Raw genomic sequence first — 241,541 nt, forward strand, 5'->3', positions numbered from 1 at the left:
GTGTGTGTGTGTGTGTGTGTGTGTGTGTGTGTGTGAGTGTGTGAGTGGTACAGGGTTAATTGTGCTGCCAGAATGACAGTGAGGAAAGCAGCTGATGGGACAGAGGGATAAAACAGCAGGAAAAGACTCAGAGTGAGTCAGGAGGCCAATAATAGCTCCCCGTCTTAAGCGACCATGTCGTTGTAATGTTTATCTTTGCATATTAAAAGTATCTGGTTAAAGACAGATTCATTTGCTTTTATTTCTGATTTATCCTCAGGTCTGAGACGCAAGAGCTCTTTTTTGTGGCGGTTCTAACTTGTGGAGTTTATCTTCGTGTTAAAAAAATACACATAAAAGAATCACAAGATGACCGTCCACATCGCTGCTACCCACAACACATTCCACCTCAAGTCTGGGATTTTGTAAAACACTAATATTACTCCCCTGGGACAGTTCTGAAAAGACCTTTGAAGCTTTCCAGAGAAAGGACCATTTTTAAATAGCATTTTGCAGCTCATCCCATGCCCAGAGTGCATAAAACAAGAAAGTGCTTTCACAAAGCCCTGAGTGCACCCCGGGGACAAAAGAATTTTCAAGTTGTAGATCTGGAGCTAGGCTCCTGGCATGATAGGATAAAAGGATGGAGATAAAAGCGGGCAGCTTACCTATCAATGTCTTTTTCAATAAACTGTAATTTTTGCTCCTCTGGCAGAGCGAGCAGCAGCCTAAAGATTCCTTTAAAATGCAACGGAGCTCCCAATAATGTCACATATTCCAGTAAATGCAATAAAGTTTTCACTTGGTTTGATAAAAACATGTAATAATCTGACAAAAAGGGGAAGAAAAATCAAATGGCTCTTTGTTTTCAAACTGATTGAAAAGAAAAAGTAATTTCAAAACTAATTCTGACAGATGATGGAACAAACCTGTTAAAATAAATGTGCTCATTTTGAATTTGTTGCCAGAAACACCTTTGAAAATAGTTGAGTTTTGATCTTCCTTGCAACTGTGTTGCATCACGTCTTATTTTCTTACCAACAATCTGTACTCTGGACTTCAGACAGGCCAGTTTGGTACAAAGAATTTTTTTTTATTACCACGCCATTTATTGGAATATGTGCAGAACGTGGTGTGACATTGTCCTGCTGAAATTGGCATCCAAGCATCCAATGGCTGGATTCATATGTTGCTCCAACACCTAGATTTTGATTCAGCATTAACGGTGCCTTCATAGATTTGGATTTCAGTCACTAGTGCAGGAACTGAAAACTATTTTAAATTCTGTGTTTCGCACCGGTCCACCTTATATGAGGCCTGGAAAAGAAGAAGTGTTTCTGGATCTTGGCACAGTATTGTGCAAAAGAAAAGAACCAACTATGTCCAGAAGAACAGAATCAGCGTTCTGGGATTTCCTTTCCTGGATGATTATATGTTGCTAGGAAAATGGGGGGAAAAGGGAAATAGGTGCAACGATTTATTGAAACATGTGCAAACATAAATGGACAATACAGTAAAATTGTAATTAGAGTTACATATCATAGATAAGAAAATGTAGAATCTGCCCTTTACATTAAATAAGTACATTAGGTCAATTGCTGTCAATAGGAAATGAGCACACCCATAGATCCATGATGAGCGGTTATTGTGGGTGTATCAACCATTATACCGGAATAGATTTTAGATTAGACACCAGCAGAAGATGATAAGCACTGCAGAACATGGCCAATGTTAGAGGCAAAAAAGCAAATGCCATCAAATTTTCTTTCTCAGGAAATTAGAAAGTAGAAACCTCGCCCAGATATTATCTGAGCTGCAGCAATGAGCTGCAGGAAATTTTGCTATATTTGTATTTTTAAGTGGAGATATTTGTATTTATTACAGGTATTTTGTTACATTTTGAGTCTGTAATAACTGGCAATGAGTGTTGCATTTAAATCTAGACTTTGACCAGTCAGCAGTGGTTTTAACCTTGGAACTGTCCCGTGGACGCCATTTCTGCCTCTTTCTTATTGTTGAATCATGAACTCTGACCTTAACTGAAGCAAGTGAGGCCTGTATCTCTTTAGATGTTGTTCTGGGTTCTCTTGTGACCTGGATGAGTCGTCGATGCGCTCTACGAGTAGGTTCACCTCTGTTCCAGGTTTTCTCCATGTGTGGATAACGGCTCTCACTGTGGTTCACTGGAGTCCCAAAGTGTTAGAAATGGCTTCATAACCCTTTCCAGACTGATAGAAGTCACTGACTTTGTTTCTCCGCTGTTGCTTTTTGAGATCTTTCAGCTTACTTCACTTGGTTTCTGTTTAATTCATGCTTTCACAAGGGAAGACGATTAGTTTTCACTAGCTTTTATTTCTTAAATAAATGAAATTATCATGTAAAAGCTGTATTTTGTATTTACTCTGGTTATCTTTGTCTTACATTAAACTTAAAAAAAGTGACAAATATGCAAAAAAGAGAAACAGAAAGTAGGAAGGGGCAAATACCTTTTTTCACAGCACTCAGGGTTCAAAGTTATCAAGATTGACTCCAAGCCCATATATTTTACTGCATTCAGTTACTGCAGTTGCATTTTTGTTGCATGCGAAAGCATTTACACAAAATTAAACTGAGCTTGAACCACTCCAATAATTCTTGTTCCAGGACTCGTTAATTGACTAGGAAATACACACAAAACTGTTTTTCTGTAACTTCATTGTAAACACGAGAGACTGCTTCTGTAAGCTGTCTGTTTATAACTATGTTAATGACCAAAACTAGAGTAAAAAAAAAAGAAAGATGGCTCTTTCTTTGTAACAGGAATGAGAAAAATGAAAGATATTAACTATGCGTCAAACAGGAGGTCTGCGTATGAGGCCAGCTCAGAAATAAACTGGCATTTTTACATTTTTATGTAACGAGTGTGCTCATTAGTGATGCTTTTGATAGCATCTCATATAAAAGAGCTTCAGCACCAGCTTATTAATGTATTGGTTGGAATTACGCAAAACAAACTGATTCTCAAATACCAGGAAATGAAAAGAACGGCACACAAACCAGACTAGATAAAATAAGTTTTATTAGTTTTTCCTCACTGTGCTGCATATTGAAGTCCAACACGGAGAAGCCAAAGTATTAACAAGGTGCCCCTGAAGACAAAAGCATGCCAAAATGTGTCTGAGAAGTCAGAAATGAAGAAAAAAACAAAATCAAGTGAGAGTTACAAAACAATATCAGGAGCTTAATGCCCACCGACAGCCACCCAAAGGTTATTAGTGCTCATTAAAAAGTGCCAGAGGGATAAGAGAGCCGAGAAAGTACAACAACTGCAGTTCGCTGGAAATAAATAACTTGTGGGAGTTGAAAAAAAGAGAAAGGAAAAACAAAACAATATTGCTTCTAATACGGTTAAAGTGCCATGAATGTACACCATCCATGCAATCCTTTCCAAGGCACTTGGGCTGAGTGAGCCAAACCAAATAAGAGCAGGCTGACGAGCACAATTAGGTTATGAGACATGATGACAGCAACGATAATCAAAACGCTCTCACAACAACTCATAACTTAGTAAACCAATAAAGGCAAAATGACAAAACAACTTCCACATTATCATATCGCATTACACAACGTGATCGAGCGGATCATTATTAGCATTCCTTTCATATAATGTTCCCTTTGTGAAGCTGAGATGAAGTGTATAAATGCTTGATGGAGAGAATTTAATGAGACTTTGGTTTCAGCGTGCGGGAACAGGCGGCAGTCATGTCAGTGTCCTCGGCTGCTTCCCCCTCCTCGAAAACAGGCACTTTACCCATTACTCAAAATAACAGGTGGTTCGGAATCAAAACAGCTTCTGGTGCGCTGTGAATAATCGCAATCGGAAAGCTTTCGGGCTACGAGAGAACAGTGTAAACGGCTTAAGAAGAATCAGTCTGCTGCCACACGTGTAAACAAATGCACGCGGGATGGGAGCTCGATCGGCGGGCACCTTTCCAAGCTGATGTGACCAAACCAACCCCGCGCTGATCTGTGGTAATACAGCATTTAAAGGAGGAAAGTGAAAACGTTTATACCGCGGCGCTGCACAACTTTAACATTATAATGATAACGAGAAATGAGAGTCTCTGCATGGACACGTTCAATAAACCCCCAACTGCATAAAGACTTAAGCGTCACACATCTGTCCTCTCCTGCTAACTACCTCCTCTGCTGGGCTGAGATTAAATGAAAGATATAGATTTTTATCCTAACCTAATAATCCCTATGAAAGCCTTACATAATTCAAATATCCTTTTTTTATGAAGACACTGGCTGGAACTCGATATTAGCATTGAAAAGCTGATTCATATAAAGTCTCCATTTAAAGAAATTCTACTTATTTTATTACTTATCAGCTTATAATAATAATATTCATAATAATAATCACTTCAAATCCTCTTTCCTCAATTAAAGTGAAACTATAAAGCTGAAGTTTTAGTTTTTACTTTGTTTTTAACACCTGAAAGAACTTTAGATTTTCCAGAAGATAAGAGAACGGATGAAAATCCCTTTATTTATCTGCCCATCAATCACACCAGCAGTGCTACGATAAATTAGATATTCATAGTTTCTCATTAAATAACTTTAATAAGTTTCCTTATTCTTTTAGTTTTGATAAACAACTTGGCAAAACCCCCACATATTAGCAATGCAATCTGTCGTCATGAGAGCTCACTACATAAATATAATATATAGTATATCTGCGGGTGTCTATCTGCACTCCTTTAATAGCCGTCGCACACAGTCGAGAACATTACCGAGCTAATGTGTTATATGTGAAGAGACATCCGAGTATCTAAGAAAATCAAGTTCACTCAAATCGCCTTTTTCATCACAGTGAGAGCTCTGTCAGAAACAATCGTTCCTTCCTGCTTTCAGAAGTATGAGCAGGCCACAAGAGCGATTAAGCTGAGGTCTCAACGCAACACAAAGTGTGGACTCGAAGGCTATTTTAACTAAGACATGTAGGCGGCTTCAGAAGGCATGAGTCAACTCCACGATGACCTCTCCCTCTCCAGAACTGGCGTTTATTTGAAGAGGCTGGGAGAATGAAGCCGCTTTCATCATGCAGGCTTTACCTGCTTCCGTACAGTAGTACGCCCACACGGCCAACGTGAGGCTTGGACTGCCGTTTGTTTCCTTCATAACGACTGGAAGTTTGGCTGAGATGCAGAGGGGCTGTGAGAGATCCTTAATGGAACCAGTAAGCACCTGATGGTCTAGCAGCCACTCGTTACCTTTAAAAAAACAAAAAACAAAACAAAACAGGAAGTGATGTCAAAGGACGTCCAACTTTTATGTACAGTGTACATGCCTTGCTGGTAAACTGGTAAACTCAGGCCAGGCATTAACCTCAATGTTACTTTGAGATGAAGCACCCAGTTAAGCATTGTTGCAGCACTCTGCACAGTCTCCCCCAGCGGCTTAGCGCACACTAGCACTGCTCAGGAACCTTTCCAGATACCAGTCTGATTGGTAGTTCTATCTCAACTCTGTAAGGATATGCTTCCAAAGTCTAGGACACTCTCAGAATTCCAGTATTGTGTCCAGAATTGGCCGGGCAAGGACTAATCTGGACTTTGCTTTGGGAAATATGAAGGAGGCCATAAATTTTGGACTTTTCATCATCAGCGTTTCTCTATCATGTCAAAAAGAAAAACAAGACTTTTTTTATACTCGCATACAATCTTTTTCTGGTATAAAGACATATTCAGGTTTAAAAGTGTGGTTAAACTCCTGTATAGTGACAGACAGTGAAGTTTACTTGTCAGGCACACTGAATATTGTGGGCTGTCCACGATGAACCCACAGATCCACTTCAAGAATGACATAAACTAAGCTCAATCCCCGGTTTGGTCACGTGTCCGCCTTAGTTCATCCATGTTTTGAAAGAACAGATGGCTTTGAATGAGAATAGCTGGCTGGCATCTCGATTTATTGCTGAACGTAGTGGGGTGCAGCCAGAGTGGTAGGGCTGACTCAAGCCTGCACAGTAAAACAGTCCCTCTGAAATATTAGGCCAAACTCACATATCCTTACTAAATCAAATAAAGAGTGGTTGAAGACATTCATTTTCTGAAACACAGGGAATATTTTTAGACACAAGTACACATCTGAAGCGACACGACCACTGAAAGATAAATGAAAGTCGAAAAGAATCACCGGAGCGTCAGCGGTGAGAAAATATCACGCCACAGAGACCACAGAACCCAAGCCAGCCGAGATTAATGAAGCTGATGTCTAACGCTGGGTCCCAGGGAAGCCATTTCTAAAAAGCCACTAAAAAAACAATTTAGATCTGGCGTGCACTTCTAAGTTGATCCATTAAAATCCCTGCCTCTGCTCTGATCTGATCAGCATAAGTCTAGACTGGGTATAATGGGACAGCGGGGGATCACATAACATAGCCTGGTAGCTAATTATGTGAACCAAGGCATGTCGTCTTATCGAAATGCTCTAAAAATAGCCTGCCGTTATCGAGGATTTCATGCTGCAGCGCTCAGGATGATGGAAACACTTTTGGTGCAAACGTAATGAACAGACCACAACTGTCACTAACATCACATCACATAAAAATAAAATCAAAAAAAAAAATCACGTATCAATCGATCCTATGGTCAACACTACAATCTGAGAGAATTAGACTAAACCTCTTTAGAATATAAAATCATAAATTAAGCCATCCACGCCTCGTACCTCCTCGCTGGTGGTTTAAAAGAGCTTTGAGTGATTTAAGTATTTGTCTTTGTTTTAGCTGCGAACTATAAATTCCAGGTGTGGGCTGGCAGAGTGAGAATCTGCTTGTTGAACGGTGAAAACGACGTGCAGGCAGGTTAAGCATCCTTCACTTTTTGACAGATCAGAGACCAAAATAAAGTTTTGTAGGAGAGAATTAGAGGCTTCACTCCACAACGCGCTCATTCTAAGCACAGGGAGGACGTTTATGCTGCAGCCCTGACTCTGGTTGGTTACCCTGACGAACAGAGAAATAACTTGAGGAAAAGCATGCATTTTTTTTTTTCAAACAAGCTGTTATACAAAGCAGCTGCTGTAAGCTGCCTCCTCACTGCTCTGCCACCTAAATCCTTCCACTTCTGGTTCCCAGCAGATATTTGTGAAGTCTTTGCCAAACACTGCTGGGGTTTTAGAATTCAATTAACCTCTCACCTGAACGGGAAAAAAAGTCCAATCGAAGCTTAGGCGCAGCAGATCTGTCAGTCCTCGGGTTTACACACATTACAGTGATGTCTGTAGGCTGCTGCTTTAGTGCTTTTCTTCAGCCAACACGCAACAAAATAATTAGCTTGCATTAGTCTGGCCCAGCAACACAATGGAAATACAGCATGTCTGACTAACTAGCTTAGAAATTACAGTAATAATAACAAAAAAAAAAAAGCCTAATTTCTGTGTCACAGCATCATGTAATTTTACCAAATAACTAATACAGTCAATCAGCTTCGAAAGGTTTTTGCTTTAAAGTGAGCTGAAGGTTCTCAATCAAGTCACAGAAGAATTACTAATTTTTTATATGCAGTGGTTAGCACTTTTCCCGCACAGCAAGAAGCTTCCTGGTTCAAATCTCCAGTGATGCTGGGGCCTTTGGTGCTTGCAGTTCGCATGTTTTCCCGGAGCCTGCCTGCGTTTTTCCAGCTTTTTCCCCACAGTCCAAAAACATGCACAACAGGTTAACTGGTGATTCTAAACTGACTGTGGATGTACAGTACTTACTAAAGAAGCATTATATAAATGAGTGTTTATAAGTGCTCTTTAGTTGAAACTGAGAAGTTGAATTTTGTCAACATTATCTCAAAATCAAAAACTTTTCGTGCAAAACTTTACTTAAAATTCCAAGTGTGTCCCTGTGAACATGTGCAGCTGTGTGGCAGAAGCTCATGGATGTAACATCAGTGACAGGATGAGGTGTCAATGATGGTCAAGACATCTTTCATGGGCATGAAGGCTAAACATGCTCAGAACATTTACATGCATGATACTTCATGTAACAGTGACTGAACTTTGTCTCACCCTCTGCTGAGAGTGCCCAGCAGCTGGGCGCCTCTTCAGTGAGTTTGGTCCCTTCTGGAAGTGACAGTGTGACAGACATGATGACAGTCTGGCCCGCAGTCACCGCTACTGGCGGCATTTCTTTCCTGGCAGCTGATTTAGGCAGCGTGGGGGCTTTGGTCGGACCCGAGGGCTTTGTAGGTACCGAGTCTGTGCACTCGCGGGAGATGGGGAGCTGGATAAAAGAAAGATATGGGTGTTTGGATTAAACAAAAGCAAGGAGAAAGCTACCCTAACTTACAGTGTCCTGTCTTTGTCACCTTTAATTCAATCTCTTCTAGCGCAGAAGCTTTTAGGACAGATTAATTACACAAACGTGTACAAAATGTAAAGCACTTTCTCAAGGTTGGAACCACACTTTTCCTAAATACACACACGCACACACACACACAGGCAACGCACTCACCAGCGAGACAGTCTTGGAGGTCAGGTCCAGCACTTTGACTTGGTGGTTGTTGGTATCGGCCACGTAAAGCAGTTTTCCGCCGTCACCGACACAGATTCCTCCGGGTTCATTGAAGCAGGATTTGTTAAACTCTGGACCCAGAGTATCTCCAGCATCTCCTGTTCCTGCTAATGTGCTACACTGCTTTGTTTTTGGATCCACCACCTTGATCTGAGGAGAATCACACGCACACACACACACACACACACACACACACACACAGACACACACACACACACACACACACACACACACACACACACACACACACACACACACACAAGATGTTGGTTATCAAAAAAAAAAATTTCCTTCCTGGAATTCAAAAGGAGTTTTAACCACTTTGGCATGAACTCAGTCACTTCAAGGAACTCATTACAGAACATAAGTGTTAAATTTGCACAGTACATCTTTAAAATGCAGCCTTGGGACAATCATCTGTTACCTTGTGGTTGTAGGAGTCGGCTACATAGAGCAAGTTTTGTTCGGAAGCCCAGGCAACACCGAGAGGATGCTGGAGTTTGGCATCCACCCCTTTCCCGTCCATATCCCCAAAAGCAAAAAGGTTCTGTTTTGAACAATACAAAACACTGGTTAGAGAAAAAAACATATTATCGACTAAAATTACAAAACACCCTTAACTGCATTGAAAACGAGACAGGAAACTGAAGAAAGCCGAAGCCTTTTCTATCTTATGAATGATGAATTTTATACATAAAAAGATTAAGACTGTGAGATAAATCATTTTATTTTTTTGTGTGTGCCATGATTCATTTGAAACTAGCATGACCAAACAGATAATCCCATCAACAACCAATTTGTAAGACGCTGTGATAACATTTCGATAAATTGGTTATAATTTTGTATCAGCTCTGTAAATAACAACAGCAACAGAAAAGGACCATGATAACAATCTTCAAAGTCTCATGATTCTCCTGGCTCGCTGACTAAACAGCTACAAGGTGTTTACAACAACAAATCCTTGGAAATGTAAAATCCACTGAGTGAAAGCCAATAGGTTTAAATCCATTATCTAACTGCACAAGTGTGAGCTTGAAACATCTCAGCAACCCAACCAGACTTCAGCTGAAGAACGAGGTAAACAGAATTTGGTCGAGTTCAAAAAGGAGCTGGAGGACCTGGAGCATGCTCGTAGATGTTCTCAACATTAAAGGGGTTGTGCACCATGAATTCACCTCCCAGACTTGAGAATTTGCAATGCAGACAACCTAGACTGAAATGGGGAAAAAACGCAATCTTCAGTCACTGGTAATTAAACTAGCTAGATCCAGCTACGTGCAGCTTCATCCTCTACCCCCTGAAAATGGAAATCAGTATTTTGTTGCATGTGGCAAGACGACAGTAATCAGAAGAATGGTTGCCAAGGATGCAGAATTATTCTCGAGTGTGAATAAAGTGCTTTAAATGCTCAACTACAGTAGAAAAGTGTTACATAAGAAACAGTCCATTTACTATCAAAGACATGAAGTCAGCCGCCACATCAGAAGCAGTGCAAAAAAGATGCTGAATCTAAAATCAGATACGTTTTTTGATTTGGAAAATATGGAAAATAGGATGGAAAATAAAAGTCTAGCTTTTATTTTTATTTTAGTTAACTAAAATGTTTTTTCATCTCTACTTTCAGTTTAGTGTTAGCTAACTGTAATAACCTTACACTGGACTGCTTTGGGAAATGTCAAGGTGGGCATATATTTTGGACTTTTAACCATTTTTTCACCCGTTTTACAGCTTTTTCTACTGATAAACACCCCTCCCATGGCCATTCATACTACACCAAAGTAATAAAATAATAGAAAAACAGTTGTTCCCGTTTTCCCACCATCTACTGTAGAAATGTATGTATTTTTTCACAACAGATCCACAGTAAAAAAAAAGAACATTTTAAGAGTTGCACTGACAGATTTCTTTCACATACTACATCAGTGTTTCTCTCTCATGTAAAAAAACAAAAAAAAAAACAACAACACTGTTTTTTGTCATACTGTCTGTTATTATATTAAGATATCTCCAGGATTAAAGGTGCAGTTAAATCTCTGCACGGTGACTTACTCTTTATGTGTCCACAGTGTAAAATGAGTCTGACATCTCTGCTTTAGCTCAATTTGACAACTGATATTACTGTAAAAGTGCAAACATGAGAGGACGCCACCTCAGCTTCAATACTGTTTGGCTGTTCTAGATCAACTCCTTAAACATCTGTGGGCAGCTAATAGTTTCTCCCGGCTCTTCACCATGTTAAATAAACTGTATATGACTCTCTAGTTAATTACTTCCTGCTCTCATGGGGACTTACAAGCTTGTGACTTTCCAAAAATACACCAGTGCGGCAAGACAAAGAAACTACAGCAGAGCTGCTGTAAGGGCATGAAGGTATGCACCAACATTGTTTTTCCTTTAGCAACAAACAAGAGGGTCTGTGTTTACTTGTTTCTCTTTAAAGGAAAAAAAACCCATATTTTTATGCATACAAAAATAGCCCTAAACTCTGCGTGAGTGCCTAACAATGATTCATATTTGTGCAACATTTTTCTTCATAATTGTCCTAATGTTTTGTGTGGCTGGAAATGTGGCAGACTAATGTGCAGGTTTCACACTGTGTGTTTTGCGTTGATGTATGGTGACAGAGCCAAGCACAGGACACATCATCATTGAAAGTGCCGCACAAGGTTATTCTGCTCCTACAGTCTGCTTCGGAAATGGACTTTTAATTTGTCTCCACAAGTTCATCTGCGCTGGCTTTTTCTTTCTATAAGAAGTTCACCTTTTAAAGTAGCAATAAAAATGGACAATATGGCAAACAACAAGTTGATAAATTATGTGCACTATATCATGCTGGTCTGTGAAACTTCATTAAGAGATGCTGTAACTGTTTGTTTCAAACCACATGAGCATTATAACTGGAAATAAGGATACTTGAAAAGGTATCTAGCAGAGGGAAGATGATGATGAATGGTAAATAAAGCTTTTTTTACACTATTAATTCATTCTTCCCCCATTTACTGTACACCCACCAGTGGGTCTCTCTCTCCTCCGACCAGCAACTTGACGGCTCCATCCTTCAGCGCCAGCGTTCGGATGGTGCTGCTTTCGCTATCAGCCACATACATGCAGCTCCAGGGCTCCTCTGGGGCTAAAGCCAGGCCTGAAGGCTGGGCAAAGCCTGCCTTGTGAGGGTAGGCGTTGTTCCGGTTCTCTTCGTTGCCGCTGCCCGCCCATCGCACACAAATCCCTGCCTTGGACTCGCTGTTCAAATGGCAAGACAATGTCATTAAATACTAGAATGCACTTCCTGATGGACAGAGTTCCAAAAAGGAGAAAATCTGTTTGTTTTTTGTTTTTTTTAATAAAAACAAGACTGAGATTTTATCTCCTGTTTATTTGCGGTAATTAAAAAAGATTATTACATAATGTGACCTCCTGTGAAACTTCCGACCACGGAAGACACACAAGAAGAGGAATCCATTTTCACAGTTTTAAAAGGAGAATTACAACCATGTCATTATATTATCAGAATATGTTTCGAAGCGGCCATGGCAGTCATGTACTGGTCTCTCACCTTCCTTTGGGCAGTTTTCCATCAGCTAGGAACAAAGCCCAGATCTGGTGAGTCCCTGCCATGGCTATCCACAGCACGTTGTCTTCATCGCCGCCTACACATGAAAATAAAACGCAAAAAAACCCCACAGGATAAATATGGGAGCAGGAACTGGTGTCAGTGCTCTTGGCCATCTACCAGTCAGCCTCAGTATCATTCAACAACTACTGTGATATTTGTCCTTCGTTGTTGAGCTATGTTCTTGAGGTGTGTTTGGGACTACAGTCTGCTCAAACACAAGGACAAAATGTGTTTTTTTCAAAGTAAAAGTAAGAAATAGATTTTTTTTTTCCAGGCAGCAAAATTATTTTTGCAAACTCCCCCTCTCCCGATCTGCTGATTGCTCAGCGTCAGAACTGAGTCAAAATATGGAGCCGTGCAGGTTTAAGACACACAGCAGCCTCTCTGACAAAGGCCATATGCACTCAGCAGATACAATACTGCCACTGTGATGAACGCACAAGCCTTACAGACATGCACGATCTCTGTTGTATTTTTAATGCGGGGCAAAGTTCAGCCTTTCTTGATCAAAACGGGTGGACTGTCAGGGATACATACTTGACTCAAAGCCAGTCTAGCACTTTATAGTTCAAAAGGTGTGGGATCCTCTTGATTTGGTTGAATAATTTATTCATCCACATCTTGAATAAATCATGAATATGTGGATGTGTGTTTGGACGTTCTCTCAGAAGACAATGTCAGGGTACATCCATACTAATAAGAGTTTTTTTTTTTTTTTTTAAACACTCACTGTTTAAACCATACGGGTGGTGTTTAAGGAGAGATTTAGTCAGAACAGGCAGAACCTGAAAACATCTTTGCTTTCTGACTGGGTCAATGAAGCCAAAATATTAAACACACACATTTACTTAATTTCATCTTTTGAATATGCCTCTCCCATGTAATTGATAACGCTCTTCATATCACTCTGGGTTGATGTATTTGCTTTTCCATGAGTCCCAATCTGTTTTCTGCTGCCATGAACACCTTCTGTGTGTTGCTTTGAGTAACAGTTCCCCATCTTTCTAGGTCCAAGCAAAGAAATCTTTGTTTTATTTTTGCTTCCTTCATAGTATTTTCTTCAAGCACCCAGCCCTTCACTTCCTGTTTACCATGGTAAATGCATACCTTTCCCAGGGATGTTAGCACAGACAGAGAGTACTTGCAAAATTGAGCCATTTGGTACTTATAGAAGTGCCGAATGGCTCATTTTTATGGAAATTATTTTAATATTAAAAGACTGCTTTAAATTTTAAATGTATTAGTCAGGGTGTACTGAAGTTAAAGGTTCTGAGACCAGCTTAAAACCAGCTGGCTGTGGCGTAAATCAACCTGAGGCAAAAAATTTACTGCGGTAGCCCTGAAATCTTCTATGCTTAACACTTTCAATTAAGAAGATTTGTATAAATCACACAAACACATACCTCTACATTATGAATCGTTGAGAACAGCGCTTGCCAGAGGCAAAATAAACACCTCTGTCCAGACATACAGTTTCATTCTTTGTTTCTTTTACTGAAGGACACAATTTATGGGGACAGTTTCCTTCAAATGCAACCGCAAGATCTTACAAGAGGTGTTTAATGTTCAAGAAAAAAAAATTAATTAAATCAGTCTGCTGGTAACAAAGTAACAAACAAAGTAACAAATTTAGTTTGTCACATTTTTAAATCACAAGGAGAGCAAATAGATAAACAAACTGACTTGTATTTTTCTCCTAGGGTGAAGAAAAATAGATAATCAATGTGGAATAACAAGTGTATATGAGAGTCTGAGCTGACTGATTATTAATCTAAATTCCACATTAATGACGCTTCATGACAACAAGATATTCACCAAAAAGAGTTTAAAAGAAAAAAGATTCCCACTTGAATTTAAAAATAAAAGTATTGTATGAAATTAATAAGCTATTAATAATCAAGTGTATAAATAAATGCTCAAGAGAAAATAATTAAAAGGCAGGGATAAGGAGGATTTGATGTTTTAAGGAGAAATAGAAGTTTTATATTACATTGTATAAGTGTAAACGAATGTGTCATCTAGTGTATTTGTGCCCTGAATACTAAAAGCTTGTTTTGAAGGTGAATCTTCTAAGACTCATACAAGGCAGAAAGGCAATTAAAGTTCCTCACTGGCAGTGCCAAGCATCACATCCCAAGGAGAGCTGATTGGCTGCTGTGGTCCCATAGCCCCGCCCTCTTTGTCTGTCCCTTGAGTGCCTACTCCAGCCAGAGTGCTGACTTTTCCCTCTAACAGGTCGATCTACAAACAGATGCAGACACAGATGGTTTATTATTATTATTTATTATGGTTGATAAATATCAACAAAGACTTGAAAAAAAATACTTTTTAAAACTAAAATTATTAAGACAACCTTTCGAATCAAGTGGTTTTCCGTGTCAGCCACGTATACAGTGTCCCCTTTAATGGCCACACCCTGAGGGGAGTTAAAGGAAGCTTCAGACACGTCGCCATCTTTTCTCCCGCTTTCAGGCCCTGTGACAAAAGGAAAAACCCAGCACTGATTAAAGCTTTCGATCACTTAAAGGTAATAATAAGCTCCAAATATTTATTTTTCATAATAAAATTCAGACATGTCAATATTAAATTTTTAAAAAATGAATCAGAGTGGAATAATTATTTTTTATTCATGACTATTCGTATGACAATTATTGCTATTTAGTCTCAGCAAAGAAGAAACTTCCTTCTTTGCTGAAACTAAATAGGAGAAAACTTCAGAATCACGTCACGCTCTGCAGCTCGGCAAACCTTTCTTATGCGTGCACAGAGCTGATGTCAACAACACAAAAATAAAACCAATCCTCAATTTTCTCTCCTCATTTGTCCACTCTAGGTCAGTGCCAGTTCCCAGCATGTACAAGTCCCTGCTGCTGCCAACCTCTCTGCTGGTCTGGGGACATCAGCCTAACTGCCATGTGGCTCCTCTGAGGGTTGTTGAGGCAGTTGCATAATGCTAAAATGTCATCATTGGCTAAATATTGCTGTTGAACTTTTACAGATCTCACTTATTACAACACAATAGTTTTTGTATTTAATGGCCATCTAAATTGGAGCTCGTTACATCATGCCCATTTGTTGTTGTTGTTTTAAAAATGCATTGGTGTGAAGTCTCTTACCTCCTATGACATGTAGCAGGTCTCCAGTAGAAGACACCACCAGTATTCTGTGATGTCCTGTGTCTGCTATGACAAGCCTTTTAGTACTGTTGTCTATAGCCACCTTTCCAGGAAAAGAAAGGATGCTGGGTGGCAGGGCGTCTTTGTACAGCTTGATTCCCACTGTGTGAGCCTTGAGCAGACCACGCACCCCATAATAACGCAGAGCGCAGTCAGTGAAAAGCATCAGCCTGTCACGGTGGCCCTCACCCACCAGGGAGAAGAGCAAGTTGCCACGTGGTCCAAGTAGGACCAGCGTGGGCCAGCAGGAGATCTCCAGTTCATGCCAGAGACTCGCCTCGCTGTCGTTTACCACGGGGTGGCAGATGTCGTAGCGGAGCACAGCGCTTCGGATGTTGTCCAGGACCTTTGAGAACATGTGCAAAAATGGTGATGAGTTCAAGTGTTGTCCTTCAATAAGGCTCCACCTGAATTTATCAAAAAGTTCAGAAACTTTTCCAAGTCTTTTAGAAAAGTCTGCATGTAGCAAAAACGTTACAAAGCTCTTACTTAGTGATTTAACTATCCCCCCAAATTACAGGAGCACAAAATACTGGTATTCAGGACAGCCCTTTTATAAGTAAAGCTTTTGCTGTTAAGTTGAAAGTCATCTTTTAAAAGACTAACTGCCCTTTACAATGATTTTAAACAACACACAGGTTGACACATTTTGTATCAAAACACCCAGATTTTTAAACGAGTGAAATGCTGAAACATGACGTACATCATTTTTTGAAGATTAAAGGTTTAATTGTAAAGAAGCTCTGGATTTCCACTTTTAGTTTAAGCTTTGGATTTCATCTACATTTTTAGTTAAGCAGGGTAAACCAACATAAAGATCTATTCATGAAAAGCACATAATTTCAAAGATTAGAAAAGTGGGAAAATCTGCAAGAGACATTTCAAAAACATCGGGCACATCCAGTGGAGCAATATGGAATGTCCTGAAAGAGACGGAAACCACCGAAGTACTGACCAACAGGCATTTAAACAGGCATCCAAGGAAAACAGGGGCAACTGATGACAGAGACAAATGGTGAGAACAGTAAAGAAAAAAATAAATAAAATAAAAGTGCATAACATTATGAACAACCGCCAAAGAAAAGTGGCGAAGATTAACAATATAGAGGTCTTACTGCAAAACACAAACTGCTTATTAGCTGTAATAAAAAACTGGCAAAAATGTGCAGAGAAGAGTCAGTTGGAGACAGTTTGGGACCAAAGGCTTCTGGACTTACGAAACAGCGATTTCAACTGTGAAAGTGCTTGAAAGTATGAAGAAAGAAGGCATCTGTTCATGATCCTAAACAATAAAAGCTCATCTGTGCAGCATGGTTGAGGTTGTTTCATGCCCTGGGTTTACATGGCCGCTAATGGAACAAGCTAACACATTTTTATCGAGAATCTCCTGATGATCACGATGGTAGTAACAGAGTAATTGCCTACATCTACAGAAACACTTTGTCTTCTGACTTACGAAGAAATGCATCCATACATTTGGCCACATTATCGACGGGAGATTATTTAGGGTTTTGGAGTCAAAAATCCAAATTTGAATCCATATGAAAATACATTTTACCTCCTGAAGAGAAGACTGAAGAAGCAAAACCCCACAGACCAATAAAGAAACAAGAAATATGATGCAATTGCATATTGATGCATATTGATGCAGTTATTGCAAACATGGATGCAGTAATCAAATATGAAATATTTTGGCTTTAAGTTACTTGCAAAGATTGCAACACTTTAACTGGGAGGTTTAATACAATGATACCATTATACCATTACCAACTTATTACTGTGATATTACCCATTTATTACAAACTATAACAGGGTACAGAGCCCATCTATGGAGAGCAAATTACATATACAGTTTTTCTGCATCAGAACGCTACAAATGACTTTCCACGAGCTTAGATATCATTGTAAACCATATAATATCCAGATATTTTGTTGTTTTAATTTGTAAAACTTTGCCTGCCTGTTTGTTTTTGATAAAAAGTAGGGTAAGTACTATGCATATGAAGCATAATTTATTTCCTCACAGTTGGAGAGTACAGATTATTCCCCTGCCAAGTTGGCAAAAGATTTCATTAAAAAAAAACAAACAAAAGGGAGCCAATAGCAGAATATTAAGAGGAATATCTGAAGAACAGAGTTTCTGGTCCGGGATTGATAAAGAAAGTAAGTTCTTGCAATTTTTATATGCTGCCAAAATCTTATTCTCCTGTTTGTATACAGGTATAAAACTTCAAATTAACACCCTGGCTCCTACAGCCCTCTTTTTACTTGGAGTAATTTAAACAAAGTATAAATTCATCGGTATACATGTAGATACTTTTGAAGTATTAAAGAAAAAAAAAAGCAAAAGTTTCCCCTAAAAGTTTCCAAAAAACCCAAAACATACCTTTTCATTGGGGAATTTGGCAGAGTGCACACCAACAATAACCAACCCATCTGAAAAAGAGATTAAACAGCGAACAGTGAGCGTTTAGGCAGAAAGGTGTTGCATAAGACACACATGTCACAAACGTACATGCAAAGATGCACTAAGCACAATGATTTTTCCACTGTAAAATTTAAGAGACCTTCTATGTAAACCAACCAACCCTCAAGCATAACACATTGCAGGTTTAAGTGAGGTTTCTGGAAAAGCCATTTCTCAGTAATCATCAGAGATAAGTAAACACTATGCTTATTATACAGCTAAAGACAGAAAGTGGTTATAATTTGTGACTTTGTACAAGGGCTGCAGACTTTCAAATGTTATGCAACTGAATTGCCTAGAACTATGAATGTAACAGGCTGGTGATGTTATTTTAAACACATGCTTTTGTGGCACTAAAACTCTCCAAAGAGTCCATAGATAGCAGATATCTTGATTAGTTTCCTTCCTTCCTTACAATCATTATAAAACTCTCTATCGAAACAGTCACTTTTGTACTTCTGTCATTCCTTAAATCAAAAACTCGACAATACGCTGGGTAAACAGAGCCCGAGCGGAGCGGCAGAAAAGTCAAAGCTACCTTGTCGCTCTGAAAATGCTTTATTCACAGGGAATCGAGCGTGATCACAGATTTTAAAAAATAAAAAAGATTTCTAACAAGTTTGATTTTGTGCAGTTTCTACTATTTACAATTTGATTGCATGCAACTGTACACAGAGCAAAACAACTTTCTAAATGGAAAAAAAGACTTGTTTTCATTAATAGAGTTACACAAGAAACAGCAAAAGAGCAACTTTCAGTGACAAGGCACTTTCAAAACACTACACACTATTTATTTAAAAAGGCGTGAATCCCATGTTTAATTTCATTATAAGGCACTGATTTGAGGGAACTAAAAGCTACAGCAAGTTTTCTGATATCTTGTTCCAGATATATGGAGCATAAAACTCTATGTGGCTTTTTCACTTTAGATTTTAATCCCAGGGACAGCCCTGAGCTGTTCAGGGCTTTAATAACCAACAAATTACAAAGCATCTAAAAACTATACAGTTGCATTAGTTCATATTTTTTAACACACACACACAAAAAAAACGCATTTCATAAATGAACCCCACCAACGCTCAAACTCGACACGGTCTGCAGCGGATTTCGTCACCCGCGGCCTCTGCCAAGCAGCGTAGCGCCGGCACAGATTGCAGTGACGATGGGTGGGTCGGGGTGGACTGTGGAGTGACTGGACAGGGTGGCTCCCACACCTCAGTGACAACAGCAGCAAACAGAATGTACCCATAGCGGTGCCAGAGATAAGGCAAGTACGATAATGTGTGGTGGCACTGCAGTCTGCGTGTGTGTGTCTTTTATGTAATGTTCAACTCACAAATGAATTTCAAGTGGCACATCTTCCTCAGATGATACAACATTTGAATGTAAATAAATGTAATGCCTGTTTGTCATCATACAAGTTTGATTATATTTTCAGTGATATCTTTTATGCACTTTCTCATTAGGTCCATGAATCTATTATTTATTGTATGCAGCACTTTGTCTGCACTCCCCTGTAGTTTGTACCTATAACAAGAAAAAAAGAGCTAATTTAATCCTTTTTAAGACCTCTCAAGACTTATAGATAGCCTGTTTAAAGGGCCATTAAAATGCCAGAGATTATGCTTTACATGGAGTTGCTATATATAACTGTTCTCAAACATTATTGCAGCCCTGAACATTTCTAGATATTACTTCAGAGCTGCATGTGAGAATGTAAGGCCATCAGTCATGATTTTAATGCATTTAGGAATTGTGAATGCATAAGTACAAAACAATAAACTACAGAGGGGCAGATGTATGCTGTACCTATGCTTACTTAAACTGAGTCTTGAAAGTATTTTTAGCTACTGTCGCTTCACAGCTGAGATAAGGGTCTACATGCCTAAGGAAAAGAAGCAGTTTCCCTGCTCCAACGAATATGGCCCTGAGATGCTGCTCCACAACACATGACCACAGGACCAATTTAAATCGTGTACCTCCACTGAGGCCCAGTGCAGCTGAAGTGTGACTTTAAGAATACACTATAAATTCCTGCAGTGCTTTACTTGATCTTCCACCCATTCAACAGTAACCAAATAACGAGCAAATTCTATACTTTAAACTGTCCTGTAGCAAGTCAAAGCTAATGGTATAAGCATTTTTTAACCATATTGTTTTTACACACTAAAGACAATGAAACTGAATTATCCTGTATGATGCTGAGCACCATGTGATCTGCCAGTGCCCAATGAGAAACTCACTGCAATGAAAAAATGCAGTTTCTCCAGAATCTATGAGATAATGTCAAGAAATTATACTGTAAGTGACAACATCCATCAATGAAGTGTGTTATGAAAACACACCCAGGTCATCACCTGCTTACACCTTTGCCTTTGGGGGAAGAGATACCGCACCATCAAAACCTGCATAAAGAGACTAAAAAGCAGCTTCTTCCCCGAGGCTGTGGCATCCATTATATGTCGCAGCCATTAGACGATATTGTTATTGTTGATAAATCTCAACCCTAAACCAGTGTAAGTTTTCTAATCTGAGCTTAATAATAAGCTACTGCAAACTCTGAATACACATAACTGAGTCATTGGACTTCATGCAGGAGGGCAGTGGTTAGCACTGTTGCCTGACAGGGTGTTTCCTGGCTTTAGCCCAATACCAAGTGGGATCGCCTCTAGCCTCAATGACCCTAAGCTGGATAAGCAGTTAAGAAAATAAATGGATGGGTGGATGAGTGAATTATTGACCCACACAGGGCACATCATTAATAGACATTCCCATAATTATTTAAAAAAAAAAAAAAGATGTTTAATTATGTTTGGCAACAGGCCCCCGACAAAAGCACAATCTTTTCTGGTTTGAGAACAGTGCTAAAAACCAGCCCCAAATATTTTTGATTTAAATCTTCACTGGGTATGACAGAGCTTGAGGTTGAGTGCCACTGGAGGGAACCACTCATTGTTGCTTTCATTCTTGACGTTTATCATTTCGTTTCAATCTGCCATCGCCTGTCACAGATACAAGCCATTTCACTCACAAACATGATGTTCTTGATAAGGCAGGTTAGGGTTGAAATTCACACGAACTATCTGACTTTAGCTTTTTTTCTTTAGCAATGTGCTGAAATAGATTTACTTGGGAACATCATGCACAAGAACGCACGTCAGATATATTTCCTATCAAACAGGCAAAAGACAAACACGTGAATGAGGAAAGATGGATAAAACATGCTTTTCCAGGATGGCAGATGGATAGATGGAAAAAAATGAATGAATATCAAGCAAAGCATTACGCAGCATTACGTTATATTTAATGTGGACAGCAAGGAAAGCGATGAGCAGGGTTTTTTTTTTTTAAACAATACACAGTTTTTCTACTTTAGGATTTTCCTGGAGCTGATTAAATTAGCTGTATGGAAAGTACCTCGTAGTTAGTAGAGTATGTGCAAACCTTTTACAGAGTGTCTCTTCTCTAGTTGATGCAGGTCAGGAAGGATGTGGATGCAGTTGATGCAGCAGTAAGTGAAGAAATCCAGCAGCACCACTTTACCAGCCAGTTCCTTGTTTAAAGAGAGAGGCCCCTCCGTGTTCAGCCACTCTAAGCCTGGAGCAAATCACAGAGTGGAAAATGATGTTGTCATCTTTTTAATCATGTTTAGTCACGGTGTAGGCAAATGCTTTACACTACCATCCTAGAAGGGCTATGGATATAGTAACAAAACACCTAAAAGGCATATCTGTGGTTGGGCCTGACACAGCGTTTGTGTCACATGGGAGAAAAAGTTGGATAGTTTGATCGATCAAAGCAGTGACTTGAAAGTTCTCGTGGCCCAAGTGTTATGTTAAATACCATAAAAAGTGTTTTTGTTGTAGATTTAGATCAGCTTGTTTCACACTTCTTTCATGTGCACTCTAAATTGTGCCTGATAGCATTTGTCACGCTTAACTCGTGCACATTTGATAAGTTTACTGTCACACTTTACAGCATGGTGACTATCAAAATCCAGTACAGAGTGAAAGAGTAATACCCCTACCTAAATTTTCCATTGATAATCTTCTCAAGACTTAACCTTTCAAAGAAATGTACGAAAGAAGAAGAACAAAACAAATCACATTGATTCATAATCATATCAGCCAATGGGGTACCTATGTATAGATGTGTGCTTTTTTAGTGATGAATCTAGTTAACATTTATTATCTTTCAGTGTTTAGCCCCAAAGGGTTTTTTTGGCTACACAAATCTCCACTTCATCTCCTTTTTTAGATCTCTTAAGTGCACTTCCACACGGTGTTTTGCAAAAAAGCTTCATGACACCTTGTTCTTGTTGATGAGATAATTCTTTAGAACTCCAACAGTATGTTTGAATTGTTGCTGCAGAATGAATTTGGGACCGATCATATGCCTCGCTGTTGGTATGCTGCAGCAGATAAGAATCTACCCCCCCAAAAAGAAACAAACAAAAAAACAAAACAAAACAAAAAATCACATGCATAAAAGATTAGCACAGTACGGAGCAGCTTAAAGGCTCCTTTTCTTCTTTATCTCTGACTGCGTAGAACAGAGTTCAATTAGATAAATTTAGATGAATTCTGAATTAAGAAAAAAAAAAGAAGCACGTGTTGTGGGGACCTTGTTATGTTCACATTGAGCCTTGTGTGACTCTAGCATTTGATGTTCTAACAGTAGATCACCACCTACTGGTGTGGTGAAATATTGTCAATATGCTGCATCCCTCAGCAGCAGACCCAAGTTTCCCACAACTAAACTTTAATTACATTAGCAATTAATTGGGGGGCAATATATACAATATTTAGTTAAATGCATTTGTTTTATTTTTTGTTTAGAATAGAATAGAATAGGATTTGATTGTTTTTATATTCTTATGCATATAAAAGACAAGTGGATGCTGTTCCGACTATTAAAACCAAGGAACCCTGCATGTTCAGTGGCTAACAACTTATGCCCAACAACTTATCCACTTATGTAAACTAGGGCTAATCAGATTGCAAAACATTGACTCAATATGTGAGATGGTGGTAAAGCTCAAAAAGATTTTTAGCTTTCTGACCATTCAAGTACAGAAAAGATCAGATGCACTCCATCTTGTGGATCTAGAGAAAGCATATGACAGGGTGCCAACACAGGAACTATGGTGCCACATGAGAAAGTGAAGAGTGACAGAGAAGTTTGTGAGGGTGGCGCAGGGTACGTCTAAGAACAGTGTGCAGCAGTTGAGATATATAGGTTAAAGTTTCATCAGGGATTGGCTCAGAGCCCCTTCTTGTTTACAGTGGTGATGGATAGGTTAACAGATGAGGTCAGGCATGGACTATGATACTTGCAGACGACACTGTAATCTATAAGGTGTCGAGATAGTGAAGGTGGATGAGTTTAAATACTTTGGGACAACCATCCAAAACAGCGGACAGTGCACAAGAGTGGTAAAGAAGATAGGGTGGAGTGGGTGGAGACGAGTGACTCGGGTGATTTGTGACAGAAGGATAATAGCAAGAATGAAAAGGAAGGTTTACAAGATATTAGTGAGCCCTACTGTGAAGTACTGCATTGACAAATTGACATATTTTACATATTATTAAATTACATGAATGTCTGTAATTTTTCTTCCTCTTCCGGAATAGATAAGGTAGCTAGCTAATTAATTGACAGACTATGAAGAACTTGTGTTTAAGGGTTACAAGGCGTGTGGTGCTGTAACGTTAGCTTTTAAAAAGAAAGAGAGCTCTTCCTAAGTAGACTGCAATTGTCCAACATTCTTAATGTATATATGAATGAACATGCCGAGTCCTGTAGTGACGAGCAGAGTTGGCAAACTCAAGTCAAACTGCTACGAAAGAGAGGCGAAGTGTTTAAGCTAAAGCTCTAACCTGTCTGGAAATCGGGTATCTTCAGGTCCTCTCTCTCGTCTAACTTTTTTAGATATTGTTGAACGAGATCTTCTTTTTCTTGCTGTGTTGCAGCGTCATCTAAGGCGTTATCCAGCTGACTTTGGACAGGAAACAGTGTAGAGACGCTGCACCGGGACGCCATGTTTCAAGCAACAACCAGCTAGCTCGGTAAAGCAGCGAGGAGATTCATACCGCGGATTTCGACACAATAGCAAAAAATGTTATCGACTATAAGGGTTCTAAAAGAGTTTCAGTTTCAATTATCCGAATTAAATACCCTCTAAAATAGGGTTCTTATTTTTTTCAGCCTTCAAATCAAACAATTGGCTAAATTAATCGTTTAAAACGTGTAGAAAGTGTTGTTGTCCCTTCCTAGTTGTTTTTACTCCATTCATTGTAGCATAGTGGCGGTAAGTCCTGCTGTTGACATGTTATTAAACGGTGTGTCAAGAAGGAAAATTTCTCCATTTCGTTGTTAAATAATGAGGTTGAACTGTTTATCAGTAACAAATATCCGCAGTGTATTATATAATATATAAGGAAGTTGTCAGTAGCCGTTAACTTGCTGTGATCGCGGAATGTTACCAAACATCAGTCCTTGTGTAATAACAATGGTTCCGAGGTAACGTCGGGCACGTTACGCTTTATTTTGCTCCAAATGTCACAGAAGGAAAATGAAAATGACATCTGGGACTATAAACCTCTTGGCAAGAAAAAGAAGAGGCACGAATCGCCACCTAAAAACACTAAAAGAAAATGCACTTTCAGGAAATCCTCCAAGAAAGACGCATCTTCTCTCTCAATCAAGCCACAAGACAGGAACGCAAAAGCCAAAGCGGCAGAAAGTGAAGTCAGTGCTACAGCTGGAATAACAGACGACTGTAACTTAAGCTTAAATGCACAGGAGCTTAACTCAAAGAGATCTCCCACAAAAGAAACAAATCAAAGTGACAATGCTGCAGCCGAGGGCCCATCCCCTGAAGACTTCTGCCCCATCTGTCAGATGCCATTCTTCATTTTGGTTGTGCAGTCCCAAAGATGGCACGTTGCTGAATGTATTGACACTCCCAGGGATACGTGCACAGGTACAGACGTCCATACTCATCACACATCTTAAAGTTACACTTGATACCAAATCACAGCTTCAGATAAGCCTAATGTCATTCACAGCAGCCATTCAGGTCCATAATAATCCAAACCATCTCAGCTTTTCCTCAATCCCAGTGAATGTATGTTCACAGGTGACGCTGTGATCTGCAGTGAGAATAGGCAGCAGCCTGGAGAGGCAGAAAGGAAATGGAAGCAGGTTGGAGACAAAGATAGAGAGGCGAGGCTGAGATGTTTTGGGCATAGTGGGATAGGGATGGACAAAGAATTCTGTGCAATGTATCCATTGCCAGGGAAAATGAAAAGTGCAAGATCATAGAGAAGATAAATGGATGTAGTCAAGGAGGACATGCAGAGTAGTGTGACAGAAGGGGAAGCTCGGGATAGGGATGGAGGTTGATCTCCTGTGGCGACTCCCACAAGGAACAGCTGGAAGAAGATATGGCATACGGACATATCTATGATAATTCAAACTTTTGAGAGAAAAAAATTAAATAAGAGGACCAGAAGTCCACAGGATAAACAAGTCTCCTCTAACAAAAGGTCCTTCATTTCCCATAATGCATTGTGATGGTATCCTTCATGCTTGTTGGATGGTAGAAAGAAACCTTCTACATAGCCTAACAGCTCAGGATTAAGGATTAAAAGAAATGTGCACTGACAGTGTAGCACTGATTCTATGCACTTAGCTCAGTTGTGTTTATCTCAAACAGCAGGCTGATAAGATACCTTTATAGTATATATCATCAGTTTAGTTTAGAGTAGAGTAGCGCAGTTGGTAAAGTGCTAAATATTATCCTCTTGTAACCCTGCTCTAACGAGTGCAGGCACTGTTCATTTATCTGTTCATACAGAATGTCCAGATGGTCTTCGGTGCTCCTCCACCATTCCGAACCATTACAAGAAATTCAACCACACACTTCTGGCCCACAGTCGAGCCAGCAGCGGCACAGCCCTCCTCAGTCTGTCCCAACAGGCTGAGACCAGCCTGGATTGTTTTCCAGGGCTGATAAAAAATCAGGGGTCTATTTTAGAGACTTCACAGCAAGGGGCTCTAACTCCTCCTGCATTATCCAGTCCTAGCTCCTCACCTCACCAACGTCACACCGGAACACTTCAGTCAAAACTTACAAATGGCCTTCTGCTCCTGCGTTCTCCTGGACCAGAGGACTTTAAGAAAAAGAAAGGCTGGTCATCATCTACTAAAAGCCAAAACTCTGTCACTGTTTCTCAGGAAAGTAATAAAGGGGATTTATCCATCCCTGTCATGGAAAATAGTGGACAGCAGGATAGTGAAGATTTACACAGAAGTGAGGATTCTTTGGAAAATGATAACATGATATCCTACTCTCCTCTTTCTGAGTTCCCTGCAGAGACTGAAATCAATACTACAGAGTGTAGAAAATCTCTTTTTAATGACAGTGCAATTCAAAATGAGCATGAAGACTCGATGATGCTGTTCAGTGACGGCTTCTCCAGTGAAGATGAGCTCCTCACTGACTTTATAAACAGCAATTCAGAAGCCAGCAATGTGCAAGGAAAGAAACTGCCTTCTGCAAACACCCAGCTGGGTGCAGTTTCCTCATTAACACCCACTAATCAGTTAACTGCTGAGAACAGAGCTGCTTCCTCAGGTGGAAAAGAAGCTTCTGAAATCAGTAAGACTAGTATTCAGTCTCCACAGAGTATTGTCTTAGAGCGTCTGAGAGACACTCTTCTGAGCTCAGATAACTCACACTCCCAAAACTCAAACAGCATTATTCAAACAGAGCAACCAGCTTCTCTTCAAGTGCCTTCATCTCAAACTTCCATTGTCCAACGATCTCAAGCCATGCCCCCTCAGAAGGGCCACAGCAAAGCCGGTCAGGTCTCCGGTCTCAAACAAACTGACATCGGGGTGTTTTTTGGCCTCAAACCACTGAGGGAGAAGGAGAAAGAAGCAGAGAGTGCACCAAATGACCTCAACGCTTCGTCTACTCCAACGGCTGGGAAGAGCTCGGGACAGAGACGGCAAAGAGGAGACCGGCAGAGAAAAAATAAAGCTGACACACCTGCAGATACGCCACAGGCCACAGAAACCATTAACCCATCAGTAGATGGACAGGGAGAAGTCTGGGGGAGGAGTGGGACCACAGGGAGGAGGAGGTGGAGGAACAGAGTCAATGCTGATGGAGAAGTACAGCTGCCCCGTTGCCCTTTCTATAAGAAAATCCCAGGTTAGTAAGCAAATGTACATTTCTTCTTGCTGTGTAAATTTAAACATTAATTATTATTTAATTTGTAATCTTATGCAAAAAACTTTCCCCAGGCACAAAGTTTGCCATTGATGCCTTTAGATATGGACAGATCGAGGGCATCGCAGCCTACTTCCTTACTCACTTCCACTCAGACCACTACGGAGGCTTGACCAAGACTTCCACTGTTCCCATCTACTGCAACAGAGTAAGTCAATCTGTAGTTTTGATGAAATAATTTACTTAGTTTTGTTTTTATTTGGTACTGGATCACCGAGTGCCAGGGACAGTTCACCCTTAAATCACATTTACATGTTCTCTCACCACCCTGATTGTCCGTGAGGTACCCAGCTATGAAAATATTGGATGTAGAGATGTCTGTCTTCTCATGAATATATCCTTGCTTATGTTGTGCAGGATTTAGATGATTGAGGTTGCACAATCTGTGTTTTGAAATCAGAATCTGATTTATTATATGCATTGATTTGCATAAAACAGTTGCTGTTTTTCTATGATACTAAACAGTCAGGGTGATGGATGTTATCCCTGCTTTGAGTCCACTGTTGAAACTATATCCAACACCATCTCAGCAAAAGGCTGACATTTTGTCCGTTTATGTATTTCTCCTTCAGTGGTATGGAAGCGATTCACTTATTTGAAAATGATATAACACCACCACCACCCCTCTCTGCCGCCAGAAATCCTATTTACTTTCAACTCATTAAAAAGCTTCCTCACTTCCACAGAATTCATAGAGGAAGTACTTGATCCATTTGTTATCTCTCTGCACTGCTTTGACTCACATTAATGGAAAAAGCGGCTTGCGTTTGGCAGCTATGAATACCAAAATTCAAATGGCTCTGATCACAGTTGAGTCAATTAAAATTCGAAGACCTTTGTGGGAGTTTTTTCTTCTTCTTTTGGACACAGAAATACAACATTTGATGTGCAGTAAAATAAGTTTAGCTGGGGCCCAGTTGTTTGCCATCCCCTTTGTTGTTACTGTGAAAAAGCTACATCAGTGAAGGTGTGTTAAATGTAGAGAATTATCTAAATAAACTGAAGTTTGCAGTTAAACAAGTGTAAAATCTTTAGCTCAGACTTTATTGCTTATTTTTGGTTCAATTAGCTACGACTTAACAATATATAATATCAGGTATGATATGAGGTATGAACTTGAAATGATATAAAAGTCAAGAGACTAGAGATGTTGGGAGTTCTTCTATCAAGTGGGTCAGGTTTATCACAGTGGTGTGTGTGTGTGTGTGTGTGTGTTTTCTGGGGATTAGGCTAAAAACAGACTTATAAGTACTTGTTGGGACTCCGTTTGCTAGGCCACAGACTTTGAGCGTGGGCGCCAGGTGGATCACAGCCCAGAAAAGTTTGATCATAATCACAGAGGGTAATTAGAAAGTAGATTGGGAAAATAAGATTTCAAGGCCAGGGTTTGGGAGGCGGGGGGGTGAATTACTCCGCATATCTGAGATTGTTTGAAACCTGATCATCACTGTAAACTGCAAAGATTTGTTCACTCTCAGCTGTGTCTCCTGATTAGATTACAGGGAACCTGGTGAAGAGCAAACTGAGGGTGGCCGAGCAGTACGTCCACATCCTCCCCATGAATACTGAAGTCACTGTGGAGGGGGTCCGGGTCATCCTCCTAGACGCTAACCAGTGAGTCATCTGTCACATCAGCAGGGATCTGTACTGGTGACGCTGTTTTGTGACACATGAGAGCTTCTTTGTCACGCTGCTGATTTCATGCTGATCAGATTCAGCTGGTTTATTACCAGAAGGTTGATTTTCTGTCTTTGAGATTTAAATACTGTTTTAGATTTGCAGCTGAGGTTAATGGGCTCTTCACCAGCATGCATTAAAACTTGACCTGGTATTTTCCCATATGATCTTTCTGAAACCCAGAGAAATGGCTCTGAAAACACTGTGGGCAGAGGAGAAGGACACAATGAGTCACTTATAACATATGTACCGCTATTAGCAGACTACAAAAACATGCATTCATGCATTCGGGAGCAGATACAAAAGTTTCTACCGTAGCCACTTTCTTTATAGTAAAATTGTCATAAAGGGATAAATTGAGGCAATTTGAAGTATATTCAGACACAACCAAGCGAATAGCCTATTCATTATGTCACTGGGAATACATTCTTTTGAATGTAGAACACATCTTTTACAGTTGTGCTACATAGTTTCTACTTAATGACTCTATTTACTCCTCGTAATATTTCCCTGGAGAGTTAAATGAATTTCTCACAGTGAAAACTGGCTAAATTTGATTAAAACCTCTCTTTTGTATCCTTATCTGTTCTTTCAGTTGTCCAGGTGCTGCAATGCTGTTGTTCTTCTTGCCCGATGGACAGACGGTTCTTCACACCGGAGACTTCAGAGCTGACCCCTCAATGGAAACCTACCCTGAGCTACTCAGCTGCAGGATACAGACACTCTATTTGGATACCACGTAAGTACCCCTCAGTTTCATCATTTTCACTTGTTGCTGTAAGTAACAACTCCCGGTAATGACGACCACTTTCTTTCTCTCTGATTTTGGTAAACTGAGCACAACTCCAGCAGTGAAACTCAGATTTTTCAGTGTGACCTCTTAATATCTCTCTAGCTACTGCAGCCCTGAGTACACCTTCCCCAGGCAGCAAGAAGTCATCAACTTTGCAGCCAGCACTGCATTTGAATTGGTGACACTCAACCCACGTACACTTGTGGTGTGCGGGTCGTACTCGGTGGGGAAAGAGAAGGTCTTTTTGGGTATGTGCTTTGCAGGAGAGTCTATGCTCACACTTTCTTTTGATGTTTTTTTTGTTTGTTTTTGAGCTGTATGGCGCATTTTCTACTCCTTTAAAAATCAGAAAGTCAGTTATAATCGGATATCTCGGCATGAGAGACATGGCTGACCCAAATGTATAAATACAGAAAGAAATGTGTTTTCTATCCACCTCTTAGTAACAGTAGTTATACTTAAAATAAATATGAAGATGGGTTTTCTAAATACTGCTTGATTTCATTCTGAGAATACACAAAGCAAAATGGTTTCTAAACCTAATAGTAGAATAGTTTTCCCCCTGTAGTTTTCTGTGTGTGGCTGACCTGTCCTATTATAAGTTCATCTGATATTTCTTCTATATTGAAATAGGAGCATCGTTGTTTAAAAACTGGAGCCCCTCACAGTGCATTGTCTTCAAGTGGAGGCAAAGTGTTCCCTTGTGATACATGGACGATAGTTTGAAGCACTTTAGTACAATGAAAAACTGAAAAAACAGTGTTTAACTGACAGAAGGGGAAACTGCATGCATTCATTCTTTAATCACAGCTGCTTCAACAAGCGCTGCATGAAGTGGAGACAAAAGCAGATGGCTAGTTTAATTGACTGTAGCACTTTACTCATCCTTTTTGTCCTTCTGTTATTCCACAAAAGCATTTGTACACGTACAGCAAACACTTTACAGGCCAGGGAGTGCCATATTTAGTCAGTCAGTTGTTTTCTGTTTTGTTTTTTTTAATAAAGGCCTGTTGAGTTTGAAGAGTTTGTTTCAGTAATGTTGGTGAAAACTAAAATCCACTGTTTTCCTGCAGTTTTCATTCTCACACAGACCTCGTTCTGCTTCATTTGCAGCGCTGGCAGAGGTTCTGGGGTCTAAAGTTTGCCTCTCTAGAGACAAGTACAACACCATGTGCTGTCTGGAGTCGGAGCAAATCAAAGGACGTCTAACCACCGACTGGAAGGCAGCCCAGGTCCACGTGCTGCCCATGATGCAGCTGTCCTTCAGAGTAGGTGCATTTTTCATGACTTGTTTTCCCAAAGTCCCACTATTCTTAATATTTTAAGTTCATATTTATACAACAAAGAGCAGATTTACAATGCACGTTTTAATTATGGCATGTGAGCCATGTTAGCAACACACATTAAGTCCAAATGTGAACACCAGCAGCAACAAAATGGTCAGAAAATCGTCATGTTTTTGTAAAAAACATATCTATCTTGGAGAACTGATATTTAAATATTACCACAGATAGGTCACAGAGGTGAGAATAGATGTAGCTTTTCATATCTGCTTTATTCTCCTTAATGAGCAATGTTCAGAGGAGCTCACATCACGAGGTAAAGAGACTCTAAAATACATGTGTGAGATTAAACTACAGCATTATGAGTTTATTCAAAGACTGGTGGGAAACAACTTCTTTTTGGTGACTTTTGCTTATTTGAGTTAAAAATACTCGAGCGCAATACACAGTTTATTCATGAAATAATCGGGAATCGAGAAAATGCACAGATTTCTTCTAGATAAGCTAACAGTCACGCATATGGTTCTTACTCCACCAGGTCCATGCTGAGGCAGGAAAACCCCCGACAATGCAGCTCTTTTAAGTTGTCCTTTTTTCCCCTCCCTTTTTCCCTTCTCTTTCCAGAAACTGCAGGATCACCTGGCACGCTTTTCTCATCAGTATGATCAGCTGGTGGCCTTCAAACCTACCGGCTGGACCTTCAGTCAGCAGATAGAATCAGTGGAAGACATTCAGCCTCAGAAAAGCGGCAACATCACCATATATGGTACGCACAAAGCCTTTTTTCTTCTAGTTTTTGGAGAGGAAAAAGAAGTGTCATATATAAGAGTATTATCCCACAACAATTTGAGTGTTGTTAATATTGTTGTATTTAGCCTACAGCTCCCTCTTTTGGTAAAGCCTGAAACAAGTCTTATAGAATCACAATAGAGCATGGCTTGGTTTCAGACTGCTCTGGCTTGGTGGCAACAGGATACATAACGTCAGTGCCCTGGGGTCGTGGATCTCCTCTGTGGACAACACTTCCTAGTCTAGCATTAAACCCCAGTTCTAAATTTGGGCCATGACTTGATTTTTCAATTGCAGATTTAGCCAGTTTTTCTTCCTAACCCCCGTTTCATGTTCTGAATAGATCCATCAGAAGCATCAGCCATCTGGCTCGTAACCTCCAATCACCAGCTAGAGGCTTCTGGGGTGCACACTCACATATATTTTCTTCCTTCTCAGCAGTTTGTGTGTCACTCAGGCGGAAGCCAATTTGCACTCTCCCTCTCTCTCTCTCTGCCTTGTTTATCTCCTCCTTCTCGCTCTTCCCTGCCATATGCCGCCATTTGCTGCAAATGTTCTCTGCATGTGGAAACGGACTGACTTTATCCATGAATAGGCTTTTTTCCCCCCCTTTTTCTAGCTAGACCTGTTTAAAGCAGAGGAGCACATAAAATTTGTCCAGGGCTAAAATGTGGATAAACACAAGGCATCTGCTTTCTGCATTGGTTCCAAGCTAGGTTTTTATTTTGTGTATTAACTGAAAACTGAATAATTCTGCATTGTCCCTTAGAGGGGAACAGTCTGAGCCTGTGGACGTCTTCATTGAGCATCTGGTCCGGCTTTTAAAGCTTTGCCCTTTTGCTTGCCTGATGGATTTCCCTGTGTGTTTAACATCTGTCTCCAGCGTTGTTTACTGCAAGCCAGTTTCCCTCTGAATTGACTAAACTCTAAAAATTTCCCAAAGGAGAAGTAAAACTTTCAAATTAGCTAATTGCTTTTTAAAGAGCTGTCGGTTTATGATGATATCAACCCATCTGTTTGTCTGACAGGTATCCCCTATAGTGAACACAGCAGCTTTCTTGAGTTGAAGCGGTTTGTGCAGTGGCTCCAGCCCCTCAAGATCATCCCTACAGTTAACAATGGCAGCTGGGCCAACAGGAAGGCGATGGAGAAGTGTTTCAGTGAGTGGCTCATGGACGTTAAGAATAAACAGTGACTTATTTTCCAGCTGCCTGTCGGTGCTAAAGGAACACCCTAATAGTATGCGATACTTGAAGTGTTGTATGGACTGGTTTATTTTAACGCTATTTGTTTAATTAACTTTACATTTAAATTTAGAGGAAGCGGTTGTGATTTTTAGACCTGAATTAGAAAAACTCTGGAAGCTGTGTTATATGAACCTGACATGATTCATGTATTAAACTTACAGTTGGACCAGGGTCATCCAGACTCTTTTACCATCTCATTCATTTGATATGCTGCAGGTGCTGCTCTGAAACTGTGCAATTTTTTTTTTTTTATTGTGATTTATTTTGTACATGATCAAAGTTTTATGCTGAAGAAATAAATATTTTAAAATAACATTGCTACCGTGTTTTTATTTCTTTGCAACAATACCACTTTAGAAACTTTTCTCTCTAATTGCTCTATATTTAATAATACTTGATATTTCTATTGCCTTCTTTAAACAATCTGTTTTATTCCCCAACCTACGTAAAAGCACCTAGAAGAGCCCATCAAAGCTTTTAGGTTTATAAGACATATTATGACTCTAAGTATTATATTGATAATAGTTGTTTTGGCTAATTTGCTAACTTTACATGGTCAGTTTGGAAGGTTGCAGTCAACATGTGGATATTCACTGCTGAATCTTATGTTGTGATTCATACTTTGGGGTCCTTAGGGACTAGTAAAGCGCTATATAAATACAGGCCATTTACCATTTTACCATACTGATGAACCTCTGCAGCCACTTACAGTGTGTTAGGAGGGAATGCCAGGTGAGTGTAAGCCCTTTTTTTTTTTTTTTTTTTTTTTTTTTTTAAGATGTCTTCGGTCTTGTCTTTCAGGAGTATCTCTGGGTCAGCAGACATACAGTACAGAGATGGTTTTTGATTTCGTTCGTCCTTAAGTTAAACCATCTGTCTTATCATGTGTTAAGGTGTTTCAGGGTGCATGTGTATTTTGAGCATCAGATACCAGAGTAGGAGGAGAGAAAAGGAAAAAAACAAAAGCTGAACACTTCAGAAATGTGTCCTGTAGATTCCACCATGTGAGAAACACCGTGTAGCACACTGCAGGGTGCAAGTTATCTATACAATTTTAACCTCCTAGGATCTGGCGTCCACACATGTGGACATCACATTTTGGGTTGTCTAGACCAAAATACTAAATTTTTCTCTACAAGGGCCTGATATCCACTTACAAGGACATTATACTGCCACTGTTCCATCAAAATTTATAACTAATATCCTCATACGTGGCTCTCATTTTTGTTAGGAACAGAAATCAGGTAAAAAAAAAAAACAAATCTGCTGATTCTTTGTTTTTACATTCATTGGGTCCCAATATGCCCAAATATCAAAGAGAAATTAAAAAATGCATGCTGTGGAAGAGTTCGGGTTTTAGGAGGTTAATCTAGGAACTTGGTTTCCACATCACCACTTTGCATAAAAGCACTCAGAAGAGCTGCTTGGAATATTAATTCACAGCTTTTAAATTTAACCACTTATGTTAGTTTTTGGCAAAAAAAAAATAGATGGATGTCTATATATATATATATATATATATATATATATACACACATTAGGCATTTCATTCCCTGTCCCTCTTCCCTCTCATTTTATTTTATGTGTTATGCTGTGGAAATATCAAATCATACAGTTACATGGCAGTAACACCATTCATTTAGACCGTGTAGACATGGTGGAGATGACCTGCTGAAGTTCAAACTGAGAAGAAAGGTGATTTAAGTAACATTCAAACCTCGAGGCAGATGGGCTACAGCAGCAGAAGACCTCACCAGGGACGTCTCCTGTTAGTTAACAGGAAACTGAAGAAACAGTTTAACCATGCTCACCAAAACTGGACAACCAGACATTAGAAAAATATTACCTGGTGTGATGAGTCTCAATTTCTGCTGCCACATTCAAACAGTATTTTTGCGTAAAAAAATGAAAGAATGAATCGATTCTGAACAAACTGGTTTGCAGCAGTTCAAGGGAACAGGCCTTGCAGATAAAGTCCATTTAATGCTGGACCTTCACCTGGAACGGCGCTGGTTATTTGGCACAATACAAAAAAGATTACAACCAAGTACAAAGTAAAGTGTGCAAGTGTCCTCAGTTATTTGAGTCACTACTACATGTCTCAAAACAGCACAAATAGGTGAAGCAACACGATTCTGTCTACATATTAATGTTCCCCGAGGTGCTGAGGACATCAGCTAATGGTCTCTTCGTTGTTCATCTCCTACTTGCTTTGACTTACTATCAAGGAATCCTTGCGTTAAAAAAAAAAAAAAAAGCCAAACAGAAAAAATTAATGTATGCCAGCATTTTATTAGTGCACTCATGTAATCACTGCATACATACAAAGAATCTCTGTGTCATGGTCTGGGTGTGTGGCTGTAAAGTTCTGCTGAAGGTCTGGACCTCCCTGGTATCCACCCATGGGCAGGGCCTACAGCTTCCCTCACCTGGAGCTGATTGAGGCAATTAGGTTGGAGATTTAAGCTGCTTGCTGACACTGTTTCCTTGCCAGTTCCTCAACAACCCCATGTTGGTAACCAGGCCTCACGCTTCATGTCTATGATTCTCAAGTGCTTTACTAACCTTGCAATCTTGTGTTCTAGTTGCTCCTGGGAATTACATCACACTGAATAACTTATCCTGGAAATCTGGTTAACCCGCCTGCTTTCAGAATCATCTCCTTGCCTCACCTGCCTGCCCTCCTGCCCTTACACTACCACGGGACCTTCACCGCCCAGGACAGCTGACACACACCACCAAACCCACCCGGACTACACCACCTCTCCTTCAATGTTTCCATCTCCCACCTGCACAGTTTCCATAGCTTCCACGCTCTCCAGAACTCCTCATTGGCTACTGCTTTAACACTGCTCTCCTCTCTTCCAGTGCGTACCTAATCACCAGCCAGCTGCTGTTGCTTTCTTGGACCTGTCCCCTTACTTTATCCCTCTCTCCTAGCCAAGACCCCCACGCCCCATGTGTCAAGCCTTAAGTCAAGGGCCATTGTAAACATCATCCTTGTGCTAGCTAATAAACCTTTGTTAAACCCTTTCCTCCGCCTCCACTTTGGGTTCTCTGCACGTGGGTTTGATTTTTGGTACTCGGCTCTCAATCACCAGACTTCAGTGGTTACAAGGTAAACCAGAGATTTATCAGCATGGTGATAGCATTCACATTAGATATCTGGCTTTCCTAAGCCACAGGAATATAATAAAATGGGATTTTAATACTTTAAATGCACACGTGTATATTTTCAAAATATATAACTTTGTCAAAAAGAATTCAGCCGTAACTTTTTAGGTTAAATCTGTTAGCTGGTGCTTCTGGTGATCTTACAATCGAAAACACACAATTGGGTAGGTGATGTTAGGAAAAAGTACTTGACATCGTACTTGAAGACATTCGAATAGGCTCAATATTTACTTTCATCGACATATTTACACCATTTCTTCACAACATGTCATGTACAATTTAATATCTTGCAGACACTGACATCAGTCTGGGAAAAGGCACCGTTAATGCAGCACAAGGAACTATTTTTCTGCCTAATGTCTGCCTTTTGTTTCCTTCTTTGGTAACTTTTGACAGTTTCCTCTTATCTGCAGTTAATTAAACAAGCACTGAAACATACACTGAGTACTTGTCCAAAAGAAGATCACATCTATCTGGTCACAAATATGGTTTATGCAAGGTGCAAAATGATTTTCATCCTTCATTTGTTGAGTAAACTGGTGACAGATTTAAAAACAAAACAAAAAAAGCAAGGGAAGGGAAAATACTGTCAGCTGTCATAAGTGGTCAGCACAGGTCATATAAACACATGCTGGCTTGTAGAAGAATGAAATTTCTCATTTCTAATTAGCATTTTGCCAATCAGTGCAGGTGAAGTTTGGCAGGTGCAGCTGCTGGTTTCTAGGTTGACGCAGGAGTGTCACTTTCACCTGAAAGTAGATTTGCTTTTCAGATAGACTGAATGCATGCATGAATTAACACATCTATATCATGGACTCTTATAATCTGTTAGTGCGTTGTCATTTGGTTGATTGCAAGTTATGAGCATACCTCATTCTTGAGTGACTTGCTGATAAACGTGGTGAACTCCTCCACAGTGCTGACCTGCAGGTCATTAACTGCCAGAATCTGGTCGCCTTTGTGGAACAGACACACGGTCTGTGGCTGTCCCGTCCACCCAGACACACTGACACACATACACAAAGAGAGGTTTGAGTTTTCCAAGCACTCTGTAGCTTCTGGCTCTTCTATTTAGCATACCGCAGAAAAAGGTTTTCACAGGACTGTATACAGTCCTTTAAAAATTTAAGTGCATGCTTACTGCTTCCATGGGCATTTCATTTCATTTCATTAGAGGCCAGGTGCCTATAATCGTATGCACTTGATCATCAGCAAGTCTGAGCATGTTATGAAAGCAGCTTTGGCAGTTTTCATGAGCATTTGTGTGTTAACGCAATGCCTCAGTCTTCTAAAGAGTGGAGGTCCAAGCAAATTCACTCCAAGAAATGACAAAAAACACAAGATCTACATCTGAGATTCTACAGGTCTCAGTTAGCATGTTAGATGTTGGATGAACAGATGAGACCGCTATTCAGTGGCACGCAAAATATCAGCACAAACATATCAGAGAAAAGCAATTAAACTGACACAAGAAATAGCCTAATAAAATCAAACATGCCACGAATAAACAATATTAAGCCTCGTCAGCTGTAAAAGCGCAAGTCAGGACAAACAGTCCAACTGTGGCCAGCTTTGCCAGTGATACACAGGATTAAACGAAACCTGATCAACAGACCTGAGTAAATATGACACAAATGTCTGAGATTTTTGTGTTTCCATAAATATTAACAAGTTGGAAAGCATTTAGTCAAACATTTGACACTACATCTTCCAGTTAGACCAGGCTTCTCAGTTATCTGACTCAAAGCAGTCCTATGTGAATACATTTTCAGTTTGAGGATTGTTGGATTTCATCCTGATTTTTGATAAACCCACCTGGGCTTCCTATCCACCTCTGTTAGGGTCAGGTAGTTTTTAAGGTCTGCCTGTTTCACCATAATATCCCGCTCTTCTGTTCTGTGGTCAGAGCTTGAAAGAAAGACAAAAGACAACAACATCCATTGTTCTATCAAATCTTTAAAGGTATGACTCAAATCAGTTCAAACTGTGTGATCTTTCATGCTTTAATATCACGTTTATAACTTGATTGTCCATTTACTTCAGTTAGTGTGCACTGCCTTCTGAAATACATGTCTTTCACATCAATCTCTCTGTCAATACTTGAAAGAAAATTAAAAGACAACAAAAGCTTTATTAGGGAGTGTTATATCTTGTATCCGTAAGAGAAGTACATCTAAAGCTAAAGCTAAATCTAACCATCCAGCTACCTTTCCTCACAACTTGAATTTATATTATTGTACTCATTAATTGTACAAATTTTCCCCAAAAAAACATTATGAAAAATACACAGTTTTAATCAAATTAGTTAACAATAAGTGAAATGAGGGGAAGATCGCAACCTGTGAACAACAAAAGCAAAGGGGAAGCACACAGACTAAATATAGACCAGGAAGAGAAGAGTAATAAGTAAGACAAAGGCATTAAAAGGTCCCATATTAGAAAAAAAGCATTCAGCATAGACCATGATGTCACTGAAATGGAGACATGGGACATGCATAGACATGAAGACACAAAAGAAAACGATAACAGGCAGGACTCTTACACATAGCCTATTTAAATTCTTGGCTAAAACTTCAATGACTTGTTGTTGTTTTGTTTTGAAAGACTGCTTATCACCAGCTGTCATCGCCTTCTTGTAGAAATCTCCAGAAACCACGCCAACCAGTCTAACATGTCAGCATTCAATTCTGGTTAAGTCAGACTGCGGTGACAACTTTTTTATTTTTATATGACAGACATTGCTATAGTTGGGTTTTAAAATGCTACTATGTCCATGTGTCATGTAAAGCAACTTATCCCTAATACAGGTTAACACCTACTGGCACATTGTGTTTGCTTATTATGAAACTGAATTAAAAAAAAACAACTTCCTGTCTAATCTCACCTCTCACTGGAGTCATTTTTTTCAGATGCATCCAATAGTTCAACAGGGGACATGGCACCATGGTCACTAGAGCTGCTGCTTAAATCTGTAGACCAGCGTTTACTGTATAGCATAAGGAAATAAAACACCAGATATTAGTAAATGTGTAGTCTGGCTGCATACACTTTGCATGCATACAACAACAGTCATTGGCACTGTATTGCAAGTCTGGAATGGACAGACATCCACATTTACCCCCATGATAGTGTCTTTTGCAGTTACTCAAAAAAGAGGACCAAATGTGTCATAAATGCAGCATGGACGAGGCAAAACATTCAAAAAGGCGAAATGTAGAAGCAGTGGAGGAGTGGAGTTTTTATACCACACTGTAGAGACAGGGAGTACAGAAGCAATCTTTCAGTGTTGCAGCACACCAGTTAGCCACATTGGTGTGAAATGGAATAATTACTACACAGGTCAGTATCACAGAAATTTTAGTAAGGCAAACAGCAGCAGGAGATAATGGCTAAAAACTGGAATAGGCAAGAAACACCGGTCTGTTGCGCTGGTGATCAGCGTGGGGAGATCAAACTGACTGGTTTAAACTTGCTCTGCAGAGGAAAAACAAAATCTAAGACTCCACCTCAGATTGACGCACTTAAAATTTTTAGTTCCTTCTAGCCTCAGCCTGCACAAAGAACATCATTGTTAAACAGAAAGGCATGAATGCAAGAAAGAAACAGTTTATCGTCAGTGCTTTAAATATAGGATGATGATGAAACCTTGTATTGTTTGATGGGATTCCTTTTTATTTATTAAGAAAGACATCATGACGAGTGAGTGATTTGCAGTATAGGAACCCAATCCTCTGCAAAAAGCATAAAATATTTGTACAGGACAAAATTCAGTTTAATTGAATTCTGTCTGTAGAGTGCAAAATAATAATAAGAGTCACCTCAAGGCGCTTTATACTGTAAGGTAAAGACTGTAAAATAATACAAAGACTCGCCTATAAGGAAGCACTGGGCGACAGTGGGAAGAAAAAACTCCTTTTTAACAGAAAAAATCTGTTGTGATCGGCTGTGGGTGAGGGCAGGAAGACAGAACAAAAGAGACAGTTTACCAGGCAAGCTACCCGAGTTGACCTTTTCACAATGTTTTTATTGTACGCAAGCCAAGAGGCTTTTACATAAGAAGCAAAAGGACTTAAAAAAATTAATTTGTGTAAATAATCTGTAACAGACATCAACAGTAGATAATGCACACAAGTAAGTGTAGTTTAAAAGCGCCTTTGGATTCACGTACAGATAACACAGATTATGTTAAACGGTTTCACCCAATCTGAGAGATATATAATTGATATGTTTAGCTTATATATCGGCCTTTTTCAGTTGTGCCATAACACACATTCACAGCCTAACTGTAAATGAATCAGTAAAGATGTTCAGTCCAAGTGTAGAGGCAGAGTTGAGTTGAGACACAACTTATTTCCCAAGATAAGAAGATATGTTTCATGTTGTCAAGCACATTTGTTGCTAAACTGGCTCTGAAACGCTGCCTTTTATAAATTCTTGCCTCTTCCTGGAGTGTAAACAGTTCCGTGCGCTAAAAATAAGTCTGGTTGTTGTCAAGGTGTTTGTGCCCGTGGCACCACAGTTACCTGTGATTATTATTTTTGTAGGGTGCTCACAACACATGTCACGAAGGGCTCCAGGGCACTGATATAGAAGACTGAAGTAAACAAGCCAAACAGAGATAGGACCACTAACTGCGTGAGAGCTACCTGTTGTTGTCATCATCTGGCTCCTCAGCAAACGGTGGCAGCGGGGACACCTGTGTCTTCATTTTGTCAAAGGTCTGAATGACGGTCCTCATCAGCGTGCTTTTGTTAGCGTCTTCAACTTCATGGTCCCTAGAGGCATTTGGTACGGTTACCTTTTCAGCAACCATAAGCAGTTAGCTATCATTATTATTGTCATTATCTTAAAAAATTCTGTATGCTTACTCTGGCTGAGCTGATTCTTCAATATATTTGAAGCCACTCATTGTTTCATATCTAAATGAGAACAAACATTATGACATGTTTTAAAGAAGTCTGTATGACAATGGAAACATTAATTAATACTTACAATGCTTCCACACTGTTGCGTCGTTCCCCACTTGGTGGTCCATCTTTATTCACATTCTGTGCATAATTAGAAAAAAGAAATTGGTTTTACTAAAAGTCTTAGTCACTGTACTTTTGATCAAAGATGTGATTCATCATTTGTCACATATGCTACGAAACTGTTTATCTTTAGTTTTTGTGCTGCTTTTTTTTCAAACCTGGACTTTGGAAAACTCTAACATGAACATATTCTATTTGTCATTTTATAGAGAAAACACATGATTGATCAGGCCAAAGAATTAGCAATGAAAATAATTTTTAATCCCAGTTGTACTTTTTGTGGTCTTGGAACTACATAGATTGGTTCCTCAGGCTCAGATGCGCGTCTTTTAGGATCCGCTTGCTCCTGTTGAGTAAGATGCAAAGCAATAATGCATACAGTCAAGTCTAATTCTCAAATGGAGAGAGGTAATTTTGTTTACTATCTACGAAAAGTCAAGTGAAGATGTTGCACCTCGGGTTTTTCAGTGACATTCTCCAAAGTGTTTGAGGACGGATCGGACATTGACCGGAATTTTAGGAATCCCTGACAAGTAAAATCACACACGCACACATTCAAACATTTGCATTGTCCTGATAAGACAAACCCCATAAAAAATATTTTATGCAATTGAGAAGCGTGGATTGGAAGAACAAAGAAAATTGCAGAAAGAAAAAAAAATTAGGATATAATTTAGCGTTTGGATGCTTTCTGGTTGAGAAAGCATGAGGCAAATTAACACAGAGCTTTTGGTGACCAACCTTTTCAGCCTCTGCGAAAGAATTCGTCTTTCTGATGAGTGGTTTTGAAATTACCTGTAAAAAAAAGATTTTTTTGTTGTTATTTTTGTCATAGAAGGAGGCACTGTATATTTATATCAAGGTTATCTGCTTCCTTTTCTAGAGATCAAACATAGAAGTAGTATAGCTTGTTTATCTCAACACAAAGACTGGAAACAAAGGAGTTTGCAGGCGATTAACTTGTTGAACGTACAGTTTATTATCTTTCTGTAAACCCGAAATACTCTGACAGATAATAAAAACGTGACTTTTTATTTTTTATACAGATTTCGAATAAGATATACGTCGGATAGCTGCTGGTAGGTGGATTTTGTTAACTGGCAAGCTGTTTACAGTCTTAACTAAGCTGAGGTAACCAGATACTGACTCCATGTGAAGTGAATGTATTTTTTTTTTAATGTCAAAGCTTTCCTCAGATGCTGTGCATGTGTTGAGTAGATATCGCCAAGTAGATTTTGAGTATTTACCTCAATCGTTGCCTGCTTATAAGGGAACTCCTGTAGGAGCAGGATAGTCCAAGTCAGTGACAAAAGAAGCAAACACTGCATATAATTAAATTGTATTTATTATTTTTATGAAAAAAAAGGTTAAATGTACCCCTGAAGAGGAGAGTTGATGAGGTCGGCTTTTCATTGCATCAAACAGGTCAGAGAACCAGCCATCCACATCGTCGCTGGAAGAATAAAGGATACCAATGAAGGTCTTTTTAGGCTCCACAAATGACAACTACTGGGTTTAATTTAAAATTCAATACCAAAACTAAACGCAGAGTGGAAATAATAACAATTTAGTAAAAAGGGGCAATTTAGTTTGAGCAAAGCCGTCACCAGATGATAAATGTTACTAAACCAGAAAGCAGCATTATGGTGTCTTTTTGATTGTTGAAACCTCCTAAAATAGTAATAGGGTGTGAAGGGCAGGGGGGAGGTGAGAACGTGTAATTGAAAGCCTGTTGTCTTGGTTTTGCCATTGCTGACTTTCAAATTAATGCAGTTTACTCTTACAGGAACATATTATGAAAGTTGCAGGAACCGCCCCCCAAAGAAAACAATATAAACCAATCTCTTTTGAAAAAGTTACACCCATTAAAGTTGGCTGCTTTTATCCACACTTCAGATGAGTCAGACATTGTCATAACAAAATGACTGTAGTTTATTTTGAAAAGCATTTATGATTCCTTTTTTTGTTTTTAATTCTGTATTCTAGGGGTCCATACACACAACAGCAGTCAGTACTTGGGCACAACAGACAAAAGAAACAGAAAAACGCCACATGACAATCTGCACTGGGGTTTGCCTAGAACTTTTACAGGACAGTGTAATAAAATGCATGCCAGCTTTATGTAGCCCATAAAGCCCTGCTGACTAACCTGTTCTCCCCGACAAGGAAGTACTCCCGTTCCATAGCCTTGATGAAGAGCACACAGGAAGGGGAGCATTTAAAGCTTTTCTGGATCCAGGTCCATTTTGGATGATGCTGCGGACTCACATGCAACACTGAGACCCTGATGGGCGATTGAAAAAAGTTAAACCCTCAAAAGCAGAGCTGCCCTATTTGCATCGTGCCACTTCAAATTCTAACATGTATGTAGATGAAATTGTATTTTTAGATTTGGTATTTTAAAAGTTCAACACACATTTGTGTTGGTGAAAGAATATGCTGGAAAACAAAGGAGAGAAAAGTATGCTGGTTTACATTCTCAAAGACCTTAATGGCTTAAGGTGAGCTTTTAAAGTGTTATGCAAGAACTTACTGTGACAAGTCTATTTCTCCAGCTGCCTTGTCCTTTTCCTCTCTTCTGAAGTACTTGAGCTGATATTCTGTGTCACTGAGCTTGAACAGGATAAAGAAACGTTTCTTCCATGCTTTCTGCAAAAAAAAAGGTTAAACAATGTTTTGTACTTTTCACAAAGAACTGCAAATATAAGTACAATTACTGGATCACTGAGTGGGTTATATTACCTCTGTTGTCATCAGTTTTGGAGGAGGAGACTTATGCAGGTATCCAGCTCTTACTTCTGTCACTGCTTTGGGAGGTCCATAGAACAAACTGCCTCCAACTGAGGGCAACAAAAAGGCTGTTTAGTAGTTTTTTGCTTAATAAAGGTGACCTTAAAGATTCGCCTTATTAACAAAATAACAAAATCTGTATTTCCAGGTCTATGTTTGTATGTTCTTACATATTTTGCTGGTATTCAGCAAAATATGTAAGAACTGAAAAGTTTTAATTCCTGCAAGTTGACAAAATGAGCTGTTAATAAACGTGTCAGATTTGTACATTAGATTCTGTCTTTGTCAGATTAACCTTCTGTGCTCATCTGCAAAAACAGGTTTTCTAATACACTGTAAGCGCTGACAAAACACCAGGAAATACCAGCACCAAAAACAAAAAACACCCATCAAGTTTCCCAGATCTCATACAATACCTGGCTTCATTTTTACACCAAACCTTTGAAAAGATGAAGATGATAACATGAGAATGTATCACTCTCTGAAACTCAACCTTTCAAAAAAAAATTAAAAAACTATCCTTATTATGCCCATTCCTCTATAAATGCACTACATAAAGGCAAAATCTATTCAAACACAAAGCTTATGTCAAGAAAAACGTCGTTGAATTTAAACACTGAGAAAAAATGCCCATGTGCAAGCACAAGAGGGAGGAAAGTGAGTCGTTTACAATCAGCGAATTCAAAGTATGAACTCATAAAGAGCATTAACCTATCTCACTAACTTGCTGTTGAATGGACTTTAAACTATACAAAGACAGAAAAACTACTAATTGCAACACAAGTACAGCATAAGTATTCTTACCTGTGGAACAGCTGTTCACCTCGCACTCTCTCTGGCAAGCTGCGCAACTGTTTAAGAAGCCAGGTTGTTTGTTTTTTTTTATCTCTTACAGTGACCGGAAAAATCTAATATGAACTGGAATTTCTGGTTACTGGAGTGACAACTCCAAGTGCACCTTCTCGGAAGAGGCGATTCCAAGAAGATATGCTCAAAGCATTACAGCTATTGCCAGTCTTGGCAGTGGCAAGCGGCAGAAATGAGCTTCCTCCGAAGGGTGGCTGGCTTCTCCCTTGGAGATAGGGTGAGAAGTTCGGCCATCCGGGAGGGGCTCAGAGTAGCCCTGCTATGTGGCTGATACTCCACATCGAAAGGAGCCAGCTGAGGTGGCTTTTTTTTCTATTTTGCCAATACCCACAAATCTTTTTTTCCTAGTGAATCCAGTTATCTTAAACATGATGCAAAATGCATAAAAGCCCTAACAGGTCACATTGATTAAGATTGATTAAGTCTTTATTGAAATAGGCCCCCTTCTGACCATACACACATGCAGAGCAACTTAACCCCTAACCCTAACCCTTTACTTGTTATTGGATCAATAACAAAATTTGTAGTGTGGGACAGCACTACTGTGAATGAGGGAAAGTGTGAATGTTGAATGTTTTTGTTGAAACTTCAGGTTATTTATTTCTGTATGATACTTCTTTATAATTACACAATAAGAACAAGTAGTCTGATGTCCTGTAATCATTAAGCTATCCGATTGTTAAGTGATGACGTGACGAATCCTACTTCCGGGCCTAAAGTAGTCTGTGTTTAATATGGCTTTTGTGTTGTTAACATGTTTAATGTTATGTAGCTTAGCAGGGCCAGATGTGTGTTGCAGACTTTGCAGATGTTTCCTATGATGTCTCATGTTAATTGCTGGAGTGAGGTTCATTTAGGTCAAGGGGGCTGCATCTGTTAAATAGCAAATCAACATTTCCCAGCATTATAAGACCGAATCAGACCCTTATCCCTCAATCCCTTGAGACCGATGCCTGCAAGGGCAATGGTCTGGATGGGAATGAAGGTGTTTCTCCTCCAGGAGGAATCACAGACACATACGAACACATACAGACAGCTAAGAGAAGCAGCGCCCTGACCCGATTTGAGAAAAGCCTGACACTTTTTAAATAGAAAGCAGCAGAAAAAAATAAATAATGGCCTGTGATTGTTGCAGTGACAGTCTTGGAAACATTTTAATGCATCCATCCATCCATCCATCTGCTCCCGCTTGTCCTTTTCAGGGTCGCGGGGGAGCGCTGGAGCCTATCCCAGCTGTCATAGGGAGACATTTTAATGCATTAATGCAAAACATAAGGAATTCCCCACAATCTGTCCATCTAGCTCTGTCATTGAATAAAAAATTGATTATTGGGATTATTGGATTTCCTGATAATTACCCCATCAACAACATGATAAACAATTTATCTATGTAATCAAAAAATAAAAACTTAATGGGACTTATGTCAACATATAATCTTCATAATAACTTGTTTGCTGACTGGATGAAATGTGCACAAAGCAGCTGTCACTATGTAATCAATAACATAATGCTTATGTGACTCAGATTATCATCCTAACACCCAGTATGATTTATTGGACTAGTTAACGAAATAGAAGTTTTACTCTGCTGCAGTCCAGGGAACCACATGTACACTTAATATACAGAGCCATCATCAGTTTGTTTTGTTTACAGAAAGCTCAAATAAATGTAGTTTTTATGAAAATTTGTTGCTATGATTAAACTATAAGAATTTGAGTTGGTGGATGAATGGATGGGCTGGAGCCAATCCCAGCTGCCATAGGGCACGAGCCATTTGTACCTGGCATGAAGGTCCTGGGTCATGGCAAGAATTTTTTAAACAGGTATTAACAGGAAGAATTGAATTTTTTCTGGCAGCAGGCACTCATGTGTGCACTTGATATATAAATAATTAGGCACTGTCCATGTTTCAAAAACTTCACAAACTACTTCAAATGTGCATGTGGGTCACAAGTACTCTCACACATGCATCAAGGCCAGTGTCAGGCTGGTATTAATAGAGCTCCTAGGGGCTTCATGTTTAGTAGGACATGGAATAACTCTTCAGAAAATCTGACAGTTTAGCTGTCTTTTTGACCATCTTTGCCAGAAAACTTCTTGTGTTCAAAGTTTTTAAGGCACTAGTACAGTAGAGGCAGTAGGTGACATATATTAACCCAAGCCTCCCCTTCTTTGACAAGAAATGGGGGGGGGGGGGGGGGGGGGGGGGGCAATAAGAGCCCTTGTGGTTGTGCTGCCTCTGGTTAGTGAGGTTTTAGTAGCACTTCTGTAAGTACTGTACTTCTGTATTAGCAAAGTTGGTGGGAAGGGCACAGCTGACGTAGGGCGCGTCCACTTTTCAAGAAGACTTTTCAATGACTTTGATTCATTTCATGGTGTTTGGACCTCTTTTACCTGGAGTTCTTGAACTCTTTCTTTTAATTTTCTTCATATTTTCTGCCTGTATGTATTTCAGAAAATGCTTTTGAAACATCAGCAGCACCTGCAGTGGCAAAGAGAGGCATAGCGGCCAGTAACTGGCAGCCATGCAGGTGGAAATAACAGTATGTCTATTGTTCTCTTTAACTTTTAAGTGTTTGGGTCTCAGTAAAAAGAATACAATACAAATACTGATTGACATCTGGGATTAGTTTATAATTTTGTTTGCATTTGTTGCTATTTATCTGCACTAGTGGACTGCTTTCATATGCTGAACCCACCTGAACTTGGTCAGTAGTGTAGTTTAAAAAAATGAAAATAGGAAGAATTTGATTTTGTATATATAATCAAAAAACAGCAATTTTCATCCAAACCATTTGTATCATCATGCCAAATACCAAACAACAACCTAACAACTTCTGAACAGAAGTCTTGACAAAGGACAACTCTGGAGGAGATTAACAGCCACCATGGATCATTTCATGCTTTCACAAAGGCTGTACAGTGATCACCTCTAATACTCATAACCCACATACAGACTTGCCGGGCAAACATCCAAGTTCCCTCCCAGAGACCTTTCCACAGAGGCTCGGAAAGTTCATCTACTCGAAGTTGGAAAGCATTATCAAATCTCCCTTCTTTAGGAAAAATAAACAAAGAATACATACGCAACAGTCAGACCCCCAACCACCCCTCTCAGCCAAAACAGGAAGCTGATCCAAGAAGTTGTGCTGTAAAGTTTGATGGACCAGTCTATATTAATTTCTCAAGCTATACACAATATCCTTAAAGCTAATTTTAATAGTTAGGAATCAGCCTACCAAGGCCTCTGACTTTGAGTGTCATCTCATCTAAAAGCACTCAACGACTCAGCAGCTCCCTCTGCAAGTAATGGGCTTACAAGAGAGTCAGCCCAGGCAGGCACCAGAGACTCACCAAAGGCCACTTCTTCCAGGTATTGTTCCAGGGCAGGGACCTGGTGTCCCTATTAATGGCAAGGTTTCTGGGTTGTTTATGTATTTATAGAGCTGTTATGAATCATTCTTGCTTTTGGCTCCTCACACAGGACAAGATTGCCTTGGGAGACCCTTCCCGAGGCGAGGTGCCCCTGCTAGCTAACCTCCTGCTGTCAACTGGGGAAGCAAATGGTGCAATTCATGGAGAGGTGCACTTAGATTAGAAATTTAGAATTAAAAATCATTTTAAAAATATTAGATTAGGTATTTGATTAATACATTGACAGTTTAGTTTTCAGCACAAAGATATTTGCAAGTGAAACATTTTAACAATGTTTTGTTTAATAATGTTTTTCTTCTTCACACCAAAAATAAATAAACAACTAAATAAATCCTCATTCTAGTGTCTTTTCTTTGATGTTACACTATGTTATGAACTTTTGAACTGGCCTCCTTTTCTTGCACAAACATTTATCACTGTGACCGATTTAGTGCCTGGCATGCCTGAAAACAAAGCTCTGCCTACAGTTTGATTTCTATCCAAGACATTTCACTACACTTGTTCTTGAAATTGTAATCTGCTCAGGTGTTAAATCCTTGGCCACTTTAACTTCAGATAAAGACTAGAACAGGAAAGGATCAAATAAACAAGAGACAGGATGACGCAAAGTGAATTGTAGATGGCCCGAGGCCACAGAGGAGCTAGAAACTGGTCAACATCACTGCTGAGGAAAGTAATATTCAGGTAGACATAAAGTAAAGAGCCCAGCTTGTGCCATTGAATTTCAATGTATATCTCTCTCACTGGCATTAAATAGCATTATCATATGTTCTTTGATATATCTTTAACAGGATCTAGAAACAGTCACATTTTCTGAGGTAACAGCTTGCTTCAAAACCTCTTTGTGTGAGGTATATATTACTCACATGTGACACAATAGGTACCTACAGTACAATATTTTAACAGAGTAGAGTGCCCAGACATACCAAACATATTTTGGGGGAAATACCGAAAGGGGAGAATACCCTGAAAATCATGTTGTGGCGTTTACCAGTACCTTGAGCCACTTTATTTACTGCACAGCCTGTTTTTCCTTACTGAAAACAAATGGAGCATTTCCTGGTGCAGTGGAATGACAAATCGATTCTTAGTTGACTAACAAGATCCAGTGTTTAGATTAAACCTCAAAGCAGAAACCTCTGGTTAGAACTTTGATTGACAGATATTAAAAACACCTCTTTAGCTTTTCATTACTTCTTTAATCTCTTTCTTTTGTGTGAAATTGGAATTTCTAAGACACTGAAACTGGCTGATCCAGACCTGACTGAAATGGATGACTTCAAGATTAAACAGCTTCTAAGTCTTACATCAGTCTATTGTTGTTCATCAGATCTTACGATCCTGTCACTGAAAAGATGTTGCAAGCTATGAGTTTACCCAGAAATAAGAAAAGATAAGATAAACCTTTATTAGTCCCACACGTGGGAAATTTTTGGTCACGGCAGAAAGTACACGAACAGTGAAAACTTAAGAGAAAGAAGAGAAAAACAATAGAATAGAATGAGATAAACATGTGCCATTGCACATCAAGGAGAAAGGGAGGCAGTTACAAATGTGTATGGGATGTGTGTGTGTGTGTCTGTCTGCACATCTGTGGGCCTCTGCAGACACCATGTTGTAGAGTCTGACAGCAGTGGGGAGGAAAGGCCTGCGAAATCTCTCCGTCCCACATCGTGGGTGCTGCAGCCTGCCACTGAAAGAGCTGCTCAGTGCTGTCACAGTCTCCTGGACGGGGTGGGAGATTTTCTCCAGCAGGGATGACAGCTTAGTCACCATTCTCCTGTCACTCCCCACCTCCACTGGGTCCAGAGGGCATCCTAGAACAGAGCTGGCCCATCGGATCAGCCTGTTCAATCTCATTCTGTCCCCTGCAGAGATGCTGCCGCCCCAGCAGACCACACTGTAAAAAATGTCAGAGGCCACCACAGAGTCATAGAAGGTCTTTAGGAGTGGGCCGTTCACTCCAAACGACCTAAGCCTCCACAGCAGGTACAGCCTGCTCTGTCCTTTCCTGTCCCCAACCCCCGGGCTATGGACTAGTACCGGTAGTGAGTCGTTTGCTTTGTTTACTTTGTTGATACAGCACCGCAGCCCTGATTACGAGCAAGTCTATGTTAGTATGAAGTAATTTTTAAAGCATTTCTGTTTTAGATTTACTGCACATGTTGTTTACCATCATTCACGTGTATGCATACCAGAGCTTACATATCTTTAGAGTTAAATAAGCTTTGGTATGTATAACCAGTATGTGATGTAATAGGATTATTGAAACAACAATTAAACAATTAGTGCAACAATTTATCGAAACATGCAAACATACATGGTAAAATTAAGTAGGCAAAGGAAAAGTGGAAGTTTGTTCAACTCTAATAAGCTTGAAAGTCAATATTTGAAACACCTTGATTTTTCAATAAAGCCTCAACTTTCTTAAGCAAGCTTTCTTATGCTCTCATTATTTCTTCAGCTGCTCTAAAGGAATCATTATCCAGGTTTCCTGAAGGACGTTCAGAGGTCTTCTTAGGGTCTTAGCTGTCTTTTTTTCCGTTCTCTATCAAGATGATCCCACATTGGTTCAATAACTTTCACATCCAGGCTCTGGGGAGGCCAATCCATGACTGATAGTGTTCCATTGTGTGTTTTTCTATCCAGGTATGGTTTTACTGCATTTACAGTTTAAATGATTTTTTTTTTATTTTTAGGTTTGAATGATTAATACATCAGTGTTAAGAGTTTATTTTCATTTTTATTGCAGATTTTAGTTCATGGACTAAACACACACATGCAAACCTGAAAATAGTAGAAAAAAAAATCACCCGAGTTGTCTTACAGAAAATATGATATTAGTAGTTCATCCGCTTTTTAACCAACTGTTTTCATAATTCAAAGAGATGTTCCAGCATAGATTGACTTACGGTAAAAATCTCATTATAGGATGCCACAGGCATGATGTTATCAGTAAGGTGATTCAGATCTTTGGCTTGGTTGAAATGAGCAAAGTGAACAACTATTATCACAACATAAGTCATGCTTCCTAGCGGGAAATACAAAAGCTCCAAAAATGAGCCCCTCCTTCTCTGTGCTTTTCACAGCTTATACAGTAAACCCATTCAGTGAGCCAGATTAGACTTTGCTAGGGCACTGCTGGTCTGCAGGTCTTATGGTTTGACATTCACGACCTAAAAAAAAAAATTAATGTTTTTAAGATGACAATGAGAGAAATGTTTTTAAAAACTTTAATATCCATTCTGATCCTGGAATGTTTTTACCAATACAAGTACAAATTTTAAGTGAGCACTGAGTGAAACACATGGAAACATTTAAAAATACCCAGTGACTTCATAATATGTTTGTATGTATGTAAGCACCATCCTACCAAAAAACAGTGTTTTCAATGGGGTCTGTTTACAAATGTGCAAGACAAATGATACAGACTTCACTACATTATAAAGTGTGTAAGTTTAATACAATGAACTGTTTACATGAGCATTTCTTTATTTTGAAGTTGTTTAAATAATGTATTGCCCCAAATAAAAAAGAAATAAATCATGAATTCAGTCATTCATTTTCCCAAATCTTTTCAAATATATTCCTGAGGACAACAGCATTTAAAACCTGAAAGCATTTAAAATTTCTACCCCTAAACACATTTTCCCCCTTTTTCAACTCCATTCCACAATAAGCGGAGCAAAAACTCCTTTTGGCACAGGTTAGGCACTACATCGCTCATCACAGATCCATGTGTTGAGAAGATTTAACACTTGTGGGTACAATGGACACGGATGGGGAATACCATCCTGATAAAAAAAAATAAAAAAATAAAAAATATTTATTTAATTAAAAAAGCATAAAAAAGCTAAAACAAAATGAAACCAACTGCTGAACTTCCCCCTCTAAGGTACTGAGACATGCAGTTATATGAATTATGGTAAAAACCTTTTAGAAAAAGCGAGATTGTGGACATGTGGAGTGTGTATGTTCAGAATGTCAGTAATAGCTGCCTTTGTAATTAAAAACACTCAATAACACATTATCTGCAGAAACAAACTTTGTTTAAGTTGAAACAAATTAATTAATTCATTAAATTGTTTAGAAATTTGTCTGTACCATCCATCCATTCTCTGCCGCCTATCAGAGTTCAGATTGCAGGGGTAGCATTCTAAGCAGAAAACCCAGGCTTCCCTCATCCCACCACCTCTTCCAGCTCATCTGGGAGACACGAAGTTGTTCCCAAACCAGCCAAGAGATGTAATCTCCCCAGAGTCCTGGGTTTGCCCCGGGCAACTGGTTCCTTGCTATATGAAGAGGTGGTGGCTCTACTCCACCTATCTTTAAGGGCAGGAATGCAGAGCGACCCGTAGAGCGACCTATCACTTCACACTCGACCCCTCAAGTGTGAAGTGATGGGAATGAGAATCAGCCCCTCTAAGTCAGAGGCCATGCTTTTAAATGGTACAGAGCCCACTTCAGGTCTGGGACAAGTTAATACCCTAACTGGGGGAGTTTAGGGTCTTTGGTGTCTTGGTCATGAGCTCTTGTGGTGGTTATATGTCCTAATTGCATAAGGAAAGCATAGCAACAGTTTAAAAAAATGAATAAAAGAGATTTGGTATGAGACTGATAGTTTACTACTGTGTAGTGTATAAGCAGAGAACATAAATGTATTCAGTAAAATGATTTGGCATTTGTGCTTAAGGCACATAGTCTTAACCTGAGTTCAAGTTAAGACTATGATATTTACAAATTTACAACACAGCTTTGGACATTCTTTTGTCTATCTAGTGTTATAATCATACAGCATTTATTTCATTCTTTAGTAAAAATATTGAAGAAGAACTCTAAAGATAACAAGCAGAATCCATTACAGTTTTTTGACTGCATAATGGTGCATAGATTAACTTATTTGAGTTTAAAGAAGTGAAGCCTTCAACATTACATTGAGAACAGTGGTAAAATGGTCCTTGTTTTTAATAGGGCGGACTCTATGCTATGCCCTTACCCAAAACCTCACTGAACTAATCATTACACAGCAAACAATCACATCTTCCTAACCACTATGGATATGAAATTAACATGACATTTACCCACTTCGTGGACATTAAAGAACCTGAGGATACCAGCTTTCTGCTACAAACTAAAACTTGCTAGGAAGGCTGAGACAAGAAGCCTTTGGCAAGAGGGTTGACATGTTTCTGATCTGTTTGTCTTTTCTTTTGTCTCTTTTTCTGACAATTGACAGTAGAAACTTTAAAATACAGGTAGCTGAAAATGATCTAAGTCATTTTAAAAGGCATTTTTCTCTTTAACAATTCATTGCACAGGGTCTGTAATGAAGGCAGGTCCCTCAACACTCCTACAGCAATCAAAGTTCTAGTAATCACTCATTTCAGTTTCCTACTGAAGATTTCTATAAACTGCCTAATGAATCTTAAAAGGGGCTTAATTTAGTTTTTCAAATCATATTAGATCAGTCAAAATGACAAGATGTCTTTCCACTGGGAGTCGTATAATACCAAAAGCCAACTTTTGCCCATCCTTGCTTGCCCGTGTTCATAGGGTTCAGTCCCTTCAAACATCTACTGCAAATGCTGGAAATGGTGTGACGTATAGACGATTCTATAAACCCACAAAACCTGGCAGCAAATTTTCTGGGCTGGTAGAATAACATGGATATTTCACAACGCCTGTCAACGAAGATCAGATCAAATGTGACACCATTATTCTGAAGAAGTGGAAGAATGTGAAGAAGAGGAAGAAGTTTCACTATCAACACATGAACGCCATGTGCCACTGTAATGTTTTTGTTTCTCATGTAGTGCTTTTCGGCCCCAAGTCCACATGCAAAATGTCATATGTGCATGAAATATGAAGCGTCCTGCCAGGCCTGAATCATCCCTGAATGCTTTGACTGCTTAATCAGTACCTGAAACAGTCTAGTCTAGTCAGTCTAGTTAGTCAGTCGGTCAGTCTGTGTCACCATTACAGTACAGTCAGGTGGATCGGCAGTCAGTTGAAATACAGTTCTTTTGTCAGCATAGAGACCACACAGGGAATCTGCTTCTTCTCACTGAAGCGGCGGTCTTCAGACCAGGACTCAAAGCTGGTGGCCACCATGTAATTGACCCGTGTCAGGATCTGCATTATCTCCAGCTGTTTTCCAAACTCGTTCAGGACGTTGCAGAGCGCCTGTACAAACCAGGAGCCACGCCCAGGATTCCTCCATGAGTAATATCCTGGAAAATAAGCATCATTAGTGAGCAATGAAACTAGAAATCAGTCAAACTAAACTCTTCAGGAAATGCTTCTCCACTTATATATATACCAATTGTATTTTACTGTAAGGAAAAATATGTTGTTTAAACTGGGATTTCAGGTTTACCTGGTACAGTGGAGTAGGCAAAGAGGAAATCAGCCTCTACGGGGATCTTATGTCTTGGATTTGCATCTGTCTCCAGGGCATCATTTGGTGGACCTGAATCTGTCTGTATACCATCATCAAATTCTGAACCCCTACAAGCCTGGTGAAGTAAATGAAATGACATTTCATTGTGATCCTGAGTAGTTTTCTCATCGATGACCTGGTGAAGCAATTCAAAATTAACTGTTTTTAAAAGCTGAGATAAGCCAAATTCACCTATTTCCACAGCAAAGAACTGTTCAAACTGCCCATTTGGGTGAAAAGTAGCAAATAGAAGTTCACACAAATCTGTAACTTAACACTGCTATTGTTACAATAAAAGACTTTAGTCACACAATCAAGTATGAACCATGCACACCTGGATGAAGAAGAGTTTTGGCTTTCCCACTAAGCTTTTGCACTTGTCCCCCCTGAACAGCGAGGTCATCGTTTTGATGGGCATGGCTCCGTCTGTGCCGTAGATCATTCCTTCCTCGCCGTGGCTCAGCAGGATGCAGGCGAAACACGAGCTGTCACTGTGGTCTTCTTCCGAGGCTGAACCACACACACAAACAAACAAACACTGAACTCCTAGCTCGACTCAGGCCTTGTTAAACCTGTCTAGATCAATGAATAAAGTCAGTCCCTAATAGTTACGTCTGAAGTTTATTTAGCGTGAATTTGAGATTTCAGCTAAGTTATATATTTAACTGATAAAGAATGATTTATAATGCAGCCCATCAAAATATTTAATATGCCAGTGAGCCCTTTGTTATAAAAAGAAATTTATCAGCATCACTGACATGACAGGTTCATATAGTCTTATGATCATAAAACCTGGTTATTGGACTTCCAGTTACTTTGATTAGAGACACATCTGGCTAAATTTAGTAGTAGGATGTGTTACTTTTATACCAGTGGTGGTTGTTAAGAAACAAGAATTATTAATTTAAACTTGCCCATCTTGGTCATTTTACAACAGGGATGTCTAACATAAGGCAGAATCAGGCCAAGGAAGACTTTAATCCAGGCCACTGGATGGTAGGACTGTGCGATATGACCAAAAATCTCATATCCCAATATAAGACATTTATCGTCCTGACAACGATATATATCAGAAAAATGTTACATTTTCTGTAAATTATGTGAATCTCAGGCAACTCAGCTTACGTGAAGTGTTTTCAGCTGGGTGTCGTGTAACTGGAGTCGAGTGTTTTGACCAATGCATGAAACTATACATTTTTAGGCATTTTCTTTATGAGTATTTATTACACGGCGTGCTGCTGAGAAAAGCCTGTTTTAACGTTTAAGTCCAAGGTTTATTTTGAGCACCTGACATAAACGTTCTCCGTACTCTTTCACATGATTCTAGCATAGGAGGTAGAAGAGCCTTGTTTGAGTGTGAGGTGGGGACTGGTTTCCTGTATAATTTGCATAGTACAGTTTTCTGGTCCGTGTCAGACTTTTCATAACCAAACCATGTCCATGCAACAGAGGTGGCCCCTCGTTTAAAAATAAGTTCCTCACTTTGTTTTGACAGGTCCTTTAGTTTGTCATCATTTCAGTTTATTTTGAAAAATCTCAACAGGATCTTCAGCTTTATTGTGAAAGGTTTATGTGGAAAATAAACAAAGGATGGTGGCGCCACACGTTGCTAATGACAACGCGTAAAAATAGTGGCTTGTCCATCCGTAGTGTGGTTATTTTAAATATAAGAGAAAGTGAGAACTTTAGGAAATTAATAAAACCACTACAGTGACCATCAAAACGATGAAAAAATATTGCCGTAAACGGTTTATTTTGCGACACCACAAAACAAACAATAGCGTAAAATGAAATGATAGACATTTTCATATCGTCATCCGATATCATTATATTGAACAGCTCTACTGGATGGCTTTGAAAAATGTGAAGGAGAGCACAAGTTTTGTACTTTTTACAGGTTTTCCTACTGATAGAGATCTCCCTATCACCATTCATATTTCACTTAAGTAAGTAAATAATAGATTTCTGTAATTTTACACATTTGCTTCTTACAATTTAAGACTCATACTGACACATTTCTTTCATCTACTAAAGCAGCATTTCTTTGTCATGTTGAAAAACATACACGCAATGTTGAACTTGTGCTCATTTTTCTAATATAAAAATATCTAAGTGACTAAATGTGTAGTTAAATATCTGTACAATGACAGAGAAGGAAGTTTCATTTCGCGGGCCCACAAAAGATCAAAGAGGGTGTATATGACCAAAGGCCTCCCTGTTTTACACATTAGAAGGCACCAGATTACTAGTATATAACTATATGTAACTAAATAATACCCTTTGTGCTGCTAACCCTTCCGTCAACTACAGTGGCTTACAAAAGAAAATATGTGCCTACATTTGGATCTAAATATTAAATATGAAACACCATCACAACAAAAAGAAAAATGTAAAAAAAAAAAAGAAAAGTCTCGTTATCTATATGACATGACTTACCCTCTCGGAGAAGACGCTCCATCTTCTCACATGTCTGATCGTTGTAAAGAATGACATCAAAGCCCAGGTTCTTGAAGCACTTGTAAAGCTCGCCTGCGTCTCGATCTGTGCCGTTGCGTACATTCATCCCTGTCAAAAAAGAACGCTTACATTACAAACTCAATATGCAATAACACTGAGCCAAACTGAATTTATACGTTTGAGTAAGGTTTGCTATACCCGTCTTTTCATCAAAGTTTTTGTTATTGATGATGATGCACTTTCCCACTCGCCGGTGGCTCATCTTATACTGGAATGTTGGTGAAACAATTCTGTAATGGCTTTCAGAAGAGTAGTCCTGCTCCCGCGTCTGGCCATCCTTATTCTTCCTGCTTTTATACAATGACAATAAAAAAACAGTTATATTATATTGCACGGCTAAAACAGTTTGTCAAATTTCTCTCAGTTAAAATTTCCTGCAGCTGAGATGTCTATTTAAATACAAAAAAATACTACAAATGAATGATCCTTAAGTAAAATTTTCAAAACAAGTAACACACATTAAACTGAAAACAACACGAACTACTTACTTAGAAACCAAAGGGTACATACATTTCCAAATAAGGCATTAAAGTCACGGCCAAAGTTGGTTGCAGAAATCCAAAGGAAGATTTAAGGAGAAACTAGAACATTTTTGTTTAACGCAGATAATTGGAAAAAAAAATCATAAAAACAGCAATCTATACTGAGCAAGAAGAAATCCTCCACGAGTGGTAATTCTCACACACCTGTCATATTTCCATTCTTTACAATATCCATCCAGATAGCTTAGCCAACAGTGACCCATTAGGGACTCACAAAATCAAGGCTTTTTCCAGAAGAGCCTAGTCAACAGCTTACTCAAGCATGGGAACAATGCACAGCAATGTGTACCAACAGTGTTGCGTGCTCACTCACAGGCTGCCCAGCCATATTAGAAAAAAACAAACAAAAAAAACATGTGATCCAGAACTTTTTCTAGCCCCCTCCCACTTCCAAATTGTGCCAACTGTACCAAACAACTGCACGAGGCTGTGCAAAGAGCTGAGACCCTGGGCACTGCAGGTACAGCAGGAAGACAGTCGAGCGGAATAGGAGGCCGTTGCGTCTGTCTTACCTGGGTTCGTCATTAAGCGCTACGCCACTCTGCATCTGAAATGCGTTGCTTTCGTCTTGTGTCTTTTGTTCCCTCACAAAAAAACAAGTTTCTCCAAACCTGGAAGCGTAATTTTTGGTTGTGTGCTAGGATACTGACATGCTCTCTGTTCTGGATGGAGACCTGACTGGGGCGGCGCACTGTGAGGCCCCTGAGTCAGCAACCTCACCATCACACCAGTGCTTTCTAAAGGCCTATTCACACATGGCCCCTGTGCCTCGCTCTCCCTGCTGAGGTCAGACAGGGCAACAAGTAGCTCCTCTGCTGACAGGTACAGAATCTACCTGTATGGATTTTCATACTTGTTATCTACACTTGTGACAAAAGGCAACTAAATAAATAAGTAAATAAAGAAAATATTTCTTTCCAAGAAGATATTCCTTTGATGAACACCAAAGCACACTACAAATGATTAATAAATGAATGTGAATTTCATTAATAATTCCTTAATATAGTATTTTTTACATCTTCTATTGCTTGCTATCTTGATATTTTTGGGTAAGAATCTAAATTCCAGACAGAGCGCAGAGCCTTTTTGCTTGATTACCAGTGTCTGAGGGAAAACACAGCTGCCGTACTTTATACTTCTCCATTAAAAAGGTCCAGAGTGCCACCTTGTGAGTAAGACTGGAATAAACAGCTCTTTGTGTCAGTGATCAGTTTACAAAACAAATTTGCATATTGTTAAAAGGCCCACACTCCATAATATAATGAATGCACATTTTGAATGATTTTGGCCTCAGCTATGGTCTAATTTTGAGAAGCCACTTGAGGACTGACCCCTGTCCCTGAATTAGACTTAAGATTGATTTCATGTTCTGTGACCCATTGCCTTAATTGGGCTATTCAAAACCAGGTCGCTGTGTAAAATCAAGGGTATTTTTACAGTCTACTTTTTTAGGTTTTGATTAGCTGTGAAACCACAGTCACCTTCAGATACTGAATCCAGGATCTTACTGAGAGTGCTCGGCTGTGTGTGGTCCAAAAATAACTGTGTGGTTGTGGACACAAATCCTATGTGGAAGTGGTTTAATCACCACAATAGTTTTACTTGAGAAAATGAGCAAATACATGTCTGAGTAATTTAAATCAATACACTTTGGGTTTAATTTCTTTTCTAAATTAGAGAATAATAAAGCAAATTTCAACAGAAGACTACCATTGAAATAAAAAGACGAGCCACAAATTACTTGCAAACCAATTCTAATAGTATCTACAGGAATACTGAAGCAGTCAGAAACAGAGTTTTGTTATAACTTTTGTTATTCTATTCTGTAAAAACCTTCTTTTTAATTTTATGCAAAGTGCGAGCTTGCTTGCTATGTTTATGTGTTATGACGTGTGTACTGTAAGATCTGTGGGGCATATACAGATGTGGAAGAACCATGAAAAAAAAGAAAAGAAAGTTTGCACATCCAACACAAACAAATCATAACAGGTGACAATATCCCCAGAAAAATATAAGCAAATTAAAACAGACATAGATTATGCTACAGATGATAGGATGGTTTAAAAACTACACACTCACCAGCCACCTCATTAGGTACATCTGCTCAATTGCTTGTTATTGCAAACATCTAATCAACCGATCACATGGCAGGAACTCAGTGCATTTATAAATGTAGACATGGTCAAGATGATCTGCTAAAGTTCAAAACTGAGCATCAGAACGGGGAAGAAAGGTGACTTAAGTGACTAAATGTGGCATGGTTACTGGTAGCAGATGGGACGGTCCGAGTATTTCAACTACTGATCTACTGAGATCTTGTCACACGACAGTCTCTGGGGTTTAGAGAGGAAGGTCCAAAAAAAGAGAAACTATCCAGCGAGGTTAGATGAGGTCAGCCAGACTCCGTCAAGCTGATAACATTCGTAACAATCAATTTAGGTAGAAGAGCATCTCTCACCTTCACACTGGCTCACCAGCTTAACATTTCTTCAACACTACAGCCTATCTGAGGGATGTTAACCATCCCTTTATGCTTGCAGTATAACCTCCTGACGGCTTCTTGCAGCACAATTACGTGCTGTGTCACAAATCCAGATAATTTCAAACTGGTTTCTTGAACTTGAGATGATCCCCAAGATCTCAGTCCACCTTTGGGATGCGGCAGAGTGAGAGTCCCACTATGGATGTGCAGCCAACAAATCTCCTACACAGCTGTGTGATGCTGTCATGTCAATATGGACCAAAATCTCTGAGGGAGGTTTCAAGCACCTTTCCATAATTAAAGCACTTCTGAAGGGAAAAAAAGGTCCAATCCAGTACTAGTATGGTGTACCTAACAAAGTGTCCAGTACATGTACCTTATCTTGATACAACCACAGTAAATGAACACACACCTTGTAAATGAGTGAGGGAATAATAATGAAAGCAAAACCCACAGCTTAATACCTATATTATTACAGTACGTAGATTATTTGCGTTATACTGAGTTTATTTTTAGGGCCCAAACTTATGACCTTTTTTTCCCTCGAAGGTTAACTGGTTTTCATGTTTAGAAGCAATAAAAAGGAAGTCACCTCCCAAATAGCAGAAATCTCCCTTTGCGGTCAGGCTTGGCGTCTGTTTCGTCTGTCACCGGCCCATCTCCCCCACCCTCTCCAAGTTCAGAGGGTTCACCGGCGTATCCAGCCATCTTCTTCTAGCACACAAATCGAACATAACGTTATGGTTTACTTAACCTACTGCTTTCCTTACATTAGGTGTAAACTAACCACACGTTGGCGTTATTTTGAGACAAGTTTGCCTCACTTCCTTAATCTTCTTCAGTCCCACCTCAACGGTTTGAAAACGGACAGCTAGCAAAATTTAGACTGCTTTTATTAACACTTTGTCACATTGAGGCATTCAACTTGACTTGTTAGCTTCATGTCTGGTTAGCATGTAGCAGAAAAGCGACTTAGCTAAAAATACATAAATAAACTTTTCATTTTCTTTAAGTATACCTAAAGAGATTAATACACAGGAGTGAAGTTAAGCTGAATCGTACTGTGTTACGCGAACTTTGCTGTAGCACTAAAGTTACCTGACTTATTTTCGTTCTCCAAAGTGTCTCCTTCTGAGTTTCTGTCCCTTCTTCCTTGTGAAAGAAAGAGAAAGTACGGTTTGACTTCTCGCGACTGCGTAACTGCGTCACAGCACTGCGTCCCTCCTACCTACACACTTGGCACACTTGTTTTCTGAAAGGAGAAAAACGACTAGTTGTTTGCAAATAATAATAATAACAACAACAACAATAAAGGATGCAGTAAAAGCAAGATTGATTTATGAAGGTTTATCTTTTTTCTCTTCCAAATGGGAAAGGTTTTAGTTGCTCTGGAGCAGAAATATTCGTGACAGCATTTACCTGTAGCATATTGATCAAATTTATATCCACAAACGTAAATTAAGGCTTTTTTTCTGTGCTGGCCGGTGAAGACATAATAATACAGCATAAAGCGAATAATCTATGCCAGGTATGTATATTAATTTGTTTAATGTTGCCCTAAATTACAAATGGAAGGAAGCTCAGAGCCTTCGATATCAGTCTATGTTTATTACTCTGGTGGCAAGTGTGGTTTTCTATGTGAGCTGGGGCAGCAGAGTGCAAGCAGCTGATGCCAGCAGAATGAACAAACTAAAAGGCTGGTTCAGTTCTGGGAGTGGAGCGTCAGACTCCAGTAGAGGTGTGAGAGCAGGATGCTGAAGAAACTCCTCAGCATCATGGGCAATCTATCCCACCCGACACATGCCTCTCTGATTGGTCACTGCAGCACACACAGCAACAGCCTCATTGGCCCAAAGGATCTCTGAGCACTCCAAGAGATCCATTCTATCTGTGGCTATTACACAAGTCATTTAATTGTTATTTTCTGTATCTTGGTTGCTAGTAATTCAAGCTTATTTAGTTATTTTTAAAATTATTTTATCTAACAGAGTATTTCTGTTTCTGCTCCTGTTTCTATTCTTATTGTAATGAAATTGTAAAAGGCACAAGAAGTCCTACTGTATCTTAGACTAAAACAGTTGATCCATTAGAAAATCAAAGAAGCATTTTAAGACATCACAGATAAAATGTCACATTATAGACTGAAGTTAATAACCTCAAACATCGAACGTCTCTGATCACGCAAAGAAAAGTAATATGTTATAACTGACTAATTCCCTAATATGAAACTATTTCCTTCAAGTATAAGAATACTCTATAAACAATTAATTTCAAAGTATTAAATATTTACTCCTATTGCATATTTAATCTATCAAAAATCACAAAAAAAATCCTATGAGGTCAAGGTATGTGACCTATTATCACAGTTAGATTAAAAACCTCAACCTCATGACAGTCTTCCTACAGTGAATACAGCCCTGACCCTTTTGAGCTTCAGAGGGTCTTGATTGCCTCATTTTATGTCAAAAAAGCTGTTTGCTAATGTTGCGTTAACCTTTTTCTTTAGTATTCACTTTTTGTGTATTTTTTCTCGTATGTCTGTATTAATCCTGTGTCATTATTCTTTACATCTTTTGTAAGTCTACAGAAACTTGCCTTAAACAAGCAGCCTACACTTTGTGTTTACATGCATGGCTGATGACTTGACTAAGTAAAAGTATTACACAGGGAATCACAGTTTTATGTTGTTAGTCATGTGGAGATACTCAAAGTTGAGGTAGCTGTCCAACTGAGGATCATTACACATATAGATTGACACGTGAACTCTCTGTCACTCTGTTTCCCCCTCACTGCAGACAGACAGCTGGACTCGGCCAGTCTTTGAGCACGGGGCACAGAAGGGGGGTGGTCCATCATGGGACATGGTGTGAAGTAAGAGCCAGTTTCACAGTCCCACAGTCACAGAGCTAAGTTTTCAGCCACCAGAGACGCACTACCGCTACTGTCTGGGATTCCCAGTTCCTCAGCTAAAGGGCCGTCTGTCCGTCTGACTGACCCGACTTCATTTTGGCCAATAGTTTTATTGGTTTTCCCGAGAGATTTTGAGAAGAAGGGAAAACATTCACCATGCAGTCTTGCGCCAGGTGTGGGTTTGTGGTCTACCCAGCTGAGAAGATCAACTGCATTGACCAGGTAATACATTAAAGCATTTATAAATAAATGCCTTCTTGGGTTAAAGTGAACTCTCAAATGTGTCTGTGTTAGCCATAAAACTAATAACAGCTGCACAATGGTTATGGATATAAGATTGTTTTTAATTAAAAGACTGGACAAAAAAAGACTTACAGTTTAGCAGTGACATTAAAGCTTTAGAGAATCGGTCATTGAGTCCATGTGGAAAAATGTGATGTGATTACTGATGTTATTCTGGGCCTCTTATTAATCAGATATAACAGAAATTACTTGTCCAGCATTTTTTCTCTGCTTAATGAACTAGATTCCAGTCATGTTTCCTCTGAACACGGATTTAAAGATTCATGGTCTGTCTTTCTTTTTCTTTCTTTCATTTTTGGCAGAATTGGCACAAAGCATGTTTTCATTGTGATGTCTGCAAAATGGTACTCACTCCAAATAACTTTGTCAGCCACAAGAAGAGGCCATACTGCTCTGTGTAAGTAGGAGTCAATACTACTGCAATGCCTATTGAGCGTTTGTAGTTAATCACCAGACATGATAAAAATAAATAAAAACGTAATCTTTTTTTAATGAGTAAAGCACAGAGGAGGCAAATTAACTGCATCTTAGTAAACCACGATTGCACAATAGCCAGGGTCCCATTTTTAACGTTGTGAATTACACCTGGTGTGACCATGTTGGCAACTATATGTGTATCTCATCCTTTCAGGCACAATCCAAGGAACAACACATTCACAAGCGTCTATGAGACCCCCATCAACATTAACGCAAAGAAGCAAAGTAAGGCCAGCAGTGAGGTAAGAGGACATCCTGAGCAAAACCACAGCAGCAGCATGCATGCCATACAACATGTTTCAGTCCTCTGACTCACTGGCATTGTTGTTGCTGTCTATGGCACTAGAGGAAAGACAGTTTATGGCTGTGTCTACTCTAAAGATTGTTATTTATACTGAACACCGAGGTCTAAAAAGGCAGTAAAAAACTTGAGATTTGACCCTGAGCATTTGTATCCATTACTGTTGGATCACAAAGGTCTAAATCCTTCTTTACGAGAGGTGGTCGGTGGTTCTGAGGCCGTGGTGACGGAGGTGGTTTGGAATGGAGACTGGCTCAGGTTATTTCTGTTTCCCTGACAGGGGCTAGATACCCCCCTCCACTTAGCCCACTTTATGCTTCAACGGGCTAAAATTATATGTCAGAAAAAACAGCTTCACATCCCTTCCTCTCCTCTGCTCAGCCACCTGTTTCTGTCTGTCTGAGTCTGTCTGTGCCTCTAAGTTCACGCAAGGCTCTCATGCTTATATTAGCAGTAGGCTAGCAAGCGCCTCGGCTACTGTTTTAAGCCACTGGAGGGATGTGGGAATGAACATTTCAACATTTGATCTGAGGGCTGACCTCGGATCATGAGTGGCCCTCAACCCCCTGTCTAGATTTACCCCACTGAACATTTAAAAAGTGTATATCTTGCTTGGGTTAACATGCAGCTTTTGCTTTCTTATTCCTATTGATTGTACTTTATACCCTTTAGGCGATGATGCTCTAGAGACGTCACTCTGTCCTGTGTCTTCCTCTGACATAGAGCTATTCTAAGATTAGTTTGGGATGGTTTTTACAACTCTAGGATGATATACAAAGTACTCTATTCTGGTTTGTTCTGGGCAGGTCTTGTACCATCTTGAGTGGAACATCTTAGTTATTAATACCAGCTCTCTAACATTATCCCTTCATCATTTAGCTTTTCAGCTCAGGTTCTCCTGCAGCACAAGAATAGAGAGATGTTTGGCACTGTTTAAGTAAAGCAATACCAGTTAGGACTAGCAGTAAAAAAAATATATTTTTATTTTTAGGTGATTAGTAGCATCCAACTACCAAAATGGATGCTGCAGTCACATGTGCAGCGTCTGCATGTGCAAATGCTCGCTGGCCTTGGCTTAATGCTTGTCATCCATGTGCCATCCTTGTAGCTGAAGTATCGCGAAGATGGCGAACGCTTTATGTCCACCTTCCACTGTGACACGAGATCCATGGAGCTGAAGAAGGCTTGCCTAGCCAATCAGATGGCCAGCCAGGTGAGCTCCTGGGAGAGCAACTGGCCATTGAACCCTTTTAAAGGGAATTTTCAACCCAAATTCTTATCTTTATCAATTAAAAGAGAGAAGAATTACAAATTATTCTTCAAACTTCCTAATTTCTTCTACTTTAGTATTTTAATTCAGCCAAATCTTTTGTCTGTCATGATTAAGCACTTGTTTATTTTTTGTATGATTTCACATAAATGAATTGCATGGCTTATTTAACAGGTTCATAAAAACCTTGCAAGATGCATAATTGCCTGGTTTAGGAACATTTGTAATTGACCATGTTTATCTTTTATATATAAACCGGCCTTTCAGTCTCAGTCTGAGTTCTCACAGCAGCAGACCTGGTATTCAGGGATGGTGAGCAACCAGGAGATAGTGACAATGTCCCAGGCACAGAATACCATCAGTGATGTGAGTACACGTTTTTTTCTCACTGGTTGTTGTGTTGTTGTATCATGAGTATATTCTATTTAAATAGTTGATATAAAAAAAACTTACAATTTTTAACAGTGTTGGTCACATGGCTGATTTTGTGGCTTCTTTTTTGTACAGGTCAAATACACAGAAGAATATGAGCAGTCAAAAGCAAAGGGTAGCTTCCCTGCAATGATCACACCGGGCTACCAAACTGCCAAGAAGGCAAATACCTTAGCAAGTAATGTAAGTGGATTTCATTTAGCTTTCTGTACCTCACAGAAAAGATTAAACTTCACTGATTTTCCCTTTCTGTTAAACAATCCATGCAAGTTTATCAAAAATTCAAGAGGCCAAATAAAAATGCTTTGTTGTCTTTCTCTTCAGCTGGAATATAAAAAAGGACACGAGGAAAGAGTTTCCAAATACACAACATTTGTGGACCCCCCTGAGGTGATTCTGGCCAAGAAACAAGGACAAATTGTTAGCGATGTAAGCCCTTCAGACATTGTTGACTTTTTTTTTTTTAACTAGCTCTGCTCAACTATAAACATATATATTCTTACAATAATATATTTATGGATATGAGGCATCACCTCTTTTTCATCAGTATGCCTACACAGAAGAATATGAGCAGCAGAGAGGTAAAGGTAGTTTCCCTGCACACCTTACGCCTGGATACAAAATGTCAAAGAAGGCCACTGAGCAGGCCAGTGACGTAAGTAGTACAAAACAAAAAACAAAAAAAACAGCACACACATATGCAAGTAAATACTAATGCATGTAAATGCTGTTGTTTTCATGCTGAACCAGATTAAGTATCGTCAGATGTACGAACAGGAGATAAAGGGGAAAGCCAGCGCTGAAGCGGCTGTTACTGAGATTGTCCATGCCAAAGAAAATGCAGAGAACTTCAGCCATGTATGAAAATTACTGTCACTGTTCCATCAGTTTGTTTTAATTCAAAGTGAACTAAATAAAGCAAAGTGCTCTCCTGTTTCCAGATTGCCTATACTGAAGAATACGAGCAACAGCGAGGCAAAGGCAGTTTCCCCGCCATGATTACGCCTGGTTATCACCTTGCAAAGAAGGCACAGGAAATTGCCAGTGATGTAAGTATCAATCTGACTGTGGACCCAGTGAAATATTTCTAAAAGCTGTAAGTATCTTTGACAAACATGTAATTGGTCCATCTTGGTAAATGGACTGAGTCTTATTTAGCCCTTTTCTACTCTCCCAGCGTACTCAAAACGCTTTATACAACATGCCACATTCACTTTCTTCAGTGCTTTCTCACTAGCATTCACACTCTGATGGATGAATCGGAGAGTAACCTGGGGTTAGTATATTGCCCAAGGATATTTGGCATGCAGACCTGAGGAGCCAGGGATCAAATCACAAACCTTCCGATCAGCAGATGACCTGCTTTACCTCCTGAGCCCCAAATATGTTGAGTCTAACATTTAGATGCTTTGTTGTGTAGGTGTTGGAAGGATTGCATGTAGTTATAAAGGGAGCTTGTATCTGTCATCTAGTCATGTGGACTAGTAGTAAATGTTGTCAAAACATTGCAGAGTGTAGTGTGTAAGAGTTTCAGCTTCATCAATCAAGTGTCCTTGTCAACACCGGGCAGAATAGCAGACGAGGGACAACAATGAGGAGACTTGATGTCATCATTCTCTAAACTATCCGCAGTGAATGAATTAGACTCTGTTTGTGTGTGTTCCTCAACCTTGCAGGAGCAAAACTGTTTGTCCTTCTCCTCCTGCAACACGTTTAGTAATTTTTCATCTCTTTCCAGTTAAAATACAAGAAAGACTTAAACAAGATGAAGGGCACGTCACACTTTCACAGTCTGACCTCTGAGGATAATCTGGCACTGAAGAACGCACGAAAAATCAACAAGATTGTCAGTGAGGTGAGGCTCGTGAGAAGCATACAACCTTCGCTAAATACATTTGTGTGTCTAGATTTATTCAGAGCGTAGGGAAAGAACAATGTGAATATTCAAATAGCTTTTTGTCTAAGCAACAGTCAGTCTCAGGTAAATGTATGTATGTGTGTTTAAGAGTGGGAGATATTGGGTGTACTGTGTCAGCGTCCAGCAGACATGAAGCCTCCTGAATTGCATTTTCAGCATCTCTGAAATGCTTGTGTGGTGAGGTGACAGCTTACCTCCAAGGTCATGGCCCATCCTGCCAAACTAAGGTTACCTCACACTGCGCTTTATTTTTAAGAATCTATTCTTAGCCTTAAAAATATGTGTGTTAGAAATTAGCTCTTATTCTGAATCTAATTTTCCACCAAAACCACACAGACACATTATCTCAGTTTTGTTTTTTTGTTTTATGCTTCAAATAATGTTTATGATATAATGACAGACTGTAAATAAAGAACATAGCATGGTTAGTGAGTTGCATTTTAAACCCTGGAGTGTAGTCGTTTTGGCTTTTTAATCCAAAAGTAGAAATATTTGGATGAGAAGTTATCAGCTAACACTAGTGCTGCTCTATACTGCGAATTGTAAAGTATTTTAAGTAAATACAGGGCAAGTATTTCAGATACCAATGCCCACACTGATACTTTTTAACCTATAAAGGCAGCTTGTGTAGCAAAGAGCAGCATGTCATGATTTTAAAAAATGAATCATCATCATCATTATCATCATCATCATCATCATCACATTTAATAAACACTAAATCACTTTCAGTTTTAGTTTACACAATAAAACACACTTTTCAGCTTTTTATTGCTTATGGAAACTGTTTTTTGGAGACCTGGAATGTAAATGTGCCTGTCTCTAAAGCACTTTGTGCCAGTTTCTGTTGTGCTATAGATTTGACAGTGAACACAAGAGTACTGAGGTATATTTTTGCATTAAAAAACAAATATTTAACCCAATTCAGTGGACTACATACTCAAGTAAGAAGATAGAAATAAAATATCAATCATATAGCACTACTGTCGATCCAAAACCAATACCAGCGTTGGATTAATCTGCCCACCACAAGCTAACACTAGCAAACGTGATTAGCATGGTGCATCAATAGACTTTATATTAGTACTAAATGTGATACTGGTATTTCACTCACCACGCTGGAGCACAAAGCATTAGATTTCTCAGATAATTTTATGAAAATATTTTAAACAGCTCCAACGATTCAAACAGCATCCAGAGGTTGAGATCAGTGACTTTATTTGCACTTAAGCATAAAGCTAGCAGAAAAGACGGCCCCAATAACAGCCATGATCACATAACTTCAAGCACCAGTGTTTAAAGGTGAGGTTTCCCCTGTGTGATATTTTCATGATAAAGAGACTGACATGTTAAATAGGGAAATGGTTTTAATGTTAAGCTCAGCAAAGCATGTTTAAGATTAAAGGTTGGTCTCAGAGACTCTCGAGTGATGATGGAGTGTCAGTGATGGTGACTGATTAGTGGGAGGAACTTTACTGTATATTTAGCCATGTAGGCACCAATGTGCCACAAAGGATCAGCTCTCACTGTGGAAAACAGAAAAATGAGGTTGCAGTGAAAAATGTTACAGCTTGGCTGCTTTATTTTTACGTTTGCTAACAGGTGGAGTATAAAAAAGACTTGGAGAACAGCAAAGGACACAGCATCAATTTCTGTGAGACCCCACAGTTTCAAAATGCAGCCAAGGTTGCCAAGTTCACCAGTGATGTAAGTTTAATCGCAAAAACAATGTCAAATATATATATTTTGATAATTTTGTAGATTTTTTGACACCCTACAAACAACGTATTTATATATTAATACCTGATATTAGCACATGAACATGTTTCTTTTTAAACAAATATTTTCTATAGAACAAATATAAAGAGAAATACACTACTGGTATGAAAGGCCACTATGAAGACTCGGGTATTGATAAGAAGACCATGCATGCCATGAAAGCGAGGAAGCTGGCAAGTGATGTAAGTCTTATTTTTAATCAAATCAGTGTATTAGATCTGCTTGGTTGGATTTGATTTCATATTACACGGATGAAAAGAAACAATTTTACATGTTTAATTTGTAAATAGAAAATGATAAACTGTCAACTGTCTGTGCGAGTGATTTTATTGATGTGGTGGTTTTGTCCTGCATATCTCAGATTACTTATAAACAAGGCTGTGAGCAGGAGCAGGCTGAATACAACTACCCGGCCAATCTTACGCCAGGTTACCAAAGCCAAAGAAAACTGGATCCACTGAAAGAGGTACAATATAATTAAGACAAAGGGACATTTTAACGCTAAAAGGTTTTTTTTTAAAAGCACTTAAAATCAGAAAAATTATTCAAATGTAAAGTCGGTTCTCAGATAGCAAACTTCATCCCAGCGCTGTTGTCATTGTGGTTGCAGAAGAACTACAGGCAGCACATTGACCAGGTGAAGTACAAGTCAGTGACAGACACACCTGACATTGTTTTGGCCAAGAAAAATGCTCAGCTTGTCAGCAACGTAAGTAAACAGTATAACACCATGCATAACACTTAATAAGTTTCTTATTTTTTCTAACCATGTAATTCATGTGGCCTCTAGTTAAATTACAAAGCCGGGTATGAGAAGACAAAGCATCAGTACACACTATCCCAAGACCTGCCCCAAATCCAAAAAGCCAAAGCCAATGCTGCTTTGTGTAGCGATGTAAGTTTACTCTTCTCACACTTGCATCAATAGCTTACCTTCACTCGTCATGCAAGCACCCAGAATTCAATACCAATCCACATGATCTATCTTGTTATTGGCATTATGATGCCATAACCCATTTCTGTTTCTTCAGATTAAATATAAAGAGGAGTGGGAGAAGACAAAGTTTAAAGCTTGTGAAATTGGTGTGGACGATCTGAGCGTCAAAGCAGCCAAGGCCTCCCGAGACCTTGCAAGTGACGTAAGTAAACTCACGCTTCTCTTTGCTGCAAAGACATCTAAGCAAAAATCTAAGTGGCTTTAATCAGAAGTAAAAGCTGGCAAATGAAATCAAGTCAGACGGGCATGTGTTTCAGATTAAATACAAAGAGAGTTACATGAAGAACAAGGAGAAGGCTGTGGGGGTCAACGTGAGCGACTCCAAGACTCTGCACTCTCTGCAAGTGGCTAAGATGAGCAGTGATGTAAGTAGAATTGCTTGACCTGCAATGTAATAGTGTAGACTTGTGTGACTCACACAAGCCCAGAGTATAACCTCAGAGGTTACCTATTGCTTTTTGTTACAACTTCAGATTGAATACAAGAAGGGCTCTAAAGAGAGCCAGGCCCAGTACAGCCTTCCTCTGGACATGATCAACCTAAGCCATGCCAAGAAGGCCCAGGCACTCGCCAGTGACCTGGAGTATCGCACAAAGCTCCACGACTACACAGTCATGGCAGATGACATCAAGGTCCAGCAGGCCAAAAAGGCTTATGCCCTCCAAAGTGAGGTGAGAGAGCCACCTGAGGGTGATATTTTGGTTAAGGGGTCTCTTTTAAATGCAGAGACATGAAGAAAAAGGCAAAGAGAAGTCTTTTGGAGAAGTCTTTCTTGACATTTGTTCCTCTCTGCAGAACCAGTATCGTTCAGACTTGAACTGGATGAAAGGAGTGGGCTGGGAGACCGAAGGATGTCTCAACATCACTCAGGCAAAGAAAGCTGGAGAGCTGCTTAGTGATGTGAGTGGAAATGTGCTTGTGTTTATATTTTAGTTTGTTGCTGTTTTCTTTCAAGCACACCATTTATTTGGCTGCTTTTTTCTCTCAGACCAAATACCGTCAGAAGGCAGACAGCATCAGGTTCACCCAGGTGGCTGATGATCTCTCCATCAAGCACGCAAAGAAAAGCCAGGAACTGCAGAGCGATGTAAGTCTCCACTTTAGAGCCAGAATGAGACGCCATTCATTCTAGTGCATTCTTGCAGTATATACTAATCTATGTGACTTTTCAGTTGGCCTACAAAGCAAACACAGAGCAGATGCTGCACCAGTACACCATCACAAAGGACGAACCTCTTTTCAGACAAGCAAAGGCTAACGCGGACCTTCTCAGTGCAGTAAGTTCATTTATAAAAAAATTGATGTAGAAAACAAATATTCACATTTTTAAACTATATCTGTTATCTGCTACGTTATACAAGCTCCTCAAGAATGTGCAGTTGACTGCCGTGTGTCTCACACTTGAACTGGTATAAGTTCATGCATGCAATCATTTGACAAATTATGTTTTAAAGGGACTTTATGTGGAAAACCAAGTACGTCCCTTGTTCTTTCATAGAAATTAAAAAGGTAAAAAACTAGCTACCAGGATCTGCAGAAAACGATTACTTTCAGTTATTGCTGCTGAAGATGATTCTACAAGTTAATGAATCATAGGGTATCATTACAAAACTGTATATATCAACCAAACACACACACACACACACACACACATATATATATATATATATATATATATATATATATATATATATATATATAAAATGTCACAAACAAACTGTATTTTATCTTCTTAAAAGCAGTTTGATTCTGTGACCTGGTTCGACATAGTGTTGTTCTCAGAAAGCGGAATCTATTTAAGCCAATTTCTTATATTCAGCTGAACTTATTTAGTGTCTCCATATGGTACAAAATCAAGCTGGTTAGCCAGTTATTCAGTCCAATAATTTAAAATTATCAAAATTAGATTTGCTTTTAAAAATCCACATGACGTGATATAATGCACTTTAAGTCTTTTGAAGTAGCAGCTCACGCACCGTTCAACGTGAAATTGTCTTTCACGCTTAATTTGTCTCACAAATTGTCTCTAGTCTGTCTCACGCAGCCCTCACAGTTTTCTGTGTTTTCACCTGAAGGTGAAAGCAATTTAACGAGTTTCTCAATATGTGCGTGTGAGGTGCTGATATGATTTTTTTCCTCATGCATTTGTCTTTGCAGAAAGTGTACAAGAGCAACTGGGAGAAGCAGAGGGAAAAGGGCTTTGAGCTCCGTTTGGACTCCCTATCTATACTCACAGCAAGAGCCAAGAGAGACCTGGCTAGTGATGTGAGTTTCTATTCTCTTTTACTCTGAAATTTGCAATAACCTTAGGTTAGGTTGAGTTGCAGCATTTTGAAATCATTGGATTCTTTAAGAAGTAGCATTTAGCATCTTGAACCATTTATTTCTTGTCTTTTTGCAGGTGAAATACAAAGAGACGTATGAGAAAAACAAAGGCAAGATGATTGGCATTAAAGCGGTCAGTGAGGATTCTCAGATGGCTCACTCCACTCTGGCCACCAAACTACAGAGTGATCGCCACTACAAAAAGAACTACGAGGACACTAAGACCAAATACAGGTGAGGCCAAGCTTAGTTCTTTACACCCAGATGCATCTGGTACTAGAGATAAAGTAAAGGGAGTCATTTATAGTTGGGTATAGTTTCTTAAATCTGTGTTGCATGGTCTTCTTCAATTAATTGGTAATAAGTGAAGCAATTCATTTTGCATTTTCTGAGTTAGCGAGGTCATTTAGCCCTAATATTCTTATCTTTATACCTCAGAGGGTAATGATGCATGTGTTATAGCATTTCAGTAACTCTAAAAATGAGATAAAGAGCTTATATCATTTATCAGATATCAGTTGAAGAGGAAAACTACTGACAGAAGCTTTTAGATTATTACAAACATTATTAGCAGATTCCTTAGCAATATCCTGCTTTCTTTTCATACCAGCAGCAATTTAGAAAGTTTTACAGGACATTTCATTTCAAAAGGTCAAACAAGCTCTGATAAAGACTGCATGAGCCATCACCCCAGATAAAGTCAAAGTAAAATGAAGTGTATTATCCTTCTTTTTAAGTAGACCCCAATCAGCAAAGAGCTGAACTCAACTCAACAATAACTGACCTTTCATTTTCTGCAGTTTTGGAACAAAGCTCCTCATTGAAACTAATCTTCATTTCCAGTGTTTCCCTGGATATGCTGAACATCAGCCATGCCAAGAAGGCTCAAGACCTGGCAACTGAGACCAATTATAGGACTATACTCCATGAATACACTACTCTGCCAACTGACATTAATGTTGCCTGGGCGAAGAAGGCTTATGGACTACAAAGCGATGTAAATCTTACTTTTAGGCACTGGAATGACCAATCATTTCATGCAAAAGTACTGCAGAATTTGATACTGATATGTGCGCACGTCTGTTTTCAGAAACAGTATAGGTCAGATTTGAACTGGATGAAGGGCGTTGGCTGGGAGGCCTCGAAATCTCTGGATGTCCTGCAAGCAAAGAAAGCTGGGGAGCTGGTCAGCGAGGTAATGTTTAATACTATGACTGACAAGGCATTGCTCCGAGTAGCTATAAAACAATCACTGTTAAATGTTATTAATATTTCCCCCTTTTTTTTTTAGTAAAAATGAGGCAAAAGTATTCTTTTTTTAGATCAGTCTCAATCTTCTTAGTGTTCAGTTTGGTTAGAGAGTTATATCACAGAAACTTCCAAGGTTTAAAATCATATCTGTTTATATATTTTTCAATTCAAGTTGAAGTTCATACTTTAAAATATGAGGAAATCTGATTTTACATGTTAAAAAACATAAAACTATAAAGCTCATCCAACATATCCAGGCATTCTTTCAACTATGAGAAAACTTGCTCCTTCAGGCCTATGGGCTAAATTTCCATTCAGAAGCCCAAAACTATCAGGCTTCTGCTCTGTGGAACCAGGTCTCACTTTGAGTACAAGAGACATATAATTTGACATTATGTAATTTAGCATTTCTTGTTGCCCTAACTGATAAGTTCATGTGGATTTCATCTTAATTTGATAGCTACAGGGGTGGATTTTTAATTCGATTCAGGGCGTATAAGTCCCTGCTTCCTATAATTTCCAGATGCATAATGGGTGTTCTAATCTAATGAACCAGGTCTTATGTTGAACTCAGGAGAGAGGTCTCTGGTTCGAGTCCGGATGCCCCCTACTTAGCAAACATTCTTGACTGTCATGCATCTTAGTGCTTTCAGACACAATCCGAGTCAAAGCCTTAGCTATTAGGGTTCTTTTAAAGTATTAGGAGGAATGGGGGTATAGCTCAGTGGCAGAGCATTTGACTGCAGTTCAAGAGGTCTCTGGTTCAAGTCCAGATACCCCCTACTTAGCAAACATTCTTGACTGTCATACATCTTAGTGTTTTCAGACACAATCCGAATCAAAGCCTTAGCTATTATGGTTCTTTTAAAGCATTCCGAGAAATGGGGGTATAGCTCAGTGGCAGAGCATTTGACTGCAGATCAAGAGGTCTCTGGTTCAAGTCCGGATGCCCCCTACTTAGCAAGCGTTCTTGACTGTCATGTATATTCAGACACAATCCGAGTCAAAGCCTTTCCTATCAGGATTCTTATAGAGCATTTGACCCCAGATCAAGAGGTCTTTGGTTCAAGTCCGGATGCCCCCTACTTAGCAAACATTCTTTGAAGGCCTGACTTTGCGTTCAGAAAAATCTAAACCTTTAAAATTTCCCTTTTTTCCATTTCTAACGTTTAATTTCATGAAAGCTTTGTCAGGTTCATTGTGCAGGGGTATTGGGGGTATAGCTCAGTGGCAGAGCATTTGACTGCAGTTCAAGAGGTCTCTGGTTCAAGTCCGGATACCCCCTACTTAGCAAACATTCTTGACTGTCATGCAGCTTAGTGTTTTCAGACAAAATCCGAGTCAAAGCCTTAGCTATTAGGGTTCTTTTAAAGCTTTCCGAGAAAAGGGGGAATAGCTCAGTGGCAGAGCATTTGACTGCAGATCAAGAGGTCTCTGGTTCAAGGCCGTATGTCCTCTACTTAGCAAAATTTGTTTGAAGGCTTGACTTTGTGTTCAGAAAAATCTAAATCTTTAAAATTACCCTTTTGTCCATTTCTAACGTTTAATTTCATGAAAGCTTTGTCAGGTTCATTGGGCATGGGTATTGGGGGTATAGCTCAGTGGCAGAGCATTTGACTGCAGTTCAAGAGGTCTCTGGTTCAAGTCCGGATACCCCCTACTTAGCAAACATTCTTGACTGTCATGCAGCTTAGTGTTTTCAGACACAATCCGAGTGAAAGCCTTAGCTATTATGGTTCTTTTAGAGCATGAGGAGAAATGGGGGTATAGCTCAGTGGCAGAGCATTTGATTGCAGTTCAAGAGGTCTCTGGTTCAAGTCCGGATGTCCACTACTTAGCAAACGTTAATGACCGTCATGTATATTAAGACACAATCCAAGTCAAAGCCTTTCCTGTCAGGGTTCTTCTAGATCATTTGAGTCAAAACCTTTCCTATCAGGGTTATTCTAGAGCATTTGACCCCAGATCAAGAGGTCTCTGGTTCAAGTCCTGATACCCCCTACTTAGCAAGCATTCTTGACTGTCATGTATATTCAGACACAATCCGAGTCAAAGCCTTTCCTATCAGGATTCTTATAGAGCATTTGACACCAGATCAAGAGGTCTTTGGTTCAAGTCCGGATACCCCCTACTTAGCAAACATTCTTTGAAGGCCTGACTTTGCGTTCAGAAAAATCTAAACCTTTAAAATTTCCCTTTTGTCCATTTCTAACGTTTAATTTAATGAAAGCTTTGTCAGGTTCATTGGGCATGGGTATTGGGGGTATAGCTCAGTGGCAGAGCATTTGACTGCAGTTCAAGAGGTCTCTGGTTCAAGTCCAGATATCCCCTACTTAGCAAACATTCTTGATTGTCATGTATCTTAGTGTTTTCAGACACAATCCGAGTGAAAGCCTTAGCTATTTGGGTTCTTTTAAAGCATTAAGAGAAATGGGGGTATATCTCAGTGGCAGAGCATTTGACTGCATTTCAAGAGGTCTCTGGTTCAAGTCCAGATACCCCCTACTTAGCAAACATTCTTGACTGTATATTTAGACACAATCCAAGTCAAAGCCTTTCCTATCAGGGTTCTTATAGAGCATTTGACACCAGATCAAGAGGTCTTTGGTTCAAGTCCGGATACCCCCTACTTAGCAAAACTTCTTTGAAGGCCTGACTTTGCGTTCAGAAAAATCTAAACCTTTAAAATTTCCCTTTTGTCCATTTCTAACGTTTAATTTCATGAAAGCTTTGTCAGGTTAATTGTGCAGGGGTATTGGGGGTATAGCTCAGTGGCAGAGCATTTGACTGCAGTTCAAGAGGTCTCTGGTTCAAGTCCAGATACCCCCTACTTAGCAAACATTCTTGACTGTATATTTAGACACAATCCAAGTCAAAGCCTTTCCTATCAGGGTTCTTCTAGAGCATTTGACCCCAGATCAAGAGGTCTTGGGTTCAAGTCGGGATGCTCTGTACTTAGCAAACTTTCTTCGCATGCCTGACTTTGCATTCAGAAAAATCTAAATCTTTAATATTTCCCTTTTGTCCATTTCTAACGTATAATTTCATGAAAGCTTTGTCAGGTTCACATGTCACGGGTAATTGGGGTATAGCTCAGTGGCAGAGCATTTGACTGCAGATCAAAATGCTCTGATCAAGAGGTCTCTACTTGATCAGAGCATTTCCTGATAGGAATGGCTTTGACTCGGATTGTGTCTGAAAAAGCTAAGATGCATGACATTCAAGAACGTTTGCTAAGAAGAGGGTATCCAGACTTGAACCAGAGGCCTCTTGATCTGCAGTCAAATGCTCTGCCACTGAGCTATACCCCCATTACCCCTGACATGTGAACCTGACAAAGATTTCATGAAATTAAACGGAAGAAATGGACAAAAGGGAAATTTTAAAGATTTAGTTTTTTCTGAATGCAAAGTCAGGGCTGCAAAGAAAATTTGCTTAGTAGGGGGCATCCCGACTTGAACCAAAGACCTCTTGATCTGGGTTCAAATGATCTAGAAGGACCCTGACAGGAAAGGCTTTGACTTTGTCTGAATATACATGACGTTCATGAACGCTTGCTAAGTAGGGGGCATTCGGACTTGAACCAGAGACCTCTTGAACTGCAGTCAAATGCTCTGCCACTGAGCTATACCCCCATTTCTCTTAATGCTTTAAAAGAACCCTAAAATCTAAAGCTTTGACTCGGATTGTGTCTGAAAACACTAAGATGCATGACAGTCAAGAATGTTTGCTAAGTAGGGGATATCCGGACTTGAACCAGAGACCTCTTGAACTGCAGTCAAATGCTCTAGAACAGGGGTGCCCAATCCCAGTCCTCGAGAGCTACCGTCCTGCAGCTTTTAGATGCATCCCTACTCCAACACAGCTGAATCAAATGGTTTGATGTCTACAGCATGCCATCATGTTTGGCAAAGGCCTGATAACAAGCCATTCATTTGATTCAGGTGTGTGGGAACAAGGATGCATCTAAAAGCTGCAGGACGGTAGCTCTCGAGGACCGGGATTGGGCACCCCTGCTCTAGAAGAACCCTGATAGGAAAGACTTTGACTCAGATTGTGTCTGAATATACGACAGTCATGAACGCTTGCTAAGTAGGGGGCATCCAGACTTGAACCAGAGACCTCTTGATCTGCAGTCAAATGCTCTGCCACTGAGCTATACCCCCATTACCCCTGCACAATGAACCTGACAAAGCTTTCATGAAATTAAACGTTAGAAATGGACAAAAGGGAAATATTAAACATTTAGTTTTTTCTGAATGCAACGTTAGGGCTGCAAAGAATGTTTGCTAAGTAGAGACCTCTTGATCAGTGCAGGGGTATTGGGGGTATAGCTCAGTTGCAGAGCATTTGACTGCAGTTCAAGAGGTCTCTGGTTCAAGTGCGGATGCCCCCTACTTAGCAAACATTCTTGACTGTCATGCATCTTAGTGTTTTCAGACACAATCCGAGTCAAAGCCTTAGCTATTAGGGTTCTTTTAGAGTATTAGGAGTAACTGGGATATAGCTCAGTGGCAGAGCATTTGACTGCAGATCAAGAGGTCTCTGGTTCAAGTCCGGATCCCCCCTACTTAACTTTCTTTGCAGGCCTGACTTTGCATTCAGAAAAATGTAGATGTTAAATATTTCCCTTTTGTCCATTTCTAACATTTAATTTCATGAAAGCTTTGTCAGGTTCATTGGGAAGGGGTATTGGGGGTATATCTCAGTGGCAGCGCATTTGACTGCAGATCAAAAGGTCTTTTGTTCAAGTCAGGATGCTCCCTACTTAACAAACGCTCTTTGCATGCCTGCCTTTTCATTCAGATAAATCTAAATCTTTAATATTTCCCTTTTGTCCATTTCTAACGTATAATTTCACAGAAATTTGACTGCAGTTCAAGAGGTCTCGGATTCAAGTCGGGATACCCCCTACTTTGTAAGCGTTCTTGGGTCTCGTGCTTCTTAGAATTTCCTGACACAATCCGAGTCAAAACCTTAGTTGTCAGGGCTTTTTCCAGGCCTGACTTTGAATTCAGTAAAACACTGTTCCTTAATTTTTCACCTTTGTTCATTTCTAAACTATATTTTCATACAAATGTTGTCCTATCCTTTGACTCTCCTTGTTCTTAGTGTTTCCTGACACAATCCGAGTCAAAGCCTTTGCTATCAGGGTTCTTCGAGAGCATTTGACCCCAGATCAAGAGGTCTTGGGTTCAAGTCGGGATTCCTCCTACTTAGCAAACGTTCTTGATAAATTCTTTTGGCCATTTTCTTGTACCTACATTTTCCAGAAGCCCATCCTGTAAAGAATCTGATATCTCAGAAGTCACTTCTTTTTATCTGGTGCAGTCTTTTTTGTAATGTTCTGCATATGATACACGAGGCTGGAATCTACATGCACTATTCTTAATCTCATCATGAGCAGCCACTTATTTGTCATTCCACTCATGTTACCACCATTAGTTTATGAAACAGAACAGATCTTGGAGCCCGTCCTGAGCGAGCATTTTTCTGTATACTGTTTGTGAACATGTGGTTATGTATCTATCTAACAAAGTCTCCTTTTGTTTTTCCATCTTTTTGATTTTTTTAGGTACTTTATTTTTTAGGATCCATCCCACATAGCAGAAAAGTCTGGTCTGGATCTGGTGTCAAGCCGGCACAGCTGGCTGACTTCTGGCATGGCAAGTGATATGTCATCCAGATATGTGCCAGGCCTGATGTAGATGGCACTGTTTATGCGATGGCATGCCACATCTGGCCCTATTATGTTTTGGTTTATGTGGCCCAGGCTCATACAAAACAGGTCTGGCCCAGATCCGGCATCAAGCTGGCACTTCTGACTGACTGGTGTCGTGGCGGGGTGTATATCAACCAGATGTGGGGCAGGTCTGGCAATGATGGCACTATTTATGTTACCATTTTCCTGTTTTAGTTAGAAGACCCAAATGCCATGTTGCGATACTATACTGCTATGGTAGCCAACGTTTCAATTGCAGGTTTGACAGGTTTGTGATGTACACTTTATCCTAAACCTAGTGAGGGTTTAGTCATGTTTACCACTGGGTGGCTGAAGCTCAGGCGGTAGAGCAGGTCACCTACTGATCAGAGGGTAAGTGATTCGAGTCCTGCCTCCAGTCTGCATGTCAAGAGTTAGAATATAGTTAGGAAGCACCCAGTTTAGACAAAGTGTGTGAATGTGGCATGTTGTACAGAGCACTTTGAGTAATCTGGATGACTAGAAAGGCATTATATAAGAATCAGTCCATTCTCTGTCTGAACAGAGTTTTGTCTTGCTAGTTTTCCACTATTATGTTCCAGTACATGTTGTTATTACATGGCTTGATTAAGGTACACATTAGGCTGACATCTGGGGCCAGAGTTCAAAATGTTCTGGGCCAGCACAGGGCCAGCAGTGTGTCTGCAACTGGCCCATGTGTGAGCCACCTCTGGCAAACCAGATCGGGGCCGTCATTCTTTTCGGTATGTGGGCCATGTGTAAGCACATTGTGTGGGCCAGATCCAGGCCATACCAATTTTGCTATGTGGGATATTTATGATATAGTGTGTGCCCTCTAGTGGTCCCAACACGTATATGCATTGAGTTTTTTATGGTTGCCTCCCATTGTTACAGCCTAGTGTTCATCACTGGGGTATTTTTCTTCTCCAGAAAAAGTATCGTCAGGATGTAAGCGCTCTGAAGTTCACCAGTGTTGAAGACACTCCAGAGATGAACCAGGCCAAACTAAGCAACAAACTTGCAATTGATGTAAGTTCAGCTGACATTTGTAGCCTCAGCCATATGTTATTATTGCGTGATATAGCATACAACAAACATGTTGTTACCTAGCTTGTTGAGTTTTTTTGGCCCACTTGACATATGCCACAAAAACCACTGTAGCACCTAGAAGTTCACCAGATTGAGTTATTTTAAGGCTTGTTTCATTGTGGTAAACTGATCTTTAGTGCTGTTTTTTCTTCTTTACAGAGGTTGTACAGGGAGAAGGGTGAAAACATGAAGCACAACTACACACTGAGTGGAGAGTTACCCGAGTTGGTGCAAGCCAAGCTGAATGCCATGAATATCAGTGAGGTAAAACCATACATAGGCACATTTAGTCAGTCAAAAAGTTCTTCTCTGCGGCAGGTTTTATATAATGTTTTCGCGGTGAAACTGAGTTTGTTCATCCGACACATTTCAGACGCAATACAAGGAATCTTGGAAGAAGATACGTGATGGCGGTTACAAGCTGCGTCTGGATGCCATTCCTTTCCAATCTGCCAAAGCATCTGCAGAGATCCTCAGTGATGTGAGAATCCATTTCATCATATGAAACCACATTATTACTATTTTTTAGCAGAAAGTTGAACTGAAACTGCTCTTGTCAACACAGATTTTCAAATAGCTCTCCTCACTAAGCTTTGTGTGTTTTGTGTGTCATTTCAGCAAAAGTACAGAGAAGAATTTCAGAAGACCAAAGGGAAGATGATCGGCCTGAAGGGACTGCAGGATGACTTGAACATTGCTCACTCAGTCTATGCCAGCAAGCTACAGAGTGATGTGAGTACTTAGTTTCTGCAGTTTAGCTGATAGAAATCATATTTTAATGATTATACAATATTCTCGTAATCACATTTCCCCATCTAGATCAAGTATAAGAAGGACTCTGCAAAGGAACTCTCAAAGTTCCACCTACCCATGGACATGCTGGAGGTTGCACATGCTAAAAAGGCACAGTCATTAGTCAGTGACCAGGACTACCGGCTGTCCCTGCATCAATACACCGCGCTGCCGGATGACTTGAAGCTGCTAGCTGCCAAGAAAGCATACACCCTGCAGAGTGAGGTGAGAGTGATGGCAGACAGCTGCTCGCAGCATCTTTTATTTATAGATTTAACAACGCTCTTCTGTCACAACTGAGCTTGCTGTGAAAAAGAGCACAAAGGCAACATTATTTGTACTTTACAATTTTAAACCATTAAATCAATGAACACATGAAATGCTGTATTTGTAGATAAAAAAAAAAACCTTTGCAGTGGTTGTTTCTATGTAATGAGACTTGTTTTTACATTCAGAGATGTGATCAAGATTTTCAGTTTTTAGTGCCAATTGTTGAGGCCAAGCTATTTTAAAGAAACAGCTAGTATCTGATACTTAAAGTGTGTTTGAGGCTGGTTACAAGGCTGGTTTATTTATCTCTGTAACAGACAGCACACGTCTACCAGGCAAATTGATTATTAAAGGCTGAAACTTGTACTAGATAGTAACTGACAGTAATAAAATGGAATCACGTTTGCTTCTGTAATATTCCTATTTTATTCTTTTTTGTCCACCCTACAGAAATTGTATCGCTCTGACCTGAACTACCTGCGTGGCACAGCCTGGATCGCCACTGGTGCTCTGCAGATTGAAGGATCCAAGAAGGCCACAGACCTCATCAGTGAAGTGAGATATCCCCTATGCTTTTCATTTACTTTCTGCCCTTTTTAGTGCTTTCAGTGCATGTTAGGTTGCCTATATTCACCCTATCTTGATGCATGATCAAGGGAAATCGTATAGTTGATTCTGGATCTGACGTTTTCAGTGGTAAAAATGTTTCACTATAAATTTTCTGGGTTTAACTTTTGATTTTGTTGGTGGGAATTCAAAACATTGACTTGATTTACACCAAAAACTAACTGTTTAATTCTCTCTGCAACAGAAAAAGTACCGTCAGCAGCCGTACAACTTCAAGCACACCTCTGTTGCTGACTCTCCAGATATTATCCATGCCAAACACAGTTCACAGATTGCAAATGAAGTAAGACAATAACGTTACTGTTTTAGTTTCTCCTTTTCTTGTAAATGTTTTTTTGCTTGCTTAAGCTGCAACGTTCCTTTTTAAGATTACTAGAAATAACCAGGCATGTTACTTTGCTGGAAATATTTGATGATTTGAATGATAATAAACTGGGTTTTATCTCTCTGTCCCAGCGTTTGTATAAGGAGAAAGGGGTGAATGACCAACACAGCTACACTATTACATCTGAGAGGCCAGAGATTACACAAGCAAAGATCAATGCAGCCAACTTTAGTGAGGTACTTAACAGCATACAGTGATCATAAGCATGTTCTTTTCAAATGTTATATGTATATACAATATAGATAACTTTTTTTCTTTGCAGATAAAGTACAGAGAGTCCTGGCACACTCTCAGGGCTCAGGGATACAAACTCACCATGCAGGACATCCCCTTCCAGGCTGCCAAGAGCTCCACGGGCATCGCCAGTGATGTAAGATCACATTTGTTGAACAGCACAGCAAAACCCAAGCATTTAAAGAGTTAAATCAACCATGATTAAGTTTTTAAAAAAAATGCTCACTCTAAGCTCTGGTAAAGTAGGAATCGTATGCAGGGTTTTGTATCCTTTTGATTAAAATTTGCAGATCAGTTCCAGTTGATTAATCTAACTTGTGTCTCTGCAGTACAAGTACAAACACAACCACCTGCTGGAAAAGGGGAAGCACATTGGGGTCAAATGCATCATGGACGACCCACGTATGCTGCACTGCCTGCAGGCCGGCCGATTGGCCAGCGACCAGGAGTACCGCAAGGATGCACTGACAACCAGCGGACAGTACCACCTCACGCCAGACATGATTAATCTGGTGGCGGCTAAGAATGCGCAGGCACTGGCCAGCGACCAGGACTACAGGACGAGGCTGCACGAGTACACGGTGCTCCCTGACGACATGAAGGTCAAATGGGCCAAAAAGGCTTATGAACTGCAGAGTGAGGTGAGGGCTGGGAGTAAAGAAGAGATTAAATTACTAATAGGAAGTGCAAATGTCCTGACTCATCTATTGCTCTATTACTTTATGTTTAGAAACTCTACAAGTCAGACCTCAATTTCATGAAAGGGGTAGCCTGGGATGGAGTGGGTGCGCCTCAGCTGGAGTCTGCCAAAAAGGCTGGAGAACTTATAAGTGATGTGAGTAATGCACCGAAACCTGTTAATTTATAATATTGCTGCAGTTTACTGTCAAATTAAAGTAATATATCCATCATGTTTATGGTTTTAATTAAACTCCTGTAAGGTTATGAGCTCCAGCTCTGACTGCATATGAAGCTGAATTTAGCATTTATGCAGTATTGCTTTAAAAGCTTTCGCCATCTGTGTCTAAATGTGTGTGTGGTCTTCCTTCTTGCAGAAGAGGTATCGCCAGCTGCCAGACAGCCTGAAGTTTACCTCAGTACCTGACTCTCCTGATATAGTCCACGCTAAGACTAGTTATCAGCAGTGCAGTGAGGTAGGAAGAAGATGGAAATGCTTATAAGAGAGAACTGATTCAAAAACCTGATTCCGCTCTAAGTCTTTTGCTGTCTTAGCTGCTGGCGGTGATATTTCTACCTTGTTCATGCCTGTGCCTCTCATCCACTACAGAGGCTGTACAAATCTGGAAAGAATGACGACATGCATAAATACACCTTGCATCCAGATGATCCAGACTTCATCAGAGCAAAGATGAATGCCCAGCAGATTAGTGATGTAAGGCACATTTATCAGCTAAATACTTACAAAAAATATTTTTTAAAATCCTTTAAAAAAAGATGATAATATCTCTACATAACATTTTAATCTTGAGCATTATTTTTCCACGAAGAAAGTTTACAAGGCGTCTGGGGAGCAAGTGAAGACATCGGGCTACGACCTGAGGCTGGACGCTATTCCCTTCCAAACTGCCAAGGCTTCCAGAGAAATCGCTAGTGATGTGAGTTATGGGCCTTGTTGCATTGAAATACATTTTCGAGGCTATTATTCCAGGACAAACATTTTTATACTATACAGTAACAGTATTAAACAAAGGCATTTAAAGGATGCTGACCCTGTATTTCTCCCTGCAACAGTTCCGCTACAAGGAGGCTCACTTGAAGGAGAAGGGCCACCAGGTAGGCCTGCGCTGTGTGGAGGATGACCCTAAGATGTTGCACTCTCTGGCAGCAAGCAAACTCCAAAGCAACTTAGAGTACAAACGTCAGTCCAAGGAGGAACGTGCCCACTACAACATCCGCCCAGATCAGCCTGAGTTCCTGCACGCCAAAAAGAGCCAAGCTCAGGCTAGTGACCTCACCTATCGACACAAGCTCCACGACTACACCTGTGACCCCGAACAGCTCAATGTCAAGCATGCAAAGCAGGCCTACAAACTGCAGAGTGATGTAAGTTGTGATGCTCGTGCAACTGAGCTGGATCTGAAAATATAATTACTGTCATTTATTGATGTGTCATTTATTGATTGATTGATATGTATTTAGGGAAGAAGCACTGTTAGGTGCTCAAAAAGCAAATGTCTTGTGCAACAGTGGGACCTATGGCATGAGCCAAATTCAGTGTTTACTTTTAGTCACACGATGATCCTGAAAAAACAAGCATGTGTACTTTTAACACGGACAATTGCCCCATGGATTAACATTGGGGTCATTTTGTGGTTGCTGGTTAGAGCGTTCTCATTATTGAACTGGTCTGTGTATTGGTCTAATAATGAGCCACAATTCTGTGAATTCTTTTACCCTCTTTGAGTTTATTGTTTTGGTTTTCCAGTTTACAGATCCCATGTTTTTTGGACCTTTTGAATCATTCTTGCAGTTTTAAGCCACAAAGTATAACTGCTCAGTCAGAGCAACTTATTTTTGGCTTGTTTTGTTGCCTTAATCAGAATCATAATTCATGTTTTTTTAATTAAAAAACTAACTGACTATAAGCCCAGGCTTAACCAAAATCTTCCAAAGATTGAATGAAATGTATTGAAAACATTAACCCCAAGTTATTTAAGAATGCCATGTATTAAATTTGGGCCACTTGCTTATTTGTAGTAGAAATATACCACTGTCATTTCTTTTCTTTTTTATTCAAGGTGAACTACAAGTCGGACCTGAACTGGATCAGAGGAGTGGGCTGGACCCCTCCTGGTTCTCATAAAGCAGAGCTTGCACGCCGGGCTGCAGAGTTGGGGCTGGCTGATGGAGTTAGCGCTGATGAGGCTATTGCGAAGTATCAGCAACACATGATGGTAAGTTCATCATGGAATGGTGACAATAGTGATTAGTACAGTGTCTTTAAAAAAAACAAAAAAAAAACAACATATATATATATATATATATATATATATATATATATATATATATATATATATATATATATATATATATATATATATATATATAAAATAAGGAAGTCCTTAGACAGCAAAGGGTCTTGAAAACGTCCTCTCTGTCTTCCTTTCAGCTGCATTATCAGCAGATGATGGAGGAGCAGCAACAACAGCAACAGCAAGCTTCTGAGCAGGTGGAGACCAGTGAGGAGATCCAGCAAGGTGTCAACATGGATGCGATGGAAGTTCTTCATGTCAAGAGGAAGAAGACCATCCAGACCGTGCAGAAAAAGTCCAGCACCACCACAACTTCATTCAGATCCATGGAGAAGAAGTCCAGCACCACCTCATCTTCGTCTTCAGCCACCCTCCAGAACACAACCAAGTCCAGTAAAGTTGCTGCCATAGAAGAAGCGTAGAGCAAAGGAGAAATTTGGAGACAGAGATGGTCACTTTTAGAAAGTGTGCTTATATTTTACTGTGTTATTTTACTACTTTGATGAAGCGATAATTGTGACTTTGCAGTTACATGAGAAGCCACAATATTATCAGAGCTGCTATAGATGTAATAACAAACTGCAGCAGAGTTCATATGATTAAGAGTGAGATTAAGCATGTTGAACCAGGACAGCACTAGTGATGTTTGTTGGAAGGATTGTTGGTATTTGTGTGAGTGCTAAGGTGTAAATTTCAACTGAAGAGCCATTTTTAGCAAATTCAAGCAAAACGACAGGATTAACAAAGCTGAATTAAGGTTATTGCAGGTTGAAGGTCAAACTGAGTGGAATGCTGAAGGAAAGTTTGTGCTTTCATATACTGAGTGTATTTGGAAGAAATATGGGCTGGACCAGATTGTTATATGGCCACTGATGCAGAGTGCAAAGGATTTCAAACTCATCTTTTTACACTTTGCTTGGTCCTTTTTAAAAAAAAATCTGATAAATACTGTATGCTGAAAGTTCAAATGATGAAAGCACAAAACCTTGTTGCAGTCTTGCAAAAAAGGTTTGATCATTTTATGCACTTTCAACCAATGAGTAAGAAGTATAAGCCTACTGAAGTGATGGGATCTACTTTTGTCTGACAGGTTCAGCTTTGTGAGTTTGTGTCTCTTTTAACTCAAAGCTGGGCTCGGAGTAAATTCTTGGTTTTATCAATGATTAATAAACTGTTTTTGTTGGGTTGTTTTCCCAGGCAAACTAAGCTTTTGTCCCTTTTTATTCCCAGAATACAAATGACTGCTAAGTACAGAAAAACACACAGCAAAGTAAGGTGAATCACATGACTGATGTTGAGGTGATCTTGCTCCTGATCTAGCTGTATGTATGGATGCTGGTGTAGACACCAGGCTTGTTCTTCTGACCACAGCTCACCACTAGAGTGACATAGTGCATGCTGTTTGTGATTACTTTCACACAAACCCCCAAAAATATATGGTCACACACACCAATGGGCCTCCAGAATCAGCCTGCAGTGTCAGACAGACCAAGATGTTTTATGTAATGGATCACTAACATTTTTGATGCATCTTATGATGTAAAAGCAATCTGCAAGAATTTTGGATTACTTTGATATAGAACAAACAAAATAAAATACAAGTTGCCTGAGAACTCTTCCAAATTCAAAAGACATACAGTGCATCCGGTCTTTCAGTCTTACAACACAGTATTAGGGCCACATTGAGAGATTACAGATGTTTCAGTGTAAACTACAATGGCTGCTATAGCCTCTGTAAAAGTGCTTTGTGTTGACAAGTTAGTGAAATGCATCCATCTGTCTTTACTTTGATCTTACCCTGTTTTGTTTTTAGGCAATTTTATTTCCTGCCTTTTAGATTGCTCTCTCTGACATAATTTTGGACCTCTTTCTTATAAACCCTTCTGCTGCCCTTTGTTAAAATCTGTTTGCTAACTGAGGTTTTCCATACTTTAAGTTGTTTTTTGAGTTATTTAGCTTCAAATTCTCCAACATGCTTCCCTGTGTCTATGTCATGCATTTGTATCCTTCACAGGTTCTGCTATAATAATTATCGTGTCTTATTTTCCTTTTAAAAGGAAGAATTAAAAACACTGCATTTGATAAATGTGGCAAACCAGTGTCGTTGTAAAGGGCCTCGGCATCTGCCATCTGAATTTACAAGAGACACATACCTGCAGTGTTTGTTACATCCGAGACCCAGAAAGTCTGAGTATGTGGTGAAAGGATCTTCCCCAGTTTGAATTTCTCTCTGTCTCTCAATTTCTAATATAACAGTCACATGACAAAAGTAGACAAAAAGTATATAAACTATAGCAGAGTTATCAAACTGTAAAGTGAGCTCAGATAAGGAAAATAAATGCAAGGCACAAAAAAGCGAATATTCGCTAAAAAACAACAAAATAAACATATGTACTTTTTTCCCTGGAAAAAGCAAATTGATACTTAACATATTAAGTAACTTAGAGCAACATATGTTGCCATCTGGCCAATCCAGATGTGTTATTTCAGATAATGTCTCGAACAAACCACATTCTGCACCTGCTTGAGCGGCATGGTTTATAACTCTACAGATGAGAGCCAATTTGCCACATGTCAAGATTTTTTGTGTGAATTTAAAAAGAAACAGCAGTAGCAAAGCATGTTTTCAAGAATCCTACAATTGGTGTCCTACGTTCATAAACACAGAGCACAAGTTAGTGAAATCCATCCATTCTCTTTCTTTCTTATAAATCATTCTGCTTGATGCAACACAGTGACAAGTTCAAATGTCATATTTCCTGTTCAAAACCCGATTGATGGGGGTTCATCCTGGCCCCAGAGTTGTATTTTATGTCATGTCACTGTTGCTTTATATAAATCTCTGTTGATTTTAGTTATCAGAAGTAGAAGGAAACCAGTCCTTTAAGTTTTACAGAGTTCAGAATAGCTAGTTCAGATGCTATGGAAGCCTCCTCCTGCAACTGCAAATTCTACATTAGTTTTTTCAATTTTATTAAACTTTATTAAACTTAAACTTTACTAATTTAGCAGATGAGCCAAGTCAGACACATTACTGATCCCAAGAGGTAAATCAAAGTTATTCTTATTATTAGTTCATTTAGTTTAGTCAAAAAGTTTGAGATGATCTGAATTTTACTCATTTTGACTCATCCATAGCTTTATAAGGATAAAAAAAACATTTTTGAACTGTGCTGTTTTTGTGTGTGTTGTGTTCGTGTGCCTGTGGGAACGTAGCACAGATTACAACACTGTAACTCCACTGTTTACTAACCCCACTATGCCTAAGCTGAGCAGAAAAAAAAACCAACAAACACTGTCAACAGTTTTTTCAGCTAGTTTGTTTTTTATTCAGTGATCACTTTACAGTGGGTACAATACCATCTCAATATACAGCATCATATATCCTATAAAATACATGGGAAGCATTTAGAGAAGGGTCCAATCAGACTGCAAGTCTCCCTCTCCCTGTTCTCTTAAAGAACCAGTTTACAGGGAGTCAATTCACCCAAAAGTTAAAAGGAGTGCTTGTAAACTATATGACGAATGTTGATTTCAGTCCAACACCCCAAAATCCTGCCGATGGCTCTGCAGACACTTCAAACTTTGCCTCAAACACTGATTATTCAACTGAATGTTATAAATTCATCTCATAGTTACCACTACAGTGGTGGAACAAACCACATGCAGGAAAAAAAAGAAAAAAAGGAGTTAACACAGTGTCAGGTCAGTCTGTCCACATACCACTCAATGCTTTAAGAGTCAGTCTGAACCAAAAACATTCACAGTTTCATTGCAATCTCCCAATGAGCTGATCCTAAAGACTGTTCTCTTAACTGAAACCCCAAAAAAGAAATATGGCAAGTTTGTTCCAATTCACAGGTTTTTTCCCCCCACAGGAAACTAAGTGGGGCTTGGGGAGCGTGCAGTTTCTCAGCAAGTAAAAATAATAATAATAATAAAAAAAGAAAAAGTCTATAAACATAGACTTTCAGGGGCGGTTTGCAGCACTGCTCAGACAACACTTCACTTTCTTGTCTCTTTGTTCTGTCTTTGCTCACAGAGTTAAACCTTCTTAATGCCTCTTAAAGTTCAGTCTCATTTCTCCCCCGCAACATTTGTTCATGTATATTCAGATTTGCGTATATAGTTGGAAGGCACATATCCTCGCCGACCGCCCGCCTCCCCCAGCCACCATTCGCTGTTGCCGTTCATGTCCTTGAAGTCGAGAATTCGCAGTTGCTCATTGGCTGAGATGCTCAGTTCATTGGCACAACGGGCGGTGAAGGAGTAGAGGGCATAGTAGATCTGAAATGAACACGTCAGAGATGTCTTTAGTGTTTTTGGTCACTAGGGGGAGCAGATCTTTCCAATACAACTGGAATATTTGCTTATTTACACATCCAGTAACGCCTGAATGAAGTTGACTCTTTTGGCATCATAAATCCATTTATAGAGATATTTGAGCAAATAAAATCTTACCTGATGTCCGTCCACTTCACTCTCCTGTTCTGGTTCTGGCTCTGGCTCTGGCTCGATGTACTCCTCTCTGGAATAAACAGGTTTCTTCTGATTGCTGCTGTCTCCGTTTCTCCACTGATATGAACTGTAGCTTTTGTCTGTGTGTCCATACTGCTGCGAGTGATTGTCACGTTGCGAAGAATAAGAGTCTGTCTCAGAGAGGTCCGACATCTCCTTGTGTCCGCTTGAACTTCCGTAACTCGTGTCGTACGAGTCTCTGTGACTGCCCGAGTGCCGGTAAGAAGGCTCTACGTCTCTGTGACTGGAGGTATTTCGGTGCGTTTGATCTGAAAACTCCTTGCGGTTTGAGGGGTTTCGGGGTGAAGAGTTCATGGAGTTGCTCTGACTGGCAGAGTCGGGGTGCGGTACGTCTTTCTGGTGACTCCTACGAGATGAGGCAGAGTCCCGCGACGGCTGTGGGGATGAATGGCTCTGGGATTGCGTAAAGCTGACAGTGGCTGTTTCCTGGTTAAAGGTCAGCGTGCTGTTGCTGTTCTGGCGGGAGAAAACAGGGGAGGAGCCACCGTAGCCCGACTCATTGGACGACTGGCTCTCGATGGAGACGTCTGAATGGCTCCTTCGAGGATTGTAGGGTTTGAGGAAGGAGCTGTATACGAAACCCGTGCCGACTGGAAAACAAGAATATCAAGATTATATTGCTGCAACATTTGGCTGAAGAGTATATCAATTAAAGTAGACAAAAAATAAACACTACCTCCATTATCAATTAGCCAGCGGTTCTGGCTTCCCATGGGGTCCTGCTGTTTGATTACACCCACAAGGTCTCCCTCTTGTATAGAGACATCCAGATCCTGCGCAGCATTAAAATTCCTATCTGCCTGGTAAAGTTTCTCAGGGCCAAAGCGCACCAGAAGTTCTGCACGGTGCTCGTCTGTCTGCGGGACGTGGCTGGGCTAAAGGATGCCAAAGACATTCGTTTAGATCATTGGCAAAACTCCTTTGTTGTTTTGTTTGAATAAGAAATGAAATGTCATCACAATTCTACTCACAGGTCCCTGGACTTGCTTTTTAGAAGTCTGCTTCTCCAGAGTTTTCTTCTCAAAGGGCTTTTTTGTGGCGGCGGAGGCCGGAGGCAGGTTCTCTGGGCAGAAGCTAAAGCTCTGAAGAAGCTGGAGGACTTGACTGTGCTCTTCTTGAAACTGTGAAATCAGGTTGCTCCCCGTGCCAACTTTGTTAGAAAACTGGACATAAAGGTAAAGAAAAAAAATCAGAGTTAAAAAAAAAATATATAATTACACACTCACACTGCATTTAGACGGCCTGATCATAGTCCTGAGCCACAGCCACCTACATCTAAATCTTTTAAACAGTATTTTTACATTAAAGATACCCAAACGTATTTTTATTAAGAAAAAGTCAGATTTATGCTCCTCCCACACTGTCATAAACAAACACTCACAACCTGTAGGAGTGGCTTCAGCTCTCCCAGCGTCGTCTTCATGAAGTCCTTCTGGGCTTGAGCGAAAGCCCTCACGCAGCCTGTAAAAAGCTCTTCTGCCACGCCGTGGAACTTCGGTAGCTCGTCCAGAAGTTGGGCGTTGAGCGCTTCGTAAGTATTGCGTGTCACCTGCAGCTCTTCCTGGGTGCGTCTGTCTTTAAAGCGATCGGCGCGCTCCTTGCAGTTGTCGTAGTCCAGCAGCTTATCGAAGCGCTTCTGGATGAGTTTGTGGGGCCCGGCAAACATGAGGAGGAGCTGGGTGAGCGGGTTGATGACTAAGGCCTCTGTGCGCTCCTTCTGCTCGACAGATGATGCGGGCAGATAAGGGATCATCAGAGGTTGTGCTTTCACAGTGTAAGTAACGGTAAGGAGAAGAAGAGCACTTACAAATTCTGTAAACTTTTTGTCGCTGATGTAGCGGTGAGCTCTCTGAAATCGGTCGGGATCCAGCACACTGCGCTCCGTGTAGATGTCACAGAAACTGATGGCTGCCAGGACCTTCACAGATGCTGATTCCTGATGACAGGTGCATTTTCACAGTTATTATACAGTATATGAAAAGAAAAGATATGCAGGAGTTGAATTTTACTATCAAAATGTCTTAGGTAATATGTCAAACACTATGCACTACCAATCATTTTAAAGACTGCCAAAATAAATAAAAGCTTCAGTTACTATTAAGATAATGAACTCCTACCCTGATATGCTGCAGGTACAGGGAAATATCTCTGATGAAAGACTTGATCAGTCTCTCTTGCAGCCTGAACCTTTTTTCAGCTTCATCAAACGCTTCATCTTTAATCTGGGGAAAAACACAGAACATCAGATCAAGCATTTTTCAGACAAGCGCGCTTTCATCTGCAACATTCTCTCCAAACACTTCCACCGATGGCGGGAAATATACCTGCGGTGAAATTCCTGTGAGTTGCTTCAGGTGGCTGCTGACGCGGTTCGACTTCTTGATAATCGAGTGCATGCTCAGCTTGGAGATCTTGTCGATGAACGTGTCTTCGTCCCCTTTCCTGTACTTCACCACTGTGGACAGCAGAGGGAAAACTTGAGCCGTCAAACCAGCCCTGACCGCATATTTAAGAACCCGACAAGCACAACTCAAGCACAGACAAAACAAACTGACACCTGTCACTACATTTTGAGCTTGCTGGAAATACGCGAGGGCAAAATGTGGATTTTAATTAACACCCGGATGCTTTACCGAGATCTTTTCGGCGCTTGTACTCGTTGATGTTTACATTGATGTCCTTGACGGCCTGCACGGCCTTAGTGAGCTGGGCCCGGTCATGGTGACTCTCCGGGGTGGCCCCGAGCAACTCCGTCAGCAGCAGCGGGTAACGCATCACTCGCTGCACCGGCTTAATCAAGAATGAGCCCAGGTTGATGTAATTCGTTTTACCCCTGAAAGGAGGGCAGAGACAACAAGCAGCATTTGGGTAAGAGGAAAATGAGAACATGTTACACTTCAGCACATAAGCCACAGCTTCCTCCCATGTACATGTCTCAGCATGATGGCGATCATGTGGATAGCACTATCCAATGACGTGGAACCATCACCACATATACATAGACTCTGATGATGGCAGGTATCATAGCAGGGGAGGCAGAGGAAAAAAATTACTTAGCTTTAATGCAATCTACAGGACTAATGTTTGACACAAGTAAAAATGAATGAATGAAATAAGACAGCGAAAACAATATAACCATTTAATTTGGTTGTTTTCAGCTGGAACTACATTTTTCTGAATATCAGCTTTAATTTATAGGTGAGGTTCACCAAATTTCACAAGTTTATGACACTGATTACAGCCTGATTCTGTCCAGACCAGCAGGCCATAAATATACTTCAAGTGTTTTGTCAAAAAATATAAGATTATGCTGCAATTTTAGTCCAGGAGATGGCATTAGATGAGCATAGAAGTTTATTTCCACCACTGAAAATACTTTTTTTTAACCAGGTAGAGCCTAAAATTTCAAGTTATCTCAAAATTTCAACCTAATAATTCACTTTTTTAAGTTATTTTGTTATTTTCTCAGAAATTTGCATAGGAGTTGAAATTTTGAGATAATAACCCAAAGTCTTCAGTAGTGGAGCCAAGCTTCCACAATTAGTTCATTTTTTAATCGAACTCTTTCATCCAACCACCAGGAAAGAAGAGGATTAAAAAAGACACTGAAATAAACATTTGTCTGCATAGCAACAGTAAACAAAACACATGCGCATGCAAAACACAAACAACGCAATATTTTCCATTTTCCAGCTAAATCCAGAAAAGGAAAATGGAAATAATTAAAAAGGAGAGATGGTTTTAAAGTCCTCCACACTCATTTTTTAGCCATCGCACGTTGTAAAACACACACATGCACAAACACGGATCACTTTTAATAGGTTAGTTAGCGACAGTCATGCTGTCAAAATGATTCTCATGCTGGAAATCATGACAATACTCGTTATGGAGACTTACCACTCGAGATAAATGGCCCTGTTGAAGGATAAATGGGAAGAAATAGAGAAATGACAGGAACAAGGTTTACACCGTGAGCTTGAGCCTGAACTTTCAGGAATGTTAAAATCTTAAACCATAGAGTTCAGTTTTGTATTTTGGATACTGGTCTATACATATTATACATATATTTGGTATATTGTAGCTTATATTTGTAAATCCTGGCATTTAAGCATAATGTCTTTTTAATCCCACTATGGGCCCTGGACCGTCCATAGTTTCGTCTCTGTTCACTTCCACGGGGTTGAGACGACAATAAAGCTCTCTTTGACTTTGTCTTACGATCTGACTAAAAACTAAAGGGCGAATCGAAACGAATGAGACTTTGAAGCCAGCTCCACCCGCCGTTGTTATGGTTTTGTTTGGTGGATTCTCTTTGAAACCTGGACGGATGCCCAGGCTGGCAGTAAAACTTCAGCGCAATCAACAACCACTGGCAGTTTCTGGAACGGGCCAGCACACGTGACCTTTTCAAAGCCTTGTATGTTGCAACATATTTAAAAAGAGTGCTAACACCATGAGGAGGCTACCAAAAACGGACACTAGCAACCTGTTGTCAACAAGGAATTAGCAGCGAGCATAGTTGAGCTGTACAATGTCCTCTTTCCTTTTGTTTTCTAAACACAGCCTCCTTTCCCCCCCTTTAACATCTTCCGGCCTAACACAACCCGTGTTTATCTTTAACTTTAGAGCGATAACCACACATAACAGAAACGCGCCAGTGTAAACTCAAGTATCTGAGTCACTTATGCTGAAACTGGACAGGTGAGACCAGGTAGGACACATTTCTGAACTGCTTCACATAACTCAAGTCTACAGACATACAGAGCACACTCCCTTCAGCAGTGACTAAAAACGAGACGTCTCTCTCGTCTTCACTGATTAAACAGCTGTTTAGTTTGCAGATGTACCAGAAAATGAACTTCACTTCCATAACTCGCCTACACGCTGCAGTTCAAAGTTCAGAAATCGCTTCCACAAGCTATGAAGTAACAGGAAAATCTCAACGTACACTATACAAAAATTCATTACATAGTATATTTAGTATTCTTCTTCAGCTTTTCAGCTATAAAACTCATTTAAATCCAAGTACGATGACCCAGTGACATTATGAAAATGTTTTAATCATTTTTCCACCTTTTGAACTCGCTCGGCAAACACTCTGTTAATGTTCCACTGAACCCACTCTTGCCTTTGTGTTTTCATGCTCACACAGCATGCATGTTTTCAGTCACTCCCATGCAAACATGGCTGAAATCTCAACTTAAAGAGCAAACCTTTAAAGGGTGCTTTGTGTGTGTGTGTGTGTGTGTGTGTGTGTGTGTGAGAGAGACTCACCTCAGTCTCTTTAGACACTCCAACACGTGGTGTTGGATGCTGTCATCTTTCTCGTAGGTCTCCAGCAAAGAGATGGCATCATCGTGATTTTGGCAGTAGAGCTTGTAAACCTCCTCCAATTCTACCTTGAAGTCCAGGAATACCTTACCTGAGAGGGAATGGTACAGAAATGCAATGTGTTCATTATAAAAAGCAAAGTGTGCAGGAAGAGGTCCATTCATTAAAAGAAAAAAAATTAAATACACAAAGATTTCCTGTAAAAAACATAATTCTTCTTAAAAATCGCACGCGCACATTCACAGATGACCTCCTTGATGGCAGATTGATTTTTAAGTGTATTCAGAGGCTCATTCGGTCAGTAAAATTCAACTAGGTGACAGATTTGGATGAACTAAAGCAGAAAAGTACAAAGCATAACATGGAAAAGAAGTATTGCTTTTCTTAAATATCAGGCTGTTTACCTATGGAGTCAGTCTCGTGCAGTGAATTCAACAGCCGCTGTGACAGGTCAATCACTGAGCTGATGTTGCCAAAGAGCCCCTCGTAATCCACATTCTTCACCTTTGGGAAGACAGAACGTGTTAAAATAAGCAAAAATTATTGTTTTTTTAATTGAATATGGCGCCACATATCAGCTATATGCCATTATTCCTGTATGTATTTATCCATTTGTCAAATTTTCCAATGCTTCTGCACCAACTGTCCCACACACAGCTGCTTTATCTTGTATTTGCTAAACTCCCTTTTTGTCCTAACGTGGCTGGAAACACAATGTTTATCATCCTTTTACCTGCTTCTGCTGCAGAGGCTCAATGATCTCCTCGACACACATTTGAAGATCTTTGATGTAGTCCATCTCTGTCTGCAGCAGCTCCTCGATGACCTTTGACCTCTTTTCTAGCATCCTGGTCTCTGGATCCTCAGACCCCGTGCTGGCACTGGGCGTCGCGGAGACGGGGGCGGACTCCAGAGTTTTAGGTTCAGACGGCAAAAGCGTCATCTCTGCAAAAACAGGAAAGCGTTCGAACATTTTACATCAGTGTTTTACATTTTTGTCAGAATAACTGTTTAAAATCTAGTTCTTGCAGTTTTTTGTTAAGAGGTGAATTTCCTCTCTAGTTTATCACTTGCTGCTCTCGCCAAGGTGACAGTAAGCAGAGTCAAGAGAAGAAGTTTCCCATCCCACGTCTCCTCTCATTTGTAACCAAACACGCTCTTGCCCAGCCACCCGGTCTGCCCGCTGCTCTTCGTTGCCTAGCTTTTGATCAATGTCTCCGCTATCGCTCACGGAGGCCTGATCTCTTCGGGAGCCCTGAACTGGAGGGAAAGCCTTGTTTACGCGCCACTGCTTTTTATGAATGGACATAAAACTGGAGTGGACTCGGGCCTTTTGTGTGCAGGACAATAGCTTGCAACAGCAACTACAGACACACAGGCTCTATGGACTTTAAAGATGAGACAGTTAGAGAGGGGAAGAGAGGATGAAAAGATAACAGAACTGGTGGGTGATGAGAACGGGATCCATCTGTGTCACACATGTACGCTGAACCCACTGCAGGTGGAACACACATGCAAATCCTTCAATACCACAAAGCAAAAAATAAACGACGCTGCAAGTCCAAGGTCCACTTAGAGAAAAAAAAGTGTTAGTGTATGACCACCGAAATTATTCATTATGCATTTAAACAATTTAGCCATTAATGTATCATCTGATATTAGAACAGTAAGGGATGCAAATATTCCTATTTGCAGTGTGGCAAATAAAACGATTAAACAGCATCAAATTAAGGCATATATTACATATTAGATGTTTACATTAGTGCAAATGCACATAAAGATTTATTTGTTCCATCTTTTTGGTTTTAATTGAACCATAACTCATAAAATCGTGGCGATCGTGGCTCAAGAGTTGGGAGTTCGCCTTGTAATCGGAAGGTTGCCGGTTCAAGCCCCGGCTTGGACAGTCTCGGTCGTTGTGTCCTTGGGCAAGACACTTCACCCGTTGCCTACTGGTGGTGGTCAGAGGGCCCGGTGGCGCCAGTGTCCGGCAGCCTCGCCTCTGTCAGTGCGCCCCAGGGTGGCTGTGGCTACAATGTAGCTGCCATCACCAGTGTGTGAATGCGTGTGTGAATGGGTGGATGACTGGTTGTGTAAAGCGCTTTGGGGTCCTTAGGGACTAGTAAAGTGCTATATAAATACAGGCCATTTACCATTTACCAAAATCTCACTGTTTCTCTCTCTTCTGTACTATCCGTTGACCCTGCTGGGACTTTAGTTTTACTCTCCCCTCTAGGTATTGGCTCAAGAAGAGGAAACACTGAGTAGATCCAGCGTGTGGCGTGTTGGACCGACCGACGGGGTGACGTCACCCTGCCTCCACTGACAGATGCTGTCGGAGGCTAATGAAGTTAACTCTGCTTACCCTCATGTTCCCCAGTGCAGCAGTACGCCACACAAACACACATTCAGACCACAACAAAGTCACAGCCTTGCGTCACATCCCTAACGGGACTAGAATATCTAAACTAGCTTCATGTTAAAGGAGTGTTGAAGACGAATTTAAAGACTCTAGAAAACCTTTTAAAAAAACAAACAAAAAAGCCCAACAAAAACTGGATGAATCCACACTTTGTAACTGCAGTGTGTGTTTGTGTGCGCATTCCTCGCCCTCCTCCTCACTCTCCTCACGTGACGGGGCTAAAGCTCAACTCAAAGGAGCTTTTCTCACCACTCACACCCATGTGTCTCCCCACCCACGAGAAAGTAGTTCACCAATTAGTTTTTGAAAGTCACACGGTGACACAGTCGGGAGAGGAAAAACAAAAGGCTCCCGCTTTAATTGGAAGCAATCGGCTCATTCCCACATTTGATCCCGCTCACACAAACGCGGCGATGGCGCATGCTCCACTTCACATGTTTTTCCGTACGCTTCTGACTCGCGAGGCCGCCAGACCGGATTTTGACCCACTTGTGTGGAATTTTATTTTTCTTTGTTGTGTAAAATAATGCAAAGAGGGTTTATTGTAGGCCTGCTTTAATGGCTGCGAATACGAGCCCAGAAACAGGTCGAGAACAAGTCACTTAGCAGTAAACTCAGCCAACAGGAAACACCCTTACAACAATAATTCCATATCTCTGTATGGAATGAGACACCTGTGACTACTGCCAATAATCAGGCCGATCCCTCAGCACAAACAGTAAATGTTATAAGTAATGAGCTTTCTCAATGATCTGAAGCCAGATGAGTTCTGTAAACTAGTTCTTTTTAATATAAAAAGGTCTAATTTTGTTCATTTTAAACACCATTGATTGCTAACCAGTAAACATTTAAAATACACAGTGCCTGCTAAAGTTTAGGAGACTGGGAGGGGGGTTTCTGTGAATTACATTCAAACACTGACCCAGTTACATTAAAAACAAACAAAGACTTCCTATTAAAGCCCTATCCAGGATAACTAATATGGGACATAATTAAAAATAAATCTTTTTTACTAAATGTCCTATAGAAATACTTCAGAATCTGCTGATTTTGGAGCAAAAACTGCCATATTTCTGCACCTTTAATAAAAAAGAAGTCCTATATACAGAAAGACGACTGTAAAAACATGACAAGAACCGGTCAGGGCTTCTTTTGAGGACAACAAATGATAAATAATCCATGACATCCTGATACTAAATGTCTATTTCCACAGTCAGGGCTCACAAAGGCATGGTGTCACTATTTGTGATCAACAGGCTTCAACAGGTGAAATTGGAACAGGTGGAGAGAAGGGTTGAGAATAAAAAGTTTTCCTTCAGTTTCATGCTGGGATGGTTCTGGGATTTACTGAGTAAACTTTCATGGAAATTCAGTGACAAACCTCCGCCTTATGAATCACATTCAGTATTGAGCTTATAGATAAAAGCACAAATCCTCAGCAGGGAGTATACGTCAATCAGCAGCACTATCAAGTGATGTAAGACAGACACAGCTCTTGCTAAACTTCGCTGTCAACCTTCTGTCATCCGGGGTGACTCACACATACTTGTTATGTGAGCGATACAGTCACAGCTGATACATTAGAACGGGCCACCATGAGTTCAGATATCAGACAGAACAAACAAACAGCAACTCTGTCAGAATTCCTGGGTTATGGATGCACAAAAAACAGATTTGACTGGAGAAAATTCCCAAGTAGGCTAAATATTAAATGCATAAAAGAAATAGATTTAATTTCACAGCCCTTTATCAAAGCTTTACATATTCCCTATGTCTCTCCAAAGCAAGGTGTTTTTACCAAGGGGAAAAAAAGGGGAGAGAAGACAAGATGTTGAGGCTTCACCCACCTGCTGTGTGCAACTTCCTCCAAAACCGCTCCAAAAACAAGCACACGCCCCTTCACGCATAGCGCTTCAAACAATGCTACCCATTCTAAGATAGACCATTGTCAATCTGAAGTCCAGCTCCCGAGGCTTGTGGAGGACGTGCAGGTCCATTCCAGAGCTCCAATTACCATGAGAAAGGATGGGAGCCCACCATCGTTACACACAAGCATGCACACACCAGGGAGGACGGTAAAACCCGGAGCTGGACTGTGCCTGCTTGTTGTTCAGGTGTCCTGCATTAACTAAATTCTGACCTAAATCCATGCTGCATACAGTGTGCATCAGTGTTATCCTAGAAAACTAACTGTTTGCCGCAGAATGGCTGTAAGTATACTTTTATTTTGGCTCTATTAATATATAATCTGCTTGGGATCATTATGTTGTGCAGATTTGGAAAGGTTTGCTATGAGCTGCTGTGTGAGCACAGATCTATCTTGGCTAAAATCATCTGTCACTGTGTCATGCTCAACCTTATACGCCGAATGCAAAAGCTGATTTCTCTATTGAATGTACTGATGCTATTTAAGTCTATATGTGGGAATGTGTGTATGAATGGGTGGATGACTGGATATGTAAAGCGCTTTGGGGTCCTTAGGGACTAGTAAAGCGCTATATAAATACAGGTAAAAAAAATAAAAATAAAATAATAATAATAATAATAATTTATGTCAAATACGCTGTTTTGATAGAGGAAAATCAAATTCCTTCTCATATATTACTTCCTCTTGATCCCAAATACAGTGCAGACAGAAGCATCTCCGCTAAATATGTGATTCTAAATGTATTTCACCTCATGTAAGGCACATGAGGTGTCCTTAATGTAATAAAATGTGCTGTATAAATAATAAAAAATCCATGCCACTTCTTGGATTCTTCACACAGCTTTCTTGATGGAAAAACACTTTTGATTTACTGCACCACATGAGCTCACATGTGGCTACAGCACCAGTTGTGAAAGAGATTGGGAGAAGTCCAGTTTCTGGAAGTGTAGTCCACTCCCGAGATTAATCTAGTTCACGTTTCCCAATGTGCTGACATCTTTCTGGGGTCCTCCTGTGCCAGCCTGAATTTTATCAAAATTAGGAAGCTGAGATTAAGCATCTACTCTCTAAATCATCTTTCTATTAAACTTGCATTTAAGTATATGTTTGGTTGGTTTTTACCCTTTGAGGATTTTATAGATTATATAAAAGTCAACGAAATTCTTTCCTTTTAAGAACTTCTGTGCGTTTATGATGTGTGACTTTGTTTCACAAACACAGCCAAGAACACTCGTCTCGCTCTCTGCTGCACCAATAGCTGTGCAAAGTCGAAAGTTTGCCCTGCACAGGCCGCTCTAAGGTCAGACACAATCAGTGCTGTGTGCTGTGCTTCAAAGTTCACCACGCAGTGCACGGTTGCCATAGCAACAAGAATAGCAGGGGCTCCCCCCCTTCCTCATATCAAACAAAGTTTTAAAAAGGCGGCAGTGCTTTTTTACTCGAATGCTCACACGGGCAAGTCTGCGAGTGTGTGATGGGACATGCAGCTGCTTGAGCACAAGCTCACTATAAAATGCCAACACTTGCAACAGCTTTTAAACTTCACAAGCCTTGACTTGTGATTACTGGATGCAATAAAAAAAAAAAAAAAAAGAGGTGACACCGGTTTGTGTCAACTTCTTCAATTTTTCTCAGACCTTCATTGAGTCAGCACACAGCTTACTGAAAAAGATTAGGGTTTTCTTTATTAGTCCGAGTTGTGCAACTATTCAAAACAACGACCTGCTCATGCATGCAAATGCACAAGAAAAGCCAATATGCTAGATTTTCACACGTTGCGTATGACCAGCTGTTGTCCCAGGTAGAAGGTCAGTTAAAAATGGAGAGGAAAAAAAGGAGTTTACTCAGTGACATACCATCCTGTTTATCTTTTTTAGGTTCAAATGTCAGAAGGGTCACATTCCTGCTCCTGGAAAACTCTCACAGCAACCTGTCTACCACGGCTGGCTTCAAATCTCATATAAGAAAAGCAGGCCGTGTGCTGATACGGGATTTAATTCTGTCCTTATTGCTCGTTCTTGGACGCCGAGTGATATAACCCAACTTGTTAACAAAAAGGACCAAGTGTACGAACAGCTACAGCATTTCTCTAGCTCATGGGGTAATTAAACAACATGAGGCTACAGTTTAATTAACATACTGAAATAAAAAAAAAGCTGGTACAATGTATACCAAATAGGGCCAAGAGTCTGATCCCTCGTTTCTTTTAAGTTTCTCAGCTCCCCTGATTTTTGTAAGGAACAATATGCAATTACTTCAAGAGAACTTGAGTTTTGCAAATGTGCAGGAAGTAAAAGCATTAAGTGGGGATCTATTCAACCACAAATGCAGTACAGTCTTCAGCCTTACTGAAAGGAAGAAGACAATGAGTCTTTTTGGGCTTCACAGTCACCTGCTCATGCATGCAAATGCATTTAAAAAAAACCCCATTATGCTATATTTTCACACTCATGTATACTTTGAGAGCTATGGCCCAAGAACTAGTGCTCTTCATGGGAAAATAAATGCAGTGTGATCAGAGTGTGAGAACGGTTTTCAGAGTTTGGGATGACGAAACCTGTGGGTTTATCCCTTTGCTAATTTTTAGACATGTAATAACAAAGACCTTGCTTGGGGCATCGTCGGTTTTCCCACAGCTAAAGAAAAATATGTTGTACACTTGCAATGAATGTCTAAACGCTGCAGATAGTAATCTTCATGCTTCCTAAAGAGCAGCTAAGCTTGTACGCTTCAGGTAGTCATAATAGTTTTGAGCTCCATCCATCCGCTTCTCCTTTTCAGGGTCCCGGGAGCCTATCCCAGCTATCATAAAACATGCACACTCCACACAGAAAGACCCCGGCCTGATGATGGAATTGAACTCAGGACCTTCTTGCTGTGCGGTTAACAGGTTAACATCCAGATTAATGTCCAAGTCTGACAAAACTCATGATATATATCATGAAGATGGCCAGATTCAAAAAGCTTCATTCTTGAGTCCAAAAAGAGAGATTGTACTCATATGAATGACATTTTTCATTATGTTGCATCACAATAAACTTGACCTCGGACTACCATCCTTGAGTCCAAATGGCTGTTTGTTCAAAATTACAAGAAGTGCCCTCCACAACTCCAACACATATGCACACATTCAACCAAAAACATTAAGACATAATGCCACAGACGAAGTCTTGAAAATACAGCCAATGTTGCAACATAAAATATTTAAGTAATGTCTTTGGTGAATGAATTAAATATCTGGAATTTGCATCTACGTGAAGACTGACAACTATATAAGCCTGATGAATAAACTTGTACTTGTCAGGAGGACAACTAGTCCTAAAAGTGGGAAGTCCACCAGGTCAAAAACGAATATGCTGCATCTTTTCCCACAGTGTGACGTCAAATAAACAGATAACATCCGTCTTGATTCATGCAGGTACCAGCAGTGTCATCTAACACCAAAATAAAGCACGTAGAGATCTGAATGCTGTAGTTGCTGTGGCACCATCAATCTTTCAAACTCTTTGGAAAAGTTGGTACATTTAAAATTCGAAATAAAACACCTTAAATAATACATCGCTTAGCATTTTCATAGTAGTGGATAAAAAGCTATGTAAATGAAAAATGGCTTCAGATGAGATGGAAAAGCTAAACTATCACAAAATCTAGATGAAACTAGCATGATTATCAAATGGTTTAAGAAAGCCCGATGACATAATTCAAAAACAAAATCTTTAAGACGCCAGGATGGACCAAGTATAAAAATGGACACACCATACGAGCGTGGTTACTGGTGACTCATGCACACTTGAGTAAGCTGACTTAATTTTTTGCCGACTGACTTTTTTTTTTTGCTTGCCAGCATTGAGATAAGACGTCTTTACAGCATAGCTGTCAGACGATGTGAGATTTCCTGTCTTAACTCCTTGCTCCCCTACCCGAGCTCCCTCCCCACTGCCCACCAATAGCAGAGACTGTTCAAGGATTACAGTGGACAACACAGCATATGTTGCCAGATCATAGATGGATGACGACACATTACTCACACACAGGCAATAAAAAACTGCGTATACAGCAGATTATATTTGTTAGAAGTTCAAAAATGGGATCATAAAGCCACCACTACAATTTAATTGCTTCATTAGGCTCGTTTGTGCATTAAATTGGCTCAACTGTTAAGATATGTCTTCCTTCAAGAATAATTTTGCCAGTTGTTTTACCCTCCTATTTAAAGTAAGGAAGCCTGTAACAGAAGCAATCACGGACAAAAAAAAAACAAGCTAATTTTTCATTTTGTAAGTTTTATAGTTCAACTCAATAGGGTTGTTTTTTTTGTTTTTTTAGGAAGCTGTTTAATAATGCTGGACTACAAAGAATAGAAGCTCTTGTCTATGTGTAAGGTTCATCTCAAAAAGCCTTAACCAACACCTCAATGTCACAGCGTAAGCCCAGTAAAGGAGATGGACTAATGTTTTTAGCCCTTCAATCAAATGCTTTACTCAGGACAAACCCCTGACAGGGCTGAAACAGTGTAACAAGATTAACGGATGACACTGCTGAGGCAAGTGGTGCGCGTGTGTGTTTTCAAAAATGCAATTATTTCTTTAATAAGCCTCCAGGGTCTTTCTAGCACACATGCACGCACACACATGCACGCATGAACTCAGAGTATCAGTCTAGTCCTGCAGAGAAGGAGTCAGGGCAGTGCCGGCCACTGCCTGGCACCAGACAGACCCCCGCCATCCACTCACCATGCTGACGCTAGGGATTAATACTTGGACTGCCGAAATGTGTGGTGGGGGCTGATGTGGACTCTGTGTGTCTGAGTGTGAGTGTTTCTAGGTGACTGGGGGAGGGGTCATGGGGCGCCACCTGCTTCATCTCAGACAAAACAAAGTGAGTCAAAGTAGTGCTCTCCCTCACTTACATTTACCATGAAAAACCCCCACAAAAGAATCCCACACATCCAAGTTTTATGTAGTTTTTGGAACTTAATATTAATAACTTAGTAACAAAGTAGCCAAAGAAATTTGTGTGTTGAATTCTTGTCTTTTAGTCATTAAAAATGTACGTGACCATTCCCATTAACTAATGTATACTATGAGTTTTTAGAGTCAATACTTTTAATGCAAAGATTCATCTTTCATTCATTCAGGTACTGAATTTTATACATGTAAGAGAATTAATTTTAAGGGGGTTAACCCTTCTTTATAACCCCAAAATGAGGTTCTTGAAATGCCAATATTGTTTTTAATGATTGATATTGTTTTCCTTCTTTTACTAAAACTCAGGTATCGTGACCATTTACAAATACTATCCAGTTATAAAAGCTGCTCTATTGTTCACTCAAAAACAATTTTTGAGTGATTTTGTTTTTTGTTGCATTTGGCTCAAATGTAAAATTATGGTAGGAAGTTTACATAGAGTCATGAGAATGTCATGGTAAATTTAGGCTTTTCAATATTAATTACTGTTAATTTAATTAACTGTTTTTCAAAGATATACATACAGGCTCATATATATGGCTCATATATATACACACATACCTCGACTAATTTTTGGTTAAGTTAACTTAGCAGAAATGGAAGTTCATTTAAATTGGTTGACTTCCTGGCTTTAAATGTAATTTAATTTCTTGTCTTTTAGTCATTACCACCATTACCACCTTGGAAAAAGAACAGTTCAAAAATAATATTAAAAGAACGATAAGTGTAGGTGAACTTCTGCCCAAAACTGTATATGTATAAATTTAGAAAAGATTTTTGTACAAAACAGAACAAATTCTGTCAGAATCAGAGCCACTTTAGGCAACAACCTTTTTAAGTGGGGAATTAACTGTAAGCCAGGCTCATTAAAACAATTAAGTCGACAAAATCTTGACCTTTCAGTCATGCAAGAACTGAGCAGACGAGTTACGTGTGCACACCATCAGTGAGTGGAGAGCATGAACACAAACAGGAAACACAAATGAGGAGAGCCAACAAGAGCCAAGTAAAGAACCTACAAAACCCGTTCTGCAGTTTCTTATGACTACAAAAACATGACAGCTCACTTTCATCTGAGATAGGTGATACTGAGACACACACACCACTTTCAGCACTCACTCTTAAATGAGGTAGGAGGTGAGTGTGACTAGTCAGCACTCTGAGGCCCCCCAACATTGATTAGAAAAGCACCTCTAGAGGTCACAAATGACAAGTGAGGACTGTCAACCTCTTAAGCCTGTTTTACCCACAATAACTGTGACTGAGGCCTTCATGGCCTATAGAGTGATGTTCACCAGAATTACAACTGATCAAGTGACCTGACTTGTGCAAATATGGGAAGCACCTTCTTTCATGTGACAGTATCTTTTTGTTTACCTTGCTTTTTTTTCCTGGTGGTGGCATACTGGGACTGTTGCAGTGAGCTTGGAGCAGTCTTCCTGTAGATGCTGTTACGATCCAGTGAGCCCACATAAACAGGCTTCCGGCCCATTTTTGAACTTGCGCTCCCCCCGCTTGACTCATATCCCTTCTCCTGCTCATCACTGTGCACAACAGGATCCTCAAATGGTTGTATTTCACCGAGGGCCAATGTTTGGTTCTGCTGCTCAACCCACTCCTCAGTCTTGCGATCTTTTGTAGGGTATTCCTCATATTGTGAATCTATAGACAGTGAACGCAAATCTCGGTATCGGTCTCGATACTTGTCTCGATACTCTTCCTTAGAGTATCGGCCATCATCCTCACGGTCGTAGTGGTCATAGTGGCCCGCAGCCCTCAGGTCAAGGTGTTCCCTTGTTTTGTAGTTCTGTCTGTGGTCGTACTGATCATCTCTCCAGTCATCTCCTGCGTCCTTGTATCTGTAATACCGGTCCCTCTCTTTATAATTCCAGCGTCCATCAACTTCAGAGTCATACTGGTGTCTTCCTCTACTGGTGTACCGTTCGTCAGCTCTTCGGTGAGCGTCCCTGTTATCTTCTCTGCGGTCATAGTGATGGTCGGCACGCCGATCGTAGTGATAGTCCTTCTGTTTTCGCTCATCATAGTAGCGGTCCTCATCTCGACGATGGTGAGAGTCCTCGTCTCTGGAGCGATGCCTGTCTTTCGAGTCATAATAATCCCTGTCAGGGTCACTGTAGTATTCACGGTCCCTGTAATTGTCTCTGTGTGAATAAGTGTTTTTATGATCATGGTAGTCTTCAAGCTCACTGTTGTAACTTTCATGCTCTCTGAGATCATGTCTACGGTGTTTCCGGCTTTCATAGTATTTCTTTTCCTTGTCTTCGTAACGCTCATTGTATTTCCTTTCATAATAATCCCTGTGCCTGTATTTGTCATTGTACTCATACTCCTCCATGTCACTGTGACTACGATGGTCATAACGTTCAGAGTCACTTTCTCTTACCCTGCCATCTCTCCTTCTGTCCTTGTCCAGTGTACTATAACCTTCTTGAGTTCTGAAATCATGAGTTCCTTGTTCTTGTGGCACTCTGTTGTAGCCCTGGTGGCTGTAATCTTCAGGACCCTGATAAAAACAATGTTTGCCTTTCCATTCTGATATCCTCAAGTTTAGGTGACCATCTTCTGAACGAGGGTGAAAGTAAACGTCCTGGCCTTGAGGCCTTGTATCCATGAAAGCTGCCCTATGACGGTCTTCATACTCCCAGCTCTGTTGGTGGATGACGTTGCCCTGTGTAACTTGGGCTTGGTACTGCACTTGCCACGGAGGTGGTACATGCATAGGAGGCTGTATCGGGCCAACGGGTACCATTGGGCCAACGGGCACCATTGGGCCAGCTGGCACCATTGGGCCACCATGTACTGGCATAGGTGGAGCTGGAAGTGGGTCACCGGGATGCGCTAATAAGACTGGTCCCTGAGGAGTGCCAGGAGGAACGACTCCATACCCTGGATATCCAACCTGTTGCTGCTGTAGCTGCAGTTGTTGTAAATGTTGCAGATGGGCAATCCTTTCCCTCTCTTTTGCCAAGTCAGCGTCCCCCAGCTCCTCCACGCTTTTTCCTCTCCTCATTGGAGCACCACCTGGATGATTCCAATCCACTGGACCAAACATGACTGGGTTGCCATAAACTGCGGGGCTCTTCATGCCTCCTGCTGTTTAAATCAGCCTGCCTGGAGCTGATACAGTTTCTTGCTCAACGTGGCTTAAAATCTATTTCCAAAGTCCTGCATTCCATAACAAAGCGCTGTGGGAGACTCCACCTGCCTGACATATTGTCTGTAACTCTCCACTTGTTCTTTCTGCCTCCTCTCCACTGCCTCCGCAGGACTGCCTGGCCAAAGCACCTCCCCAACCCTCAGCGCAACTGAAACAGTCCTCCCCGTAGCCACCTCAGCGAATCATGGAAGGGAAGGAGTGGCCTCCTTGGGTTAATGATTCAGTAGAGTCACATGAGTGGAAGCTTAGCCCAACAGCTCCTCCCATTGTTTAAACTGGTTAGTAGCTGTGTTTGCAGGAAAACAGCCTGTCTGGAGATTTTCTTTGAAGGTAGATGAGGACAAACTTCACAGTCTGCCTTTGCATGCCCCCACCCCCCCACCCCCCCACCCCACCCATCGCATGAACAATCCTGTCTTTTCTTGTATCCTGTTTTCTTTGTTTTTGTTCTTTCCGGTGGGCTTCAGTGCAATTCCCACCACATCACTGACCTAACTCACTTTCGGCTGCGTGTACAACCAGCTTTAGTATTGCTATTGTAACTTTCTGGTGTTATCTTTAACTCATTCACTGCCAGCCATTGGCAGTGAATGAGTTAAACCCATTGACTCATTCACTGCCATTGACGGCTATAGACGTCAATGGCAGTGAATGAGTTAACCTTGAACTAACTTCATCCTTACAGTTTGACTTTGCCCCTGCATATAATGAAAGTGCAACCACTAAGGCACAAAGACTGCCACGTGATGTCGTTGGAAAGAATTTCGCTTTTAAATGTATAAATGATTAAAAGATGAGTGTGAAGCAGCAAACAAGTAAAGTATCTGTATTTATTCACCGAGTGTGGAGAGGGAACGTCTTTGAAAGCATATGCAGCCTGATCAAGCCAGAGCAGCTAGTGAAAACGTAGCTGCTGGTGAGTACAATGAACTATTGTTGGAGACTGTCCCCACTCTCAGAAGAGACACGATCCTTTGAGTGTGAGAAAAAAACTGGGCTATTCATAAAGCGGGAGTATAAGATCGCCTCCCTTAATCTCCATCAGTTCCAAAGGGACAGGTTTAAAGGGACCTGCTTAAACTAAAATGTTTAAATGTTTATGTGATACACACGGAAACATAGACATGAACTAGTTTTAATCTAAAACATAATTGGTTGGTTCACTGAATACCTAGTTTAGGAATTACAGGGCAAATAAAACCAGGCTAGTTTATAAAACCAGAGCTTATGTCTCAATAAAAGGCTTTACGAATGTTAAATTCAGAGAAGAAAAGTCAAAATGAAACACAAGCACAGATGCAGCTAAAACAGACTTCAGAGTCTGTGAATACATTACAAAATACAGCTGTTTTTAGTCTTGATTACTGTAAGTATTTAATATCCATGATTTAGCAACTCATCCGTCAATCCTCAGTTTCACAAGGTAGGACTGAGTATAGAAATCCTACTTAGACATTGTTCTTTTCTTACATCAGACTTGTTTAATTATCAGTTTTCAACATCTCAGCTTTCAATAGCAGAACACGACCGAAACTGTGTTTGTGTGCTTGGCTGCAGGAATGTCAAATACAGCATTCCTCTCTGTGGCTGCGTCCGCTTACGTGCATGTGCGGGACTTGATTAATAATTAGATTTCTTGCAAAAGCAACATCCAGAAATAAGGTCATATATTAAGCCTTTCTACTTTCTCATAGTGGGCCAACTGAGGGAAACCTGAATCTGACACGGATACTGCAAACCGTGACAAACAGATCAGGATCGGGCTGTGGTGTCGTGAAAGTTGAAGGGAGGCGTTTTAATTAAAAGGTACTCAAGGTCAAAGAGCTTAAAGAGAAAAGAAAACCCTGCACTTGTCTGTAAGAAAGGGAGCACTGTTTACTGCCACCAAGCACTTTTTAAAGGCTTTTTTAAACAGGCTTTGTCACATAATTACTATAGCATATAGAACATATGGTACTAGTTGGACAAAAAGATCAAAACATTAGCTTTTGGCACAGTCGTATCACATAAAACATTTTTGTCCTACAATATCCACAAACTCATACTAACTGCACATGAAAGAAATCATATCGAGATTATATGATGAACCTCAATATACCATATTGTGACATGCATCATCAGCTATAGGTTTGAGCCATACAAACAATACTTAAATGCATTTTTCTCCTCTTTTTATAACACGCTGTTCCCAAAACATTGATGCTGTTCATCTGGATGTAGCATTTTCAGTGGGAGGAATATCGTTTAACATTTCACCCCAAAAGGGACGTGTTTAGCATTTAAAACTTATTAATAAACCCTGATTAATGTAGCATGTGTTCAAAAATATTATCCCTGTTTATGGGTTTGAAGTGGCCTCAGGAAAGTAAATAAAAGGCGGAGCAGTGTTGAAGTTACTCCCTGCCTTGTCACAATAAGCTTCTATTGTCTTTTTGACGTCACACTTATAAACACACCCTGTAAAAGCATTCATTCCTAAGTGGCGCGTGTGTCTATACAGACACATAGCATCAGGATGACAAACGAGTTTTTTTGCTACAAAGATCCTGAAAGAATTCCTGATATGTGCACACCTTTATCCAAGCATTAAATGGGAATAACAAAGACAAATGTAATGTTGTACCTACACTGTAGACTAAAAGCTTTTCTTTGCAATGCTTTGATTATCATGTCAAACACTGTTTTCCTCTTCAGCAAATACCAAAGGAAAAAGGAGACTGAATATCTGATTTATTGCTGTGAATGGAGGGTGAAAGAATTCCTGCAGTGTTGTAAGGAAACAGAAAATATGTGGCTGTATGACCCTTAATGGAACCTGTAGCCACCAGATCCTGTTCCTGCCCTGAGGTTTTAGTAGCAAACACAAGACCAAGAATTCAAAAGCACAGGAGAGTGATTGATAAAATATAATCATTATGAGTGATTGGATTTAAGGCTTCTTAATGAAGACTAAAAAACTATTTTAAAGTGTATTAATTAATTAAACGAGTACATGCCCATACTACAGTTATCTGGTCTGCTTGTACTGTTGACAAAGTGATATACTTACTCACTATGAAAAAAGTAATAAACAGTGCTGTTTATACAAACAGAAGATAAATAGGGATCAGATTTTTTAAGTGTCCTTTTTTTTAGCTTCGCTACTATAAAAATGTCATTTTAATCCATTCTCAGATGGTGACATCAAAATGCACTACTGTGAAAAGGTCCTGGGAAAAAAAGACATCTCTTATTTCTTTTTATTTTACTGGGAACGTGGAAAAAATACGTGATTCAATTTACAGAAACATGCATGTAAACAAGCATATAAGACAAAAAAATCTGAGTTTGTACAATTCTATCGATAAAAGTCATCCATCTTTATATTTCTTAAGTACGTGGCTTTCAGATACTATTCATCTGTAGACAGTTTGTCTTTCTCTAATAGGCTGTTCCAATGCCAGCATGTTATCTAAAGATTACTCATTTACGGTGGACAGTAAAGCAGCTGAGGATTGGTTCCTCCCATAGTTTTACAGTTGTTTTGCTTTTACCAAGTTTATAGTGGTTTTCCACTTCTAAGTATTGTTATATTTCTATCATGATTGTTTAGGCATGCATCGCATGCTTGACAAGCAAGGATATATATTTTAGATGTTATAAATGTCTCTTTGTGTTCCTCTTCCTATCCCTGTGTAAAGCACTTGGATGTGTAGTGACGCAATAAAGTGAAAACTACACATAAATTTGACTCGAAATTCCACTAAAGAAAATTCTGTGTTTTTGCAACAGGCTGCTAGTACAAAGTGCCTAAAGGTCGAATTTATGTCTAGAAACACTGGTTCCTTAGGTGTCTTGTTTATGTTTGAATGATCTTTAGGTCATTATGAAGTGATTTATCTGCAATAAAATCCTCTGAAAATGGTCAGGTGCAAGGACTAGATTGGCTGCCTTTTCCCTCATTTTCAATGTCCACGGAAAAATTTGAATGACCTCCAAAGATCCTAGAGAAATATTGCTCCAAATCATTTTAGCAAAAATCAAGGCTGGTTCAACAGAAGCAAATGATAAAGAAATGAGGGGTGGCTCAAGACTTGCACAGTGCATCATATATATATATAATAAAATCAAGCTTTGTGGATATAAATTACTCTTCTGTCATGAAATTAAAATCATACAATGCTTCATAAGAGTTATAAGGGTATAAATGCTAAAAATGGGACATTTTAGCCCATTGCTAGATGGTTTCAGGGCATAAATAATATCAGACATAATTATCTGATGTAGATAAATATTGGCATAATATAACTCCTTATCATATAGAAGTTTAAAGACATTATCTGCTGGGAAAATACCTCAAAATCATTTATTACAATGATGCAGGATTTACCTTAATAGCCATATAAAACTTGAGAAGTGGTAGCTATGATAGGAAAAATATTTTATAACGTAATATTTTGTTATAAGTGAATATTTTTAATATTTTCAGAGTAGCACTAAACCTTCAACTTCTATACTGCTATAACCCACAGGGACCGTAACTTTGGTTGTGCAGCTTACGTCCAAACCAAAATAAATTACTCAGTCAATACAACACAGACTGGTAAATATCTAATAACCACATCTCTTACATCCCCACAGAATTCAGTCTCACCTGCCATTCTGTGTGCCGTTGCTTTCTGAGTCCAAACAGTGAGGAGAGCTGTGCCACGGGCCATGTCACAGCTCGCCACAACCACACTTTGGTTCCCACTCTAGAGTGGGCCATGCTCCGTCTCCACTTTATGCTATTACAAAATTCCCCAAATCCCATTCAGTTCCCCCGGGATCTTTACTCATCTTGGAAAGGAAGCGACGATGGAGGGGGGAAACAGGGGAAAAGGTCCAGAGGGAGAAACTTGGAGTGAGTACGAAAGCCACTTATGTGGCACTGCTAACCCTTTCACTATGTGCAGGAATGCAATTCATATCTATGTGAAAAAATGTTGGGCTACCAAAGACAGCACAGTGCGCCCGGACGGCAGCAAGCAATGAAAGCCCAATAGCTCTGAATGACAGTGATCTATCAACTGCTGGTTTATTTTATCTACAACTCTGGACGAAGATCATTTAATTTCATGTTATTTACCAATCAAATAATTACGTTTTTAAGATACTCTTACACTTAGTTATGGAAATAATTTACTGCTGAAGCAGGAAATCACTGACAGCAAACGAGATACAAAAACTGTGAACAGCAATAAAAACCTCACTGTAAAGGCGCTCCACAGTGGTTCTGCCACATTCGCTGTAGTTTTATCATTAGCACTGTACGGAGGGAAAGCAACCCCCTCCCCCCCCCCGACATGTACATACACACCACAGACAGACAGACAGTTATGATAATCCTTAATTTAAATATACAGTTCCCCTTCCGTTGATGACTGCAGACAGTAAATAGGGATGTTTGGCTTAAAATGTTTATATTTGTCTTGTGTCTGTGTGTGTGTGTCTGTGTGTGTGTGTGTGCACCATGTTTAGATATCTTTGTGAGGACCAAAGATTGGAATGCTACTACACTTGTGGGGAGCGACGGTCCCTTATGGGGACAAAATGCCTGTTCCCACTAGTTTGAGACTCAAAATGTGCTTTTAGTGTGAGGGTTACAGTTAGGTTGTAGTTAGGTTTAGGCTAAGTGTTAAGGTTGGGCTTAAGCGTTATATCAATTAGATGTCCTCACTAAGATATGAAAACAAGTGTGTGTCTCAGAGATTTGGACAACAGGGGCCTGTGCTTCGTACCGCGCTAAGTGAGTTAGCTGGATTAGATTGTTGACGATTTCGCGTGATCCTGGATCGTTCGGTTCCCCGAAGCCCATCCGGGACTTGCTGTCATAGCAACAGAGCCGTAAGCGTAAACCTGCTGGGGAGCAGGTTTACTTTATGTAAACAGGATTAGATCGCGGCCACGCAGGTATGTCCGCTTCATTTATACGAAAGCAACAGCGATATTCCACCACTGTTTCACCATAAATAAATAACATCACTGTAACCAAAGATAATGCAGCACTTGATCCTTTTATTGATTTCACACAGATACATACAGGTCATTCCCTAAAAAAGGGAAATGTACTATTAACATTCTATTACATGTATGTGATTATTACAGATGTAATTCATATTTCAGAGTAGTAATTGTAAATTACTTCGTGTAATCAAGATGAGAGACCACGGCTATAAAAGCGAAGGTGGATTTGGGAAGTCTGTCGCAGTCATATCCTGTCCGTTTACGCGAGCAACCCATTGCGGAAGGTGCAAGATTGATAAGGAGAGTCCTCAGAATTCAGCGTATATTGCGGGACAGACAGGATCCTTTAGCTCAGCGCGACAGTGTGCTCATAGAGAGATATCGATTTTCCCGTGAGGGTATTATTCACTTAACCAACTTGTTGACGAGGGGGTGCAGGACCACCACCTGTCTTTTTTTTTGCTCTGCCCTTTTCTTGGTTGCTGTTATGAACAAACAAACAGAGTATTCCAGGGTCTCTTTCCAAGAGACGACAAGCAATATAAGTGATAAATATTACCATTCTGTAGAATATTCTTATATTTCACTTTTACTTGTCCCCATGTTCTAGTGGGTCCTGTTGTGGCTCTAATGTGAAAGGGGATATAATATAACATATTATAATATAATATAATGTAATATAATATTGGATAATATGGTGTGATATGATAAATCTACCCTACCGCCTACTGGTGTTGGCCAGAGGGGCCGATGGCGCAATATGGCAGCCTCGCTTCTGTCAGTCTGCCCCAGGGCAGCTGTGGCTACAACCGTAGCTGCCTCCACCAGTGTGTGAATGTGAGAGTGAATGAATAGTGGCATTGTAAAGCGCTTTGGGTGCCTTGAAAAGCGCTATATAAATCCACTCCATTATTATTGTTATTATTGAATTACTTACGAGTTTGATTTGTCAGCAACTTCCTGCCAGCCCTCTCTCCTTGCTTTTGCAGCCTTTGCAGTGTTCCCTTGCGTTTTAATTAAACTCTGAAACTCCTGAAATCCCTCACTCAAGAGTTCTTGCTCTGCTGCCGAAAAATACCGAGCGCGCTCCTTCGACATTTTCGCCGACCAATCAAAGGGTTGCCGATCAATGTTTCTACTATCGATGCGTAGCCCCTGTTGGGCCACCCAGTGATCTCACATTACTTCATCCAGCTATACTAATCGTCAACAACAGGTGTGTTCGGGGAACCGGATTAGCGCGCTCACGGTTAGCGCGATGATTTGATCTTGGATGTTTCATTTGATCTTGGATGTAGTAAGCGACGTACGAAGCACAGGGCCCAGGTCAAAGAGGAAATCTAGTAAATACCAATGTCTCATTTTAAAATTCTTTTTATATTACATTTTGTCTTTGGCGAATGAGGATTATCCCGTGAAGTAACCCACGGGCAACAAGAGCAGCTATGACATCAACTAAAAACAAGATTTTCCTCAGATTTGATTTGTTCTGCATTGTTTCTGTGTGTATGCAACTCATCCTGTAAGCAAACCGTCAAACTTGTGGAAAACATCTACATGGAGATGCCGATGTGCACTTTGAAGAAGCATCTCTAACTTTCTGTTAAAATATCACATTCAGACTAAATAAATATACATTTGCTGGGAATAGCAGTTGAACAATTGTAACATGCACTGTTATATAGTTACAAATATCCAAACTTCTGTCTCCAGATGATGAATATTTAATTGATAAATCGATAATCAGAATATTTGCATATTAGATTCTTGTTGACTGTCACCTAATTAATTATTCGACTTACTGTTGCAGCTCTTCCCATAGCTCTATTTTAATCTGTCCTTGAGATATTTACAAGTTTAAAATCGAGCCCTCACCTCCAACTCCAATGACTTCTATCATGTCGTCATTACTGAGAATACCTAGTTTACGGTCTCGCCCAATAAAACTTGCAATCCCATGTAACCTGATCCTCCGACAGTTTTACCATCTTACCTTGTAGCTGCTGCTGCTCCAGGGCCAGCGTCTCCAGCGTGTAATTGCAGAACTCTAGATTCTCCAAGGCCTGGACGCGGGCTGTCTCATCCTGCTCCTCCTCCTCCAGCATTGCCCTGAGTTCCTCCGCCGTGTGTGCGTAAGCCTCCATGTCGCGTTCCACTTCTTGTAGCCGTAGCAACAGCTGTTGCCTTTCCTCCTCCTCTTCCTCCCTCTGTGTCTGAGTCTCTAGCTCCATCTCTCCATCTCTCTCCAGCTCTTGCTCTGCCTCAAGCTGACACTGGATCTCATGTTCCTGGGCAGCTTCAGGGTCGCCCTGCTCAACCTGGCCTCCCGTTGTTTGGTCGAGGAGGTTTGCAGCCGGCTCGTCAGGGGTGTAAAAGATGGGTGTGTTGATGAGGGAGTTGCCAGTTGGAGGAGTAGTGCGATTCTGTCTCGGGCACCGGGGAGGAGGGCGTGGAGCCGGGCGAGTCGGTTTGTACGCAGCTGGAGCTGGTGGGCGCGTGGCTCTGGGACGAGGAGGCGGAGGGCGGAGGGTTCTGCGTCTTTCCAAAGAGTGAGAGTCAGACTGCAGGAGGTGGGACACAGGAGAGTGTGAGGAGCCTCGAATGATATCCCTTTCGTCTTTGTAGTCCACGATAGAAAAGTGCCGTGAGATATGGGGCTGATTGCTCAAGCTTTTCTCAAATTCAAAGAGCTGCTGTGACAGCTTCGTCTCCAGGTCACTGGTCGAACTTGCCAAGGTTTCTAAGGTTACGGATGAAGGCAGTAGCCCATTAGAGCGACGTGTCATCTGTTGGTTACGCAGGCGGATCTCAGAGCTCATCATATCAGCATCGCTGGCACTTGCATGGCGAGTTAGCCTCTTATACTTTTGGCCCTCCACACTGTTTAATACCTGACCTCTGTTATTGATGGAGGCGTTCTTTCTTTGCTGCCTCTGGTAATATTTGCTGTCTTTAGACCACCCAGGTTGGGTGTTATGAAGTGTTAGGCTATGACTTAACCTGGGTTGTTGATGCTGATGGTTACCATTGGTAGAGGTAGGCAGATTTCTGCTAGTAGCTGGGCCAACGTGCTGCCTATGGCTATGTGGGGGAAAGTTAGGCCGTGGTGGCAGCCTGGGCCTTTCTGGAGTGGATTTCGGCCTCTGAGGCCCCCTTTGTGCTGGGGGGGCAGGTCTACGTGGCTGAGAGTCAGCCCTTTGACCACAGTCTGTCTGCCCTGCGTTACCAGTCTGAGCAACAGTACTTTGGTTTTCACATGCCCACCGGTGCTCCTCAGCCCTCTCAAAATAGTCCAGGTCCCACACTGTGTGATCCTCATACATGCTCCACTCTTTCTCTGGATCACTGAGACATAAAGGATCAGAGGTGTGTTCAGTATTGCTGACCTCCTTCTCTTCTTCCGGCTCAACAACACCCGTTTCTTCTGCAATTTTTTGAACATGCCCCTCTATTTTGACAAAGCGATGAGGAAAGATACCCCGCTGCCCTCGCACCTGTCCCTCCAGCCAACCATCTTCCAATGTGCCGACAATACGGATTCGATCCCCCACATCAAAGTCCAACTCGCCTGGTTCCATGGCTCGAAACTCATACAGTGCTACTCCATAGACTCCGCCCTCCTCTTCCTCCTGCTCTTCCTCTACTACTTTTTGTTCTTCTTCCTCTCTCAACGTTTCCTCCTCTTCTTCCATTCCTGCCTCCTCATTGCCCTCTTCAGCCTCAAAGGCATCCTCGTAGATGCATGGCTGAGGGTCTTTGTTCAAATACTGGGAGTCTACAGGTTCCTGAGGAGACCGAAGGGGACCTGATAGCTCCACAAACCCCTCTGGGAAGTTTCCCCTGCGGCCATCAAGTTCGCCCTGGAACCAGCCCGGCTCAGGCAGGCCTGTGATGATGATCACGTCCCCCTCACGGAAGTCCAGCTCCTCACTGAGCTGCGCATGGAGGCTCATAAGGGCCCGGGCTTGACCTAGAGCATAAGGTGGGAGCTCTGACGCCTGGGCCTGGGCTGAGCGCTCAGACAGCTGCCGGGAACGGCACGAAAGGGTCAGCTCCTTCACACATGATGTCGGGAAGAGACCACGGGCACCCCAGGCATTACAGCCACGTTGCCAGATTTCTCCGAGGTCCACGGACCCTCCTGCCTCCCCAACTACCACATCACCTGAAGAGACAGAGAATAAAGAGGATTTAATTTAATCTGGATATTAATGAAAATAAGATTATTAAAGGACAGAGAGTTTCTGTTCTGTCACTTAAATGACTGTTGATAAGATACACATTAAGCACACAAGAGCTCATGCTAGTTCCCTAAATAAATCTACAGTAAAGATGTTGTCTATATTCTTACTATTCAACCAATTAAACAAGAGCTCTCCTGCTTGTGTGCGGCCATAAACTAAGAGCAATTTTATTGATATATAGTTACTTGTTTTTCTTCACTTTTTGCAGAACATTGATTTTTTTTTTCATGTTTTTGTGTGAAATCAAGTTGCTTGGCTCAAGTAAATTGCTTAATTGTAGCATTTTTAATAACCTGTTTTGGGTCTACACTGTCCCTAACATAGAACTGGAGAATCCGGGATTATGGGAATGTGGGTTGGATGGTGAGGAGTCATGGAGGTCACATTCCAAAGACCTGCAGCTCCACCTCCCATTGTGTCTGGGACCAAAACTGGCACACAGCCATCCTGACCGTGGAAATCATACTGGAAATGAACGCTTCAACTCTCGGATGGCCAGTAATGACTGTTTCCTATGTGTCCTCTACTATTTATGACAATACAAACATACACTGCACTGCACAAGTGACTACGGCTGATAATGGGCTATGATAAGAATCGAAGGCAAACACAATGATAAGTATGTAGGGATAATAAAAGAAAGCTGGGTGAATTATTAACTAATTATCTGCTACAGTTGGATTCAAATGCTTCAGCACGACCAGCAGTGATCAGCTACATGAAGTAAAAAAATTCTGTTGTTTAAAATCAGTTGAATTCTGAAAATCGTGAAGATCTTTCTTGTCATTACATGAATACTCACACACAACAAAACTGCCATCTCTCAGTAGTACACAGTAATTAAGTAAATAAGGAATTTGAATAGGAACTGATCATATAAAAAGAACAAGGAAAATAAAAACTGATCAAATAAGTCAGAGTATGAAGAACAGTGTGGTAAGATCACACAACAGAACATGGAAAAAAGGGTATTTTTTTTGTGTAGTCGCATGGGTTTTTACTGTTCTATAGCAACTCCCAGGGTGAAAGGTCACTTAATTCAACTACTTCTAAGGCTACTGCTACTACTAGCACTAATAACATTAAAAGTATGAAAAGTGTTACCAATATAAAAGATCTGTGCAAACATCTGTGCTGTCTGCCTGAGAGTGTTGCAAGTGACAAATCGTAAAAAAAGAAGAAAAAAACACCACAATGAGAAACAGAAACATGCAGAGAAAACAAAAAAAATCATCATCTAGGGACGTTGGTTTAAATTTTGCCAATGAGGACATCTAGTGGCCAGTTCTGGAATCAGCTTTGTTTTTATCATTTAAGCCCATCTCTTTTCTTTAAGTACATACAGCAGCTACCATCAAAAAATACCTGCTGGTTTTATGTTATATGAATAAAATTGGACATATTTAGTAATATTTCACTGGGCCTTGATCTTTGAGCATTGTGAATAAGAATGATCCGATCATGCTTACATGCAGAAAAGCACAATGAGCTGAATAGAGATACAATCTCTAAAGGCTGTATTGAGTTTCATATCTTTATTCTTTGTGCAAAATGGATGGACTACATTGACGGATGAATGCTTGTAACATATTGATATACATTAAGGTGGGGAAAAATGTACCCCAGCAACAAGGAATACTGTTATCTGATTGGCTGGTAGGTCGCTAATCCGCAAGAGCTATGACCTCCGTAGAGAAATGTAAGACTCCCCCATTCATTTCTGTCTAATATACTGAAATTAGAATCCACCAACTTAATATGCCTTTACACCTTAGTACAGCTTTAACCTTAATGTATACATGGAGTTCATACCTACCAGTCAATCAGATAACAGATTTTGAATTTCAAAATTCAAAATCTCATGGTAGGAATCTCAAAATTTCGATTTAATAACTTGAAATTTTGAGATAACTTAAACATTCTGACACAAAATCAGTTTACCTGAGTACTGCGACATCAACAAGTAGTGTTAAGCTAAGTGAGAAAACATGATTTGTTAGTGTTATATGTAGCACTGTTTGCAACAAGTGTGTTAAGTCACAACAAGTTCAAAATCGCCTTTTTAAAGTATCAGACGACAAACCAAAAGCAGTCATTCACACTTTTGCTATTATGTTACAAGTCAGCACCGGCTGTGTGTGAGAGAGCATGCAGTATGTTCGTACCTCTCTTCAGGGACAGATTTCCTGGCTCTGCTGAGCTGAAATCATTAATGCACACATACAGTCTGTCTCCAGGCTTGGTGCTGGGAATGGTGACCTCTTCCACAAAGGTGCTGGGGAACTGACCTGAAGGAACAGATGTGAACATCATCGGTAAATTCATTAAAGACATCTCCTAAAAATGCCTGAAATGTCAGGCAGTGACAACACCTTCCTGAATAATTCTTCTCTTTAGGGGTTGCCACAGCAGATCATGTGCCCCCAAATGTCCAAACCACCTCAGCCTTGCCTCTCCAACTTTGTCTCCAATCCACTCAACCTGAGCTGTCCCTACCTTTCCATCCCGCTCGCCCCAATGAAAAATCTTCACATCATCAGCTCAGCCTCCGGTCTTTTTGTCAGTGCCATCGTCTCCAAACCATCACACCAGATCTCACTACCAAACCTTCCCTTTCACTCTTGCTGCTATCCTTCTGGCACCCCATGAGCGCCTCATCTCCACCCACTCCAACCTCCTTCACCTCTCGTGTGTGCATTCCATTGCTCTGGATGGCTGACCCCACATATTTAAACTCATCTATCTTCACTACCTCTGTTCCCTGCAGCTTTGCTGTAACACCCATCTCACTTTTTTTTGTTGGCATTTTGCACACGTGTACAAAATATCAACAAATCCCATTTTCAGGATCAGCTGAACAAGCTATTGTTGACTTCCCCTCTGCATGAGCAGCGGTGTTTGACTGTTCGGCTTCTCTCACACATTAACACAGATCACTTCAGATCCAGGTTTACTTCTGGAACTCGAATTGATTAAGGTGAGGAGGTTTCCTGGTCAGAAGCTGCAGGATAAAGGGAACTCGCTAGCTGTGCATTCATCTGCACTATTCTCACACTGATGTATTGTGCTGCAAACCAGTCACAGAATTTGTGTTGTGCTCTTGTAGGTTAAACACTGTGTAATACCCAGTTTGGCTGGACACACAGGAAAGTTCAGGCATGTGTCAAAACAGATGATCACAAATAATCATTGCTACTTGATTATTTCCAGACTAGTTAATAATTTAAACCTCTCTGTTTCACCCTCATCAGTCATGAAAGTGTTAAGTTACAAACAGAAGAAAGGAGGATCATGTGCATGAGTGTGTGAATGTCAAAATAGCAATAAGTCACTAAAATTCCATGTAGCTTGTTTCCATGTTTAGTAACTCTTAGTAGGTGTCTCTATTTATCTTTATGGAAACCTTTATTCATGCAGGTCCCTCAACAGTAATAACGAAAACGGTCACTTTACCTGTAACGCCATCTTTGTTGCCGAGCAACCAGAACTCATCCACGACACTGAGCACCTCGATGACATCGCCAGTAAATAGTGGTAGCTCCTCGGAGACGCTGGGGAGAAACTCAAACACAGCGCGCACCACAGATCCTGCTTCCATTACTCATAACCTGCAGAGGCAGACAGAGAGATTTGAAAGGTCACTCTCAAACTAGTCCACGTACAACTTCAATTAAAAGGGTGATTCATTTAAAAAAAAAAAAAAAAAAAAGATCTACAGCCTCTGGGAGAGAGCTAGCCTTGGTGAAATAACAGCAAATGAAAGGGGAAGCGAGAGCGTGAGAAGCCATCAATAGAAAGGAGACAGACAAGAAAGAGAAAAAGAAAAAGAGAGCCTCCATTTAGGAAGGCTGAAGGACATTCCTCCTCTATTCTCCTCTTTCTTTGACTTCTCCTGAGGAAATAAACATTGCAAAGGAAAGCAACAGCAGCTCAAACGGCACACTCCTTCCTTCGACTGGACGCTGTGTATCACAGAAATATGCAAACAGATTTTCTAGTGAAGCCAGTGAAAACCTGGATATGAGTCACAAGTTTAAGCTACTGTTTTTGTTTTGGGTATAATGCAGTGAACCTAGCATTTTACATGTTCTACATCACATCGACATAAAGCTTCACTCATCAGGCCTCAAATGATTAAAGATTTTGACATAATTATTATCATAATACTCTAATAAATAACCAAGCAGAAACCTCAATGGGAAAGAAACAAAATCACTGCGAAGGTTCCAAAACATCCCTCTGAGATTTTTTCCCATATTGACATGACAGCATCACACAGTAGCTGCAGATTTGTTATCTGCACATCCATGATCGTAATCTCGTTTCACCAAATTCTAAAGGTGCTCTGTTGGATTGAGATTTAGTGGCGCTGTCATGTTTAAGAAACCAGTCTGAGGTTATTTAGTCTCTGTGACATGGTTCACTGAAGCCTTAAAGGGATGGACACCAAAAATACTCAGACAGGCATTTAATTGATGTTCAGCTGATACTAAGGGGATACTACACCAGTATAATAACTGGGTCAAATTTAACCAATTCAGCAATTATGTCTAATCGTCTCAACCTATGGTTGAAAAAGCACAACACACAGTGTTTGGATAATTAAATGCATGGATGAATGCATTTACAGCTTCTCTGTAACTGGTATATAATGAATTGTACTTCAGGTCACAGAGCATCAATATTCACATTTGTATTCTGTAGCAGACTTTTTCCAATTATCAGTAAAATGAGCAAATACCCAAAACATCCAAAGCCTTGTGTATCATTATCTGGAGACAGTCAGACTAACCACAGGTGGGGATAGACAGGCTGAAGGAGACTGGAAATGAGAGAAGAGGGCTGCAGTTTGTCACAGTGAAAGGGGTCTCTGTCTCTGAAAGGGAGGGGACAAGACCGTATCCCAGTTCTGTGCCACTGTCTCTGGAGAGAGATGCGGTCCAGATTATCCTGGATGTGGCGACGAGGGGAATAAAGGAGCAGATGACCAGCTGTTAAAAAAACAGAGGTTTCCTAAGCAACCGCGTCTATGGGCGTGTTCGGGTTATTGTCTCTTACACTGTTAAGGTTAACCAACACTGTTTTGCGTAACAAACATAACTGGTGCTCTCTGTGTGGCAGATCGTGAACTCAACACCGCTCAGCCATAAAGACCTCAATGAAACCTAAGCAGAGGCTGCAACTAATGCAAGCCAAAGGGAGAGGTCCAACCAGAGGCTTAAAACGGTGCAGGCAATGAAAAACAAATGGGCCGTTTAATCATTTATAAAGAACACTATGTTGTTCGGTGCTTATTATTATTTGTGCAGTAAACAGGCCACAGTAGTTCTAAAGAGAATGAGGAAGTAACCCAGATGACTCAAAAATCAGGCATACCTCATACAACAACACACCTATACATTCAAAGGCCATTTCTGGTGAACCACACAACCTCTGGCTGAGTTACAACATCAATCCAGGACTCCGTAGTCTACTCACAACTACAGGCCAGTGGCCACTCTTCAGTGTTGATGATGTGCACATCCTGGACAGGGAGGAACGCTGGTTTGAGCAAGGAGTCAAGGAGGCCATTCACGTGAAAAGGAAAAGTCCATCTCTGAATGAGGAGGGGGCCATCTTCCAATGCTGTGACTGCAGCCATTCCCCAACTCTATGTGAATGGTACTCATTGGTTGGTCATGACAATTTGCATATTAATGATCATGAAACTGACCGCTCGGCCCATTGTTAGCCAGCGGTGCTAGGGTCAGCCATTATGCAAATGTGCTGTTTATGGGGTTTGGGAAAATTGCAGTCAGCTGAGACTACATTAGTCATTTGGTTGAGTGACGAAATGTTTCTCCCACTGAAATCACACGAACAGATCGAGCTTCTGTGAACACTGCAGTCCCTGCTCTCTGTCTGTGTCACATCTGTATAAAAAGCTACGCGTACACACAAACAGAGGCCACAGATGACAGCTGCATTCACGCAACATTCAGCATCACGTTTCAGCAGTGCTGCAAATGAGTGAACTTAGTTTTTGTGTTTCTGAATTTAATTGTGGTCAAACAATTAGAGTATGTAACCGCCAACATCACTCCCTCTCATTAATCACTCTCTAGTTTGCTTGGTCACTGCTGCTGGCTCAGACGAAGAGTCCTGTCTTGAAAGATATCTTTACAAAGAGCGATTTAACAATTTAAATATCAAATTACTCATACAGTCTATACAAATATTCATTTTTTCTTGCTTTTTGAGTAAAAGAAAATATTAACGTCAGTAAGGATTTAAATATTTCTTTCATCAAGACCCGCTGTATCATTTAAGCGTTTCCTTAACTTCTTAAGCAGCATATATCGCCTCATAACCCCTGAAAAGACAGGACAACAGCAGCTGCATCTTCAACATCACAAGGATTAGACATGCCCTGACACGCACCTCTGAGGAATGGTTTCCATGAAACAATGAATGATACTGATCTATCGCACTCACAGCCTGATAGGCTGGGAGTAAATAAGACCAGTTCCTGTAAACAAATACAGACTGAATTTTGTGTCTGGTGAGTCAGAAATGAATAAATAAGAATTTATTTCCCTCCTAGAGTAAATGACACTAAATCATTAAAGGTAAGAGAGGTTTAAAAAAAGTTCTCAATGACACAGAACAAGAGTAGTCAAGCTAGTCACAAATGAAAACAATGCAAACTCAACTCAAACTTCGAACTTCAGTCGTTGAAGCGCTTTACAAAACACAAGTCAAACTATGAACCCACACCCAGCAGGGTTTTACGAAGCTCAGCCACTTCCGGCTGGTTTGTTACGTACAGTTGTGGCGTACAAAGTGTCCAATCCATTCTGATTGTGCTGAAACCTCCAAACCAGAAGTTGAAACAAAGCAGTCTGCTATTAAAACTCAAGATAAAATGGGTTGATGGTTTGGCATGCGTTCACGGTGTGAGAGTTTAAGTGTTTGCACTCGTGAGCAGTTTGCTCCTGGTTTGCTTAACGATAAATCATGAATCATGAAATATAAAACAAGTGTTTTGTAAACATTGAGCAAATTTCCCGTAATTTCTTTTTTTTTAAAAATCACCCAATGTGAAACACATGGGCGATCTTACCAGCAAAAGTCGTATTTGTTTATGTTAATGATATTCAAAGTCACATTATGCTGCTCAAATGGCATCTCCAACTGGGAGGAAAAAAGGTGATATTTACTCCTCGGTCTCTTAATCTTCAACCAGCCTGGTCTTGTCCATCATCGCAGCAAAGCTAACAACCAACACCCAGAAAGCCAAACCTCTTTCCTGCCACGGGTAAGTGGGATCTTGGATCTTTTTTGAAGTTAATCCTCAGATCCACGTCCAGCCAGACAAGCTTCTTAGTTTTATTTATGGGTACGTCAGTGTGTCAGCGGCCCCTGCCGCTTTTTCCACCGTGCCCTGGCAGATGAAAAAAGCTGCCTTCAGGTAGAAGTTTTCCAGCAGTACAGCAGAAGCATATAGCAACTGACCACAGTCTGAATGAAATTTGAAGCAGTTCACATAAAAATAAGCTTTTATGTATATCACACAGAAATTCCACTCCTGAAATGCTGTTGATAAGAAATATAAATGGTTGTGCCGTCGCTAAACGCAGTACTAAATATTTCACGCAAGTAGCACTGTGAATATTTACTACATTAATGAATATTATAACGATGCTTGAGCATGACTACAATCTTGTTTATTGGCTCTGTTACAGATAAAAAGGTTGCATGAAGCACACAAGAAAGAAATTTTGTACAGTTCTGGGAGGTCGACACATTTCTTCACAGCCGTCCTCTTTGTGTCACTTCACAAGTCTTCACATTCCAAAAAATACCCTGTGTTGCTTTAGGCGAGGGAGCTGACGGTGCATGCATGATGCAACGCACTGATCAGTATTTTCATACTGATGCAAAGCAGCATTGCACAGAGTTTACAAGCAAGTTGGCAGTTTAACACTGGCTAATGTGTGATCCAAGTGCAGCGGCTATTTGTGTTGTCATATGCAAATCTGTCAGGTTATAGTTAAAAAGGTTCAGGGCTCCAGTTCCTAGGAAAAAAAGGTTTAAGCCAAAATCAAATATCTTATTAACTTCAGATATTAGAAGCAAGAAAATAAATCTATCCCTCTATCTATCTATGTGTGTGTGTCAATTAGGGCTGCCACAAACGATTATTTTGATAGTCGACTAGTCACCGATTATTTTTGCGATTAGTCGACTAATCAGATCATCATCCATTGGACGTACAGCTTATTGCACCAGCAGCATCTGGTCTTATATAACTATCATTAGCTTACAGCTTGAAGTGTTTGTGCTAACTAAAAACAAAGACAAGATGGTAGTTTATTAATTTTTAATGAAATTTGCAGATTGTTTCGGTGAAGTTTAATAAACTCCTTGCTTTCTAAAATATAACAGGACACCGGAGTATATTCTCCAGCATCTCACACTTCTGATAATCAGCTGTCTGCTTGACAGTTTTAGCTGTGCAAAAACTATACCTTTAATCTCAGCCAAACCGATTTACTCAGGAACAAATAAAATACTGAAAAAAGCCAAACAATAACATTTAAGTTATCTAAGTGACTTATATATATGTTTAACCTGACTAGCGAAATACAGCGGTGGGTTTGAAAACGATTTGCCGGGAGTCCGGTGTTCTCACGGCTCTAGTTAGCCTTGCCCCCGCCTAGCTAACGAGCTAGTGGGTAACAGACGTCTCCGAAAACGTCGGAGCGCTTTTGAAAATATGTGGTGTCTTGATAAACTGAGCAGATATTTGAGGTTTACACAGCTACATTCTCGCCTGAAAATGTGTTAAACGTTTATTTTGTGACCCAGAAAGAATAATAAGAGTAAAGTTAAAACTAACTAGCTGCCGCCATTGTTGACAACTGCGCTGGGCTGCGCTATGAATTCTGGGACACAGCTTCTTCTTCTTCGGGGTTTAACGGCAGCTGGCATCCTTGGACATGCAGTGCTGCCATCTTCTGTTTCAGTCCGTTATTACACTCTTAAATCCTACTACTCATTCCTGCGTCCTTTGTGATCTTACAAAGCTTCAAACGATGCGTCGACTATTAAATTAGTCGTCGACGATTTTAATAGTCGACATAATCGTGACTAGTCGACTAATCGTGGCAGCCCTAGTGTCAATCAATATCAACACAACAGTCCCCAGACATGCAATATTGCAAACTTTAGAGTAGAAAGAGTGAAATACCACGACAACTACTACATTTAACCTTTTTTTATACAGATAGTCCCACTGAGATTCAATGTCTTATTTACAAGAGAGTTCTGTTTCAGACACGCATAATAAAATAATAATAAATAAACTGATAAAATCAAACTATTCCAGAAGTGGAAAACTTTGTTGATTGCATAACATGCCTCTAACACCTTAATTAGGCCCAACTTTCAATTTGTCTTATTCCTTTAAACACCTATAAATAAGCAACAGATTTACTAAGGAAACAAAATTACTGTGTGGCAGAAAGCAGTGGAAAATTCTGTAGGCATTCTGACAATGCACACGTTTTTTAATCAAATGCAGCCAGTTCATTTCAGCCATCATCATCAGTGCAGTTCACAAAGATCAGTGCAAAAGCAGGTCACAAATTACTACATCTGATGAGGTTACAAGTAAACAACTCACAATAACAGTACTCAGCTGAATAACTTCAACACAGTTGTAGTTATTACACACAGGTCCACTGTATAAACCTACATATATCTGCCTATTACACCCAACCTGTTGGATGTGTAGAATAAAACCTTAAAACATAATCTGCAATCAGATCCTGGGCGAGTTTTGGTGAATGAACTTACTGTTGATGTGTCACGTGAATAAATGTGTGAGTTGTTTTAAGTCTTAAAGCATTTGTTAAAGTCAAAGAAAGGAATCTTACTCATAGTCAGCTATGGGCAACTAAAAGGGGGTAAATGAAAGTGATGTTGCAGAGCTCTGTGTGTATGCACTCGTAAATAAAGATGCTGCTAAATACAGACAGAGCAAACACAGAGGCTTTTGTACTTTCTGAAGTTTTCATTATAGACCGCTCTCTGTAGAAAAGTGAACTGAAACCTGAAACATTGCGAACGACTCTGCTCGCTGTAAAAAAGTAACTTTGCTGCTTGTAATATAACCATGGATTAAATGCTTCTTGCATGCGGGAACTATTCTCCATCCCTCCACTTTACTTTCTGCTCTGTTAAAATACCAGAACATTGGAGCGTCCACACAGGTAGCAACCACGAACAGGATAAAAGGTGGACTTGATGACTGCTACATCATCCACTGGTTTCTGAAATTTCGTTCTAAAGCGAGATTAGCATTTTAAAACACATAAGAGCTGTACAAAGTAAACATTGAGGTGGCTTCTAGGTTAAAAAAAACAAAAGACCAGCAGAAGGCGATTGCTGTGATTGCCATCTCTGGTCCTACTGAAGTCTATGAGAAAACAGGTTACCGTCTCAACCTCTGTAACCACTTTCCTGTTGAGTTTATGGGCTCATTCACACATTTTTGGGTTATATTGAACAAAATATTGAAAATGAGAAAATTATTTCTATTTTTAAAATCTTGGTCGCACCATGTTTTTAACTCAGGTTTTTCCTGAGTTACAAAACCAGATACTCACTGGGTAAAAACTTGTCCGTCACAAGTAAGGAGCCAATGAGCGTACAGTTTCAGTCAGACCTGCCTTTCTCGCCACATCTGTTATTATTGTAGCCAACATGGTGATGACAGAAACGCTCATCTCGAGGGTTCAAAACAGGATTTCAGACACCAATAAGCGACGTGGCAGTAGCTACATCCATCTTTTATACTTTCTGTGGAAACTAAAGCAAAGCTTTGATAAAGCACTAACAGCACTGAGCTATCAACCTGTGCTAATCATCATTATTACACAAATAAAATCAATTATATTAATATCAGTATTAGTGTTTTTGATATAATTAGTTAAGAAATATGGAAAACATAACATATATTCCCATATATAATATAAGGCAAAACTTCTTGAAGCTCTCAATTAGGGCTGGGCCATATCATACCGTTCACGGTAATACTGTTATAATGTTGGGCAACGATAATATGGGTAAAACACGCGTGTGCAGTGCCTTTGTTTTCATACACACATGGCAGAAAAAGCATGGCAGCGATGCAGAATGAGAAGGGCGAAAGCGGATCGTTGAATGAAACGGATGAACCAGAATTGGTTTGTAAAAATGCTCCAACTTCAGTGGTGTGGGACTGGTTTGGCTTTCGTCCGTCAGATACACAACAAAGCAGTATTTTTGGTAGAGCATGCTAGCGGGCCGTCGTTATTACCGTGTTTTTTGGAAAATATGGCACACTTTTTCTGAAAATCGACAGTGCCCCTTATAATCCCGTGTGCCTTATGTATGAATTCTGGTTGTGTTTACTGACCTCGAAACGATTTTATGTGGAACACGGCCCTTGAAAATCTGTCAAATGTTTCAGTACGACTTTGCTAAGCTACGAAGCCACACCGCTTGATGGATTGTCGGAGCATTACGGCTACCGTAGGCAGGAGCCTCGCGGAGTGATACGTACTGTGCTTCAACATAATTTTACCGTATTGTGTGTGTATAACCTCTTTTTAAATTTTGCGGATATTATACATGGTCATGCTGAGGATATGTCAGCCAATTTCCACTGGAAATGCCTTTTGGTTAAACTGTCAGCAAGGATTTGCATTTGCACTGTTAAATTTCTGTATAACTTTAAAGCACATAAAACAGCTGCTTGTTTAAGTGAAAATACATTGATGGGGGTTTTTGCTCCAATAAAGTTGTGGAGTTGTAAAGTATTTTGTCTAGTGTCAATTATATCGTCAGTTATATCGTTATCGCAAATGTTTTCAAATGTATATCATGATAAATATCTTTGGTCATATCGCCCTGCCTCAGTCACAATAAGCCCCAGCTGTACTATAAAAACACTCCCCAGCCGGCCTGTTTGGTGTCATCTCAGCTAATTATTGCTCATTTTACTCATCAGGCCAGTGTCATATTTTCACCAAAAACAGCAGACCACTCATCCCAACAATGAAAAACACAGAAAGAATGCCGGGATACTCCTTTATTATGTTCCCTCAGTTTCAAATACCAAAACAACAACACATTTAACATGTCTAATAATCAACATGCTGGTCGTTTCTTCCCCCCGACTTTGTAAAAGAATAACGCACTTCAAGATGTCAGTGACTCATCCTGACTCACAACACAGAGAGCTGAGGATTATTTTTCCTGGATCTGAATGAAAGAAAAATAAAACAAGAGTGAAAAAACAAAGTCGCGTCAGGGGGGGGAAAGGCATGTCCGGAGAAAATACATTTCCACCAAAAAGACAGGAGACCTGTGCTGGATGGTAACAGATTACGTTTTAACTTTAGAAAATACCCACAACAAAACCCACAGAAAGCTAGAAGCCATCGACACGTGTTCTTTTTATTATGCGTTCATTAATGATATTGACTGTAACGTGTTAGGCGTTAACCCAAAGCAATAAAATGCCTCTTTGTAAAGTACAAGGGCCATTTCACAGAGTGGAAGATCCTCACTGAAGACCTCATCTTTCCATTATGATTTATGAGGTCTTGATAAGCACTTGGACTTGCATTAAAGCTTAATATCAGGTTTATATACATCTTCACAGTAAACACAACAGTACATAATGATTATTTCAGGGAGAATGAAACAGCTTCATTGGGACTAGCGTGTGTCACTTGGCACCGTCCTGTAGAAAGTAACAGGATTACGACAGACAGCTAAGTCAACAGCTGACACACACACACACACACACACACACAGTGTAAACATACACACACTTCACAGCTGACACGTCGCACAATGAACCTACTGTCTGACCTGGGACATGGCCCTGAAACGTCTTCACCTTTTAGTAAACTCTGTCTGTCTGCATATGTTTAAGAAAAATAGATTAACACAATTTAATTCTTTATGGTTTTTTCCGTTTGTTTCATTTTTTTAAGAGAAATGTCAGTAATATAACTAAAAGTAATATTGAGCATGTCGGAGACAAAATTTGATTTGTAAATAACGCACTGAGGTATGTGGCGTTTAGAATAGAGGATGAAGGACGCATGTTTTTATCTGTTCCAGAGGCGCGCTTCCTCCCGGTTATGACTTACTGGGAGAAAAAAATGAGCGTTGGTCGATTTACAACCATCAAGCTAACAACAAGCTCTTAATGAGCTAAACCTCAAAACTCAAGACAAGATTAATGCTGTCTTTTGGATTAAAGCTGTGGCATCCACTCACTAATAAAAACCAGCATTTGCTGTTGTCTAGAGTTCGGAAAAGCCATAACTGAAAATGATTGCATGTTTTTTCATTCTGGAGATCAAACAGTGAGTTGATTGTTCAGGAACCAATCAGCAAAGGAATCACTAATGAGAACAAAACTGTGTAGCTGCAGCTGTTACGCTCCATAACTGCTTTTTAACGACGCGACAGGAGTTCAGCGCGTTCTTACAACTACATCAGTTCATCCGTCTTTGCCACTGCTGCGTGGCATCTCGAGTTTTTCCCTGCACACAGGTATCCTCCAGCTGAAGCAGTGACTCAGTGTGAGACCACAGTGGAGGAAGTGGGATCTGCTGACTGCCTGTATCTTTTATTTGAACGAACTCTGATGCCAACAATAAAGCCGCTGCCTCATTATCTACGTGCCTTCCAGGACAGGGCTTGCACTGACGCGTGACCTCTGTGCCATTCATCCTATTCAGACATATTAAAGTGGCAGGCTGGCACGTGCCTGTGCAACCCACAAACGCACACTAACGCACTGTTAGAATCCTCTGGAGTTGGCTGGGCGTCTTTTCATTGAGTTTGTTTACCGGGGACTCTGGCTGTGCAGCAGTGCAGCGTGCTTCCATCCAGAATGCTGAGTCCAGCGAAACACATTCACCCCGAAACAGCATAATCAAAGCAGGTGGACTGTTCTAGATATTAAAAAAAAGAAATACTGGGACACCTGCTGTCTCGCTTTTGGCCATCTGGTCTTTCAGCACATAGGATGGAGGGAGAGAAAGAGATGGCCTGACAGTTGTCAACACAAGTCATGTGGTTTTATGGCCATGTGTTTATAGAGTGAATGGCTCTCAGGCCTCCTGTGGGGTGATGACATGACCAATTGAGATATCAGTGGAGTTTTATTTTAAACAAACAAAGACCGGAAGCAGAGCGTAAACATGGGATTATTTAGTTTACGATATTATAATGATTGGATGGTCTAATCTATGTTATATTCCATGTCTGCTTTATAAAATATCAGTCATGAAAATGTCTGAAAAATTTAAAAAAAAATGTCAAAGTACAAAAATATAATGTTTGCTGATTGTTTTTCTAGCAGTCAACTTATGCACATGCATGCATAAAAAGCAGCTCGCATTGCTCTAAACAACAAATAAAAAGGGCACAGAAGAAATAGGAGCGCAGCCTTGCTTTACAATGCATTTCATCCAGATGAGGCAGCACTTCCATGGCCTCAGCCAGCTGCATGTAGAGAACACATCTGGCGAGCTGATTCAAATGACCGCAGATGCCAAATTCTTGTTTAAATATTTGGCGGACCCATGTTGCTCTACTCAGACATGTGAGCAGGCCCCAGTGACTACACAGAGAAAAACGGCAAAAGCATCCAAACCTACTAGACAGCATGTTAACATGCCAACTTTGCATATCAGTACAAACAATTTCTACAGTAGAAAAAAAACTCTTCCTTTTACTTCTAATCATACTCAAGTTAAGTGTAAAGGGTGAAGTAATATACAAGGCATCATGTAACGTAAGTATTTTGGACACATAAATACAAGAACAGAATGATAATGGTAACAATATGACAGAGCCAACTAGATTTTCACTAGTCTAATACAGAGGCCTAGATACTGGTTGGCAACCACCGTCAAAAAATGTATATTCCGTGATGCAAGGAGGTATATGCTGTGCACAGAAACATCTTGTAATCTTGCTTTGATCATTAGATCGCAGCGGTCACCATTAGCTTGCACGGAAAGCACCAAAAAAAGCAAACATTATGCCTCACTGTTACCACCAACACATTTCTAAAGGTGCAACTTTTACTTTGAAGGCAAATATTCAAAGATTCCAGTTTGAGTCGCACTTTCTCAAGTTTAAATACTGCTCGGCTACTAGTTCACGAGTGTTTGCTGACAAGTCAGTGTTTGCCATGCAAACTACAGGCAGCTGTGGCAACGACTGCTAACGACTGTCAGTAACCTACACCGGCCACTCATGGTTGGTGATTAATCGTTAACAGATGTTTGGAGGGTATCTCCGATACCGATGTAATGTTCAGGAAGAAGAAAGTCACTAAGCTATTTCTGAAAATGTAACAAACTGATTTAAACTGAAAATGCCTTTAAACTATAATTATTGGAATTAACCATCATGGTGTCACCAACTTGTTTTTAGAAAACAAATGTGATTAGATTGAAACTAGTCATTGAGACCTTGAAATAATTAGGGAAGGTGTCTCCCGAGGTATAGAATTAAGTGAGTATGTCATAGGTCCCCCCTGGCCTTTAAAACAAATGCAGGCACTTCTCCACCTCCTGAAGCCATGTCATTATTTTATAGATCTTCTGCAGTTTACTCCTGGAGACCTGTGCATTATGCTGTTTATCTTAAACATATCATATCTGTCTGAGGACTGTAAAATTACAGTATTACGCAAAAATATCCTCTGGTTAGCAAAACATACTGCAATACAAAGCAGCTCTTACTTGCTTTCTTTCCTAACAGTTAACTGGGTCATGGTAAGACAAGCCCATCTATGGTGCTTTTCATATCAGTCATCTTCCACACCTATGTTTTCCTGCAGTGCAGCCAACCCAGTCTTGTTTATAAATCCTCTAGATACCAAAATCTTCTGCAGTCAATTATTTTGGACACAATGACAATTAGTATTTCACTTATTTACTTGATTTCAAATGCCCATTATGGGGCTGGTAAGGTTAAAGCTATGAGGAAAGTTCAAGTAACATTGCAAGTGTTGCTGCTGAATGTAGGGAAAAACCCTGGGTGGAAACACTCTTTTTTGGCTCATCCATAGAGCCAGATCCACCTCCGCCTCCACATTTTCATTGAGTTTGCTTTCCTGCATCTCTGCAGCTTGGCCAGCGCACAAACATTCCACAAGGGAATGCAGTTATTTTTCAGACTCCACTTCATCCTGACTACTTTTTTCTTTCCTCCCATGACTCACTCCACTCACATAGTTGTCCTTCCATTCCTTTCTAAAGCCTACACGTGTTGAATATCAATGGCTTGCATGACACACACACACACACAGGGTGGAACTGTTCGTTTGCATAAACATTTCCACACTGAGCAGCACAGCTCAGACGACTGCACTCAGAGAGCCGAGGCCTCGTTGTCATAGATACAAGAGATGTGTTTGGATGGCAGAGGGTTTTTCCTGAGAGGACCCCAGAGGTACCCGAGGATATGCCGCACCCTTAAAACATGGATGACTCCTAATAGCTTGCATATGAGCTGTTACATAACATGTCTTTCCTCAGGGATCAAACCATGACGTGCCAGCAGAAAAATCATAAATTCATGGAGGGTGAAACCTTTCACATGTTCTCTCCAAACTTTTACACAATTCGGGGTGAACTGAGGACACTGCGAGAGACTTCCAAGATGGCGATTTCTAGCCTTCTTTAACGCGTTTTCCTTACGGGGCTTGATGTTTGTTAATTATATCTTGGGATAACTTTTACTGGGACTGGCCTGGAATCATCTGGGCACAAAACTGAAATACCAGCCTTGTAGGAATTTGGCACAAATTCTGCCAAAAACACTGAAGCGTGAACCACACCTATCTTTAAATCACTGTGCAATGACAAGAAGATATTTGAGAAAAATGAACATGGTTGCATGAAACAGGATGTAAAAGCTCAACAAAGCTAACGATGAGTCATAGAAAGAAAAAGTACAAGATGTAGCTTTACTCAGAAGTAAAGTAAAGGTCTATAATTGTAATGTCTGCCAGCTATCAAACTGAGCAAATCACTCAGCCTTGGTGAAGTTTTGAGTTTCTTTTGTTTAGTCTATCACATTACAAGTAAGAAAAACTTCTGTCAGTCTCTCCGCCTCGGTGACCGTCCCAACTTGTCTGTTAGATTTAAGCTTTTTTGTCAACAATGTGTCTTATTGTGCCAACATAACTGGCTCGTATGAACACGAGCAGGCCTTAATTTACTTAGTTCCCTCTTCCAAAACATGCATGCTTAAGTTCTTCCTTTGGACACTTCACTTTTTTTTTTTTTACATCAAGTCCAAAATAACTAACCGTTCTCATCATTAAGCCAACCAAACCAAAACTGTGCTGCCAACAAAGACTGCGAGCGATGCTGTCATTGTTAAGGTGTGGGAAATACCTTGTCTTGGAAGTGATGGAATACTTTGTAATCGGAAGAAAAAATGGAATTCCCCATGCTTTCTTAAGTTACTTTTACTTTTGCTACTTGTCCTTCGGGATACTGTGCAGCAGCTGTTGAGTGCATTTTATTGTTTGTAACAATCATAATAATGTATAACATTTGTGCAGCGTGTAATACAAGCAAACTGAGTCAAACATCTCAGGTTTCTTTGCTGATATAGGATCGTGCTGCCAGTATTAATAATTTAGTGTGCAGGAAGTTTCTGTGCATCCAAAATTGTGACTGGATGGTAAACACAAAAAGAGGGCAAGATAACAGAAACAGATACCTAAAATTTCATTAAAGCTAGTAACTTTTTGATTTCAGTTGGATTACAATGTTTGACAGATGTGTGTCACTGCCAAAGCAGTGCGATTGCTAACCATGAGGGTATAATACAGAAACTGAAGCAAAGACTACAGATACTCTGACTGACTGCCAGTTGATGGTGTGAGTCTACATGTGCACATGACTTTACTACTGTGTTAAAAATGTCAAAGGTGCAAAACCGAAATAACATAACCATTTTTGTTGCTTATGCTCATGCAGATATGGAGCAGAATAAAACCACAAACACCAAAGATGGCGATAAACGAAGATTCAAACATCACCAACCCAGCAGAGCGAATCCATGTTGATAAGTTAGTCTGCACGGTCAAAGTAAATACATACATTGTCCTGCAAGAGACATGCAGAAATAAATGGTGCACAAGAGGGAACTAGTTAATCTATCACTCTACCCATTAACTCACTGTAAAAGCATGCACATCAGGAAATAGACACATTAAAATTGAAAGTACAGTTACGCTCTTGTAAACACTCTTTGCTTATTCATAAATGTAAATATTCTGTTTGTTAAGCAGTTAGTGGGATGTATATGTACAGAACTGATCTCCAATGACAAACCCACCATGGGGCCCAAAGAGTGTATAAAAGTTGATACAACCTCCGACCCTAAAGTCAATGTGAAAGTGCCAGGAGTGACCAGTTGAGGCGACTCTTCTGGTTGCAAAATGAAGTCAGTTTGTATACAAATCTGTCACGAACCTCCTTATGATCTCAGTAAACACTCTCCTAATGAGTTCATGATCTCAATTACCAATTTAACTCAACATGAGGCTCTATTCGTACATTATGCTGTAGGTTGTAGCTACCCTGTAAAGAACGGGTCATGTCCGTATCAGCACGCAGTGTCTTCAGTTTCTCATCCAGATCCAACTCTTTACTTGTTCACTATTTAGTTGTACACAAAATGCTAAGGAGCCGCTTGCTTAGTTTTTCTTTACTTTCAACTTTCTTCTTCACAAGGGGTCGCCATAGAAGAAGCGCCATGTGTTTTTACACCAGCTTCCCCACCTGATGCAATCTCCAGGAATTAGGTGAATGTGTTAACCATCACACTATTGGGCTCTCTTTATTTCGGTAAGGTTTGTAAAAAAAATGAACAGATTAGCTACGCATTTGCAACAATATTGATACAAACAGTGCCATCCTCAAGTATCACGGGTGCAGATAGGCAGGCACACAGCCCCTCCCCTCACTAGCAGCTGAACACATGAACAATTCACAGCACTAAACAGCTCTTTCTGGGGTACTTCGAAAGGTCAGTAAAGCTCTGTTTCAAAAACACTTGGGTATTTTACTGTAACTTGGCTGTTGCACAGGTTAACACCAGCTGTTTAACCATTAGCAATTACCCAATAGCCACATTAGCCATCTGTTAGTATTATACAAAACTGACTAGCAGCTATGTATAATAATAAAACAATAATGTAAATGTTGGAGACAGGCAGCAATCAAACCTCAACACTCCTACCTATCAGTAACGTCTACAGACAGCATTAATTTACCAAAAACAAAAAATGTTTGTGTTGAAAATATGTTACGTTTCTTTTGAAGTCCAGAAAAATCTACCAGCTAGAATTTAGCATCTAGACAGAAACAGCAGCAGCCTACTTTACCAACTCTATTTGAGTAACGTCAACAAAAAACATGGTGCCAAGTCACAAGAAACACAGCACTACCTCAAACCAGATAAAAAATATTCTCACACTTTACACTTAACGTTACTATATATTATTTTTTCATTACATCAGACAACTAAAAAGTGTGCTATGATGTTACTGGGGGTTTTTTTGTTTACGACCTTAATTTTTTGTTCTCAGTTTACCCTGTTATCATCTTGAAAACAGTACTGAGAATCAAGTGTTTTCCTGTGAAGGAAAGCTTTTGTTACAGAAAAAGCTATTGTTTAGTGGACTATTGTTATTCTGTCTGCAGAGAAAGTGGCAGAGAAAGCTACATGTTCATGGTAAATTACTAGGATGGTAATAAACAATGACCAGATCGGTTTCCTTTTTAAATATAACCCTAAAACACCTCATTTATGTGAAATAACAATATCATATTTTTTGTTAACTTGAAAACTGGTATCATGACTGGTCCACCATATACAGCACTGTTTGTCTCGCGCTCAGATCTGATTATTTCTAAGTTATCAAACTTTTATCCACAAAGATATCTGCAAAGTTACATTATTGCCATTATATACATATCGATAAATGACCAATATCGCTAATCTCGGAAGTATGTGATGTAACATTGAAGATCCCGTGCACTTACGTCAGACCACAATGTCGCCTGCGGTTCTCGTTTTGAGGACATCTGTTTACAAAATCACAATGTGTGTGATGACTTCATTGAAAGATCAAGAAGAAATCCCCCTTCACTTTAACGCTAGTCAAGAGTTGGGGGGTAAATCACTAATGCTATATCCTCTGAGGTGATGGAAACACGGTTGTGTGTGTGCTGATCTCGCTCACATGGCATAACAACTGACAGCGACGACCACAGGTGACAGACAGACAGCGGGGGGATTATTTAGTCTGCAGCACCTGTGTTTACTGCCATCACTCATTCAGCTCACGTCAGTAGTCCGCTGGAGTAATAGCTGCGTATTAACACACCGTAGGACGTGTCTGCGGACTGTCATGTATGGGGTACACCCCAAAAGTGCCGCTATTAGAGCGCACACTTCAATGAGCAAATTGTAAAAGTCTCAGGTCTAGTAGAGAAAAAACTGATGTCGTGGCTATAGACAAAAAACCGCGTATTTCTATGTAACTGAACCCCGGTGCTTATAAACTTCGACTGGCACCGTGTAGCAGTCAACGTTTGACTTTCAATGCGCTTTGCTTACCTTTTGGGACCAGGCCGTTAGATCCACTCAGACTAGATACCCAACTTCTCGAGCCTGGTGATGTGGTGCGGTGTTGGCGGAGTTGCCCTTCTCCACGACACCGCAACTTTTTAACAGCTACGCGTCCCACAGCCTCGGAGCTGTGCGACGAGTCATTATTTCCTAGAAGAGCTGTGTGGTTTTGTTTGCGAAAGGCATTAAAACATGTTGACACGCAAGAAGCGGTCCGGCTGTGGTCCTCTGCGGGTGTCGATGTAATCAGCTGTCATCACATTAGCCACGAGAAGAGCCGAGCTGCTCTGCGCCTCTCCTCTCCATGCTTACACACTTTCAACGCCACCCACTTTTCCCGAACAGACCCGCGGCTGGCTCGGCTGATGCCTGACTGAAAAGATTTGAGCAACCTGGCTACTTTTACTCTAGCTTTATATGAAGTTTTTCAAAAGTAGTGTTAGAAGAGTATGTATGTGTGCACTGTTATTTATTCAAAAATGAATAGATTAGTATATACGTGATAACTACTGGGGCCTGTTTCAGTGCAGAAGCCCATTAGCTTACGTTATGCTATCGCATACACATCTTGATATTTTTACTCCTAAAATCAGCTAAAGTAGCTTGGCATGACTCATATTTCAAATATTTATAATTTAGCAGCCCCTAGGTTAATCCACTGTATAAAGCAACCTTAGAAACTTGGCTTAAAATGGTGCTTTTAGGCCAAGTTTCTTGTGATTGGTTACTCTTCCAAAACAGAAGGTTTAAACAGTACATGGGTGCAGCTGGTTATTCGCTGTCTTTGACATCATATAGGAGAAAAAAAATTGCAGGAAACTCAATGTTTGAGGAGCCTGAATATTCTAACTTCATGATCCGAAATTTGGGGCCTTTTTATCATTTGCATCCAGTATTGTATTTTATTACTCTCTATATGTCTCTAGATCACTGAAAATTACTTCGACCTGGGCCATTTTTACATATGACACATTATTATTAGACAAGAACAGAGAGCATCCAGTTTTGTTCTGTTTTTTCAGTTATCAGTCAACTGGCTGATTACAGTTTTTCAAATGTAATCCACTAGAGTGGCTCTCTAAATTTTAAAATCTTTAATTCTGTTTAATTTCAGGGTCTTCTTGGACTAGCATAGTCAATATTTTTGTAAACCATGTATCCAAACGTTAGAATTTGCTGCTTAACCTAGTCATTTTAATCAGCTTTAATAATACAGTCACATGTTGCTTGTAGAAGCCCTTTGAGAGACAGAACAAACCCGTTTACAAGCAGGGAATAAATATATACCAATGCTTTCTCGGTTCTTCAGTCTCATTTCACCACAGGTCAGCACTCGTTTGTACTGTGACGTTGACCCAAACCAAAAAAAAAAGTGTTCACAGCAGTTTTAGGAAGTAACATCATCCCCAAGTTTGGAACTTGTGAGTTTCCGTCTTTCTTTATTTGGTGACCGCACAAGTCATTTGACTGAAATTAATCCTGACTGTTGAGATTTTTTTCTTTAATGTGGTAAGTGTTTTGGGACTAGAAGTAAATGTAAAGAAGAAGAATTTAGTTTAATACAGCTTTCTGACACCCAGCAGGAAGGTGTCACTAGTATCCTCTTATGTGGCTGTCTTCTCAAACTGCAGCTCTTTCATTTGGAGTCATTAGGACGCTGAAATCTTTTTTTAGAGACAGAAAATCATAGTGGCCGCATGAGCAATTATATGTTGGGTAGATCTTTTCGCAGCCATGGTGTTGTGGTGTGAAATCAGTTTTTGCTGCCTCTGCAGTAATAACAGCTTCCTCATATGTGATCTTGTATATGCAGAACAATGGGAGGAAACAGTCAGTTGGATGCTTTAGCTTTGAGCAGAGGACACGGAAAAGGAAAAGATACAGGACCGGACACACTGTCGCCTACATTGAAATGGACTTAAACCAGCATAAACAGAAATGCTTACAGTTTTTGTTTATGCTGGTTTATTAAAAAGCACTATCACTGTGTTGGAACCCCTTTTGTGATCAGCATTGCTTTCATTTTTCATGGCAAAGATTCAACAAAATGTTTTGGAAAATTCTTCAGAGATTTTGGTTCATATTGATGTGATAGCATCACACGGTTGCTGTATGTGTGTCGGCTGCACATCCATGATGTGAATCTCCCATACACCACATCCCAAATGTGCTCTTTTGGCCTGAGATCTGGTGAGTACGCTGAACTCACTTTCTTCTTGCCATATTTTGTTTCTTGTCTTATTCAAGAAACCAGTTTGATCATACAGGAATGGACATCATCATCAACAATACTCAGGTGGACTGTGTTGTTTAAACAATGCTCATTTGGTGCTAATGGATCCAAAGCATACCAGAAAAATATCCCCAACACCATTACACCACTACCAGCAGCCTAAACTGTTGATACAAGACAGGATGGATCCATGCTTCCATGATGTTTACCTCAAGAATCATCACGTCAGACCAACTGTGGTGAGAAAATTTGCATCTTATCCTCATTGTCCTGTTCTTAGCCCACAGGAGTGGATGCCTATAGTTTTCTGCTGCTGTAGGCCATCTGGCCTTCTGCAAACCTTCTTTTGTAATGACTTGTAATTTGAGTTACTGTTGCCTTTCTATCAGGTCAAAGCAGTCTGGCCATAGTCCTCTGACATTAAATTAAATTCAACTTTTTAAAATCCAGTTTTATTTATATAATGCCAAATCCCAACAACAGTTGCCTCAAGGCACTTTATATTGTAAGGTAAAGACCCTATGATAAGACAAAGAAAATGGAGAAAAACAAAGAAAACCCCTATGACCCCCAGGAGCAAGTGCTTTGGTGACAGTGGGAAGAAAAAACTCCCTTTTAACAGGAAGAAACCTCCAGCAGAACCAGGCTCAGGGAGGGGCAGCCATCTGCTGCGACCAGTTGGGGGTGAGCAGATGAAAATAGGACAAAGGCATGCTGTGGAAGAGAGCCAGAGATGAATAATAACTAATAATTTAATGCAGAGAAGTGTATACAGACATAGTGAGTAAAAAAGGTGACTGAAGAAGAAACACTCAATGCATCATGGGAATGCAGCAGCCTACACCTATCGCAGCATAACTAAGGAAGGACAGGGTCACCTGATCCAACCATAACTATATGCAAGCCTAATCTTAAAGAGTGTCTGTCTGCTGAATCCAAACTAGAAGCTGATTCCACAAAAGATGGCCTGAAAGCTGAAGGCTCTGCCTCCCATTGTACTTTTAAACACTCTCGGAACCACAAGTAAGCCTGCAGTCTGAAAGTGAAGAGCTCTAATGGGGTGATACCGTACTATCATGTCATTAAGATAAGATAGCATCTGACTATTCAAGACCTTGTATGTGAGGAACAGGATTTTAAATTAAATTCTGAATTTAACAGGAAGCCAATATGAGAGAAAAGCTTTCTGTCTTTTAATCTCTGTCAGTACTCTGTTAAATCACCTTTCAGCTGGTTGTGCTATCTACATGCATAAATGCACAGAGTTGCTGCCATGTGATTAGCTGATGGATTGACTGTCTCCATCATCCTGACTCATTGAATGTGGATAAATCAGTGTGGGAGATGCCTGGACTGCTGGTGGGCTTCATTGACGCCACATTTAACCAGTCTACACAAGTGCAACCCCACGTGCACGCACACAAATGCATACTACAGCTGGGAACACTCCAGATCATTAACCACTTATGAATCGCCAGCTTTGTTTCTTTTCACAGTAGCCACTTTCATCCAAGGGCAAAATGTGGGTCTATTGTTGTCTTTCAATATTTTCCTGCCAGTTAAGCGTCACTACAATGGTTTGTGTGAAGAGAATACACTGGCTGTCACACAATCATCCGATTGTGTTGCCTCTGAGAAACATGAGCTATGGTGGTTGACTGGCCAAAAGAAAAGTTATTGTAGTTACCAGACTGATCCCTGAACTGATGGCAGTAAGGATGAATTAATGACTATTATGATTCAATTTTACCATAACAAAAGCTTTAATGTCACATGATAACGTCACATGATAATCTCAAGCAGGCAATAGTCATTTTTTGACTTCAGGATTATTGTGCAGTCGTGTGATGCCAGCACCATTTCATTTTTCTCTCTTCAGAAAATAAAAAGGGGAAATATCTGTTTTTTATTAAAACAATTAAAACAACACTCTTATTGAAGTTGGGTGATGAAATTTAACACATCAACTAAATCTACAAAGAACAGAAGAGATCAGAAGTTAAACACAAAGAAACACACGGATATGTGCGATTCTCTGTGCATTATCACTTACAAAATTTGTTGCTGAATTACAGTAATCTACTGTTTTTACTTTGTATTTAACTATTTATGGATTTCCTCATGTGTTTCTGTGGAAAGTCGGGGTCATAAATTCACAGAATGCCTGGTGAAGTACGCTTTCCCTCTTTCCTGTTTGTCAGAGAGAGGCTGTTGTGCTTGTTATGGAAATGACACAGAAAGGCAGATATCTGGAGCAGATAGATACACACACACACACACACACACACACACACACACACACACACACACACACACACACACACACACACACACTGAAAAGGTCAATTGTTAACAGCAAAAAATAATTGAAGGTGAATTTTAGGCCCGCATAATAGATCCAGAGAAGCTGTCGAACCATAAATCATAAATCATACATAGTTTCACTTTAGTTTCAACCTGCCTGAGGGAAACCTGTTGAAAGAGCAGGTTTGAGACTCCAGTTTGAAAAACACGTTTAGAGGTTTGTTCTCTGGTCAACAAAACATATCATAAAATTACACAACAATTTTTTGCCTACAAAATGTTATCATGAAATATGATGTCAGTGACGTTTATGTTTCCACCTAACGGGATCCTTTGCTGCCATCTGCAGGAAGTCGAGGCTCAGTCTTGTGACTTTAGCTTGTTGTGTATCATTTGTTTGAAGCACCACACTGATCAGCAGTTTGTTCATGTGTCTCAAATAGACAAACTTCAGTGAGTTATTATAGGACCAAATAAATAACAACAAGTCAGCACTATGATATGGCTCTACAACTATCAAAAACTAGTGTCTGAGAGCATCCTGCTGCCATACAAAAGGAAATTGTAACAACATTACATCACAGACATCTCAAATGTACTTATAACAGTGTTGTAATCTGTATGAAGATAAAACCCAAACATCTAAGCCACTAACTCTAAAGTGAGGGGATTTAACTTTTTGCCACGGTCCACATAAAGGCAGGAATAATTTTAGGTTATTCTTATTATTAAGTTATTCTGAGGGACCATCATTACCCTGTAAGGAAACATTACTGTGCTGAGGGGATCGGTGTCTTTTAATGATAACAAATGGTGGGAACAAATGATGGGAACGATGGCTCCCTGAATGAAGTTTGAACATGTGCTATGTGCGGTGACATCTGTGGGACAGTTTGGACCCATCTAAATCCTGTGTGAGGGAATATCTTTTGGAGTAAAAAAACAAAGGCGTCCTTTTGTTGAGAAATTCAATTCAACAGAAAGAATATGTAACTATTTGACTAAGTCCTGCTTTGTTTCTTATGCATCAGTGACATCTACTGTATGCACCCTGAAATGCACATTTTCCTATGTCCATATATTATTTCCATCACACACAGAAATAGTCCTAAAGAACCCAAATGAATAAATAAAATAAATATAAATAAATATTCATTTAAATAGATTAATCAGCTCTGTTCTTTAGCAAGACTCGCATGTATAATAAAACATAACTATGTGAGAAAGGAAAACAAATATTTTAGTTTGAGGAAAATTTTACAGTCTGTTGAGAAGAATTACAAATATAGATAAATAAATGAAGAAATGTGTAAATGTAAAAATGTAATAAAAATGGGAATATAAATTAAAACAGGAGTTAAAAGGGTAAATAAAGAATAAATAGAAATTTAGTATCATTTTGTGTGTATTTTTATACTACCCTTTTTGTACTACCTATGTTACCTTTTTTGTTTTTACTGTTGCTAATTATTATTAAAATCCCAACTTCTAAAATAAATATTTTACTGAAATTCCTTATAAAGCGCCTTATAGGCACTTGCATACAAAAATAAATGATTAATACAGATTTATGTATTTTTTATTTATTTATTTTGCTGCAAGATGTAAAGTCAGATGACTGCAACTGCAGCAACAATTCCCTTTGATTGTTAGGGTACCTGGGTCGTTGACCCAGTGTTTTCAGTTTTGTACCTTTATTTGTGTTCTCGTCTTGGTTTATTACTGTGAAGGTTTTGGTTTCTGTTTTTCTGTTTTGGTTTCTGTTTTGTATTTTCCCCGGTCCTTCTTGGTTTATGATTTTGTAGTTCTTAAGTTTGGGTTTCCATACTCCCTCTGTTCTGTGTCCAGTCGGTGTCTGTGTCTGCCATGCTCCCAGTCTCTGTTCCCTCTGTTGCAGTGTCTGCTTGTGAGTCCGTCTGTAAGTTCAGTCTGTGTTTCCTGTTTTACTTTGAAAGTCCGTATCTCATGTTAACGTGTCTGGTTTTGCTTCCTTTGACTTGTCAGCCTTGATTTGCCCCAGCTGTGTTTCCCTCCTGTCTCCTATTCTGTCTGTCTCTCCTTCTGTGTATTTAAGCCCTGTGTTTTCATTTGTCTGTGTCATAATCTACCCTCATCTTACTGTGTGTTCTATTGTCATTTTTCTTACTTTTGAGTTCACATTTTGACTCACTTGACATTGATTTTTTTTAAAAAGAATTGTTATTACCAAAAAAGGTAAATAATATTAACCTTTAAGATCAAGTCTAAAGGCCAATTAAGTATTTTATAATGTGAAAAAGGCAATTCTGTGAAATATTTTGAAATCATTAAATGCGAAATATTTAAAAATGAATGTCCATTTCAGCAAATCAGTGTATTAATATCTATTATATGCTTTAAATGTGTACCTGAGTACACGTTTTTTTTTTAATTTCCCTGTTTTTCAGAGCAATAATCCAGCAATAATAAAGAAGTCTTAAATACAGATGGTAAAAACATTTCTTTAATTTCATTTTCACTTACCATCAAATTATTGTAATCAAAACCAAAAAAATATCCTTTACAAATACAGGCTAGCTGTGTTCATACAAATTAAAACTGTTGGATAAATACACCAGCCTTTCAACAGTTTCTTGATACAGAAAAACAAAACCCAAAAAGGAAATAGACGCTAGGACTACAAAGGTATGTTAAGGTTGTGTATCATTTACATAATTCATATGCGTATGCATGTGTATGTTTTTTGTACGAGCTCTTCTGTGTATTTGTTTATGACTGTGTGCCCTCTAAATGATTGTCCGTGCCTCATCTTGGGCCAAGCTTCAAGGGAGCTTTAGGAGATGAGAGGTTCCTCCTGCCGTGGTGCGGCTTCACCTTCAGGTTTTGTTTTGGTGCTGGTTTCAAGTAAAAATGAAGCTGTCAGGGACCAGATGGAATAAAAGGTGTGAGTTAGTTTATTTAGTAGACATAAAAACACAGACACCACACAATAACCTCAAGTTTGGTCAGACCAACCATACGAGCAGAAACCAACCTGTATGGCCTCAGCTGGTCCCACTGTGACAGTGCTGGTGAAAGGGAGGTAACCGGGTGCAGAGGCTGTTACAGTGTAAGTGCCTGGCAACAGAAGTCTGAAGTAGTCGCCATCAACTCCTGAAGGAGCACATGTAAGGAAAATTATGAGACTTGTACAGTCGCTGTATCTTAATTAAACATATTCCTGGAGTGCCACCAATATGTCGACAATGACGGTAGTTTTTTAACATAAAAAAATAATTCACACTAAATAAAGAAAGTTGTAGGTGCCAAATTGGAAACTGATTATGAACTACGCGATGCCATCATGCCAATATGGATCCTCTGAGGAATGTTTGCAGTACTTTGTTAAATATGTGGCATGAAGAATTAAAGTAGTTCTAAAGGCAAAAAGGGGGTTTATCCCTGTACTAGCGAGATGCACCTGTTGAACTGGCTGGTGAGTGTCTTGATAGGTGACTTTAATTTCTCTCACGTTGCATTTCCACCACTGACCAGTAGAGGATGACTTGCTCCGTTATATCTGTGCTTGACTTCCACACCGCACCATTAGATGCACTCGACTGTCCTTTTGCGTGTGAGGATTGAATGCACTTTTAAAATCTGGATATCATACTAACATTTAGTTCATCGCTAAAAGTCTTGTCGAGATTGCGTCTTGTTTCATTCTGGTTTATTTCCAAAGGATCATATTTTTATGGAACTGAGACTCAAAGTCGACTTCTGGCTGCTCGAGGCATTCGATTCATGCAGAAGTTATTGTTAGTGCCTGCCATTAGTCATGCAGTATGTGTCCTTGTCTCATTTTGAAATGACAGACTGACACCGGATGTTATCAAACACTGGTCTTCTATTTCACTGGCTGGGACACTAGACAATCAGTCACTATAAATCCAGCTTCCACACCTATCAAGAAAAAAAAATAACAACCACATATACACCAAAAGTCCCTGTTACCTGCGGTCACGTCATGATTGATGCCAGCTACTGAGATCTCTGCTTTGCTGATGGGGTTGTTGTTTTCATCATACACCATGCCTTTTATCCCATGATGCACCTGAGAAAAGACAAAACGTGTACATACTTCAAATATTGAAGTATATTTAATAAAATCTAAGGTTTGGAAATTGGATTCCTATCATCTGTTTGATGTGTAAAGCTGTCTGTAGTCTTAAGAGCTTAAAAAAGGAAGGTGACTGGACCTCTTTAAGTTTTTTGAAGACATTTGACTTCATCCAGAAAGTTTCTTCAAAGCTTTCAGCACTTGCTCATGTTTATTAGCACATACGCTCAAAACCCTGAAACCTAAAGTCTGAAATACTGACTTAAAGTGATTTGATTGCATGTACAATTTGTTACAAAACTTTAGATTTAATGGAATCTGTTCAAATTAAATTTACTTTCTCAGTATACATTCAGTTTATACCAAACATATTTTCCCAAATGATTAATTATTTATACATTTCAGTTGCATTTTGCTCAAAATTATTGCTTAATGTTTACAAGAGAAAGATTATACTTGAATATACTTTAAATAATATGTTTTTTTTAAAGAAAATACTGTATGTGCTAATAAATACGAGTGAATATGAAGGAATCCTAAGCTACATTTCTACACCTCAGACTTAATTAACACTCCTTAGGCTCAGCAGTGTTCAGCAGCTAAAGAAAGACCAGAACAGCATCTGCAGGCCCAGTTTAGTTTGTTTAATTAGTGCTTTGCAAAAAATGTATGCAACTGGGGGCCCACCCTTACAGAAACATTATTAGTGGCAAAGCATCGCTTTTTGAATCTCAGTGGAATAAAGGACATGTTGTTGTCCTCAGACCACGGCCTTGTTCCGTCCTCGAAGAAGGTTAAAAGTCAGATTACTCATATTACACAGAATTTCACGCATCTAATTTTTTGGTCACTTTATCCCAGAGGCGACTGCCAATATTCACAAGACACCAGGGCAGCAGACTCACGACTCCTGGCAGTTGGGTTTTTATGTGTAATAGTGTGTATGTGTGGTGCATTGAGCTCCAATAAATTAAATACTCTTTCAGTATAACTCTGATTTGCCAAATTTCGTCAAACCTGTTCTAGGTATGAAACCAGCGCTTCCCGGTTGCCCAGCCATTCTCTCGGCAGTGCTGATGCCGGAGGAAACTTATCGCAGCTCAGCTCCAGAGTGATCTCGAAGCAGTTTGTGTACAAGTAGTTGAAGTCCTGCATGCCTGAAACACAGATAAATATTTTAGGAGGACAATAAATGTATTAATGTGGCTCTTCACTTTGGATTTCTAGGTCTTTGCAACAGGACACATTAGTTATATTTATAGATTCAAAGTGTTTTTTCCACCACGCTTTGCCTCTTGAGGAAGCTGTTCAAAATTGTAGGAGTATAAGTTGCTTTAAAAAAAAAAACCTTTTGTTTTTGGCTTTACAATATGGCTCCACTTTTCATCAAAAACAAATGTACAAGGAGCCAGAAGGGAGGGAAGGTTCATATGTAACCCCACAGACCCTGACATAACACTTGGAGCATAAAGACCTGGTAAAATAAACATAGCATGCTGCTTCTAAGTGAGACTCTGGGCGTTTTCAGTCAGTTCAAAAGCTCGCATGACTCAAGTGAAAAGCTCATCAGACTCACAGTGCTGAGGAGAAACCAGAGCAGCCTGGATCAGGACTTACGCATCAAAGAAATGGGGATTGTTATTGTTGCAGTTGCAGATTAACCGAGCTGAAACTGAATATATGCCCAGAGAGTTGGATAAACTTGGTATTTTTTAACTTCCAAGAATTCATTACTGTAACAGTGCATTACTGTAAGCTTTCATTAAAAAGCAGCACACAAGTTTTCCAGCCTTTAAGCGAACCATGAGAGGGTGAGGAGTTTAAGTTTCGTGCGAGCGCCTAAGGCTGTGTGACTCTGCCAGCATGGAGGAGGAGGTTTAATTAATGCATATTTTCAGCTATAACAAGAAATTTCACAAAATTCAAAACTCTCTTCAAGCTTCAGTTCCATTTATAGAGAGTTTATGGGATTTTACACAAAAAAAAGAGCGGTGGGGAGGCCAGCTGAGCCGTATGATTCGTTTCAACCTCACTAAAAGGCGAGGTCCTCTCCACCTTAGTTAAAATTTAAAGGATCCTTTACTTAAAGAAAAAAAGGAATTGTCACCACTAAGGTTGCCTTGTAGACTTTAACCCTTTAAAGCCTGGACCATGAAATAAATAATTGCTAGAAAAATCAAATTAAAAAAAAACGGCGTCTACTGAAAATGTTCAGGTCCACAGACTCCACTAAAAATAAAAAGTCTAAAGAAGAACTTTGAAAGACCTTCAGAAAGCTTGGAGAACTACTGCTCAAGGTCTGGCTTCCTGGAAGCAAAATATAAAGAAATTAGAGGTGACTCAAGACTTTTTCAGAGTGCTGCACACTGCCTGCTGATGGTGCGGATCGTATTGAATGGGTGCCTTTTACACCCCCTGTCCACCGCTCTACTGCTAGCTGGCAGTGTGCAAGAGGTAAGGGGGTTTAAGGCAAGCGCAGACCCAGTGCATGATGACACTGGAGAAGCATGCCTTGCGAGCCAGTCAGTGCATTTCATTCATGCTGAAGGTAATGACAGCAGGAAGCCATCACTCAGATGGTCTTGTCTTTCTTTAGCAGGAGAATTACAGCGTTTGTTCCACAGCACATGGAAATTTTGCATGTAGGCAAGGAACAATGTGTTTTGTACATAGGATAGAGGACTGTGTGCTCGTGTGGCGGGGCATTTTTTCAGCTCATTTTTCATTGAAACTGATAATTTAGCTATTATCTTCTTTGGCTTTCAAATTCCAAAATGTCTGGGGGGTGTAATAGTTTATTTTCTAAGTAGCTGTTTATATTATGAGTTTGTACATACTGGAATGTTGGCAACCAGTACTTCTCTGGAAACCTAAGAGGTCAGGACAACAGTTAGTGTTGTTGGTGTTGAGCTACAGCACTAACTTTTGTGGTGCCAAAGCAGCATAATATAAATCCAGATGCAGACTCACTGGCCAAAAATAGATGTAAACAACGTGTAAATAATTTAGTTTCAATTACGATTAATTCAATTACGAAAGCCAGCCTCAGTAATAATTTAGAGACTGCTCCAAGTGAGTCTCTTGTGCTTTTACTACGCATTTCTGTTGTCTTCCCTTCTGCTCAGGAGAAGACGTTTTGCTCACCTTTGGACAACGAGTACCAGCTGGCCCCATTGGTGATCCCCTCATCAAAGTAGTCGCCACAGTTCCAGCCCTTGTGCATCCAGCCATGAGCGTATGAGTAGGTCCTCGCCAACTGTCATCACACACAAAAGGACACGGGCCCATTCATCCACGTGTTTTCATACCCACACAACAGGCAGTGACGGTATGAGATGTGTGTCACATCTGGAAATTTTAATCTGTCACGCACCTTTCTGAAGATCTTGTCATCAGGCGTGGCCGAATAGGTGGTCCGCCCTCGAATGCGGCCATCTCTCGACTTGTCGAAGGGGTAATTGGCCACCACGGCTCCTCCGTGAAGATTCGCTGACAGGATGAAGTTGTAGTTTTGCATCCATTTAATCACAGCCAAAGTCTCTGGTTGAACCTGGGGAGGATGAGAAGCAGGACATTTAAGATTTACTGTACTTGCAGGACCACGTGCATGCATCTTTATTCCAATTCCCCAAATGAAACAATCTAATCCCACTTGAGAACCTGTCAAAATGTCTCTAAATCATCAAATAAGTTATAATGCAGAATCCCATACAGTCCTTTACGTCACCTGAGATATTTCCCAAACAACATCAGCGGGTTGACATCTGGTTTTCTTTTCATCCAAAGCTGCTGGCTTCTCTGGTTGGCTGCTTATCTGGACAAACCCCGGTTTCCTCTGGCTTTGCCTTATGGACATATTTTCTCTCTGCCTTTCTTTTTTACTTAATCATTTTGCAAAAATGGTTAGAGTTTAAAGAATCTTCTACTTTGCTCAAGCACATTTAATGATTCACCTAGCTCCTCCTAAATGCATCAGGCATGGTTAGCTTCATGGTTAAAGAATACCAACCATTTCAGTTAATGATAAATTTAATGAGAATATACAAAATTCACAAACTGAAGCTGGACTTAGCAACAAAGGAGTGGAAACACAACAGTTACGTGTACATATAATTCATAATATGCAAACTGATTTAAAGGTTTTTGATCTTTTTGCTAATTAATTCATCAAATTCTGCATGAACGGGATCAGCCTCAGCCAGATGGCATCTCCATTGCATTGCTGCAGACCTTGAAATTCCACTTGGGGCTGCCATTTATTTTCTCTGTCAGCGTTAACTCTCCTCACACTCTCAGAGCCATTTATCACGTTTGGAGACGAGGCGTAATACCTCTCCTTGAATATGGTATGTAGGACAATAAACACAGTCTGACTCTGTTCAAGAATAATCAAGCTGATCAGAGCCCAGTGACCTTGAACAGAGCAGCTGTAACCAAGAGGTCTGGCTCCCGTTTTGAACGCCGGCAGGAATTTATTATCGGTAGATCTTTATATATACTCGTGCATCCTTTGAAATAAGGGCTGTCACCGCGGTGTAGGGTTACACACGAAGGACAGACACGGCCATATCGCAGAGCTCTACTAACAACAGAGGATACTACCCCATATTAAATGCAAAGAGAAGCAAATCAAACATTCTGGATCACTTATAGGATCACTGACAGTCTGAAGTTAGTTTTCACACTGGGTGAGGGATGTCCTCTGGAGGCCAGTCAAATGTCAGTGGATACTTTTGCAAAAGGAGCCTTGTTTTATGTCGGGCTCTTCTGGGACTCTGTAAATAAGGTATTTCTAAGAGAAATGAAAGTGAAACTTGGAAAATGTGCTGCCGCCCAGTTCTCAGTCTTATTTTAGCACATCTCAGTTTAGTCTTGCACTTGTTCCAGTGAAGAAAGTTTCATCACTTAGCTAAATTAGTAAAAGCTGCATTCTCAAGCCTGCAGGGCTTGAGGCTTTATGTGAGAATGTATTCCTGACCAGCATAAATAAAGCAGTTGTAAGACAAGCACAGTTACCCTTTTGTGTTTCTGCATCAGGAGACAGTCATATGTACAGACTCCCTGGCTCTTTGGTTTTGCAGTTAGAGGTTAAAAAATAAAATTTTCCACCTTTGCTTGGGAACAAAAGTGGTGTGGCGACAGGGAAAGAAAAAGAAAACTATACTGAAACCACCTCTCTGTAATGACATGCCCTGTCAAAACTGCTTAAAACACTGAAAAGAGTTATTTTGAGGGAAGAGAAATCAATCACGCATTCATTTTAAAGCACTGATATGACTTTCTTTGTTTCCTAAAGGATAATATTTACTCCTCATAAACTGAAATCAAGCACATTGCATGCTTGCAATCCACTTGGCAACTGGATTAAAGCCGAGATATCAAACTCATTCAAATTTTTCATTTCACAGACCATATACAGCTCACTTTGAGTTTAACTGGACCAGTGAAACTTCCATTTCTGCCAGTATAAAGAAGTAAACTACACCTTTAATCCATGAGATATCTTAATATAGGACAAAGAAGAATTCACCTCAGTTTTTCTGACATGGTAACAAACATGCAACTGTATTAAATTAAAGAAATTCATCAGCACGACTCTGGTTTTAAATTATAAGAATTAAACGTGTAAAATTACAGAAAAGGTTTCGGTAGCTCATTGCTCAGACTGTCCTGTAAATACAGAACAGACTATCACGACTAATTCAGAGAAAATGTTTAGTTTTTTTTACTGTAGACCAACAGAAATGTCTATAGTTGATTGTGACTGTATTAGTGTAGCTAGCATCAATGTCCATGTGAAGGGCTTTATTAATAGGAAAAGCTGCAATTTAAAACTACAAAAATACAGTTAGAAGTCTCAAATTTACACCCTTGTCTTTGTCTGGGCATTTCTAGCCCCTGGGCTTTATGTTTGACACCCTGTCATAAAGCATACCCTGTTTCATTTTTCCCCCCTAATAAATAATTTACAAAGTGAACATGTTATATTTAATAAGACTTGACATAAGCAAGTGAGACCATAAATGCGTAAGGAAAACACTGAGGTCATAAACCAAATGAGGGTCATTTTCTCGTAGGCTTCTACCCACCTCTTGCCCTGTGACAGCTGAAATACCCCCGCCCCTCCTCCGCACGTGCACGTAAGTCGGTGAAGTTGAATTCTTTTTGGGACGCCCCATAAGAAGAAGGGTTTAAATGTATGTTTAAGACACTTCTACGAGGATTATATCCATCTTTTCTTTAGAGTCTATCACTAAATCTAGCTAAAGGTATTTTAATTTGGACGGTTCAAGATATAATCAACTTTAGGTTCATATTTCAGTTCTCAAAACATGAAGCTATCTAGCAGTTATAATAAAAACTGACTGTCCTTAAGAGGGAGGAATTTTATTTTTCAAGGAAACTATGAACAACAGTCCTACTGGAGGCTGCAGTTGAGACACCCCCAAGGATCTGACCTTAATAGTTAAAATGTACTTTTTGGCAGGCTAGTGGACTGTTTGACAGCACGCACTCTCATGTTACTCTCCACTGTTCATTTTACACTTCAGTGATCTGAAATAAGTACACATTGCGCTACAAAGGCCATTCAATCACCCAGAATAAAGCCAGGTCTCTCCCACAGCCAATCTGAACTCTGCTGCTTACGCCGAAACTCTGAGGCACATTTTTCTTCCTTAGTCTCAGTCACCGTGTAAGTGTGGCAGGTTTATATAGTGTCTATTCTATGTAGAGAGCATCTGTACTTTTATAGTGCAGACATAGCAATGTGCAGACAGTTTTGGGTAAAGTAGCAGCAAAGTGAGGAGTCAGCCAGTGCCTCAGGGTAACAGTTACACTCTGACGCTGCAGAGTGGCTCACTGTAACTTCTCATGATGGTGATGAAAACCAAAAAATGTTTAGCTGAGGCTCAAAGTCCTCATAAACAGTGCATATAGTTAATCACATGTTATGACCCAGAGAAGAAGAAGGCTGTTGGCAGGGGGTTGCTTCTTCTTCTTGGGGTGTTTTCTCAGCTCCAGCATCTAAAGAAATATGCAAACTAATATGACTTACCAACGCTTTTGTTCCAGTTTGCGGAGCTAGGTTGCCAGTTACCCCACCTGTTTCATATTTCAAAGACTCCAAATACGAATGAGGGCAACCACAGTGTCTATGCTAAGAGCCATAGCCTGCTATGTGCAAGATAAGCAAACAGGTCTAGGCTATACAGGCACGCAGAAAAAAGTCACAAAATGATACAGAGGACCGACCAAGGAGTCTCCTGAGTCTACTCACATTTAAATATATGGACTTTTTTATTATTTAGCTGAGACACAGCTGGCACTGGAATCTCATCCAGTGCAGATCTCATGAATTTGTTTATGTCAACAAAGTTAAAGCCAAGATAACCCAACTATGTTACAGCTGCTCATTATTCAGCTTCGCTCACACGCTCACACGAGCATGATAAATGCCCTCATCCATCCTCCTCCTCGCTCCCTCCTTCTCTCTCACCCACATATGCTCCGAGCCACACATACTTGCGTACACACATGGACACTTTAACACACACGTACACCCTCAAACGGTTTCAGTTGTATTCAGTTGTATTCAGTTGTATTCAGCAGAACTGACCTGATGCTCCCAGTTGTCCGGGAGGGGCAGGTGGTGGTTTCGTCCTTTGGTTTTCTCGTAGTAGTACATGAGCGCGTTCAGGTCCGGAAAGTCGCGGTTTAGATCGATTTCTCTGGCGTTCCCTCGACCCACTAGGTAACCGTTGAACTCCGGACCCTGTTGATGCACAGATCACAAAAAAAACATTTTTTTAAAACTGGTGAGTAATCTTGCTCTTTCCCACCAGAATGATTAAATGATCATATTTTGGCTTGTGACGTTAAGGTTTCCGGAGGTCAAGTTATGAGCTCCAATTTCTCGGAAGCAGTAAAACAAAGCTGAATTTATTATTCCCCAGTCCTCAGAGGCTATCTATAGAGCAACAACAGTCAAGTATTTTTCCCAAAACGGAGTTTTAAGACCGTGCAACAAATCCATGGTACTGAGTGTGCTAACAGCCGGACAGATAGACTGTCACAATCGATTAAAAGTACCCAAAGTTTTTTTTTCTACTGCTGGATCTTAATGATGTCATACACCTGCTGTGGGCACAGAAGCCCCTCCTACCTGCTGTTATGCCTTCTGGATGCAAGGGACAGGCAATCAGAAGAAAGCTGGCTTAAAGGGAACAGCTTTTCCCCCTCAGTGAGCATGGTAAACAATACTCCAACTAAACATCGAATTAGTTAGCACTGTCATTGCAAGCATGTTAGGATGCTAACATTTCAGTTTAGTTAAAAGGTCTGTTTTGCTTAAATGCAGCGTCACAGGGGCATCACTAACTGTAGACTTGTTTTATTTTATGAGTGCCTTGAAATTTTCTTATTTGTTTGCATCTTTAGCTTGGACCTTTAATCTTAAATGTCACTATATGTTTTTATATATCAAGTAAAGCAAGGGGGCAATTTAAGAAGCTCTTTTTTGATTGGTTTGACTTTCTTCTGTATTTCAGTGTGAGACTTTCTAAGACTTTGCAAAAGAGCTAACTGACCTGTGTGTTGGTGTCTATAGCTTACATTTTCTGATAAGATTTCTTCTTGTTGTTGTTTTTTTCCCTAAAAGCTTGATCACAACATTGAGTCGCCAAGGATGCTTTAAAATGAAACTGCCTTGCCGTTTTTGAACAGATGCTGCTGCACCCAAACATCTGCTGACGCAACTAATTACAGTGCAGTATGTATGTGTCGTCTGAGTGGCAAAGAGAGGGACTGTCATGTGAAGCTGGTCGCTTCAGGACATATCATTAGCCAGCAAGAGACTGTGTGTGTATTTGTGTTGCAGCAGTCTGCGTGTGTATCAGTTGTTTCACGGCCCATAATTACCCCTGACACAAAGTTAGGGGCTTTCTTGGGAAGCTGATAGATGGGATTATTACAGACGCAAGCAAACGGTGGAGAAAAATCATCAACTACTGTTTGACTCGTAGTCGCTCGTCTTACACACACACACACACACACACACACACACACACACACACACACACACACACACACACACACACACACACACGTATTTGTTTAGAAATCCTAAAAGATCAGATGGATTGAGCTGTGTGGCTCGCAGGTGTTTAGTTTCACTCAGGGACCTCAACATTTCTAATATTTCCACTGCCAAGAACAAAACCAAGGGAAAAGAAAATATAGATTTTTTTTTCTTCTTCTTTGCACGGGGGACGGTTTCTTTGAAAAAACACACCCGGGGAGGTCCCATAGGGAGTTTTGTTTTGGCATGTCTAAGCCTAAAGCTCAAATTACCTGTCTGGCAGCCACCTCGTAGCCATCGGGGTTCATGGAAGGCAGGATGTGGATGCGCGTGTCGTGGATCAGCCTCACGATTCGCTGGTTTCTGTTTCGGTACTCCTCGCACAAGAACTGGGAGAACTTGATGAGAAGCTCACGCCCAAGCACCTCGTTGCCATGCATGTTGCCCACGTACTTGAACTCGGGCTCCACTGGGGAGGGAGTGGAGAAGCAGAGGGGGCATGAAGTTACGAAAAAAGCCACACAGAGCTGTCAAGTACCACATTTAAAACAGATGGCCTGAGGAAACACATGCAGGACGCCACAGTCGCAGAAATTTCTTGATAAGGATGTTCTTACAGACATAAGCTCTGGAAATTGTGCTGATTGAATTATCTGGATGAGTTATGTGTATTTGCCACCAATGTCTCAGCCTTGCTCTCTGTGCAGGGTTTCTTCCCCCTGAGGATCCCTTTATTAATCACTACTGAGGGAAGCAAAAAAAACCCAAGCACGGTTGCCAGAGGTCAGACTTATGACTTAACACTAGATACAAATTTGCGCTAAATTTGACACTAAAACCATCACATCAAAGAATAAGCGCTTGTGTTTTTTTTCGTCATTGATACTTTCAAATCTATCAGCGCCCTTCACTAATTGTTTCAGGCATCCAAATGGCATGCTGGGCATTGCAACTCCCCTCTTTTTCTTTAGCACAGTTCCAACTGGCCATGAGTTCACAAAACAGCGCTGGCTCCAGCATGTAGTTTAAAAAGAAAGAAAGAAAACCCACACACACTCATTCAGCAGTATGTGAAACGCATGAACTTCGTACAGAGTGCAGGAGGCTTGACCCAGACTACACCTCAGGTCACTCCCCCTTCATGAAGTGTTCAGTTCCTGTTTTTCACCCTCGGTCACCTTGCGACAGAACAGGCCTACATCCTTCAATTCTACTGAAGGAAGCTTCCGAGTATGCAAACACGCAGAAAAAAAGCAGGCTTGGCTGGAGCCAAAAAACCATTCCCTTCAGTTGTCAAGCTTTTTTTTTAAATGCAAGAATGGAAAAATCTTCCACAGCATTTCCTTGATATGACATTTTGGCCAATTTCCAATGCAAACATTGGATATAATCATACACTAGCTGCAAACTAAATACCTGAAGAGCTGATTCAGTGGTTTTTGTGGGAGTGTATTCAGGGTTAAATCCTTGATGACTCAAAGTGATTCTGTTTGTCATCTGCTACATTTTGTCAGTGGTCGGATGGCAAAGAAAAATCAAAATGAATCACAGATGTTGACTCGATTCTTTCACTTTCTTCTTTCTTTTCCTTTTTTTTTTTGTTTTCACTTTTGAGTTTTCCTCAGTTTACAGCCAGTGATGTTCAAAGCACCCACTTCGGGATAATTTCACCTTTTCCTCCTCACTGTTAAGTCACACAGTGGTTCGGCTTCATAAAGGCAAAATCGAAAGCTTGAGACAAAACCGAAGCCTCTTGCAGACTCAGTCTCCTGCCAGCTCTTCTCATTGTGTGTGGCAAAAAGTACAAGACAGATGAGGAGCCAGTAGCACAGGTTGTGCATTCGAAATCTATCATAGATTAATATCATTTGCAGATGTTTATCAGCTTTTTTGAGGAGTTGGGATTAAATTATTAAGCTGTTAAATTACTTCCATCCATCACGTTTTCTGCCAATTATCCACTTTGGGATAAAATGCAACATGAAATCATTGTACAGCATGTCACTGGGCTGTCAAACAACGGATCAGGTGTTACTTACATGCTTCGTGGTTGCCCGGGTTATCGCTGAACTCCAGGACATAGAGGTGGCGACCCTCCACACTGTGCCCGATGCTGTAAATGCGCGTGATGTAGGGGCATTCGCTCTGCACTGCAAACAGAGCTCGTACCATGTCCTCGTATTTGTGATGCTGGAAGTCTGAGCCCGACACCAGGAACCCCATCAGCCCCAGCAGGAGAGCACAGAGCCAGGGAAGAGTCCAGGGTTGCTGCATGGTCCCTTAGCCCAGGTTGTGCAGCGCAGGAGAGGCTGGTGAAGAGGCTGCCTGCAACTATGCAAACCACTCACAGGATTTCAGATGTATTCTCCTTCACACACCACACATACTGCTTGCTCCCTGCTTGCTCTTTTTCTTTCTTGTGCCCCTTCTTTTCTCCAGCTCTCTCTCTGCCTCCTCCCACATACAGTCCTCTCAGTGAAGAGCAAGTAAGGACAGCCCCCTGCTCCTTCTTTGTCTCACTCTCCTCCTCCAACAGCTGCTTCTCTCCCTCTCTCTTTCCCTTTGGGTGCTTGTCAAGTACATGCTACTTGCTTTATTAGGGGCTTCAAATGCTTCTGCTTTAAGTAGTTTGCCCCACAGCCCCCTGAGCTTTCGACACACACACTCTGAATTTCATTCTGCCTCTGAGACACTCATTTTCCATCCCTTTCTTTGTCTCTAACTCTTGTTCTGTGCTCCCTTCCTGGGAAAGAGGGGTTGTTTCCACGGCACTGCTTTCCCCAACCCCTGCAGCCCTCAATCATCCATTCATTAACTCTTAAGTCAACACACAACCCCTGCGTGTGCGTGCATGCACGTGTGAGTGTATGTGTGTGTGTGTACGTGCATGCACATGCGCTTGAAGTCCACAGATGAATGAGTGTGAAAGCTCTTTTGCAACCTTTAAACTGGCTTTTGTAGCTCTGTTTCCCCAAAGCACTAACACATAGAAAAACATACCAACACAGGCTCTTGCAAAAAGACTAAATGCTGCAGTTAAACTTCTAAAAGGCACAGGACGATACTGAGATGCATGCATCCCGTACAAACACACACACACACACACACACACACACACACACACACACACACACACACACACACACACACACACACACACACACACACTACGACTACTGCAGAGCGTGCAAGGGGTGCTGTCAATCAAGCCTGCTGGAGAAAAAAGGGAGCTTTTTCCTCGCAGAATGTTGTGCAACTGCTTGCAGAAGCTTAAAAAAATTGAGAGGGGAAAGCAAACGTGGGGCCAAGAGAAGAAGTAGCACATGGAAAGTTGAGCAACAGGAGGCTCGGGAAAAGGAAGGAAAAAGGTAACAAAGACAAAGAGAGGAAGAACCCGACAAGGATGGAGGGAAAAGCAGGAGAGAAAAAGATGTGGCTGAGTGACGGTGGACAAAAGTGGATGAAGGCAAAATGTGCTTTTCTGTTTAAGGCTTTTACATTCGCATGTGGCAGCAGTGGCTTTCTAATAAACAAGCTCAAGTGAATGAGACCAGTCCTCACTGTCTCTGCCAGTGATTGTATTTCTGCAGTTCCACTGTTTACATATGTTATGCCTCAAAGCTCTGATCCCGCTCGCCAGTCTCATTCACATCACGCTGCCAGGCCAAGTGTGCTCAGCTGTAACTGTCATTTGAGTCAAACAATCCAGCAAAAATCACCCCTCACCTAACCAGACACATCTGTCATCGCCACTTTTTATAACATCACGAAAACAAAAACTCAGTTTTTCAGTCCAGAAGTCAAAACATCCATAAAGTCATCGAAGTCAAGCGTGAAGTTTTACCTTGAGTGATTTTATAAACAACTGGGAATAGATAGGACTATTTGGGTTTTCTGATTTTAACAAAACCTGCAAACAGTCCCACTTTTCCTTTCCTAAAGATCTTTGCATCAACAAATTCAGTTCAGTGTTCATAACCATTCTTACTGCTAAAAGCCAAAATCTGACACTGTAGCTGCAAAATTGCATTTGTCTGACACAGCGCATAGATGCATCATTGACTCATTCAGATGCTTTCAGTGGCTCTAAAAAAATACATATTGCAAGGCTGACATCTGCTGGACATAGCTGGTACTACACAGAGTACCATTACAGTATTTCAACATCAGACTAAGAATTATAAGCTCCAGTTAAGTTTAAAATACCTTAGTTGAAGGAGCCGGCTGACGCATTAATACCAGCAAACCTGTCATGTGCATAAAGATCTGTCTTTCCTCATAAAAGCCTTTAAGAGCATACATGAGGGAGAACTCTTCAGTTCATTCAAAGTTAGTGCTTCTTAGGGACTTTAAAGGGAGAAGCAGAAACTAAATTATTTCGCTATGTGTCCATCAGTCAGTTTGCTTCATTAGTTTTAAATGAATTTTTTTTCCAGAACAAACTAAATTCTTCTAATTTTGTTGCCTTTAAGTCGCCAAAGAAACATTTGTATTACTCACTTATGAAACAGTGGACATTTCTTCCAGTCCTGCACCCTGCACGCAATTGTTCAGACCTGCCAAAAAGGAGCACTGTGGTTTTTTCAGTCCTTACAGCTATTGTCCACTAGTGGGCAGCGTGCAGTCGGTGTACCTGACGTTCACGGGTATTACTCGGTAAATCCTAATTAAAAACATATGTTTAATATTTCCCACTGTGTTAAAAAAAACAAAAAAACAACCTTCATTTAAGCAGAAACCGATTTTTTTACGTTAAATAATAACATTTAGGCTTTAGATATATTTAATTTATTGGGTTTTTTCCTACGAAACTTACTTTATTAACAGTGTTTCAAAAACGTACTCCATTAATCTGACATATCAGATGACGAAACCTGCCCTTCGCCAACAGAAAACTTCCTAAAGTCGCAATTTTGGATGCTGCGCTTTCCCCGCCCACTATATTTAGTAGTATAATAATGAGAGCTCAGCATGGGGAGTAGAGGGGTGGCTCTGAGACATTTGACTCTATTTGGAGTTGCCTAGATTACAGAGGGTTGTATTTTTTTCTTGCTCGTTTCTCCTCAAACACACACCTCAGCTGACTGGCGAGCTGTGTCCTCTCAGAGAGCCCTCAGCACGATGAGCGCTCTCCAGACGCAGAGGATGTTGTGCGTGTGGGTTTTGTTCTTTGCGGGAATAGCAGCAGTTTGTGGTGAGTTTAACTGTTTTCTGTCTCTTCCTTCCTTTAAGGAACTCTGCTAAGACTTTAAAAAGTGATCATCTGCCAAAAAGTGATTGCCGGTATTTGCCAGAAATGATTACTGGCATTTAAACTGCTGTAATCCATCAAACTTTTGTGAATGATATCAAGTTATTTGAGCCAGAAAGGTAGAAGCTGCAATCAGTTTTTGGCAAATTCTTTATTTATCCGGATAAAAGCCTCATTTTTCAAGAGAGACCTGACCAAGAGGGCAGCAGAAAATACAACAGCTATAACATAACAGTTCTATTAAGGTATTTTAAGTGGCACAAACGACTGGATTGAACATAACGTATAACACAGAGTGGGCACATACATGCAGTCTCACAAGCATGCTCGCAAAACAGAACAGATCTTCATAAACCATCTTGGTCACTGTTTCCTAGCATTTGGGAATGCAGATGTTTAGTTTACAGTTTTTGAGTTGATCTTTAAAATTGTTTTCTTCATATGTTGGTGCAGTAGTTGAAGCCTATTTCAGTGAAATATAGTCTTATATTCAAGACAACACAGATGCTTGTGCTAGCTTTAGTGAACACAAAGTGCTTGCCACATGCAGCTGATAATTTACTTATCTTAAACCACAATTCACCTTGTGGCTGCAGTCAATGCTTTGTTTTATCACTGCATAACACATGTTCATGTCTGAGACTGGTTTTACTTGGTAATGCATTGCTAGTTTAAGAATGTTTTCTCTGAGCTTCATCTTCCTTGACGAGAAATGACCTAAAATTCTGTTCTGAAGCCAAAAAGTTGAAATCTCTCAGAAAAACAAGAGAATTCACACCCACGTAAAGCAGATGATCCCAAATGTTCCTCTTAGTGAAAGGAACCAATCAGTATCGGTTAAATCAATCTAGTGCTTCTTCTCCTGGTTCCAGGTTCAAATGTCTGCACCTCCAGAGGAGCCAGCACATGCAAGGAGTGTCTGGATGTGCACCCCAGCTGTGCGTGGTGCTCCAAAGAGGTTGGGTCCCTTTTTTCCCCCCACTTCACTTCATTTACAAGCTTAGCTTTCTGCCAACCAGACTGGTACACGGTGGTACAGATCTCTTCATCAGCCAGCTATAATCTGGTTTGGAAGAACACTCTCAGTGGTCTCTGTGGTGAAGCCACTTCTAGTCTTTGACTCCATGCACATTTTAAAATATTTGGGTTTGGATTTGTGAACAAGACAACATGTCTCTTTCAAAGTTAGAAGGACAGAAAATGAAGGGTTTTAACTGCTTCACTGACTCTGAGTAGGATGCTTATGTGAGTCCAGGGACTCAGAACTCAGTGACTGACATCTTGTTAGTGTACGAGGATACAGTCATATTTTCTGGTTCAAACCAATGAGTGCAGTGATTTAATATAGTGAAATTAAGTATGGGAGTCAACATACTTTTTCAGGATGACTTCAGCCTCTACAAGAGAGGAACTGGTTGAACTTCTTTCGGGTGCAAAGTTTATTGAAGTACTAAAAGGAAACATAAGATTAGGCCGTTTTAGACTCCTGGTCCTCCCCGTTCCACTTTACTCTTTAAATCAGTCAGATATGCTCCCCTTTTCTTGAATTTAATTACAACTGGAAATTAATCTACATTCAGATCAACGAGTCTGCTTTTCTCTTTAAAATGTCCTACATCTTTTTTCAGGACTTTGGCCAAGGAGTTGTTGGCCTGTCCCGCTGTGATTTGAAAAGTAATCTGCTGGCAGCGGGCTGTACCACATCAGCCCTGGAGTTTCCAACCAGCAAACTGCAGGTGATCGAGGACCGGCCCCTCAGCAACAAGGCAGCGGGAGCGACGCAAGTTGTCACCCAGATAAAGCCTCAGAAAATACACATCACCCTCAGGCCGGGTGAGCACCTACATATAAGGATATAAGGTTTTTTACACAGTTTCACAGGAAATGAGTGAAACTGTTCTCTCTGAGGGAACGAGAAGAACAGTAAAATCAGGAAGCAGTGTTTAACTATTTCTTCATCTCATTTTCTAGATGATGCTAAACGTTTCACAGTGAAGGTGCGGCAGGTGGAGGACTACCCCGTAGATCTCTACTACTTAATGGATCTCTCCTACTCCATGAATGATGATCTCACCCGCCTGAGGACGCTCGGCAAAGGCCTGGCGGAGGCCATGAACCGCACCACCAGCAACCTGCGCATGGGCTTTGGAGCTTTTGTGGACAAGCCGCTCTCACCTTACATGTACATTTCACCAAAAGAGGCTGTAAAGAACCCCTGCTACAGGTAAATCTAAGATAAAATCATGGGTTTAAACCAGATCTGGTGTTGTTTCCCCATAATGTTTTTTCACGCTTCATATGTCACCACCGGTGTTGATTTCAGTGGTTTCAGTATTTACGTCTGCGTGTGTTAAGTACCTGCATTACGCAGATGATGTCAGTCTTGTGAAGACATATTTAAACACAGCGTTGCTCAGCAATAACGCGAGCAGTCTCGGAGCCTCAGCACTTGTTAAAGGCTCAATGTGGCTCCTAAGTGCTTGGTCAGCTCCTGTGAATCAGCCACAGGTAATCTACTCAGGGAGGAAGAGCATCCCAGTGCCATAAGTGCAGCCAGAGGCTCCTGTGACGTTGATTTGATGGTTCCAGGGTCATTTGCTTTCCCGCTCATGTAAAGTGAGACCCAGACTGTAGGAATGTTTTGATAAAAGATAAGAAAAGTGAAGAATTTATAGTAGGCTGCAGCAGAAAGGGAGAGCGAGAGGAGGGTACGTTCACAGTAAAGAGAGTTTTTTATATGAATTATGAACAAAGGAGAAATCTCTTAAAGGTTTATTGTTTTTTTTTGTTTTTCCTTTTGCCCATGCCAGGTTATTTGATGGCTTTCGGATGACGCTGTAATTTGGTTGTTGGTCAAAAACTGACATGCATGAGACCAACAGTGCCCAGACTTTACCGCTCACAACTCTAGACTTATATACAACTTATAGCATCCACAGTTTTCAAGATATCATTTTCAAATTTTGTGTGATGGTAGATATCAATAAAAGCTCAAGATGATTTAATTTTGTTGAAAATCTTGTCAAGGTCACAACAAATGTCAAAATCAATTAAAAAAAATTGTATTACTCACATGTTTTTAATGGCTCTTCATCAAACTTCACAACTCTATGCTAGCGCTTGGGGGCGAAGATTTGACCTTGACCTTCATTGTTAGCACCTAAGGTTAGCGATAGCTTAAAACTTTTTCAAGAACCCACATTGAATATTACATCATAAGAACGGGCATGGAGAGAACTGTACAACACACATTTTATTGTTTCAATTATGACACCCTACAATTTCACAATGATACCATAAAGTTTGGCAAAATCATACACTGCATGACTATAGCTTAAAATCTCAAGTTTTTGCAGCTTATAGATTCCAGCAAATTCTGCTCCTATTGTATGGGTAAAGATAAATACACCATTTTAGTATGTAATGGTTCAAGGTCGTAGCTCATAGGTCAAAGGTTAGGGTCACTCAGATTAAGAAAAAGCTTTAGTTTCCATTGGATCATCTCCAGACTATTAGTCATTGTAGCACATAAGCATTCTCTATATCTGAGCTTTTTAAAGCATTTTTTTCAATGCAACATTACAGGACTTCACACTGACAGAAAACGATGCTGACATCAGCATATAGCATCAAAGTTTTGGTATAGGCCTTGCCCTTCAGGGGGACTTGCACTCTTAACCGCTCTTGTTTATGTATATATTACTTAACATTAAAATACCAGTGATGTCAAAAATGTGAAAATATAGTTAGCCGGTTTGTAAGGCATAACCAACCAAGAAGACATGTGCAGGTAAACTGCATTTTGTAAAGATTTTGCATTCAATTTCATAACAAAATTGCAGTTGTTCTAATTGAATGACTTCTGAACATGTTTGCTTCTTACATACATATTATATTGTGCATAAACATTGTTCTTGAGGGTGGTGATGGGTGGAGATGTCATCAGTTATTGGAGTTGACAGCACTTTTGGATGAACCCTGATGCTGTCTGTCAAAGTAAACATTTAATTTCTCTTTACTTGGCAGCATTAATACCACCTGTCTGCCACAGTTTGGCTACAAACATGTCTTGTCTCTGACGGAGGAAGTAGGCCGCTTCACGGAGGAGGTGAAGAAGCAGATGGTGTCCAGAAACCGAGATGCCCCGGAGGGAGGCTTTGATGCCATCATCCAGGCTGCTGTGTGCAAGGTGGAGCGGCAGACTGCACGAGCACACACGTTTCCCCTTCTCACAGACATAACTTGAGATTTGGTTTGGCATTCTTTTACTCCTCCGTGACGCACATCTAAGCTCAGAAATATTTAAAGGCTGGGTGGTAAAATTAAGTTAATCAGAAGGAGATTTGCTGTTTGAAAAGAACTGAAAAATTCTTTATTGTTTACTTTCCTCCTTTTCTGTTACCTGGTTTGATGGGAACCAGGAGCAGATCGGCTGGCGTCCAGATGCTTCCCACCTTCTGATCTTCACCTCAGACGCAAAGACTCACGTGGCTCTGGATGGTCGTCTGGCTGGAATCGTGCAGCCCAACGATGGACGATGCCACCTGAACTCTGATAATATGTACAGCAAGTCTACGACCATGGTTAGCGCATATTAAAGCCGAGTATTTGTGTGCACAGACGGCAATGAAGGGAAACCACGTAAGCGGTATGTGCTAACTTCATTGTCCTTTTGTTACCACAGGATTATCCATCTCTTGCTCTGATCACGGAGAAGATGTCAGAGAACAACATCAACCTCATCTTTGCAGTCACCAACCCTGTGGTTGCCCTTTACCAGGTGAGGAGCTCTGCAGTGGACACGATCCCCTTCTGTTACAACATAATTGCTCAAAAAACAAAAAATGCAAACATAAACTAAGCATTTTTTAAAAATGAAAACAAATATCCTCTTTTAATAAGAAGTAGTGTTTTCAGAGAAGTCCACTGAACCTCACTGTTTTTTAAAAAAATGAAACATTCTTGGAAGCTGCATTGGAAATCACTGTTTGCACACTACTCAGACACCGAAGGAGACAAAGTCAGTTTTTCCAAAACTGGAAACACTAGTACATCCAACTGGTGTCAAACAGTATTTTATACATAGTTTTGGCTACTGGATGGAAACTGTTGCATGTCGAGTCAAGTAGCTTTTATGAATACAGCACATTTAAAAACAACAGCAGCTGACCCACAGAACTTCCCAGTAAAGTTAGTATTAGCAGGAAATTACAGGTGAAAACATGGAATCAGTCATAGAGGCTAAGAACAGAAATAAAAAATAAAACAAGAAAATATAATAATTACATAAAATGAGTCAAACTGATAAATGAAAGAAAAATGTGACTGTAAAGTCACAAAAAGATAACTGGGTACATGCGACTTTCATGCACTAATAACTCGCAACTGAAAAAATCAACCAAACCACAGAAGCTAGCGGAAACAGTGGCTTAATTTCTCTAAATACCCACTATTGGTTTTTCTTTTTGTACTTGCTCTGCCATTTACTCAGAAAACAACTGAAAAAACATACAAATATTTTAGCATTAGTTTTACTTGCAGTATAAATTACTGTTTATAATTTTCAGTAGCATGGTAGCACGGTGGTTAGCAATGTTGCCTCACAGGAAGAAGGTCCACCTGGAGCCCTTCTGTGTGGAGTCTGTGGGTTTTCTTTGGATACTCTGGTATCTTGGGCAAAATACTGAACCTTGAGTTGCTTTCTGATGGGTTCATCAGAGTTTGAATGGGTGTAAATGTTAGATAGAAAGCACTTAGACACTTACCATTTACGTGCAGTTGGTGGAGTTTGGTTAAATGGTGATTCTAAAATTGCCCAAAGGTGTGAATGTAAATGTGAATAGTTGTCTGTCTCTTTGTGTTATCCTGTGCAGTCTGTCACATAGCACCCTGTGGTAAGCCTACCACAACCATGAATGGGACAACAAGATGGATGGATAATATAACAGCAATCCATTGGAACAAATTAACTAATGAAAATGTAGTAAAATATCATCTTGACAGTAATGATTTAATATCAAATAATTAGCAATCTTTATTCGGTGGGTATTGGATGGGTGCATTCTATGTTTGCAACTAATGAGATTCAGATGACATTTGCAGCAATCGATAAATGATTAAAAGACTCCCTGATGATGCAGGATTAGAACAGTCTCTCTGTCTGCGTGCGTTGTAGAACTACAGTGAGCTGATTCCTGGCACCACAGTGGGAACGCTGTCCAATGACTCGGGAAATGTTATTCAGCTCATATTAAAGGCGTACAAAGTGAGTGCAACACACACGCACATGCAGACACACACGCTCACACATCCTTGGCGAGACAGTGTTTGAGGGGATGACATGTGCTTGTTGACACACACCCACAGCATGTGAGTCATACGCAGTGTAGAGTCAGAGTCTCGGGAGAAATTCCCCAGTGGCTGAAGTGTGAAGCTGACCAAATGTAGGAGGCTGTTGGCTGGGTTTCATTATTTATGTTGAATGTGAGTTTATTATGCAGGTGAATGAGCTGAAAAGTAATTCTAGCTGTTTGCGCTGCAATATACACTCAAATATAAAGTCATTAGAGAAGTCAGTAAGATGTCGTGTATAATTTGCTATGAGTTACTTGTTTGACTCATATTTAAGCGAAGGAAATGACCCATCTTGAAAACCACCTGCTATGTGTGCGTGTTTGTGTTTCCTGCTTTTTTCTGTTGCCGTCAGAAAATTCGTTCCAAGGTGGAACTGGAGCTGCAAGGCGTCCCAGAGGAACTGTCTCTTTCCTTCAACGCCACCTGCCTGAATGGAGAGGTCATTCCTGGCTTCAAATCCTGCTCTGGGCTCAAAATAGGAGATACGGTTAGTTCTTCTAGACTTTGCACTGCAACTACAAGGTTTGGCTTCATATTACAGAGACGTGGCTGTACGTCTATCTGTGGTCAGTACAGCAAAATCACCACAGTATGAGTTGGAGTGGAGTTCCCATTTTCATATTTTTACTTTTGGACTCTTATAAGGCAGCTCTGGTCTTTACCATGTTCTAAATCTCACTAAATCTCATCTCATTAGATGAACAGCAACACATGATTAATGAACAAAAACAGAAGTTGTGTGTAAAAAACTAAGCACGCCCCATGATTCATTAGTTTGTATCATCATGACCACCTCCTTAATTGAGATTTTCAAGCCTTCATTCATGTAGCGCTTTGTTAAGGTGTCCCCCCCCACAGCATTTCTAAGCCATACTGCCATGTTCTGTTTAGAGAGGCCTGGAGAAAGAGGCCTTTTCCTGGAAAAAGTTCCAAACACGTCATACTTGGTCAGTCTTTTTCTAATTTTACTGTCACAAACTTTAACATTTAACATGCTAAAAGAGGCCTGTAGAGTCTGAGTTGTGTTTTTTACAGTTTCTCTGAGTACTGGACGTTCCAACAGTCCATTCCTGGGGAGACTGGTAACTGCTTGAATGTTTGCTATTTATAAATCATCTTTCTCATTGTAGAATAATGGATTATATATTGTTTGGAAATCACACATAACTGAATGCGCCAGACCAACAAACTACACAAACCACTGATTATCAGTTTATTAAATTAAATTTAATTCAGTTTTACTTATATGTCGCCAAATTACAACAACAGTCGCCTCAAGACACCTTATACTGTAAGGCTCTACAATAATCCAAAAAAATCAGAGAAAGCTCCCAACAATCATATGACCCCCATATGAGCGAGAGCTTTGGCAACAGTGGGAAGGAAAAACTCCCTTTTAACAGGAAGAAACCTCCAGTACAGGCAGCGCGGCCATCTGCCAAAGTGAAAATGAATTCGACCTGGCTGTTATATACCCTGTTGCTATGGAAACAGTAAGGGTGTACATGTCTGTGATGGTTCTCCAGCTCATCGTAGTCTAAGGAGCTTGGAAAGAAAAGCGTCTGGACTTCTTTAAGTTGCTTGAAGACGTTTCACCTCTTAAGAAGCTTCTTCAGTTCTAGGGTCAAATGGTGGAGAGTCCCAGATTTAAGCCCTATGGGCGTGTCCCCCATAGGGACCCCTAATGATTCTCTACCTAATGACACGAGCCAAGGTGTGAAAATAGGTGTAGGACACAATCAGCCAAGGTTTCAGGTGAACTCATTGTGAAACCTAGCCCCACCCTATCATGTGATTTCCTGAGGGCAGAAGGCCGAGGATGTGAGTGGGCGTTAGCCCGCACATGGGCGTACATGGTTTTTCATACACTGCTTCTCCATTTTGGTTTCGTTTTTGCCACATAACTAATAACACAGTGTTATATTTCATGTGTTGCTGTTCATCAGAACTTATATTCAAATCATTTTAGGACCTGCTAAGGACTTTGTATTGTGTTCTCATGTGTAAAATCTTAGAATTGAAAGAGGGTGAACTTTTTCCCATTACTGTAAACAGTAATACTCATGATCTACTCATAATACTCACAATACTTATGATCTTTATCAACAGTTATATAAAATAGTTCAAATAAATGCAACTGGGTAGACCTTGTTTAGGTGGTCAGCATGAGTTAGTAATGGCTGGCCAATGCTTGTTCAGTGATATTTTGACTAAATGGAGTATTACATATAAAGCTAGTTATATATTCAGATTAATACTGCACTTTTTCTACAATGTAGTCACAACATGAGTAACCAAAGAAAGGTGGCCCAAAAACTTTACCCACATAAAAGAAGATTTAGGATTAATAAGGTAGATTCTGAATTACCACAGAAAGGGGAGAAAGGCAGTAATCTGACTGTGATCTTTATCTACAGGTGTTAACCATAACCTCTGTCGCACCTAGTTGACTGTACATGGTTGTTTCCTTGCTTTATTTGTTTCAGATAAGGATGTACAGTGATCGTGATTGTTTACATACTGTACAGGCCACACTCAGGAAAACATCCTTCATGAGACTAATTAACTTACTTTCAGTGTAGTTTTTTTTTGTTACTGTAATTATTTAAAGAAGGACACAGTCGCCTAAACACATTTAGTTTTTTCAAGGAATATTTTAACAATTCATATTTAAAAGATTCTGCTTGTACTCAGAATATAACCCATCTCGAGAGACCATTGTTCCCTATAAACAAAAATAACAAATTAGTTCCATATGGGTCTTTTTTTTGGTATGTTTCCATTTCCCTTATTTCTTCTATCTGAGTTGGATTTTCCCTTTTTCTCATAGTGTCAAGGAGTAAAAGATGGAAAAACAAATGACAGTCTCTAACTTTATTTTTTATTCTTCATGTTTTTTTGTCTTAAGATCCTTTTTTAAATAGTTCTCTTTGTTAGTTTTTGCATTTTTCTTTATCTAAGCGTCTATGGCTATTTTTCTTTGTCTTTCTTCACTCCAGGTGACATTTTCTGGCCTCTACACATTTCTTTCTCTTTACCTCAGCTGGTATTATTATTTCCATATATGGCCATCTCTCCAGATGTAGTAACTCCCCACATTTACCAGATCTGGCATGCAACACTGAATGAACAATTACTTTGACTAAATACATTTGGAGGCATTCCTTGTGTTACATCTGCTTTGTGCTGTTTTCTCTGACAGCGATTAGATAATGCTGAGTCTGGATGCCATAAAAAAAAAAAGAAACAAGTAAAAATTAGTATAAGTGTCTCCTTTTTTCTTTACGCTTCTGTGCTCTTTGGCAGGTCTCTTTCAGTGTGGAGGCTCGTGCTCGTGGTTGCCCATCCAAAAAAAAGAAAACCTTTATCATCAAACCTGTGGGCTTCAAGGATGCTCTCTCCATCACTGTCACCTTTGAGTGCGACTGCAAGTGCCAGGCCAAAGCCCAGCCTGATAGCCCCAAATGTAGCAACGGCAATGGCACCTTTGAGTGTGGCATATGCCTGTGCCACCCAGGTCGCTTAGGACCACATTGCGAATGTGCCGAAGGCGATTACAACCCCATGGCGCAGGATCGCTGCAGTGGACCTGCAGGATCCGGAGGACCTCAGTCGGCTATCTGCAGCGGCCGCGGAGACTGCGTGTGTGGCCAGTGCGTGTGCCACAGCAGTGACTTTGGGAAAGTGTGGGGAAAGCTGTGTGAGTGTGATGACTTCAACTGCCTGCGCTACAAGGGAGAACTCTGCTCGGGTAAGGCCTCATGAGTTACAGTAAGAAAGACATGCAGGCTTCTTGTGTATTTACTTTGCTTTAGGATTTTAAATGAATGAGTATTAATCAGTGATGTGCTTAATGGTCAACAGTTTAGTCAACAGGCTGTAGCTCAGGAGGTAGAGCAGGTCATCTACTGAGTGGAAGGTTGGTGGTTCATTCCCTGGCTCCTCCAGTCTGCATGTCAAGTATCCTTGGGCATGATACTAACCCCAAGTTGCTCTTCGATGCACCCATCAGAGTATGAATGTATTTAGAAAGCACTATGTAAAGAGAAAGTGATTGTGAGAACGGGTGTGATTTGGTGAATGTGGCATGTTGTATAGAGCGCTTTGAGTACTCCGGGAGAGTAGAAAAATGCTATATAAGAATCGGTCCATTTACAAAAAATATTAAGACAGTCTAATATAGTCTGTTATTCCCTATAAATATTCAATTTCCTGCTGTAGATACCTTTTAATTATCTTTAATTATTAACCAGTATTTGCTTTTTAAAGGAAGACTAGAAATGGGAGTAGCTCTGTTCAAGGATTAACTTCAAAATGGTGCATTGGGGTTTAGTGAGGGCAGCAAGTAGTGCAGGAGAGATTGTATGTGCTGGACTTTTTTTCTATTATTATTTTTGGCCGGCCACAGTGGTCTGTGAAGTTGCTGGCAAACAACTGAGATATACCCAGCCAAGAGATAGCCCAACCTTAGCTGTTCCCCCCCGAAAGCTGTAGTGGGTCGAAATGACCCACTGACTTCTATCTTGATTTTTCTGTATGGTTGTGGTAGAGTTTTGTAGAATGCGCGCACTTTTATAGCTGAGGTCGTTTGTCCCTTTCACCACACTGACTTGCCACCCACCTCACCTGGGAAGAATTATATACAGTAAAAACTCTCCCCTCTGGATATGGGCTACATTCACAATAAACATCTGGTTTGGTGTATGTGCACTACGTGTGAGTGTCAGCTCAGGTTATATGTTTGTGTCATCCAAACCTTTTGTACTAAAGAATTTGAAGGGATTCATGAACACACAACAAAACATACTGATGGTGATTTTCTTCTACGCAAGAGATTTTGTGTCTTTGTTGTGGTTGAGATTTTCAAACAGTGAGGTGAGGTTATCACTTTACTTTTTATTACTTTCAATGTTTTAGTGCTTTTAAATAAAAACCATGCTGCTGTGTCAAAACCATGAAAGTATCAGAATGACATCACATGCTGTCATGTAAAAAATGCCTACATGTTCAAGAAAAACTATTATGCACGTGAGACTAAGCATCATTGGGTTTGCTGGCAAGACATTTTGGCTCATGTTAGAATAGAGGTAATGGTAAAAAAATAAAAAAGTTTATTGCTTTAGAAGTTTGATGAAATGATCAATCTCGTGTCATTAATGCAGTGCTTGCATGTTGTTAATTCCAAACCCCATTAATGAGGACCCGATTAGTAAAAATCCAACATGTAATCAGTTTTTGCCACTTTCCCTTAAACTAAACCCAACATTACCAGCATTTAATGTCTTTACTATTTCATTTGAATGCTTTGATAAGATCGGTGAGGTGTTTTTTATGACTGTCTGTTGCAGTCTTGTAACAGCAACAAAGTAAGAATAAAGTTTTCTTTTTTTTTTTTAACGTTCTTACTATTGTTCGCAGCTAGCTTAGCATAAACACTGAACGCAGGGGGAAATGTTATCCAAGTGCAGAGATCACAAACTTACTTAAAAACTTACTGTTTTATTTTTCCCATTTTTAATTTGTGCCAAAAGAAAATTAAAAACAACAGCTGCAAGGATAACCAGGCTAGCTTTATTTCTTTGCTTTTTGCTAACAAGGAAGCTAAGCTAACTAAGCTAATTGACCCTGAACTCCACATCTGGTGAACAGCTTTCACAATGTTACATTACATTTTTATATATTCTGTTTAGTTTAATTTAGTTTCCAGCATGGGTTCAATCAGTTCAGTTTCGTTTTTATAGTTCAGTTCTGTTTCTTGGTTTGTTTTTGTTTTGTTTTTAATTATATGACAGATATTTTGATACAAATGCAACTTTTCATATCATGTAGACATAGTGTTATTACACTTATGCACTAGTACCTCCTGATGCTATTTAGGTTGAATTTATTTGCTAAGCAGCTTGTATTAGGTAGTTTTTAAGTAGAGCTCATATGCCACTAAAAACTATCCACATCCATCTCAGCCGGTCTCACAAGGAAATGTTTTCCTGTGCACCCCAAAGTCCATAGAGTAACATGAAAATACCTTTATTCTTACTCATTGGCTAGTGTGGTGTAATGACGCTAAAAATAAACTCATGTTTGGCCAAGAGGGAGAGTACTGGAAATGTTCAGAGACTATGTGTGTGCAGAACACACATAGTCTTCTGTTGTCTTGAAATATCTTATTCAGTGTGTGGACCATTGTATTTTCCTCCACAGAATGATCTAATTAAAAGCTAGAGGTCTTGTGGCCATGTGATAATGACAGTTTATCCGTGGATCATCCTTTATCCAGTTAGACTGTGCCAAGCAGCTTCCTGTGTCATTGTTTATCTGGGCATTGTTTTTTGTGGTGGAAAGCCACAATGTTTTTGCCCCGTCTCTCTTACTGGCATGTACACTCACATTCACACAGAGTTTCGTGGAATAACAAAAAGACAATGTGTACAAATTTGCTCAGATATGCGCTTCATCACGCAGCCAAATATAAAAGCAATGCAGTCACCGCAGACAAACAGTGAAATAGGTTTTTAACCTCTAGCAGTTTAATATTCCGCTTCTGGTTTCCAGTGTTTCCAGTGTAAAGTCATGAACTTACAGGACCACTGAATGTCTGCAAGAAATAATACTTATTTTTAACTAGCTACAATTAAAAAGTCTTCTAATTGTTGGGTTTTTGCTGGATTATTGTGGCATCTTTTGTTGGAATTTAGTGCTTTATAAATAAAACTGAATTGAATTAAACCTTTAAATTTAATTTGGGTTAGATTTCTGGCTATTATTATTGCCATGAAATGCTAGCTTGACTTCAGCATGGCTGTAGATGCTGGGTTTGAAGTGTTTGAAGGCTAAGCAACATGGTAAATCTTTTTCAAGGTACAGAGAAGAGCCCGTAAATAGGGCAAAAAGAATTGTATGACACAGGTTTGTGGTCAGTTCAGTCATAACCATTTAATAAGCAGTGGCCAGCCATTACTAACTCATGCTGACCACCTAAAAAAGGACTACCCAATTGCATTTATTTTAAATTTGAGAGTTTGTAAAGGTACCTTACACCCAGCAGATTATAAAATGGTACGTAACATTAATTTCTTTAATAATAAAGTCATGAAAATAATGAGCATGTGTATAAGCTTTTGTCAAAACTTGCAACAAAATAAATATGTTTGTGTAAGACAGTGTGTAAACTATGTGATGCCAAATGATTGACGTTACAACCATCCCAGATGCCAAAAGCGTCCTTCTTCCCCAACTCGTGCTGCGCCCTCTTTTTCACATAAAATTTCTTGTCACATTGTCCTCCTCTTGTTTTTTGTTTATTCTCAGGGCACGGTGTCTGTAACTGTGGCTTCTGCCAGTGCGCACCAGACTGGCAGGGTGAGAACTGTAACTGCTCCAGACGTACAGACACTTGTATGTCCAGCCTGGGCCTCCTGTGCAGTGGGAGGGGTCAGTGCGTGTGCGGAGCCTGCGAGTGCACGCAACCAGGTGCCTACGGAGCCACGTGTGACAAGTGTCCCACCTGCCCCGACGCCTGTACCATGAAGAAGTGAGTTTACATACAGAGATATTCAATTTAGCTCCTTTAAATCAACTGATTGTTGATATTTTACATTTTAACAGGGAGTGTGTGGAGTGTAAGCACTTCAAGAGGGGCAAACTGATTGAGGACAAAACCTGCTCTCGAATCTGCAAGGATGAGATTGTTCTTGTGGATGAATTAGGTGAGATGATTTGTATTTTGGCACTGCTGGTTAATGTTAATAATAATTCCATAAATGCACAAGGTGGAACAATCCATTAAAGGGGTCATTTTGTCTAACTTGTAATGTAACGTCAACATTTTTCCACACAGAGCTCCATGACACAAATGCGGTGAATTGCACCTACAAAGATGAGAACGATTGCGTGGAGCGTTTTCAGTATTATGAAGATGCCAGTGGCAAATCCATCCTCTTTGTTGTCAAAGAGCCAGGTAAGAAACATTAAGTGCTTTGCCGGTGTTAGCTTCTTTAAAATGTCCATTATAGCTGGGTATGGTTGTTTTAAGTATGTGATTAGGTTTTTTGTTAAAAATGTTTTCATAGTGACTCCCCCCCATGGTTTACTGTGGCAAACTTGCGTCTTCACTCATGTTAGTGTATGACTGTGAGTACACGTGCAACTATTTGCCTGCGCCACTGTGTACGTGTTGTACGTGCATGAAAGGGAGTAATCTGATTCCATTCCCTAGCCAGTCAATAGATTCATCTCTACTTTTAATTGCTAATTTAATGTAATTTAATATTATGGGTTATAAATATGAATCTGTTGCTTTTTTTACCAGATGTAATCAACACAAATGCTGAATAGATGAGGATAAACCTGCAATAACAATCTTTCACCATCATCTGCATTTTTTAAATTTCTGGCAAAACTTTTTAGTGCTTTGTGTTCACCCAACTACAAGCTGTCACTTTCCCGATGCCTGCTCTCTCACTTGTTAAGTGGCCAAATAGAAAAAGTGTGGGGCAGTAAAATAGCTTTCTGCCCTCAGAGAAAATCTGTACTTGGGTCTACTTTTAATGAATGTGTGTGTTTAATTTAAGCACAACTGGGTATCAGAGAAATACACCACAATTTGCCTTGAACACGGGGCACCCTGCCGTGTCAAAGAGGGCTGTAAATAGCTGCCCAGCTCCTCTGGGAACATGCTGACTATACATATCGCAGAGAGAAAGCCCTCTCGTGCTCTCCTCTTGAGGATATGGAAGAAAATAAGTAACCAAAAGAACAGCGAAGGAAATGTGAAGCTGTATCACTCACCCTTCAAAGCTGTCTAAGCTTTAAAAAAAAAATCGAGACAACATAAGAAAAAGTTGGTAAATCACATTAATCAATAGTGTCAGCCAAGACTGATTTCCATGTAGACTTTGATGGGCTATGAGCATTAAAGGGTCGGCTGAAGAGCAGGAAGTAGAGCTAATTTATAATGATAGAAGGAGGAAGATGAGAGCAGCTTTGATGTTGGCTGTAAAAGTTCGCCCTCGTTGCTTTGGTTGCCCAACACCGCTTTTCACGTGCATATGTGCATGTAACCACACGCCACACAGATATACCGACATTATGAGGAACCCATAGAGCATTACAGCTCTAGGAGCATTCTTACTGTTTAACACGTTGGCATCTTTCGCCTCATCATTTGGTTGTCCGGTGTATACATGCGTACCACATATTTATTCACTGCAGCACCATAACACTTTTTTAATGACAAAACTTCATAGTAGGCTTGCATCAGATTGCATTAAAAATAAAAAGTTCAAGCTAAATATCACACTGAGACTCATCTGGTGACCAGAAAATAAGTTAATAATGATGTATGGATGCTTTATTCATCCTCAGGGAGAAATTCACATAATGCTGATGCTTTCTACGTGTGATTAGTATTAATTCATTACACATTTTTGAGAAGCTTAAGAAAAAACTTTAAAATGTCATTTTCTTTATGCTGAGAACTCTAAATTTAGGACCATATGGGGGTGGTTGAATAATATTTGATTACCTCATATCTGTCATCACATTTTGGCTCAAATATTTTTCAGTTCATCAGCTTTTTTGATTGAGTCACATACGCTTTAATTGACCAAGTAGACCGCAGTGGAAAAATAAAGATCTAGAAGTTTCTCATGTGAAATAACTCATACTGTAGGAACTTCTGCAGACCTTTTTTGGAGCAAGATTGCACTCTGGGGACTAATTAAGCCTCAAAACTTGTAGCCAAAACATTAGTGAACTACTGTAAGAGATTGTGAGAGATATAAAAGACACTTTTGCTCCTCAAATTCCCAAACCTTACAAGCAACTTAAACTTTCGCAGTCCCTCTACTTGACTGTAAAACTTGGGGGAATTATTGAAGAGAAATTAGTCATGCGAACAAGGCTAGCAAATGTGATGAGTTGTTCCACTTTTGAAGTGGTTCATGTCCGTGACTCTTTGAAGGAGCGTAATGCCCGTCATTGTGCGACATTGTGCAAATCAGAGTACTGGAGAGTTTTGCCTGACCGCAGTGAGGGAGGAGAGGATTGTGGCCTTGCTGTAAGATGTTACCGTTTTCCACTTTGGGCCATCTTCCACTCTTCTCTCTGGTCTTTAACATCCTGTTCAGGACTGTTACGCTTCCCTTGTTCTCTTCCGTCACTTAAAAACCTGATGGCAATTAGAAAACTGTCAGCCATGCTAAAAAGAACCATGCTATTAAGTTTAAAGCTGTACATCTGCCTTTATAACAGGCGTTATAACCGCTGACTCTGAAAACTCACTGCAGTTAGTAGGGGACTACGTTGCGATATTAGCGAGATTAAATCAATAAGAACCAGAGATGAAACACAGTTATAAAATCATTTCCTCTGGCCTGACCTCTGGCTTATCTGCTCATTCCTTTATCACTTCCTCCTTCTGTTTAGACTGCCCCAAGGGTCCAGACATTTTGGTAGTGCTTCTGTCAGTGGCAGGAGCCATTTTGTTCCTGGGCTTGGCCGCTCTGCTTATCTGGAAGCTGCTGGTTACCATCCACGACAGACGGGAGTTTGCCAAATTTGAGGAAGAACGCGCTCGCGCCAAGTGGGAAACAGTAAGTGAACGGACTCTGAAGTAGTGAATTGGGAAACTGCAAGTGCAGCATTTGTTTAATATTATCATAGAAAGCACTGAGGATTCAATGCAGTCTTTGCACACACTCAAGTATGCAAACATGCCTGCACCTTCCTATACACACATACTCACACACACACACAAAGAGCCCACACACGCAGTGTCTTGCTCCCGTTGTCTGAAGATGTTTTTTATTATTTCTGTTACATGCTGTTACTACCAACAGAACAAAAAAGCAGCCAACGGAAGGGCTGGGTTTAAATTAGCCAGCGCTAATCAGCCTTTACTGGTAATAAGCCTGTTTGTGGCCTAAAGAACACAACTAAATCCCACAGGCCTCAAACCACAAGGAATCACAGTAGGTTTAAGTTGCTCACAAGTAACACAAAACCACACACTCAAGTTAGCATGTCTGCTTAAATGATGACATGAAATAGCTGTTTTAAATGTGGACTTTTCTATTGTGTCATTACCATAAACCGCCCCTTGACTCGTATCTCCTCGTGTGTGTTTGACTAACAGGGGCACAATCCTCTTTACAAGGGAGCGACATCAACCTTTACGAACATCACATACAGAGGAAAAGACTGACGCTACTGAACAAAGCTGAAGAATAAAGGATGGAAATAATGCACTTCGACAATCCTCTCTGAGAAGGCAGCGAATCATGTGCAGGCCTCTACTGTCACGCAATAACTAATAATTATTTGCTTGTAAATATGTAGAAATCATTCCGAGGAGACATTTTATCAGGGATTTGAGACAAAACACCCACCTGTACTACGATGTTAGATAAGGTGTTTGTTTTTTTGTTTTGAATGAGAATTGTTTTGTTGTGCAGCCCATAATAAAGGTTTAGATCTCCAAAAGCAGCTTTTTGTCCATCCGTTGAGAGCCCACTGAAATCGTAAAAGTTGAAATCAAGAGCACAAAATTTAACGAGAAGCACAAAGAGAGTGCAAACCTTCACCGAGGCACTTTTAAGGGGATAGTTTTGTGTTTTGTGCATATTAATTTTGTTATCTTTGTTCTTTTTAATCGTACTTTAAGATGTTTGCAGTTTATAACACATTTTGGGGTCAATATGAAAATGTGAAATGTGAAAGTGAGGTCATATGTGACAGGATAGTTGGATGCAGATGTTAAGGTGATATTTAGAAACCCCATATACCAGTATTTTATCCTAAATGTTGCCAATACAAGGATAGTCATTTGGATGAGTAACGAAACGTTTCACCCACTGAAAACGCTACATCTAGATGAACAGAATCAACTTTTGAAGCTAGTTATTTTATGAAAGTTTCATCTTATTTGACCTTGAAGAAGTCAAATAAGATCAGAAATCCCAATATATCATCATATGTCATTTCCTATATACCTATATGTTGTAAATACAGACAATGGTAGTAAGAAACATCGTTGTAAATAGCTCTACATAGCATTATTACCACTTTGACCTTAAGATCACTCTGTCGAGCTTTAAGGTAATGTCAGAAGTCAAAAAGAGGTTTAAGTCTTCAGATATGGTACTCTCTATATGTTGACCATAAACACCACACTTGTAAGAATCATAGTTTCTAATTTATAAAACGGATTTGTCAATTTTCCACCAATAAATCATTACATTGACAAATTTTACACCCCTACAAAGCTTGATCAGAATGCATTCAAAACTTTTCTAGCAATCATGTTTACAGAAAAAAGATGCACCCAAGCGCTACCAACAACATAACCTTTTTGGCAGAGGCAATAAGAATATATTTAATATTTGAGAAGTGCTATATACTTCCCAGTGTAAAGGTAGTCAGGCATTCAAACATAACATCAACATTAACATTGAATAGAAAACTCTTGGCAGCAAGGGAAATGTTTTGCTTATTAAAATAAAACCAAAAGGATCCACATGACTGCATATCACTGTGGCAAAATGATAAAAATTATATTTTAAAAAGTAATATGGGTGAACTCAGTTCCTATAAGCCAGTAGAGGGCACAGAATTTCCTGTTTGTGACACCCAGTGGAAAACCACAAAGATAAACTGCCATCATGTGGTTTGGAGTAAATTGAAAATTTCTAGTGCGTTAATATCATTTTCTTTGAAGATATGAAACATGATTTTTTAGTTATTCTTTATAATACACTGGATGTTATAACCACATAATTTGAGACATTAAAGTTAAAGCATGGTGTTTAAAGAAAAGAAAAAGTCTACTATACTAAGTCTAGTCTACTAAGTCAACTATAGGTCAGTGGGGCTTGTGTGCTCACAGCACTCGTGATTATTGTATTAACGATATCCATTCTCATTAATATTGTAATATTGATTCAAAAGTAGAAAAAAAACTGTCTGAAACCACCCTTTGAGAACACTGACTAACTCCTGCTGAGTTTATGTTTTGAATGTTAAAAATGTGATGAATGAAAAACACATAAAACAGACAATCAGAGATCTGCTTTTCTGCAAAATACATTTGATTTACAGTCGATCGTGTAACCCTTTAATTAGTCTTTATTAAAATATTGTCCATGAGCCCATTTTGCTGTACACTCAGTCTGTGCATGCATCAGCTTAAAAGGATAATATTTTCTTTTTTTATGATAATAATTATGATAAACCTTTTATCATAATTATTAGTGTAATTAAGTCATCCTCAACTCTCTCTTGGCTGTGCAGGATTTTTTGAATGCAGCGCACTACTCGCATCTCCTGGACTTAAACTGCAGGTTTAATTTGCTCGTTTGTGTGCACAGTACAGTTCATCAGCTCAACGGAACACAATATGGAGACACAGAGAAAGAAAATAGGTAAAAAACACGTCCCAGCTCACTGGCTCTGACAAAGCCAGTAAAGCTATTTAGCTCCACCAAGTGGAAGAAAGAGAAAACAACCTGTGAGGTGGTTAAAAAAAAGATTAATAGAATGAAACTAATTCACATGTAGAGATATGACGTCAAGCTGGCCTTATTAAATTTAAGCCTCCGTTAGAGTACATCCCACAGCACAGACTGTAGATAAAAGATGGATGTATACACCATCATGTCACCTGTTGTCTTTGGACTATGCATTTCAAAGCCTCAACTTTAGCATTTTGGCCCGTAACCAGGTTTGGGGGGTTAAATGCTAAGCTATCAGCTAAGGTTATCGAGCATGGTTAGCAAGGTGCATCAATGAAAGCACAGTTGCATTTTCATTTTTTAACATTTCTGGCTTTGTTTTTCACCTCTGGAGGTTAATGCTTCATTTTGATCAGTTGCTTTCCAAAGTTTTCTCAGATGGCCCCAGTAGTCATTCTGTCTGCCCAGCAGAAGATCTGTGCTCCGCAATTTAAGGAAACACTGGTTTAAATCAAACCACAGGTTTGGTTTAAACTACAACTTAAAATAGAGTAACGCTAATAAAAAATCAAAAGCCCCTCAGTGTTCACATTAGTGTTTGTGCAGTTTGAAGGTATGTTAACACAATGCCACAATTTTCCCAGGAGTGGATATCCCACCAAAGGTTAGACCATGCCATGCTCAGTGACATTACCAAAAACCCAAGAGATACACCTCGGACTCTACAGGCCTTGGACAGCATGTTAAATGTTAAAGTTCATGAAAGGGGGAAAAAAAGTTCATAAAGCACAATTAGAAAAAGACTAATAAAGTATTGCTCTTTTGGAAGTGCTGTTAGAAAAAAGTGTCTTCTGTCTAAAAAGATCATGCCAGTACAGCTTAGGTTTGCAAAGCTGCATCTGAACAAACCACCAGACTTCTGGAACAATGTCCTTTGGAGCAACAAGACCATAATGGAAATATTTGATCATGATGTACAGCACTACATTTGGTGAAAACCAAACACAACATATCAGCGCAGAAAGTTCATACCATGTGGGAGCACAGTGATGGAAGGGTGATGATTTGGGATTGTTTTGCAGTAGAAGGGTCTGGACACTTTGGAATCATTGAGTCAACCATTAACTCTTCCGTAAACCAATGTATTCTAGAGTCAAATGTGAGGCCATCTGTCAAACAGTTAAAACCTTGTTGAAATTTGACAATGATCAATTGCACTGCTGCAAATCTGCAACAGAATGACAGAAAAAGAAAAGATGATGGTGTTGCAATGAACCAGTCAAAGTCCAGACCTCAATCTGACTAAATGCTGTGGTGGGTGAAGTCCAGAAACCTGAAGGAATTGAAGCAACATTGCATTTACTTCTGCTAAATTCTACAAGTTATAACCTACAAGCAATCGGGTGTACTTCATTTTTTCGACTGATGGTAAAGCTTCACGAGAAAACTCCTTTTAACACCGCTGTTTTATGTGAAAAGTAAAAAAAAAAAAATTACCAGAGCATAAAATATCTGAATACATAATATGTTCAGTGAAGTAGCTTGCATAGCAGTGATGACAAGGACTTAAGCTCACACAAATACAGTGTTAAACATTTACTAACTTCATTCATCAAGTTTAAAAAACAGCAACAGATGTCTTTGGTGTAATTTAATTTGTGGTGATTTAATGCATCTGTTTATTCTAGGAATCCATGCACAGTTCAGGCAAACGACTAAATGCATTAAATTATCCTATAAGCTAACAAAAACATGTTGTACATGCAGGACATAGTTTAACTGTAGTGGTTGAAATCCAGATTTAAAAAGCAGCTCTCAGGGAAGCTTTTTAGGGCCCCTTGTGGCGTGGAAGTTATCGATTTCACCCGGTTGTAATCTAACCTTGAGTACAGTACTGAGTCCGTTTTGGGGGAGCGTACATTATGTGGTAAACCGGCGCACTGGAAGCATCACTGTAAAAGGTCTCCTGGGAGCTCACTGCGGCCTTGCTGCGGGAGGTTATGATCTTTTCTTAAGCATTAAAATAATGGACTGTAACGAGATGACTCCTCCCGGTGCAAGCATCGCTCTGTAACGATAAAAAGAAGAACGAGTGAAGCAGAAATGTGACAGCACTTGTCAGGAGACTTCAGAGCACTGACAGCTCCCGGTTTGCCCGTGCAGGGGCACCAACACGGACAAGGAAACCCCGAGGATCACGGCCTCCTGTCCGGATGACACCGACAGGAGCCAGCCACACTGGTCTTTATAGCTAGCATTAGCTAAGCTAACAAATGTCTTCCCTGATTTCGAAATAATTGTAAATGGATAACTTAATACAGACAACTTTATTTGAGATGCGGGGAGCTCGGGGGTGTTAAGGAGTTTGCTGTCGCCGGTTGGACGGATAACATCCTTTCTGGGGTTGTGAGTGCTGTGAAAACTGCAAAAGGTTCTCCAGGTAAGACTTCTACTGTAGCTGGCGTTAGCTCGATTCATCACTTGACCCTAGCTAGTTTGGGCTGTGTAATAGGTTCAAATCCTACATTTTATAGGCAAAGTTTGAGTCGTTCTGCCGATTGGCATAGGATAAGCTGACAGTTGATGGGAGCGCATCGCTTTTGTGTTGTTGTTACCAGGATTTTGATTAGCACCTTTAGCTTTAGCCAAGTTTGGCATTCCTCGTCCACTCGATCGGTCAACAGTATCGAAACGGTTTTTTTCACCCACTATTATCAAGATGGTTTTGCTGAAAGGCTGCTCGAATTGGGGAGCTATGAGCCCATGGGATTGCTTTTGATGTTGAGATTGAGCTAGATAGTATTTCTGTTTAGGGAACTTGTGCTTTCTAGGATTGTTTTGATACACAAGTGAACGGGCTTGCTGGGCTGCCTGCTCAGAAATGAATATCATTATTTTATTATTATATTCTTTGGTGGTTTTTGAGCTATGACACGTCTCATATGTGCTCTCAGATTTAATTTCCTTTTTCTATTATTATTATTATTATTATTAGTATTATTATTTTATTTTTTTTAAACCTATTTCTTGAAATTAATTTCAGAGTGTCACTTTAAGCAAATTTTCCCTGGTGTTTGTGTTTTGAGGAAAGCGTTCCTTTGAGCAGCAGGCTGTGACGTTTACTGATCAAATAATTGCCTAGGTTACCATGCAAATGTGACAAAAGGTGTTACATTTTCCCAGTCAGACCTCAAGCTTGTTGGGTCACTTCCCTAAATCAGAAAGTGCCACACAATTCAGTGTATGTCATTCTAACTCAAACCAGGTCTTCCACATAAGTTAAATATTTGTGGCTCAGGAGGTAAAGCAGGTCATCCACCAATCAGGAGGTCAGTAGTTCAATTCCTGGTTCCTCCAATGTGAAATCTGGGACGTTAGATTAAAAGTGCCTAGGTAAAAACAACTTGTGTGAATGAGACTTGTAATAAGAGAGTGCCCAAATTAACTAGAAAATTGCTATACAAGTACCAGTCCATTTACTGTTTATGTCTTACTTTCTAGGCATGATGGAAGGACTTCATAGCCAGGCTATCAGCCTGGATCCACGAAGGCAGGAGCTGCTTGAGGCTCGGTTCACTGGAGTCGGTGTGGCCAAGGTTGGAACATTTTAACATTGTAATGGTTGTTTTGTTGCTTAAAATGACAACAGTTGCAGGTACAGGTCATTTCTGTGGATGCTGGACTTGATGCATGTTGTTTTTGCTAAATTTTGCAATTCTTGCTGAATTAATTCCTGGAATTCATCCCACAACCCCACTGTGAGTGCAATTGGTTAGCACTCTTGTGTTAGTCTTTCAGTTGAGGTATGCTTAGAAGTCCTCTCTGTTTACAGTGTGCCCTCTGTTCAGGAGGTTTCTTCAGTGCTGTGATCTGTTTTCATGAGCTAAAGGTACAACAAGACAAGCTCTGTTTTGGCTGACACAGGAGCTGGCCGGCAGCTCTTTGTTTCAGTGGAGGATAGTGACACTTAAATGGCACAGCAGCTGAAGTTCACAGTATTGGCTGTGCTTTGCTGTACCCTGCTGTTGAACTGGGTATTAATAAGTGAGGGTGCACATCTGAGAAAATGGCAGCTCCTAAGAAAGCAGCCATTTTTATTTATTTATATTTTAAATGCTCTTACCTATATTTCACTCTTAAATTTATTGTCAGGACTGCTTGCTGTGGTATAGGAGGATAAATGATGTAAGGCTGTGGGTATGATACCAGTGGTATACAGTGGATATAAAAAGTTTACACATCCCTGTTAAAATTGCAGGTTTTTGTGATGTTAACAGTGATACCATAAGTCATTTTCCCCACTTTTCCCACCTTTACCTTACTTAACTCAACTGAAAAACAAATATTAGATAGTACACCCTACACTTTGTTGTAGTACTGTTTTGATCCAAAGATTCAATATTCGTCTAAATATTGATTTAGATATATGCTTCAGGTGATTCTCGTGTTGAAAGGTGAAATTCGTCTTCATCTACAGCTTTCTGGCAGATGTCTTAAGGTTTTAAAAGCATGATACTGCTGCCACCATGCTTCAACATGCCACTTATTTATTTGTGTTGTTGATTTTTAGGTTTGTTTTGTTGTTTTCTTTCCTCCTTTTTTTTTTGTTTTTTTTTGTTTGGGGCTTTCTGTATGCATGTGTGGCCAGTCTCCTCAGATCAATGTAAATTTTCCACCCTTCTTAATTTTAAACTTGATGATTTAGCAAATTGTAGCTGGTCTTGGACATTTTTCTTTGTCAGAAATGGCTTCCGTCTTGCAACCCTACCCCATAGTCCTCACCGCCAGAATTTCCTGCAGCTCCTTCAGTGTTGCTGTAGGTCACTTGGTAGCCTCCCTGACCAGTTTTCATCTTGTCTTTTCATCACTGTTGTCCCATATTTCTGCCTTTTTATTTTTTTAATGACTGGCTTCACTGTGTTCCATGCTACATCCAATGCTGTGGACACTTATTTATTTATTATAAACCTTTCTCTTGACTGATGCCTTTCAATGATAACATCTCTTTGATGCTTGGCTTTTGCTCTAGTTTGCAACGGAGTAAATGTTGGGAAAATCCTACTAGGGCAGCTGAACTTTATTTGGGGTTAATCAGGGTTTCTTTTAAAGTAAAGTGTGCGTGTTAGTCCCCATAGGGAAATAGTTCCTCTGCATTTAACCCATTCACCCAGTGAAGCAGTGGGCAGCCACCAGTGCAGCCCCCGGGGAGCAGTGTGTAGGGTCGGTACCTTGCTCAGGGGTACCTCAGGGTAGCCATTCAGTGGAGTCGAACCCCCGACCTTCCGATCATGGGGCCACCACTCTACCTACTGAGCTATCCCTGCCCTTAATTAATGGCAGCTGTGTACCCAAGAAGATTGATTGCTGTGATCTAATCAAAAGGTGCTTTAAGAAAGCATTAGTTTAAATGTGTGGACACTAATGCTGGTTATTGTACTTTTGTTTTTTGCTTTTTTTTTTTTGTCTTCAATTAAATGACACATGTTATAGGTCACATTAAAGTTTGGAAATGAATGGATGGATATATATATATATTTTTTGACATTATAGATATCCACTGTATGTCTTTGAGTGCTATTTAGGACGTTGCAGTCAAACTGTAGATGTTAATATAAAGGAATGAGAGGAGTTGTCTGCTATAGTTGTGACCTTGAAAAGCGTTAAGCTAGCAGGCCTTAAAAAGCATTAGCCTCCTGCCCCAGAAAGCCTGCTGTTTCTTCTTAGTCCCATCAGGCTGTGCAGAGTCTGGCCTTTAATGACCCTAACCAATTCAGCCAACTGGAAGTCAAGTGAAGATTAGCAAGGTGATGTGTGTAATGCGCACTCACAAGGGTCATAGTGTGACAGTTGTGAATTCTGCCATAGTGGTTGGTGTTTTATTTATTGTTTTTGTTTTTTTGTTTTTAAAAAATAATACTGCACTGTAGAAATCTGCAATGAAATGAATTGGAGAGTAATGCTGACAGACTCTAAACAGGCCACAGACGTCTTTTGCTTTATCTCATGCATGCAGATCATTTAAATATCCCGTATCACACATTTTCAGTTCTGTCCATAAGAGTAGTTAATGATTAACCAATCGGGTCTTTGTCTCTCTTCTTTGCTGTAGAGTTCGGCCAACAGCGAATCATCCAACCAGTCTTTGTGCAGTGCAGGATCACTCAGTGACAAGGAACTGGAGGTTGGTTTTTGATTTTTGTGTGTGCAGCTTGCAGGTTTTCAGTATTAGTTGTTTCGAATTAGTTATGTATTTTGTGTAGTACATGCAGTAGTGTATGGAAACACTTTGGTATGGTGGAGTTTTGTGAATAATTTATCAACCTGGGTTTTTTTTGTTTTGTTTTTTTACACTTTAATTAAATAGTAACAGAATTTAATATTTAATGTGTTTAAAAGAAATTGAAAGAAAACCAATAATTAACCCAGAGAGAGAGGAAAAAATGCTTTTGTAAATTTTAGTTCATGCTTATGGATAAATGGGGAACCTAGCTGGCTTAAAGAAACTCACACAGACATGGGAAAACATGTAAAGCCCTCAGAGAAAGAATCATTATCCAGACTTAATCCTGAACCCTCTTGCTGTGACGCAATGAGGCACAGCAATAAGCCAGCATACCACCTCATAGGCAAATTTAAAAACCTGGTATGACTATAATATGACTGGAAGCACTACAAAGTTTACTAAATACTAAACTCGAATAAAAAAAAACTGCTGTTAATGTTATTATATTTTTTCAAAAGTTTATTTTAACTAAGAGACTCGAACTTAAAGCTCTAAGACTTACATTTATACAGTTTCTTTGCTGTTAATGTGGTTAATTGATCAATTCTAAGCTGCTTTTTTGTGTTTGTCAGACACCAGAGAAGAAGCCCAATGACAGAAGCAGGAAGAGGAAAGGAGACACCTATGACAACAACAGCCAAGGCAAGTCCACATACATCTTATGTGTTTAAAGCAGAAATGCCTCTCTGTATTGGGAAATGATCAGCTGCTCAACTTTAAAGTGTTGCACCACTTTAAGTTTGGTGTTAAATAATTGTTTAAAAAAACTGGAGTCTTAAAATACAAAGTTGTAAGCGTCACATTTACGTTTCCTTTACTATAAAAGGCTGTTTTTGTTTACAGGAAAGGGAAGAGTGCAAAAAATGAGCGATTACTGCGATGTGAGTACAAACTGAAAGGACATAAGATGCTTTAGATTTGTTGAATGCATGGTTTCATTGATGCTCATTGTTTTCAGTTCTGAAGCTTTCCTCTTTCATACTCTTGTCCTGGTTATATCAGTACTGCCCTTCATTGATCCTTTGCTAAATAACCACTCTGTCCTCTTTGTTTCTTCTCTTTGTCCTGTGGTCAGTTTGCTGGTAGCAGCGGCTCTGGCACCAGTCCTGCTCGAAGCATCCCTATGCTGGTGCGCTCGTCTCCTCAACATTCACTGTCTAATCCTATGGTGAGCACAGCATTCGTCTCTGTTGCACCTTTAGCCAGTGTCAAAGTCAACCGATGGTTGTGAGTTTTCTTCTTTTCTGGGAGGACTAACTGGCACATCTTTGGTTTGTCTGCATCACTTAAGTCAGTGGTTTTAGTGAAATGGGAGCTAACTTTTCTAGTGCTGGTGTCATGCCTTCAGTTTTGGGCTTAACTGGCTGGGATTTAAAGCAGGGAACAGTCCGGAAGATCAATGTGTACATTACACGAAACATTTGCTCGCACTAAATGTGTAAGCTTCTCTGATGGCTGCATTATATAATTGATAACTTGGTTACATGCCATAACTTTCCCCCCAGCAACCAACAGCCCTGTAAGCAGTAATTTATGGCGTTGGGGTTCTAAATGAAAGGAGCAATAATTGACTTTCTGTGGCATCCTAGTCAGATGCCTGAACCACCTCAATTGGCTCCTTTCAATGTGGATTAGCAGCGTTATCCTCAACTCGGCAGACCGCTATCTGCAGCTGTTTCAGCAGGCCAATGCTCACCACTATCTGCCAGAGTAGAGCTTTTCTGGATCCGGAGCATATCCAGACCTTCACCAGCATTTAGTCCCATTATGTCTCCAAGGAAAGTTGTAATAAAACTACTATGGACTGTCAAAACATTTCTTTCTCATTCTTTTTTTTTTTTTTTTTTTTTTTTGTAAATAAAATTCTCTCCACATTATGTTTTCCTTTTAATGCCTTTGAGCTTCTCTATAAACTGATGCTGTCTGTGAATCTGGGTCTGATATTTTGTCCCCCATGTTCCTCTACTTTTTCTTTCTTTCACTGAAATACAGCTTCAGCACAACAGTCCTTCGTCCACAGGATCAGCCCACACAGACTCTTCATCTTGCAGCTCTGTTAAAACAGCCCCCACACACTCCTATTCCCATAAAGCCATCCAGGTAACTGAGACTGACCCAAATCACTGCTTGACACCTTGACTTTTCTTCTTTTCTCTTTTTTTTTTCTTCATTATAATCTCAGTCATGTTGAAGCACGTCCCTGGTTTAAGTGTTCTGTAGAGTCTGACAAAACTTGTAAGGTTGCAACACTGCACACCTTGTTATGCCATTAAAAAAGTACAGTACAGTTGGGATGTGGATGCTAGAATTAAAAGGGCATTAAAGGTCTCACACTGCTGGTTTTCTGACATAATAGTTGCAACACATCCAGCTGTTCTTGTAAATTACACTAATTGGCCTGATTTAAAGGTCAGCACTTAAAAGTCACTTCTAATATTTGCGATACCAGTGGCTGATTTTGATTTAAATTTAAAATGATGGACTTCTTTGTTAGTGACCCAAGAGGTTTGTCCACCTTTTGAACGAGATGCTTACTGTGGGCTCGCTACCTTTTGATCTCCTTCCTCAGTCGGACCTGACGATCCTGAAACTGACAGCACTGGAGAAGAGCAAGAACTCTGACCTGGAGAAGAAGGAAGGGAGGATAGATGACCTGTTGAGGGTAAAATCAGCAGTTACTCAAATGTTTCTCTTAACAGATAGCTTGGACCATTGAAAATACAACTGTGAGACGAGTCATTATTGTCCAAATCTGTTGCTTTGTTTATTTGGCTAACAATGACAAATCTCTCAGTAATTAACCTTCACCAGTCCGCTTACAGCTCATCACGCTCGTTAACTTTTAAACGCCACTAGTTTGCTGACATTTACACCACTTTCATTTAAGCTACAAACTGAAATTCTGGCAGTTTTTCCCCATCGTGTCAGTTTAATAAGCGGCCTTGAATCCTTGCTGTAATGAGAATTGGTTGTCAGAGTGATGATGCGTGTTTTGGCAGGCAAACTGTGACTTGAGGCGGCAGGTGGACGAGCAGCAGAAGATGCTGGAGCGCTACAAGGAGAGACTAAACAAGTGTGTGACCATGAGCAAGAAGCTGCTAATTGAGAGGGTCGGTGTGAATATGAATTTGCACAAGTATGTTTACCTGATTTGGGACACCTCTGTAGTACAATGTGAAAACCAAAGAAGTCAGTTTATGCATGTAAGCATTGCCTGAATGTAACTTGTAAAAGGCTTTATGGTGATTTAAGGTGGAACTGAATAGTATTATTTGATAATAATATTTGATACTTCATATCCTCTAGGTTTTTTTTTGCTTTGTTTTGTTTTTTTGTGCCTACAATGTTTTACTCATTTATTTCTTTATTTGTGTTTGAAGTCAAGACAGGAGAAGATGGCATGCAGGGACAAGAGCATGCAGGACCGTCTACGCCTGGGTCACTTCACCACCGTACGCCACGGAGCTTCCTTCACTGAGCAGTGGACAGATGGATATGCCTTCCAGAATCTCATCAAGTCAGAACACAAATGGGCACAAGCGTACATTTAAATTGTTATTTATTTATTTATTTTTTCTATTCAGCATACAGAAATGCTTACGCCAGATTGTCCCTGCATGTTGTAGGCAGCAAGAGCGAATCAACTCTCAGCGGGAGGACATTGAGAGGCAGAGGAAGCTGCTGGGGAAGAGGAAACCTCCCTCCATGGCCCAAACGTTTCCACCCAACCTGGAGCACAACAAACGAAAAAGCAGAAGCAACGGCCAAGAGAGTGAAACGTACGGTTACAAGGAGCAGATCACTTTATTGTGTAATAAATGGTGGATTAATAAGCTTGTAGCCTGAATATAATGAGGTTTACTGGTCTGTGGGGGGCCAGTCATGCAGTTTTGTGGTGAGTGGTATTGATGGCTGTCAGTACGCCGTTAACCTGAACCAGCATTGGGTGAAAAAAAATTTAGTAAGAGGTCAAATGCTGTATATTTAACTCTGTAGATCACAATTATTTAGACATTTAACATATTTTCTTCAGTAAAATCTCACGTTTTCTTTGCTTTCTGTTTTTAATATCTTGTTTATGTAATAATGCATTTCTGGCTCTCTGATCTCTCACAGGTTGTCACTGGCAGAGTATCGCGAGCAAGAGGAGATCTTCAAACTTCGAATCGGTCATCTTAAAAAGGTGCCAATGTTTCTTTTCGCTTTTGTTGTTGTTTTTCCCACTTTTTTTTCTTTCTTTCTTTTGGAGTCACCCGTTCAAACGATGAGGTAGGTGATAAATCTCTGCACTTGTATGCAGGAAGAAGCAGAGATCCATGCAGAGCTGGACCAGTTGGAGCGTGTGAGAAATCTGCACATTCGAGAGCTTAAGAGAATCCATAATGAGGACAACTCGCAGTATGTATCATCCCAGTTTAACATGCCCTACTCAAGCTCTGTGGTGTCTTTTTAAAGCAACAAATACTTTAACAACGTGTTCCTTTGTAGATTTAAAGACCACCCCACACTGAATGACCGATATCTGCTGTTACAGCTCCTTGGAAGAGGTGGCTTTAGTGAAGTTTTTAAGGTAAGCCAGTGCTATTTACTTGGTTTCCATTCCTCATGAATACCTTTTTTGTTCCTTCTTTGTTTTCTAAACTTTGAGTGACGTACAGGAAGATAAGTCTTGCAACCCTTCTGTATGCAGTAAACAGCTACTGTAGAGAATTCAATGGGAAATTCAGGCTATTCAAGCTGCTTTGTATTGATGTGAAATGTACCTTTTTTTTTTTTTTACAGGCTTTTGATTTCACAGAGCAGAGGTACGTGGCCATTAAAATCCATCAACTCAACAAGAACTGGAGGGAAGAGAAGAAGGAAAACTACCACAAGTGAGTCTGCCGCTCTGTAAATGTGCTCTCTACGTGTTATTGTGTGATCGGAAATATTTCTTTTATTTATACTCAAGTGATTAATTCGGACTCATTAATTTTTTTTCGTTGCAGACACGCCTGTAGAGAATACAGAATCCACAAAGAACTCGATCATCCTAGAATAGTGAAACTTTACGACTATTTCTCGCTCAACACAGACTCGTAAGTGCTTCATTTCACATAAAGCTCACGATGTGGCACTAATGCGAATGCGATGATTATTTATAAGTGTTTGTTATTCGGTAGTGTTCAGGGCAAAAACTTCAATTTTTATTTTCTCATCTGTAGTTATTATGGATGTTTAAGAGCTTGGGTTTCAGTTGGAAGTTTGTTCTGTGTAGTTTGTAGTCTGTGGCAGTGGCTATGGAGGTGATGAGAGCCTTAGGTGACAATATTTAAGAATTACTTATTAACAATGATACTTTTTTTTTCTTCTTTTTTTCATAGTAAATACTAGAAAATGTTAAAACTGCTTTGTTTGATGAAAAGAAATGGAAAGCAGAAGCTTTGAATATTTGAATACCATAAAATGAATCTATAGATTTCCAGTAATAATAATTTGGCAGATGCACATGATCTTTTTTTTGTTCATGTCTTTTGTAAACTTGGAAAGTGTTGCTGATATTATCACTTTTTATCACATCAGGCATCTTAGAATATGTTTGAACGTGTAGGTGATCATTGACGCCTTCACAGTTAACCCATGTGTTATCTAATCTGGTGCAGGTTCTGCACAGTACTCGAGTACTGTGAAGGCAATGACCTGGATTTCTACTTGAAGCAGAACAAATCGATGACGGAGAAGGAGGGCCGCTCCATCGTCATGCAGCTCGTCAATGCCCTCAAGTACCTCAATCAGATTCGGCCACCCATCATACACTACGACCTCAAGCCTGGTAATCTCACTGAGTTTTATGGGCAACACACAAATGTGTTTTCTATTCTAAACATAAAAGATCTCTGGCTATGTTTACAGTGTAGGACTCGTGATGCTTGTGAACCCTCATTTTACGTGTTCTGTCACCAGGGAACATCCTGTTGGTCAACGGCACAGCTTGCGGAGAGATAAAGATCACAGATTTTGGTCTCTCCAAGATCATGGACGATGACAGCTACAACTCTGCAGATGGCATGGAGCTGACCTCACAGGGAGCAGGGACCTACTGGTACACATAGACACTTTGCACTGTATTTAGTCACCAAGCAACCAGGATGACTACGCAGGTTTAGCAGATGTGCAACGGTTTCACAGTAATGCTGCTAACTCAATTTTAATTCTGTATTCAGCAAGCAGTTTGAGAATAAAGAAAGATCAGAAAAAAACTTTTTTCTCTGATTTGTTATTTTTGTTTGTCTTGCTTACAGGTATCTACCACCTGAGTGCTTTGTAGTGGGCAAGGAGCCCCCTAAAATATCCAACAAAGTGGACGTTTGGTCAGTAGGGGTCATCTTCTACCAGAGCTTGTATGGACGCAAGGTAACCACTAATCTATATTACAGTAGTTGTCAGGTTTCTGTTTTGTTTTTGAATAAATGAACTTAACAAGTCTGTAACTTGATCTTTTTCAAGCCGTTTGGTCATAACCAGTCGCAGCAGGATATCCTGCAAGAAAACACGATACTAAAAGCCACCGAGGTGCAGTTTCCCCCCAAACCTGCAGTCACCACAGAAGCAAAGGTCTGGTATTCATTTCTTTGAAACTGCAACAAACTTGTTGACCAGTTGGCATAACTATCTGCACAGTGCATTACATATGTTGCATTAACAGAACAGCAGTTAGCCTGAGAATTTAAAATAAAAAAAAAAGTGTGTTCAGCTATAATGAGTCACTTTTTGTCACGGTTTCCCTTTACAGGCCTTCATTCGACGTTGCTTGGCTTACCACAAAGAGGACAGGGTGGATGTGCTGCAGTTGGCCAGTGACCCCTTCCTCATGCCCCACATCCGAAAAGCCCTGGGCAGCAGCACACCTCCAGCACCTCCCATTCCTTCCACCTCCAGCTGCTACAGCAGCAGTGCCTCCAATTCGAGCTAGCTGAAAGAAACTAGAACAAAACCCCAAAGCCACATGGAGACGTTACACCCTTGATGGAGCTCCTCCTTTGCTCTCTTCATGGCAAGAAAGCAGAGCGCATGATGGGAAGGAGGCATCTTAAAAGAGTGAATGGAACCAAAATAATCTATGGTGTGGCGTTGTAGTAGAATATGTGCCCACCACTGTTATTCAAGTGGTGTAAATGTGCCAGCCTCTGGCTGCGGGCTCAGTAGAACCCAAAGAATTGCCCATATGCATGCACTAACAAAACTTTGGCTCATTTCAAGAGGCTTTTTTACATGACGAATATATGAAGCACCTGAAAAATTGCATAACTGTGACAGGCTCAGAGGTATGCTATGTGTGGAAAATCTCTTGCCTATACTCCTAAAAGGCTTTGAAGAGGAAGCATAAATTAAATGTCACCCCATACTGCTTGAAATACATCGTCTATCAAAGTATTTTCAGATTAATAGTTGTCCGTTTTAAATGTGTTCTGATAGAATTGAACCTGGAACTTTTTTTTTAGGAAGGGCTCCGAGTGATGAGGAGTGACTGATGACCAAAGTTCGAGGCCTGTCGTCATGACGTGGCTTCTTTAAAAGGTCATAAATGACTTGACATAGAAGAGGGCTGACTCTAGAAGACTGACTTGTTTGACCAATTTGAAATATTTTACTTGATAACTGGAATTCAGCTTATTTTAATTGTTAAGTCCATATTTTTCCATGAGATTCACCCCCACCTCTAACGCTGTTAAACTTGAATGGTGTGTGGGTGGTGACTGAGTGATTGTTGTGATGCGAGGTAAGATTAAACTGAATTGATGAAACCATTAAAAAAACAAAAGAATATTTGGTTAACTGTGTGGTGTCTCGCTTCATTTTGGGAAATTGTGCAAACTTTTTTATATTAAGTTCAAACATCAATGTGATTTAATATATGCAATCTTAAAAAAAAAAAGCTCCAGATATTTTCTTCCAAACAGTTTTATTAAGTCATTTGGTACAGAGTATGAACACAAGGCTGAAGCATCAGTGCACCTCCAGCAGTTATGTGTATGATAAATCTGGTAACTGCATTCAATGTTAATGAAATACTGACTTGTTGAATACTAAAATCTACTCCAACTATCACACAGCCTTTAAATTTTAATAGGTGAGGGGCAACAGGAAGTGGACAATACATCAAACTTACAAATATTGAAAGCATATCGTGGTATTAACAAAGCAGGCAAGAACTAAATGAAACATCATCCTGCTTAATTTGAGGGGGATATCTACAACTGTATTAATTTTCTTTATTTTTAGTGAACCAACAATTTTAAATCTCCCTGTTGCAGCAAAATAGACTTTAATGGATTTTCTGTAACTTGTTTAAAAAAAAAAAAAAAAAAAGGGCTCGATATCACTCAAAGCTTTTTGCTGTATAGTGCAGACTTAACCATTCTTTTCCTTTGGCTAAAGTATCCAAATATATATTGCATGATATTCCTTCAACAGATGTGAATGTGACTAATCAAATATTGACACTGTCCAGCTGCTTTATCTGTTGTAGAACTGTGAGGTAACCCAAGCCAGTCCCCACTTCAGATTGGTTAACATAAACTTGAGCGCTTTCGTCCACTGCTCCTCAGAGTTAAACTGAGTTTTGATGGAGTAGGAGCCTCCGCTGCCACCCGTATCTTCGATCTTGCCCTTCTCCACATCCATTCTGAGGTATGAGGGAGAAAAAAGTCAAGACTAGTTTCTAAGTTTATAAATATAACACTGAATCTGAACTTAAATCAAAAACCTGGGAAATGTAACATTCCTGAGTCACAAATTTAATATGTTCACAGAGGCTGAAATGCTTATTACACCGGAGTATCCAAAGTTTCCCCGATTTGCTTACATTGAACCAAAGGCCACATGTCTGTATTCACAGTACAGAGTTTAAGTTTATGAAGGATCAGTCTGTTAAAGAATGAATATGATTTGGGATATTCCAACCTTGATGTACTAGCAGGGAACAACTAAAGTGTAGATTTTCACGTTGGTTCCGAGTGTGGGGTCGAAGCTTGCCTAAACTTGCTTATTTGACTAAGATGCTAATAATAAAGGTTCACTTGTGTAGAATAGGGCTGACATTGGACCAGAATTTACATTCAAACTACCGGTACATGTATATTTATAAATTCATTTTAAATGGCCCATAGATGTGCTACACAATGAGCACACAGAAATTTACAATACACACATAATGCTGATATCTGACCTGTAGGGGAGGCAGAAGCCAGTGTCTCCTTTTTCCACCTCCTCTTTGAACTGTTGGACACAGTCCAGGAAGGCCACCATGGCATGATCGAACTTATTGTCCCAGAAGAACCTCAGTCCACCTGAGCAGTACAGTGGGAGCTCCTGAAAACACAATGGTAGACAAAAAATGGCAGAATAAGAACCTGGACAACTGTTTAAATAAGCACAGGAGAGCCGGGTGTAAGAATGAACTACCTTTGACTTGTCTGTCAGTGACTCCAAGTATGAGTGGTTTCCATATGGGACAAGACGATATCTGAGGGGACAAAGTAGAGTTTGAGCTAGTTTATTGCACTTCAGACTAACAGAAGATTAACTGGAAACCGCACTAAATTTTAGTGATTCGAGGCTGGGATTCATTAAGGTTACAGAACTAAGACATTTAGACAGACAATGAGCACAGCAAATTACAAGAAAATTATCATTCCAGGACAAAATAATAGCGAATAATTCAATCTTGTCAACTAAAACATGATTTGCAAACATTATTGAGAGAATGTAAATCTGTAAGAAACCAAGTAAGTGATGTAATAAAGCTATGTAGGCATGTAGATATGGTAAAGAAAACCTGGCGAAGTTCTCGCTGAGCATCAGAATTAGAAAGAAAAGTGATTTAAGAGACTTTAAACGTGATGTGCTTCTTGGTGCCAGACAGCCTAGTCTGACTATTTTAGAAACTGCTGATCTACTGAGATTTTCGTCCCAGATCACCATGTCTATGGTTGGTTTTAAAAAGACAAAATTAAAAATTCATCCCATCTCTCTCTCTCTCAAGCTGCTGCAGCACTGTCCTTGAGGTGTTTGGTATATCCTTTTCAACGCTCCACTGTTGCTGACTATATCCACAGTTACTGACAGCTGCTTCCATCAGCATAAAGCTCCATGTGAAAACCTCAAATAATCTTAAACATATCAATGAGTTCACTGTACACAAATGGCCTCCACAGTCACCAGATCGTAATCAAAGATCATCCAAGAAGACTTCCATCATGTAGCCGACAAGCAACAGGAACCATGTGACGCTATCATGTCAATATGGACCAAAATAGCCAATGAATGTTACCAGTACCTTGTTGAATCTATGCCACAAAAAAGAGGGTCCAACATTATACTGACAATCTGTACCTAATAAAGGGGCTGGCGAGTGTGTTTTAAGCTCAACAGCAAATGGTGAAGAAAGCAAGTTAAATTAAGCGTGTACCTCTGAAAGCGCAGCCCCATTTTGTTGGCGAGAGCGTGCAACAGAAGCACCGTCTGTCCCCAGGCTGCGTTGATCTCGTTCCACTCCACCGGGACGCTGGGGAGTCGGCCCAGGCGGAAGTTGTTGATGGTACCAAACTGGCCGCTGTGCCTGGAAAAAGAGGAGAAACGAGTCGGATTCTCAGCCAATAGGCTCGTCTCATAGTCTGTGTTAAAGATTTGAAAGTCAACATTGATTTAAGGACCTAAATTATTTCTTAGCATACACAACAATGTGTTTGCCACCGTGTGTTTGTGTGTGTGTGTGTACCAGATGTGAAATGTAGCATTGAAAACGTTGGTCTTTTTCAGGCGGTCTAGCTGAATCTGGCAGTAGCGCATCTGGTTATCAACACTCTTGAGCTCATCATCCAGCTCTAGCTGCTGCCGTTTAAACTCGCTGTACTCCTTCTGGTATCTTTAGAAAGGGGAAGACAGAGGAGTTAGGTGCTGTATCATTTAAAATACACCCATCACCTGTCTACACCATTGCTAGCTCACTCACTGTAGCTCCTCTGTGTCAAGCTGCTGAGCTTGGATCCTGCTCTGGGCCAGGTCTTGGGCCACAGTAGCCCTCTGCTCCTCCACAGCCTCCAGCTCCTGAACCAGTTTTTCCTCATCCTCTTTGAGCTGCTGTAGCTCTGCCAACAGGGTCTCCTCATCCTCCACCTGCAGGTGCGATAGCAGCTCCAGACACTGCCTAGAAATACATTCACAAACATTTGGAATCAGCACTTTAAGTGGTTCTCAGTACTGGGCAGCTGCTTAGGCTGGATCCTCATTCTTGTGCTCACTTGTAATTCTGGCATTCGTTCTCTGTGATGTTGAGCTGCGTGTCTAGGTGGTCCAGCAGAGTGTCGGTACATTCCTCGCACAGTGGGTGGTCCACATCTGTCTGGCCCGACATGATGTCGAACAGGTCACTGGTTACCTTGGTGGGATATGATCAGAGGCAAAGCTTATTTGGTTTTGTCACACAGATAATACACCGTGAAATCAATGCATGTTTGTCACCTTCAGTCTACGACTGAGGTTTTCCATGGTGCCGCCATCAGATGCATCTCCAATGAGTGTGAAGCTGTTGGCGCTCTCTGTTGACATCATTCTGAGGAAAAGCACGCCATTCAAGATTAAGCAATTCTGTCAGCTTTGTTGGACATGCAAGTAAAAAAAAAAAAAAAAAAAAAGAGTTGGGTGCTCACCGTGCAGGAGGGATGTATTTTCTCGAAACTCCATCCTGCTTGTTTTCAACAAATGTTTCCTGTGAAAAGAATCCAAGTCTAAGAGTCAAACAAATTTTTCAACAGCATATTTTCACATAAAACTGAAATAATTATTTGTTTTTCATCTTTGAAAACCAAGAGTGACAGGGCCAGAATAGCACTTAATACAGTTATAACAAACAGCACCACCAGATACATCTGTATCTGTAACTAAGGGAATACAAATGAGACAACACAACACTAAAAGCAATCACACTATTCAGTAGTACATCCTCTACACACAGTAAACAGCAATGAGACTCTCAAGTCCATTTATAAGTTATTCCAGGAGAGACAGAGAGCTAATACAGCCTTTATACACTGCGCAAAAAAAAGGAAAACTTTGAAAACATATCAGATTTCAATGGAGGAAAATAACTGGATATAATCATGCCACACCTTTTTACGTAAATGAAAATTATCTGGTATTCTTCAGAGGCCTGATTTCAAAAACACATGAAAATCAAACTGAAAAAAGTAGCATGAGCTAGTCCATTTTGCTTAAATTTATTTGCAGCAACTCTTAATGGTACTCAGTTTATATAGTCCCCATCTGCTCCAATGAATGCCTGACGAAGTTAGACTGCTCCTCCCACAAATAGATCAGAAAGTCTGAAGTTTCATTGGCTTTGATTATACTTTGATTAAAAATCCTTTACTTTTTCTTTTTAATAATGTATTACACAGAGCAGTTTCCAGCTCGGCATTAACCTACCTCTGGTGCCGTCTCCACTCCGCTGTTGTCAGACTGTTTGCTGGGGGTCACTGAGACTATTGGAGCTGACGAGGAAGAGGAGGAAAGAGGTCATACATAGGGCGACAAATGGAGCAGGTTCAACATCAAATACGGCGATTAAACATACCAATAAGCTCCTGGATGGTGACCCGATCGAGAACATTGAAGGATGTGTCCAGTTTCAGCGGCTGGGAGCAGCGCTGACACACAAAGCTCACCTGCATGGTGGTGCTCGACGTTTTGGAGCCCTCCATCGCTGGCTAAAAACAAAAAACAAGTTAATAAGTAAAACCACGTTTCATTTTAAATTAACGACTATCTCCTCATGTAGGAACGCTTCGACTAGTGACGAAGGTTAAAAGCAGCGCATAAACACTTGTCTAGTCACCGTTTACTTGCTAGCTAGTTAGCTGTTTGGCTAAACACTTGCTAACAGCAGGTTGGGTACAGCCAAACCATAAGTTTGGCAGGTAGTTTTTGTGTAGCATACAACCAGGGTGTAAAAGCACAAAAGAGACTCACTGTCGTGTGTGATAATTAAACGCTACAGCATTATAATCCTAATGCTGCGTCCTAAAGGGACTCCATCCCGCCTCCACTTCCTTATTGTTGTTTACGGCGGTTTTGACGTCATGTTAAAAGTTAGTCACGTGAGAAAGCAAGAGCCCTTGTGTTACTGTGATTTATCATTAGTAAACGTATTAATATTAAGATATACTTTATCAGTCCCGTTGTTGCCATATTTACATTATTACAGCTGTAATGTTTTATTGTTTATTATTTCGCATTTATTGCTGGACAGAGTAGAATAAATAGATATAGATTGATAAAAATTGATAATAGATAGATGCAGCTTGAGCAATCCCAAGAATACTACACAACAACAGAAAAATGTACACTATACAGTACTATAAGTACAATTTTAACCACAAAGACATACACATAGAGAGAGAGAGAGAGAGAGAGAGAGAGAGAGAGAGAGAGAGAGAGGAGAGTTGAATATTACTGACTGGATACCAGTGCAGATTTGTTTATCAGTCCCCAATGTGTGTATGTTTGTATTAACATATGTAAGTATATATGTGGTCTAACGGTGGCTGGGAGGAAAGACCTTTACACACCGTGGATGCAGGAGCCTGTCACTGAAAGGTTTACTTCAAAGATAGTTAATAACTAATATAAAATTATATAATTCTCTATAGAATATATCATTCTTATATTGCAGTTTTATTACAGCTCAATCTGATGGTCACAAACTAATATCTGATTAAGACATTTCATTGCCACTGCAAATATTTGATTTGATCACTCCCGGCTACCAAAAAAATGGGATCCTATAAATGCAGACAAAAGGAGACAGACCCCCGCTGTAACCATTTTTTCATCAAGGTTATATAGATACACCAAAGCAAATCTACTTTATTTGCTTTGCGTGCGCATGGTAATTTTATTAACACTGTCAACTGTTATTTAACATAACATGTGCTTTTAGCATTACTAAAAAGTGTACATTTCAATACTGGTAAATAGAAAATACAGCAAATCAGATTATATCACCCAGTGAAAGTAAATGAATGAGGGATAAAAAGCTGCTGCTTTTAGCCACCTGCTGAGAAACACTTCTGCTCAGGTAATTTAACTGATTGTCATCTACCCCTCTTTTACACAACAATATATTATATAGCATTTAAGAGTCTGTTTTTCAAAGCCAAAGCATGCAAGTTACAAACACATTGTTTTTCAATGGAAACGTCTTTTGGCCACAGCACATAATCTGACTCCTGATTCCTCATCCTGTCCCTAGCATTCTCTAATTTTCATCCAACATCTGTCCAGAGCATACCTTGTCCTCTCTAGACTCTCTTTCACCTGCTCCCTGCTCTCAATACAGATCACAATGTCATGTGATCCCCCATCTTGAATCCATCTGTCACTCTTCATCACTGTCTCACTGTCCTCATACATGTCCTGCATCACACATACTTCTCAGCTACTCCCGGCTTCCTCATGCAGTATCATTTTTTATATTCGGCAAACTATCATATGCCTTCTTTAGGTACACAAATCCTCAGCGCAGCTCCTTCTGACCTTTAGGTACTTGTCCATCAATACTCTCAAAATAAACATTGCATCTGTAGTGCTCTTTCTCAACATGAAGCCATGCTGCTGCTCACTGATCGTCAGCTGTCCTCTTAACTTAGCTTCAACAATTCTTTCCCAGAGATTCAGCGTATGGATCATCAGCTACAACTCTGCACAACATTCTTGTTCTTGAAACTCGGGATTAGTACATAACTCCAGGCACTTCCCGTTCTCTTAGATAGCTCCATACTTCTACAGCTATGACATCAGGACAAATGCCTTTCTACTCATCATAAGATAAGATAAGATAAGATAACCTTTATTAGTCCCACACGTGGGAAATTTGTTTTGTCACAGCAGGAAGTGGACAGTGCAAAAGTTATGACGCAAAAATTAGAATACAATAAGAATAAATACAGTACACAACTGTACAGAATAGAATAAAATAAAATACTATATACAGTAGAATAAAATAAAATAAATATACAATAAGATAAAAATAGAATACAAATACAAATACTATATACAACTGAGTAAAAATACAACGATGACGATCATGCAGCCCTTACTTCTACTTACTAATCCTCTTCGCTTCATGATTCATTAACTGTCCTTGACCTATCCTCCTTTTTCTTTTTCTTCTCTTTTCATCTCCTCAAAGTACACCTTCCATCTTCTCAGCACGCTCTCTTCACTGGTTAGCACATGTCCATCTCTATCTTCAATCACTTAACCTGCTGCACATCCTTTCCAGCTCTTTGTCTAGCCAACCGTTATAAGGCCTTTTTCCTTCCTTAGTGACCACATTCATTTGCCTTGAATACTGTCCAGGGCTGGACTGGGACAAAAAATCGGCCCGGGCATTTTGACTAGAGACCGGCCCACCAGGATAAAGATTGAAAATGTGACGTCATTCAGGGGTAAAACCGCAAAGGATTCTGGGAACTTGTGGCAAGAGGTACTAGCGATAAAAAGAAACCCAAAAAATGCCAAGAAGCTGTTGTATTATTAACTGCAATAGCTGGTCGCATGACAGCCACGGGAAGCCGACGGGTAAAGAGATCGTTTTTTTATCGGATTACGTCGTTGAAGAGAAATTTTTTAAGCCATGTTTCCGAAGTAAGAGCCGACGGATGGTCTGGATATACCAAATATAACGTCTCAGAACACTCCAGCTCACAGGTTAGTCTGCTCCAAGCATTCCCACAAAGGTCAGAGTTTTGTTGTAGTTAATGCGTCATTTTTCTTAACATAATTGATGATATAGGTTACAAGCAAGTCTGGCGCTGAACAGAAATTGTCGCGCTATGCTCCTTTGTTTATTGTGCATAAATAGTGAATTGTCCTGACACAATATTGCGTTTCGCTTCTGTTATTATGGTACATTGACAAAAACATATACTTTTATTCACAGGGTAAAACAGTTGTTTTGTATCACTAATTGTCCAGTGCGATTACAGCATACAATATTATTGTCACTGCTACATTTCTGTGATGCTACCAGAAATTATTTCCACTACTAATTAATTACCGTTGAGCTCAAAGGTCCTATTAATAAACGGTTAACGAATGTGTATTTATGAGGACGATTTGTGAGACTGGTAAACTTATGATATGTACGATGGTCTTTCGTTCTACACGGTGCATTTCAAGGTCCTGCACCCATCTGTCGGTAAACTGTACCTGGGCTTGTTGCAGTGATCTGAAGTTACTAAACTTCACGAGTGTATGCACTCACTCCAAGAACCTTATAATTATAAATCTGAGCGTGGTGAAAGTTGAGCAGCACGCTGACGTCTTTTGTCCACTCTGGGTGCTCCTAAGGGTCTGACCCTTTCACTCCTTTGATTTTTTCCTCGTATTTTTCTTTGTCTTTTCGTCGAGTCTGTCTTTGTATGGACCGGCATTGTTCTCCTTTTGTTTTGTACATTCCTTTTTTGTGCGGCAAAGAAAAAACAAGAAGGTATTGGAACCGGAGAATGAACGTTTTGCGGTGCTGCAAACGCTTGCATTTGATGCGGTACTTGGATTGTTTTGCCACGAGTTCCCGGCATGCAATGCGCGAAAACCACGTGATTGCTAAACAAGGGGGAGGGTGCATCCAGCCTCCTCGGCTGTAATTGGTCCAGCCCAGAGTCGATCATGACCAATTGGCCAATCCAACACCTTTCATTATATATACCCTTCCTAAAAAAAAAAAAATCCATCGGCCCATAAAAACAAAAAATCGCCAGTCCAGCTATGATACTGTCCCAACAGTCCAGGAGTCTGGAAAACTGTGAAACACAGCTGTGTGCGTTTGTGTGGTTTACTCTCCAGTCAAATAGGGGGCGCTGTTACATTAAATACAAAACATCTTTTCAATCAAAGCAGAAGAAGACGGTAGTTGCGGGAAAACTGAAGCGGATGATTCTCATGTTGGAGGCTCCAAACTGCAAGAAAACAGGTAGTTTTAGGAATATTTATGAATATGTACAGTTATTTACTTGCGCGATCTGTTTCTTCTTATGAGATGTTAGTCTGTCGGGGTGTTTTTGTCGATTGTCCGAGTCTCAGAAGTTTCAGAACAGAGCTAGTTATGTAAGTTACACCCCCAAAACAGAGACAGCTAGCCAGCCTGATGTCGAGATTTAACTACTTTAAGCGACCGTGTACGAACATTAAACGGTGTTTTATAAAGTTGCCAATATATGTAATCAGTGGCTTTTGACTGACTTCACAATGCCGCTTCATTGCGTGGTCGCTGTTTTCAACGTAATGATGCTTTAATATCAGCAGGCAGACTACTTTTTGTGTATAATTGAAGCACTTGTGCCATTTATATAATAACTTATTCAATTGATGAGAAAATAGTTGTGCGGTTTCCACTGAGCCCAGTACAAATAAAACATCGCGTCTCAGACAACATGATTTTCTGCAACATAACCGAATCTATCCTCCTATTGTCCAGATATCTGCCAAGCTAACAGTGCATGCTGTGTGTACAGTGAGCAAAGTACACGCAATGAATAGTTAAACATTCAGTCAACAATAGGTTGTAAAGGTAGGCTCCATGCATTCATGCCAAGCAGGTTGGATTTTATTTGCAGGACCATCCGAGTCATCGGTAGAACTCTTTGGACTTCATCTCATTCAGAATGACTCAGACAAATTCCTTGCACATGCATAGAAGCTTGAACGTGCTACCCCAGTACTGAAGCTACTTCATTACCTCCCAGTACATCTCTGACTTGCTCATTGTGCCATCCATCCATTCGTGGCGGGGGCTGGGGCCCATCCCAGCTGCCACAGGGCGAGCAGCAGGGTATACCCTGCACGAGAATGCCTCTCTGACACAGGGATAGATACAACTGACCTTGATATTAATGTGTTATAGATGCTGATCACAGTAATGTGTACACAGATTTTTATCTCTTAGTCTTTTAGAATCACCATGAAAACCCCAAAAGTCTCAGATGTCAAGAAAGGGATTTCGGCGCTTTGGGAGACTCTGCAGTGTCCCATTTGGTGAGCATTATTTAGAATAAGAGCCTGTGTTAATAATATATAAAATCATTCTTCTGCTTTTGTAGTATTTATTTATTTTTTTACAAGATTTAGATTGTTTTTTTCACGTAGGTGTTCTTTTGTCTATAGCTTGGATTTAATGACTGCTCCGGTATCTACTAAGTGTGACCATCAATTCTGCAAGTAAGTGTCTTCTTAACTGAAAAGCTTCTGTTAAATATGCACAGGCTTCATGCTTATGACTTTAGCTCTCTTTTTCTACCAGATTTTGCATGATGAAACTTTTGGACAAATCCAAAGAAAACAAAGCCAACTGCCCCGTGTGTAAAAGCACAGTCACCAAAAGGTTGGACAGAATATATATGCAGATGGTTTAACATGTATTATAATACGTGAAAGCTCATTGTAATTGTTTTTCTGCTTACAGGAGCTTACAGGAGAGCCCTGGGTTTCAGAAACTTGTCGCTGGTTTGCAGGACATGATCCAAGCATATGAGCATGACACTGGCACAAACTGTAAGGTTATATCACAGACTTTCTAAAATGATGTCATGGAATTGGCTTGCATTATGTCACCTGTTAACATTACATCTATACATTTTCAGACTTCACTGGAACATCCCAGCAAGGGCGATGTGCAGGGTTGGAACAATTAAGATTTATTTTTCACAGTAACGGTCATTTATTGACTCAGTCTGCTCAGATACAGCGTTGCGTATTTTCTTCTATCCAGTGTCACAGGTGCAGAAACTACTAAAGGAGCTCTGACATCTGGAGATGAATGTGGCACTGACATTGACAATGAACAAAATGCACTCTTTGGTGATCTTCCAGAATCCCACTCCTCAACTATTGCAGGTGAAATCTTCCTCAAATCAATTGTCATATTACTCACATTACTGCCAGTGCTTTGGTGTAACATACACTACTAAGGTGTATATTTGCTGCCCACAGTGTGATATCAGCATTTCTACCATCTTTTTCTTTGGGTTGGGAAAAAAAATATGTGTAAAGTCCTTACAGAGGACAGAGTAAAGAGATGGATGTGAAGTGAATATGACTTAATCAAAGCTTGCGAATGAACCTGATTTTCTTATACTGTTTTTTTTTTCTGTAACAGCCCGGAATGGATTTGCAAGACTCATGGGGCTTGAAGATTCCGCTCCTTTGACGACAGAAAATGAAGCTCTGGATAGCGGGCTTGGTGATGCTCCACTAACGTCTGACAAGAAAATGTCCAGCCCCACATACAACGGGGAACCAGTGAAAGCTGAAATGTCAGACGTTGTGGCGAATACTTCAAAAACGCGTAGGAATAGAGGCAAAAGGAGCCGGGAGAATGCCTCCCTTTATTCATCATTCATTCCAGATGAAAACGAAGACCAATCCCAAAGAAAGTCCTCTAGGAAGAAGCAGAAAAAAGATGTGGTGCCCGACAAGATCCTTGACCATAAGCGTAAGAAAAGTTTAGAGAAGGTTGCAGAGTGGCTCATGAAAGTTCCAGCTGAAGGAAGTCTTGAGTTAGAAAAACCAGATGAAAACTCTGATGACTCTGACAGCTGTTCCTCCGCTTCGACAATAGATATCAGGCAATGCAACAGTGAACTGAATCCGAAGAAAGAAGAGCGGGCCAAAGCCCTCGAAGAGCAGGTGTTTGGGGCTGTCTACAGACGAAGAGTGAACAGGAACGTCTCTCCTCCGCTTAAAGTTTTTACAGAGCCATCGATAGCTGAAGAAATATTGAAGAGTGAAGATGCTTCCAGTGTTAGAGAGGAAAACGGTTTTGCTTCTTTTGCAAAAATAAACAAAAGTAACGTGGAGGGTGAGCAGCAAATGACAGAAGAAATAAATGATGGCAGTGGCATTTGTAAATCAGCAGAACAGATGGAGATCGGGACAGAAATTGATACAGGCATGCATGTGGACGAGTTCAACAACTTTCCAGAAAGTCACCAAAACAGAGGCAGAGATGACGTTTCCAGTGTTGTGCCTGATAATGTAGAACAACAACTGGGGAGGAAGACGAGGAAAAGGACGTGCAATGTTTTGCAACAGGTAGACAGCGACTTACAAGAGCAAGCTCGGGCAAAATCAGAGGGTGGTGAGCAAAAGAAAACTGACAAAAGGAAAGGTAGAAACACAAGATCCGAAAAAGGCAAGCCCTCCAGAGTGCCGAAACCCCTTGTCCTCGTTGGAGTTCAGAATGGGGAAACCACCCCTGTTATTAGAATGAGAGCAGAAGAAGTTCAGGTTCAAATTGAGAATTACCCTAGCAGCGAGGACCAAGTAACTCCTGTCGTTAAGAGCAGTAGGAGAAGCAGAAGACTTCAGCTGTTTGCTGAGGAAGTCCAGGAGGGTCACAAGCAGGTGAGCGAGAAAGCTAAGGCAACTGAAGGAAACAGCAGTGTGGCAAAGCAGCCGGAACATGCTAATGGCGAAGCGCTTGATGATGTAAATAAGGTGGTAAAGTCAGCTAAAAAAAATGGATGTGTTTATAATGAAGACATAGGAGAGATTGAAAACATAGAGTGTGCTGAGAGAACATCGAATCTGAGGCCAACAGAAGCTGTTAAAGAGTTAAATGCTGCCTCAGGCTCTGCTCAGCTAGATGATGCAGCCGTGGTAGGGCCAACGCTTGAAAGTGACAATCAAAACAGTATTCAGTCACAGGCCTCGGTTTGTAAAACTAAATGTACCGAAACAGAAAACGAGGAGGACAGGAACGACAGTGAGCTCGACACGGAGCAACTTCTCAAGAGCTTCAAAGCAACTAAAAGGAAATCTTTCTATCTTGGAAGTCCAGACGTGAAAAGCAGCCGCGGTTCAGACAAAGACGCCATCAAAGAACCAGAGAAGAAACATGAAGATTGTTCTGGTGTTGAATCTGCAGAAAAGGCTTTAGGAGACTCCAGCAAGTCCTCTTATGATTTCATCTCTCCTTCCAACTCACCGGTCCAGCCGAGAATAACTGTTTCTGAGAAACGGGATCCGGCAGCAGTGGAAGCCTTGATCTCTGAACAAAACTGTTCAGGTCGCTTCAGGAGTAGTCCTAGCAGTGGACTGAGTCCTAACAAGGAGGCAAAACGTGGTGCAGAAAGTCCTCCTCTTTCTGTGGTCCCTCAGGTCGTAGATTCTGGTCTCCGCTTCACAGCCGTTGAATGTGACGAGCTAAAGGAAGCCTCTCAAAACACAGAGAGTCGGGCTGACTGTGAGGATGTGAAGGGGATAAAAGATGACGCACCTGCCACTTTAAAGTGTTCCTCAGTCAACACAGCTGAACATAGGGGAGTTCCAGAGTCTTCTTTGACCCCTGATGACCTTATCGCGTCACCGGTCCAAACTATCCACAAAGCAGAGATTAACAGCAACGGTAGTGGAGAGGTCAGCATCAACTCCTCCATCAATAGGAAACCGAGGAGGAAGAGAAAGGCTCAGAGACTGGAGCCTTCATCCGAGTCCGATAGCAGTGGATCCAAAGAAGAATTACCCACTCTGACACAAATCTTTGGAACATCAGCTCGTCCTTCCGCTCAGAATCGGAGCGACTCCGGTGAAGACGACAGATGCGAGGGAACAGCTGATGCAGCAGATCGGTTACCACCTGCATGCCCCAGCCCCGACTGCGTTGATTCCAGTCAAGCATCTGTGGACTTGTTCGGCACGCCAGAAGAATGTAAGACGATTCTCTTTAACTGAAATAGTTTTTTGAAGTTTTATTTTTTTCATGCTTGCATCAAAGTAGCCTATAAGCCAATGCACGTGTGTGAGTGCTTGCTGTGTGGTTTCCTGCTTCAAGAAGTTAAACATCTTTCCATTATAAGATGTGAAAAAGCTCCTATTCTCTCCCAGCAGGTGACGTTCCAGTAAATGACACCAGTGTTACCATAGAATCGTCACAGTTTTCAAGCGAAGTCCTTGTTACACAGGTAAACGAGCAGGGCCAGAATATCTTAAAATTCTCTCCACAGGATGCATGAAGGAGATCTGGATCTCGATTATGTTCTTATAGTTTCTTCTTGTTTAAGACATCAAAAACACTTTGTGAAGATCTGGTTAAAAAAGCAGTTTTGCTGTGTGTCACAATGGAAATTAAAAGAAAGTCCTCCCAAAAAGTGGAGCTGTAGATCTGGATCCACATCAGCTCTACACGTTGACTTCTAAGTTGAGCCACGCTCCACCTCTGGTAGAAATTTCTTGCCGGTCAGTTCATTTTTTTGACTAACAACTAAACGAACATGAAAACCAAACCGATCATGTAAACTGTTTGGTACATATACAATATTTACATTGCATTCCTTTCACTGGTTTCATATATATCTGCATGAATGTGCCAGATGTTAAAAAGAAAAGTATGTGAAACTTGTGATTCTCATCAAAATGAGATTTGACATTATTTTAAACACTCTAATCTCTTCCGCTTGCTCAGCATTTACCTGGCTTCGTTGTGCTTTCAGCGATGCACCTTCACGTTACGTCCCATAGAGGGCAGCCACCACATTTTCCCCGCACCGAACTGTCAGCCGCCTGGATGACAGACTACCTCGCTCAGTGAAAAATGTCCCCCTCAGCAGCTTTCTAAATTGCATTTCATTTACGTTAGAGGAAATGCCGCCTAGAAGATGATTCTTGTTTTCTACCCCATCCATCTTCCAGCACTCTCACTTTTATCTGTCGACTGGATTTGACTGGGGAGTTCAAGTTTGACGCCCTGGGGTTTAGAAGGGGGGGGGGCTCAGGATTACGCAAATCAGAGGATACAGAGCTTTTCTGTTGTTTAGCAGTGCGTCTTTTTTACATAATCAATGTACTTGCTGTGTAAACTCACAGGAGGAAATTAAAATAACAAAAGCACAGCGTAGTGATGCTGTTGGAAACGGGGCCTGGTGGTAAAAGCTTCCATCACCTGCTTTCTCTTTTGCTTTTTGAGCTCCTTCATGAAAACATTTGACAGTCAATAGATGCTCACTGGCTCAAAAGCCACCAATGCCCTTTAATTGATGTGAATGACTGCGCGTGGGTCCCTCGTCACTGACTGACAGTTGTCACTTCTTTTCATGCATCAGTGCAATACGTCAAATATGCCGCCAGCATGTGTTCCTTTATTTCATGCAGTAAAATGCTGCATTGCAGATTTCTGTTGTCTTCTTATTACCACTCTGTGCGTCACTTAATTGTAATTATGAGCTGATATGCTTTATCTCTCTCCCCCCCCCTTTTTTTTTTTTCTTTTTTAGCAAAAGATAGAAATGCAGAAGGAGCTGGTGAGGCTGGAGAAGCTGATGGCCCTGGTCTCAGAGGTGCTTCAGGAGAAAGAGAGCAGTCCTTCCAAAGAAATCCCCCCACAAACCCATCAGAGCACCAGAGACATGGGTAAGAAGATAATAAGCAGATGCTTATTTTCAGAGATGAAAAGATTAGTTCACAAAAAAGATGAGTAGATAATTATGTGTTTACAGCATCTGAAGGAAAAATATCCAAAACTGATTAATTCCAGACTCTCAAAAGGCAAATACATATGAAGACTGAGTCAGTTTCCCCTGGTAGTAAACTAAATATATTTGAGGTTTGGTAAGATGAAGATGGGCATTTTTCACAATTTTTCTGACGTTTATTGGCCAAAACATGCTGGACAATTTGTAAAGGAAATATTCTGTAGATAAATTGAAACTGAATGAACACAAAAATTTGAAGTATGCCCGAAACAAAGTCTTTTTTTCTGTCTTTTGAAGTATTGAAAGTCATAAAATGTAATATAAATATTGTGTTTGCAGGCCCAGACGCTCACAGACAGCTTCCTCGTGACCAGGACGCAGGGCACGCCGCAGACAGGCAAGTAAAGGATTGTAAAAATAGACTTGCTCAGTGCTGCTGCATAGAAATATCTATACCCACAATCAGTTTTACTCCCTCCTCACAAGATCTCCTCGATCTAAACAAACAGATCGGCAAAAAGTCGTAAGATAAGTCCCAATAGCATTGAAAAAGTCAGTGTTTCTGATTTATTTTGCTCAGTTTCTTTTACCTATGGAAAAAAAACCCTTAAACTTATTCCTTGAAACAATAGACATGATGCAAAAACCACAAATAAACACTATTTTAACCCCTGTCCACCATGACCTCATGAAAGCTGAAAGACATTAAGTCCGTCTTTACAGGAAATACAGGAAATGATTAGAGGAACAGATAATATCACAGCTAAATGACTCTTAGAAAGCTAGAAACCAGTTCCACATGTTAACTGTTTGTTTTCCTGAGTTCCTGGTGTCTTAATCCGTTGTATTCACCTGGTGATTAAAAACAGCCGAAGCTTTAGACGGTCTGATTTTATACCAGTCATTTGTGTGAGTGTAAGTACCTTTGTGTTATAAGTTAACGTTAAAGCAACATTTTGACGTCTCTTTGTGTCTGAGCAGCTCCTGTAACTTTTTGCTGGCAAGTGAAAAAGGATAACTAGATAGATAGATAAATAAAACACTGTCTGTGAAAGACACAGGAGGAATTATGAGTCATAACATCAGAAGGTTTTCTTTGCTTGCTCAGCAGCCTAATTAACCAATCACCTCGCCTAATGTTGGCCTCCAGTCATGTGACAATCTTCGAACTCAAACCTGACTTCAGTAATTAAATACGTCCGCCTCACCGCGCTGCAGTCTTTCCTTAGAGGGTTCTACATATTGTTTATAGATTTTAAAAGGAGCCATATTTCAATACATCTATATTAGCCAGTACAATAACTGGAGTAAGTAGCATGTAATTGGCCTCTTTCAGTCTGTAACTGAAGGAGAAATTTGGCGAGTGTGTGTGTGCGGGCACGTGTACGTGTGTGTTGGTGGTTCTCAGAGGGTGATGCATCTCAAGAGGACAGGCAGATAATCTCACTAATGAACCCAGAATCTGCTTATGCTGTGGAGAATAAAAAAGTCATTACTGACTGCATCTTATATGTCATTTAGAGCACTTAGCGGGAAACTTGCATCGCCACAGTAATTTATCTCTTGCGACTGATTGCGCACACAGACACACACATACAACCTCTCGCCTCCCAGAGTTCTACGTGCTGTCCTTTGGGCGAGAGAGTGGGAGAAATGGCGGATGAGAACACAGAGGGGTTTGGTTATACAAGTTCTAAATGAAAAAGCACATATTCCAGAACTGCAGTAGTGAAATTGGAAAGATTAGTTGGCACTGCAGTCTAAGTTTTCAGTGAGCTGGTGCAGGTAATTTAAACGCAGGCACTCTGCCAGAGACTTTGAGTGAAGAAATAAACCCAAAAGAAAACAAAGAAAGGAAACTTTACCAACTTTATTCATTTTGGAGAATAAAAGCATACCTCTGCCGAAAATTATATAAGAATGTGTCACTGATATCAACTTTCTTTCTTTGTCAAGTCCTGGATCAACATTTACGCTGTAGCGTGCAGTTGAGTTGGGAATCCTGATGATAACTGATGATATTCTAATGCATCATGCATGATATAGTGCTCTGCTCAATACATTGCAAGGCAGTCATCTATGAAATATCACAATATCTGTTTAACTGAAGGAGAAGAGTTCAGTTTTAATGATATGTCAGTTCTGTTACTTAGCTCTGCCCCGCTTCTCACCATTTCCCTCCCATTAGCTCTTTTATTTATTTATTTTTGTCCTGATTCATTTGGTAAGATTCACCATCAGCAGACATGAATAGTGACTCTGGTCATTTAAATGGGCTTGGGTATCCATTTAGAGCGCCTGCATGCTTTAATAAAAATACTGATGTTTGCTGCCATCATAGTCTCATCACATGAGGAAAATATTGATATTTTGTCCCAGCCCCGCTCTGCAAACTTAAAGTGTTGCTAGGAATTGGAACTGGAGTGTTATTCAAAGGGGAACAGGCACTCGAGACCTGTGGTACTAATTCAGTTTTGTGCAAAAGTTTTATAATTTCTTTATATGTGTATATGTAGTATGTGTATTATATTATAGGAGATGGGGAAAAAGTGCAGTGATTTATTGAAACATACGAAAACTCACATGGAAATACAGTTTTATGGGGAAGAACTGTACAAATTCAGAAGGTGATTGTGCAACAATTTGTTACACAATCACCTTCTGTTACATTTGAATTTGTAACAATTTCAAATGTAACAATTTGTTACACCTTCTGTGACGCACCGATTGTGAAATCAAAACTTTCACAATCGGTGCATCCCAAATATGCAGGGATCCACAGATCCAACATTGTGTAACAATTATCTTCTGGATACGCAACTGGATACAAAAACCAAATGCAAAATGAATGGAAAAAATAGCAACCAGGGTCCAAAGAAAAATGTTCATAGACCTTTAGAAAGTCTGGAAAAGTACTGCTGAAGACCACTTAAAATATTAGAATGGAATCTGGCTCTTTGGAAGTGAAATACAAAGAACCTTTGCACAGTCTGTACATGCAGGTCAAAAATCCAGGAAATGTAAAGTTAAAACCAATGCATGCCAAGCTTACAGACACATCTGTTTTGCAGGAAAGCTGTTCCAGAAGCGGGACCGAACCTAAACCCAGAACCATCTGATTGCAAAGGTGTTCCCGAACCCAACCCGTCAGAGCCTGAAGGTGACACACAGATGGGTATGAAGTGAACTGTAGAAACATGTTTTTTCAGATAGCTTCATTATTCTATTTGCACATTTAATACCACATGAACATAAAGGAGCAATTTGACATTACTGCAGTTTTTTTTTGAGTCGGTTTGATTTAGCCTGACTGTGGTTGATAAGGTTAATCTCTGATGAAGGATCACCAAAAGTGGTGAAAGAGGAATGGGTCAGGTCAGGTGACTGTGTGTCCTATGTTTTTTCTCTCCAGCAGCGCAGACGTCTGCGCATAAAGGGGTCGGTGTCAAAGGCACTGGAGTCTCCAAAACACCTTCTTCAACTTCAGCAGCTAAGACTCAGAAGGACAGCAGTTCTCTGTCCGATGGGCAAGAAGACAAAGAAAATAACAGCCCTCCAAAAGACGCATGCAAAGCTAAGCTGGTGCTTGTGTCATCAGGATTGGGCCCAAATGAGCAGGTGACCTTTTAGACAATCAGTCAGTTTGTTTGCTTTTTAAACTTAGTCAGTTTTAGAATAAATAAACTGATATGACGCTGTTGCCAACAGATTATGGTGAAAAAGTTTGCCAAGAGAGTTGGTGCCCGTGTGGTTTCCCAGGTAACACCAGAAGTGACTCATGTCATCATGCGTACAGGTAAGTACAGTCACATGCTCTCCTTTTAGAGTCAAAGGGAGCCACTGGACAAATTGGCTTGATAGGCAACAGAGCAATTAAATCCTCATTACTTTAGTTGTTTCTAGCTCTTGTGTTTTTTTTCTAAAAGAACATTTGCAATTAGAAAAGGACATTTTCTTTCTACGTGTAGTTACAGCTTGTTTCGTGCGTCTTTTAAAGCGCTCCTCGGAGATAAGCTCTCTGTTTCTCTCCACCCCACACACTCTCTCCTCCATTTATCCGCTAGTTGCTAATTACCCTCTCTGATAGATTATTTTTTATTTCAAAGCTCGCTGTCTCCAAAGCACCATATTAACTGTCACATTTTAAGAAGTCCTCCTTTTTTTTCTCCTTTCTTTTAATTGCAGCGGTTTCCTGGGCAACTAAAAATAGGAATCGTAGGCCTCTTGATCTTTATGGTTAAATTTTGGGAAAGGAGCAGGAGGTCTCATATTACTGCCATTAGTAGAAAATAAGTTTAAAGCCTTTAAAATGCATTTCTCAGAAGAACTGGCAGTAATGGGCATTTTTGACTCTTACCTGGATTAAAAAGTTTCTGTCTGCCTCTTTCACGGATTTGAAAAGAGAAGAAAAGATGAAGATTGATTTCCTTTAAATCATCAGAATGAGCCAGAGTTGGACATTTTTTCCTGTGCATGCACTGACACGATTGTATTGACTCACCTGTTAGACCATCTGACTTCTGATCTGTCTTGGCTTCCTCTTGTTGTTAGGTCTCCCGATTTATGCCATTTAATAGCAATTATATAATATTATTCTCGACTGGGGAAAGAAACGTGTTTAAGTCATTTTGCACATGTTAGGTTGTACTGTGTGTGCAGTCTACTGTGAATCTACCTCTGAGTACACTGACTTTACCTCGTTCCCAGTTCAGACTGGGAGCATCTCGTCTCGCCACTTAACCAGACTCCGCTGAACTAAAACCTAACTGTTGATGTTTTGGAGCTGTTGTGAAGATGCTCTTAGCTTGAAAGTGCTACTTCAAACTTGAAGTGAGCTCTTTGTGAGCCTGAAAGACTTATTGACTTATTATCACCCAGACGCAATTTGAATTTCACTGTGGTGTTGTTCTTGTCCTTTTCACTCGTAAATCTGAAATATTAGAATAAATGGCTCCTTGCAAATCTCGTGAGCAGAGCCACATGGTAACTGACACTAGTTGGAGAGCAGCTGGATTGCATCAGGCTTTATCCTTTTTGCGGCAACAGAAAGAACAGAGGAAAGGAGAAAAATGTTAGAATTAACTGATTGCTTATTAAAAAGTAGCTAAATAACTCATAACTTGGAACGCAAAGTGTTGTAAGTCTATTGAGTTGCACTGCAACACTGCTACTGATTACATTTGCTTTGAGATAATAAGTCTTGTGTGACTGCAACTATAGGCCATCAGTTAATCTTATTTTTAATGAAAAAGAATGACTATACTTTGTTTACAACACTTTACCAGGATTTCCATATTAAATTTAAATGTAATAATGATAATACTGCAAATGATAACATATTAAAAAAGTAATTTCTGGCAAGAGTGAGCAGAAGTTATAACCATATATTGTCCTTTGTTTTGCAACAGAAACCTTTTAGCGTTGCGTCCAAGAGCTCAGACGGTTAATAACCTTAATAACATATAATAACCTTTATACTCACTGGTCAATTTATTAGGTACAACTCGCTGGTTCTTCATTCAACCTCCTTCTGTCTTCTTAACTGCTTGAACTCTTCATGGGTTAGATTGGTTGGCAGCACATGTATGATGTGAATCTCCCATTTCATCACATGCCATATTGCTTTATTTGATTACAATCTAGTTAGTGTGGGGGGGGCTTTTGATCACAGTGAACTGCCATGTTCAAGGAACCACTGTGAGATTATTTAAGCTTTGATACATGGCACATTATACAGCTAGAAACAGCCATCAGAAGATGGATAGACTGCGGTCATAAAGATATGGACATGTCAGCAAGGCTCAGGTAGGCCATGGTATTCAAAGGATGCTCAGTTGGTAGTAAGGAGCCAGCTGAGCATCTCTAGCCCCTCGTATAGCTCCATGGACTCACACTTAGCAAGTTTGTGACTTGTAGGCCTTAAAAGATACTTGGTCAATTTTACAGTGTATAAGGTGTATTTGTACAATCACCTCATGAAAGAGCTCTCATATTTTGCATTTCCTTTCATGCGTCTGCTCTTTTTCTCTCTCTGCCAGATGAACAGCTGGTATGTGAGCGCACACTGAAATACTTCCTGGGAATTGCAGGCAGGAAGTGGGTGTTGAGTTTCCAGTGTAAGTATAACTTAACTTAACTAATAAGTAAAGAGTAATTAGTCTAAATTTAAATGTAAAAAACAGCATGGCATGAAAAGGTAGGCTGGAATAAAAGGGTGTTTTACACAGTAAAGTTTTTGTGTGTCAGATAATAAGCTCGCAATCTTTTGCTCTTTTTTTCTCTCTGTAGGGATTTCTGAGTGCTTCAAACAAAAGAAAGTCTTAGATGAGGTACGCTCGCCCGCGTGCTCGTTGAATCAGCGCAGCAGTGGCTTACAGTCACATCTGTGTTTGTCCCGATGTTGAATTAAGGCCACATGATGAATCTCTGGCTGTGGCTTGCTGTGATATACCACCATAAATGATTAGCCATCCATTTGTTTTAGCAAGTCTGCTTCTGTGATAGGCCAGTGTAATCCAGCCAGGCTACATTTAGTATCGGTATTTCAAGTTATTTTATCCATCACTGGGGCAGTTTTAAGAAGAAGAGAAAAAAAAAGCATTATATCATAAACACAGAAATGCACTCTTTACGATTAAAAGTTGATTGCTGTCACATTGAAGAATGCTCAGTGTACTCATAAGAGCATACCTGACTCTGGGAAGAAATTAATTACTCTTAACAGACTCTGTGTTTAAATTCAGTCCTGAGATTGAATAATCACTTAGGCTGTTTTTAAAACGAAAATGAAAATAGAAAATAACCGAGCCGAAAATTTTTACGCTAACTGTGAGCTTCATGTTTGCCTATTTGAGTCTTTTTGCTTTCTTCTTAACCAGAGTCCGTTTGAGGTGAGAGGGGATGTGGTGAATGGGCCCAACCACCAGGGCCCCTCAAGAGCTCGGACCACTGAAGACAGTAATGTGAGTGCTTTATTAACTGAAGGGGACTGATAAATATACTCGTATAATAAAAATAGAAATTGATCATAAAGCTTCATAGATCAAGTGTGGTATGGATTGTCAACAAACAATAATAACTCATCTCCAGTTATTTACAATTCAATACAAAAGACAACAATATGAATATTCATACATTTGTTATACTGTTTGGTGCGTTTTCAGGGGCTTGAGTCAGTGAGTTGTGCTCCTTTGCAGTGCAGGCACCCTCGTCCAGCAGTTCTTGCATATTATTTGTCATTTGCTGTGTTTGGAGTGTTTCCACACAATGATCTGCTTTGAGGGACAAGCTCTTCGTTTCAGCTGTGCCAGACATCCGTATTTAGTTTTAATGGACTATTATGTGTTGTAAAGCAGTCTTTTAATATAGTGCTACTTTCTATCCAGAAAACCTTAGTCTCCAGGGGAACAGCTGTGACTGGCATATGCAGCCACATCATCAGGCAGTGATCTGGCGGTGCTTTGCATTCGATTGATGGAGCAATATCAGTCGATCGTCTTGATTTAATTGTGGAAAGCTAAAATCTTGATTAAGATTAAAATTCAGTTAATTGTGCAGTCCTATGCCACATAAAATTAATATTATAGCTTTAAAACGGATGTTTTAGCTTGAGGCTTAAAAGAAAATCTAAAAGTACTCTGAAACTTTGATAAGAGCGGTACAGCTACAAAAGGTACAGTTAAAGAGGTGCATAACAAAGATTTCAGGTAGGGTCAAGTATGTGGCTTTGCATTATTGTTACTTTTGAGGAGAAATGGTATTGATGAATGGCACAATAGCTTTTTACTATGTGTGCTTGATTGTTAACAACATAGCCTTATAGCTCCACAGGATTTTTTTAGTTGTAGATTATTTTTGGATGATCATTATATCATATTACCTGTATAATTATTGGATATTATAATTTGCATGCTCACTGAAACTGCAATGCATTCAATTCAGTTTGATTTGTATAGCACAAAATCACCTCAAGTCGCTTTATATTCTGAGGTAAAGAACCTACAAGAATAGAGCAATAAACCCAACAATCGGATGATTCCCTGTGAATCCCACTTGGAAACAGTGGGAAGAAAAAACTCCCTTTTAACAGGAAAAATTATCCAGCAGAGCCAGGCTCTGGGAGGAGCAGCCACCTGCTGTGATCCAGTTACGGTGAGGGGAGGGAGACACACTATGGAAGAGAACCAGAGATTGAATTGGTATTTCTCTGAGTGAATAAGAAAAAGAAGAAGAAACAGTACGTGATAAGAAGTCCCGCAGCAGCTTAGACTTAGTGCAGTTTAACTAAGGGTCACCTGATTCAGCACTAACTGTAATCTTTATTAAAAATCCAAGTTTTAAGGCTAATCTTAAAAGTAGAGATGCCGTCTGTCTCCCAAACAAACTGGGAGCTGGTTCCACAGAAGAGGGGCCTGAAGCCTTAAAGCTCTGCCTCCCATTCTACTTTTTAATATCCTAGGACCCACACGTAAACCAGCAGTCTGAGAGCGAAGTGCTCTCTTGGGGTAATGCAGTACTATGAGGTCTGCAAGATAAGATGGGTGCTGTCTTTCTAGTCCCTGTTAGTCTCTAGCTGATGCATTTTGGAACAACTAAAGAGTCTTTGGGGAGCTTTTAGGACAGCCCGATTATAATGAGTTACAGTAGTTCAGCCTAGAAGTAATAAATGCATGAATTAAGTCTTTCAGCATCAAACTGGGACAGTATTATTTTTTTTTTGTATACTTTATTAATTGCCTGTAGGGAAATTTCTCTCTGCATTTAACAGATTCACTCAGTGAAGCAGTGGGCAGCCACCAATCCAGCGCCCGGGGAGCAGTGTGTAGGGACAGTACCTTGCTCAGGGGTACCTCAGGGGAGCTATTCGGTGGAGTTGAACCCCCGACCTTCCGATCATGGGGCAAACACTCTACCTACTGAGTTCTCTCCTCCCCTATTTCTATTTTCTAATGTTTGCACAAATGCAAGTAACCAGTTCTGCATATTTGTTTAAGGTGCACACTGAAGGACATATCATTGTTAAAAAAGACTCTGAGTTTCCTCACAGTGTTACTGGAGGTCAATAATGCTGTCTAGAAAAGGTAAAGATACCAGATTACTACGATTTTTAGGGACGATGTACAATAACCTCCGTTTTATCTGAATTTGAAAGCACAAACTTAGAGGTCATCAGGCTTTTATGTCTTTAAGACACACTGCATTCTGGCTTCATGGATAAATAAAGCTGGGTATCATCTACATAGCATTGAAAATCTAAGCTATACCTTCATCCTGCACCACAGGATTCGTGGCTCTGCCACATTTATATTGCTCCTCCCTAAATCTGCCTTTAAAATACTCAAAGCTTCATTAGTTATATATCCACGAAGATGCACATCTTCTTCATCTGTTCAGTTCATTAGCCCACCAATGCCTTTCCCTTCTGTCAGTCTGTTTTACTGTAGCTTATAGAGATTTTGCAGCATGTCAACATGTTGACTGGATGAAGCAAATTTGTTTTAGAACACAACAATTATTTAGGAAAACAAAGCAAAAACAGCAAATCGGCGCATTAATTCCTGCTGTTATCGACAGTTACCACTGCTCGTATTTTTTAAAAGCACAGTGTTAGTCCACAAAGAATAGTCTGTGATTCAGAGAGGAAAATAAAATAAAATGGCCCAATTACAAGCAGCACTTGAACTTGTTTCCTCGTGTTGCACCAGCCTCTTAGCTCAGACCCTGTTGTTAGGAGCTAATTGTAATTTTCCCCTTGGTGTAAGGCCAGCAGGACCACTACTGTTGCCACTGAGGGGGGAAATTAGAAATGGCTAGATGTCATGTTGGCCATATCACTGCCTTTGAAGAACCTCTGCTAATTGAATTAGCTAGTAATTTCAGGCTTATTTAAGTGGCATGTGCACCGTGCCGGCAATTTGATGGAGCCAGACAGATTGTCCCGTTCATATTCACTTTCTGTCACCTGCACTAGTGTGACAAACGGACTAACAGATGAAATGGAGAGTCGGGGAGTCTGTCACCAGAACGCTCTGGAAATCAGTCAAAGAAACTGCGTGAGTGTGTGTGCCTGTGTGTGCTTGTTATCACACTCTAATACCTCCTGAAGGACATTAGCTGTTGTCTAAATTAAAAATCTGTAACAGAAACACTTTTTCATCTCACCGAGCACCTCTGGCTAATGATGATTATGGACGTACAGGGAAGCGTGAGAAATGAGTATTTCTCTCCCCTGTCGCTCGGACATTTATCTTTCAAACACTTCCATCCTGCCACACGCTGTAGATGAGGCCGTGTCATGAGTTTCCTTTCAGTGGTTATCATAGTTCAAAGAAACAAGTTTACATTCCCATTTCAAGCAAGCCTATTGACCCTGAGTGTGATAAAACAGCGTCCCTGGTGTCGAGCCTCTCGTTTTTCTTTGCCTCCTTTAAGTGTGATATTACCTCGGTGACGGTAGCTTTATTTGCACGGTTCTCTTTTACTCATCACTTCATTTACTGTATTACAGTGAGGGCAAAAAATCAACGAGGTCTCAAGGCTTTATTTTACCCAGTAAGTGAGGAATAGATGTTGTAAATTGCAGGATATGCTTAGAGAGGTGTTTCAGCTCTACCACTGTAACCCTTTACACAGGTGAAGAGTTCAGAAACACACTCAGCTGTAATGGTAATAGCAGTGTTGGCTGCTCTCATCCAGTGTTGTTGAGCATTGTTTGAAGGTTAAATCCACTGAGTAAATGTCCTCTTTACTTGCTTTACTCTACATATTTTTGAAAACATTTTAAAGCAGCTTTTTTATCCTTCTTTTAAGTCTTCCTTTTGTTTTCAGCTGCTCATGAAGGGCTTCAGCATCTGCTTCCAGGGGCCTTTTACAGACATGACTGCAGGTAAGAAACATGATGTGACATGAGATCTCCAGAAAGAAAGCTTATTGTGTACTGCAGTAAATTTAGGGTTAAAATTGAACATGCAAACCAGGCAGTGTTATGATATATATCTCTAACACTGTTAGAGATGCTCCAGAGTGGCCATGAAGCACAGTACTGTGCAGAAGTGTCAAACCACTCCTCATGAGTTGCTGCCAAAGAGCACGGTGGAGGCTTTGTGATGGTTTGGGGCCGTATTTTCCACACTTCCACTTCTGCAATCCTTTAATTTTCTCCAAAATCGACAGTGCGCCTTATGTATGAATTCTGCTTACTGACCTTGAACCAATTTTATGTCGCACAGGGCGCTCAAAAATCTGTCAAAAATGTTTTAGTACGACTTCGGTAAGCTACGAAGCCGCACCGCTTGATGGATTGTCGGAGCATTACGTTTACCGTAGTCAGGAGCCTTGCGGACTCAAAGTAATCTGGGTCCAAAACTCCGTCCTCTTCAGGTCCCAAAGTCAAACAAACACTGCGGCATCACAGAGAGTTAAAAACTGTCTAAATTCTTTCATCTTTAATAAAATGATCTTTACCAGGTGTAACAATTAAGTTTAACATCCAGGCACCCATGATAACAGAATGTATTCAATTTAATGGAGTTAGAAATTAGCAGGAAGTTAGCTCTCTAGTTTCCACCTAAACATGATATAGCATGTTCTGACTGAGAGATTTCTGAAAAAAATTCAAACGTACAGCTCTGCTGTCACTTCCAACATAAATAAAGACAAAAAAATAAACAGCTGTGACGTTTGTAGGGTTACTGAAGTTGGGCTAGCTGGTATATAATGATGTGTTACGTGATCGCAAGCAACGCAGCTGTGTTAGCATAACATAAACACAGTGAAGCTGGAGGATGAACGCTAACTTTTTTCCCCTCGATAAAAGTTAACGTGAGGGTTCCTGATGGTTAGGGACAAATGCAATCGCATGGCAGGATGCTGTAAACGGACCAAACTTCAGTCAGGAGAACAACTGAGATAATTCATCCACAATACGAAGTTGGTCATTAATATACTGCAACAACATAGGAATAGAGCAGCTGTGATAGAATTCAACATTAACGAGTCAATGGTACAGAAGTGGAGGAAGCAAGAAGAATGAGTTGAGTAAAGTTCTGTTTTGTTTCGCTTATAATCCAGTGCACCTTATGTATGAAAACAGACCCGTTCATCGACAGTGCTCCTTATAACCCGGTGCTCCTTATGTTCCGAAAAATACGGTACTTCATTTTTAAGTATGACAGTGATCCTAAACACACTGCCAATGCAGTAAAAACATACCTGGATAGAAAAAACACACACAAACACTTTGACTCTGCTTTGAATTTTCATTGTGCAATGAACCTGCATCTTTTTTTTTTTTTTTCTTTTGCACATTCAAATTTATGCAAACTTTAACTGTCATCTCCACTTTTCTATTTCTATTTTCTGTTTCCGGTTGATTCAGGAACAAAGCTCTAAAACACCACAGGGCAAGCAACACCCACATGGTGCCTCAAATTACTGGCTGCAAAAACAAAGATTTTAAAACTTTCTTTTTTTATAGTTGTCTGAAAACCTCAGGTGGTGTTTTATTGCATTGTTTCCATCTTGCTGTTTGCAATGTTGCTTTCTCAATCAAGAAATACTGTTCTCGACCGCCCTTATTCCATCTTATTGATGCCTCCGTCCTGCAAGACTCTGATAGACACACGGGAGAAAGAAGACAATAAGGAGAGGGACAGTTAAAGTAGCTCACACAGCTTTTGACTGACACTGAGAATAGCTTGAAACCTGTGCTGTTTTTAACCTCTGTCATTTCAGCACTGGAGAACAATGACAAGTGATTCCAGCGTGTGGGTGGGTTGAATACGTACTTAGGAGTCGTGTGAGATGTTTTTGGTGTGGTTTTGTCACATTGCACAGCAGTTGCTATGGAGTCTGGAAATTATTTCTGAACAGAAAGTGGAAATGAGCTTCCAACCATGGACAAAGTCGTCTGCAAGACTCCTTTTCCAGAATGCTCTTGCAGTTTCTGTAAGAGGTTTATAACTTTGGTGCCAAGGATTTAAACTGTTTATGACCTCCCAACACAAGCTTATAAGCAGTTCGGTTGCCCTTCATACAGCATAATTCTTGGCTCTTCCCTTTCAACATGGTTGAATGGAGAGAGAGAGAGATCATGGTTGAAGGTCTCAGGGGGGTCCTCGTTGCTTAAAACCCCTGAAGGCAGCATTCTTCATTTTCCTTCTTCCTGGGGCTCTAAAAGTGCTCCTGCCGCATCCTCCCCGCTGCTTGCTGGATCGATGAAGCTTTGCTAATGGGTTGACATCTGCTAGCTAGCGTGAGTCGTTTAAAAGACTTTCTTTTCTTTTTTTTAACATGGCACAAACACGGAGCTGTTTTCTTCTGGGATTTCATGCATTATTTAACCACTCGGGTTGATACATATTGATGTTATCTAAAGCTCGCAGAAGACGCTCATCAGTGTTTTCCTGACATGAATGAACGTACCCAGGAAGATGAGTTGTTGATTTATCTTTTTGATGGCACTTGTGGTATTTCCTGTGAGCTGCTGGAATATAAACACAGTTTTCTGAATGAAGTTAAATGTGTGTTGACCGAGTGAACTGCACAAATGAATCTGGAGCAGCGAGTGAATCTCTGACCTGTGTTTGTCCATCTGATCAAAGTAAAGCTTAGCTTGAAATGGGTCTGCTGTGTGTCCCCTTGGGGTTAGAGGCAGTAAAAGCAGATCTGATCATCTTTTATTTTCCTGAAATAGACATTTTCATGTGTTTCCGACAGATAAAATGGAGTGGATGGTGGAGCTCTGTGGAGCTGCTGTAGTGAAAAATCCACTTCTACTCGATGGTAAACAGGTAAGAGTGTCCAGCCGCTCAACTTATAAACTCCACAAAGAGCCACTGTTGTTCTAAATTCATGCTTTCCTCTCTTACTTCAAAATGTATCTTAAGATTGGTTTAAAACTAGATCTAGGATGACTTACACTTTATACTGTAAGGTAAGATGCTATAATAATAGAGAAAAAACCCTGTCTGCAAGCACTTGGCAAAAGTGGGAAGGAAAAACTCCCTTTTAACAGGAAGAAACCTCCAACAGAACCAGGCTCAGGAAAGGGGCAGCCATCTGCCACGACTGGTTCGGGGTGAGGGGAGGGAGAAGGCAAAAAATTCCTGTATATGAAATTTCAGCGTTAATGTCTCTGTTTCACTTACGATCCCCGCGATGCGCTCCATTACGTGTACAAGTCAGGCAGCATTCGGTAAAGCAGATGCCTCCCAGAGCAACTCTTTGTCTCACAAAGCTGCATTAGTGCCTCTTATTTGTCTCCTGGGTTTAATTTCATTTTTGAAAATGACACATTAATGCTGAATTGTTCAGCAGACGTGACACTAATTATGGTTAAAAAGGCAACATTTATTATTACTGACAGTCAGAGATGCAGTAATCACAGTCGCTGCTTAATCAGCCGTGAGTCATTTAGAAAGTTCCAGACAAGATCGATCGACAGGCAAGGATAAAAATACTGCGCTTTAACATTTTGACTGATTGTAAGTACTAAACTGTTTGTTCTATTTGTGCTTCGTTTTATGATGAGAAATTGTTGTTTTTTCTACTCCTTTTGTTCCGCAGAAGTCCCGGCAGCTCGTCATTGTACAGCCTAAACCAGAGTCATCATCTTCAACTTACAACAGTGAGTCTTGGCTAGAAATAAAAATAAATTTTCACCTTTTAATTAATTTATTTTTTTAATATCTGATCATAACTCACTTTATTTTAACCTAATTGGCTTATTTCTGTCTCTCTCACAAGCAAATAGTCTATTACATGCTTCCACACGCAGAGGTCGTGAAGACAGAGATTAGACTGACCCCGTAACAGGGGTTACATATTCATACACAGCCTCACCGAGGGGTTCGGGCTACTACAGAGACAGACAAGAATTGTGTGTGACACACAGTGTACTAATATAGTTTTGTGTTATTATATAAGATGAGATTTCATAAGCCTTGATATGGTGCAACAAAGAAGTGACACCAAGTGATGACACATTTTGTAGGCAAATAATGGATGGAAAAGATTTTCACATTACAAAATGAGTTTGTGCCAAGGAGTCAGTTGTTTTTGTTTTTTAATATTATGCTCAAATGCTAAAAAGAAAAGGAGACAGACATTTTTCTTTTTCTTAATGTTCTTAATTATTACAAAGTTTTATTTATAGATTTATTGAAAGTTGGCTTTTCTCTGTAACTAGTATTTAGCATTCCAGTTAATTTAGCTGATGATTTAGTCTCTGCAGTGTATTACAACAGTGTGCAAAGAGCTTGTTGGGTTTGAAATGGGTGTGAAACGGCTATATTCACAATAGCTGCTTACATTCACAGTCCACCTGCGTTACTTCGTTTTGATCAGAAATTAGTGATGTAGTTGCAGCCGGACCGATGGAAACCAGTGGAACTGAGTCCCATTCCAGACATATCACAGATGAGTTTGGTTCATCAGGGCAAATTGACTCTGATGGATTACAACATGATGGCAATCTAGCTGCATTTAAAAGAAAAAAAAGAAAAGAAAAGAAAAATGAAATAGCAGTTGTTTGCAAAGCTTCATCAATCAATCTGAAGTTGTAGGAAACATATTTCCTTGCACTAAACGACCTATATAATTGGCTTGTGATTGAAAACGGGCAACCAGTTGGTTGCCGCTACTCGAAATTGACTGCCGATGTGAAAAAGTGTAAGGCAATCATTTGGGAACCGGCTGTTTGTTGATTACTTATAATCTATTGTGACCGAGTTACAGTAGATTTTACCAGTGAGCTTTTGTTTGTTTCAAAATAAAAGTATTTTATTCAGTTAACCGAATATTAACTAAAGATTTAATCTGATTGTAGAGACACAAAGGGTGATGATGTCTAGTTAGCCAGTGCTAGCCAGTACACATTACTAAGGTCTATTTATTATCTTGTTACATTACTGATGATCGCCAAAAGGGTTAGGCTTTAAAAATAACCCATGAAAGCACCACAGAGACAGAGTAAATGACACCCACTACAGGAGGAAATAGTTGGTGTCGTCACAAGCAAAAACACATTAGCTCTCTGAAAGATGCACGTTACACTGTAAAAGAAGTTTCATACTTTCAAAAAGCTTTAGTTTAATTTACGTGGATATAGTATCCTAATACGGACCCATTGCTTGTTGCACTGTTAGTCTCTCACACAGTTCTGGTCTTAAGCATCCTCATGCCCTGCTGAAAAGCTCAGTTTGGGGGAATTTTGCAGCTTTTAAAAACTTTTTTTGTGTACCCGCATGGTGGTGGATCTTACTGCAGGTTTGCCACCCCCAAAATATCTTCATTTTAACAGCGATGCTATCCTATTCAGTCTTCCAAATAAATTTTGAATTTAAATCAATTTATTACATTGATGACTGGGTATGAGATTATCTAAGGGTGAGGTTTTGTATCTAAACTGACTGTAATGAACGAATATTCCCCACAAGCACAGACATCCGGGGCTGCTGTGCATGTCAGCGCACCTGTCTGTCCATCAGTGCGCGGTTTCGAATGCATTTTTTCCGTAAGGACCAATTGGAGAGCGACAGAACGGTGAAAATGGCAGATGCTGCCAACCAAAATGAGACAGGTCCCCAACAAGAGCGAGGAGAGTGACTTTTCAGGGAAGCATGTGTGAAGGGAGTTGAGCAGCAGAGAAATGGCCAAGAGTAAATTTCAGATTGCAGCGTGGGGAATGTCAAAACAAATTGGCCACAGAACAGAGGGGCTGATGTTGCATGAGGAGAGCTGACAGTTTGAAAGAGAAGGGGAGCAAGTAACACCTCGTTTCCCTCCTCATAGCATCCTAATTTGCACTGCTACATATTTAATGTAGCTTTTTCTCTTCCATGTCCTCTGGCACCTATAGAGCAGGTAAACGAGCAGTTCCTCCACTCGTTCACTGCTATGTATCGTCTGCTATCCTCTGCTTGGGCTCCACTGATTGAAATCACTGCCTTTCTCAGTCACCCATCCTTTATAATTCATGGGTGTAAAGGCAGCATTTATAGATATGTGTTATAAAAGACCTTATCTGGAGATGTAAGTACAGAACACTGACTTAAGGACTGTTATTTTGTTTTGTCGGATTTCTGAGAATCAGAATTGAGGGTTGGGGAGCGGGGGTTATTTTAAGGGATTTTGAATGCGGCAGAGTTGTTAGTCCCAGATCTACTGGAAGTTTCCCACACGCCATTTCTGGGAATTACAGAGAATGGTTAAAAAAACAGAAAATGTCCAGTCTTTGGAGAAAAATCCCCTGTTGATATCAGATCATAGGAGAATGGCCAAACTGGTTGTAATCAAAGTGTGCAGAAGAGCATCTTTGATCGTGTAAAACTTTGAACCAGATAGTCTACAGAAGCAGAAGACCGCACCAAGTGCAATTCCTGTCAGCCGAGAGCAAAAAACTGAAGGTAACTCAGTACTAGCAAGATGTATCTAATAGGGTGGTCGCTAAGTGTATGCTTTCACTAAAGGACTACAGCTGTTAGGGTTTGTGTGCTGGAACCTAACCCCTTACATATCGTGGATACAATTAAAAACTTGAGCTACACACAAATAAGTGCATCATCATCCCCTCATAAAAGCTTAACAATTATTCCCCAGCTGAAAATAGTCCCAGATAAATGCAGTGTTATTTTTTCCTAATAGTGAATGTGGCATCTTTCAACAAATGAAATTATATATTCATGTTTGTTTGTTTTTCTAGATCCATATTTTCAGCAGTAGCAGCTGGTTTGGGACTTAGCCGCTGAAAGGCTAGGGTAGTCAGAAAGGCCTGAGAGCTGGACTATTACACTGCAGGAAGATCTTTTCATGGCATTTGCTGAAAATGGAGACAATGTAGAGTAATACAAGCCTCATGCATTAAAATATGAATACTGGTTCTCCTTCAACTGTTAGCTCTTACTGTTATTAGAGCATTAATCATACAGATGTAAAAGTTGGAGACATTATAAGCCCTCAAAGGCTTTTTGTTGGAATTTCACCTGCTCTAACCCTACACCTACACCGCACTCATGTCCTGTTTCATGCGTGTTCACACTTTCAATACTTTATCTTTAGAAGGCATTAACATCTGTCCTCTCTGCAGGTCTTTCCAAACAAGCTACTGTTGTAACCCGTGGTTGGTTGTTGGATACAGTTGCGACCTACACCCTTCAAAATTACAGCAGCTACAGAACATAACCCAAGGAACCCAGAGATCTTCCCACGGCTTCACTATGACCTCTTATGGGGAATTTAACTGTTCCATTTTTTGTTTTTCCAAAATATCCACCTGTTATACATATTTCTGTGTCTCTCATTGTATGATGTATATAAAGTACTCGACTAAAGAGGCCTGAATTGAGTTTTTCTTCCGGTTTTAAAGCACAAATGTCAGTGCTGTCTATGAGGACTATACAATGCCTGTTCAGTTTCCTGAACATGGTTTGCAAACTGCAACATGTTCTGCATTATTGAACAGCCGCTGTGGGAATAAAATGGCACAAAAGATTTACTGTGCTGGATCAGATAAGGGCAGGAAATATTTTGTTTCCTTTTCAAATCTTATCAACAGTCTAAAATATTTAGTTTGCTGCTCCAAAATGGTACTAACATAAAAAAGACTAAAGTGCTAATATTTGCCACGATACAGTAATCTGACGAAGCATTTAAAGGAAATAGATGCCGGCTTTGCGCTTCACTCCTGTGGTGTCAGCGTTTTGTGAAGGAATATAGACGCACCAACTTGACTTGTTAACTTTTAATTAAATTTTATTGCTTAGGAAAAAAAGTATAAACCAAACATTTCACAGATGACTTCATGAGCCTGCTTTCTTCTCCATTTCTTACAAAAATTTGGTGTTTTTATACATGGTACCCTGTTTTTCGAGGATTTTTAATTGGACTGAAGAGCAGTTTATGACCTGGTGAGGCCTGCTCCCTCGTTAGTTCATGAAAAAATGAAGCATACGGAATACCTGAAGTTGTTGGACTTTGAACGATGTAGTTCTTAAAAACTTTTCACTGTAATTTTATGCGGAAAGCCCAGAGAAATGCCACTACAAGTGATGGAGGGCATCACTGGGCTAAAAGAAACAAGACATAACTCCACCACAGAGAGGCAAAAACTTCAGGAGTGCCAAACCAATAATCTGGTACATTCTTAAAAGAATTAATACACTGACCAACTCAGCAACAACAAGAAGCCTGAAAAGCCACAGAAGACAACTCAAGTGCATTATTGTGGAGTTCTTTCTTTGGCAATTTCTAACCAAGTCAAGAACACTTTGAACATGTAGGCGTGTTGTTGTAAAAGTCTTCAATCAAGAGAGACATTTGTGAATGTTAATAGAAAGGCTTTACAACAAGGAGCAAACCACTCTTTACACTCAAGAACAGGAAGGAGAGATCTGACAGAAAACATCTTAAAACAACAAACACCCTTCAGATTAATGACAAAAGTGAACTTGTACCAGAATGAAAAAAGTATGCAGGGAAAAGAGGAAGATGATGATTCGAAGCGTACCAGATCATCTGTCAAACATGATGGAGCCAAGGTATTTCTGCCAGTAGAACTGGGTCACTGGTGTTTATTGATCATGTGAGTGCTATTGGGAGTAGCAGGATGAATTATAAAGTGCACAGGACTCTACTCTCGGCTCAGATTCAGCCAAACGCTGCAAAGCTGATCAGCCTGCACTTCACAGAGCAAATGTCTAACGATCCAAAGCATGCTGCAAAAGAAACCCAAGAGGTTGTGAAGGGAAAGAAATGGAAACTTCTTAATTGGTCACGTCAGCCACCTGAACTCAACCCAAAAGAGAGCTTTTCAGTTATTAAATGCAAAACTGAAGACAGTGAGGCCCACAAACAAGCAACAACTGAAGGTGGCTGCTGTAAAGGCCTGACGGAGCTCAGAAAATATTCATCCCGTTATTAAAAACAGTTCTTTTTCATGTAACTAGTTTGTTCATTAGTTCTGAGCCTCTGAAAACAGGGACTCTAATGTAACAGTGAATGCTACACTTTTGTTAAAGCCCTTGAATTAAAGTTGAAGGTCCCGACTTTAATCACTTCTTAATTGCTGGATTTAAAATCCCCTCTGGTGGTGTGCAGAGGCAAACATCTTATGGACCAGTACGTCTATGCTTTAACAAGGATGTGTGAGGAAAGCAATAAGTGACAGGGGACACAAGTTACATATGCTTGCGCTGTTAAAATATTAGTAAAAAAAATCTCAGGCTGCCTGGGATGTGGGAGAAATACCAAGAGAAGTAGTAAACATAATAGAAGGTGAATGAAATTAAATACAGGCACATTGATGTAGTTTACATAATTTCAGCTCTGTAGGCCACCAAATTAGACTTAAACATTCAGGATGAAAATCAAAAGCAAACTTTCAGCTTTAATTCAAGGAGTTGAATAGCTGCATAAACTGTTGATTTACAGGCTAATTAATTCCCATTATATATAGATATATGCAGTCCGTGTGAAAAGCATAGCACCCTAATATTGCACTTGTACCACTAGCTCACAGTTAATCAGGATGCGTTGGTGGTCTTAACTGTGGCAACTGTAATCGATGTAACAACAAACCAGAGCTCATGCCCGATGAAAAATGTAATCAACGTGAAAATAGGCATGCGAGTTTAAAGGTCAGAGATATAACAAAAAACCTATTCAGCTCCTGCAGCCACACTCAACTTTCTGAGCTGGAAACAATTATGCCTCAAGGACATGAGTCTGCTTGAACGGCTACACAATATAACAAGCCCGTATAGATGTTTGCTTAAAGGTCAAAGTGGTGGTGATTGTACCTTCCTATGTTTTCTTAATAATAGGTGTTTTTGGGCTCAAAAGTCTGTAATAGCATGAACTTCAACGGACTGAAATGCATATCCACATCCACAGCCCGCATCATTTTCAGCACCGCGTTCTTTAACTTGAATTGAATTTATATTCCATTAATAACAAATCATCCGAGAAAAGAATATTTATGCCAACGTCGGCATTGTGTTGCGAATTTGTGACTTTCGGTTGGTTGCAGAATGAATAAAAATACTGAATTCCTTGACATTCATCGCTATGACAACAACAGATATCAAAAACCAGGTGGCTGAAAATAGAAAAGGAGCCTGCGTGAAACAATAATGTCAGCTTGTTTGCTCTGAGGCCTTTTAAATGCCAGATGTGTGGTGCCAGACGCCAGCGTGCCAGGACGCTGCTTTCCTCCAGTCAGCTGATTTTTCAGTGCAGAGCTGCAGCCGAGCGTACATTCAGCTCAGTTTCCCTGTGTGGGACCTGGGGTTACAGCACGGCACACGGCAGACGCTCACACAATGCGACACTGTTTACCGCCATTGTGTGTACAGCTGGCTGAATAACTGCAGCCTTAGTGTCTTGTCAGTTTAATAGACAGACAAAGGGGCAGTGGCACTTAGAAAAGCTAATCCTCTTTATCGAATGCCAGGTGACAAAAAGTAGATTTTCCAGTATCATGTCAGCAGTAAACTGAACCCACTAACTGACTAACTGAAAATGTAAAGTTTAGTTTAGTAATTTAATTCAAGCCTCTAGCATTTTTAAAAACAATATTAAGAATGTACAGTCATGCTTACTTCTCTGTGAGATACCTTCTCACAACTTAATAGTACATTTTCTGATAAAATTATAAAGTGCTTCACATTTTACTTAAAAACCAGCACACATCTGTACAAGTACATGTGTCCATGGAACAAGGCAGGAAGAACGGGGGATGCAAGTCCTTAATTAATACAATTTGGATTGTGTTAGTAAAACTAATTCTGAAGTTAATTAAAAGGTAATAAAAGAAATAATCACCCTTTGCTGTGCAAGACTGGATAATACATTTAAAAAGGAGGTAACGAGAGTAGAAATATTAGATTTTTGCACATTTTTGTAGGTTAGTGGCTGATTTTATACAGTAATGGTAAAAAATGATGTCAGGGTTCCTTGTCCCCTCTGTTCAGTCTAGTCTGTGCCTGTTGTGTGCTTCCTGTTTTATTTTGATAGTCGCTGTCCTGTGTGCAGTGTGTCTGGTTTTGCTTCCCCTTGTCTTTTTAGTTCTGATTTCTCCCAGCTGTGTTTCCCTCCTGTCTCCCATTCCCTGATTGCTCCAGTGTGTATTTAAGCCCTGTGTTTTCCTTGCTCTGTGTTGTGTTGTACCCTCACCATGCTGTGTCTTCACCTCTGTGTCACGATAGGGTTCCAGTTCTCTGTTCATAGTTTAGTTTTCTAGATTTCCCTTGTTTCCTCAGTGATTTGAGTTTCTTGTTTTGTTTCCTTGTGTTAATGAAGAGTTTTTCCAGCAATAAAAGCTGTGATTTAAGTTTAACTTTTCATTTCTGAGTCCTGCATTTGGGTCTTTCATCCTGCCTGCTGCACAGCACCCGACATGACAAAGGATATAATAATAATTAGGTCTTAAAATGATTAAAATGCAAGCTTGGGTGAATTACACAACAGGACATGTTATTCTGTGACATTATTTATTTAAGAAAACTAAACTAAGATGTGGAAGCAGTGTGTGAGTACACCTTTACTGCTTCCATAGGAATTAAGAAGTAAGTGGCAGTTAATTGCTGCTAATCGAATGCAATTTGTTGAAAGAAAGAAAGAAACTAAATGAGCTTGTGAGATTCAAAATGCAAATACTGGTTAAAAACATTACCAAAATCTTAGTGGTGGACTTTGTCCTTCTGGCGAGTGGGCCACCATCCAATCATAAAGGCCACGGTTTCCCCAGCGTTGAGATGGATAAAATTTTGAGGCATCATTACTGACAGAAACATTCAGGGTGTTTGGCAAAGAGTGATTGCACTCCGACTGCAGTCACCATGTCAGGCCAGAGATTTAAATCAAGGCCCCAATAGTGGCCCAACAGACAAGAAGGCATCGAAGTGCAAGACTTAAAAAAAAAAAAAAGCAAAACCTTTAGTTGAACATTAGCATAATTTGAATTCTCAGTTTTTGAATAAGAACTGGAAGAGCAGGTGCTGAGGTTACTATAGTACAGGAATAAAATAGTAAACATGCAGTTCTGTGCTCAAGCCTCTTTAACAGTGAATTATGGATGCATGGGTGAATAGGTGTTTGTGTAAAAAGTAGGTTGCTTTACGAATGCATCCAGTTGTTGAGTCTTAATGCATCACTGTAGTTCAGGGTATCCCGCTGTGAAAGATATTCCTATTTCACAGGGGAAATTAGCACGAAACAATCTGCCTGACCATCTGGAATATTTCTGTGTGCTTATTTGTTTGTGAAACTGCACATCTGTGTGCATGTGTGCAAACATGTACAAGCTGACTTCCATTTGCTTCCAACACCTGAGGGCAATAACTTACCCCCCAGCCAAATTTGGCATAAGCGCAGAGATCGTTCCTGCTTTTTGTATTGTTATTTTTTATTTATTTATTTATTTTTAAAGTGGCAAGAGATCGTGTGGTCGCGTGAGATTCTTCTGTTCACGTACACTGTCGTGAAAGAAACAACAGCAGAACCACCACAACAACTTAGATTAACGTTCTCCGATATTACACTCACCCACCAACAGCATGTTAGCTGATTTTAAAAAGAAAAATCAAATTAAAAAGATTCACTCAAGCTTTTATTCAAATGAGCTAATGCACTAAAATGAACCTCTCACACAGACAGGGATCTCTAATATGAATGTAACGCACCCTGTCAGGATCGACTTTAATTCACCTGCTTTAGTAATTCGGATGTTCATGTGCACATTACATGCGCTCCCATGTCAGTCAAGCTGCTGTGAATAACGAGCGCACTTGTCCGTGATGGTCCTGTCTGCTTTTGCACTTTGCCGCTGTGATCCTCATTAACCTCTTGGCTCCGAGAGCATTTAAACTGTATTTTGGTCCGACTCCCTTGGCTGCAGCACAAACACTGTCTCCTTAAAGCTGTGTCACAAATGGGAAGTCAACAGAGCTTCATAGTAACCATCAATGAAATGTTTTATTACTATAAATTTAAGGAATATTTATAGCATATTTATTTAAACAGTAGTAAATAATTATTTTATAGTTAACTGTGAAAATGACAGTGATTAGCACTACTCACTGGAAATAAAGTTGGACCCTCTTTTGCCTGCAGCACTGTCTTAATTCTTCATGCCATGGATTCAATAAGATGCTGTAAACATTCCTCAGAGATTTTGTTCCAATCTTCTGATGACTACTTCCAATCTGTGGTCATGATGGTATAGAGATGGTCAACATACTACTCGGGTAGGATGGGGTTTTCAGATGATGCTCAGTTGGAATTAAGGAGCCCAAAGTGTACCAAGCAAATATCCCTCATATCATTATATCACCACAACTGCCTCAAACCATTGATGCAAGACAGGATGGATCCATGCTTTAATGTGCTTTACATTAAATTCTTGTTTTTCTCTTCTGTTGTCGAAAGAGCCAAGAGCCTTCCTTTCCACTTCCTCCATGTAAAGGTTGGCTACAATAGGTGACACGGGGGAACCCATTTCAAGGGAAGAGTACCCAGCCATTGGTACAGATATGTAGACGACACCTGGGTCAAAATCAAGACACAAGAAGTGGAATCCTTCACTGCGCACATTAACGCTGTGGATAAAAACATCAAGTTCACCAGGGAAGACACAAAGGACAACTGTTTGCCTTTCCTGGACTGCGCCGTGCACATTGAAGAGAACGGCAACCTCAACATCGAAGTTTACCGGAAGCCCACACACACGGACCAGTACCTCCTCTTTGACTCCAATCACCCTTTGGAACACAAACTTGGAGTAATCAGGACCCTACACCACCGGGCAGAACATGTTCCCTCTAAGCCTGAAGGAAAAAAGAAGGAACACACACATGTAAAGGAAGCACTCAAAATGTGCGGCTATCCTAAATGGGCGTTCTTAAAGTCAGCAAAGAGGCACAAAAACGAAGACCAGACACCAGCGAGGGAGGATAAGAAGGACAGACGCAACAACATTGTCATCCCCTATGTAGCCGGTGTATCAGAAAAACTCAGGAGAGTTTTCTCCAAGCATGACATCCCGGTGCATTTCAGACCCAGCAACACGCTCAGACAAAAATTGGTTCACCCGAAAGACAAAACACCAAAACACAGACTTAACAATGTGGTGTATGCTGTACAGTGCAGCGAGGAATGCTCAGACCTCTACATTGGAGAGACCAAACAGCCACTTCACAAGCGCATGGCACAACACAGAAGAGCCACCTCCACAGGACAAGACTCAGCAGTCCATCTGCATCTTAAGGATAAAGGACACTCTTTCGAGGATGCCAATGTTCACATTTTGGACAGAGAGGACAGATGGTTTTAAAGAGGAGTGAAAGAAGCCATCTATGTCCACTGTGAGCGACCGTCTTTGAACAGAGGCGGGGGTTTACGACACCAACTCTCTGCCATCTATAATCCAGTTTTGAGATTAACGCCCACTCACATCCTGGGCCATCTGATCTCAGGAATTCGCATGATAAGGTGGGGCCAGGTTTCACAATGAACTCACCCGAAACTCTGGCTGATCGGGACCCACACCCAGTTTCACACCTTGGCTCAGGCGATTAGAGGATCATCAGGGGGTCCTTTTGTCCCTCTGTGGGGGGTTATCTCCCACTAGGTTTATATCTGGGACTCTCCACCATTTGACCTTAGAACTGAAGAAGCTTCTTGGATGAGAGGTGAAACGTCTTCAAGCAGCTTAAAGATGTCCAGACGCTTTTCTTTGCAAGCTCCTTTGACTACGATGACCTGGATGACTGAGAACCTTCACAGACTGTACCCTCAGTTCTTATCTGACAGGAGTGCCATCGAGTGCGTCTTCTGCTGCTGTTACGTATGTGGTTCAATGTGTTGCGTGTTCAGAGGTGCTCTTCTGCATATCTTGGTTGTAACAAGTCATTTGAATGCCTGTTGCAAGTCAAAGGAGTCTGGCCATCCTCTGACTTCTGACAAGATGACATTGTCATACAGAAAAGTGACACTTTTTCTTTTGCAAACCATTCTCTGTAAATCCTAGAAATGTTTGTTTGGGAAATCACAGTAGATCTGAAACACTCAAACTGTCTGACAGTCTGTCACCAACACCACTTTTCAACCACTTTTATTGCTCATCCAGTTTAATTTTCACAATCTATGTCTACAAGACTTTTGTATTAATTGGCAGCCATGTGATTGGCTCATTTGATATTTGCATATTTTCATAATGAACAGCTGAACAGGTATACCTAATGCAGTGGTCAGTGAGTTTAGTAATATCCATGATAGCATAGCTGATAAGAGCAAAGAACATTTCCATGCTGGTGACACTGGCGCACAACTTGCTATACATTAATGATTAAGAAAGGTTATTGTTGTTTTGCAATAAAGCCTTTTATTATTTACCAGTGAGACGATCCTCCTTCCTGCACAAGCTGTCCTTTGGCAACGGTCCCTGGCAGGTCTCCCTCATTACTTGTCCAAACAGAAATCTCGTTGCTTTGGGTTAAAAGGATATTTTTGGTATCTAAATCCAACCAGACAGCTTGTAAAAGTTATGAAAAACAAGCAGCAAAAACAAAAGTAAATATCTTAACAGGCTCTGTGAACATTATTTGGATTCTCTTTACAAACCAAGTGTGTATAATTTCATTGACTTACCTAAAATTTAATTAACTACCAATTGACCATTTATTAATGATGCCTTTACGAGTCTGTACACAGTCTTTACTGTAAACCTGCTCCCTGCATGTATTGCATTGCATATCTGTGTGCTTTTACAAAGTCGTTGCCTTCATTGTTACTCAGAGCCGGAGATGCAAAGATGCAGCCTTTCGGCTCGTGGACACGGGGCACATATATTTTTAATCTGCTCAATTTTACATACTGTTTAAATGACTCCTGCATTTTTAATGAATCCCGCTGACACGACAGCCATTACCCCAGTGTTGTTATTGCGTTGCCTTATATTAGGTAGCCGATGCTTGTTGCCAGCCTTGTGGTCTCAAAAGCAGAGATTTGAGTAAAACTGAACTTATAACAGAGCAGCCCTGTCGGCCACATCCCACCCTCGGAGCATTAGGGTGCAGTTTTATGGCTACTGACACTGTGCAGGCAGGAAGGACATTAAAGATGCAAAAGGGTTGAGCCTCGGTGGTCAGTGATCAGCGCTACTTTATAGCAGAATTAAAATGAAAAATGGACCCCCTGCAGAGTGTGTTCGTATCAAGATAATGGTGCATATAATAATAAAGCAGGAGAAGCAATTCACCCGACCAGTTTCCTGTCTCGCTCAAAAGTGTACGAAAAAACTTTCCCATGAAACCATAATGGATTTTACATGTCACAGTTTTCATAACTGTATAAAAACATTTTTATTTTATATGTGGCTAATTTACTCCACAAGGGACTTGTGTAATGCAAGCCGTCTCGAAACCTAGAGGCTGTTGGTAGAGTTCATTTTTACCTCAGTGTAACACTTTCAGTTGATAAATGCCTTTTGATTAGGCGGTTAGATTGGAAACAGCAGGCCTCTGAATACGGAGGACTGAGAACCACTTGTCTAATTGTAATCATCCTCCTACCTGAGAGCTGTAATTCAATCACGCTGACGCCAGAACCCCTAAACATAATTGAGAAAGTTACTTTTTATCTTGCGTGCAACAGGGCGGGTGCCTACCAGCTCAGCCGTCACTAGAACAACAGGCTAAAAGAGAATTTTCTCCTTCGGGAAGAAGACATAAATGAATAATTTCTGTCATTCTGAAGATGATTCTGCACATTTCATGCGTGAGCTACAGGTTTGTAAAGCATGAGCTTCTCATATACAGACTTTAACCACTGGGACTCTGTTTTATTGAATGTGCTCTTTCATCAAAAACAGTGCATGCAGTGGTGGGATACACATTTAGGTCTCATAAGCAGGCCACTCTTGTTCTGTTATCACACAGCTTCCATTTGCATCGCCTTAGATTAGAAGAAAATGCTGCTTTTTGTCCTTTTCCATTCAGGTTGGTGTGCAGAACAGATGCTTGCTTAGCTGATATTTTCACCCGAGTCAGGAATCTTTAGCCAGGTTAGCAGCGTGGTTTCCCAGAGGATAAAGCATGCTGACTTTAGTGATCTCATGACTTTTTCTGTTTTGTCTAGTGCAAAAAGAGCTATTTTTTTATTTCTATTTTTTAGTAAAATATCAAAGAGTGTTTAGCAGCAACTTGGATGTAAGCCAAAGCATTACACAAATTAAAATCTTCAGCTGATAATGGTCTTACATAAAACCACTGACAGAGGAGATAGAGGAGTTCTGACATCCGGAGGGATCTTGAAGTAGAGCCATTCCTCTTTTTTTGGAAAAAAAGGAGCAGCATGAGGTGATTCGGACATCTTGTTCAGATGCTTCCTGTGCTCCTCCCTTTGGAGCCTTTCTGGGCAGCATCAAAGGGGAGGAGACCCCAAGGCACACCCAAAACCCTCTGGAGAGATTTTGTATTTTGTCTGGCCTGTAAATGCCTCGAGATTCCCCAGGAGGAACTGGAAAGTATGTCCAGGAAGTAGTGTTACACCGAAAGGATTTAAAGGAACAAGGTGTTTAAAAATAATGAGTAGAAAATATTTATTCTTAAATCTAGGAAGTAAAAAAAAAATCTGAAAAATAAATAGCCAAGTAAAGTACAGATGGTTGAAAATTCGCTTAAGCATAGTAACAAAGTATTTGCATTTTGTTATTTCCCACCTCTGGGAATGTTACAGAGCCAGGTGAGGCTGCAAGGACAGGAGAGATGACTGTTTGCTAAATATGTTTACTCACTTCAGCCGAGAGGTTGGAGAGCCTATTACGTGACGTCGTTCACATTGAGTGCAGCATCAAAGAAACAGCAGCAAAGGCTGACACAGTGCCTGGGGCTGCAGGCGGCTCTAACCTGCCGGTTTGGTCTCTTAACTTGATTTTACTGATCCTTGAGGGGTGCTTTCGCTGGTGTAGTCGAAATTATAATCTAATTAGTTCCTGTTTACTCATGGTCCTTCTATTATAAAAGAAACTACTCGCTTTTTATGCTATTATTCTAACAAGCCTTCTATCCGAGTCTCGGTCACAGCGGCAGCACTAACCAGACGCCGCTAGCTCTTCTGCAAGGACACTGAAGCATTCCCAAGCCAGTCAAGAGACATAATCTTCCCAGCATGTCCTGAGATTGCCTCAGGGTCTTCTCCTGGTATGCTCATACACATCACCTGTGAGATGTCCAGGAGGAAATCGAATCAGATTACTAGAATCACCGTAATTGGGCCCTTTTTAATTTGGAGGAGCAGCATATTCAGCTCTCTTCACCACACAAAAGCTGGTAAAGCATCAATATCATTGCAGGTACTGCTCCAACCTCCCCTCACTCATGAATAGGACTTCAAGATGTTTGAACTCCAACATGTGATGGTGAGCTCCTCACTAACCTGGAGAAAGAGCTCCACCCTTTTCAGGCTGAAAC

The 241,541-nt window shown here is 40.2% G+C and overlaps 11 protein-coding genes across 23 annotated transcripts; 5 read left to right on the top strand and 6 right to left on the bottom strand.

The window, feature by feature from the left end:
* Positions 1-3,019: 3,019 nt before the first annotated feature.
* Positions 3,020-23,965, bottom strand: nhlrc2 (NHL repeat containing 2). The gene is made up of 12 exons (XM_080871969.1): positions 23,666-23,965; positions 21,231-21,383; positions 17,706-17,755; positions 15,260-15,665; positions 14,497-14,618; positions 14,255-14,384; positions 12,084-12,177; positions 11,539-11,770; positions 8,952-9,074; positions 8,468-8,677; positions 8,023-8,236; positions 3,020-5,234 (listed from the first exon to the last, which is right to left on the bottom strand). The coding sequence occupies exons 1-12, from the start codon at positions 23,826-23,828 to the stop codon at positions 4,972-4,974; spliced, it is 2,160 nt and encodes a 719-aa protein (XP_080728095.1). The 5' UTR covers positions 23,829-23,965; the 3' UTR covers positions 3,020-4,971.
* Positions 23,966-24,088: 123 nt separating this feature from the next.
* On the top strand, positions 24,089-33,168 carry dclre1a (DNA cross-link repair 1A (PSO2 homolog, S. cerevisiae)). The gene is made up of 9 exons (XM_080871968.1): positions 24,089-24,771; positions 25,648-27,009; positions 27,102-27,235; positions 28,583-28,701; positions 29,360-29,503; positions 29,660-29,805; positions 30,671-30,825; positions 31,465-31,606; positions 32,658-33,168. Exons 1-9 carry the CDS (start codon positions 24,345-24,347, stop codon positions 32,822-32,824), a joined length of 2,796 nt encoding a protein of 931 aa, XP_080728094.1. The 5' UTR covers positions 24,089-24,344; the 3' UTR covers positions 32,825-33,168.
* Positions 33,169-36,529: 3,361 nt separating this feature from the next.
* On the bottom strand, positions 36,530-46,541 carry LOC308391147 (pleckstrin homology domain-containing family S member 1-like; the record flags this gene model as incomplete). The annotated part of the gene is made up of 17 exons (XM_080873615.1): positions 36,530-36,799; positions 36,921-37,056; positions 37,866-37,958; positions 38,935-39,036; positions 40,697-40,825; positions 40,919-40,969; positions 41,043-41,098; positions 41,355-41,426; positions 41,535-41,606; positions 41,822-41,875; positions 42,328-42,357; positions 42,458-42,533; positions 43,230-43,364; positions 43,614-43,729; positions 43,823-43,920; positions 45,661-45,731; positions 46,519-46,541. The coding sequence occupies 17 exons, from the start codon at positions 46,539-46,541 to the stop codon at positions 36,713-36,715; spliced, it is 1,401 nt and encodes a 466-aa protein (XP_080729741.1). The 3' UTR covers positions 36,530-36,712.
* A 4,866-nt stretch (positions 46,542-51,407) lies between these two features.
* casp7 (caspase 7, apoptosis-related cysteine peptidase) lies at positions 51,408-61,337 on the bottom strand. 3 transcript variants are annotated; one of them, XM_080872654.1, is made up of 7 exons: positions 61,252-61,337; positions 60,746-60,867; positions 57,268-57,416; positions 57,049-57,177; positions 54,947-55,122; positions 54,550-54,688; positions 51,408-54,403 (listed from the first exon to the last, which is right to left on the bottom strand). In XM_080872654.1, exons 2-7 carry the CDS (start codon positions 60,859-60,861, stop codon positions 54,177-54,179), a joined length of 936 nt encoding a protein of 311 aa, XP_080728780.1. In that variant the 5' UTR covers positions 60,862-60,867; positions 61,252-61,337; the 3' UTR covers positions 51,408-54,176. The 3 variants fall into 3 exon arrangements, with proteins under 3 accessions (XP_080728780.1, XP_080728778.1, XP_080728779.1); XM_080872652.1 differs by having other exon boundaries at positions 51,409-54,403; positions 57,268-57,419; XM_080872653.1 differs by having other exon boundaries at positions 51,409-54,403; positions 57,268-57,419; positions 60,746-60,864; positions 61,252-61,311.
* Positions 61,338-62,983: 1,646 nt separating this feature from the next.
* On the top strand, positions 62,984-88,353 carry nrap (nebulin-related anchoring protein; the record flags this gene model as incomplete). 2 transcript variants are annotated; one of them, XM_080872865.1, is made up of 43 exons in its annotated part: positions 63,220-63,285; positions 63,669-63,763; positions 63,998-64,085; positions 65,253-65,357; positions 65,682-65,780; positions 65,922-66,029; positions 66,171-66,275; positions 66,394-66,501; positions 66,597-66,704; positions 66,788-66,895; positions 67,585-67,701; positions 69,364-69,468; positions 69,615-69,722; positions 69,902-70,006; positions 70,151-70,249; positions 70,331-70,435; positions 70,572-70,679; positions 70,795-70,902; positions 71,011-71,208; positions 71,333-71,437; positions 71,526-71,624; positions 71,710-71,814; positions 72,695-72,802; positions 72,939-73,096; positions 73,706-73,859; positions 73,953-74,057; positions 80,766-80,864; positions 81,084-81,188; positions 81,298-81,405; positions 81,543-81,656; positions 81,744-81,941; positions 82,437-82,541; positions 82,798-82,896; positions 83,070-83,174; positions 83,261-83,368; positions 83,562-83,873; positions 83,963-84,067; positions 84,288-84,386; positions 84,521-84,625; positions 84,741-84,848; positions 84,985-85,296; positions 85,992-86,147; positions 86,363-88,353. In XM_080872865.1, 43 exons carry the CDS (start codon positions 63,220-63,222, stop codon positions 86,645-86,647), a joined length of 5,400 nt encoding a protein of 1,799 aa, XP_080728991.1. In that variant the 3' UTR covers positions 86,648-88,353. The 2 variants fall into 2 exon arrangements, with proteins under 2 accessions (XP_080728990.1, XP_080728991.1); XM_080872864.1 differs by lacking the exon at positions 65,253-65,357 and having other exon boundaries at positions 62,984-63,285.
* A 1,175-nt stretch (positions 88,354-89,528) lies between these two features.
* Positions 89,529-139,856, bottom strand: dnmbp (dynamin binding protein). Of its 5 annotated transcripts, none has more exons than XM_080873327.1 (17): positions 139,528-139,856; positions 122,272-122,426; positions 120,984-121,106; positions 116,568-118,739; positions 96,829-97,040; positions 96,500-96,599; positions 96,039-96,186; positions 94,662-94,679; positions 93,398-93,597; positions 93,089-93,219; positions 92,882-92,986; positions 92,572-92,700; positions 92,149-92,481; positions 91,736-91,927; positions 91,441-91,639; positions 90,687-91,354; positions 89,529-90,512 (listed from the first exon to the last, which is right to left on the bottom strand). In XM_080873327.1, exons 2-17 carry the CDS (start codon positions 122,414-122,416, stop codon positions 90,327-90,329), a joined length of 5,061 nt encoding a protein of 1,686 aa, XP_080729453.1. In that variant the 5' UTR covers positions 122,417-122,426; positions 139,528-139,856; the 3' UTR covers positions 89,529-90,326. The 5 variants fall into 5 exon arrangements, with proteins under 5 accessions (XP_080729453.1, XP_080729452.1, XP_080729455.1 ...); XM_080873326.1 differs by having other exon boundaries at positions 92,146-92,481; XM_080873329.1 differs by lacking the exon at positions 94,662-94,679.
* Positions 139,857-146,779: 6,923 nt separating this feature from the next.
* Positions 146,780-159,709, bottom strand: cpn1 (carboxypeptidase N, polypeptide 1). The gene is made up of 9 exons (XM_080873850.1): positions 159,273-159,709; positions 157,506-157,702; positions 155,773-155,928; positions 151,528-151,704; positions 151,299-151,410; positions 149,172-149,311; positions 148,049-148,148; positions 147,090-147,208; positions 146,780-146,971 (listed from the first exon to the last, which is right to left on the bottom strand). The coding sequence occupies exons 1-9, from the start codon at positions 159,505-159,507 to the stop codon at positions 146,861-146,863; spliced, it is 1,347 nt and encodes a 448-aa protein (XP_080729976.1). The 5' UTR covers positions 159,508-159,709; the 3' UTR covers positions 146,780-146,860.
* A 2,528-nt stretch (positions 159,710-162,237) lies between these two features.
* LOC308391275 (integrin beta-3-like) lies at positions 162,238-180,309 on the top strand. Its single transcript, XM_080873849.1, has 15 exons — positions 162,238-162,427; positions 163,357-163,442; positions 164,113-164,317; positions 164,456-164,708; positions 166,511-166,673; positions 166,906-167,067; positions 167,169-167,264; positions 168,660-168,749; positions 169,191-169,325; positions 172,145-172,589; positions 176,147-176,369; positions 176,444-176,544; positions 176,676-176,795; positions 179,264-179,430; positions 179,973-180,309. Exons 1-15 carry the CDS (start codon positions 162,355-162,357, stop codon positions 180,039-180,041), a joined length of 2,388 nt encoding a protein of 795 aa, XP_080729975.1. The 5' UTR covers positions 162,238-162,354; the 3' UTR covers positions 180,042-180,309.
* A 3,860-nt stretch (positions 180,310-184,169) lies between these two features.
* Positions 184,170-196,375, top strand: LOC308390218 (serine/threonine-protein kinase tousled-like 2). 2 transcript variants are annotated; one of them, XM_080871970.1, is made up of 21 exons: positions 184,170-184,726; positions 185,788-185,882; positions 188,396-188,467; positions 189,142-189,211; positions 189,413-189,450; positions 189,645-189,737; positions 190,562-190,669; positions 191,139-191,231; positions 191,569-191,679; positions 191,950-192,110; positions 192,196-192,348; positions 192,686-192,752; positions 192,870-192,967; positions 193,058-193,139; positions 193,352-193,443; positions 193,558-193,647; positions 194,212-194,381; positions 194,513-194,651; positions 194,851-194,962; positions 195,056-195,163; positions 195,342-196,375. In XM_080871970.1, exons 2-21 carry the CDS (start codon positions 185,790-185,792, stop codon positions 195,519-195,521), a joined length of 2,130 nt encoding a protein of 709 aa, XP_080728096.1. In that variant the 5' UTR covers positions 184,170-184,726; positions 185,788-185,789; the 3' UTR covers positions 195,522-196,375. The 2 variants fall into 2 exon arrangements, with proteins under 2 accessions (XP_080728096.1, XP_080728097.1); XM_080871971.1 differs by having other exon boundaries at positions 184,172-184,726; positions 191,950-192,086.
* A 518-nt stretch (positions 196,376-196,893) lies between these two features.
* Positions 196,894-201,684, bottom strand: becn1 (beclin 1, autophagy related). The gene is made up of 12 exons (XM_080872094.1): positions 201,578-201,684; positions 201,183-201,315; positions 201,035-201,099; positions 200,260-200,318; positions 200,072-200,162; positions 199,852-199,988; positions 199,563-199,757; positions 199,329-199,475; positions 199,020-199,169; positions 198,014-198,074; positions 197,778-197,920; positions 196,894-197,234 (listed from the first exon to the last, which is right to left on the bottom strand). Exons 2-12 carry the CDS (start codon positions 201,307-201,309, stop codon positions 197,066-197,068), a joined length of 1,344 nt encoding a protein of 447 aa, XP_080728220.1. The 5' UTR covers positions 201,310-201,315; positions 201,578-201,684; the 3' UTR covers positions 196,894-197,065.
* A 3,730-nt stretch (positions 201,685-205,414) lies between these two features.
* LOC308390337 (uncharacterized protein) lies at positions 205,415-230,410 on the top strand. Of its 5 annotated transcripts, none has more exons than XM_080872239.1 (21): positions 205,415-205,583; positions 206,556-206,644; positions 206,774-206,827; positions 206,910-206,990; positions 207,072-207,160; positions 207,250-207,286; positions 207,378-207,502; positions 207,765-210,317; positions 210,494-210,570; positions 211,879-212,014; positions 212,416-212,473; positions 215,148-215,251; positions 215,492-215,694; positions 215,785-215,872; positions 218,115-218,192; positions 218,365-218,405; positions 218,955-219,038; positions 222,904-222,961; positions 225,793-225,866; positions 226,642-226,702; positions 230,162-230,410. In XM_080872239.1, the coding sequence occupies exons 2-21, from the start codon at positions 206,571-206,573 to the stop codon at positions 230,254-230,256; spliced, it is 4,170 nt and encodes a 1,389-aa protein (XP_080728365.1). In that variant the 5' UTR covers positions 205,415-205,583; positions 206,556-206,570; the 3' UTR covers positions 230,257-230,410. The 5 variants fall into 5 exon arrangements, with proteins under 5 accessions (XP_080728365.1, XP_080728366.1, XP_080728367.1 ...); XM_080872240.1 differs by having other exon boundaries at positions 215,148-215,236; positions 215,489-215,694; XM_080872241.1 differs by having other exon boundaries at positions 215,148-215,236.
* Positions 230,411-241,541: the final 11,131 nt, after the last annotated feature.

Source organism: Rhamphochromis sp. 'chilingali' (genome assembly GCF_963969265.1).
Source record: "Rhamphochromis sp. 'chilingali' genome assembly, chromosome: 22".
NCBI lineage: Eukaryota > Metazoa > Chordata > Actinopteri > Cichliformes > Cichlidae > Rhamphochromis > Rhamphochromis sp. 'chilingali'.

Coding starts and splice junctions, on each gene's coding strand:
- casp7 (XM_080872652.1), bottom strand. CDS start 60,861: ATGGCTGGATACGCCGGTGAACCCTCTGAACTTGGAGAGGGTGGGGGA. Junction 57,420..60,745: donor AGATTTCTGCTATTTGGGAG/GTGACTTCCTTT, acceptor ATTGTATAAAAG/CAGGAAGAATAAGGATGGCC. Junction 54,404..54,549: donor TGCCTACTCCACTGTACCAG/GTAAACCTGAAA, acceptor CTTATTTTCCAG/GATATTACTCATGGAGGAAT.
- dclre1a (XM_080871968.1), top strand. CDS start 24,345: ATGTCACAGAAGGAAAATGAAAATGACATCTGGGACTATAAACCTCTT. Junction 27,010..27,101: donor TTTCTATAAGAAAATCCCAG/GTTAGTAAGCAA, acceptor AACTTTCCCCAG/GCACAAAGTTTGCCATTGAT. Junction 31,607..32,657: donor CGGCAACATCACCATATATG/GTACGCACAAAG, acceptor TTTGTCTGACAG/GTATCCCCTATAGTGAACAC.
- nhlrc2 (XM_080871969.1), bottom strand. CDS start 23,828: ATGGCGTCCCGGTGCAGCGTCTCTACACTGTTTCCTGTCCAAAGTCAG. Junction 12,178..14,254: donor TGTGATGCTTGGCACTGCCA/GTGAGGAACTTT, acceptor TTTCATGTGTAG/GCGGCGATGAAGACAACGTG. Junction 5,235..8,022: donor CTGGGCACTCTCAGCAGAGG/GTGAGACAAAGT, acceptor GTTTTTTTAAAG/GTAACGAGTGGCTGCTAGAC.
- dnmbp (XM_080873326.1), bottom strand. CDS start 122,416: ATGGAAGCAGGATCTGTGGTGCGCGCTGTGTTTGAGTTTCTCCCCAGC. Junction 96,187..96,499: donor GCACGAGACTGACTCCATAG/GTAAACAGCCTG, acceptor ATTCCCTCTCAG/GTAAGGTATTCCTGGACTTC. Junction 90,513..90,686: donor GTGAAGTGGACGGACATCAG/GTAAGATTTTAT, acceptor TGTTCATTTCAG/ATCTACTATGCCCTCTACTC.
- cpn1 (XM_080873850.1), bottom strand. CDS start 159,507: ATGCAGCAACCCTGGACTCTTCCCTGGCTCTGTGCTCTCCTGCTGGGG. Junction 151,705..155,772: donor CGGACAACTGGGAGCATCAG/GTCAGTTCTGCT, acceptor CATCCTCCCCAG/GTTCAACCAGAGACTTTGGC. Junction 149,312..151,298: donor CTGGTACTCGTTGTCCAAAG/GTGAGCAAAACG, acceptor TCTGTGTTTCAG/GCATGCAGGACTTCAACTAC.
- LOC308390218 (XM_080871970.1), top strand. CDS start 185,790: ATGATGGAAGGACTTCATAGCCAGGCTATCAGCCTGGATCCACGAAGG. Junction 189,212..189,412: donor CTATGACAACAACAGCCAAG/GCAAGTCCACAT, acceptor TTTTGTTTACAG/GAAAGGGAAGAGTGCAAAAA. Junction 192,111..192,195: donor GAACACAAATGGGCACAAGC/GTACATTTAAAT, acceptor TGCATGTTGTAG/GCAGCAAGAGCGAATCAACT.
- becn1 (XM_080872094.1), bottom strand. CDS start 201,309: ATGGAGGGCTCCAAAACGTCGAGCACCACCATGCAGGTGAGCTTTGTG. Junction 198,075..199,019: donor ATGGGGCTGCGCTTTCAGAG/GTACACGCTTAA, acceptor TTGTCCCCTCAG/ATATCGTCTTGTCCCATATG. Junction 197,235..197,777: donor GGCTTCTGCCTCCCCTACAG/GTCAGATATCAG, acceptor CTCATACCTCAG/AATGGATGTGGAGAAGGGCA.
- LOC308391275 (XM_080873849.1), top strand. CDS start 162,355: ATGAGCGCTCTCCAGACGCAGAGGATGTTGTGCGTGTGGGTTTTGTTC. Junction 172,590..176,146: donor CAAGGGAGAACTCTGCTCGG/GTAAGGCCTCAT, acceptor GTTTATTCTCAG/GGCACGGTGTCTGTAACTGT. Junction 176,796..179,263: donor CTTTGTTGTCAAAGAGCCAG/GTAAGAAACATT, acceptor CCTTCTGTTTAG/ACTGCCCCAAGGGTCCAGAC.
- LOC308390337 (XM_080872237.1), top strand. CDS start 206,571: ATGAAAACCCCAAAAGTCTCAGATGTCAAGAAAGGGATTTCGGCGCTT. Junction 207,161..207,249: donor GCATGACACTGGCACAAACT/GTAAGGTTATAT, acceptor ATACATTTTCAG/ACTTCACTGGAACATCCCAG. Junction 207,287..207,377: donor CAGCAAGGGCGATGTGCAGG/GTTGGAACAATT, acceptor TCTTCTATCCAG/TGTCACAGGTGCAGAAACTA.